We start from the raw sequence: 288358 nt of genomic DNA on the forward strand, positions 1-288358 counted from the left end.
ATCCTATATGGCCCTTTGAGCAGCTCCAAGAGTCATTCCTGAGTGCAGAGCCAGGAGTAACCCTGAGCATCACCGGCGATGCCCCGCCCCCCCAAAAAAAAGTCCAAACCACACACACACACGCACACACACACACACACACACACCACACACTCACACACACACACACACACACACACACACAGAGGTGAATCCAATGCATACAAAAACATCATTTAATGAGACTGGAGCAATAGTACAGCGGGTAGGGTGTTTGCATTGCACGCAACTGACCTGTGTTCGATCCCTGGCATCCCATATGGTCCCCTGAGCACCGCCAAGAATAATTCCTGAGTACAGAGCTAGGAGCATCACTGGGCGTGACCTCCCCCCCCCCCAAAAAAGACTTAACAATTATAGTGTCGCAGCAGTATCTGTAAATACAAAAACCCACATCTCCACTAAGACTTTTCCCAAGTGCAATGTGCTACTGTCGCATTATTGTGCTGTTGTTAACTAATACAGGAGGTATAGTTCTGGAGTCATATCTCAGGCCCCTCACCAACACCATCAGTAAGATGATTTCTTCCTGTTACTTATTCCAGAAAAAGACAATAAATTCTTTTTCAGATCTATTCCTGGAATTTATGGATAAAAATATAAGCAATTTATAGCTTATATAGAAAGCCAGTAGATACACTGAAAAATACTCTAGATACTAGTCAAAGCTTCAAGCTGTAGCTTCTTCCATCCCACATTTTTGAGAGGTGAAATGAGTGCAGCTTCCTGTAGGGTGTTGCTGGTTGGGACCTACAAGGGCGGTGAACAGCAGCCAGGCAGGGGCCCAGTAAGTACTTCCCAAACACCTGCTACACACTGAGAGTAGCAGCACCAGACACAGGAGGGAAAATCAGTTCCCCAGCTCTCACTCTAACAGGAAAAACAGGAATACAATGCAATGTTGAAATGTACCAGGTAAGTGAGCTATTTTCTTTTTATATATATATATATTTTTTTTTTTTTTAAACACCATGAGCGATAGCACAGCGGTAGGGCATTTGCCTTGCACGCAGCCAACATGGCCGACCCGAGTTCGATTCCTCCGCCCCTCTAGGAGAGCCCAGCAAGCTACCGAGAGTATCTCGCCCGCACGGGCAGAGCCTGGCTAGCTCCCCGTGATGTATTCAATATGCCAAACACAGTAACAACAAAGTCTCCAATGGAGACATTACTGGGCCCGCTCGAGCAAATCGACGAATAACGGAAGGGCCTTTACCTTTAACTTTACCTAAACACCATGAGGTACAGTTGTAGATTTACAATTTTTTGTGCTTGGGTTTAGATTATACAATGATCAAATACCCATCCCTCCACCAGTGCCCATTTTCCACCACCATGGATAATATCCCTCCCACCCCCATCCCTCCCATCCCACCCTGCCTCTGTGGCAGGGCGATCCCTTGTCTTCTCTCTCTCCTTTTGGGTTTTGTGGTCTGCAAAAGAGACTTTGAGTGGCAAACATGTTCAGTCCATAGTCTACTTTCAACATGCATCTCCCCTCCTGGGAGGATCCTCCAAACATCCTTTATTTAGTGCTCCCTTCTCTATTTGAGCTGCCCTTTCCCCTAGAATGCCTGGCTGCCTCTAAGCTATGGAGTAATCCTCCTGGTGTTGATTTCAGCTATTCTTGGGTATTAATCTCATATTTTGTTACTTTATATTCCCAGATGAATGCAATCTTTCTATGTCTATCCCTCTCTTTCTGACTCATTTCACTTAGCATGATACTTTCCATGTTGTACCACTTGTATATAAATTTCATGACTTCATCTTTTCTAACAGCTACATAGTACTCCATTGTGACCAAAGTTTCTTTAACCAGTCATCTATTCTTGGGCATTCAGGTTTCTTCCAGTTTCTGGCTATTGTAAAGAGTGCTGCAATGAACAAACAAGTGCAGATGTCACTTCGACTATACATTTTTGCCTCTCTGGGATATATTCCCAGGAGTGGTATTGCTGGGTCAAATGGGAGCTCAATTTCTAATTTTTTGAGCATCATCCATACTGTTTTCCAGAAGGGCTGAACCAGTCGACATTCCCACCATCAGTGAAGGAGTGACCCTTTCTCACCACATCCACGCCAGCATCGGTTGTTTTTGTTCTTTTGGATGTGGGCCAGTCTCTGAGGTGTGAGATGGTATCCCATTGTGGTTTTGATCTGCATCTCCCTGATGATTAATGATGTAGAGCATTTCTTATGTGCTTTGTTGCCATTTGGATTTCTTCTTTGAGAAAGTTTCTGTTCATTTCATTGCGCCATTTTTTGATGGGGTTGGATGTTTTCTTCTTCTGGAGTTCAATCAGTACTTTATATATCCTTGATATCAACCCCTTGTCAGATGTGTGTTTGGCGAATATCCTTTCCCATTCTGTAGACTGTCTTTGTATTTTGGTCACTGTTTCTTTTGAGGTGCAGAAATTTCTTAGTTTAAGATAGTCCCATTTATCTATCTCTGTTTTCACTTGCTCGTCCAGTGGCGTGGCATCTTTGAAGATACCATTAGCTTCAATGTCATGGAGGGTTTTGCCAACTTTCTCTTCAATGTACCTTATGGTTTCTGGTCTGATGTTGAGGTCTTTAATCCATTTTGATCTTACTTTTGTACATGGTGTTAGGCAGAGTTCTGAGCCCACTTTTTTGCATGTAGCCGTCCAGTTCTGCCAGCAAACTTTGTTAAAGAGGCTTTCCTTACTCCACTTCACATTACTTGCACCTTTATCAAAGATTAGATGATCATATGATTGAGGGGAAATGTCAGTGTATTCAACCCTATTCCACTGGTCTGCAGTTCTGCCTCTGTTCCAGTACCATGCTGTTTTAATTATTACTGCTTTGTAGTACAGTTTGAAGTTAGGGAGGTTGATTCCTCCCATTTTCTTTTTCCCAAGAATTGCTTTAGCTATTCGTGGGGGCTTATTGTTCCATATAAATTTCAGGAGTGTTTGCTCCATTTCTTTGAAGAATGTCATGGGTATCCTTATAGGGATTGCATTGAATTTATACAATGCTTTCGGTAGTATTGCCATTTTGACAATGTTAAGTCTCCCGACCCATGAGCAGGGGATATCTTTCCATTTCCTCATGTCCTCTTTTATTTCCTGAAGTAGCGTTTTGTAGTTTTCTTTGTACAGGTCCTTTACTTCCTTGGTTAAGCTGATTCCTAGGTACTTGATTTTCTGGGGCACAATTGTGAACGGGATTTTTTTTTTCATGTTGCTTTCTTCTCTCTCACTGTTTGCGTATAGGAAAGCCATGGACTTTTAGGTATTGATTTTATAGCCTGCAACTTTACTATACAAGTCTATTGTTTCTAGGAGTTTTTTGGTGGAGGTTATTGGGTTCTCTAAGTAGAGTATCATATCATCTGCGAATAGTGAGAGCTTGATTTCTTCCTTTCCTACCTGAATGCCCTTAATATCTTTTTCTTGCCTAATCGCTATTGCAAGTACTTCCAGTACTATATTGAACAGCAGTGGAGAGAGTGGGAATCCTTGTCTCGTCCCTGATCTTAGAGGGAAGGCTCTCAGTTTTTCCCCATTGAGGATGATGCTTGCTGTAGGCTTGTGGTAGATGGCTTTAACTATGTTGAGGAAAGTCCCCTCTATACCCATTTTGGCTAGGGTTTTCATCATAAACGGGTGCTGGATCTTGTCAAATGCTTTGTCTGTCTCTATTGATAAAATCATATGCTTTTTATCTTTTCTTTTGTTGATATGATGGATGATGTTGATTGATTTCCGAATGTTAAACCATCCTTGCATCCCTGGGATGAATCCTACTTGGTCATGGTGTATGATCTTTTTGATGAGTAGTTGGATTCTATTTGCTAATAGTTTGTTGAGGATCTTTGCATCTGGGTTCATCAGAGATATCGGTCTGTAATTCTCTTTCTTTGTGGTATCTCTGTCTGCTTTTGGTATCAGTGTGATATTTGCTTCGTAGAAACTGTTTGGAAGTGTTTTTGATATTTCAATTTCATGGAAAAATCTTAAAGAGGATTGGGAGTAAGTCCTCTTTAAAGATTTGGAAGAATTCACTAGTGAATCCATGCGGGCCAGGACTTTTGTGCTTGGGGAGACTTTTTATTACCATTTCAATTTCCTTGTTGGTGATAGGTCTGTTCAGGTATTCCAGGTCTTCTTGGTTCAGCCTTGGGAGTTTGTAGGAGTCTAGGAATTTATCCATTTCCTCGAGGTTTTGATGTTCCGTGGCATAAAGCTTCTCAAAGTACTCCCTGAGGATCCTTTGAATTTCTGTAGTTTCTGTTGTAATGACCCCCTTTGAATTTCTGTAGTTTCTGTTGTAATGACCCCCTTTTCATTTCTGATTCGTTTTATTAGGGTTTTCTCTCTCCCTTTCTTTGTGAGTTTTGCTAGAGGCTTATCGATCTTGTTAATTTTCTCGAAGAACCAGCTCTTGGTTTCATTGATCTTTCGGATTGTTTTTTTAATCTCTGCTCTGAGTTTTATTATTTCCTTTCTCCTGTTCGGGTTGTGCTCCTTTTTTTGGTCCTTCTCCAAGCTCTTAAGCTGTGAGGTTAGGTTACTTATGTGTGCTCGCTCCTCCTTCCTAAGGAATGCTTGTAAAGCTATAAACTTTCCTCTTAACACAGCTTTTGCTGTGTCCCATAAGTTTTGGTAACTCGTGTTCTCATTTTCATTCGTTTCTAGGAATCTTTTGATTTCCTCTTTGATTTCCTGTCTAAGCCACTCGTTGTTCAATAGTGCACTGTTTAATTTCCAGGTGTTTGATTTAGTTTTCTGTTTTTGTGTGTGATTTACTTCTAATTTCAGCGCATTATGGTCTGAGAAGATTGTTGATACAATCTCTATCTTCTTAATTTTATGGAGGCATGTTTTGTGACTCAGCATGTGGTCTATCTTGGAGAATGTTCCATGTATGCTTGAGAAGAATGTATATTCAGCTTTTTGTGGATGAAGTGTCCTGTATATATCTACTAAGTCCCTTTCTTCCATTGTTTCCCTCAGATGAAGTATGTCCTTGCTAAGCTTGAGACTGGTTGATCTATCAAGAGGTGACAAAGCGGTGTTGAACTCTCCCACTAGTATTGTGTTGCTATTGATGTCTTTTTCCAAATCTATGAGTAGTTGTTTTAAGTACTTTGCTGGTCTCTCATTAGGTGCATATACATTTATTATTGTAAGTTCTTCCTGTTGTACAGATCCTTTGATCAATAAGAAATGGCCCTCACTGTCTCTTATGACCTTCTTTACTCTGAAATCGATGTGGTCTGATATTAGGATGGCTACCCCAGCTTTTTTATGGGAGCTGTTTGCCTGTAGGATTGTTTTCCAGCCTTTGACTCTGAGTCTGTGTTTGCTTTGACTATTGAGATGTGTTTCTTGCAGGCAGCAGAATGTTGGGTTCAATTTTCTAATCCATCCTGCCACTCTATGTCTTTTAATTGGTGCATTTAGCCCACTGACATTGAGAGAGATCATTGTTATGGGATTTTGTCCCACTGTTCTGTTGAAATTTAGTGTATTTGAGGGGCCTTTCTTGCCTTAAAGTAGCCCATTTAGTTGTTCTTGTAGCCATGGTTTTGAGTCTATGAAGTTCCTGAGCTGTTGTTTGTCTGTGAAACTGTGTGTTGTTCCTTCTATTATGAATGAGAATCTCGCTGGGTAAAGTATTTTTGGAGAGGCATTTATTTCATTGAGTTTTTTCACTATGTCCCACCACTGTTTTCGGGCCATGAGGGTTTCATCAGAAAAATCAGCTGTGAATTTTAAGGATGGTCCTTTGTAAGAGATTTCTTTCTTCGATCTTGCAGCTTTCAGAATTTTGTCTCTGTCTAAGGTTTTGGTCATTTTGATCCTGTCCCTCTGGGACTGCAATAATTCTTGTCAGCCCTCTTGGCTTCGTCACAATCTTCTCTTGCCATCTGTTCCTGAATAGTGAGTCTCTTTTCCATTTTCTGCTCTTTTCTGGAGAGTCTCTGAACTTCATCTTCGAGCTCACTGATTCTGTTCTCAACAGCTGTTACTCTGCTGCTGAGGCCTTCCACTGAGTTTTTCAATTCGCCTACCAGGTTTATCAGGTCTGACATTTCTGATTGCATTTTTCTCATTTCTGCCTTCAAATCCTCTTGTCTTTTATTGGCATTGCTTTCCATTGTTTCTTTTAGTTCCCTAAGCATCCTAAGTAGCTCCCTTCTGAATTCCTTGTCAGAGAGGTTGTCTAACACTACAGTACTGTTGATGTCTTCTGGGCTAGCCTCTTCAATAAGAAAGTTTGGTGGGTTTTTGCGTTGCTTTACCATTTGTGACAAGTGTGGTTTAGTCCTTCACATTCACTGTTACTATTCTGCTTGATATGGTGTGTGAGTTGAGATAGGCTTATGAGTTATTGGCTACTGAGTTTCTAGTGGTTAAGCAAAAATAGAGAAGATTCCATCTAAGAAGGTAGATTATGGTTCCTAGGGCATATGTAGTGGGAGAATATTTCCGCGGCCACGGCTCCGGAAAGGGTCCCTGCGCTGGTCCCGTGCAGATCAGGGGAAAAAAACGGCTGTCCTATGAGATCGAGCTAGTTGTGCATGCCCAGAGAAGGTCCCAGGCCTTGGGGGCGGGCTGTACCTGAATGGAAGGGGAGAGAGTTCCCGGAGACCTCCAGCTTTGTTGCTGGGAGGTGGGGCTCGGTTCCTGTCCCGCCTGAGCTATTTTCTTAACTTAGAATATATTGATCTGGGGGTATCAAAACACAACTCAAAAAAAAAAAAGGACTTTGGTCACCTTCACTTCTAAAGAGTTAGAGAGTTAGCCAAATTCTCTGTTCTCCAGGTTAGAGATTTGACCTTTCATGTCATGTTAGGTAGTTGATGAGTTGGGGGTTTCTTCTTACATTTATTATGCAGTATTTTCAAAGACCTAAGGCATATTCCTCTGCAGCTGGTGAGGGCACGTCCATTCAAACAGCTTTTCTGGAGGACACTAGGCAATACTAAAATCTTTTTTTTTTTTTTTGCATCACATCCAGTGATGCTCAGGGGTTATTCCTGGCTCTGAACTCATGAATTACTCCTGGAAATGCTCAGGGGACCATATGGGATGCCAAGGATCAAATCTGGGTCTGCCCCGTGCCAAATGCCTTACCTGCTATACTATCGCTTTGGCCCCCAATACTAAAAATCTTTCTGACAGCTAATATCCAGTTCTCCTATCCAGCCCAAATGAACATTACTGAGACTGTGGTTCTCAAACGTTAGTTGGTAACAGAGCATCCACAGAACTTGGTGAAAACACAAGGCTCAGGCCTGGTTGATCTACCATGAACCTGAGCATCAATGCTGAGTCTCTTATAGCCCAAAGCACTGCCCTAGACCCACGCCCAACCTCTCCTACTGCTTCAGATCTTGACTGCAGACCCAGTGCTCACCAAAAGGGTCACTAAGTAGCCTCTGTCCAGTGCTGAACTAAGACACCAGTTCCATCTTCTCCTATGTAAGGAGGCCAGTGTTTAAGGAACAAAGATTTCTTCGTCACAATCTCTCTAGTACTGGATTCACTGAATGAGCCCATAAATATGCTCACCCACGGTGGAACAACATGATCACTTCCAAATACACGTTCTAAAAGATAATTGTGAGTGTACTTGAGCTGGGGATGTGGCTGAGTGGTAAAGCATGTGCCGTATATATTACAGTTTCTGACGACTGGCAACTAAAAAAAAAAGTGTGATCAAATTAAAAACAAGAGGTAGGTTTATGATGACAAGAAATTAGAATCAATTATTCAATAAAGTAGTTACATTAAGATAACGATGTTATTAAGTGATATACTCACCAAAGTCCAAATGGAAATTTTTTTAAATAAAGAATCTATACACTCAGGAGATATACTAACCAACTACAATGAATACAACTTGTATGGCTTCTGATGGAAAAAAATTGTTTTTTAAAAATATGAGAGTCATGGGAAGGCAGGGGTGGTTCCCAGCTCGCCCTTCACGCCCTACCGAGGTCATGTGTTGCCCCTCACGAGCGGCTCTCCAGCACGCTCATGGCTCCAGAAGCACCAGGACTTAATGCAGAGCCCGGCAGCTTGCGGCAGAAAAGTGAATGGACTATGCGTTAATCCACACCACCATGCCTGCCCGGGAAGGAAAGGGTGCTCCTCCCTTCCACCTTTTTCCCTCTGGACAGCAAGATGGCGGCCGCCTTGGAGCTTTTTGGAAAGCCAGGTATGATCCGGTAGTGACGGGGCAACTGAAACCTCATGGGAAGGGGTTGTTCCCGGCTTGTCCTTCACACCCTACCAAGGTCATGGGGTTGCCCCCCATGAGCAGCTTTCCGGCACGGCCAAAGCTCCAGAGCCACAGAAACCAATCTCATAATTATCTGGCTCTCAGCAGAAATACTTCCAGGCTTAATAAGTAAAATATCAGAAATCCAAAATCGCGCGGCAGTCGCGCGACATCATTTGGTTCTTGTAACCAGCTGTAGAAGACAAATGATTTCACAATGCCTTTTCAGCAGGTCTGATTTTTGGGTGTAAATTCTAAACAATAATGGTGCATCTTTTGTTGGAACAATAAAGCTAATCAAAGTAGATAGAGTGTTAATTAGAATTCATCTGCCTTACAGGCATTGGGAGGGGTATGAGGGGCAGTATATTGGGGTTCTTGGTGGTGAAAAATAAGTACTGGTGAAGGGAAATGTGTTTGATCATTGTATGACCGAGACTTAAACCTGAAAGCTTTGTTACTTTTCCCATAGTGATTCAATAAATTTGAAAAAAATTTTAAAAATAAAAACAGGAGGGCCAGGGAGATAGCACAGCAGGTACTGCACTTGCCTGCAATAGAGCTGAGTGTGGTTTACTTCCTAACACCACCTCTGGTCCCCCAAGCACTGCCAGGAGTGATCCCTGAGCAGAGTTAGTATAAGCCCTGAGCACCACAAGGCGCTATCCCCGAACACTGTCAGATGAGGCCCAAAAATCAAAACACGTTTTACAAGACTATGCACCCTAAGTTGGGATGCAGGTGACTTCAGAACAGAGGCTGCTCATCTTTGAATTTTATTTTTGGTTCTGAGGTCGCACCCAGTTGTGCTCGGAGCTTACTTCTGGCTCTGTGCTCAGGAATCTCTTTGAGGAGCTTAGATGCACACAAAGCAAATGCCTTACCCAGTGGCCCCAATAATCTTTTTTAAAATTATCATTATTTGATTGTTTTTCCTTCTGGGGGCCTGAGAGGTCATTCTAAGGGCTGGAGCGCATGCTCTGCGTGCAGGGAGCCCAGGCTCAATTTCCACCAATTTCTCTTCCAGGAGCTGGGTTTTATAGTCTCTGGGTCTTGGCCGCCTACATAATGGAAGATGGGGGATCTGGGTGGAGGAGGCCCAGTCCCAATACGAGCAGGCTTGGAGATCTACGCTGAGAACAGCGCAGAGTCTCCTGCCTCCATGCCTGGCTGTCCTCACCAGGGCCCCTGGGAGGAGGGCAGGTTGAGTTTCCCTCCTCACCCCGAGCAGAGTCAAGCAGCTGAAGACCTCTGGTTCCAGCCACAGCCATGCTTAAGACCGCTCTCCACACGTTCGGACGAGCCTCATGCATGAAGGAACCGGCAGAGGAACCCAGGTGTGCGGGACCCGGAGCATAGATCTCCAAGCCTGCTCAGATTGGGACTGGGCCTCCTCCACCCAGATCCCCCATCTTCCAGTATGTAGGTGTTACACCCACCAACTGCACCCATCAACAGCCAAGACCCAGAGACTATAAAACCCAGCTCCTGGAAGCATCTAGTTCTTACTCTGGAGAACCTGGCAGGCTACCAAAAGTATCCTGCCCACACGGCAGAGTCTGGCAAACTCCCTGTGGCGTATTTAATATGCCAAAACCCAGTAACAATGATGGGTCACATTCTTCTGACCCTGAAAGAGCCTCGAATGTGGCACTTTCTAAAATCTCAGAGCTAGGACAAAGGAGACGTTGCTGATGCCTGCTCGAGGAAATGGATGAACAACAGGATGACAGTGACAGTTATACAGTGAAATTTTACTAATTTTTTTGGGGGGTGGGGCATACCCAGTGGTACTCAGGGCTTCCTCCTGGTTCTATACTCAGGGATCACTCTTGGCAGGGCCCGGGGTGGAGGACCATATGTGGTATCTGGGATTGAACCCACATCAGCCACTGTAAGCCAGACACCCTGTCTTCTGTCCCATCACTCTGGCTCCTCAAACAAGACATTTTATTTTATTTTATTGCTTTTTTGGGTCACACCCAGCGATGCACAGGGGTTACTCCTGGTTCATGCACTCAGGAATTACTGCTGGCCGTGCTTAGGGGAGCATATGGGATTCTGGGAATCGAACCCGGGTCGGCCGCGTGCAAGGCAAACGCCCTACCCACTGTGCTACACTCCAGCCCCGAACAAGACATTTTAAAATGAACATTTTTCTACAGGGAGAAGTCATTTGTTTAGGCAATAAGGAAAAAGTACGGTTTAATTTAAAACTTTTTTTAAATTGCAGATCCTTTATAGGTTCTCTTCTTTGAGGAACTATTCTGAAATTGAAATTGTCATGATAAAAATTACACAGAAACACAGAAACATTTTATGTGTTTTTGGTGGACTTTAAATGGAGTGACAAAAGCAGGTTATTCACTTCCAGGCCCATTGTTTGAGCCGTCCATTCCTCCTATTTCAGCTCATACGAAACATGTTTTTATTCATTTACTAAAGGACTGGATGAATGTGTTGTCTAAATGAAAAAACTTTAACTGAGAAGTCAATGGTAATGGAATAAGTTAATACTAGAGTAAATAAATTGCTTTATGGCCTTTTGCTAATGAATTGGGAATCAAACACCTCCATAGTAAGGTAAGTTGAATGGAAGAATTTGAAATATGAATTTTTTTTTCTTTTTGGGTCACACCTGGCACTGCACAGGGGTTACTCCTGGCTTTGCACTCAGGAATTACTCCTGGCAGTGCTCGGGGGACCATTTGGGATGCTAGGAATCAAACCCGGGTTGGCCGCGTGCAAGGCAAACACCCTACCCGTTGTGCTATCACTCCAGCCCCCTGAAAATGTTTTTTTCTTGATGGAAGCAATCAGCAAACAGAACTGGGCTGGGTTCGGGCAGACAGACCCTCCCGAGACCGGGGCAGGAGTGCACGCAGTTCCAGATGACAGAACAGTGTAAGTCTGAGCAGAAACGATTACATCAGAGGTGAGATGTTTATTGACTTATAATTTTTCAGCATACAAAGTATTTAATCAAGTTTGATATTTACAATTCTTACATAATGTACATTTTAGAATAACTATAAAGATAATGTACTTTGCTCCATTTACAATGACAAACTACAGTAAAGCTACACCCATGAATTAGATACAAATCCTCTACATACTAGTAAAAAGTAAATGGAGTGTTGGTTATACATTCTTTAAAATATACCTGTTCGTAGGTAGCGAGAAATATTACATGTAATAAGTCTTTACGACTGGAATGATCCAGAAATATCACAAAGCACAAGTAAACACATATAAAAAGTAGCTCATCATCTTAAAAAGTTCACCTTTCGCCTTTGTGTAAAATAAATGGTGCCAACAATCTCCACAATGCAGCAAGCTTTCCCTGTCTAAAGTCAACACCCACCAGGGGAGAGGGATCTTGAGGACAAAATAAGAAGATTCTAAAACATAAGCTAGAATAAAGATCAATGCAGAAAATAAATTTCATTAAACATCACTTCTCTCCCCACCCAGAACCTCACTTTAAGTGTATACATTTGTGTAAACAGAACAGAATGTCTACAAAACATCATTTATGGACGTCAGTATCCAGACAAACTGACAGCAAGCTCCTTTCACAGTTGTCTTTCATCTGGAAGCACTGAGAAACGAGAAGCACATGTTTGAAACGACCTAAACAATGTTTTGCTCTCATTCATGTTATTGCATATAATTTCCTATCATCTAATGTCTTCAAATCCCAATCAATACCCTCCAGATAATTTTACAGTAGGGTCTCTGGACTGTACGGTGGAATCTTTCATTATCAAAGCACAAGGAAAGCTGGCAGGCATTATCAGATTCTGCTGCTCTGCAATGATTGCAAATTAATTCACGATCAAAGTAAAGTGCCTCTAACTAAGCAGCCAGCCTGACAGGGGGCTCTGAGGGTTAGCTATACCACAGACCAGCAAGCCAGTGACCCCTCCCCACTTCTGTAAAACAAGAGGAGAAAACTCAGATCCACTGACTCTAAGCTCTTGGAGTAAGATCTCAGAAACCTGCCCCGCTGTGAGGGTCCTGTGCCCTCAAGTACAAAGCACAGTGTGAGCGGCAGAACCCCGTGACGAATGCTCTCCCGTCTCAGCTGGCTCATCCCACTCATCTCACCGGTGAGGAACTCTGACTCCGAAAAGTCTATGAACTACTAGGCAGTGCTCTCTTCACTACATAATGCCATCCGGAGTTATTCTGGACTCACAATTCTATAAAAATATATCGTGTTTCCAGCTCATGTCCATAATCAAAAGTGCTACCAAGCAGAAAAGCTGACAGTGATAAAGGAATGTGTTGTTATTCAAAATGGAGTGTAGATTTACTCTTAAATACAATGTGGGTTATTATTATCATACTTTACATGTGCATAAAATTGTATTTTAGGAATAATGCATAACATACCTCAAACTTTAGTTTCCAGACTATGGCCGATATCTTTTTTTTTTCCCCCCAAAATTCACTCATGAAAAACCAAGCTACATATTCCAAATTAGTAAACATTAAAGTTCATTAAAATCTACTGTAAATACCACTGTAATAAAATGAATTCCTGCAAATTGCCGAATTTCTAAGGACTGTACCAAAAAAAAAACCTTAGAAATCTTAAACATCTAAGTGTTCCAGTGGAACACTACAAATACTCAATTACCTTTTATCTAGTTCTAACACAAAACTGCATTTCAAGAATTCTTCAGTTAGTACTGCTATCTTAACATTTGCCTAATTTTTAAATTACTGAGCAAACAGAACAATAAAGAATCAAAAACTAATGTCAGCAAATCAGAGGTGGAGTATCAGAGAGAGAGAAAGGAAAAAAAGGGCAAGAATATTAACTTAGAAATACAAAACCCAAGGGTACAAAGAACAATACTGACATATAATTTTGCATAATGTACTAATTCACAGCATAATAAAACTCAGATTTGTAAATACTATGTCAAAGCTACTAGATGACAGCCAAATTCTCCTGGGGAATGAGCAGCCACCCTGCTTTGTAATGACTACTATCCCTGACTCTGAAGTCTAGCTGTTTGTTGCAAAAACTCTGCCAAATTCTATGCAATTAAAGACTTACATACACAAGAAATACAGCCACAGAAAGGAAAGAAATTTTTTTAATTGTTGGCTTCCCTGTACTGCTAAAAGATTTCTCATTTCCTGAAGAACTGTGACTGTTTTTTGTACACTTTGGCTACAGGTCTAATCATGAAATTTAGAAGGCAATAATTACTAGAACAACTCCTGACTCACGCCGTCAAAGATTCCAGAGATGAGCAGGAGCATGGAAGTCTGGGTCCATGGGGACAAGGGCCTGTATGTTTCCAGGGTGAAGGTTAGGTGCCCTTAGCATGGCGAGCTAGGGCTGACACAGGCACAGGCACTACAAAACACTCGCTTCTATCTCTCTCGTGTTTGCTTCCTTATCCTCAAGCATCTCAGACACTTTCAGAGGACATGCACTCTGCTAAAAGTGTGACAAAACAAACTTGTTGCAAAGCTAGATGATCTGTGACAGGTGAAACAGAAAGGATGCCATGTTCGGCTATCGTAACTAAAAAAAAAAAGGCATCGAGATTTAACATTTCATTCAGAAAGAATTCACAAATATATTTTCACCAATACATGATGATTATTAAATAAGCATTATACCACGGTAGTTTGGCCAAACAGGACCTACTTGCGCCACAGGTTTATTTCAGTATCATTCCTATTGAGACGGATTGGGTTTTCAATTTATAAAACGCTAGTAAAAGAAAAAAATATGACTTCTCAACTGATTTGATAACTCAAGTTTAAAAAATCTCTCCTGTGTAGAAAATGGGCGGAGGTTAGAGAGGAAGTGCAACAGGATGGAGCACACGCTTTGCATGAGGGAGGCCTGGGTTCATACTGGGCACCACATGGTCCCCCAAGCATGCCAGGAGTGACCCGAGCTGACAGCTGACAGCTGACAGCTGACGGCCCAAAAAAATGTTTAAGGGGAGCTGGGGGTGGTGGTGATGAACCAATACTGTTATTTACCTATAATTTATAAAAGGAGAGTAAACTTAATTGTTGAAATATTAGAAACTATAAGTCAAATTATGTATTTAATACGGACAACATATGTCAGAGATGGTATCAGACTAATTTTTGACAGAAGTAAATGAGTATATCTATCATATTTTTAATTCAAGGATCTGTGATTCAAATAATCTATACTAAAACTATATAGTTGTTGTGGCTGAAAAGAATGTACACTGTGTGTACCACTACACAGGTTGGGTGCTTTGAAAACTTAAAAGGCAACTTACTGCAGTATAATGTAGTATGAACTAAGAAAAACACGAGTGTTTTTCTCTTCCTTTGCAGATATTTCCCTTTCGATAGTAGCACTAGCAAAAATGTATATTGAAACGGACCAATTTCAGATATAAAAGTGCTCTACATAATTTTTCTAAATCAACATCTCCTTTGAAAATTAGATTTTGATGAAAGCATCATTTTTCAACATTCAAGGAACCTTTCAAACACAATTTTATTTACATCTAAAAAAAAAACTGAAAGTTTTAGGAAATCAGCCCAATAATGAAGAGCTACAATTTCTATAACTGGGATTTTTTTTTTTTGCTTTTTTAATGACTTAAAAAGAAAAATGTTGAAGGCTTCTTCTAGCTTCATATAAGGAAGTAAATCTAAATGGCTGAATTGTGCCTACTTGTGCAGCCATTATATGTTTGCTAAAGTTCTGGACAATAACCAGACACCTAAGGCGTATAACCGCATTTATGAACAAACAGGGGAAACCACTCTGGTTTTAGTAATTAAGTTTCATACTGTATATATAACAGTTGGAATACTGTAAAATAAAGGCGAAACAAAAGACTTTCTGTGCCACCAAAAGCTGTCAGGGAAGTTAAGGAAAGAAATTCTCAAGGGGCTGGAGAGAAAGTACAGCAGGTAGGGCATTTGCACAAAGCCATCCCGGCTTTGGTCTCCAGTACCCCATATGGTCCCCCAAGCACCGCCAGGAGTAGTTCCTGAGTGGAGAGCCAGGAGTAACCCCTGAGCATCACCAGGTGTGGCCCAAAATAACAAAACGAAACAAAACAAAAGAAAAAAAAAGAAAAGAAAAAAGAAAGAAAGAAATTCTCAAGGCAGGCAGGAAAATTGGTTGTCACTTGATACAGACATGCTTGAATGAACTACAAGGGGAAAAAAATTTAACCATCCACAGGCAAAAAATATATATATATAATGATAGATGATCTAATTCTTAACATCTTGTAACCTAGAGAGGGCCTAAACCTAGATAAAAAGCCCTGTAAGCAGGTTTTAAAAAAATAAATAAAAGAGGTTCTATAGTATGTTACTCTTTCAACAACTAGCTGTTTGAATTTTATAAAAATATCAACGAATGGGTACCTTTTTTCCAAGTCATTATTACTAAAATAAAGCAGGTAGAATTAAGACAATAAAAATTTGTGAGTTTTCAGATGTATACACACTGAAACAGGAGATAACAGGGTTTAATATTTTCCCCTCCTCCCCCTAAAATTCAGAATTTCTGTGAATCTTGTTGAAAACGATTTAATTTTTCTGGATTATTGGATGCCATCTGAGAAAAATCACGAAAGATGTCCTGGTAAGTTTCATCACCTGCATAAAAATAAGACAAGAGCACTTTTAAATGTATATAATTAGTATAGAAATAAACATTTATTTTTATGACTAGTAATAGTTTATTAATTCATTTTATTAAAATTTTGCTCAGATGAGCATTTTAGGGTGACAAAGACCAACTAGACAATAAATGCTGGAAACGGATATAATGAAAGAAAAAATAAAAACTATACCTGAGAAAAGCACCTCAGATGCAGCCACAGAGGAAAGTTCAGAGTTAGAAAGGAGCAAAGATGCAAGTGTTTTAGAGCAATGTAAAGAAATACATTTATTAGCACAAGAAAAAAAAGTCATTCTAAGTGAGGGAGAGTAAACAAGGCATTCTTTAAAAAAAAAAAGTATTCTCCTTGATAAGAGCTAAAAGGAAAGAAAAACATAACTGTTTCTGATGGATGCAAGTTATTATCAAGCAAAACTGGTAATCAGGTAATTAACCTCTTTGTTTTATACTGTCTTTTAATTAAAAAGGTGTTCTAATTTAAATAGCATGTGAAAAAGTAATTTTTCTAACGTCAATGCTTAACTGAAACTAACACAGCTTACTAAGTTTGTAAGATGATAAAACCCGGAAAAATGACCATAAGATCATAGTCACATCAGAAGTTTTATTTGTTTACTATAGGTCATATGAACAAGAATGCTGTGACAAAAATGGAATTAAAAAAAGGTATCTATTCACACATAAGCATATACATGACTAGGCTTGTAAAGAAATAGATTATTGATACTATAGCATATTGATATTTTTCTTGCCACAAGACACTCTTAGAGACACACATAGAGATTAATTCCTAAAAGGATCTGTATAAAATAAAATCTTAATTTCAATATGAATCATCCACAAACACGCTTCCAGTTAAACAATGATTTTCTACAGAAGCTTGGAACAGTTCTGCCCTCAAGATTTAGAGCGTCAAATAGTGTCTTGGACAACTGTTATTGCAACATATTTCTATCATTATTTCCCATAAGATACCTTGCATCCATCTAACTACAAACTCATTACTACTGTTGTGAATAGTGCACTGTTTTCACAGCTGTAAAAAAAGCAAAAAAATTTGAAGCAACAGATATCATATTAAAAGTTAGAGAATCAGAAAAATGTTGGGGGAATAGAGGTCTAATAAAAAGGTATAACAGTATATTCCAGGATTTTCAATAAAAGTTATTTAATATTTTAAATATTTTGCCATTTTAAATAATGGATATACATAAAAATCAAGTCATTTAAATCTCTACAGAGTTCTCATTTAGCCCTGGAAATTTTCTCATGACATAATTAACCTACTTTAAAAAGAAAAATTAGAAAAGAATTTTAGTATCTTGGCTAAGACTAACATCTAACTCATGTTTTTTACGAAAGCAATAAAAATAAGGGTTGATATGCTAGAACAACTAGTAAGACAATACAATTAAACCCAAGATCCCTTAGAAGTTAACTCTGACAGTTAGACAAACTGCAATCTAGTCTCAGTTTTTAGCCATTTGAAGGGATATAAATAAACTGATAAAGAGCAATACTAAATAGCAATTAACAACCCATACAAAATAGTTTAAAAGTTTTCTTATTCTCGATGTTGAATTAAAATATTTAAAATATTTGCTGTAAACATTATAAATATTTTCAAAATACTATTCAAACTGGAGAATCTGGAATTGCACTTTCCAAGAAAGTGTAAAGTGCAGATCATAATACAAAAATACCACACTGATTTTACCATTCAACACCAGAAGTAACTTAAAAGGCACACATTATACATTCAAGGAGAGAGGGGAATAAGGGACTAGCAGATGCTAATGCCAAGGAGTTTACAGATAGCACCAAATGAGCATTCTCAAGTATTACAACAGTACAATGGCAATATATGGCTTCTACTGTATTAGCAATGCATATTTTGCATAACAAGCTGCGGAACTTTTTTGTCTTTTATGCTTTTCCGGTATTTGCTCTTAAATCACCTATCACCTATTACACAAGTACTTTGTAGTAGATCCATTGTACCATGCAAAACACATTTTAAGATCTTTTATTCACTGAATTAAAATACTTCCTTGAAGGAGAGTATTGGTGCTACACTAGTCATTGGTTTCACTGACTGAATACACTTGAGAAAAATTAGTACAATACAAAAACAAGTCTCAGCTTCACACATATGCACATAGAAAACTGCTAATGTCCAGTTTTTGACAAAACAATGGACTATTGATATGACACCTTCCTTAGACCTCAAACTGTGCTATTAAAGCAAATGTTACAACAAAGGTGACTCTAGTAGTTAATATAATTAACCAAAATTGAACTTCGATGAGATTCTTTAAATTTTAAATATAATTTCAACCATTTAGAATGTTTCCCAAGGCAAATATAACTCTTCTATACAAGACTACAATAAATAACCCAATATGTTACCCCTAGAGCGTTCAGAGAAGTACCTTTAACAGTTTGCAATAAATGGTACATAACCAATCGCCCAATATTTATAACACCACATATATTATATTCTTTAAGTTACTTAATCCGCATTCTATCCTCTTCAGAAAGTTATCTTCTCCACTTGCCTGGACAGTTCTGAGCTTTTAAAATGTGGATGGTTGCATATTCCACTGATTGTTTTAACAAAGTCTGCTTTGGGTATTTGGAATATCCATTGAAACAACAGTTCCGAGGAGACAAGATTTTGCTGGTTTTGCATTTGAAGTGTGCTCCCCTCAAAGAGATGGCAGCATGGGGGGGCCCCTCCACGGTGGGTGGTTGCGTCGATAATCCTGTCCCTTCCCGGTTGATTACAGTTTGGGTCATCTAACTGATTTGAGAGCAGTGACAAGCTTTGGCCAGTGACACTCAAAATAGGCCACAGTTTATCACCATAGCGATTTCCAGCGGGGGGGGGGGGGGGGGGGGGGAGGGAAGAAACTGCCCACAACCAAGGCGACATACCAAGCCAGAGGGAACCCCTGGACACGATTTCCAACAACTGAGGGGAAGAGATCTCACCCAAAGGATTATCACTGGGTGGCCAGTCCTCTTAAAGTTACGGGAACTGATAAAGAGGGATATAGGTTTCCTTTAGGAAAAGTGTGCTCTTACATAGCCTCGCCAAAATTTAAAAGAAAAAAAAAGAAAGGGTGGGGTGAAGAGAACATCTCAGGTCTTTAGTGAGATAACGTTTAAAGTGGGGTTTCTGAGAAAACGGTCATTCACTGCCAAAGATTCTAAGTCTTTTAAATGGCAGGGTTCTTCTTTATCAAAAGACTGAGAAGACTAGCATTTAAAAATCACCCCCAATTCTCAGGTTTTCTTTTTGCTGCTAGGGGGAGAAAAAAACATTTACCTCAAACAATCACCACAAAGTCTATGGGAGAAAAAGTGACAGTGATTCGCAGGGAAAGACCTGCTTCCTCCGCAAACATATCTACTCTCCAAAGATGCAGAGAAGTCGCAGGCAGAGAGAGAGCAACTCCCGCACCAGCTCACCGTGTTACCTGGATAAGCATGAAATGACCCCACTTTAAATATGAGTGGTTCTCAGTGAGTTAGACACCTAATGATGAGCACGATGACTGCCAAATAAGCCAAATTCTCCTTTAAAAATTGGGCCTTTCCCCCCCCCCCCCAAATTTTCATCCAAATGAAGTGGGAAAAAATGTACCTGTCTGCTGAAGAGCAGAAGGGGGATGCTCATACACTTCGACAGAAAACAACAGTGACAGAGGTAACTGGGTGTCCCTGGAGGGTGGCAGAAGCAGCGCCAGCAGCTGGGAGAAACGAAAGGCTACAGAGCAAGAACGCTGGGGCTGTCCTTGCAGGCTTCCCTACCCCAGAGAGAAGCCGACCACTGGCCTCCTGCCATCAGCTGGCGAAACTGCATTAGCAAACGCCTTAAGGAAAGAGGAGCTGACCAAACACCCACATTTTAAGGGGCAGCGGGCAGGCGGAGGAAAGTTGTTGAACTTAAAACCTTGACGTTCCCTCGCATCTCACAATATCAGGTCATAGCCTTTAAATGATTTTTTTTTAAAGTGCTTAAACACAAAGGCCTCAAAAATGGCCCAGTAATACTATCACTTAAATATATCTGTTACAAAATTATAACGTATTTAAAATCTAACATTCAAGTTTAAAATGAACGGGTGAAATTCAGAATGAATGCTGAGATTTCACCTTGACTCAGTACTCTGACTGCGTGGTCTAGCGTGACGTCAATAACACTGTATGATCCATAGGATTAAGGAGGGACACCCTAGATTAGAAGGATCTAGCTGAAGTGTCACTATTCTCAAAGTTCTTACTTGTTCTTCCCAAATAAATTAGACAAAAAATATATAATTATACAGTCCTTTGAGAAAATAATGGCCCCATGTTTATAATACTTATTTAAAGTAAATGGCTGAAGGCAGCATAGAGAACAGAAATTTCAAAAAAATATTTAAACAGAAGAATAGGTATTACCAAGCCACTTTGACATATTAATTAAAAACCTCTTAAAATTATTGCAACCTGAAAATTCTCATGCATTTTAGTCATGAACGCCTAATTTTTTTTCATTAATCTGTATGTGAATTTAAGACCGTTAAATAAGTCACATACACAAATCCATGAAACTAGAGAACCAATAATTAATCTATTCTTTTGGAAGAATGTCTAATTAAAATATGTTTATCACAGAGATGATTGGCAACATTTCTCCCTTTTCGAATGACATCTTGACTCAAAGGTGTATATCACTCAAGATGAGACTTGAGAGTCTCCTGAGTTAATTTCTCTAATAAGAATAAGCCTACTCTGCCATCAGGTTGACAAAATATAGTTATAATATTTCCATTTACCCAACAGATAATTTTAAATTGCTTGGAACCAAACAAGATAAAAGAAGCCCTTTCCCGTAACCTTCAAAACTAACTCAGTCCCCATTATGGACTTCTTTTACCTATGGGTCACTTTTATTTTTTAAACCTTTAACTCATTTTTTTTAGATCAGTGCACAAAACTCTTCATTCAATCAACGTTTTCCAGATATTTTTCATACTGACTTTTTTTTATATATATGCCAAACACATGATGATTTTGTTTTCTCCCTGAACACAATTTATAGAAATTCCCTGAATAACAAAAAAGAAAACAATATCATTCTATTCGCTGGAGAGCTAAAAAGAATCCCCAAAAGAAAAAGAAGGTTGTGCTGCGCTAGGTATATAAAGATACATTATCATTCCATCCACTTCACTGGAATGTATCTGGAAGACATCTCTATAGCAGATAAAGAAGTCGGCAGGATGAAATACAGCAAGTAAGTGTGCACTGTAATAGGCATAGTTATAGATTTTTAAAGGCTGAGAGAGTTAATGACTCCCAATAGATACTACATACCTAACAACTCACAATGTACAAGTTATAAAAACTCTATAGTATGAAGTTAATTTGCTAAGGAACTATGAATCTTCCAATTGTAAACTGATAAATTCCTGAATGCATTTTTTATACTGCATTTCAGTGTGGTTATTAGTGGAATATTGACCTGGCTGTCCATAAAGTCCTTCTGATTCCCGCATCTCTTCATTCATTCTTGCTAAACGTAACCTGAAATCAAATAAGAGGATTCTTAGGGCTCTGTTATACAATGTAAACAGCCTATACAATGAGTCTCACAAGCAATGAAAACATGTACTAATGTTCATTTTTGTCTGCTTTTTTACCAATATTTGTCTCAAAGATCAAGGAGCTTTTATCAGACCCAGTAATAGAAGGTTAAAGATTCTTTAAAGTGAAAATATTTGGGGCTGGAGAGAGCATGCTTTGCATGCAAGAGGCTCGGATTCAGTTCTTAGAACTTCACAACCTCCCAAGCATGGATATGAGTGGTTCCCTCTAATACCCAAGCACCACCAGGTGTGGTCCCCAAGCCAAAATAAATTTTCAAATGAGTGTTATTTCCTCATGCAGCTTGCATCAGAGAAGACAATAAAAGACGGCTACTAAGGACACATCTCCTCTAGAAGCCACAGAATCCTTGCTGTGAGGCAGCTTAACTGCACCTGCCAAGGAAGCTGTGTGGGGACTTGATGAAGCACACAGCACACAGCCTGTAGCCAAGACTGAGAGTTACATCTGTACCTGAAACTCTCTCCTTGTGTGGGAAATAACCCAGTGAAAACACTCACAATGTCACTATATCAGCATTGGCGGCTTCCACGGCGATACTTAAAGGGTCTTTTCCTTCTTCATCAGTGGCATGTTGATTGGCACCTCGTTTCAAGAATAAACACACCTGCCTGTTTAAGGACACAGCATTTTGAGACAGTGTCAAGAAAACAAGTAATTTGTATCCACCTTAATAAAGATTAAAAAAGCAGTCTTAGACTTTAAAGAAACCCTTCATAGGGTGATTCTTGATTTCATCTACTTATATTTATTGAATACGTAATCTGATAATACGAATTTACCAAGAGCAGCACTTTATACATCTCAAGGTATTTTTATATTTAATTTGATACTATATGGCACAGTGAGATATATAAATTATGTTTTCTATCCTCAAAGCATATCATAAAAGGATATATAGATATAAGTTTAATTTATTTGTTTGGGGGCCACACCTGGCAATGCTCAGTGGTTACTCCTGGTTCTGTGCTCAGGAATCACTCCTGGCAAGCTCTGAGGACCATATGGGGTGTTGGAAATTGGATCCAGCAAGGCAAATATCTTACCCACTGTACTATCACTCTGACCCTGATAAACTTAAAATTTTAAAAATCACTCAAGAGAAAGGAAGAAACCAAAATAATCGTAATATCATGATAGAGCAACAACAGTATTTGTTACAAATAAATAAGCAAAAGAGCAGAGAGTAATCCATTGTATTAATATTCACAACTCAAAGAAACTGACCCCAAAATGAAGTACTATGGGAACAATTATCCTTAAGAAAAAAACAGAAAAGCAGTACAGGGGTTAAGCTGCATGCCTTATATGCTGCCAACCAGTAAATCCCCAGCACCACATGGTCCCCTGAGTATCACCATGTGCAGCCCTGAACATCGCCAGATGGATTCAGATGCCCCCCAGGGTGACCTGAGCAATCCCCAGCATTGCATGGAACCCAAGTCCCACCAAATATAGCCCTGGTGGCCCTTCCCATATTACTAGAAGGCAGTTATGATAAGAATAGAAGACGCTACAGTGATTTTTTTTTTTAAGAAAAAGAACCGTTCCTGCTGTTAAAGCAATAAATAAGCATTAGATATCTTACATTCTGACAACAGAATGGGGTGGTGGCAGAGGGGAGCGGGTGGGTAAAGGGGACAGGATAGAAAGGGTAGCCAAAGACAAGTGGATGAGGGCAGAGAGTAACAAGATGTACCGTGGTGGGAATGGTGTGATATATACATTTGTCCAGGTGTGAAACTGCTCTCCTGCAATTTACACAGTTCTAAACCAATGTCACCTCAATTAAAAAGAAAATATAAAACGGACGTATTAAGATCTGTTGTTAAAAACCAACTTGAAACAAACTTTTCACATAGACCAACTTTTTTACTTCATTTGAGTCTTCTAACAGAAAGTTTGTTTCCTTGGCTTTATTTTTCTATACCTCTAAATACTACTCCAGAAGCTCCAAAGTTAACAGCACACACTCACACACTAAGAACTTAATTCTGAATTTGACTTCAGCTAGCCTATGGAAAAACTAAAACTTCCCATTGCCATGCTTTTTGGGAGAATGTTAAGTGCATAAAATATACACTGACTTAAGTGATCTGATAAGAAATCACAACTTCAGCCACAGCTTGAAAGATTAAAATGTCTACATAAATGATAAATGGAATGTGAAATAGGTTTTACAAATGTCTGAAAACCCTAAGTTCCCTAAAAGGGACTTCTTAAATTTCAGATTCCCTTAGGATGCTGTAATACCAAGTATCATTTTACAAACTTCACCTGATAGCCTTCACCTGAGAAAAAGGGAAAACACTGCCACAAAATAATTGTTTCAATAAAAGCTACTTAAAGATATGGGAATTCTCGATTACCCTGTATGCCCAAGGACAGTGGCGTGATGCAAGGGTCCCCGGCCTTGGACATCTCTTTGGTTAACATTAGCACCATTCTGGAGCAGAAACTCGCAGGTCACCAAAGAGCCCTGAGAGAAGAAAGAAGGGAGCAGTGAACAGAGTGCAAATGGCAACATATTTATCTCCAAAACACAGTATTTTATAGTCTATTTCATTCTCCTCAAAAGAGGCCATAAAAAGAGCCAGCAACAGGCTGGAACAAACTTCACCTGAAGAAGGTCCGGGTTTGAACCCTGGGACATGCTCCCCTGAGCCTTGCCAGGCGCAACCCCTGGGCATCAAGTCAACACCCAAGCCAGGAGAAGCCTGTGAGCACTGCTCAGGAGTCAAGAAAAACAAAACTAATAAGGAACAACAACAAGAGGAAATATCTCCCAGCAAAAGCACAGAAATGAAACTATTTTCTTTCTAAGAACTATTAATAGGCATTAGTAGAAATTTTTAGTTTCTCAGAGGGAAGGGCATTTGCCTTGCACGCGGCCGACCCAAGTTCAATTCCCGGCACCCCATATGGTCCCCTGAGCCCTGCCAGGAGTAAATCCTAAGTACAGAGCCAGGAGTAACCCCTGAGCATTGCTGGGTATGATCCAAAAAGAAAAAAAAAATTCAGTTAAAAATTATTAAAATTTTCTTTCAGTGGGAAAAAAAATGAGGAGAGCTTCAGGGGCAGAGTGCATACGTCACACGTGTGAACCCTGGGTTGAATCCCTGGTACCACAAACCAAAAAAAAATTAATAATTCTTAAAAATTTGTTTGTGGTCCCCCAAGCACTACCAAGAGCAATTCCTGAGTACAGAGCCAGGAGTAGCCCCTGAACATTGTTGGGTATGACCTCCACCCTGCCAAAAAAAAAAAATCAGTTTCTGACCTAGAAAAATATACTTCTTTTAATTACCCCTCCCCCCAAAACTAATTTACCAAAAACTACCAAAACTTTCTTTCAGTGGAAAAAAAAATAAGGAGGGTTTCACGGGCAGAGTGCATGCATCACATGTGTGAACCCTGGGTTCAATCCCTGGTACTTCAAACCAAAAAAAAAAAAAAATTAGTAATTCTTAAAAATTTGTTTGAGTTTAAAAAAATTAAAGTGGTATTCAGAAATTACTATGCATTTCTTCTATTGTCCAACCTATCTCTTAAAGAAGTAATTCTAAAGTTATGTTCTGACTCTATTTTAATTTTTTTCATATTTTACTACCATGGAATGAACAAATTCCTACCCCTAATACAGCTTGAATAAGTGGTGTTGCTTTGTTCTCTTCTAAATTAGCCCAGTTCACATCTGCACCGTGAGCCAAAGCCTCGGCCATTTTAGGGAGATTTTTTTCATATGAAGCCCTGTAAAGTTGAAGTCCTGGGTTAAGATGCTTAGCGTCGAGATATACAGAAGAATCTTGCCTTTCTCCCTCTGAAAAACAAACACAAATATCATGATTAAAAATAAGCTCTAGGTAATTCAGGAGCAAAAAGGATTTTTTTTTTAATGTTCACTGCAACAATATGTACGTTGACCAAACACAGACACAACCTAAGCGTTCGGCATAAACAAAATACGGTACATAATGGAATACTGCTCAGTGATTAAAAAACAAAAACAAATTCTTTACATTTTCAACAAGAACAATCTAGGAGGGAATTATACTAATACTAAACAAAATAAGTCCACCGGAGAAAAAAAAATCGGATGATTTTAGTCATATGTAATAAGAAACAGAGTAGCCAGGAGCTACCTCCAAGCACAAACCAAGAGTAGCAAAAGACAATAAACAATAAACCAACAAAACAAAACAAACTCTTGGATTCTGATTCCAGAACCCAGGTGAGCAGAGCAGCAGAGAGGGAGTGAGCAGAGGGCGGGGGCCGTGCACTGTGGCAGAGTTACTGGCGCCATGCGGCTGGGCGCAGTGTGAGAACTTGGAGCAGTGAGAACCTGTGCTCTTTAACTATCGTGACAGAGCACAGTGACCAGGAGTCTTGCTTTGCACACGGCAGACCTGGGTTTGATCCCCAGTACCCCAGAAGGTTCCCCCCACTGCTAGGAGTGGCCCCAAAACCAAACCCCAAAATTTAAATAAACAAAACGACGAAAGAAACAAAACAGTTCACGAAATCTGACGACGGTTTGCTCCCCTCAGTCCTCCAACAGACCAAAATCACGGAAGTAATGAAATATGAAGTAAAGCACAGGTCAGAAGAAAAATCTCTGAAGGGAGGCGGCTGCTCGTCTCTTCTCTTTGCATGTAAGACAGCCATATGCAAAGACAAAAGATTAAGATGTAGAAGATCAAAACTTCTCCTGAGCTATCGGAAAGGCACTTTTAAAATATATCACCAGGCACTTTTCTTTAAGAATCTACTCAAGACTAGCCATCTACAAGGTGCATGCTTCAGCAAGCTACTGCCAACTGGCTTTGACTACTGCCCAAACTCACCGGGCTCATATAAACTGTTGGCTGACACTGTGGAGGGTAAAGATTCTCTTCCATCATCAGAACTCTGCTGGATTCCACTGTCATTACTTTTGACTGCGTTAAAGGAAAATCAGCTAGTTGATTAAAGTTCATGCCATTTAGAGTACAATCTCCCACAAACAATCATTTTGTTTAAATGATCTTTGATTGATTAATGTGAACGCAGTCACCACAATCAGAATACATTTAATGCAATTGAAATCATTTCAAACACAGTTTATGAAAATGTGAATCACAATGTCTGAAAATTAACTTATTTTCAGAGTTGCAACACATTTCATTACTCCCGTAATGTGTCAGAGGTAGCGAAGGGCTACCGTCAATGTATGATTGTTCAGTAGTGTGTCATTCTGAGACAATGGGCAACATCTAGAGAAATGGCCACACCGCACAATGACTACTGGCACGGACTCGGAATGCTGCACAAGAGTAGTACTTACTACTACGGAGTTTTGAAGAGGTATCAAAGTAGGAGAAGAGTGAATCTAGCTCATCAGGACAGAACAGAGACTCCCGCCTGGCCTCGTCGCTATTTACAGCAACCACTGGGGACATGCAAGTTAGCAAAGCACAAAGCAGGCCGTAAGAAGGGAAAAGGGCAGGAAAAAAAACATTACTGGGAAAAATTTAGAAGGAAAATAATGGGAAGGCTATTAGGATGTTAATCAGATACTTAGGGCTTTACGGCATGATAGATTTCAAATTCCCCTTTCCCCTTGCATTTTAAGAGGTTTTATTCCTTAGAATGTACACATTACCTAGAAATGTGAATTACCAAGCCAATTTTTAAACCTTTCTTTTAAAATTAGACATAAGCCTTTGCCCTAGAAAATACAGACAAAAACCAGGTTTTCAGTATTAATAACACCTACGATAACTACTGATTTAGATTTTAGGTGACATTAGCTTACAAAAATATTGCCGTATACAACAAATAAGCTACACTACCTGAGCTGAGGGAAGATGCTCTGAGGTGGTCCTCGGGCCCAAGTCTGGAAACGTTCAGTCTGTTTTCTTCACAGCTCTGGGACACAACCTTTTTCTCCTGCTCAGGAGGTGATGATGACAGCAAATATTCGTCCACAAATTTTCTCTCAACATATTTTGCTTTGATATATGCCTCTTTCTCCTGCCTGGTTCACATAAAAATGTCATAATGCTGGACTTATTTACTTGGCATTGCTAATACTCAAACAGAAATCATTTATTATCAATGCATGCAAGAAATTCACAAAATGTGGTTCTAGTTCACACTGAATTGGGAACGTTATGCAAAAAGTTCTCCTTCCAAATACTTAATGAACTGTGATTTCATATTTAAGTCAAATAATCAACTGAAAAAAAATCGTAAGTGAGACACACAGCTCAATGTTTCATTATATATATATGTATATATATATATATATATATATATTTTCCCCTTGTGCTTTATGAGTGAAAGACTACACCAAGAAACCCATATAAATCTATAGAACTCACTTTAATTTTACTTACTCCAAAAAAGAATATTGTGACTGAATTATCACTGTTGACAGCCATGAATTTTCATAAGATAATCACGTTAGAACAACAGAATATCCCAACTCAACTGGGATGGGGGGCATAGGAAAAGATGTCACATTTTATGCTTTGGATTTATGATACAATAATAAAATGTCAGATCAGATCTTTATCTTTTCTTAAATAATTTTTTTAAAATGCTGAGTTCTTTGGCTAAATCAAAAGGATACTTCAAGATTTGAAATAAAAGTACCTCGCGTTGTTAGCAAAAAGTAAGAATCTGGTTTAAGTGAGACTACTTTAAACAGCGGTCATGGTCACAGTTCTTCCGTTGTTCATCGATTTGTTCGAGCAGGCCCAGTAATGTCTCCATTGTGAGACTTGTTGTTACTGTGTTTGACATATTGAATACATCACAGGGAGCTTGCCAGGCTTTGCCGTGCTGGCGAGATACTCTCAGTAGCTTGCCAGGCTCTCCGAGAGGGGCGGAGGAATCGAATCCGGCTTGGCGGGGCTGGCTGAGCGCAAGGCAAACACTCTACCGCTGTGCTATCACTCCAGCCCGCTTTAAACAGCAATAACTTTAAAGTAGTAGAGATTATACATAATTTTCAGTCTAACATAAAATCTAACCTAAGAGTATGAGTGGTATAAATTAAATGCTAAAAATAAAATATCATGAAGACTGAAAAAACACACACCAAAAATGAACAATGTACCTTGAAGGCAATCTTAGCCAGTGTTCTACTAATAAGCTTTATGTATGGAAAATTCATGTATGGAAAGGATAATTTCAAACACGGCCATAGGCGTATTCCCACACTAGAAGTTCCCTTTCCACCTCTCATTCCTCACCATCATAATGTCAAAAGTGATTAACAAACAACTGCTGAGCCAAGTTAAATAATGTAAAACTATTTACTTAGGTAGAAGAAAGCTGATCTCTGGGGACACCAATGAACAGATGATTCTCTGATTTAATTGAACTGCTACAGCTTTTTACAGTTTTCGGTGGGGTCTTACCCTTCAAGATTCTGCCATCTGGAGTCTATAACTGATTATCTACCCAATAAAACATAATTATGTAATATATCCAAGAAAGAGCCACATTTTAACAGGAGCAACAATGAATTTTCTTAAAGTCTTACATACAAATCACTAAGAAATAAAATGCCGGTTATACTCCAGATGAGGTAGAAAAAAAGCAACTGAAATACCTTTGTCCTGGTTGTGGTTTCCTTATTCCCATCTTTTCCACTTTAGCTTCATAAACTCGATTTATAACATCATTTCCCAACTCACACATAAGCTATTTGAAAGACAAAAAAGAAAGGTAAGTTATTAGTTCCTAAAAATACTGTTTTTAAAGTCCTTCATGCAAGGCTAGCGAGTTCCTTGCATGTTCTTCAACTGACACCTGGCATAGAAATCGAGAGCAAAATGAGAAGAGGGCTGGAACCCTTACTGTGTCATCACTCTACCCTAGAAAATGACCACCAAGGAGAAGGCATCGCCACCCCACACCTTCTACTACTTTTCTATTCCTACTTTATAGCTGGCACAACACTACTGAGTGTTTCTGAGACCCTAGTAAATGAACCATAAAAAGGAAAAGAAGCTGCTTTAGGTCATGGAGGTGAAGTTTCAGATAATCCAGAACCAAAGCAAGTGATTGTCTCCTTATCCTGATACATGAATACTTCAAAATATTTTCGTTATAAGCTTCAGTCATATTTCTTTTCTTTTTTTGAGGGGGAGAAAGAGGGGAGGGGTGCAGCACCAGAAATCAAACCGAGGGTTCACATGTGCAAGTGCTCTATCACCAATCCACATGCCAGCATCATGTTCCCTTTACCATGGCACACAGGAATGCTGTCTGATAAAAATAAAATTTCAATCAAAATTTCTATTAAACCTATTGGGTACAGGGGCTGGAGCGATAGTACAGGGGGTAGGTCATTTGCCTTGCACGCAACAGACCTGAATTCGATTCCCAGCATCCCATACGGTTCCCTGAGCACCTCCAGGAGTAATTCCTGAGTGCATGAGCCAGGAGTAACTCCTGTGCATCTCTGGGTGTGACCCAAAAAGCAAGCACTGTAGCACTGTCCTCCTGTTGTTCATCAATTTGCTTGAGCGGGCCCAGTAACATCTCTACTGTGAGACTTGTTGTTACTATGTTTGGCATATAGAATAAGTCACGGGTAGCTTGCCAGGCTTTGCCGTGCAGACGAGATACTCTTGTTAGCTTGCCAGGCTCTCCGAGAGGGGTGAAGGAATTGAACCTGGCTCGGCCAGGCTGGCGGCTTGCAAGGCAAACGCCCTACCACTGTGCTATCCAAAAAGCAAAAAAACAACAACAATAACAAAAAAAAACCCTATTGGGTACATAACAATACAAAATGTTGACACAGAATTAATTTTCACCCCTCATCTTCCACACCTCCTCCTTAAAATTCATAACAACTAACAAATCTAAACAGCATTCTACATTAGGAGTCAACTTAACAAAATATATGATGTTTAACCTTATATAACTGAGAATCACCAGTTTACCTGGTGATTGAAATAAAACACAAACACTTCCAACCTCAAACTAATCCTCCTTGCCCTTGTTTCTACTGACCTTGGATATTAGTTTCATATTATCAATTTGCTCAAGCAGGCCCAGTAACATCTCCATCATGAGACTTGTTACTGTGTTTGGCATACTGAATACGTCACTGGAAGCTTGCCAAGCTCTGCTGTGCAGGCGAGATACTCTCGGTAGCTTGCGGGCTCTCTGAGAAGGGTGGAGGAATCGAACTCGGGTTGGCCATGTTGTCTGCATGCAAACGCTTACCCGCTGTGCTATTATGTTTTTTTTATATTCCATGAATGAGTGCAATCATTCTATGTCTGTTCTCCTTCTAACTCATTTGCCTCAAATGCTGGGGGAGACGGCAATTGGGATAGAGAAGAGACCATTATGACAAAGACAGTTGGAAACGATTGCTCTGAATAGGAACTGTGTGCTGAAAGTAGGTAAAAGAACAAGGATGATAACCGATCAGTATCTGTGTTGCAGACCATAGTTCCCAGAAGGAGGAAGGGAGGGAGGGAGGGAGGCAGGGAGGGAGGGAGGGAAGGAAGGAGGGAGGGAGGGAAAAAGAAGCAAAGAAAGGGAGAGTGAGGGGGGAAAGAGGGAGAGTGATCAAGAAAGGGAGGGAAGGGGTGGCGGGAGGGAAACTCGGGTCATTGGTGGTAGGAAATGGACATTGGTAGACGGATGGGTGCTGGATCATTGTATGACTGAAACCTGATCATGAACAGCTTTCTAATGGTATATCTCACAGTGACTCCATTAAAAAAAAAAAGGCTTTGCACTGTATAAATTCAACGCAATCCCTATTAGGATACCCATGACATTCTTCAAAGAATTGGAGCAAACACTCCTGAAATTCATATGGAACAATAAGCCCCCACGAATAGCTAAAGCAATTCTTGGGAAAAAGAAAATGGGAGGAATCAACCTCCCTAACTTCAAACTCTACTACAAGGCAGTAATAATTAAAACAGCACGGTACTGGAACAAAGGCAGAGCTGTAGACCAATGGAACAGGGTTGAATATACTGACGTCCCTCCCCCCCCCCCCCCCAAGTATACGAGCATCTAATCTTCAATAAGGGGGCAAGAAAAGTGAAGTGGAGCAGGGAAAGCCTCTTTAACAAATTATGCTGGCAAAACTGGACAGCTATATGCAAAAAAATGGGCTCAGATCTCTGCCTAACTCCATGTACAAAAGTAAGATCTAAGTGGATTAAAGACCTCAACATCAGAACGGAATCTATAAGATACATTGAGGAAAATGTTGGCAAAATCCTTCATGACATAGAAGCTAATAGTGTCTTCAAAGATGTCACACCGCTGGCCAATCAAGTGAAAACAGAGATAGATAAATGGGACTATCTTAAACTAAGAAGCTTCTGCACCTCAAAAGAAACAGTGACTAAAATACAAAGACAGTCAACTGAATGGGAAAGGATATTCACCAACTACACATCTGATAAGGGGTTAATTTCAAGGATATACAAAATACTGGTTCAACTCCACAAAAAGAAAACATTCAACCCCATCAAAAAATGGGGAGATGAAATGAATAGAAACTTTGACAAAGAAGAAATCCGAAAGGCTAAAAGACACATGAGAAAATGTTCCACATCATTAATCATCAGGGAGATGCAGATCAAAACCACAATGAGGTATCACCTCACACCACAGAGACAGGCCCAGATCCACAAGAACAAAAGCAACCGGTGCTGGCGCGGATGTGGTGAGAAAGGGACACTCCTTCACTGTTGGTGGGAATGCCGACTGGTTCAGCCCTTCTGGAAAACAGTATGGATGATTCTCAAAAAACTAGAAATTGTGCTCCCATTTGACCCAGCAATACCACTCCTGGGAATATATCCCAGAGAGGCAAAAAACTATAGCCGAAGTGACATCTGCAATTGTCTGTTTATTGGAGCACTCTTTACAATAGCCAGAATCTGGAAAAAACCTGAGTGCCCGAGAACAGATGACTGGTTGAAGAAACTCTGGCACATTTACACAATGGAGTACTATGTAGTTGTTAGAAAAGACGAAGTCATGAAGTTTACATACAAGTGGTACTACATGGAAAGTATCATGTTAAGTGAAATGACTCAGAAAGAAAGGGATAGACATAAAAAGATTGCATTCATCTGGGGAACATAAGGTAACAAAATAGGAAACTAACACCCAAGTATAGCAGAGATTAGTACCAGGAATTTTACTCAATGACCCGGAGGACAACCACACATGTCAGGGAAAGGGGGAGCTCAGAAAGAGAAGGGAACACCAAATAAAGGGTGTTGGGAGGATCCGCCCATGATGGGAGAGCATGCTGAGGGTAGACTGTCGACCAAGCATGATTGCCACTCAGTGCCTCTTTTGCCAACCATGGCACTCAAAAGGAGAGAGAGGGAAATGCCCTGCCACAGAGGCAGGGTGGGATAGGGGCTGGGGGGGAGGGGATGCTGGGATCCGAGGTGGTGGGAAATGTGCACTGGTGGAGGGATGGGTGTTTGATCATTGTATAATCGAAACCCAAGCACAAAAATGTGTAAGTCTACAACTGTACCTCATGGTGCCTCACTACTAAAAAATAAATAAATATAAAATAAAGGCTTTAAAAAAACATAAACACATTAGAACATACTCCATTATACTCCATACAGAAACAAATATAGAATACAGTACAAACTTTAGTAAATGCATTTTTTACAACATGTTAATGAAATGGTGAGAATTAAAGACAGCATATTGTTCATTGTTATGAATTTTATGAATCTTATTAGAAATCTAGCTGTGATCTAATTCTAATTTTTATGGACATGGATCCTTTTATGGATGTAGTAGGGGAAGTCTTAACTTGGTAACTGCTTTCCAGACAAGAGTAAATGTGCAATGCTAGAATATTCCACATAGCCGCATGCTAGGCCAATCATTGTGAGGCTTACTATAGGACTCATTTTTTAGCAAACATCAATATAATCAGAAGAGATTAATTTAAGGAACAGAACCTAAAATACTGCAGAAAACATAAGAATTTAGGAACACTAATTTCCTTATAAAGTCAACTGATTTAGGGACCACTGAGAAAGTTCACGGGGCTGATCATACCTTGCATGTGAAGGGGGGGTTCAATCCACAGATCACAGGGTCCCCTGATAACTGGAGGGAGCAATCCCCAGGCACCAAGCTGGGAATAGACTCTGGGTGCCACTAGGTATGACCCAACCACCGTGTCCCCCGCCCCCCAAAAAGTGAGAGGGCTACACAAACTTAGCAATTTTGAAAGCATCACCCTTAGATATGTATCAAATCACTTTAGTTCACTGTGAGCACTGAACAACTCACACATTTGTAAACCAAGTACATAAAACCCTAACTTTGCTGTGGAAATATAAAGTATTTTGAAACCATTATTTAATTTACCTTTAGCAGTTCTGGCTCCCAGGTGTCTAAAGTTAATGACCGCACTTTGGAAAAATGAACTCCAAGACTCCTAAGCAGAGGAAAAAAAGGGTTACATTAATAGATAGAACTATAAAGTAACTGTTCTATTGGTACTTATATATTCCATGTATACTGATACAAGTCATTTTTCTCTTAATATAACGAATTTAGTACCTAATATAGCTTTCAAATATACCTGTAAATAGGGACCTATGTTCTGGTTAATGAGTGCTGTAACTCTAAAATAGTTTACAGGGAGCTAGAGAGACAATATAGCGGGTAGGACACGTGCCTTATACATAGGCAACCTGGGTTCAATCCCTGGCACCCAATAAGGTCCCCCAAGCACCACCAGGAGTGGTTCTTGAGCACACAGCCAGGAGTAAGGCCTGAGCATAGCTGGGAGTGGCCCCCCCAACCCCAAATAATTAAAGTGCTTTACAAAACCAGAATTTCAACACTACAAAAAAAAAAAAAACCAACTTACAAACTGGCAGTTTAACCAGGCAAGTGGGTAAGATCCTCTAACCCAGGGCTTCTTAAACTCTTTCTACTGGGACCCCTTTTTGCCCAGGAAACTTTCAGGTAACCCTAGGTATGCAGAAATATAGAGAGGTGCTCAAAACAAAAAACACTTGCTGATAATAAATCATAAGGAAATCTATTTTATGTCAACAGCAAAGTGTGTGTGTGTGTGTGTGTGTGTGTGTGTATGTGTGGTGGGGGGTGGATGGGGCTCCCAAGCAATACTCAGGGGCCCAGAGCTACCTCAAATGATACTCAGAAGACTGGGAGTGAGGCTGAGAGCTGGTCCGCTGAGATGCTGCACCCAGCCCCATGGTGGCTCAGCGCTCATGGGCACCAGGACTATCTCTGGCTACGCACAGCTACATGGCACTGAGGAATCAACAAGGGCTGGGCGGTGCTTGGCTAATCTCTACGCCACCTCCGTATCCTCCTTTAAAACAAAATTTGTAGATTTCTCCTAACCGCCACATTCAGTTAGGTAACCCCACGCTGCACAGCTGCAGCCCAGAGTTTAGGGAGCGAAGTCCTAACCCAGACACGTAGTAATTCACGCCAAGAGTTCATCCCAACACAGCCTTTCCCTCTCGCAGGTACCCACCGATGAATCCCGGAGCACTCAATGCACAGGGTGATGCCCAGGTTGATGCTAGCCCACCGCGGGTCGGCCAGACCACAGTCACAGCAGCTGGCATTGCCAGGGATGCACTGGACTCGCTGCAGTGCGCTTTCGCCTTTCAATAATTTGTCTTTTGACTCATTTCCAGAATCTAGGCTTCCTGTGGATGGAGATGACTTCTTATCCAGCTTCTAAAAGAATTAAAAAAAAATTTTTTTTTTAATGTCGTAATACTATGCTGCATGCTACAGGCACCAAACTCAAGCTTCTCCTTAAAGAAGTGAGAGCCCACTGTGAACGGAAGCCAGGCCCTGTTCAAGGCCTTAAACCTGGAACAGCCGTCAGTGTTCAATGATCCTCAGAACCGAGAATATCCTCGATGAAGCTGCCTCCATCCTTTGGGTTTTAGTTTTGTGAGTGAAGAGAAACTATTAAAAACCTTAAAAATCATGCATATTTATATTGTGTGCATATACATGTACATACATAACATATATGTGTATGTATAAATAAACACAACTTATGTACAAGCAGGAGGGCAAAGACAAGGAGATACTACTTAAACACGTAAAATGAGAGACAAAGGAAGAAGAAACAAGATTATAAAACTCAAGAATGTAGCACTGCACTGTCCTCCTGTTGTTCATCGATTTGCTCAAGCGGGCACCAGTAGTGTCTCACAACAAACTGGGAGGCTTGTTGATACTGTTTTTGGCATACTGAATACGTCACAGGTAGCTTGCCAGGCTTTGCCGTGCAGGCGAGATACTCTCAGTAGTTTGCCGGGCCCTCTGAAAGGGGCGGAGGAATCGAACCCAGGTCAGCTGCATGCAAGGTAAACGCCCTAGGCTATCACTCGAGCCCATATATTATCACATACATTTAAATTTTTAAGAAACTGCTTTCCTGTGCCTTCTCCCGTGCCTGCACCAGTGCAGCTGCACGCTCACCCTAGGGCATCTACCGTCTCAGAGGTCAGCCCACACCTTCCCTCTTCTCACTCTCGAGGCACAAAGGAACACATCGTTGTGCTCTACGGACATTGCCACGTTTCTCATTTGCCTTTAGGCTTCTCCCTTTCTGCTAAGTCCTGCTACTCTACTCCTCAGCTTATTTTTGTTTGGACACGTTCTATTTTTTCACTCAATCTTTCTTGTTAGCGCCCCCTGAGGTGCTGGTCAGGCCCTTGACCCACCCAGAGGAACTGCAGCCTTAGCCATCCTGGCAGCAGGCCCACAGCCACAGTCCCGCCTGCAGTGACAACCTTGGCCCTCCTGTGTGACCCAGCTGCCACAGCACACCAGGCTTTATCTTCAAGTCGGGACATCAGGTGCCTGTTTTCCCTCTGCCGCTGTACTTGCTGTGTCTGGTAGGAGCAGGGGAGGCCTGGCCCTGTGTCCATTGGAACAGCTGTCTCCCAGAGTGAGCCCTGTCCGCCCCCCTCTCACAGCAGCCAGTCCCATGGCCTGAAGTCAGAGGCCAAGCCCATGAACTGTGACCCTGTGTCAGTGTCCAGGGACCAGCGCCTGTGAGCCTGGGCTAGAGCCTGCGCTGCTCATCACCTGTGGGGTTCAGGTGCACATGTCAGAGTCACACACGAGTCGGTTCTTGCACGCATTTAAGAAACCCTCAGAAGGGGTCAAGGCGATAGTGCAGTGGGTAGGGTGCTTGCTTTGCACGTGGCCAATGGATTTAGGCAATTATTCCATATAGTTTCCTGAGTGCAGAGCTGGGAGTAAACCTTGAGCACTGCCAGGGGTGACTCCTCTCCGCCAAATAGAATTCCTCAACAGACTTCTGTGGCTGCCAGCTATCTCCTGAGTCACAGAACCAGCCTGGTAACTGCACAGGAACACTGCATCGCTGCTCAGTTGTCTGGTACCCAGAGCTGTACCCTTAGCTTCCCAAGGAAATAGGAAGAATGAAAAGAATCAAGAAACCCATCTCTGTGGATGGGAATGAGGCCCAGAGAGCCCTCACGACTTCAGGATTAGACCCTGGCTGAGTGGGACTTCAGAGCTACAGTATTTGAGGGTCAGTGAACTGAGGAAATCACTGGGGGGGGGGATTAATTAATCCAAAACTCAAAAATAAAATAACTAATTTGATACCAAGTTTTCCCAAGGTATACAATGAAATGCAAGCCAGCTGTTTCAATTCATGCAAGTGAGGACCTGGAATTGGTCTGGCCTTTTACTAAAGAATTCTATGATCACCCTTACGGAGGGGATCAGCAACAGAAGGGCTAAAACCTCAGAGGCTAGTAGAAAACTAGGAATAAAAGCAAAGTGGGAAATAAACAAAAAGATGTTTACATGTACAGCAAAATCTCAATCAATTTATGAACAAATAGAAAGAAGCAGCTGGGGAACCCTAAGCAAGTAAAGATAGGTCTTAAACATTTCCGGTTAAAAAAACACTTAAACCATATGCTCTTCAACACCTGCTCTTCTCCCAGGAACACGCATCTCCCTTGCTTTCTATGTTTCTTTGCTTACTTATTTCCACTCTGAAAAAGCCTGTGTCCTCTCCTGAACACACACTATTTGTTCTCTCTGTTCCCTCATATCCTTCTCCATAAGTTTCAATAAAAACTGCCTTTCTTCACCAAACAACCAAAAACACTCAAACCTTCAGATTTAGTCAGGAATATAGCACAAAATCTTTACAAATCTAATTTTGGCCTCTGCCTTGCCCTTCCTGAAAATTCAATTAGCAGTCAGGGGTGAGGGGAGGTGAGGTGAGGTGAGGTGAGGTGAGATGAGGTGAGATGAGGTAAGGCGAGGTGAGGTGAGGCGAGGTGAGGCCCAGTAGGCAGTGTAAGGATATCATAAAGAGCAAGAACTGAGCTGGGTGAGGCTCAGGGCCTCACACGAGAGAGACCTGTGCAGGCTTCTGGATCCAGGGTAAGAAGACAGAGGGAGGCCACCCAGATGGCATGGATAGGGCACCTGGGTTGGTGGGGGGAGTTGCCAAAACCTGAGGCAGTAAGAGGGTAAGGTAACAGATGTGTGTTATGTTTTAGTCCCTGGGGAGGAAAAGTACAGAGTCGAGGGACGGGATCTTCCTGAAAGGCGGTGGATACCGGTGTAAATGAGCATATACTATACATATACATATACACTGAGATGCCCGGCAAGTAAGCTCACAGCCATTCCCTGACCCCAAAAAGCATGAGACAGGTGGGTGAGTCTACTTTGCAGAATCATGCTGGCTAAAGCTTTGACTCTGCTGGTTCTTCAATAAATGGTCCAAACGTGGCAAAGCTCCCAAAGACAGTCTCCCCACAAGGTTCTTGGAGTATTCATGGAGGTTTTTAGTTCTTTTTTTGTTGTCAGGTACAGATTACCAAAGGGGGGGGGGGGGGAGAGAGAGAGAGAGAGAGAGAGAGAGAGCCTCTAGCATGATGGCTCTAAGCATTGCCAGCAAGGAAGAAGTACCTGGGAAGCTTTTTATTGGTGGGGAGGGGAAATTATTTTAATTTGGGTTTTTTTTTTTTTTTTTTGCATCCAGCAGCGCTCAGGGCTTATTCCTGGCTCTGCACTCAGGAATCACTCCTGGTGGGCCCGGGGCACCATGCGGGATGCTGGGGGCCAGACCTGACTCTGCCACATGCAAGGCAAACACCTTACCTACTGTATCCTGGGAAGCTTTTTAAAGTAATACCCAGGTCCCAATGATACCTAGGCCGTTCAGTTGTACCAGAAACCGTACTAGAAACCAACCTCAGCACTGGGATTTGTTTTAAGCGCCCAGAATTACAAAATGCGCAGTCGAGGCTGAGAAGTGTAGCTCTAACACTGTGCTTGTGGAAAAAGAGCATGCTTACATGTAGAAACACTCTGTGTTTATACAAAAAGAAAGTAAACAATAGGAAACTCTTGTCAATTAAATATGTGCTAGCCAAATGGAAATATTCAACAGAAGGCTCAGAAGATGAAGTGGGAATGAGGTTCAGAAGATTAGCCCAGAGTCCCCAAAATGGCTGGAGCTAACTGCTAATCCGGCCCTGGTTCAGTTCCCAGCATCCTGTGGCCTGGTGAGCAGCACTTGGTGAATTCCTGGTGGCCCAAAAACTAATGGGGAATGCCCTGTCCTAGAAAAAAAAAAATTTTTTTTTCAGCTAATCTTCCAGGAAAAAGTCTTCCAGAAAATAAAAGTAAAACCCAACAACAAAAAAAGAAGACCAGTCCAGAAATTTCACAAAAAGAAAACAAGAAAACGGGTCGTTTGAATAGCAAGGCTATTATAAATTCTTAAGGAGGAGCAGGGAGATAGTTCGACAGATGTGGGTTTGACATCTTGCACTACAGGGTCCCCAAGCACTGGGTCCAGAATAGTTCCCAGGTATCACCAATTGTGCCCAACCTCCACAACAAAAGAAAGAAAAATAGTTAATTAAATCAAATTCTTAAGGATTGTTCACAATAAAAGAATTCAATACCAAGCCGAATGATCAAACATTCATGACAATAGATACTTTTAGACATTACATAAATTCATAAATTCCCTGCTTTCAGAAGCTCCCAGAGAAAATGACTGTTTCATTTCTCAAGACTTACTCATGATCTTGCTCAAATAGTTTATAAACTCTTGTGAACTGAAAGCCAGACTCTTCCTCAAGATTCTACATTAAGCATAACATTTCCAAGAAGAAAATCTAGCTTTCCCTTTCCCCATCCCCTTATTCACCAGTTTTAATGGTGTACTATTCATATTTGTTAATTACAATAACACAACATTTGAGGGGAAAATAGATCAGGTATCCTGATGTGCTTCCAAACACGTCAATCCAAAAAATTCATTCAAATATTTAATATAACATACATACAACTATTTCAATAAAACTACAGGCAAAAGCAAAATAAATAAGATAAACTAAATCTATATTTTAAAAATAAAATCCATTTCCTAAGAAATAAACCCTTTCCATAAGCACAATTTTTTTTCTTTTCATAAGCACAATTTTATAAGCAGACAACGGAGTAAGCCAAGTGAAACTCTTCTGCCTTCAAGGCTGTTACTCACCTCTGATTCATCTCCCTTCTCTCTATAAGCAGTAGCGATACTGGTCTGAACAGCCTTAATCCAGGCCTGGCGCAACTTTTCAGAATCTGCTTGAAGCATACAACTTCTAAAAGAAAATAACAGCCTTCTCTGAGACACCAATTAACCAAAAAAAAAGAAAAAAAAAAGGATAATAATGAACCAAAGAGCCAGACATCACTGGGTGAGTCCCTGCTTGCGTGTGGGCCCCTCGAGCACTCACTGGGAGCAAAATCTCCAAGTATAGGGCCTCTGCTCACTGTAGGTAATCACACACACACACACACACACACACACACACACATCGGTAACAATAATGGTTATTTTAATTCATATTTTCAATCTAATGGTATAATTAAAATAATATTTTTCCAAATGATGTATTTCATCAAGAAATCAAGGTAGTAATAAAATGTAACTGCCTACTGAAAGCAAGTTATCTGTGGAAAAACAAACTTTAGGGGAGAGAGGAGAGCTCAATGGACCGAGCATAGGCACTGCATGGAGGAGGTCCCGGTGCAATCATTGGAAAAACATGGTCCCTCCTCAGGTGTGCCTTCCAAACCAAAACTTGACATTCCTCTCATAAAGATAAATGTTTTCTTTTCCTATTAAGAGGAATGTAAAGTGACAGTGATCAAGGAAACTGATCTGATACGTGGCTTTAGTCCATCACCACGACAGCTTGGACAAGGCCACATCCATCATTTTTACATTATGATATGACTATGATACTGAATAAAAGTTACATAAGTAACTGACAGCCATACTGGAATAATAACCAGAAAAATTAAAAAAAAAAACACCCTTTCCCTCACAGGAACAAATAAGCAAAGGTGAAACCCACATCTTCCTCTCGAGAGTTCTTCAGAACCACTCACTTTGTTGGCGAGACGACCTCAAAGCAAAAGCGCCGCTCGACATCCTCACAGTGCTTCACGGTGCAGAGCCGGAGATCCTCCACCACCACGGTGGGGTTGTCCTGGAACATGACACAAAACGCCCATGTACACAGATCAAGCTAGGCTTTTTGTTTTGCTTTTTGGGTCACACCCGGAGATGCCTGGCTCTCTGCACTTAGGAATCACTCCTGGTGGTGCTCGGGGGATCATGGGATGGTGGGAATCGAACCCGGGTCAGCCGCTTGCAAGGCAAACGCCCTACCCGCTGTACTATTGCTCTAACCCCTAGACTTTTTATTTTTTTTAAACCGTAGGAGTACTGCTATTTATTCAGTCATTGATTAAGCTGATTGAGTTGGGCATGAACTCCACACTACTTTTTTAAATTCAGAATGTTATTTTATTTTTTATTTATTTTTTTATTTTTTTACTGAATCACCGTGAGATACAGTTACAAAGCTTTCCTGTTTCAGTCATACAATGATCCATCACCCAACTCTCCACCAGTGCACATCTTCCACCACCAATGTCCCCAGTATCGCCCCCCTTGTACACTCCCCCTGCCTCTATGGCAGACAATCTCCCCCATACTCTCTTTTGTATTGTCAAGCTAGACTTTAAATACGAACATACTTAAAAATCATTTCTGAGTAGTCGGGGGGAAAAAAGGTCCATTATTTCAAGAGTAAAGTGAACATCTAAAATATACAACTGGATATATCAATCACAAAAGCTAAGTAAAGACCATGGCCAACAGACCAGCGGTTCTTTTTTCTAACAGTTGTGTGTGAGCTGGAGGTGCTGGAGGCTCATTCCAGGTGGTGAGGAGGGGACCACGCCACACAGGGTATCAACACTGGGTCTTCCCCACGCAAAGAAGCAAGGACTCAGCCCTTTGGCTCTCTCTCCAGCCCCTTAAGTCACATGGAATCTCAACATGCCGTTCTAGGGAGTAAAACCTCACCTTTTTATAATAGAGGGGTCAGAAAGACAAATGTATATAAGTCATATTAACAAACTTGAGCATTGGTGGTTCAGTGGTAGAATTCTCGCCTGCCACGCGGGAGGCCCGGGTTCGTTTCCCGGCCAATGCAACAAGTGTTTTGGCTGGAGCGATAGCACAGCGGGTAGGGCGTTCGCCTTACATGCGGCCCACATGGCCGACCCGAGTTCGATTCCTCCACCCCTCTCGGAGAGCCCGGCAAGCTACCGAGAGTATCTTGCCCGCACGGCAGAGCCTGGCAAGCCACCCGTGATGTATTCAATATGCCAGACACAGTAACAACAAAGTCTCCAATGGAGACGTTACTGGGCCCGCTCGAGCAAATCGACGATCAACGGGAGGGCCTTTACTTTACTTTACTTTACTTAACAAACTTAGAGGTTTCTATTATTTCTATTGTTTCTTTTGGGGGGTCACGTCTGGCAGTACTCAGGGCTTACTTACTCCTGGCTCTGTGCTCTGGGGACCATAAGCGGTTTCTACCCAGGTCAGGCCGCCTCACCCGCTGTACTAGGTCTCCCACCCACAGGGAATATTTCTTAAAAAGAAACAGCCCCCTTTAACTTGACCCCAGAGTAAAGGAGAGGGAAATAAGCTAGAGGAGAGGAGCAAGAAGAAGATGGACAGGAAGTAACTGGGGTGGGGTGGGGGGCAGGAGGCAAAGGCTGTAGAGCCAGACCACAGCCAACAACACTGAACACAAGAGAGCCAAACTACAACAACCAAACTTCACAAAGTGCCTGTCAAGGAGGCAGTTGGGGATTCTGGTGGTGGGATCAATGCTGGAACACTGTCTACCTAAACCTCAACTATGACTAACTTGATAAATCACAGAGGCTTAAGAAATCATTATTTTTTTAAAAAAAAAAGCATCCCCCCTTTTCAGTCTCAAAATTATTACTATAGAATATAACAGTGTCATTCCTCTCACACAGTTAGACAAAGGGAAAAAGAAATAAAAGAAGCTGAGAACACAAGAAATGCATCTCAAAGTCAGGAACTTTGGCTCTCTGGTTCAAGGCATAAGGGGCCAGGGAGATGGCTCAGAGGTTAGAGCTCAAGCTCTGCATGGAGGATGCCAGGCTACACAGTGTGGCAGGTGTCCTAGTGTGCTGGAACAGAACTGAGTACCATGCCATGGGGTGGGGGGGGGGGTAGAGGGGATGTTGGCAAAAGACAAATGCCAGGGTTAAAAAAAATAAAGAATTTAAAACACAAAATCTCGGTGTGTGTTATGCGTGGGTGGAGTCCTTCTTTTTGTCGGGGGTAGGGGGAAAATCCAGGGGTGCCCGGGGGTCACATGGTGCTGAGAATAGAATCCAGGGTTCCCGTAAGCAAAGTATGATCTCCTTGGCCTGGAAAGCACTATGCATTCAAGGACCAAATAATGATGTTTTCCATTCCTAAGTCCTCTTAAATGAGCGCAAAAATAAAATTACTAAACTCTAACTTTGCACATATGAGCATTTATAAACTCTAACAGCAAGACGGAGAACTCAAGTAAGAGACTCACTGGGCTTTCAAGAAGTTATTTAATAAAAGACCTACCTTAAACTTTTTCTGGTAAACCAACTGATTGTTCTGTATTGAAAACCAGCGTCTAAATAAATACAAAAATAGATAAAAAGTTTTCACAAATATAATTTATCTCAGTTATTGTTTGAAATATTTGGAAAAGCACTAGAAAATCAATTTATCGCAATTATGTTTTTTGAGAAGTATGTTGTTTTATTTTGCTTTATATAAATGGATGCCAGTAAAATTACTACTGAAGGAAAATAACATGTATTTTCAAACCATAGATTAGGAAAATAAAATACAATTATATCTTGATTATTTTATGCCAGAAATTTATATCTCAACAAATGTCAACATCCTTTATGCTACCACCAAATGATAATTGTTTTAAAGTAGAAATTTAGTTTGAGGTTCCTCAAACATAATAAAAGTTTTTCAGCAAAATAATTACTTGTAGTATAAAGATAGATGTATAATGTAAAAAGACTAGCCATTTTGTATATGGTAAAACATTGAAATGAATGGTGCTTTATTTTCAACCCTTCCACAGATAATTCAGCAAGCATTTGATTTATTAAGCAAAACAAAAAATCATTTTTTATAATTGATATCAAACAAGCATTAATCGTCAATTAAGTAGGCCTTACTGTCACAGAAGATACTTTAGAGCAGAAAATCAAAGATATTACTAAAAATAATTCACTCAACTATTTATATTGTTCCACTCATTAAAAATCATCAGGTAAATAATTTATTTGCATCCGTCTTTATTGGAAAAGACTATGTATGGCTTATTCATTAATTCAAATTTATTAAAAAGAGTAAAATGACCTAATGACTTATTTAAAAAAACCAAACAAAAAAAAAAAACCAAACAGCCAAAAGCCATTCATAAAAGGAAGCAAATATTCTCATCAAGCCAGGAAAGGGAAAACAACATTTACGTCATTGTTTTAGAATTAGTTTCATGTCAGATGATTTCTTTTTAAACATTAGTTATTAATCTATTAGCAGACAGAGATTCTACCTTTTCATTGATAACAAATAAAAGCATGAGAAATTTTATTTAGACATATTTAGAATTTCTGTTTCTAAAAATTAACTCTCCAAAAGCTGAGAAAATAATTAGAAGATGCTTTTTCTATGTTTATTCTAGAAAGATTGTTAGGTTTTTCTTACTATTTAACAAGGTATTGACTTTTCCTATTAAAATAGTTTTGTTAAATAAGCATCTAGATAAAACCGTGTGGGTTGCCTCCAAATGCTAATCATCAAGAGGCAGGCTGGAAAAGGAAGAACTTCCAGGTTTCTTTGCTTTGGGACACAGAGTTGGTTAGAAATGTTAAATGAAGTACCTACAAACAAAATGGTGCAGCCCTGCCACATCGGATGACATGCAATGGAAACAATCTCAGATATGAATAAAAGGTGACTTAAAAAAATCAATTGAAGTAAAATAAACTATGTATTTTTAAATTCTTATGTTTTATAGCATACTGATAGACATAATTTGATGAAAACTCTGAAATGTCATCGTTTTTATTGAATTTTATAGAATTTTATTGTGTCATGGAAAAATAACCATATAGTCATATAAACTTTCCATACTTTTGAAGTCTTAAATTTTTTTATTTACTTTGAATTATTGCATCTGGAGATGATAGCCTCTAAGAATAATAAAATACTAGGAGACGCGCGGGTTTTTTTGTGAGATCATTTCCTTTGGTTATTTACTTTAATGCTCACATTAGTGAGGGGATCCATACCCCACAGTGCTCAGGGGCCATTCCTGGCTTGGTGCTTGGAAGCCACTCCCAGGGGTGCTCAGAGGTCACCCCCAGAGGTGCTCAGAGGTCACTTGCATAGGGGCTTGAGGACCATGTGGTAACAGGGACTGAACTTGGGTCTCCCACATGCAAAGCTTAATCCTTTGAGCTAACTTCCTGGTCTTAGCTCTCGCCAGCACCATCTATCGGTCATCTATCTGTGCCATCCGTTTGCTACTAAGTGCCAGCCTCCATCTGGGCCATCCATCTACTTCTAGGGTCACTTTCTCATACCCATGTTTGTATACTCTAAAAAGACACAAAAAATTCATCGAAATTGGACTCCATCTCCTAAGACCGATAAAAGCAAATAGTGTATCCTAGGCAGAAAAATTATTTCAATTAGTAAAATTTTTGTGTCTTAATAACAGTCATCTCCTCTGCCATTAAAATATAATAAAGAACTAATTAGGCTCAATTTAGATTGATCAAGATTCCAATCAAGTCAGAATATTTTTTTGCATCTATAGAATATTGTGGTTATCATTAACAATTCTAATGAAAGCTCAAATGGGGGGCAGAGGTGTGCATCAGTCGTCAAGTGCACGTCTCGCATGCAGGAGACTGGGGTTCCATCCCCACAACACCACCCTCCACCCCAAAAAAGAGAAAAAACGAGCTTATAAATTACTGAATTACAAAAACATTTATAAGTTTAAGCTCAAGTTACCTACAGTTTTAAGATACTCATGAAGTGAAATCAAATCAAAAGGGGCAAACTCAGAAAAGCACTGAGCAGACAACATGGTCTGTAACACACAAAAACTCATAAAATCAAAATAGAAATGTTCACTGATGCATGAAAAATTCACTGATGCATTAAGAAAATCAAGGTATCACTTTATATCTCAAATTGAATTCAACAAAATATAATTAGATAAAAAAAATCAAGTTAAAATAATATTAACATTTTCACAGCAGTAAGAGCTTCCAGATGGCAAAATGGGGGAATATATAAAATGAGACACCAAGTACCTTTACCAAGCTTGATCGCTAATCTTAGAACAGCACTTGAAATCAAGAACAAGGGTGAAAGCCAAAACGTCTAAGTCTTGGATGGATGTAGCTCAGTAGAAGACCACTAGCCTTGAATGTGGGAGGCCCAGCCAGCATCTAGCCAGCACCACAGAACCAAACTTCTAAACCCATAGAAAATCCATAAAAGTTTTATCACTAAAATGAAAAACATTTGATGGATAAGTTCACATATTCAGATAGGTGCCAAGTAAGTGTATCTTTAAAAAAATAAGCACCTGAACATGCATGCTCTTTCATATAAAATTCAATTTAATTATTTTCTGAGGGGGAAAAAAAGAGAAAAATGAGGAAACAAACAAAACCCCTAGGAACTGACAATGTTTTTACTTTCAACATATCTAATGTAGTTACTACCACAGGGACTAATTCTTAGTTACTATTTAAATTTTATGAAAAGCTTATGCTAATTGGTCTAAATATTTCCTGGGTAGCTAAGCATATTAAATGGGGTTTTCCCCCTAAATTAAAACAAATTGAAGAGAGAGGCAATGAAAAGGTATAATTTCATTTTTCCAATAAGAGGCGTATATTTTCTTTGCAATTTAAAACTTGAGACTTTATATCCATTGCAAGTAATCCAACTGAAATTCAGGTTAATTATGAGCTTTCTCGTGCCAAAGAGGAAATTGAAATAAGGCAAGGGTAAAGGGAAGGAAGCCATTTGGTACCTGATATGATCGGGCTTTTTCCTGTCATGTGAAAAAATGGGGCAGGATTAAAACATAAGGGAAAGGTGGTAAAAGAATGAAAACGCAAATGTGCAAAATAAGCAAAGGACTAGCATGATATGAAAATAAAGCAAGAATTAAAGAAACGAGCTTAAAGCTGACAACCTAAAGTCAAAAATATGGTGCGCTTTGTTCACATATTATACACATACGCATTTTTACAATTAATTCCAATTCTTATGTATCCGAATTCTTTTTAAACATAAAGAATTTCAGATACACAGTATAGACAATTTCAGTGGTACTTAGTTTACTTGGGAATATCTCCACTGTCATTTTCTGTATTGATACTCAACAGATATTAAACTTAGTATTTTTTCCTCATCTTAATAAACTGTTCCTGAAAATTTAAGTTGATATATTTAAGTTTACATATATTTAAGTTCCTAAAAGTTTAAGTTGAGACAAAAGAAAACATTTTCTACAGAGAATGAAATCATTAGTTAGTGCCAAGAATTATCAAACATTATCAGTCAAATAAACCTTAGGCTCACCCACTTTTCATCAAACGACAGAAACTCTATGGTCAGACAAAAGTTGAGTTTCTCTGTAAACTATATCAACATTTTTTATCATCTAAAACAAAAAGTCAATAAAACAAAAGTTTCTATCTACACAGAGAATTTTAAGAAACTATATAATGCACCTTTGTTTCTGGCTGTTTTTCTACTTCAACGATGACTAAGCAAAGCTTGTAACTGATTCAGCTTATTGGTTTTGCTTATTACTAAATAGCTTATTATTATTATTATTACTACTGCTGTTGCTGCTGCTACTACTACTACTACTACGACGACACTACTACTACTACTACTACTACTACTACTACTACTACTAAAAAGCCTATTGGTCTTGCTTATTGACAGGTTCTATTATTATTTACTTATTTTTCTAGATCATTCATCTTTTCTAACTTTTCATAAAAAGAGAAAGACTGGTACTAGTAATCCATCTAGCAATGATTTGAGCTTGACATGAAGCTGCCACTTTGAGAAAATGACTTTATATAGAAGATTATTTTGGCAGTTCTCACAGGTCCTCAGAAAAATACATAAGATTATAGATGCATGAAAAATCCCAAGATATCACAAACCTAAACTCTGCAACCTATCAGAAACAAGCTTAACAATCCACCTCAAGATATAAAACTTTGCAGTTCTCATGTGTAACATAAATATGATCGATATCCATCATTAAATTTAGGGGTTAGAATGATGTTAGGTTTGAAAACTATGTTATGAAGCCTAGTCTCCGTTTTAAAACTACATAGTTTAAAAAATTCTCTAGGCACAGTAGCACTTCCCTCCAGAAGGGAGTCTTTATTCTGTTTTCCTTGTTCTTAAAGGTGGTTTTAGAAGAGAATAAATTGTTGTGTATCAACAGTACAGTGTTACCACACCACACCCACCCCCAAAGTGCCACCAGTTCATTGAACCTTTCAGCCTACTGAGACATTCCTCGGTAACCTCATTTCTGTGGTCCAAGTCTTAGGGTTTGCTTTCACTGGGCACTGCCTCAGAAAAGAGGTCGTTTTTAGAAAAAGTCGATTTCAAAATATATTATATGCCACTTTTCCAAACATGCCATTACATGATTGGTACTTTCTACATGATTGGTGTCTACAAGGAAAATTATTTCTCCCAAAGTAAACCATAATCTATAAAAATCTTTAAGCAGTGAGCAGAAAAAAAAATCACTGTATAAATATCTGGATTCCTGGGCCTTTTAAAGTTAAGGAACAAATATTACAAATACAGCCTTAAGCAGAGGCCAGAAGAATTGATGAAGTCAAGCTGGATTGAGAACTTTATTACAGGAGGAGAATAGATTCAAAATAGATCAAAAGGAAATTGGCTCCTAGTATTTTTGAAGATTGGATGTCAAAAAACTTTATATAATATTGGTACATTCCAATGTTTTTAGTTTTGTTTTTTGTCTTCGGGGCCACACTCAGTGTGCTACAGGTTTATTCTGGTGGTGTTCAGGGGACCATGTGTTGTGCTGGGGATCGAATCAGTCTGGCTGCGTGCAAGGCAAGTGCCTTCTACCTACTGTACTACTGCTCTGACCCCACATCCCAGCTTCTCCTCACTGAGGGACCAGGGCACTCAACCTGCTGAGTATACCCCAGCACTGCGTCATCTTCTCCCATGAGCTGCTGGAAGAAGCTCCTGATCACTGCTGAGTGTGGCCCAAAAGACCAGCAAAAAATTTCCCAATTTTTGAAAACTAAAGAAAAATTTAAATAGCACTGACTAGATGACTCGTTCTTATTCCTTTTATAGTTACTGGCCTTATGGGCTAAAAAAATAAAATTAAGACCTTTTTTAGAGTTTCAATTTTTTTGTGAAGAGTTCTGATTTACTATGTTGTTTTTGTTGTTGCTGTGGTTGTGTTGTTTTGGACCATGCACAGCTGTTTCAGGGCCAACTCTCAGCACAACTCTCAGGGTCATTCTAAGAGTGCTCTCGGAGGCCCGATGATGCCAGGGAGTAAACTGCGGGCTCCATCCCTTTGAGCTGTTTCCCCTGCCCTCTGTGAAGGGTCTACGTGACGTTTAGACGTCATACTAGTTTTCTGGTTTGGGTTTTTGTTTTAGACTTTCCAAGTGTACTCAGGAGGCCCAGGGCCCCTCTGACCTGGCCACTCGGGCTGGCAGTTCAGTGTGAGGGCCCAAAGGTGAGGCTGCTTGGGTCCTGCAGTGACAGGGACCTCCAAGGCCTCCAGGCCTGCAGCTGGCAAAGCAGAGCGGGGTTGTGTGGTGCCAGGGGCTGAACCAGGGCCAGACATACGCAAAGCAGCCGCCCTCATGCTGCCTCTCTGGCACTACCTCTCTAGCCCCTTCTACATTCCTTTCGAATCAGATTTCTACTAGTGTTGTCATCAAAATGTTCTTTAAAGGTATATAAACATGAAATTACTTGGTCATATTTCCCCCCCACCCAATAATACAAAAAGACTAGAAGGCTATTTTTAAGCTGTTTGAAAACCACTGATGAAGATGGGAACCCACTAAGATTTCATATGTGCAAAGTGTGTTCTCTACCACTAACATTCCCAAAAACTTTTTAAAAAAAAATTGAAGTTGCATTTCATCAATACACTTTTTTTTAAATTTTTGCAGCAATTTTTTTTCAAATGTCAAGATTTGTGCCTCAGTTTTGTCACAGACCAGCTGTGTGTCCTTGAAAAAGCAACCATCTGTGCTTCTATTTCTTGACGAAAATTAAGGTCTTGAACAACAATATTTGACTCTATCAATAACTGTCAATCTTTTATGTATAGACAGCTGCTCAGTTAAAAAACAGCCTTATTTCCAAAGGCATTTATACTTGTAAATGATAGGCAATATATCTACAACTGAGTACCTACTTGTTTATTCAGTACATTTAAATATCTATGCCAATTAATAAAATTTGTGAAATAATAAAGGGAGAAGGTTCGTGCTTAAATCAGTATTAATTCCCTTCTATTGCCCTACATGGCAATGCAAGTTTCCACTAACACTTACTGTGCTTCATTTTGAAGTCTGAGATCATTTCTTACTGGAGTAGTCCATGGAAGTTCATTTCATATCTTCTTAAGATAATGGCATAGTTTTTATAAATTTATTGTATATTCACTGTTAAACTTTTAAGTAGGTTGTTTTGAAATCTGAAGGTTAAAATTCAATTCTAATGTTACCTCATGAAACCATATTAGCTGAGAAATCTTTATTATAAAAATCTGACAATCACTATTTTTAATTTTAACTTTCTACTCTGACCACAAAAATTTGCCAAGAAGGCTTAAAGTACTATTTTATCAATTTTTACACGTTAGAAATATAATTTAATTTTTAATTATTCAATTTAATATTAAAATTTAATATAAACTTATAAAATTAAAGTCAGAAACATTATTTCTAATCAGATCATATTAACCGGTTCTTCCATATTCAAATATTTTTTAATTTCTATACAATTCAAATAAGTTTAATATCAAGAATCAAATTCTCTCAAATTTATTTTCAAGGGGAAAATTATTTCAAATAAAATGCAACAAGCACCATTTAAGCATCTGGTAGTAACAAATGTTAGGGAAGTGTTCAATAAATTACTGACATTTAAAAATATCAATGTGTTTTCTAGAAATCAAAATGAATGCACAGGAATCCATTTCAATATATTGAATATTTAGTTTCCAAAGAAATTAATAAAAATTTAAACTAAACTAAACTTACCAAGTAAATTCTGTTTATTTTGTTAATGTCTATGTTTAAAAAGAAAACAATCTTCACTAACATTAATTGATACACATCTTGTTCAAGTAGCAAATGAAATATATATAATCAACAGTAAATCAACTGACTAGAAACCAATACTACTCTATTTTATTATTAAATTATATTTTTCCTGAAAAAAAAAGATAGGTATCCTGAAATAAGATTAATCCCTGTTTATTAGAAGAATAATCCTGAAACAACCCAAACTTTTTGTATGAGTTAATGTTTGAAATTGTCTCTTTATTATAGTGCATGGGAAGGTAATATTACATATATATTCACATTTACTGTATAGTACCTATACAAAGCAATTCAACAAAACAAAATTCAAATGTTTTGTTAACACTAAAAGTTTGTAATAAAGGAATAACAGCTACCAAACATACTTTACGTATAAAAGCAATCCCATTTTCTAAAATTCCTGGTCAAAGTGACTAGAAAAATCAAGGTGACAGCTTAGAGATTCATAAAACTTAGCAATATGTAGACAGCAGATAAGGGAGGAACCCCAAGGGGGAAACTGCTCACTTGTCCTAATCATCCAAAATATTCAAATATGTGGTTTGTAACCAAATCTAATTCATAACAAAAATAGAGGCAACACATTCAGTTTATTATAATCAATTTCTATGGATCAAGCATAAAAATTCTCCTTATTACATGGGGGTTAAACTTCATTTGAATTTTAGAGTTGGGAAGTGGTACTGTCATCCTGCATATGCTTCTTAAGGTCCCCTTGCCTAGCAAGATATCTTATCTTCAATAAGCTGGTTCAGGAAAGTTACTGTGGATTGTGCATTTAGAGAATTATGAAGAAAAGAGCTGGCAAATCATAGGGACAACCATATAAAAAGTTTGAGAGCAGTGTTTAAAATATATTACCTGTTCCAAGTTTTGAAGGCATTGCTGGCCCGTTTGAATAGATATCCTTCCATTACAATGCCATTTGTAGCATCTACATTATACTCTAATTTAGAGTCATCACTGGAGAAATCCTAGGTAAAATAACACACAAAAAGGTCATATGACTTGGCTAAGTTCTCTAAATTATAAACATATCCCAGAGAAATAGCTCAAACAGTAAGAAAAGCTTTAGGCTTCATTGAATCCATAATATTCATGAAATGGGAAGACTTAATAATAAAAATGTTTCAGCACACTAAATGGACAACAATACAATGTTGTGATGATACAGAAACATGGCTCCACGGACCATAAGAGAAAATAAAAATAAATTATATTATATTATTATGTAAGTCTACCAAAGTTATGTACACAAGGCCAGAGAGAAAGAGAGAGAGTGGGAGAGAGGAAGCGTGAGAGAGAACACGCATGCTTTAGTAGGAGGTCAAGGTATAACCCCCAATGCCTGGAGCAGCACTGGGCGCAACCCCAGTGCAATGAGTCAAGAGCAGCCCCCAAGGATCAGCAGGTACATTGCCCCCCCACTAAAAAATTATATATACAAATAGGCAAAGGAAACCAGTTCCACATTGTAAACAAGTAACCATCACACAGGGCATTATTTAAAATATTTTCATGTTATCTCAATATTTCATGATGATGCGTGCTATTCATTTTTGGACGGAATAATCTCTACCACTATTTGTTATATATGAAATATATATATGTATGTATATACATTACTGTTGGGGTAAATTTTTCTTATTCTGACTTCAAAAACAGGATCAAGCAGCTACGGCCATTTCCTCCCTCAAATAGGCTTCCTCCTTTTGCAGTTCAGGCGGGCACAAACAATGCCATGCTCGGCAGTGCTGGGTATCTCTAAGGCTTACCTGGTGATGCTAGGAAGGTCATGAGGGGCTGAGGTCTACCCCCGTACTACCTCCCAGCCCTAGGTTTCAATGTAAGGAAGGAACCAAAGTGGGAATGCTGAGCTCACTTTTTTTTTTTCTTTTTCACAAGGAGTTTGGAATCGTTCATAGTCATTGAACATTCTCATCATTCTAGTCTTCATCTGCAACCATTTACATTTTCACTGTTCCACCAAGGATTAATGGAATTTTTAAATCAGAAACCCTGGGCTGAGGAGAGAGGGAGGACTCAAAGGGCCGGTGTGCATGCTTTGTATGTCTCAGTTCCAGGTTTAACCCATGCCTGGTCTCTGAGCACTGACCCAAGAGTAGTCCCTGATCATAGCTGGTTCTGCCCCTCCTCCCACCTGCCCACTCAACCAAACAGAAATCCTATCATTGAAATATTTCCTCATGAACTTCCAAAATAATACCTACAAATCTGCTAGGTGGTTGTCCTACCCACAATTAAAAACTCTAAATATCAGTTTCAGAAATTCAAATTACATCCAAATTAATGCTCAAAATTAGACTGCAATTCTACTAAGAGAATTGCAAAATTTTTGTCTTGAGAGTTTGGCAAAGGCTGGATAAGCATTTGCTTGGGATGTGGGGGTCCTTGCACTGAATAAGAAAGATTAGAGTCACCTAAGGACCTTCCATAGTGGAGTCTATGAAGTTAAGTAAACAAGATATACAAAATTCAGAAATCAAATACAAATTCTCTTGATATCTTGCAAAATTAAGCCATATAAAAAGATTTAATATTCTAAAATGATCAGATTAAGCAATTGTAAATGAATTAAGATCTTTCTTCCTACATTTTCTTTGGGGAAAAAAAAATCCAGGCAGAAGTCAGGAGGATAGTTCAATGGGCAAATGCACATTTTGCATGCCAGGTGTGGTGCTCTCCCAAAAAAACAGGGCAAGTTTAATTTAATTCCCTCATTAAAAATGTAATTGAGGCTATAAGTTAATTATACTGACAGAATTAATTTAGCAATAGAAAAAACTGATTTGGGCAACATTCTAAAGGTTTTATTTAGGACCTTAATATTTTTTTGATAATCCTTATGCTACTATGAAACAGCTAATAATGTTGGAGAAAATACAGAATATCAGAGTTTAGATGTAGTCATGAGTTGATGTGGAAGGAATATTCAGTGGTAAAATACTAAGTGGAAACTGGAAGCCAAAGAGGTCAGCAGAGCAAGGAAGCTGCTTTCACTGCGGGCACTGGCCGCTCCAGGGTGGGACCCAGAGAACAGAAGCTAAACAAAGGTTAATAAAAGAAAAGCTAATAGAAGCTCTTCCTTTTGAAATTGCAAGCGTGGCAAAAAGGAAAAAAAAAAACACCCAACCTACCATTATTACAACTTCAATGAAAATTATTTGGAAGTACTATCCACTACAATAACAAACAAAAAGTTTGGAAAGGAAGAAATAATTTACCAAAGTAAGAAAGACATTGTGTACAGAACATCCAAAAGCATGAAAAGATGAACTAAATTAGAATAAAGGATTGCCTAACAAGATTTATTGGTGGTAAAACCAGACACAGAAAAATAAATTTTACTCTAATACATAAGAAAAATAAACAGAAAGAAAATTTGTTTTAAAAAGGAAACATTTGCAAACTACCACAACAGAGAAGAAGCAAATTATAAACTTTGTGAAGGACATTGAAGAAAATAATAATAAGAGAAATTTTTCACAGCTAGAGAGGTAGTAGGGGGTGAAAGTGCCCACAAAGCACACAGCAGACCCTGGCCTGGTCCCCAGGGGACATCAGCCAAGCACCACCAGGGGCATCCCCCAAACCAAACATTCACATGAGAGATGTTTCAGGCTCATGATTATAATTCTCCACACTGATTCAGAGACCCAAAATTCCCATTCCAGCCAAAACTGGAAAACTCCTGAAATTTGCGTGGAAATGCAAAATTAGGCAATTCCCTTTGTAAGAAGAAAAGGAGAGATCCTCCACGTAGGAACTGCCATGGAGGGTGAGGAAATTACAGACTGGGGTGAACTCGGCACATTCCCTGGCCTTATGGTTTCCATCTGTGGGAACTCAACATCACAGGCCTTTTTCTTATAGCTTTTAATATACTTCCCCCTGAGAATTTCCAATTCCTGGCCAAAGAAAAACAAGCCACTGGCCCGTCTACTCTCCCAAAGGAAGAGTTCCTTTCCCTACCCACCTCCTCCACAAGGGAAAAAAAATCATCCTTGACTTAAACAATGGGATGTTTCCATCCACACTGACAGGAGGTGCTGAGGCTGAGTTGGGAATGATTTGCCCTGTGGAGCAGTGTTTTCAAAATCCTGGGCAAGGCACAGGCCTCAGTATCTAAATAAAGGATGCCCTGTGAATTTCTGTAGCTGTGGTCATCTAGTCTGGTAATGGTGCATTTCAGGACTGTCCTCAATCTTTCAAATTCCCCACAAAACTACTTCCTTCCTTATGACTTTGGGCAGCCATTGAAGCACATTCTTCTTATCTGCAAAATCATCTTAATTACAAAGTTGATGTGAAGATGTGTGAGGAGATGTTTATAAATGGAGGCAATGGTATCTGGTCATGTGCAATCTAGAGCTGTGCTTTGCAAACCCTGGGTCATAGTTGCTCATAATTGCTGAGGTCAATTATGTTGGCTTGCAGCAACATTCTATAAAAAGAAATTTAAAATACATTATACATTTTTGGTCCTCCGAACCCACCAGGAGTGATCTCTGAGCTTAGTGGCAGGACTAAGCCCCAAGCACAGTTAGGTGTGTGCCCCACCATCCCCGCACCCCGCCCCCCCCCAAAAAAAACCCCAAAATTTTATACATTGTACAAAAAACAACCAAAAAAACAATTAGAAAAGTTTTGCTTCATAAGCAATTACAACATACAGTAAAGCAAAAATAATTAAGATAGAAGACTGGGGCCAGAGTACGGTACAGCACATAGGGAGCTTGCCTTGCAGACTGCACTCGGGTTCTGTCGCCCAGATTCCATGTGGTCCCCCAAGCCCACCAGGAGTGATCCCTGAGTGCAGAGTCAGGAATAAGCCCTGAGCACTGTCAGGTGTGGCCCAAACATCACCCTTGAGGGTTAAGACAGATCAATGACTCACAATAGAGCCTGAAACAAACTCACATGTATGGAAACTAATATTATAGAGGTACAGGAAAAAGAAAAATTGTTAAATAACTAACTCTGGATCAACTAGCCAACAATGTGAGGATAAAAGAATACTGGATCTCGGTATCACAATGCACACAAAACACCAATTACACAGGAACTAAAGAACTAAAAGACCATTAATTTTTTTTCTTTTAATTTAGGGACCACACCTGGCCGGGCTGGAGTGATAGCACAGCAGGTAGGGTGTTTGCCTTGCAAGTGGCCAACATGGCCGACCCAAGTTCGATTCCTCTGGCCCTCTCGGAGAGCCCGGCAAGCTACCGAGAGTATCTCGCCCGCACGGCAGAGACTGGCAAGATACTCCTGACATATTCGATATGCCAAACACAGTAACAATTGTCACAATGGAGATGTTAATGGGCCCGCTCAAGCAAATCGATGAAAAACGGGAGGACAGTGACCGTGACACCTGGCCATCCTCAGGGAGCATAGAGGATGTGCGGCTTTAACTGCACAGCAAGCATTTATGCAGCCCATTGAAACTATCTCTCCGACTCCCTAAAAGGCTAATTATTTATAAACACTTAGATTATTATACAGAAGATATCTTCAGGATCTTGGGCTGGGAAGGATTTATTAAAGAAGACGAAAAAGTATCAAAGATAAAAGACACACTGAAAAACTGAAAATTAAAAGCACACGTATTCCCCCCAATGGAGGCTTATTTTCAGAATATATGAATAATTTGATTTACAGGTCACAATGTACAATTAGAAGATTACTAGACATTTCACAAAACAATCCACAGACACAGAGGAATGTACTGGAGGAGACTAGTGACTAAAGTATAATGTAAGACCACAATGAGATGTCAACATCTACTTGTCAAATTAGGGGAAAAATGAAAACTGTGACAATTCAATGAGGGAGGAATGAGTAATAGGGACATGCCCATAGTACTGCCTATTGGGAATGATACAGCATTCTGAAAAGTAACTTAACGTTTTCTACTAAAACTGAACTAACATGTGCTCTCTGACCGGTTGTTGCTTTATTCAGAGGTATACAGCCATCAGGAACGTATAAGACAAACGCAAAGGCACGAACATGAACGCACACAGCATCACTGTCCCTTCAACAGTTCAATTTCAATTCTTAAAAAATGTAAACAATTACATTGAACAAATTTTCCCTTAATTTTCAGTTGATTGGATCTCTGTCTCTCTGTCTCTCTGTCTTGGTTTTTACCTGTAATGCAGCCTTGTGTCAGCATTTAAGGGCAGGGGGGAAAAAAGGATTCACAATAAGCAAAAATAGCATGATTTTCCTTGAAAGCAAATAACAATTGACAATTCTGAATCAAATAAGTTTTTCTTAAGACTTAATAATCTACCACTTTTTGACATCTAGTACAACACTGAGCATATGTATAACAATAGGGAGAGATTAAAAGATGCAAAATACTAATCAATTTAAGCAAATATTAACATTTCTACAAATACAACAATCTCTCATTTTAATCAGTAATTATCAGTCCCAATTTCAACAACCTTTTAATGGTAATATCATTAAAACAAGTCAAACAACCAAAAGTGATTCCAACCTTGAACAAAATAAAATGTGTAGTTATTCATAACTCACTAAAAGCGATAAATTTAAATAAGATCTATTTTAAATAATGTTTCTAAGCATTAATAATCCACCACCAAAAAGTTTCTTTCTAACTTTTAACATGGATTTTACTTTCATTTTTCTCTACTGGTATCTTCTATCTCAGGTCTAGTTTACTGGTACTTCAAATTCTAATTAATCATAATAGAAGTTGATATCACTGCTCAGTACCATGAAAAATGAACATCCTTAAAGCAATACTAGAGACCGAGACTTAAACCTGAAAGCTTTGTAACTTTTCCCACAGTGATTCAATAAATAAATATTTAAAAAATAAATTAAAAAATAAAGACATACCATCACATTAAAAAAAAAAAAAAGCAATACTAGAGGTCTCTTGCCACGTACTTGTATTACTACCATAAACCTCGAATTCCTGGGTTATCCCCAGCACTGTGGTGACTCAGGTATCCTCAGTATCACAAGATCCAGATAACCTCACATTTCTGAGCCCCTGCACTGAATCCCCAGACTGGCTGGCTGAGAATCACCAATGGAGCCCAGGGTCTTTTTAACACTCCGTGAAAATCTTCTTCCCCACACCCCCTCAAACTCTTGGGTTGGGGAGATGGCTCAAAGGGGTAGAGCACAGGCTGTGCATTCAAGAAGCTGGGTTTGTTCGGCACCACCAGGAGTGACCACTGAACAGCAGGTAAAGAATAGCCCCTGAAAACCAAAAACCAAAACCAAGCACACAAACAAACACAACCGAATTCAAATTCTTCCCTTTACCACATACACACACACACACACACACACACACACACACACACACACACACACTATGAGATAAACTAATTACTTACTAATACTAAGCTAAGTGACAGCCAAAGCTTTTAGCACTGGGGTTGGAGTAATAGTATAGCAGGTGTGTGTGTGGCAGACCCAGGTTCGATCCCCAGCATCTCATATAGTCCCCAGAGCACTGCGAGGAGTAATTCCTGAGTGCAGAGCCAGGAGCAACCCCTGAGCATCATCGGGTGTGACCCAAAACCAAAAAACAAAACAAAATAAACCCCAAAAACAAAAAAAAAAACCCACAGCTTTTATCATAGAGATATGCAAACTAGCTATTTATTTAGTTTATATTTAAAAAGCATAATTCTCAAATATTAATGGCTTGGACAAATTAGCAAGAAACACAAGTGAAATTTCACTTTCACAGCAGAGAGGGGCTGCCTCTCCTGGCAAGATCTGTGAGAACAAGCAAACGTGCTGGAGGGTGAAGATTCTCCCCACTCCTGCCTGTTCTTTCTTTCTCTCACACACTTCTTGCAGGGGCCAGTGACAACTAACCTGTAATTTACATGTCCCAACATGAAACCCTCTGCCAGAGTATCTGTCACCCCAGAATACCGCCCCCCCCACCCAAGCCTCCTGCCATGGTAAGTTCAGTTCTACAGACCAGCTGTCAGGTTCTGTTGCCTTTGGCCATTTGTCATTCCCTTATAAGGTGAAACTAGTAATTTATATTTTGAGGGCCACTTTCCAATTAGTTAAGGCTCTGAGTGTGTCCTGTTTTTATGAACAAGTTAAAGAGTATGACTATGAAATATTTATCAACGTGTAAGATACATGCATGAACCTCAGAAAATTTTATTTTCCACCAAAGAAAGAGACTGTGTCTCCAAATTTTAGTTATTAAAAGCAATTCAAAGGGTTGGCCCCAACACAAAGTTATCCTACTGAAAGGAAGGATCAAACGATTGCATAGAATGAGAGCTCAACATGTTTAACTTTTCAGGTACCTTTTGCTGGATGGTGGAATGTTTCTGCTCCATCTCTCTTTTCTCTTTTGCTGCGTCCACAACTAGTCGATCCAACTAGAGAGGAGAAAAAAAAAACCTGACTTTAAAATCCCAGGGAAAAAAAGGCACGATTATTTTTTAATAATTCATAAGTGCACTGACATTTAAGAGGCCCTCTGAGGATCTAAACAAACAGCTCAATGAGCTGTGCACAAGCAAAGCGTGCTTTGGCCCCTGGCATGCTTGGTCTCCTGGATTTGATGTGGGGCACTGGTTCTCTGAGCATCATCAGAAGCAGCCCCCAAACACAGAGCTGAAATGACCCCAAGTCCTAAGTTAAGTAAGTAAATAAATAGCATTTGGGCTAGAATCTCAACGTAAAAGTTCTTTTTTTTCCTGCAAGGTATCAATTTTTCTTTGGGAAGGTCTTTGATTCCTCTGGTGAAAAGCTTTCCAGGATCAGCCACTGTGCCAAGTACCTGTGACAGGGGGCCTGGCCAAGGGCATGGCCGAGCGAACATGTTCGCTCCTTGAATAAGGAAAACAACCATCTTAAATTGCATACTGACCCACTCAATAACTCGGGTCCTTCCCATCAAAGGTAGAAAGAAGTGACTTTTGTGTTTTATTTTGTTGGGGTTCAGGGGTTTTTTGTTTGTTTGTTTGTTTGTTTGTTTGGAGAGCTAATTCTCTCAAGTTCAATATTCCAGCTGCTTCAGGCTTTCAAGCTGACTTCCCTATGTTATAGAATCTAAGAGAACAGAGATAATAAAATACTAAAAAATAGTAAAAATTTGTACAGTCTGGTTTTTTTTTCTTTAAGGCAACATTTTAAGGGTTGTTTTCTATCGCTTGTTGCTTTTGTTTCTTTAATTTGTGGATCTCACCCAGCAGCACTCAGAGGGGCAGGCAATGCCTAGGTCAAAGAAGTAACACGTGCACACCGACTCTTTGCACTTGCGAAATCATAACCCATTTATTTTTGTTCCTTTAATCAGGAAAGAAAACTTCCCATCAGAAGAGAAGTATCTGATTCCCAGTATCCTGAAGATGGCCTGGCTTCCTGCACTGCTCTTTGCTGGAATAACAAATAATTGGCTTATAAAATACTCCATTATGTGGGTCTATCCAGATCATGATGTATTGTTATCATCTTCAAGTCTACTGATTAAGATATGCATCAGGAGTGAATAAAAATGTAAAGAACAACTGAAACATGAAGGAATATTAAGTATGATACAGTCCAAACATATTCTCTACCAGCTGAGCTAGCGGGACTTCGATAAGACCCTTTAAAATCAAGGGGAGAGGGCGGGGGGACAGAGATGGCTCGTGGGCAAGGCCCCGAGCTTGAAGAGACACAGTCCTAGCATCAAACTGCAGACTCGCAGTCAAGCATCCACCAGAAGTGGCCCCAGAGCCCTAAGGCCACTACATAGGGCCCCTATAAAATATTTTCTTTAAAATAAAATTACTGGGGGCTGGAGCAATAGCACAGCGGCCAACCCAGGTTCAATTCCCAGCATCCCATATGGTCCCCTGAGTACCGCCAGGAGTAACTCCTGAGTGCAGAGCCAGGAGGAACCCCTGTGCATTGGGTTGGGGTGTGACTCAAAAAGCCAAAAAAAAAAAAAAGTAAAATTACTCCAGGGCTAGAGAGAGTTCGGTGGGATGAGCACTGTATTGTAAGCACCCAGGTTCCATCCATGGTCTCACAAGGTCTTTCAGTGTCTGCTGGGATGGGACCCCGAGCAGGGAGCAGCCACTGTAGACTAAAAACATTTTCTTTTCCTGTGACCGCCCCCAAACTAGAAAAAAAAAATTTTTTTTTAAGTGTAAATGTTCTTTCAGAGTTTGGAGCAACAGTACAGTGGGTAGGGCATTTGCCTTGAATACGGCTGACCCAGGTTCACTCTCTAGCATTCCCCCGATGCTGCCAGGAGTGATCCCTGAGCGCAGAGCACTGAGCACCTCCAGGTGTGGCCCCCAAATGCAAAAACAAAACAAAAAACACAGTTCCATACTTGAGGTCTGAGTTCGGGCATAGTTCGGGCATAGTTCGGGCATAGTTCGGGCATAGTTCGGGCATAGAGCCCCTTCCGCCTTGCGGGTGTGAAGCAGTGGTAGATTCCGTCCCCAGCATCACCCCAGGATGGCAATGGGCCCTTCATGACATATTGACATACTAGGTAATGCCAGTACATTCTGTACTAGGAAATTCTGTGTCCTCCATAATTTCTTATTCCAAATGAGGAAGTAAACAATCACTAAACGCTGGAATGAAATGACCCATAAATTTCACACATTCAGAATGAAGGGCAGTACAAGGTACGTCCCAAGATTCAAACTCGTATTTATAAACTTGGACACGCACTCCTGCCATATAGTACCGCAGAGCAAGGGATGGCTTTCTGCCTGTCACATCAGCACTAAAGTCGCCTGGTGTGAACCCCACCACTGCTGCTAGGGAAAGAGGGAAATTCCCCAATTTTGGTGGGGCATTAAGTTAAAACAAATGGGGCTAGAGCGGTAATACTGAGGGGAGGGTGTTTATCTTATACACGGCCTACCCTGGTTCAATCCTCAGCATCCCATGATTCACCCCTAGCACCGCCAGGTTACTCCTGAGTGCTGAGACAGGAATAAGCCCTGAGCATTGCTAGTGTGACCCAAAAAGCCAAAAAAAAAAAAAAAAGACATACATTTTTTTCAGCACTGTGGGGATGTGGGAGATTCTTCCATTCCCATCTGTTTTATCAGATTTGTGCAAACCACATCAAATAAAAAGGTTTTTAAAAAAGGTTTTAAATAAAACCTTCCTCCACCGCATACACCGAATCTAGCTACCACCTCGTCATTTTCAGAACTTCTTGACATTTTTACCCTGTTCTCCACATACTTCATCTACCCACTTATCAACATCCACCACTTTGTCCCTCAACTCTCACTTATTACCTATCAATCATAGTTAAAAATAAAAAAACACTACAGGGGCTGGAGTGATAGTACAGCAGGTAGGGCTTGCACGCGGCCGACCTGGGTTCGATTCCCAGCATCCCATATGGTCCTCTGAGCACCACTAGGAGTAATTTCTGAGTGCATGAGCCAGGAGTAACCCCTGTGCATCACCAGGTGTGACCCAAAAAGCAAAAAAATAATAAATAAATAAAATTTTAAAAAAAAACAGTACAGAAACAAGAAGTACAGGGGAGGCAACTCAGTAACACAGTACATGTCTTGCATCTGTAAGGTTCCATCTCAGTGGCGCCCCCCACCACAAAACAAACAGAATAAGCCCACCGAAAGAAATCTAGTAGAACATTACCTGTGCACCAAGATCCTTCATATAGGGCCCAAGTTCACTAAATAGATCATATCCTTGATGAAAGAAGGCCAAATGGGCATACATAAAGGATAACATCTAATAAGAGGGAAAAATAGATTAGAATCTTCATTCTGAGGTAAAAGACAATTTTTTAAAAAATCTCCACCTAATGCATACAAATTATACCACAGATGCCCAAAATGACATATCTATTTAAAATTAAACAAAATCACTATTCTTAGCAGAGCATTTCAGAAATATTTACAAATAGGAGAACATATTTCATTTGAAAGAAAATTTCCGAGTGGCTCAAAATTTTAATAACGCCCCAATTCTAGTTGTTTAGACCGGTGTTTCTCAACCAGGGCCCCTTCCAACCTCCTTTCCTTCCTGTGGCATGGCTCTCTTAGCAGTTGGTCCCCGAGTTCTGCATTGTTTCTCCCTGTGTCATGTTCACCTATGCTCTCTGGAATATCCTGGGGTCAACAGGCAGTCCATATGGTCTCCAGGAGAGAAAGGCTGGCTTAGACTGTATTTAGATTATCACAATTTATATAGCTATCATTTCCAATAGTTTGGAAAAACATTAAACTGCAACTAAGGGACCAACTCAGAATGTGATTAATAGGTTGAGACTTTTTCTAATTTTCCTATAGCTGACCAACTCATATGGAGAAAGAAACCACTTTGTTTTTATTATTTCACATGAGAAGAAATTAAATTATTAAATTATAAAATTACAATACTGAGAGATTCTTCCAACATTTCTATTATTTTTAGAACAAGAGGCATTTGTTTAATTCTCTGAAATCTAAAACAAGCAAAAGGTCCTTAACACTGAAGAATTCTTTAGAAGAGAATAATTTTTCAAAGAAAAGCCAATGAACTAAAAACATAAATACAAAAGAACAAAGCTCACTAAAAGAATATTCTGGAATTAGATCTTTTTACTCTTTAAAGATCTGCTTGACCCTTCTTCGCAAACATCCTATTTTTCTTAAGCCTACACTATTTTTCTTATGCCTAAAAAGAAAAAAAGAGAGAGAGAGATAATCTAGAATTAGGTAATAGTTGATGAATCTTTGTGAATATAATTTGAAAAAGCAATTATATACAAGAGGGAAGGATTACATAAAAATATAGGATATACTTGTACTCCAAAACACAATAAGTATATTACAAGCATAATGGCAGAGGCAGGGAGCTAGCTCAGGAAGCAGAGACACCTGCCTTGCATGCATGAGGATGCAGTTTCATCCCCTGACCACGTGCCCCTCTGCAGCCCTGGTAACCCCGAAGGGCTGCTGTGACCAAGCATCCAGGCATTCCAGGACCGTGGTGGCTAAGTATCACCAGGAGAGGGCTGGAGGATTCTGAGCACTGCTTGGGAAGTCCTCCCTCAAAATAATTAACCTTTTAAAATGAATAAAAGATAAACTAGGAAAAATATGACAAAAAATTAATGGTCTTAAAATACAAATCAGTATGAAAAAGATGAGCATTCATAGGAGAAGAGATAAAAGATATAAACTGAGAATATAGTGGCCAAAAGATATCAAAAATAAAGGTAAAGGTAAAGGTAAGGTAAAGGCCCTCCCGTTGATCGTCGATTTGCTCGAGCGGGCCCAGTAACGTCTCCATTGGAGACTTTGTTGTTACTGTGTCTGGCATATCGAATACTCTCGGTAACTTGCTGGGCTCAAGGTTTTTTTAAACTCATTTGTATTAAAGAAATGCAACATTAGGAGCTGGGGAGATTAGCTCAAAAGGCTTACATGCATGCTTTGTATGAGGATGTCTAGGATCCAGCCCCAGCACCCCAAGACCCTATATGTATATATACATATATATACATATATATATACATATACATATATATATACATATACATATGTATATATATGACCTCAGGCAAAGTGTTGGGAGAAGCCTAAGTCTGCTGGGTGTGGCAGCTAAAAGAGAGACAGAGAGACAGACAGACAGACAGACAGGCTGGCCCACAATTTGGGAGGAAATCAGATGAGACTAGAATAAAAAGCTGTTTGCATACCATTTCAGAAAAACTAACTTCAATGAACAAGTTCAGAGTAGAAATATTTCTAAGATTCACAAAACATGAGAGTGCAACATCCTATTATTACCACCTTTCCATGTGTTAGAATTACAAAAAACATGGGTGATATGTATATATATTATATATATACCTATTTATATATCACCCTTTTGTCTTTATTAATGTATATGCATATCTATTATACATGTATATACATGTATATATATATTTATGTGTATATACACAAACATACATTCTCAATGGAATACTATACTGCCTTTGAAAATGTGCCCCTTCGAACACACGAACACAATGGATCCTGAGATTATTATACTAAGCAAAAAGAGGAAGGAAATGAAAAATAATTATCAGGTGGTTTGGGGAACATAAAGTAACAAAATAGGAGACTAACACCCAAGAATGGCCGAGATTAGTATCAGGAATTTTGCTCCATGGCTTGGAGGCCAGCTACACATGCTAGGAGAAAAGGGAGCTCAGATAGAGAAGGGAACACCAAATAAAGGTGTTGGGAGGATCCTCCCAGGATGGGAGAAGCATGCTGAAAGTAGACTATAGACGAAACATGATTGTCACTCATTGCCTCTTTTGCAAACCACAACACCCAAAAGGAGAGAGAGAACAAAGGGGAATGCCCTGCCACAGAGGCAGGGTGGGATGGGGGGGATGGGGGGGGGAGGGATACTGGGATCCGTGGTGGTGGGAAATGGGCACTGGTGGAGGGATGGTATTTGATCATTGTATAATTGAAACCCAAGCACAAAAAGTTGTAAGTCTACAACTGTACCTCATGGTGTCTCACTAATAAAAATTTTAAAAAATAAAAATAAAATAAAATAAAATAAACATGACATCCCTAAAAAAAAAAAGAATATGAATAAAGCAAATAAAGTGGCCAAAAAAAAAAAAAGAAACCCAAATTCCCTCTTAGATTTGATGAAAGCTAAGCTGGTTCTGGAGGGAAGCTAGGAGGAATGAGTAGAGGGGGGTCTTGGTGGTGGTAAAACAATACTAGAACTTCGTGGTTAGAGAGCTGAGAGTTACAGACAATAAAGTGGTGGGGAGCTAATTCCCTCAAATTCTATACCAGTGATAAATAGATGTGGGAGAAAAAAATTTTTTTTTTTTTTTTTGCTTTTTGGGTCACACCCAGCGATGCACAGGGGTTACTCCTGGCTCTGCACTCAGGAGTTACTCCTGGCGGTGCTCAGGGGACCATATGGGATGCTGGGAATCGAACCAGGGTCAGCAGCATGCAAGGCAAACGCCCTACCAGCTGTGCTATCACTCCAGCCCCCAGGAGAAAAATTTTTTTAAAAACCCTCCCGTACTGTCACTGATTCTCAATTTTTATTACATTTATTTATGCACACCAAAGAATTGACCTGTTATCAACACTCCTAGTAGAAAAATTCTCCGCAAGGAACTATTTGAATATGTTTAGTCTCATATACTTAAATATCTGCTTCAAGAGGCTCAACATAATACGTAACACACATCAATAACAAGCAGAGAAAAAAAATGATTAAGTACAAATAAAGGTTAGTAAGGAAATAATTTGGTTTTGGGGCCACATCCAGCAATGCTCAGGTGTTACTCCAAGGAATCACTCCTGGCAGGGATTGGGGACCTTATGGGATGCTGGGAATCGAACTTGGGCAGGCTGTGTACAAGACAAATGCCCTAGCTGCTTCACTATCTCTCCAGCCTGGGCTGGAGCTATAGCACAACGGTAGAGCGTTTGCCTTGCGCTCAGCCAGCCCAGCCAAGCCGGATTCGATTCCTTCACCCCTCTCGGAGAGCCCGGCAAGCTACTGAGAGTATCTCACCCTCACGGCAAAGCCTGGCAAGCTACCCGTGACGTATTCAATATGCCAAACACAGTAACAACAAGTCTCAAAACAGAGACATTACTGGGCCCGCTTGAGCAAATCAATGAACAGCGGGAGGACAGTGACAGGATAGTGACAAGGAAATAATTAGGAACTTGGAATAAATATATTTATATACGTACACATTTCAACTTACATATATATAGAATTGCAAATAAGTATGATGTTGCTTTAAATAAACACACAAAGTATTTTAAAATATCGTTTCAATAAGTATCTTACTGATTTTAGGATTTCTGATCTCCTTTTTGATTGAAGGACATTAATCTGAGGGGAAATAGATTTGGTTAGTCACTGATGTTGTATTAAAAAAACTTAATTTGTAATACAGAACTTCAAAATGTGCATATATACTCATATTTTCAGAGAAATAAAAAAATAAAATTCAAGCTTGCTTTTAATCCTTTGATCTTTTACGAAAGTAATTAAATACACTGATGAGACTACTAAATCACAATTTTTTGTTTTTTTGTTTTTGTTTTGATCACACCTGGCAGTGCTTGGGGGTCACTCCTGGGTCTGTGCCTTGGGTCACTCCTGGCAGTGCTCTGGAGACCATCTGATACTAGAGATCATAACTTGGGTCTGCTGCATGTGAAGCCCGTTGAGCTATCTTTTAAGTCCCTCTCATTCATTTTTTAAAAATTCAAAGTAAAATTAACTATGCTTAAATTATAATATTGCAGTGATGAAACTCTAACATTAGCATTTCTTAGAATTTTCTCTTTTCAGAAAAGGAGAGAAAGAGCAAGAAGGAAAGTACCTCCCATAGAGGGAGGCTGGAGGTAGGGGGTGGGGAGGTGGGGGATGGTGGTAGAAAAACCATTGGTGATGGGAGGTGTGCACTGGTGGAGGGATGGGTGCTGGATCATTGTATGACCAAAACAAAATTATGAAAAGCTTTGTAATGGTCTATCTCACAGATATTCAATTTAAAAAATTTAAAAAAAAAGTAATGTGGAGTTCATGCCCAGCTCAATCGGCTTAATCAATGGCTGAATAAATAGCAGTACTCCTACATTTAAAAAAAAAAAAAGAATTTTCTCTTTTAAAAAAAATCTTCCTTCTTTATCTAATTATCAAAATCTCCAATGCATAATTTTAACACAAATTCGTATCCCCTTTATCATTATTACCAACCATCATCATAGCTTTCTGAGTAATGTTTCCAGTGCTTTCTCGATTACTGCAATAGCATATGAAGTAGTTTGCTTCTGTGCTTAGACTCCCTACAATTCATCCTCCACACAGCAAAAAGTGGTCTTTTTTTTAAAAAAACATGCAAATAAAATCATGTTACTTCCAGCTCAAAACCTTGCTAACTTCCTCCCTCCCTGGCCCTTTGTGATGTAGGCTCTGCCAATCTCTCTTGTCAAGTTCTCTACTGCTTACCCCTTTCTGTGGCTCGAATCCCAACCGGAGATGCTCTCACAGCAATGCTTTCAATAGTACTAATGCTGTTTGTCTTCCATGTCACGACCTTCTGCCCAGATTACTAAATCAAGCCCCCGCTTAAGTATTACCTCCTTACAGAGGTCTAAAGAGACCGAAGGAGCACTAAATTTAAGTCTTCTGGATGCAGATCAAAGAAAATAATAATTGATACTGCTTTTCAAAAAATGAACATTTTAGTTGAATTCCTTCCCACAAGTAAAACAAAAGCTAAGGGTACGGGAAGATAATCCAAAACTCTAGAGTGCATGCTGTGCATTCGGGACCCCAGGGTTCAAGCCCCAGTACCACATGGTCCCCAAGAACTACAGGGAGTGATCTCCAAAGACAGAGCTGGGAATAGACCCTGAACTGCTTGCAGATGTGGCTCAAAAACAAAAATTAAAAAGAAAAAAAAAACCACACAATTTTTTCTATCAGATTTTCCACCACACATTTGTCCTTTTTCAATCTTCACTGCAACATGCATTTGGTGTTAACAATTACTGTTGACCAACCCTGTCTCATCTAAAGTAGCAGTGCTCAGAGGGACCGTATGGGATGCTGGGAATTGAACCCAAGTTGGCCGTGTGCAAGGCAAACGCCCGAACCGCCTGTGCTATTGATCCAGCCCCCAAACCTTTAATTAAGCCAGTCACACTTCTTAAAAAAAAATGTTTTATTAGCTATCTATTTCCAACCACTGAACTAGAAGGAGAGAGGTGCAATCTAGGAAAAGAGAAGACATAAATAAATAATTACAATAAATGGAATAAGTGCTCTAACTGCCATGTATATGACAATATTATGGCAGCATAGAAAAGCAGAGGCAAGACTAATTCAAATTCTCCAAAGAAGTATCTCTAACCGCAGAACAGAGAAAGAACTAGAAATGAGGTGGGTAAAAGAAAGGCAAGGATGACCAAATTTATAGGATCTTCTTGCTGCTTTAGACAAGAGACAGGGTTGGTCAACAGTAACTGTTAACACCAAATGCTTGTTGCAACAAAGATGAAAAAGGACAGACGTATGGTTGGAAAATCTGATAGAATTCTCCAGTTTTGATCTTCTATGATTTAATAAGGGGATAACACTACTTAGTCTGGTAAGGACAAAAAAAAAGAAAGGAACTTAAAAAGAAACCAGATTTCCATTCTGCACACAGAAAAAAAAAACAAGCAACCTTAAAAAAATAGAATGGATTGTCTATATACATATGGTAGTAATTCAAGCAAGCGGACAAAATAAGGTTATCAGAGAAAAAAAATAAGTAAAGAATATGACCAATTACAGAACCTTAAAGAGAATGAATGGGCAATCAAAGAAATAAGATAGAAGGCAAAAATTGAAAAAAAAAGAAGAAATATAAAAAAAGTTAAGATAATGATGTAAAAGTGATTTTTCATAAACTAAGACAAAAATATGCTCCAAGAAGTTGTGTTCTACCAATTCAGTGAAATGGGCTGGTTGAAATAGAGAAGGGATCACTAGGAGAAAGATGGCTGGAAGAATTGGTCGGGATGGGATACGTATGCAGAAAGTAAAGGACCAAACATGATAACCTCTCAGGGTCTGTATTGCAAACCATAATGCCCAAAAGTAGAGAGAGATTATGGGGAATCATGTCTGCCATGGACACAGAGGGAGGGTGGGAAAGCGGGGGTATACCGGGTATATTGGTGGTGAGGAATGCGCACTGATGGAGGGATGAGTGTTTGATCATTGTGTGACTGTAACCCAAACATGAAAGCTTATAACTATCTCATGGTGATTCAACAAAATTAAAAAAAGAAAAAAAAAGAAATGGGCTGGTTGAGAATAAAAATGCATCTACTAACTAATGCTTCAGCATTAGCAATTTTACTGGAATGAGACAGACAAACCAAGTATTCAGGAGACCCAAAGGATGAGAGACAGGTAACAGGATATGGGAAGCACAGACTACACAAAACCCTACGGAAAGGTATAGAATGTCCAAGAACCCTGACCAAATGCCTGAAACTATGAATAGTGCCAAGCTTTTTCTCTATCGATGTAGTTATAATAAAGTTGAATTCAAAAATCAAGCACGTAAAGATTGACAAGATTAAGAGGAAACCATTCATTAGACATCAATTTACCAAGTTTGAAGACTTTCACTAAAAAATGGAGTGCATGTCATTTCTCAAAATTCTTTCATTTTATTTTTGCTTGAGTGGAAGGGAGGGGGCAGGTGGTGGTCACAGCTGGCTGAACTCAGCACTTCTGGCTGTGTTCATGCATCATTCCTGGCAGGGCTCAGCAGTGGCTGGGATGGAACTGGGGTTGGTCATATGCAAGACACCCTAGCCCCTGATACTATCCCTCTGGCCCCTCACTTAAAAATTCTAATGCCCCTGGGACCTGGGAAATAGCTCCACAGTCAACGGGGCATGCTGTGCATGTGCAGGACCTGAACATAATCTCTGGGGCCACATGATCTCCCAAGCACCTACAGGTGTGGCCACAGGAGTCCCGGGGTACCACGGGATTCGCATTCGTGTCACCGGGCACTGTAGACTCTGCAGCACTCCCTCACCAGTCCACGGACTGAGCCATGAGGCCCAACTAGATGAGCATCACATGAGTGGACTCCAGATCCCCTGTGCACTGCTTGGAAGACACAAACAGGAAATGTACCTTACTAAGAGGAGCTTTCAAGCTTTTGAAAAAATAGTTAAGCCTCTTCCTACTGTTTTGCAAAGTTTTCTACCTTTAAGTCAGTGGCTTTCTACTTTTTCCGCCTATGGACTGGTGCTGGAAATCACTGTCAGTTAATAGCAAAAACTTTTCCTCAGATGTGCAGGAAATTTAAATGGACAGGCATGCATGGGCCTGCAGACCAGATAGAGGTTGCAAACCACTGATCTAAGTAGCATTTAATCACCAATCTGTACATGTGTCTTGTAATGGTTTTGTTTATGATTGTTTTGTGGTGCCAGGGATCAAACCCAGGTCCCAGGAGGTGTTTTATTGTTGGGCCACATCCCAGTGTCCACTGCAGGTTTCAAAAAAACAATGTTATTATTGTTAAATCAATAATCTATCAGGATTCTACTGCTTTTTGAAATAAATGAGATTGGAGCAAGTTAATTCCCTCTGCTCTAAGACTTTTCGGCTTTAAACTCCATACTATAGTAGAGGTCTCCAAACTCGTTGGTCTACAGACTCTTACACACACACACACACACACACACACACACGCACACACACACACACACTACTCAGCACACTCTGAGTAGGAACTCTACATTCTTTAACATTCTTTAATAAACAGACAGTTGACATAGACCTCTAATCTGCATCTAAGGCATCTACTGCCCTCTGGTATCATTCCAGAGCCAACCCAAAGTATCACAAACTTTGGGAAACACTGATATCGTGGGAATACAATGCATAAGTGGAACAATGGACAAAGCAAGCCATCATGTTTCATGCCTCTGGAATTCCTTTAGAGACCCAGTACGTGGGCCGGAGTACAGTGGGTAAGGCATTTGCCTTGCACTCGGCCGACCTGAGTTCAATCCCCAGCATCCCATATGGTGCCCCAAGCACCGCCAGGAGTAATTTCTGAGTGTAGAGCCAGGAGTAACGCCTGAGAATCGCTGGGTGTGACCCAAAAAGCAAAAAAAAAAAAAAAAAAAAAAAAGAGACCTATTACTTTCCAGTGAGTTATAATTCTACACTGAACCAGAAGATGCCAAGCAATCTACTAAATACAAATCTCTAGTAAGCTTGAAATGTACAGATGAGAACACTATTTCTAGAAATAATTTTCATTTGGCAAGTATCTCTAAGAATCTGTTCTAAGGACTCAATCAGAAATGTGGCCAAAAATTCATATATGAGCATGTTATTATTTGTAATTTTTTAAAAAAATCATGTTCTCACTAATTGCGAACCAAAACTGGAAATTCTATAAATGTCTGGTAGTTGGTATAGCAACTCCACAGAATAAAATATAATGATTAAAAATGCTTTTTAGAACATTTAGAAATGGAGGGAAGTCAAATTTTAAATGAAAAGGGGAAATCAGAAATCTGAGTCATACACCCTCAGATGTATACATAGCCATACAGACAAGTGAGAAGCTTTTCTCAAAAGACCATGCTTTAATGTTAAGTACAAAGTAGCTTTTCAGTGTAATCATGCGTGCATAAGCAGCTTTTAAAACAGGTGAGTCTACCTGGAGGACATAGTCAAGGGCTATGTGTCGAAAACATTTTCTTGTTGCTGTCAGAATGTTGGTCGCTTCTTCCACTTCATGCTGTTTGTTTCTTTGCACCTGAGCGTTTTTCACTAAGGCGTTTTCTTTTTCTTCGCTGACTTTTTCAAATTGCTTCTTGGCATCTTTGAATTTTCTAAGATCTCTAAAAAAATGAAAGGAGCGAAACTTACCAAAAAAAACTTTCTAAACAAAACACTATCAAAATGATCTCTTGGGTTTAATTCTCATGTTAGTCTCCTCATTGGAGTCACCATGCATTTGGCATTCAATTGCTCTTCAATTTAAATATGCATCCTTGTCAATTATACGCTATCTCCAATATAGTCCGTTAACATTTTCTTACGTAAATCTATGAAATTTAAGGTAAAAAGAAATGACCAAATATTAAAAACATTAACTATGTAATATATATTGTTAAGACCATATAATATATGTAATATAGATTAATACTCTATTATGTATACGTATTTGATATGCCAAACACAGTAACAACAAGTCTCATGATGGAGACGTTACTGGGCCCGCTCGAGCAAATCGATGTATAACATAATACATACTGTTAAAGAAAAGTAAGGAACAAAGTGGGTTTACTTTTCTGAAGACAAATTTAAGGACGGTGCATATGTAGCCAAGTGATTCCCACCATAACATACAAAAAGAACCCCCACAAGAAACTTGTTAAAAATGCAATGTTTGGGCTGGAGCGGGAGTTCAGTGATGGAGCATGTGTTTTGCATGTGCTGGGCCCCAATCAAACCCCCAATACTACAAAAACAAATAAATGAAGGCAGATTCCAAGGTTCCTCTTTCAGAGATGATGACTTATTAAATCTTGCAATACAGTCTAGAAACCTTGAAGGATTTTTAAAGACTCACCCTGGTGACATTTTAAGAAACATTCAATCCTTAATGAAGGGAATTTCTGAATGAGCAAGGGCATAATTAATTTCTTAAAACACACACAGACACACACGTGCGTGCTCCTGCGCACATGTGCACCCGTGGAACATTCTAGAAGGACTGCAGACCAGCACGAAGTCTCCAAGAGCTGAGCAAATGCTTCGCATGCAGGAGGCCCAGGTTCATTCCCTGCACCACATGGTCCCACAGGGACCAACCCAGGAGTAGCCCCAGATGTGACCTAAACCCTTCTCTCCCGGTTTGTAAGAATTGTTGTACTAGTTGGGCCCGGAGCCATAGTACAGCAGGTAGGGCCTTTGCCTTGCACGCAGCTGACATGGGTTCAATCTCTGGCATCCCAGGTCCTCCAGCACCACCAGGAGTAATTCCTGAGTGCAAAGCCCGGAGTAACCCCTGAGCATCACTGGGTGTGACCCAAAAAAAGTCCAAAAAATAAATAAATACTTTTATAACTTTAATTGATTAACTGAAAAAAGAATTGTTATACTAGTAAAAGATACTCATTTTAGGGGCTGGAGTGATAGCACAGTGGGTAGGGCATTCGCGGCCGACCTGGGTTCGATTCCCAGCATCCCATGTGGTGCCCTGAGCACTGCCAGGAGTAATTCCTGAGTGCATGAGCCAGGAGTAACCCCTGTGAAATGACAGCTGTGACCCAAAAAGCAAAAAAAAAAAAAAAAATGATACTCATTTTAATAGTCGGAAAATCTGAAACCCTTGATATATTACTGAACTTAGTAAGACACATGACATTTTTCAAAATTTTACTTTTCCTGTTCAGGGAACTAAGCAAAATAACGTGAATACAATAACTTAAAAATAAAAAAGTCAGCTAAAAAAGAACTAAACTTTGTTTTCAAAAGCTGTAAATTTTTATGCATACATTATAAAACGGCGTTCTGGATGCTAGTCTATTTTAGAGTAATTTATAAAGAATATGCAAAGCATCAGTGGTACAGCAAATTTATATCAACTAAAACAATAGCACCATTGTGTTCATGAGATCTAACAGTATTTATAGCTCATGAGTGTAATTCTGAATACTATGTCATAATCCATTTTATCTGTACTTTTATATAGTCTCTCCAAATTTAAGAAAAAAATAATTATTTAATGTAGAAATGGAAAACCTTCCTGTCTGAAAGTTCAGCTATTGTTTCATTTTACTTCATACATGGTGTGATGAGTAAGAAACAAAAAGCTCATATACAGCAAAAACCATGCACCTCCATCATGCCTTTTCCATTATATTTCCATTTATATTCCATTATCTTCTCTTTCAAGTAAATGACATACGGAAACTACAAAAAGCTTAGCTTGGTCACAACTCTAATAACAGTATTTCCACCACTTTTGGATCGACTTTATTTTTATTTTTAAGTTTACTTAAGTTCTTTATTTGGGGGTCACACCCAACAGGTCTCAGGGGCAATGGCTGGGCTCAGATCACTCTGAGCAGTGCTCAGGGACTATATGTGGTACCACAGATTAAACAGAGTCTGCTGCAGGCAAGACAGATCATTTATTTACATTAATGTTTAACTCTGTAACAATTTTAGGTGTGTATTCCGGACACTTGTTTCATAGTAAAAATCAAAGGCATTAAAGAGTAACTCATAAAAAGGTATAATCTACATTATATAAAGCAAAACAAACAGAAATGCCAACAACTTCCGTAATTGACAGTACAGAGAAAGGTGCCAACACCCAGATGTGATCATTAACTATTTTCCATTTCTCTTTACAAGAGCTGACTTACTCTTTAACAAAGTTCTGAAGTTGTGCCTTAATTGATCTCTGAGTTTGGTCAAATAGGATCTAAAAATAAATAAATATAACAATTATATAGGCAAACAAAGAAATATTTTCAAGTAGTTCTACAAATAGCATATCCCACCAATGGTTCAATTCAAAATTTACACCTATTTATTATTAAAGATCACATAAAAATACATTTTAGAAAACAGAAACTTACTTGAAACTCATCTTTCTAAAAACTACATTAACTCTCCTTTATAAAGAAAACAAATTTGCCTTAATTTTTATAGAGTTCAACAGAAAGCTGACTTATTTCCTTGACTCATGTTTTAAAAAGACAAACTAAAAGACTAACAAATTCCTCTCGACCCATTAAGTTTCTTATTCCGAGACAGCAAGACACACTTAGGAAGAGGCTGGTCATTTGCAAAGATCTGGGGATTTAAATGTTTCACATTCTGAATCCAAATCTTTGGGTTAGATGATTAGTAACATTAGAGAAAGGGGAAAAATATCGCTTACAACAATATTTTGCCCCACGTAAATAATGCCACATATCTAATCAATAGCTACATGTATGATAAAGTTTTCAGGGTTTGTCATAGGAATTCGAAATATTTCCATTTACAAATACAGTCTGAAATGCAGATCAGATAAACTTTCAGAAAAAAATCAATAATCAGAGAGAAAAGCGATTCATTCTCTATCTCAGAAATTCCTCCACATCTCAACATGAGATGTACTCTCAGTTACTCTGGCTCCAAAGCCCATTCTTTCTCTTTTCATTCATTCTCTCTTCTTTTTTTCCTCATTTACCTAAATAAAACTATTTTACTAACAATACAAAATGAAACAAAAGAAAACTTCTGTCAAAATATTTTTAAAAAGCCATTCTCTGAAATACTGCCATCAAAGAAGTTATATTCTCTCCTAAATATGCAAACATACACACATACAGCATAGACATGTACACATTCTAGATAACTTCAAAATCTGTGAATTTATTTACAGAGGGACAAATTGTTTTTGTCTGTTGCAAAACACAAATCACTAAGCCCAAACTTATAAGAAGAGAGAAAGAATAAAAATCAGCATGGAAGCCAACTAAAAAGAAAACAAAATCATGAACAACAGAAAAAAAAATCAAGGCACCCCAAAGTTCTATACACCTAGTAAACATGCAGTCAAAGTAATTACGAGGGTAAAAGGATACAAATTTCAAATATCAAGAAGAACATAGATAACTTCATAGATTTTATGTGTGTTAAAAATGAAGTGAATCAGAGTAAAATTTGATTCCTTTCTCCCTCAAGACCCCATTTGGGGAATGCACCACAAAACTTCACACATGCAAGGTTAGTGCTCTATTCTGAGCAACAAATCTTGTTCATAGACAGTGACCTTAAGCCACTAAACTCTGGAGTGTTTGTTAAACAAAGATAATTAGTAATCTACAGTCAAATAAGAGACACTGATGTTTATGTTTTTATAGTAATTTAAAAATATAAATGTTCCCCCAAACACATGATCATCTAATCTTTGACAAGGGAGCAAGAAATGTGAAGTGGAGCAAAGAAAGCCTCTTTAACAAACTGTGCTGGCAAAACTGGATGGCTACATGCAAAAAATATGGGCTCAGATCTCTGCCTAACACAATGTACAAAAGTAAGATCAAAATGGATTAAAGACCTCAACATCAGACCAGAATCCATAAGGTACATTGAAGACAAAGTTGGCAAAACCCTCCATGACATTGAAGCTAATGGTATCTTCAAAGATGTCACACCATTGGCCAAGCAAGTGAAAACAGAGATAGATAAATGGGACTATCTTAAACTAAGAAGCTTCTGCACCTCAAAAGAAACAGTGACCAAAATACAAAGACAGTCTACAGAATGGGAAAGGATATTCGCCCAATACACATCCGACAAGGGGTTGATATCAAGGATATACAAGGTACTGGTGGAACTCCACAAGAAGAAAACATCCAACCCCATCCAAAAATGGGGTGACGAAATGAATAGAAACTTCCTCAAAGAAGAAATCCGAATGGCAAAAAGGCACATGAGAAAATGCTCTACATCATTAATCATCAGGGAGATGCAGATCAAAACAACAATGAGATATCATCTCACACCACAGAGACTGGCCACATCCAAAAGAACAAAAGCAACCAGTGTTGGCGCAGATCTAGTGAGAAAGGGACCCTCCTCCACTGTGGTGGGAATGCCGACTGGTTCAGCCCTTTTGGAAAACAGTATGGATGATTCGCAAAAAAATTAGAAACTGATACTCCTACATTAAAAAAAAAATTAGAAATTGAGCTCCCATTTGACCCAGCAATACCACTCCTGGGAATATATCCCAGAGAGGCAAAAAAGTATAGTCGAAGTGACATCTGCACTTGTTTGTTCATTGCAGCACTGTTTACAATAGCCAAAATCTGGAAAAAAACCTGAGTGTCCGAGAACAGATGACTGGTTAAAAAATTTTGGTACATCTACACAATGGAGTTCTATGTAGCTGTTAGAAAAGATGAAGTCATGAAATTTACATACAGGTGGTACTACATGGAAAGTATTATGCTAAGCGAAATGAGTCAGAAAGAGAGGGACAGACATAGAAAGACTGCATTCATGTGGGGAACATAAAGTAACAAAATAGGAAACTAACACCAAAGAATAGCCGAGATAAGTACCAGGAGGTTCACTCCATGGCTTGGAAGCCAGCCACACATGCTAGGAGAAAAGGCAGCTCAGATAGAGAAGGGAGCACCAAATAAAGGGTGTTGGGAGGATCCTCCCAGGATGGGAGATACATGCTGAAAGTAGACTATAGACCGAACATGATTGCCACTCAATGCCTCTTTTGCAAACCACAGCACCCAAAAGGAGAGAGAGAGAACAAAAGGAAATGCCCTGCCACAGAAGCAGGGTAGGATGGGGGGGTGGGGAAGGGGGTGGAGGGGAGGGATACTGGGATCCGTGGTGGTGGGAAATGGGCACTGGTGGAGGGATGGGTACTCAAACATTGTATAATTGAAACCCAAGCACAAAAATTTGTAAGTCTACAACTGTACCTAATGGAGTGCCACTAATAAAAATTTTAAAAAAATAAATGTTGCTAAGCCACTTGTTATACCATTGTGAAATTAACAACCACTGACGATGTATTTTAATATTATTTGTATGACTTGATCTGTTACCTATTTGAATACAGTAGATATTATCTTGGCAAAACTATGTATTATTTCCCCAAGCACTGCCATTTGAATCATCCAAAACTTTTTCATAGTCACAACTGCTTGCTATTACCAATACTCCACTTTTGTTTTATTTATATTTTTTACAATTTTACTCCATTAATTTTTACTTGCTTTTTATAATTTTTCCAACAAAGTTTATATGGGTTTCCTTAGCATCCTCATATTTTTGTATGAGGTACCATTACTGCCATATTACTGGGTTGGGTTATTTTATTTTATTTATTTATTTTTTTTGGGTGGAGTGGGAGTTGTTACTCCTTGATATTTACTAGTTTTTGCTATGGGTATTAATTAATCAAAGTCTGACTCCTGAGAATTCACGTTGTTAAAACATTTCTGAATATAAAATTAGTTACTCATAATTAAATCCCTTAAATGAGATGACAGGTTTTCACATTCAAAAATTTTCTCAAAATTTAATTTTTTCTATCATACCTGAAGGTAACAGTTGAACTAAAGTGAGTATTTTCTGTCTTTTTACTACATCTTAATCTTACAGTCATTCAATATAACTTTCAAACGTCTTAAAAGGACATAAATTGAGCTGGAGGGACAGTACATGAGACTAGGTGCTTGTGTTACATAAGCCAACCCCAGTTCTGTCCCAGGGAAGACTTGTGTTCCCCAAGTGCCACTAGAGGCCGTCCTGAGCAGGAGCAGGAACAGCCTGTGAGCACCACCAGGTGTGGCTGAGCCTTACCATGCATCAAATCATAAATAAGTAAAAATCATAAACAGTACACCAGAGAGAATAAAACACTATCATGTTATATCACCAACTGTAAATCAATAGTAAAAACTAGTAACTGTATCTCCCAGTGATTCAATAAAAAAAAATTCTAAAAAATAGCAAAAATGATTTTACTATCTCCATAGCAGAATAACTTGGGAAAGGGACTGAGCCACATCTGGCTGTGCCCAGGGCTTACTCCTGGCTGTGCGCTCTGGGATCACTTCTGGTGAACTAGACAGAAGCCAGGGATCAAACCCAGGTGGGCCACATTCAAGGCAAGTGCCTGACCTGCCACACTATCATCTCTCCAGCTCTGTAAAACAATTTTTATTGATGGTTAGTTTCCCAACACAACCAATCACCTTTTCATTAAAGAATACATAAAATCCTGGGCTGGAGCGATAGCACAGCAGGTAGGGCATTTGCCTTGCATACAGCCAACATGGCCGACCCGAGTTCGATTCCTCCGCCCCTCTCGGAGAGCCCAGCAAGCTACCGAGAGTATCTCCCCCAAGCGGCAGAGCCTGGCAAGCTACCCGTGGCATATTCGATAGCCAAATACAGTAACAAGTCTCACAATGTTACTGGGCCCACTCAAGCAAATCGATGAACAACGGGAGGACCGTGAATACATAAAATCTTAACATCAATACAAAGAAGACAGTCCAAAATTCTTTTCTCTTTGACCCAAATAATTTTACTTTGATTATTAACAAAGCAATTGGTATCAAGAAAATCACATGCAAAATGTCTACTTTACATAGCAGACTTGACTCTGAACTGCAAACATAAAAAATGCCTGCTTTTATAAATCTGTTACAGTATCAGTTTAAGAAACAATTTCCAGGGTTACCTAATTAAGAGCGGCAGTCACATGCCTAGGACAACTGCAGAATTGCATGAGACACCAACCTGCAAAGACTATGATTTCCGAAGCAAAGGCAACAGAAAAAGTGCCACACTCAAAAGAGAGAATTAACAGATGTAATTGATGAGATGCCACTAACACTGCAACAATCACTCTGCTAAAAGTCAACTATAATCAAAAAGCATTCAAGGCACAGTGCTGCTTCTACACACAGTGTAAGAGGAATAGTTAAATATTCTTAATTATCTTTGAAGAATGGGGGTAGGAGATGTTGTTGATGTTGCCTTTGTTTGGGTTGGGGGCCACAGTGGGCCATGCTCAAGACTCACACCTGACTGCACTCCGAGATCTCTCCTGACAGGGCTCCAGGTACCAGAGGCGGTGCCCTGATCTAATCCCGCCACAAGCAAGGCAAGTGCCTTAATTCACTGCACAGCCCCTCTGGCCCCTACTACCCTACTTTTCAAAGGTTATGTTCACAGCAATTAGCTCAATTAAAACAACTTTTCAAGGGGTCAAAGAGACAGTTCAATAGGACAAGCAATTTGGTGCAAACATGGCATGTGGGAGGTTCGGGTTCAATCCTAAGCGCCACATATAAATTTCATCTCTCTCTTATATGTATATATAATTTTTTAAGTCCCAGGGATGTGGGTCAGTGAAGAATGTAACCTTGGCATGTGTGAGGCCCAAATGCATCTCTCAGGAGCACCAAAAAAATAAAACTATTTTTAAAGATCTGAAATGCTGCACAAATTCGATATGTAATATTTTCCCCAAAACTATGTGCTTAAAAGAAACCATTTAAGTATTAACTTGTCATAATTCTACCCAAAAAAATAAACATTTTTCACTAATACCCAAGTAAGAAATGACATGTTTTTCCCTGGAAGACTCTTCAGTGTCCAATATAACATGACCACCAGTTTCTGTTAGTGTCCAAGAGATGAGAACAGTTAGAAAGTACTGAACCACAGGGTCCCAGTACCTAGAACCACTTGTGTGAATAGACAGCTGTAATATGAAAATAAAACCTCAGAAAAATTTTTTAAAGGGTCACATATTTTTCTATTCTCGTGCAGTATTTCCATTTGAAGGCTTCATTTAGCAAACAATATAACTAAATAAATAACGCAAATTTCTTATACCAATAGCAAGTATAAGATTTCAAAAGCAAACGTATTAAAATTACAATAAACCACAATTTCAGGAAGAAAGAAAAAGATTTCAAAAGAGCCCCCAATGAGGCTATAGAAAACTGGTATTTGTACAACCCTAGAATATAGTAAATGCAGCATAGATGACCTGGAAAGAAAGCTCTGGAAAAGTACTAGTTAAAAAATAACGCTTGAAAATGGAGATTCTATAAGGAATAAGAAGTTTTATCTATTTTTACAAAGAAATTAAATCACAGAATACTTCGAATTATTTGTATTAATGATTAGGTCATCTAATCCCAATCTACATTTAATCTCGACCAGTCACAAATGGTGCTACTAATCTAAACGATCATTTAAGACTAAAATTTATTTCACAGATGACATATTTGGAGTATCCAGCCTTTAATCCTCATACAAACTCATATCCCAATTCCTAGGCACTCTGACAGATTCCAGTATCACTGTCTGAAAAGCAAACTGCCTTACTGTTAAAACTTCCTTTATTCAACAGTGCTATTATAATTTCACTGGTGAGAATATTACTAAGAACTTCTAGTTGAGGATTTTCTTTCACACCTTAACAAAAGGCTCTGATATATTTAAATTTTAATTTAAAGGCCAAAGAAATAGCATACGAGGTAGTACCTGAGAGATAATACATCAGTCTTCCATGTACACTGCCAACCCTGGCACCAGTATGGTCTGATGAACACTGCCAGAAGTGATTCCTGAGCACAGAATCATGAGTAAGCCCTGAGCAGCACCAGGTACAGCCCCCAAACAAGAACAACAACAAAGGAAAGCGTAATGATACATGATCTTGCAATCTTTACAGCGAAGTCACCTAATAAAGCTGCTCATTTTACAGAGGAGGAAAGTAAAGCTTAAAATAATAACACAGCCAGGAAGATAATTATACAAATAACTGGCATGTGACAGTAAGTAAAGCATGTGACATCCTTATGCTATTCCAGTTAAAGATAAGTATACAGAATTATGAGGGAAGAAAACTTTTCCCAAGAAGGAAGAATGCAGTTTCAAGTAGAAACAAGTCTCTTCTACTGACAGAAAGAGAGAGAGAGAAGTATTTAGTACAGAGAAACAAAACAGCAGATAACAAAGACAGCAAAGCATCTATAAAAAGAAAGAAAATTTAAAGTAAATCAAGGCTCACAACATCACACTAGAAAGGTTTAAGAAACTACAAAAAGAACCGTGGGAATTAAATTACAAAGGCAGTAAGACAACCAGGTGCAGTGTCAGAGTTTCCTAGATATCCATAGAAATGATGCGTGTAGATACACACAAGTTAACCAACTTTCACCTTTCAGATCTCTTAGCAAAAACACAGATGGGCAGTGATCGCCTCTTACTCTTTTTAAGAAGATGTATTTTGGCAGCATAAATTTTATAGTAAAAAGAGATCCTGAAGTTTCTCAAGAATAAGGATTGCAGAAGGAACACTTTAAGAGCATGAAATACTTGACTATTTGTTATGCTCTGCCACCCATTTAAGAAGCCTGTATTGTTTAATGATTATATAAGGCACTGGAGAATTTCTGTAAGTTTATAATCTCTGCCTCCTTTGCCCTGCCATGAGTATCTCTCTTCTCCCAAGAACTCTCCCAGGTGCCAGGCAGCAGAAGTGAACAGAGCAAGCACTCGCGGTCAGATACTCAGAAGTAGCAGGCAAGAAAAAATACGTGCATGTTAAGAACCAGATCATATCTAAGCACACACAATTGGCAAGTGCGTGTGTAAAAAGAATGACAAAAACTGAACACGGGTGGGTGGAGAGGCGGGGTGTCCAACAAGGCCTCTCTGAGAGGCAGGGCGGACGGGAATGAGCGGAAGGAGACTACAGGAACAGAAGGAAGCTGGGACGCAGTGAGCGAGAGCCGGACTGTCCACACAAACAGGCAGCAAACGCACAAGGTTCAGGAGATCAAAATGACTTTGACATGCTCAAAGCACAAAGAAGGATGTGGCTTGATGCAAGAACAAACGCCATGTATGTTGCTCTCCAGCACACCAGACGGTATCCCAGACCCTGCCAGGAGTGATCCCCCAAGCAAGGAGCCAGAAGCAAGCCCTGAGGAAAGCCTGGTGTTGCCTGCAAAACCAGAAGAGGAAAGCCCAGAGGAGCGGTGGGTCAGGGAGGCAGAAGAGAGGAGAAAAAGAAATCCGTAAATCTATCTCCCAGGCACCCTTCCCAGCTAAGAGTTTAAGATCTGCCAGTGGGAGTGGGTGTCAGATTAAGGGCCAGGGAAATAGTTTGCACAAGGTCCTGGGTTTGATCCCTGGTACCCCGCGGCCCCCCAGAGCCAATGGTTGCAACCCTGGTGGTCCCCACCATCACTGGGGGGGTCTGGCCCAAAACCAGGCAAGAAGGAGACCATGAGGAAGCACTTGTCATTCCCTGCCAGTCACCAGTGAGCAACTGGAAGCTACTCCAACCGAATCAGTGACCCTGCGCAGTGTCCACAAGTTCTCTGGCTCTTACAGCAGTAAAAAGAAGTTATGCTCCTGACTTCCTGGCAGGGAGGCAATGGCAGCCTTCTCAACAGCAAGGCACTAACCAGCTCTGGGAGACACCACTTTCACTTGCATCCCTCCAGCCCTAGGGGCAATAGATACTTCCCACACCTATTAATCACCAGGTCACAACACCTGTGACACTTTGTAGTCAATTCCCCATATTAAAACCTGAGTCAGAAGTAACCTAAACATCTCCATTTCCCCGAATTTCCCTGCCAACTGACAGACGACACTGGAAGAAATATCACTCCCAGAACCTCCTTACACGTGTTTTATTTCTCACAACATCCTTACATACAGGGATGGTATATTCTACTCTTCCTATTATACAGAACAGTAAAAGGAAAAAAAGGTGGTTAATACACTAACCAAAAAACAATACAGTTAATAAGTTAAACCTAAACTCAATCTAAGTAGTCTCTCTCTTAATCCAATTTTTTACAATGTTCTTTACAATGTTTGCTTTTGATTTAAGGAAGGAAAAGAAAACATGATTGAAATCAGCTCAGGAAGCCAGTTGCACATTAATACAACAGAACTAGTTTTAAAAGCCTCCACACTCTTGAAACAATTTATATACCTGGTTTCAAACAAACCTGAATTTTCAGCATTTAATTTAATCAAAATATAAAAGCTTATAAAAACTTTGAAAATTTCTTTACAGGAGAAATTTTAACATATACATTAAAAAAAAAAACAACTGGCACTGGAGAAGTGGTACGGCAGATAAGGTGCCTGCCCTACACATGGCTGACCTGAGTTCTGAAGTGAGTATCTGCACGTGGTATTTTGATAGTTAATTTTTGAAATTAAAAAGTTATTAGAGGGGCTGGAGAGATAGCACAGCAGGTAGGGCGTTTGCCTTGCACGCGGCCAACCCGGGTTCGATTCCCAGCATCCCATATGGTCCCCTGACCACAGTGGGTAGGGCATTTGCCTGAGCACCGCCAGGGGTAACTCCTGAGTGCAGAGCCAGGAGTAACCTCTGTGCATCGCCAGGTGTGACCCAAAAAGAAAAAAAAAAGTTATTACAGAACTTTATCCTTGATATGCTGATTGAAACAAATGTCAAACCCACGTCCTCATTCCTGTGAAGCTTGGATTCTACCATTAAGACACATCCCTGACCTCGCAAAAAATTTTTTTTGATAAATTTACTTAAGAATCAAAATTTGATTTAAGAATCAAATCAAAATTAAAATTTGGAGCGATAGCACAGTGGGTAGGGCATTTGCCTGGCACGTGGCCAACCCGGGTTCAATTCCCAGCATCCCATATGGTCCCCTGAGCACCGCCAGGAATGATTTCTGAGTGCAGAGCCAAGAGTGACCCCTGAGAATCGCCAGGCATGACCCCTGAGCATCGCCAGGTGTGATAGAAAAAGCCAAAAAAAAAAAAAAAAGAATCAAAATTCATCAGACTATTTTTAAAAAGTGTTAATACTTCCTATCAACAGCTGTTAATAAATTAATTTTGAAGTAATGAATAATTATCAGTCACACGTTAGGCTTTATAAAAAAATTATGAAAAATTTAAAGCTAACTAACTACTATATTTTAGTAAAGTTTTACAGAATTTATAAGGAAATTTCCCAATATTACTAAAGTAGTACATAACACTCATATTTTAAGGACAAATTCTCTTAACTTTTAAACACATACAGAGGAAACATTTGCAAGTACTTTTCATTTTAAATCCATCCAACTAAAGAATTAGTAATTAGTAATTGAATCTTAACTAATTTCATAAAATACTGCCACTCAAGGAAAGTATTAAATGTTAATCCAGGATCATTAACTCCTACTTACTGATACTTACTGTGTGAAAGTTTATCATTTCCTGAAGACTGTCAGAAAATTTGGTCAAACTTGTCTATGAGAAAGGAAAACAAAAAGAAGTAATTTAAGAACTATTAAAATAGGCCACAAAAATGTTATTTCTGTATTTCTCAGAAAAATCAAGTTGCACTGCGTAGTAAATAATATGTACTTAAGGACAATCTAACTACCTCATTAACGTGTCCTTACAGAGAAATCATGATTACATGCAATAACATAAAACCCTAGAACGGGGTTGGGGGGGAAGAGTTCTGCCCTAATATCTGCATTATGCTAACAGGAATGACCCATATAAATATAAAGGCAAGATTAAGTGTATCAACACTGTGCCCATTTAGGCATGTATGTACCAAACAACCATTTATTCACCAATTATTATTTCTTTACCAGTTACTATTCCTGATGAAAGAAATACTGTAACACCACACAGTAGAGCAAGGGTTATAAGCTAACCCAAACTGGGACCTAACCAGAATGCTCCCATGAAGGTCGCCAGATGTGCAGTTAGACTCATTCTATAGTTATATGCCTCTATGAGCAGCTAAAAGTAAGCATAATCCTGTGCCCGCTCCTTGGACCTCAGGTAAAGGCCTCAGATCACCCAGAGACAAGTAAAATTATTCACAATGTGAACCAACCATCAGCTTCTAACCTCAGGAGATCATTACACAAACCAGCACCATGGTGAAAGTCTCTGCCTTCAGTACCATTGTAACTATTAAAGGCAAATGGGTCTCTATTTACTGACTGCCTTGCTGCATTCATCATTCCAACCATAACTTTAGTAATACTAACCTCAACTACAGCATCTTTACTAGAATATTGTGCCAGGTCTCGGATCCCATTCATGAACTGTTTGTTAGCAACACAAAAGGCTTTTCCTGTATCAATCATCACAATACAAAGCTTCACAAGCTAGAAGAGAAAAAAAAAGAGTACATGTTGGATTAAAGGTAATTTTACAAAAAGAAAGTAACTTTACAAATTATTTATATGAATAAATATTGGTAATAGCCTCGCTAAAATAACTACCAAATAACCCAGTTAAGATAAATTATGTAGGGGCTGGAGCGATAGCACAGCGGATAGGGCGTCTGCCTTGCACGCGGCCGATATGGGTTCGATTCCCAGCATCCCCTATGGTACCCTGAGCACCGTCAGGGGTAATTCCTGAGTGTAGAATCAGGAGTGACCCCATGTGCATCACCGGGTGTGACTCAAAAAGAAAAAAAAGAAAAGATAAATTATGTATTCTAAAAAAAAAAAAAATTCACTGAAAATTGCTTTCCCCCACTTTGGCTAATTAAGTAAATTCATGTTAAAATTAAAGTTATATTCCACAAGCCAATCTTCTCAGGTTCATAGTTTGTATGATAAAATCAAAAACAAACCAGAAAAAAATCATTTTATTACACTAAAGTCAACCCCACAAATTTTAACTCCATAAAAACGTACTACTTGTAAGAAAGAAAAGGAAACGAGGTACAGCAAAAGGTATGATGAAAAATAGTTACATGTTTAAAGTTCTGTAGTATGTTAAGGAGGAAAGGGGAACAAACAGGTATGGTGGGTTAGTCATACAAATTAAGCAGAGGTTTCAGTATCTAGAATGTGCGTCACAAAAAGACCAAAGAGGAAGAGGAGAAGGAGGGAGGAAAAACAAGAGAATGATTTCACCAAAGTCAGGAGATAACAAGGCATCAAAAGACAGAGAGATAATGAATACATTTAAAATTCATAAAGGCCAAGTTTTAAAAGACTTTAAAAGCATCTACTGCGCTCAGTGATGAAGATTTATTAGCACCGTTGGCAAGAAGAGCTTAAAGAGAAACCAACAGAGGAGGGTACAAGACAGACGGCCGGATCAATGTTCCCCAAGACAAAATCTGCGAAATACACACCAGAAATAGTCTAGAACAAAATGAGGATTCTGTGATAAATCAAGTAAGGAAAATGGAATTTAAAAAAGTAAACACTTTTTCATTGCTTTTTTGTTGTGTGTTATTTTTTAGCGGGGGGGGGGGGGGGAGCCGAGGGGGGTGTATGATGTGAAACAGGCAATACCTGGCAGAGCTCAGAGTCCCTCCCAGCAGTGCTGGGGATTGAACCCAAAACTGCAGAATACAGGCAATGTGCTTTTAGGAAGCCTCCCCAGCCCTACTGCAAAAGTTTCTGAGCTTTAAATATATTCATGTGGCATCACAGAGATGGTCCAGCAGGTAAGACATTTACACATGATCTACCTGGCTTTGATCCCCCCCAGCATCACACAGAGTCCCCCAGGGACTGATCCCTGAGTGAGGATTAAGCTCTGAGCACCACCGACTATGACCCCCCAAATCAAATATCAAATGTGCTTGTGTGTGTATGTGTGTGCACACATGCGCACGTGTTGAATTTTCTTGAGAACAGATAAAATATGCAGTCCTTCCCATCAATATTTGACATGGAAATTTTGCTTTAGAAGAGTAATTTTTACAAAGCCAACTTCACAAAACTCACCATAAGGACCCAGAGAAATAGCAAGAAGGCTGAAAGCACCTGCCTTGTGAGTGTCTGGTCATGAGTTCAAATCCCCAGTGTCCCACATGCACCAAGCACTACTCTGGTGGCTTTGCTATCTGCCATCCCTGGTGCCACAGGTCATTATGAGAGTGCCACAAAGGTGCAACCTCTGGTGCCCACACAGCTGAGAAGTGCAGCCCCGGGTGAGCACCACAACCCAGGCTGGTGTGCCCCACTACAAGGGAGCCCATAAACGAGTCTGTGGGCAAGCACCACACTAATAGTGTAGAAGCCCCCGTGAGCACTGTGGCTGAATGTGCAGGCGGTGCACCTCATGTTGGACTGATCCCGTCAACCTAAGGTGAGCCCTGGCGAGCACTGTAGCTGAAACTGTAAGAGCAGCCAGACACATGTATGCAGGCGCCAGTCTTCAGAACAATAGTATGAAGGGAAGGAGAGGAATTAAACAAATAAACAAAAATGGTTAAACCAACCTGAGAAATGCTTGCAGAGATTTGTCTTTAAAAATCTGATTTAAAAACTCTGGGGCCTCAGTCGCCTTCTCCTCTCTGGAAAGAAAGATGGCGGCCGCATGGGAGCCTTGTGGACAGCAGGTATGAGCCAGGGGACTGGGGGCGACTAAAACCTCATGGGAAGGGGGGCGTTTCGGTCCGCCCTTCACGCCCTACCGAGGCCACCAGTTGCCCCCCACTAGCGGCTCTCCAGCACGGCCACGACTCCAGAGAACAGAAACCAATTTCTTAACTATCTGACTTTCAGTAGAAATACTTCCAGGGTCAATAAGTAAAACAGCAGAAATCCAAAACCAACATATAATTCTTGAACCCAGCTGTAGAAAGCAAATCACTTCACAATGCTTTGTCAGCATGTCTGATTTGGGGGGGGGGGGGGGGACTCTAAATAATAGTGGTGAATCTTTTGTTGAAACAATGAATCTAATCAAAGCAGATAGAGTGTTGACTAGAGTTCATCTGCCCCACAGGGACTGGGAGGGGTGGGGGGTGGGGTTTTATTGGGGTTCTTCATGGTGAAGGATAAGTTTTGGTAAAGGGAAATGTGCTTGATATTTGCATGACTGAGACCTAAACCTGAAAGCTTTGTAACCTTTCCCATGGTGATTCAATAAATAAATAAATAATTTTTAAAAAAATTTTAAAAAAATAAAAAAAATAAAAACTCTGGGGCCTGAGTGATGTACCTCAAGGACCGTGCTTGCCTTGCACAAGGATGAAGTGAGTTGGATCCCTGGCACCCCAAATGGTGCCCTGAGCCCTACCATAATGATCCCTGAGCACAGACAGAGCGAGGAGTAAATCCTGAGCATCACCAGTGTTGCCGCAGAACAAAAATAAAAAAAAACAGAAAAGAAAAAAAATTCAAGATGTCTTAAAAATGGGAAAAAGTATTTTTAAAGTTCACACGGACGAGAGCAATAGCACAGCGAGTAGGGTGTTTGCCTTGCACAAGGCCGACCCGGGTTCGATTCCTCTGTCCCTCTCGGAGAGACCTGCAAGCTACCGAGAGTATCCTTCCTTCCGGCAAGGCAGAGACCGGCAAGCAGCATGTGTAGTATTGGATATGCCAAAAATAGTAACAACAAGTCTCACAATGGAGACATTCCTGGTGCCCGTTTGAGAAAATTTATGAACAACTGGAGGACAGTGCTACAAAGTTCATACAGAGTAACCAATCAATGGAAAAGAAAAGAAGGCCGAAAGGATAGTTCCAGAGGCTAAAGCACATGCTTTGTCCTTTAAAGTCCCAGGTCTGATTCCCAGCACTGCATGGTCCTCTGAGCACCACTAGGAGTTGGCTCTGAGCATCACCAGTGTGACCCAAAAGCCTCTGCCCACAAAAATCAGGATCAAAGAGACAGTTCAACAGGCTGAGCATGTACGTTGCTTGCAGAAAGCCCAGGTGTTATCCCTGGCACTAGAGTGTCCCCTAAGCACTGTCAAGGGCAACCCCCAAGCACTGGGCTGAGACTCACCCTTACAGGTGCGGCCCAAGAAACAAAAATCTTGAGAAAGAGTACTGAGGTATGGCCATCAGTCCTGTGTGTTATATATTATAAGGTACAAGAATTCAGAGGTTGCTGGAAGCTTGCCACAGTGGGAGGTGAGTGGGTAGGGCAGTTAGGACACAGAAGGGACCAGTACGGTAATGAGAGTTGGAAATGATCACTTTGGACAAGAACTAAGTGCTGAAAGAAAGTAAAGAAATATACATGATAACCTACAATGCCTAAAAGGGGGGGGGGGGAGAGAGAGAGAGAAAGAGAGGGAAGGAGGAGAGGAGAGGGAAGGAAAGGGAGGGGAGAGGAAAGGAGGGGAGAGGTGTCTTTCAGAGGCAGGTTAGGGGTGGTAGGCGTTGGAAACTGGAGACATCATAATCAGTGGTGGGAAATGTGTGCTTGTGAAGGGATAGTGTTGATACATTGTATGACTAAAATCTAATCAAGACAAACTTTGTAACTGTATCTCATGATGATTCGATTTTTTAAATAAACAAATAAATAAGAAAAATTCATAGGCTAAAATTCACTGTAAGTTGGTCAATAAAATAGACAGTCAAGAAAAGATACTACTCGGGCTGGAGCAATAGCACAACGGGTAGAGCATTTGCCTTGCACGCAGTCGACCCAGGTTCGATTCCCAGCATCCCACATGGTCCCCTGAGCACCGCCAGGAGTGATTCCTGAGTGAAGAGCCAGGAGCAAGCCCTGTGGATTGCCGGGTGTGAAACAAAAAGGAAAAAAAAAAGAAAAAGAAAAGATACTACTTCATTGAAAACAGTATTACTTGATTATAATAATACTAGAACCAGTTTGGGGAGGTGGGAATTATCCAATAAATGACACAAGAACATTAAGTTGCAAGAGATAAAAGTAACTAACTTGGATTCAAACTCCTCAAATTAATTTCAGGTGTATTAAAGATTTAAAAATAAAAGATTAAACAGGAAAACAAAAGGCTATGTTTTTAAAATAATTCCAAAGTCGCTAAAGTCTTTTTGAGAAAGAAGCAAAACTCAACAGTCACCGAAAAACCGACCAACTCAAGTACTTAAAAACAAAATATTTCTACAAAAGAAAAAAAAACCTAATACATTCAATCAAAATACAATAGTGAAAGAATTATCACGTCACATGGGATGGTTTTCCATATGATAAGCATGGATACACAGAAATGAATCTCAGAACCCAGTAGCCCATTGCAGAGATTTCTCCAGACTCTAATTATTTAAAATATTAGAATTCCAGGAGTGCATGGCCACAAAAGTGGCCACACGACATCTCATGCTATTTGTAACAAGCAATACAAAATAAATTATCTAGCATCTGCCTGTCAGGCAGGCTTGAGTGGTGGTGGGAAGGTGTAATGGTGTTGGGATTGGTGCTGAAATATTGAATGAATCAACTATTGTGAACAACTTTATGAAAATACATTTAAAAAAAAAGAAAAAAGAATGGATACACAAATCACTTTTGAAAATTCAATCCACTACTGAAAAAGAATACCAATTGAGTCTAGGTACTTCTGAGAAAAACTGAGATATGCTTCTGCCTATAAAAAGAAATTCAACCTCACTATTATAAAAACTTCCTTTTTTTTACATAAGAGGGGAAAATCAAAAAGTTTGATAACATCCTAATGTTTTAGAGAGGGCACAGCCTCATTGTTGGTGGAAGTGTAAAATGATATAATTTCTAAGAAAGGCAATTTAGCACGAGATGAAAATTTCTAATGCAGACTCTCTCACCAAGCAATTTCACTCTTAGAATGTATCACACAGACGTGACACACATGTGAAGCCATGTGTAAACACAGTAAAACACTTGAAGCAGGGCAAGTGTTCATCAGTGAGCTAGTGGTAAGTAAGGAGCCAGACAAGGAGACACAGTTCACACATTAAAGAGAAAAGGCCCGACAGCAGGAGCGATAGCACAGCGGGTAGGGCATTTGCCTTGCACACGGCCGACCCGGGTTCGATTCCCAGCATCCCATATGGTTCCCTGAGCATTGTCAGGAGTAATTTCTGAGCGCAGAGCCAGGAGTAACCCCTGTGCATTGCCAGGTGTGACCCAAAAAGCAAATAAATAAATAAAGATAAATGCATGGCTGGATGTGGGTCTCAGGAGCAGAGCAGGAGTGAGGTTCACTCGCTGGCACCACCACCAGCAAAAGAGAGAAAAGGAGCGGTTCATAATTAATAATAAGGAATAATATCTAAGATATAATTCCTTTAAATTGCAAAATGTAGAGCAGCAGGTTTTGTTGAACAGGAATCAAAAGGTACAAATAAAATCTCTTTTGTGTTGGGCTGGAGAGATAGCACAGCGGGTAGGGCGTTTGCCTTGCAAGGGGCCAACCCGGGTTCGATTCCCAGCATCCCATATGGTCCCCTGAGCACTGCCAGGAGTAACTCCTGAGTGCAGAGCCAGGAGTAACTGCTGTGCATCGCCAGGAGTAACAACAAAGTCTCCAATGGAGACGTTACCCAAAAAGAAAAAAAAAAATCTCTTTTGTGTGTTTAGAAGCCTTTTTGTAAGGTCACAAGAAATTCACTTAGTTTCTCTGTTCGCAAAGAGCTTAGAAAACAACAATTTTTTTTATAAGATAGATTCATAAATTATTTACTCAACAAATTTAAAATGCAAAAAACAAATAGGAAGAAGGAAGGAATTTGGTTAGGAAATGTGGTTCAGTGGTAGAGCATTTGCTCTGGACATGCAGGGCCCTGGGGTCAAACCCCAGCAACTGCAAAAAGGAAAAAAAAAGAGCGAGGAAAAGAGAGGGAGAAAGGGAGGAAGGGAGGAAGGGAGGAAAGGAAGGGAGGGAGGGAAGGAGGGAAGGAGGGAAGGAGGGAAGGAGGGAAGGAGGGAAGGAGGGAAGGAAGGAAGGAAGGAAGGAAGGAAGGAAGGAAGGAAGGAAGGAAGGGAGGGAAGGGAAGGAAGGGCATGCAAGAAAGATACAGATTAGCAGAATTATGGTTAAAATCACACGGTTTGAGCCTGTCATCATCTTATATTTAAATCCTACTGCCATAATTAATCATATCTCTAATCCTCACTGACCTAAAAAACCCCAAAAAGCTTCAATTTCTTCTACTCAATAACTGACTTACAAAAACCACACTATATAAAGGCTTAAGAAAATAAAGTTATGGGGCTAGAGCGATAGCACAGTGGGTGGGGCGTTTGCCTTGCACGCAGCCAACATGGCCGACACAGGTTCGATTCCTGGCATCCCATATGGTCCCCCAAGCACCGCCAGGAACAATTCCTGAGTGCATGAGCCAGAAGTGACCCCTGAGCATCGCCAGGTGTGACCCAAAAAGCAAAAAAAAAAAAGAAAAGAAAAGAAAGTTATTAATACACAGTAATTGGTGCAGGGTAGTTACTCAATAATTGGTGCTTCTTTATCAGCAGTGAAGTTCTCTTACAGCTGTTAATCTGTTTTGTATTCATTTAAAAGAAATCTGGACATCTTTATGCACTTTGTAGGCCACATCCAGCAATACTCAGAGGCTACCCCTGGCTCTGTGCTCAGGTCACTCCGGGCAATGCTAAGGGGACCATATATGGTGCTGGGAACTGAGCCAGAGTTAGCTGCATGCAAGGCGTATGCCTTAACTCCTCATCAGCTGCCAAAACTTTATATACTTAAAGAGGTGGTAAGAAAGGACGAAAAGAGAAATGGCTGAAACAAAATCCTGAGGAGTTACTAGGCTAGACCTGCACAGGAAAGGGATGTATGTGTCATTCAACAGGGATAAAAGGAAAAAGACACAGACGGATTCTGTTAAGTTTCCACATCAAGAGCAATAAATAAAAGTGTTTCCTCAATCAAAGCCATCAACTAAAAATGAAGAACAGGGTGGGTAAATCTTAAGAAAACACAGAAGCATGAGAGTTGCTACAGGCAACAAGATTACCTAAGTGATTCTCGGAAAAACTGCTCGGCATCATGAAATTTAGGCACATGTAGCTCTGGTTCCTCTAACTGACTTCACCAAGCAACTGTCAGCTGTGCGACTTCTAGAGAAAAGTCCTACATGGGACCTACATGGGACAGAGGATACAGATGGCTACACTAATGTAATAAGAATTCTGTGGAACAGGTGTTATAGAAGTGAAATGAGTCTCCAGGAGAGAAGAAATGATATAATAAAGTTAATGAATGACTTGAATAATTCATAGCAGTACGATTCCTAATAGCCAAAATGTGAAAATAACTCAAATACTAAATCAATCAATAAACTGTGGCATATCCACTAATAGTATACTTATTATTCTTGCCTAAAAATGAAACATCAGAAGATCTACAATGTAGATCAACTTTTCCAAAAATATTATGTAGAGCCAGAGACACAGTTCAGTGGGTAAAGTGCTCATGGGGCATGCTGCTGACATGGATTTGCTCCCCAGCACGACATAAAGTCCCTGAGCACTCCAGGAGTGATTGCTGATTAGAGACCCAGAACAAAGCCCAGAGCACAGCCAGGTGTGGTCCAAAAACAAAACAAAACAAAACAAAAATAAAAACAAAAAACCCTAAAACATCACATTGGGCCAACAGAGATACTCAATGGGCTGAGTACAGGATTTGCATGCCAGGGGCTGTCAGACTAGATTCACTGTCACTGTCCTCCCGTTGTTCATCGATTTGCTCAAGCGGGCCCAGTAACGTCTCCATTGAAGACTTTTGTTGTTACTGTGTTTGGCATATCGAATACATCACCGGTAGCTTGCCAGGCTCTGCTGTGCGGGCGAGATACTCTCGGTAGCTTGCCAGGCTCTCCAAGAGGGGCGGAGGAATCGAACTCGGGTCAGCCATGTTGGCTGCATGCAAGGCAAACACCCTACCGCTGTGCTATTGCTCCAGCCCCCAGACTAGATTAGATTAGATTAAATTAGATTCCCAGCACAGATCTAGGAGAAGCCCCTGCACATCTCCAGCTATGGCCGCCAAAAAGAGAGCAAACAATCGAATGAGAAATTTAAAAATAGAAACATTATGATATGTGAAAAAAAAAGCCAGTCACAAAGGTCAACTAATGGATGATGCACTTAAAAGAAATATCCAGAATAAGCAAATTCATAGAGACAGAAAGTAGATTTGTGGTTGTCAAAGATGGAGGAACAAAGAAATTAGAACTGACTGCTAACAGGCAGAGGGTTTCCTGTGGGGTGACAGAACGATTCTGAAATTTGACAGTACTCCAAGAAGGTGTACAAGATCGTGAATATAACAAAACCATGGAATCGTGTGTTTTAACATCGTGAATTTTATGTTGGGTAAATCTTACCTCGATTTCCAAAAAGCACCCCCAAAAAAAGAACATCGAAAGGGAAGTGAATTAGAGGGTATCTGAAATATCAAAAGTGAACAGAACTAACGACTAAGAGTCGAGATAAGCTTGAAGCACAGAAGCAGCAGGAGTGAAGGTGAGAACTGGAAGGACTTGAGACGAAACTCAAGAAAGTAAGAAAGAGATTAGCATTCCAGATTTCAGAGATTCAAATTGGGGGCGGGGGGGGGGGGGTTGCACAGAGTATGGCTGTCAAAACAGATCTCAGATTTAGAATAGAGGTTATTACCACAAGAGTTCGAGAAAAAATGAAATTGTCAGAAAGCTTAACCACATCTACAGAACGGAAGAAGGAGTGACATGTAATAGATAGTGTGCCATCAAAAAAGCAAATTATACACTTAAGATATAACTGAATAATAATATATCACATAGTCTATGTATTTCAGGACTGGGCCTCCTCCACCCAGCTCCCCCACCTTCCAGTAGCTATACAGTTACACCCACCAACTGCTATGTAACCCCATCAACGGCCAGGATCCAGAGATTCTAAAACTAAGCTCCCAGAAGCTTATTCTTATTCTCGAGTTCTCACTCTCAGAGAACCCGGCAGGCTACTGAGATTATCATACCCACCTATATTTCTGACTAGGAACATCTGCCCCAAAAACTTCCATCCCTCTCGGAGAGCCCGGCAAGCTACCGAGAGTATCCTACCCGCACGGCAGAGCCTGACAAGCTAATCGTGGTGTACTCGATATGTCAAAAACGGTAACAATGAATGATCCTCATTTCCCTGATCCTGAAGGAGCCCCCAATATGTCATCGGACTATACTAGCACGTGACAGGGATGAATAGAGACGTTACTGGGCTGGCTCGAGCGAATCAATGAACAACGGGGTGATAGTGATAGTGATAGTTTATGTATATTTTCATATCCATATATAAAAGTCTACAAAGAGGAAAGATTTTAACCTAAGAGTAAAGGTCAAATTAGTCAAAACTATCAAGATAGTAGCCTCAAGTCATTCAACAATGATTTAACTAAAAGACTATGTCAAAGGTACTTTGTTAGATAACAGGAAATAAACAATTTATTTCTTGACTATCCTCATTCCTCTCTCTCTTCTCTTCCTGTGCAAACTGAGTAAATTGCAACTTTGTGACTCTGTTGTAAAGACAGGAGAGTAACACAGGATGTAGCACACTGTAAGTGCATAATCAATGAGGGCTGATTTCTACCCCTTTAAATAGGGTCTCTGACTTCAGAGATTGAGGAGTTTGTTAAAGGGACACCTCCATGGTTAACATTATTTACAAATTACCAGGTGTCACATGCCATGCTCAGCACTTAACATGTACTAACACATCTTATTCTCATAGCATTCTTCAGAGATTAACTAGATAACTCGCTTTCTATAACTTAGAGATGAAGACTGAGGCATAGGAAAGTTGAGGAATTGGCCCAAGTTTTGTTTTCTGTTTTTTTTTTTGTTTGTTTTTTGGGTCACACCCGGTGGTGCACAGGGGTTACTCCTGGCTCATGCACTCAGGAATCACTCCTGGCGGTGCTCAGGGGACCATATGGGATGCTGGGAATCGAACGCAGGTCGACCGTTTGCAAGGCAAACGCCCTTCCCGCTGTGCTATCACTCCAGCCCCGGAATTGGCCCAAGTTTTAAAAAAAAATGTAGAGCCACATTTAAATGCAGAAATCCTTGTTTCAGGCATTGTGCTTTTAATCAGAAGGGTATGTCTCACACCAGAAGCTGCCAAGAAATGGCTAGGAATTTAAACTGAAGTACATGCAAGAAACACAGTCAAACAAGGAAAAGGAACAATGTTTGGCAGTACCCTAGCTGTATTTTTAAGGGAATCTGCCTAACAAACAGGGAAGGACTAAAAGTCCCTTATTAAAGTACTAAGAAGATGCATCAGATACAGAAATCATTCTCGACAGCAACTACGACACTCAGGGATGTTGCCAATTCTGGATACCTCACAAAATGTATAAACGATTAGACCCGGGAGCAACGTGCCATTGATGAAGCATAATTCACCAGAAACACTGTGACTACCAGGAGCATGTAGCATAAGCAAAATAAATACAAGCAAAGTCACTCAACAAGTTTAACCTGATGCTGATAGGATTTACAATGATATTGCAGATGAAACTTGTCCCGGATCAAGTGAGGAAATCACCAGACGAGTCTTGAACAAGTTCTCCCTGTCCCTAGTCCTTTGCTGCCACCACCTTCAACGGCTGCTCCTCAAAAGTTCATTTCTAGGCTAACGCCCCATCCTTCTATTCAGTAGATTTTGTTCAGATATTTTTAATTTTTACATTCTTCCCCCCACCCCCACCCAAAATCTGTTTCAAATGATTCAGATTCAGCTCTACCCAAAGGAATAAATATTTCCATACACTCTCTCGTGAGCCTGGTAGAAAATCACAACTACAACTTCTGTGGCCTGCCTTAAGATTTTAAAACTAAAAACATGCCTGTCAAGAGGCAGGCTGGGGGTTGGGAGGGAAAAGGGGGCCATTGGTGCTAGAAAATTGCATGCTTGAAACTCAACTGTAACTCTGTAGATCACTGTGCTTAAATTAAAAAATTAATTTAAAAACAAACACCTTTGCTTCAAAAAGTTAAAAAACATAATATATCCAGGTGAAATTAAAAAATATATAATTAAGATAGTGTAGGATGACATTGCTTTGTCCTTTCTCCCTTGCCACAAGGAGCTTAGGTTTATCAGGTTACACCCATAACAGTGCTCCCGAGTCATTCCCATTCCTTTCTTTATCTGTTACCACTTCTATGCTCTCCATCCCAACCAGTTAATCAGCTTCTCCCCTAATAAGAATCTGTTAATGTGTAAGGTCAGATCCTGCAAGGACACTGAAATTGTATTGTAAGTTAATATTGCCTTTCTCCTCTCCTAATGTTTTTGAATAGTTTAATGCAATGTCCTTTTTCTATAGATACAGGAAGGCAGTTAAAATTATGCTTTGTAACTTAGGATTTAATTAGCTTTGAATATTATTCACTCCCGGGCATCTGCTTTCTTGACTTAAGCCTCAGTTGCCCTTAGTTCCTAAAACCCCAAAAGCAGGGTCCCATCGAGGGACTGAATGGACCCAGGGCAAGCGGTGAGCCACCCTAGCATCGAAATGGGCCAGGCCAAAGTGCCACGATTCTTAACTATAAGAGCTTGATCATGGACAGATGCTGTCATGATACAAAAGTACCAACGAGACTAGGACCCTGCTAGGGATAGGAACGACTATCTGGCCTGAGCACTGTAATCTGAGATTGAGATGGTCCTAGGAGAGCAATTCTATAAATTTAAGGTATTTCTTACTGTATCCATACAAAATGATTTATATTATGTATGCTTATATGTTTATTGAACAAGGAGAGGAGAAACACACCAGGGGATTCCGTTGTAGGGTGGGTCAGCCTGCTGAGAGAGAATCTGTCCTAGAAGCAGCTTTCCCTGAGGGAAAGAACTTTACCCCTATTGATTGTGACCACACCTATGTGTAATTGTTACCCCCAACCCCGCATGGTTTTGGGATTTAACTAGACTGTAAGAGTGGGCTGGGGGATAAAGATTCAGACTCCAGAGCAAGGGGAGAAGGGGATCAAAATCCAGACTCCAGAAGGAGGAGAAAGGGAATCCAGATTCCAGAGGCAGAGTAGAGAGACAGGAATGAACGGAGAGAGGATTGGAATAAACTGCAACTAAGACCAACCAGCCTGGCCCTCATTCCTTCCTCTTCCTACCCATCGCCATCGACCTCCCCGGGGTGGGGGAACCGGCGTGAGACTACCGAACGCGGGCAGTGGGAGAGATAGACTGCTGCTGTCTTTTTGAGTTTACACATCTACATCTGGCATCCCTGGGTGCCGTTTTTTTAAGTTTACACAAGACAGTACTGCTGAAAGTGTACTGCTAACCTGTTACTGCTTATTATTGCTATTACTTATTAAAATAATAACAATGCTGTCATTAAATATCATTAAAAATAAAAATCTCAATAGAAAATATTTTTGTGAATAGTCAACAAAAATTATAATATTTTAAAAATCTATCCACTTTTTTTTTTAATAACATTAATAGTTTTAAGATACAATTCTGTCCTAGGAGCTTGCTAGTGCTCCTGGAAAAATTTCTAAGTGGCACGTGCTACTCCATCATGAGAGCAGAAGCACAAGGGAACACAAGGATTCGGGCTAAACATCCTGACTTGGTGCTGTCTTTCCTAATCGTGATGGGAAGCAAGCCCCCTTCACTTTCTGGAATGTGGCAGCCTCATCTGTGAGATGGAAACAATAAAGAATTGTCCTACCTACCTCACAGAATTATTGTAAAATCAAAATAGACACTAGTATATCAAAGAACTTATTCTGAGTCCTATAGAGTACCTCATTACTATGCAGTTACTAAATTTTTCTTTCATATAATTATCTAACACTGCTGCTTTATATAACTTTTATTTTGCCTGTCGTTGGTTTTGAAGCCACACCCGGCACTGCTCAGGGCTGATGCCTGGCTCTGGCAGAGCTTAATTGAACCCAGGTCAGTCATGTGCGAGGCAAGCTCCCGATGTGCTGGACTATCTCTCTGGCCCTACTTAATATCTTTTCTATACTATATACAGTATACACGTGTGTTTTTAAGATTTGGAAATATAAAAAAAACTATCAGAGTGTGATCAGGGGAAAAAAAGTATTTGGTATTACCTCCTGGAATCTAATCTAAGATACCCCAAACTTATTGAATTAAGAACTGCAATTCCATAAAAGTAAGATTCCTGTGATTCTTATGCCCTGTAAGATTTGAGAAGCACTGTATCACAGAATAGTACCACTTAACGCAATCATATACGTAGGAAATTATTTTCACAAATGCTAGTTAAAATACATGCATCTAAATTCAGAAATTTGAAAAGATCAAGAGAAAAAATGATTTTCCTTAAGATAAGAAGCCATATCTTTCTCATTCTACTAGTTGTGTCTCTTTCAGGATAGACAATGTTCCTTTAATAGAGCAAAAAAATTAATTATTAATATAAAAGAAATATGGAAGATAGAAATGACTGTACATTCACCCTTGCATAGAATATGACCACTTAATATCAATTATTAAGCATATATTCACCATTTAGATTAAATATTTATATATTAGGCATTAGGGTAAAAAAGCAGAATGAGTATTTTAAATTTTATTTGTATTTGAACATGGTCACATCCAAATTTATAAACAACAATAGTCAGGTCAGGAGCAAAGAGAGAGTGCAGTGGGGTAAGGAACTTACCTTGCACGCAGCTGATCCGAGTTAAATCTCCAGCATTCCATATGGTCCCCTGAGCACTGTCAAGACTGATGATACCCTGAGCACAGTTAAGAGTGACCCACCCCCTAAACTCCCATAAAGTATAGTCCGATTGGGCCAGTGACATGATTCAAAGGTTGGAGAGACACGTGGAAGGTGAGGTTCAATCCTTGGTACCACATGGTTCCCTGAGCAACAGGAAAGAAGAGAGGGAGAAAGGGAGGAAGGGAAGAAGGCAGGCAGGTAGGTCAGAGGTTGTGGGAGTATGAAATCCACTAAGCATCCATCAGGAAGCAATCACTTTGAAGAGGAAAGACTCCCAACAACATAAAGGGTGTCTAGTCAACTCTGAAATTAGATAGATTCAAACTCTTCCTCTGGCTTAGATTTTCAACAATATGCTAATGTTTCTAGCCTCAATTTCCTCATGTAAAAATTACGATAATAATAGCACTAATATTAGATATACATATTATAGCACTAAGTTTTAGAGATTCAAAAAGAAAAGTGACATGAACCACTTAGGGGAAACAAGCACTTGTTTGTGTATTTAAACATGAAAGTAAAATTTACCTTATCAAGTTTTAATTCCAATTCTGCGACATCTCCTTCTACTTCTTCCAAAGCAGCTCTAAAAAAATTAAGTATAAAATAAGTTATGTTATTTTATATGTCTAATATGTATACTTTACTCCTAAAAATAAACTCTAAATAAAATTAGGCATGAATACTTAAAAGTTACATTTCACATAAAGTAATAACTACCTTAGGATTGGTATGAATACTTCATAATTACATAATAAAACACAAAACACAATTATTGCTTAATAAGAGACCACATTAGGTTGAGTTAATCAAAGTATGTGTATTATTCAAATTTACAACATCAATTAGAACTATTTAACATCTCTTGAAACAATTTTTTTAAATTTCAAGTTGAGTCATAAAAAGATACAGATTTCTATTCAACCAAGCACAAATAATCAACAAGCAAAGTATCTTTGACAACTAAACAGACTGAATTTTCTTGAAAAATAAAAATAAACTCTTGCTTAATGCGCCATTTTGTATCGAATGTAGTTCTCAAAAATCAGCAAATACTCCATACTGACAAACAGATATAATAAAAGCATAATACTAAATAAAACTTGATACCTACCACTCTAAAAGACTACACTAAGTCCCTGGAAATTTGTTTAGAATAAAACAATATCAGCTAAAACTTTCTAAGAATAATTGTATTTTACACTTAGCAGTAATATGTAATAAAATACAAGTCATCTACCTTAAGTTGCTGACACCTTCTTGGTAAATCAGTAATTTCCCAGTAGCTTTTTCTTAAACTATCAAAATTTGTTTCAACAAGATTGCTCCAACTGGGGGGACTGGTCATCCCCAAAATTACTTTGAATTTTGGGTCAGATATGTACAATTAGACAATAAAGCCAAGAGAAGCCTAGATTAAGATCTATTCCTAGAACTACCCACTTAAAATCTATGGGACCCTAGGGGCTGGAGCAATAGCACAGCGGGTAGGGCATTTGCTTTGCACGCAGCCGACCCGGGTTCAATTCCCAGCATCCCATATGGTCCCCTGAGCACCGCCAGGGGTAATTCCTGAGCGCAGAGCCAGTGCATTGCCGGGTGTGACCCAAAAAGCAAAAAAAAAAAAAAAAAAAAAAAAAATCTATGGGACCCTAATAGACACTGCTTTTATTTCGCCTTGTGATTCTACTTTTCCATCTGATTATGTTTACTGAAAGTTCTTTATGGGAAAAAAAAAGGAAATTTTATGACTATTCCAAAAACTAAATACAGTTAACATTCAGGTCAAAAAAGCAGGAACTGGTGCTATGGATGTGGCTCGGAGATGTGGTCAAAACAAGCAAACAAAACCACTTGCTTTTGCTTTCCTGCCCTCTCCTAAAATTCTTTTCTGCCAGGCAGGAAAAGGAGTCCACAGAGAGATGTTGGGGCAAACTCTCCTTTTCCTGAAAAGAACAGAACCTCACACCATCCTGTCCTTCACAGTATCACTGTATCACTGTACCACTGTTATTCCATTGTTCATAGAGTTACTCGAGTGGACACCAGTAATGTCTCCATTCGTCCCAGCCCTGCTGCCGTACGTATTGGAGGCTCCTTCAGGGTCAGGGGAATGAGACCCGTTATTGTTACTGTTTTTGGCATATCGAATATGCCAGGGGGAGCTTGCCAGGCTCTGCGGTGCATCCTGTCCTTAGGCTCCCAAACTACAGATGCTAGGGATTAATCCCCAAGCTGTGGGGACCGAGTGCTTGAGGGCTGTCACAAAGAACTCTGGACCTCAGAGTCGGCTCCGGGCAGAGCCACCCCCACCCCACTCCCAGGGAACTCACCCCCCACATAAAAAGCCCAGAAGGAAAGATGCTGATGTGTGCATAAGGGAAAAAAGCACAAATCAGCACTCTACCTGTTAACTGTAACTCTGAAAAATGGAAAAAGAGGAGCACAGAGTACAAATGAGAGGGCACACCTTTCAGATTGCTTAGTTGCCAGAAATGTATTTTTAAATAGATTTTACAAATTAGAAGGGAGAGAAATCTGCACAGATGTCCCCATGCCCCTCCTGGGGGGGGGGGGGCGAACTGGGTGAGAACCTCTTCACCTACATGCAGGCAGGCAGCCTCCTGCGTAAATCCTGGTCTCACGGCTCACTCCCCTCACTTGTCTGAGTACCCCAGGGCACAGACTCTTAAAATATTTGGTGAGTCAAGAAAGAAACTCCACCACTATTTATTCTTCCAATTCTTCCAGGAACATCTCTTCATTTATACTTTAACTTTAATTTAGTTTGGTTCAATTTTCACTGTCAAATGAACTAAAAGGAGCAGAGAGAGATTTGACTGAACCCCTGGTTTCGACTAGTTTGCCAGAAATTCTATGTAATTTCTTTCCTCGATCTTTGCTCATTTTGTGCAATCTTTTTTTGCCTTCGTGAAATGCCACTTTGAAGAAGTTATTTAGTAAAACAAGAGAGAAAATGTGTTTAAGAAAAAAACTGTCAAGCCCTTTGTAATTATAAAATACAAACACCAAAGTTCTACTTGATCGTAAAATGTATGTGAAGACTTGTAACAGCAACTAAGCATCTGAGGCAGCCTGGTTAACTGCTGGAAGCTCCTTAGTATAGCTCAGTTCAAGTTTAACTCTCACTCACTTGCCTGAGTCTAGGACATTCTGTCTATTTTTCATCTGGAAAATGTGTAGAGAAATGCCTATTTAAAAGATTTGGCTGTTCTTAAACACCAAATGCTTCTTATTTTGAAATCATCTTCTAAAAAGTACTGTTTCCATTTAACCACTATTTAATGGACGGTCACTTGCACAAGAACGTTAGAGAAGTCTAGCTTCTATCTACTTCCGCATAGCTAATAAGTATAACCTTTAACTTATTGTTAATTGACCAATTTTGTTTTAAAATATTACAAAAGATATTCAGACAATCTCCCAACCTATGAATACTGGACTTGCGCGTAAACATTGAAGTCTATCAAGTAATATGAATATATAAAGTATAGTAATAGTCAGAAATAACTTTAAAGTCAAAAAGATATTTAAAAACGATACTGAATTCTGTATTGTTTGAAACCCAATCACAAGCAACTGTACAACTCTTATCTCCTGGTGATTGAAAAAAAAGTAATAATTAATTACCAAAAAATGAAGGGGAAAAAAGCCTGATGAGGGACTGTCTGTATTATGATGTTAAGAACACACGAGCGCTTTGCTTTGTACCCTCAGCCCTGCTTACTGAGCTGAGTTTTGCCGACTGTTTCTACTCATCAATCCAAAGAACCATTCTGGAACATGTTCAATACATGAATGAATGAGTGAAATAAGATAATTTATAAAGGGGTCGGGAGCCTGTACAGCACTCAGGTACATACCTAGCCTGCCCCAAACCCGGGATCAATGCTGACTCCTACAGTCCCCTGAGCAAGGCTGGGTCTAGCCCTGGAGAGCCCTGAGTCCCCCCAGATGTGAGAGCCCCCCGGACAGCTGGAGAGTTCCACGGGCCTGAGCAGCATGGCCTCTTTGGGCCCTTGCATGAAGCAGCTTTTCTGAGAATCTCTAGTGGGGCTGGGAGGTTCCTCCCTGCAAAAGAGAGTAATAACGAAAGCAACAGCCCTTCAAATACTGAGTGAATTCTCCCAAACACTGAGCAATATGTGTTATAAACGCATATCGCGTTAGAGGTCAATATTAAAAGACCACAGCCTCCTTAGCTTCAAATTGAGTTGTAAAGGTAAAAGTAAAGGTAAAGGTAAAGGCCCTCCTGTTGATCGTCGATTTGCTCGAGCGGGCCCAGTAACGTCTCCATTGGAGACTTTGTTGTTACTGTGTTTGGCATATCGAATACTCTCGGTAGCTTGCCGGGCTCTCCAAGAGGGGCGGAGGAATCGAACTCGGGTTGGCCATGTTGGCCGCTTGTAAGGCGAACGCCCTACCCGCTGTGCTATCGCTATTAAACATTTTCCTAATTAAAATGTTCACACATTATCAGTAAAGAAAAAATTAAGTAGCAAAACAGGCTAAACAAAATGATGCTAAAAGAAGTGGAGGTGACTAGGGAGACGGCCCAAAGGGCTGGAGCACATGATCTGCAAGGAGGAGGTCCCAGGTTTCATCCCAGCACCACCGGTCCCTCAAACAGGAAGGAGGAGGGGGGTGGGGCTGGAGCGATAGCACAGTGGGTAGGGTGTTTGCCTTGCACGCGGTCAACCCGGGTTCGATTCCCAGCATCCGTATGGTCCCCTGAGCACCGCCAGGGATAATTCCTGAGTGCAGAGCCAGGAGTAACCCCTGTGCATCGCCAGGTGTGACCCAAAAAGAAAAAAAAAAAAGGAAGGAGAAGGAGGAGAGGGAGGAGGGGGAGGATGAAGGGGAGGAATGGGATGGGGTTGGAAGGGGAAGGGAGTGGAGGGGAGGACCTGAGGACCCAGTAGCTAAAAGAGCCGCCCTGCAAATGAGAGCAGATCCTAGTGCCACCCACCCATGGGAGCGGGGTGCAGATGGTTCTGCTCTCTGGGGTGGCAGCACCGCAGGAGAGGAGCTGGTGTTCAGAGTCCGTGCTCCCAATGAGCCTCACAGCCAAGGTGACAACTAAGCAGGCGCAATCTCTGGACTTCAGAGAATGAACCAAGGAAAAAAAGGGAAAGGAGCGAGGTGGAGGGCTGGGGTGGGGGGAGGAAATGTGGGGGGGGTGCAGGGAAAGTCTTATGGTCAGAAGTGCATGAAATCACCCTGAAGTCAATCCAGCGCACCCACATGTGCCACCCTCCCACGCCGCTGAGCACTGTCAGCATGGCCCTGAGCACCACCAAGCCTGAACATCACAGCACTACCAGCCTGACCACAGAGCCATCCTGCCAAGTGTCACCAGTATTGGCCTGGGACACACACCCCCACCCCCACACCACCCCCCGCCCCCCCCCCCCACACACACACACACAAGCACTGGAGGTAGGGCTGAGAGACGGTACTAGGGTTGAGGATTTTGCCTTGCATGGGGCCAACCCTAGCTCAACCCCTGGCACCATATGGTGACCACCCCTAAGCACAACATCAAGAGTAGCTCCTGAGCACGCCAGGCATGGTCCAAATATCAAAAAATGAATAAAAATAGAAGGCATTTGGGAAAGTCGCCCAGCAAACTCTACGGAGCCCGGCAAGTCTGGCCTACAAGCTGCTTCTGTGCAGTTCATGAGTTCTTCACAGCTTTCTTTTGGAGGGGAGGGGAGGGGGGTATTTGGGCCCTACCCTAGGGATGCTCAGGGCTCTTTCCAGGCTGTCTCTCAGCCACTCCTGAGAGTGTATATGATAACAGGGATCAAACCAAAGTGGGCAGCAGGCACATCACACCCACTTTATCTCCTGTACTGTCTCTCCACACCTACTTTTGCTCAGGGAGGGTGGGTGGTGGGTGGGTGTGACAGGGGCCACTCCTTGCTGGGTGCTTGGAGGATGCGCCAGGCCGTACCAAGGGTCACCCCCAGGCCTCCCACCTTCGGGGTTCGTTGAGCTTTTGTCTGGCCTGGCTTTTAGCTTTTCAAACAGTCAGGGGTTAAATTTAAGAAATAACGTTAAATGGTACATGAAAATTACATTAAACTCAAACCTCACTGTCCATAAATAAAGTTTGAAAGCCAAGTTCATTCATTTATATGTTGTACTTTCATACTTAAATGGTAGAAGATAAGGCCCATAAAGCCTAAAATATTTACTATTATCAAGCGCTTTATAAAAAAGGACACTGACTCCGTATTATGAATGTCCTACATGAGCATAAATTTTTATTCTCTAAAATATGTACAGGCTATATTTAGAACTCTGGTTGACTGGACCCTAAGAGGTGGAATAAGTCCCAAATTCAGAAAAGTAGGCAATTTATTTTTACTAGCAACAGCTTCAGACTTTTATCTACTCATGTGTCACAGTTTTTGTTTTTTTGTTGTTGTTGTTATTTTAATGAACAACTCAAATAATAGTTAACTAAAAGCATAAAGCCAAAATAGGAAACCAGCCTAGGAGCAAGTACTAACACTGAGACATTTCTAATTACACAGTGATCATCTGGGGCTGTGAAATAAATAAAGCTCTATGAGAAGCACAGAAATAGAACTCTCCCCACACCCAGTTAATTGCATACCCCTGGTGCGGCAATGAACTTTTAAACCACTATTTTTATAAGAGTATCCATTAAAAAGAGCTAATAGTATGTACAATATGAATATTATATTTTCTTGATGAAACTGGTGGGAAAAGGGGAAACGTGATAAAGAATCATTTTAGCCATTTATTTGAGAACCCAAAGAAGAGGGGGCGGGGTAGGAAACTATTTCCACTTCAACCTGGACAATATCCTTAATATGAAATTAATAACCTAAAACTGGGTCACATGCTGATGCAAGCGAAAAAGCTGCAGGAGGATACTCCTGCTCGCTAATAAGCATGGAACTATTCTCCAACAACTGAAGATGGACTTGAGGTCCAAGTCCTAACTGTCCCCTGGAGAATTATCAAACAGGTAATTACTCCAACGCAAAATGCAGATTTTGAAATTAACGTCTCTGCTCCTTGTTTTACAGTCTATGTTCCTGAATTGTCTCTGGTGGTTGTGTAGAGCGTGCGGGTGGGAGAGCGCATGCACACAATAGCCAGCACACCTGGGTTTCAGACACCTTGGACCCCTGGTGGCACAACCTGGCGGGGAGTGACCACCCCTCAGCACTGTCCGCTGTTGCAGTGGCTGGGGAAGCATGCTTGGATGCAGGCACCCCAAGTTCCATTGGCTCACTGGGAATGGCCCCGAGCACTCCAAATAAAACTCAGTTTGTATGTAAACTGTATCACCATTTGGTTACTCAGAGGAGTTGCCTGTGTGTCCATCATGGTACCCACCATCCACTCCCACTTCCAGCTGAGCGGCCTTCTCCCTTCTTGGGTGATAATTAATAGCCTATTGTTGGCAAAGAAAGGACAATGGTTGAATGGGAGACAGCTCACAAAACCATGGATACAACGGGTGGCAAAATTAGGAGACCAAAAAAAAAAAAAAGAAAAAAATCCCCATCCCAAGATGAGACCTTTCTTCTCTGAGTTTTCAACCAGAACACAGAGTACCCACCCTGAAAAATTATTTTCTTAAGGGAAATGTCTCACAGAGATCGGGAAGACAACTCCAGTGGCAGACAAGAGCGCCTCTCATGGATGAGACCCCAAGTCTGCTGCCCTTCCTACTCCCACTGGCCCAGCACTGCCAGGGGAGGCCTCGGGTGTCTGTCCCCTCCCACTCCCAGAACCCACGGGTCATGCCCTCCAGCTCAAGCACTGACACACTGGACCCTACTTTTCTGTCTAATTTTCACTACTCTGTGTTGTGGGTCCATATTTTACTGCTAAATGTGCGAAAAAGGTTCTATTTCAATTTAATCTACAAAATACAAATGAAGTCTCTCCCATTAATATATATGACAATTACATTTTAAAATACATGTTAAAAAGAAAAAATCTTAGTGTATTGAATGCTTCTCAGTAAGTACCCAATTACTGTCAGCTCTGATTCTTAAGGAAAACACATCTTTTCTTTAACATCTGATGGGGACAAGAGGGAGGGAAGCAGCTTCTCAGGTGAGGTTATCACATGCTTTGTTTGTTTGCTGATCTGTCTCAGGGCCATGCAGCAGTCCTGCTCAGGGCTGGTGGAACCCTCCTGGCCAGGGCTTGGGATCAAGCTTGGGCCTCCTGCATGCAAAGCATGCTCTAAGGCCGCTGAGCTATCTCTCCAGCCCCTATCACATACTTTCAACAAGAATTTGAAATGGTTTAAAAGGGAACAAAAATTTTTATTTATTTTTTTTCAAGGGCATAACATTTTTTTATTTATTTATTTTTTATTAGTGAAACACCATGAGGTACAGTTGTTCACCTTACAAGTTTTTGTGCTTCGGTTTCAATTATACAATGATCGAGTGCCCATCCCTCCACCAGTGCCCATTCTCCACCCCCAATGATCCCAGTAACCCTCCCACCCTTCCCATCCTCCCCATCCCATCCTGCCTCTGTGGCAGGGCATTAAAGGAACAAAAAATTTTAAAACAGTCTAGAATCAGCAAATAAATCAAGTCCAAATTCCTTCAACAGAAAACACTTTAAAACTTTTGCCTCTTCCAAAAATTATATGCCAAACACATATTGGAATCTCTTCCTAACTTCTTTATAGCTTCAATAAAGCCACAGGATCACATATTTGAAGGTTCTTTTTATTTTCCAGAGTAATAAGGTCAGTTTCATTTGATTTCTCTGTGAGCTACAAACTTCACATGCTCAAAGATCAAATACCGTTACCAGTCTGAGGGAGAGTTACGATGTGGAATGAGGGCCGGAGTGGTAGTAGAGTGGTTAGGGCACTTGTCTAGTATGCAGCCTACCCCGATAAGACACTCCATACGGTCCTACAAGCTCATCAGTAGGGATCCCTGAGCACCACTGAGAGTGACACCAAGTAAAACAAAAAAGGATTCTGGATGAACTTTATTGCGCAATAATAATAAGCCACCTTTTCAAAAGTCTGTGCTCTTTGTTTTGTTTGGGGGCCACACCCACCAGTGCTCCTGGCTCTTTGTCAGGTCACGCCTGGCAGGGCTCAGGGATCACAGGGGTCCTGGGGATCAAACCCTCCCCACTGAACTATGGCTCCGGCCCCTAAAAGTCTGTGCTTTGATTTTTAAAGGTCTCAGTGAAATCAAAAAGGTCTTTCTTCTCCAAATATTATCTTAGAAATGTTGCAACAGTTCCTATTTGCTCAGATTGGTCTGCGAGGCAAATCTAGGAAGATCCCTGAGAAATTCAACAGAGTAATAGTTAAGGAAATAGAGGGGAAAGACGAGAAATTTCAATATACAAATAGCATCTGGTATACTTTCAAAAAATAAAAATTACTAAAATAAAAATCTGACTAAAATAAAACTTTGACTAAAATCAAGTATCATGAGTCCCTGAGATAACTGTTTCATTTCTCCAGGCTTCCATTCTCTCATCCATAAAAAGTGAGGAATGGATAGAATTATCTTTTAATATCACTTCCAGATTTTAACTTCTATTATCCTGGAATAAGTATTCAAAGGAAAGCAAGAACCTGGATTTGATTATCTTCCACCAAGCAGCATTTCCTTTCAAGTATGCTTTCAACAAAAGAAAACAGAAAAAAAAAATTACAAGCCATGAAAACCTTTGCCAAAAATGTATGGTTCACTCATTCCTTTCAAAAATTTCCAATATAAGCATCTTACAAGGCAAGATGGAGACTATCGATAATAATAGTGGGGTTTTTCTTTTTCAGTTTGTCTGTTCAGGTTAACATTTTAAGGAAAAAGAATTTTAACTTCTGTTCACATGTATTTTGAGTAAGCTCCATTTACTTCCTTTAGAATATTATTATGTTCATAGTAAACATTACTATAACCCAAAGAAAAAGGAACTTTAAAAAAAATGGGGGCAGGGGGGATGTGGGGCTGCAGAGAGATAATAAGGGGTTAAGTCATTTGCCTTGTGGGATCCCATGCACCTATATGGTCCTCTGACCAGCAGTGGTCCCTGAGCACCACTGCGTGTGCCCTTCAAATGCCCAAACACAGTACCCAAAGCAAAATCATCAGGACAAGCGTTAGGAAGAATGGTACTGAAATGCCACTTACTCAGTCACAGCCCCAGGCTGAGTGGCACACAGTAGCAGCTTCAGGTGGATGAGTGAGAGACAGGGAAGGCAAAGCCAGAGAACTCCCTTTTGGAGTCGCTGGTGCTCAACCATGGACCGGCGCACTGCAACCCACCCTGTGTGAGCACCAAAATCACGCGTATGCAACCTGTGGGAATTGCAGTAACAATAACAGCAACCGCGGCGAGGAAAGGGGGAAAATAAATAAACAGCACACAATTCAAATGTTACCCAGATCACCGTCCCACGCAGGAAAGTGGGAGTGTGAGAAAGGAGAAGTACAGGATCTTCCGTTGCCAGGGATCCAGATTCTCTCCTTAACAAGGGCACGATTTCAACTGTCACTCCCAGAATGTGCTCTGCAGAGCAGATCAGAGTGATATAAAAGGTGTTGTATTAAAAAATAAAAAATAAAAAGGTGTTGTATTATCGGGTGCAGTGGCAAATTCATTATTTATGGGAAATTAGCCTAAAGAAGCACTAGTAATGCTTTACTCCTGATCAGATGGGAAATGACTTAATCTCTCTCTCTCTCTCTCTCTCTCTCTCTCTCTCTCTCTCTCTCTCTCTCACAAAGAATCAGTATAGTTTAGAAAGCTGTGTTTCTATTCCTTCTCCTCCCCTTCACAGCCTGGATTTCTTGTTGAGGGAGTTAGCATATTCAAGCAAGTGGAACCAAGTTACAATTACTGTGGAAGTTAACATGATTCTAATGTGCCAAAGAAGAAAGCAATGGAAGACACAACCCGATACACTTTGTTGGGATCAGTAAGTCAACAATGACCTTTGAATAAAAAGTCCCTTTCAGCTTTCCCAGAAGAAGGTGTAAAGCCAGAACAAGGTCCAAAAGGATAAAAGCTGAAGGAGGGAATTTCTGTCTCGAAATTATGAAAACCTCAAGCAAGTTTACCTCAAAAAAAAAAATTAAGGGGTCAGAGCAATAATAGAGCTGGTAGGACATTTGCCACGCATGCAGCCCACCTGGGTTGGATCCCTAGCATCCTGTATGGTCCCACACGCTGCCAGGAGTTCCTTCCTGGACACAAAGCCAGGGGTAATCCCTGAACACCACCAGGTGTGGCCCAAAAACAAACAAAAATTAACCTTCTGCTGCCAAATCAGTATATTCCCAAGAATTCAAATCACTGTAATAGGTTTTGACAAGATAGAAAAATAATTCTTGTCACTGTTTAAATGCTCAACTCAAGGGCAATGCTCATCTTTTAGTTCAGGGTCCTGGGGAGTAATAACAGAGAGAAAAAGAGCACCAGAAACTTCGTGTTTCACAACAGCAGGGTGGAGATCTCCGTGGGGAAAGAACACTGGGACCGACTGAGAAAACTGTCAGGACAATCAAGTCTTTCAAATAAGATGAAACCCTTGGCAGACTCACAATGACGGAAAGCATGATGGTGGGGACATCAAGGGCCAGGCCCAGGCGAAACTGCTGAAAGTTGTCATCACCGAGTGAGGCCGGAGAGCTAGGACAGTGGGTAGGGCACTTGCCTTGCATGCAGCTGACCTGGGTTCAGACCCGGGGATCACATATGGTCACCCAACCCCTGCCAGGAGTTGATTCCTGAGCACAGAGCCAGGAGCAAGCCCTGAGCAGGGCTGGATGTGGCCCAAAAACAAAGAAAAAAGTTCTCTGTAGAGGGCCTGGGACTCAGAGGTGGAGCACTTGCCTTGCACCCGGTTGCAATTCTGACCCCCAACAACTGCCCAACAAGCTGTGTGTGACACTGACAGTATGAGTTTGTGATCCCAGTGCCAGAACAAAGCAACAAGGCACACAATCTCCAGTGCACTTGCAACAGGGGTTCAAGTGTTGACCCTGGCAGGGGTTCAAGTGCTGCCTGGAACCACATACAGTCCTCCAAGCACCACCAAACATCACTCCTGAGCACAGAGCCAGGAATAGTCCCTGAGCACTGCCAGGTGTGACCTCCAACAGCCCTAACCCCGAAGACAAATCTAAGCGTGAAAGGGACAACCAAGTGAGCAAACCCCAAGTCACCCCAACAATAACAAAGGAAAGGGAGGGGTGATACATCATCAAGGACCTGTCCTAGCCTCCCTTTCCATCGCTGTTCCCCATTCCCCTGTTCAGGAACAAGAAATGGCACATAAGACACAGGAAAACCTAGAAAACACAGAGCTGGTAGGTCTGGCAGATACAGTTACTGGACCTTTCCAGGTTCTTGGGACATGAGAGACCCTGAGCAAACCAGAGCCAAGATGCTGTAGGCTCCAGCAGTGTTGGGGGTTCACATGGGCACTGCTGGGGGCTCAGTCTTCGATGCTGCTATGCCCACGCTCAGCTATATTCAGGGCCCATTTAGGACACACTCAGTGGTACTGCGGGGGAGGGCGTGCAGTGTGGAGGTCGCGCCCAGGGCACCTGCCCAACAGACATGCGTGCCAGGCCTTTAAACTACCTCCAGTACCCACATCTATCATTTCCCGGAAGCCCCCGTTCTGATACATGATGAAGATAATTCCACCTTAGAAGATCTCTCTTTTTCCACAATTTGCATGGTACCTTAAGAAAAGATGCATACATTTTTATTGTAATTAGAGGATATAGAATAGTGAGGTGAGGTCACCAGGAGAAGAAAACATTTGCAAGAACAAAGCAACAACTCCAGAACCACAGAGTCTTGAATCAGAAGGAACCTTCGCAAATCACTGAATGTCATCATTGCTTAATGAAAGTAGGGCAGCTGTGTTTAGAGAAGCATTTCACATAGTATTCATCTCCATTAAGACCATGCACTGTTAAAAGATTTGTAAACAGGATGCGGAACAATCAAAATTTAAGAGCCTAATAAACGGGCTTAAATTTTCATATCATAAACCCCCTTTAGATAGAAAGCTTGTGACATACCTGGGGCGGGGGTGGGGGGTGAGCGGGACCAACAATCCTTCATGCTTAAGGGGCTATTCCAGACTCTCTACACAGGGCTCACTCCTAGTGGTGCTGAGCAAGGGGGTGGCAGGGTCCACGGGTGTGCCTGGGATCAAATCTGGGCCTTCTGCATGTGAAGCATGAGCGCAGCCTACTGAGTTAAGCTCTGGCCCCAGATTGTGACAATGAAGCTATGGACTCCTCAGAGAAAAGTCTCCCCTTCACTACCTCCACGAAACACCCGCTGCTCATGCATGGAGCACGTGGCACCCAATGCCAGGCAACGCTGTTGGAGATTAGTGGGCTTCAGTTGCACTGACTGCTGCCCATCCGCAGATGCTGAAGGTTGAAGAAAGCTGATCTCGATGCCTTGAACAGAGACTACGGCTTATTTAGTAATACATGCCTAAACCAGTAAGTAACCAAGTAAAGAACTTTTTCCTAGGAGGACAGATGGCTGAACGAAGCAGGAACCTATTAAGAAGGCCAAGTTGATAGCTCAGATGGCAGGACAAAGACAAAGCACACACAAGGCCCTGAGTTTAGTCCCTGGTACCACATGGATTCTCCATACAGCACCAGGTGTGGCCCTGGTCGTCCCCAAATACAAAATCTTCAGGCCTACAGAGCTGAAGCAACCACTCCCTGGAGTAACACTGTGCCCCGCAAGAAACACTAGGCTGCCCCTATTGGAAAAATTCTGTATGAAGCCCAAGCATTACTACAGAGTGTATGGAGCTTGCCTTCCATGCAGCCAACCAGGGTTCGATTCCCAGCATCCCATATGTGATCTCTGACAGCAGAACCAAGAGTAAGCCCTCACCATCACTAGGTAGGGCCCCAAAACAAACCCCCCAAAATTATCTAATCAGGAAAGGTAGTACAGCAAGTAGGGCATTTGCCTTGCACACAATGACCCAGGTTCAATTCATGATACCACAAACGGTCCCCTGAGCACTGCCAGGAGTAATCCCTGAGCACAGAGTCAAGAATAAGCCCTTAGTACCACCAGCCATGGCCCCAAAATAAACAAACAAACAAACTAAAAAGATTATATAATCTGGGCCTTGGGTCACAGCTGGTTAGATCTCCATCTTAGAGTAGAGGTTACTTACATGGAATTTCCGGTTTCCTCTTGTTCCAGTTTTTAGTTATACCAATTTGCCATGACTTATCTAGTCTCATACAGATAACATGTTCACACAAAAGATAATATGCTTTAGGATTTGTTTAGACAGGAGCCTAAGAGATAGCTTAACAGGCTGAGCCCATGCTTTTGCATGTCACTGACCCGATTCCATCCAGCCCTCCAGCACTAAATACAATTCCCCCAAGTACCACCAGGAGCTGGTCCCAAGCACACCGGCCTAGGATAGCACCAAGCACAATCAGCTGTGGCTCAAAAACAAACCTAAAAAGTCTTTGGAGAAAGCAAAAATAAAAACACACACAAACAGCTGCATAAATCTTAAACTTTAAACCACAAAGCTTAACGTTCAAAGGCAAAAGTCAGTTCTTTCTATAAAGATGAGATGACATAACTTCACTTAAGCACTATAGTACCTACGATAGCACTGTAGCACTGTCCTCCAGCTGTTCATCGATTTTGCTCGAGTAGGCACCAATAACATCTCCATTGTGAGACTTGTTACTGTTTTTGGCATATCGAAGCCATGGGGAGCTTGCCAGGCTCTGCTGTGAGGGCAGGATACTCTCAGTAGCTTGATGGGCTCTCCGAGAGGGGAGGAGGAATCAAACCTGGGTCGGCCTCATGCAAGGCAAACACCCTACCCACTGTGCTATGGCTCTAGCTACAATACCTCTTAAAATTAAATCTTAAAATTTCCCTCTTAGGAATGGGAAACTTGTAATAATTGAGAATATGCAGGAATACACTGAATAAAATGGGAGTTTGACTTTTTGTTGTTTCTGTGTCATCAGCAGTGCTTGGGGAACATGTGGTACCCAGGCTCGACCCAGGGCTTCCCACACATAAGGGTGCATTCCCGTTCCTTAAGCTATCTCCTCGGCCCAAAAGTTTGGAAACACCTTGAAAGAAACCACAAAGGAACTGAGGAAGAATCAATTCACCCCAATATCACCACAAAATAACACTTAGCATGAATCCCTTGAAACATTCAACTTATAATCAAATTGAATCCTGGAACATTCATAAAGAACTCTCAAGGCAGTTACACTAATCAGAAGTGTATGTGTGTGTTGGTGGGAAGAGAGTTTCAAGCAATTTAAACATTTTTACTTGGAAATGAAAATCTTGAGATTTCCATGTTTTTGTTTGGGGACCACACTTGGTATTCAATGCTTACTCCTGGCTCTGTGCTCAGGGATCAATCCTGGGGGGGCCTCAGAGAACCATATGGGGTTCTGGGGGTGGAACTTGGGTCCACTGCATGCAAGGCCCTAGCCCTGTGTCATCTCTCCAGCCCCAGAGATTTCCTTTTCTTTTCCATAACAACAAGATCAAATAACTATTGCTTGGAAGATGTGAATGCAATAAGCAAAGATGCTCACCTTCCTAGACCTTACATTTCATGAAGGATGAAAGGCAATAAACAAAAAGCATACTAAGTCAATTAAACAACATTTTATAAGGTAATGAATGCTATTTTTAAAAAATACAGAAAGAGGCAGGAAGTGGGAACAAGATTTTTTTTAATAGGGGAGTTCAGATGTCCTCACTGAGAAACCAACACCTAAGCAAAGTCTGAAGTGAATGAATCATGCAGAAAAAAATATAAGGGAGGGAGGGAGGGAGTGGTGGGGCAGACCAATGTGAGCACCCAGGCAAGAGGAGAACAAGTCAAGGTGGGGCTTGGAGGAAGTCAAAGAAGGAATGGGAGTCATTAAGAGGCTCCAGAGGCCCAAGTAAAGATTCTAGCTGGTTCTAAGTAAAATCAGCCATTCAAGACCTCTGCTCCTCTGGGAGAGCCTGGCAAGCTACCGAGAGTATCTCTGCTGCAGGGCAAAGCCTGGCAAGCTACCAGTGACGTATTCAATATGCCAAACACAGTAACAACAAGTCTCAAAATGAAGACATTACTGGGCCCGCTTGAGCAAATCAATGAACAACGGGAGGATAGTGCTACAGTGCAAGTGTTAAAGCAGGGAAAAGTCACAATAACAACTTTTTTTGGGGGGGGGGGGGGGTAAGTCATTATGATGCAACGTGGAGAAAACTATAGAAAAACAAAAGTGAAAATGAGAGCCCTGTTAGGAAGCTAGAGACTTTCAGGTAAGAGATGAAGGTGACTTAAACAAAAACTAGGTAACAGGAAGAATGAATGCTCCAGAATTAATGCTGACGGCAGAACCAAGCAGATTTCCTCTGGGCTCAGATGTAGCATGTGAGCAAACAGACAGGTATGACCATGAACAAGGAGATATGTCATCAGGGTGGAGGGAAAAGGCTTTGACAGGAGCAAGCCAACGGGAAAGAGTTGCAACCAATTAGGGGCCTATGGTTGGGGGAGAAAATATTTGGAGTTTGGTTTTGGACTTGACTCTGTGAAATGTTTATTATTATATACAAACGGTGGGCTGGAGCGATAGCACAGCGGTAGGGCGTTTGCCTTACGCGCAGCCAGCCCGGCTGAGCCGGGTTCGATTCCTCCACCCCTCTCGGAGAGCCCAGCAAGCTACCGAGAGTATCTCGCCCGCACGGCAAAGCCTGGCAAGCTACCCGTGACGTATTCAATATGCCAAACACAGTAACAACAAGTCTCACAATGGAGACGTTACTGGGCCTGCTCGAGCAAATCGATGAACAATCGGAGGACAGCGTTATACAAACGTTAACATCAAAAAGAAGCTAGAATTTAGACATCTGAGCTGGGGTCATCCTCTTAGGGTCCGTGATCATATAACTAACATCTGCAACTGTGACAACTGATATGAAAAAAGTGAATGTTAAGGGCCAGAGAGATAGCTCAAAGGGCTTTGTATGCAGGAGACCTGGGTATGATCCCCTGAGCACCACCAGGAGCACTGAGCTTGGAGTACTGCACATGCTCTCGGCATTACCAGGAATGGTCCCCAAAAAAGAAAGAAAAGAAAATTAAGGAAGGAAAGCTAGAGCTCTTTCACATTAAAGGGCAGGAAGAACATGGGGAGAGAGTGAAAAACGAAAACTGAGAAGGAACAACGAACTATAGAAGTGAAAAATGGAAGGAAAGATCAACTAGATTACTGTGTTCCAAAGCAAGCAATAGTGCTGTGGGGAGCAGGAGGAGGTGGGGGGAGGGGAACGGGACAGTCACTGGAACCATCCAGGAGTAAAGTAATTGCCTTGGGTGAAACTTTGGGGTGATATTGTTTGCTTTCCTGAAAAAGGTAGATTTCCAAGGGGGCAATGGGTGATTTCTCCCCTCATACTGTGAAAAGGGGGAGGTAGACCAGAAAAGTTTGGAAACCTCCAAACCATGTAAAAGGCTACTGACAAGTCAAATAAGTTAATAAGAATAAACTGAGAATAAACACCGAACTCAAGACAAGGTAAAGTGTCTGATAAAACAATTCGGGTGGTTGAGTTATGGTTCAGAGGGAGAGGCATTTGCCTTGCATTCTGCACACCTGGGTTTGAGGGAAAAGAGGAAAGAAAGGGGGAGGGAAGGGAAAGACAATTTTTTGTTCTCTTTGGGTCACACCCAACGATGTACAGGGGTTACTCCTGGCTTATAAATTTTGGAATTACTCCTGGCGGTGCTCAGGAGACGATATGGGATGCTGGGAATCGGGCCGGCCACGTGCAGGGCAAACACCCTACCTGCTGTGCTATCGCTCCAGCCCCTGAAAGACAATTTTAGTACTGAAAAATACTTCTGAAGAAGGGGGAGAGGAGGACAGATCTTAAATATTGAAAAACATTTTTGACTGAACTGTGATGAACCAAAAATGTGCTACCAAGGAAAATGTCAATCTAATATTGTTAAACTGAAGTTTAGAGATTTTTTTTCTAGGCACAAAAAGTAAATTACATTTAAAAAAAAATCCAAACAAGAAACTCTGAAAATGCAAATAAATAATCAACAAGGAACACGAGGGGCGAGACTTCCCTCTTCTCTCTCCACTCAGTCCCATAGTGGGCCTTGGAGCTAATTAATGAAACAAAAATAAAACCCTCAGTTTATTTCTTTGGGGTTGTTGAGGTAAGGCTGGGTCACACCCAGTGGTGCTCAGGACTTACTCCTGGCTATGGCTCGGGGATTATTACAGGTAGTGCCAGGTCAGCCACATGCAAGGAAGAGCCTTACCTACTGGGCCGTCTCCCTCGCCTCTTCCAGTTCTTTGCCAGGAAATCTGGGGCCAAGGTTCAATTGCTACTCACCAGATCAAAAAACGAACTCCTATAGAACTACTAATTTAGCTCTGTTTCTTTGTGAGACAAGGCACAAACTGAGGTCCATGCTTTTTTATCTCCCCATACAGTTAGGATTCGGGGCCTGGAGAGATGGCCCAAAAAGCTGGAGCCCTGGGTTCAATCCTTGGCAATGTGTGCACCCATCCCCCCCAAGCAGTAACAGTTTAGGACCCCAACAACAACAACCAAAACTTTGAACAGACTCTATTCCAACTGATTGGTCTTTACAGTTACACTTGCATTACTCTCTGCTGATGAACTTTGAGAATCAAAAGCAACACACAAAGGCCATATTAGTTCATTGACTGTTTATGGCTGGATTATACATTCTGCCCCACAAAGTTACCAATCTTGCTCTCAAGTAAATAAAAGTGGGAGACTGGGTTACTTTGTTTAAACTAGCTCAGGAATCTTAGTGTAATCAAATTAATTATATTGTAGAAGAGCCACGAATCTTCAGAGTTCAAATTTTATTTTCTTTCAGGAAGTCCTCACGCGCCTATTTAACCATCCTTATACTCTAATGGGGATTGTGCAACTTAAGTGATCGTACGTCTTTGGTGCAACAAGTATTTATGCTGAGTATCCAAATTCCATACTTTATCACTACATCTAATTCAATGATTTATGATTAAATTAGACTCTTGGTGCAATGGGTGCTCTTTAAACATCTGCTACTTTATAGCACCTAGTTGCACATCCCTGGTAATACCTAATATTACCAATTAAATATCTATTCCTTCTAAGACATTAGATGAGCTGCCCAAAGAATTAAATGAGCCAATTTACATAATGATGATTTATTTACCTTCTTGAAATTCTTCATGTGAAACTTCTAAGTAGTAGTCATACACTAAGATACCCTACAAGTTCAAAAATATTTTGTGTTTAATGCAACTAAAGTGGGTGAGAAACAGACTACCTCAACTTTTAGAGACTTACAAATTGGTTTAAACTTGATTTGCCCCATGGTAGCATATCGAAGTCTTCATCTAACAACCCATTTCATCAAAGGAATCTGATGCTCTCAAAATAGCTGCTGAGAGTTGTATTTTAAGTTTTCTTTCACTCACCATAGTAAGGAATGGAGATATACGTGTATGTGACATAACACTAAAATCTAGAATTCATAATATGTCAATTAGTAAGTCTCCTGGGACAATGGTAACCATGCCTATCTCTGACCAAATAACGAGCATATCAAAGTACAGACAGATTCCTGGGTACCTATCCCAATCACTCTGACGTAATCTTAATCCTCACCTTTGAGGAATGTACAGTTTTAATAAATTCCGAGGTAACTCCCATGCAATAATCCACTGGAATAGCCTATACCTTTGCAATACAAAACAATGAAATTTTTCTTATAATACAACCAGGGAGATAACTGTAATGGTAGAGCACATCTAGCATGTACAAGGCCCTAAATTTAATCCCTGACACTGCACAACCCTGGTCGTCCCAAGCACTGAGCACTATTAGGCCAAGGGCTAACATCATTCCAGTACCATCAGGCTGAGTACTACTGCAAGCAACCCATATGTGTGTGTGTGTTTGTGTGTATGCGTATGTGTGTAGATATCCATATACATAATGTATAAATTTTAATGGTGAAGATAGCACATTTCATGTTCTATGTATTTCATAAAAATTGGAAATTAAATGTAAAATATCAAGTGACGGAAGGAAGGACTGGGTTCACACTCGACACACATCATGGTCCCTCTGAGGACCACCAGGAGCATCCCCCTAGCTGAGAATAACCCCTGAAAAACCACAGGAGTAGGCCAAAAACCAAAAATAAATTAATTGACCCTTTTTATGAAGATGGCGCCAAAAAAAAGAAGGAAGTCCCTGCCACTCCCGAAGTTGAAGTCAAAGCTCTGAAGGCCTAGAAGGCAGAGCTGAAAGGCGCCCACAGCCACAAAGAGAAAGATCTGCATGCCACCCACCTTCCAAAGACCCCAAACACTGCGGCCCTGAAGAGCGCCCCCAGGAGGAATAAGCTTGACTATTATGGCGTCATCAAGTTCCCTCTGATCACCAAGTCGATGATGAAGAAGATGGAAGATAACCACACACTTGTGTCCACTGTGGAGGTCAAGGCCAACAACTCCAGATTAAACAGGCCCTGAAGAAGCTCTGTGACACTGACATGGTAGAGGCCAACACTAAAGATTAGGCTGATGGAGAGAAGAAGGCTTGCCTTGCACACTGCCCGACCCGGGTTCAATTCCCAGTATCCAATATGGTCCCCCGAGCAGGACCAGGAGTAATTCCTGAGTGTATGAACCAGGAGTAACCCCTGTGCATCACTGGGCATGACCCAAAAAGCAAAAAAGAAAAAAAATCTATAGAGTCATACTGTTAAACACCTCATCTTCATCCTGGGGTCCTAGAGAAGCCTACCCAGGTTCAATATCCAGCACCTATGGTTAGCATCACTAGGTGCTAACCTGAGGACCCCAAGCAACATTGAGGGAGCCTCACGTGTCTCTTCTACATTTTGTAGCCTTAAAAAAAAGATTTGGAGCCAAAGAGATAGTACAGAGCTTAAGGTACTTGCCTTGCACGCTGCTTCCTGAATTCTATCCCCAGGACCCCATATTGTCTATCCTTCACATTCACTATCAAACCTCATCAGGAGTGATCACTGAGTACAGAACCAGAGTAAGCCCTGTGCACTGCTGGGTATGAACCCCCAACAAAAATTCACTGTCACTGTCCTCCCATTGTTCATCGATTTGCTCGAGCGGGCCCAGTAACATCTCTATTGGAGACTTTGTTGTTACTGTGTTTGGCATATCGAATACGTCACGGGTAGCTTGCCAGGCTCTGCCGTGCGGGCGAGATACTCTCGGTAGCTTGCCAGGCTCTCCGAGAGGGGCAGAGGAATCGAACTCGGGTCGACCATGTTGGCTGCATGCAAGGCAAACGCCCTACCGCTGTGCTATCGCTCCAGTCCCAACAAAAATTAATAAAAGTAAACAAAACCTTCAACTTTTTTTCAAAATAATTCAGCACCAAAATAAAAATTGGTATTACATCTTAATATACAAATTAAGATTTTATAATCACAATGTTGCATCTTCAAGCAACAAATAAGATCAGTTAGTCATAATTTCCATTTGATCAAGTTATATGTTTCATATTTGGAAAGTCCCACATACTTTATATTGACTTCATTTAGCACAGCAGGTACAGTGTTTGCCTTGCACGCGGCCGACACGGCCGGCCCGAGTTCGATTTCTCTGCCCCTCTCGGAGAGGCTGGCAAGCTACCAAGAGTATCTCGCCCACAGGGCAAACCCTGGTAAGCCACCCATGACATATTCGATATGCCAAAAACAGTAACAAGTCTCCCAATGTTACTGGGCCCACTCGAGCAAATCGATGAACAACGGGAGGACAGTGACAGTGACAGTGACAGCTTGATATTAACTGAAATGGGATTTCTTCTGTATTTTTAATTCTTTCTACTGGTATACAGAAAAATGACTGGCTTTAATGTAGAAACATGCTTAGAGGCCTACTGAATTATTTTACTATATTTGCTGAATCTGCTTTATAGTTAATTAGACCTAAATATTATGAGCTGACAAGGCATGGAGAAATATGGTCAGAAAATACATTCATCTATGATATTACTCAACAAGTAAATTTCTCAAAGAAGACTAGAGCCTTTCTACAGTCATATAACTGATTGACTATGTGGGAAGGAAAGGGAAAGAACCACATTCCATTCAGAACACATGTGACATAGCTGTCAATCTAAAAATGTAACTTACAACTTAACTTTGAAATACTAAATTTTACTCAAAAATATATATTTGTTTTTTCATATTAAAAAATCCTTTTGTCAAGCAACCAAAAAAAAAATTGTGTCCTTACTTAAGAGGAATTTCACCAAATCTGGAATAAATTAGACCAAAGAAACCATGAAAATCTTTTCCACAGTGAACCATCTGGAATGATTTTGTGTTACAATGTTCATTTGGGGGCAGAGAGGGTAACCATGTTGTTTTTCCTTCTTTTGGCCATTTAGTGATTCTGTCAGAGGCTCTCACTCAAAGACTTCAAGGGCCGGAGAGACAGAAAAGGGGTTAAGGCACTTGCCTTGCACATGGCTGACCCTGGTTTGATGCCCCGCAAGACCCACCAGGAGTGATCCCCGAGCACAGAGCCAAAAGGAAGCCCTGAGAACTGCCCCCAAACAAACAAAATTACTGACTATGCTAATCCTAGCAAGATTCATCACCCAGAGGTTTCCCTGTGATTAAGACTAATAACTTCCTATCACTCTTTTTCCTGTTTCTCACTGAAAACATTATGGTGCATCTTCACATTTCCTTTATTTTCCAGAGTCACATCTTTATCACAAGAACTGAAAACAGATGAATTCTTTACTCAAGCAATTTACTTCAAAATCCCTTCTCATTCTCCACATTATATGTCTGCAGGCAATACAATTAAAATAAATAAGGTTAGAACAAATACATATATTTGTAGAGTGATAGCACAGAGGCAGGGCGTTTGCCTTGCACGTGGCCAACTGGGCTGACCCGGATTCAATTTCTCCGCCCCTCTCGGAGAGCCTGGCAAGCTACCGAGAGTATCTCTCCCACAAGGCAAAGTCTGGCAAGCTACCTGTGACGTATTCGATATGCCAAACACAGTAACAACAAGTCTCACAACGGAGACGTTACTGGGCCCACTCGAGCAAATTGATGAACAGGAGGACAGTAACAGTGACAGTGACAGTTAATATATATTAGCAAAGAGAGAAAGAGAGAGAGAGAGAGAGAGAGAGAGAGAGAGAGAGAGAGAGCGCTCACCACCTCTGGCTCAACTAAGCTTAGTGGTATTATACTAATTTATTTTCTTTCTTTCTTTTTTGTTTTTGGGGCCACACCCTGTGGTGCTCAGGATTCAGGCCACTCCTGGAAAAGCTCAGGGAACCACATGTGGTGCTGGTAACAGAACCCATGTCAGCTGCATGCATTGCAAATGCCCTGAAGACTGTGCTATCGCTCTGGCCCATATATTAATTTCAGATCAGTTTATAACTTTGACAATTTCCCATTGCATGGTAGAGGGAACAAAAATAAATCTAATAAATAAATTTTAAGTGTAATCTGCATTACTACTACTCTAGCAAAAATAAACCAATTATGGGAGGAAGGGGCCCTCTATCCAGGGCATCCCAGACAGAAAGCAAATCTTAACATTTCTAACACCCAGAGAAGAGCATGGAGTTAAAATATGTTGCATTCTAATTTTATCACTAATTTTCTGTGTCATATTGGCCAGCCACTTTAAATCTGTCATAGTCACTGTCCATAAGACTCCAAATATTGCCTACCTTATTTCTCCCAAAGCAGTTTTGAGACTCCTAAAATTTCTGAGCTGAGAGATATCAAAGAGCACTTTAACTTTTCTGTTCTAAGAGATAAATCAGTTCTGTTAAAGGATCTAAAAGAAACTAGATATAAAAAATAAAACACTAAAGAATAATGATGACGGAAAAATAAATTCTACAGGAGCTTAGAGAAGATGAAAGTCAGTGAGAGCTAAAATAATCTGATAGGAGACAAATGAGGTATTTGGGGGGGGAGGTAAGGTGGGGCAGAAACAGTGTGTTTACTTCTGTCCCTGAAATTGATAAGCATTCAGAAAAAGAAACAGGATAGGAAACTCCACCTAGTATGAAACTCAGATTAGTCACAATTCCATACCATAGGAGAAGAATGTATGGGCCATTGTATGCCTGAAATTCTATTATTAGCAGTACTATAAATCATGGTGACTAAATAAAGATTGAAGAGGAAAAAATGAATATATTTGTTCAACGCTTTCAGGACAAAATGAAAAACATAGCTCAAGAAAGTCCTATTAACAATATGTCATATATAAACAATCCTGTTTCTTAGCCTTAGCTGTTCCCATGACCCAAATGAAGAGCCAGATCAAACAGTCGGACCTTCAAAGGGAGTATCCTCTACTGTGAGACAACTAATGTGCATGTTTTGTCTGCAGGGTCCTGGGTTCCATCCCTAGCCTGGTTCCCAAGCAATCTCCTGGAGCCACACCAAGCACCTTGCCAGGAATAACCCAGGAGCACCATCAGCTATGGTTCAAATTTTGAAGGGGGAAAAATGCGGCAGAAAGAATTTGTAGCACTCTAAAGAGAAGGCGGAAATTAGGGGGAAGGGATTTGTTCAGGAAAAATGGTCAATGCCAGACTTAAATCAAGAAAAGGATTGGTGCTTTACACCTGCACCTCTCGCCTAGAATGGGGGTTTTCAACGATTGTCCCAAAAGCTCGATATCCGTCTTTTGGAAAGTTGTGGGTCTGTACAGGGCCAATGACCTGACTTCTGAGAAACCTGAAAGCTGAAAACTAAAAATCACTTGTATTGAGTGAACTGTGAGAACCAAGGAGATGACAGCTGCAGGATAGCTGTGCGAACACTGTCGGCTGGTGAGCAGAAGATGTCAAAGACCACTGGAAAGTGTCTGAAGTTCACACCAGCCTGTACCACCGGGGGTTCCTACTTAAATGTGGCTTAAACGGCACAAACTGCAGTGCACGCATCAACGCCTTAAGTTCCATGAATGGCCTAGAAAGAGTATCCTCTACTGCAAGACAAACTAGTATGCATGTTTTGTCTGCAGGGTCCTGGGTTCCATTCCTAACCTGGTTCCCAAGCAAGAAGGAACTTAGAAGGAGGCAGAAAGTTAGCACTGGATGCTAAGGGACTGACACCCAATCAACATGCCAACAACCCAGCCAACAAGAAGCATTCCCTGTGACCAGAGTCTCACGGATGGAGACTGGAGAGGAGCATGCTGGGAAGCCAGCCCAATATTTCTGGGTTCTCTTCACATCTTTATTGAGACACAGTTGACATACAGCAAACTACACGTAGCTACAGTTTACAACTTGATCCATTTTCACGTATATACCCATGGAACCATTGGAATGAACGCATTGTGCCCAAAATATGCTTAGTCCTCCACCTCCTCACATCCTCCAGGTACCTCCTGTCAACAGTCACTGAAATTTCCACAAACTGCATATAACGCATTAATAGAACAGGAACTCTTTGACCTGGTTCTAGCCTCAGCAGACTTATTTTGGGACTTGTTCATTTTGTAGCATATATACGAACACTTCTTTCTTACTGAGTAGTATTCCATGTTAAAGGCATATAAATTTATCCCCTAACCTCTTGAATATTTGGTTGTTTCTGGCTTGCAACTATTACAAAAACAGAGATGCTGAAGCAATAGGACAGCAGGTAAGGCACTAGCCTTTCATAATGCTGACCCAAATTCCATCCCTGGCATCCCAAATGGTCCCCTGAGCACCATCAGAACAATTCCTGAGTGCAGAGCCAGGAGGAACCCCTCATAATCACCAGGTGTGACCCCAAAACAAAAACAAACAAAAAAACTATTATAAATCAAGCTGCTACGAACACTCAAACACTCTCATACAATCTTTTTACAAGTGTTTTTTCTCACATGCAAATGCCTACCACACTGCCTTTCTAAGTGATTCTGTCACAATAACTACTAGTGGTTTCTAAGAAATGTTTATTCTACACACGTGCTAATATTAGGTACAGTTAGCTGATTTATTTCTTGTTTTCTAGGACACACCCAGCTGTGCTCAGGGCTTACTCCTGGATCTGTGCTCCATCACTTCTGGCATGGCTCAGAGGATGATATGGGGTGCCAAGGACCAAACTCAGACCAGCCACATGCCAGGCAAGTGCCCAACCCATTGGCTACCTCTTGGCTCACCCATTTCACTTTATTCATTAGTCTACGTATGTCTACCATTTAGCTCAGTGTGTTTTTAGCTTGCATTTCCCAAACATCTAAAGTGGTGCAACTTTTTATATGACTATCTGCTGTTCTGGCATCTTTTTTTTTTCTGGTGGGGAAGTGAAGGAAGGCTTCTGAGAGGAAGTGATTTTACACAGAAAGTGGTGGAGAATCACCCAGGCAAAGGGAACAATGTGTTCAAAGCCAAGAGGAAAAAACAAGCATGAGCTCTTAGAAAGTTGAAATACAGCCTCTGCAGAAACTAGAAATCTACATCAGTAAATAAAAACCAACAAAATCCTACAAGTTTTTTTAATATTCTATACAATGCTAATTTGGGGGGGAAGGGAGTGAACTGGTGATGGTCAGGGAACAGGGCAGTACTGGGGATCAAACCCAGGATTTCCTATTGATATTTAGGATATGTGTGTGTATGTGTGCGCTATGTGTACATATGTATGTATATGTACATGTATTATATATGCATGTATATACACATGTGTGTTTATGAATGTATGTTTTTGTATATATTTGTGTATAAATATGTATTACATGAACATATAGTAGAAACATTAATTAAAAGACAAAATCAATTTAAAAAATTAGAATAAAGGGCTAGAGAGATAGTATGAGATAAGACACTTGGCTTATATGCGACCAAACCCAGCACCACATATAGTCCCTCAAGTCCCCTGAGAGGTCCCTGAGCACAGTCAGGATAAGCCCTGAGTAGCACAAGGTGAGTTCCAAAACTTTGCAGAATAGGGGCTGGAGAGATAGTACAATGGGCTGCGCATTTGCTTTATAGGCAGTCAATCTAAGTTTCATCCACAGCACCTCTTATGGTCCTCTAAGCACTGCCAGGAGTGATCACCGAGCACAATATAAGAGTAAGCCCTGAGTACCACTGGTGTGACCCCTGTTCCCCCCCAAAAAAGTTTTTTTTCAGGATAAGAAAGATAAGAAAAACCAAAGTACCATGCAAGACCCAACACAGAGATTCCCAGTCTTACTTGGATAACCACTTTTCAGAAAAAATAAAGTAGCTCAGTTGCGTCCCCCACCCCCACCCCCCACACCCACCCGCTCTTTAAGTGAAGGAACAGAAAGTACTCCCAATATACCCAAGGTCATAATCACCTCCCAGTCCACCTCGTGGTCCCCATGCCCCCCATCCCGAGGGGCAGTGTCACCCACTTTGGAAAATACTAAAAACCAGGTGTCCATTCTCCCGCGGTTCTGGGGCCTGCTTCCTCTGTAACCTCCCGGGGTGGCAGCAGCTCCTGCCTTGCAGTTGCCTCACCCCAATCCATGTCTGTCATTTCATGACTATCTGCTCCCCGTGAGTCCTGTCTCCCAGTTGAATTCCCATTTCCTGTGTCAATTTCCCTCCTTCCCTTCAGGCGGAAGGTGCTGCAACACCAGGGCGTCCACTTTAGGTGGCCTGGCTCGCCCAGGCCTGGTGGGGCCCGCCGAGTCTGTACTTCCCTTGGTTGCGATATTTATTTGCTGACTTTCTATGGCAGGGATGAGAGGCTGGGAGGTGCTCTAGCACTGAGCTGGAGGAGTGGTGGGTAGCTCTTTCTGCTGAGGTGTTTACACGGGCACCTGCGGGGCATCGAAGACCACATGCTCAGCTGAGGCACACGCGTCATGGCTTGGTGGCTCCCTGGGGGCTGGTGTTCTAACCACTGTGTTCTTCCATACCCTCCCCCCACCGCTTATAAAGATACCACCAACACTAACGGGTACAGGCCCATCTGATTCCAGGATAACTTCCTCTTAACTTAGCTGCATTTCTGATTAATCCTGTTTCCAATAAGGTCACCAGCTGGAGCACTGAGGGTCAGACTGTATAGTGCCAGGGATTAGACCTGGGTTGGCCACATGCATGGCACACATCTTACCCCTGTACTATCTCTCCAACCCCTAACATATCTTTTGGAAGGGCACAATTCAACCCACAACAGAACAAAGTTCTAAAATAAAAAAAAAACCCAAGCATGAGAAGCAGAAAGGTCTAATCTAGGGAAAAAATAAAGACTAAGAATAAATCATTGCAAAAGAGTATCTCGCCCACACGGCAATGGCTAGCAAGCTACCTGTGACGTATTCATTATGCCAAAAACAGTAACAAGTCTCACAATTTGTTGTGAGATGCTACCAGTGCCCGCTCAAGCAAATCGATGAACAACAGGAGGACAGTGCTACAGTGCTACATACAAACACATACACACACATACAAACATACACACACAAACACACACACCAGAGTATAAACAAAGAAAAGAAGTGGGCCTTTTTTTTTCATTTAAAAAAAATCAATAACACTATCACCAAAACCTAAGAGCAATAACCCATAAATATTAATGCAAAATCATAAAATATTAACCAATAAGATGAAGCAAGGCTAGGGGTGGGAGAAACAGCTCAATGGCGTGAGCACATGCTCTGCGTGCCGGAGGCCAAGTTTGACCCTGAGCCCCTCCAGGGCAACTCCCCCAACCACCAAGCTAGGAACAGTCCCCTTGCATCACCATGTGCGACCCAAAAATCAAAACAAAGCTGAAAACAAAAATCTAGCAGTGCTTTAAAAAAAAAAATATGGCCAAATGAAGATAACTGACAGAACTATAATAAAATTTAAATATTAGGATATTACTTAATTTACTATAAGTCAAATTTATTCTGCTATAGAAAATAGCAGTTTTGGATAAACTGGCAGGCTACCGAATGTAACCTGCTCACACGGCAGAGTCTGGCAAACTCCCCGTGGCGTACCCAATATGCCAAATACCAGTAATAATGATAGATCTCATTCTCCTAAAGAGCCGTGAATATAGCACTTTCTTAAAAATATCAGGGCTAGGATGAAGGAGACGTTACTGGGGCCTGCTCGAGGCAATCGACAAATAACAGGATGGTCATGATAGAAAATATAGGAAATATTTACATGTGGGGTGCAGTGCCGCCAGCAGGTCAACCTCTATCTGCGGGGTAAGTGCATCAGCAGCCTGACGGTGCCTTTAGGTTTTCTGATACTCCAAATTGCTGCTGTGTCTCTGGTCTGATCCCAACAACTTGGGACCAAGTTTCCCAAGAAATTAAATAGCCAAAAGTTAGATATGTGGGAGCCACCCCACAAACCACCTCCGGCTCACCTATACAAGTTCATTTCTAGGCCATGCTTCAGAGACCCATAAGTAAATCTCAAAAGAGATCAAAAGTTGCAGTTAAGCCTAGTCCTGCGCAAGGCTGAACAGACCAAGGTATAGTGAAGGTGAGGGGGGAGGCAGGGCCCGGTGTGGGGAGGATTCAGTCTGGTGCACACCCCAAGCAGAGGCCCAGACAGCCTCTTGCTTCCACAATCCAAAATCACCGCCATGCCCACAGTATCAGGACAGACCTCACTGAGATATAATCTGCTAAAAATTTGGGTACGCGTGTTTGGTGACTGAAATCTCCAGGCTTTCTCAGGGTCGGGATGGGCTACCTCACTCCACCTCTCTATACTCAGCAGTCACGCCCACACACCAAAGCTACCACCCAGTAAAAAAAGCTACTTCAGCCTTACCTTCTCGATAAAAATACTGAACGTCCTAAATAAACATAACGATTTCTTAGTACCCATATTGCAAACCATCATGCACAAAAGGAGAGAAAGAAAGAAAAGGGCCTGTCACAGAGGCAGGCTGGGCGGTAACAGAGGGTATTGGCAGATGGTGGGCGTTGGGAAATGTACACTGGTGAAGGGATGGATGTTGGATCATTGTCTGGCTGAGATCCAATCAGGAACAACTCTGTAACAGATATTCAATTTAAAAAAATTTTTAAATAAAAAAAAATTCTTAAATAAAGGAAATGTTTACATGACCTAAAATTCCTATGTCTGGATAGAAAAGACAGTACAGGACTTGTTAAGGCATACGCCATGCATGCAACCCAAGCACAGTTCCATGCGACCACGACGGGGTCCCCCAACACCATGAAGTGTAGCCCTAGTGACCCCTCCCCACCAAGCACCATTAAGAGTGGTCCTAGGGGCCCTACTCCCACCTCCCACATTGATGGAGTGGCCCAGGGAACCCCTAGCGTTGCAAAGCAGAGCAGCATTGCACCCCTGGGCCCTCGCATTGAACCACTGGCCTGGTTGCCAAGAATCACAGGGATTCAGTAATGCCGGGGAGGCAGCCCACCTCAGAATAAAATTCAAATGGCTACGCCGATTTGGTGGGTGGAGGGTGGGGGAATGGGTACAAAGAAGACACAAATATTCTTAGTACAGAGAGGACAAAGGCAGCAACACCAAATCATCTGTTCACTTTCTCTGTAGAATGAAATTCTACCTTCAAACCATTGTCATAATGTTACTTCAAAGACTGCTACCAGCACCTGTGTCCAGAATACAGCTGCTGGATTCAAATCAAAAGAGAGACCATTGTTTCTATCTCTTGGAACCAAAGTAAAGCAGTACTAGTAATGCATTAGCGCTGTAATCATAGAAAAGATTACACAGAATTTACACAAAAGCTGATTGATAAGCAAGAAATCTCCACAATAGCCTCCACAGTTGTGCATGCTGGTTTGAATTAAAGTTTTGTAATTTGTACAGAATTTTCCCATTGTAATGGTCAGCTTTCTGCCACACTTAAAATATGGCAGTTTTCAAAGAAATTCTGCAACAGCAAGATTATTCTTAAATCTTTTCAAGTGCCCGATTCTTTATAAATATTCTGAAGCAGGTAAAAATTTATTTTTGCTAAGAATTGGCTTTCATTCTTTCCCTTTTTCTTTTTTAGACAATTCTCCCTCTTCCCTCCCCTTTCTACGGCTGCTGTCATGACCGGGAATTGCTCACACCTGGTTGTGGATCTTACACAGGGTTACACAACATAGCCACAGAACCCACATACATCTGGTTGTGGGTTCGAGATCACAAACTCTGTCATGACGCCAGGGGCCACAGACAGCAGAGCTACCGACATCGTGCTTGGCACATGCAGGAGGCAACAAGGATTGAACTCATGGCCTCGTGGTGGCAAAGCAGATGCTTTTAGCCTCTGATCTATTCCCTGAGCCTAGGAACTCTCTTTCAAATCAAATATTTAGAAGTAAGTATTTTTCAGAACATCTTACCTTAACAGTACATTAAAGAACTCTCCTGTAAAATAAGAGAAACTTTGGAAACCAGACAAGAAAAAACACAAGTTAATCTTCTAGTTCATTGTCTGGGTGTCAGAAAGCAAGCAACCAATGATTATGTCTTTTCAGTCTCTCTCATGAAACCAAACGCACATAAAAATAAAGACAACTACCTTTAAAAAAAAGTGCCATATTCTCTCATGTACCCATTATCTGTCTTCAAACAGTTACCAAAACGCTGCCATTTATATTGTCTTATCCATTTTTATGTGGATGTGCTTTGATCAATACCTTATTGATGTGAAACTGATTCAAAAATTAACAAAACGGTCTTATTATATCACACATATATTAACAATAATTCTCTAATCATAAAACTATTTTGATTTCCCAGATTGTTTCAAAATATCTTATCTTTTGGGTATCTGGGAGGTATAACAGTAGGTAGGGCACTTGCCTTGCATGCAGTCGACTAGGGTTCAATCAAAAAATATGTACACACAATACTGCTTTATTTTATGCACTTTCTAAATGTAAACTATTGTCATTTTTAAAAGTTAAATAGAGTTGCTTATGTTTGTTGAAGCATTATATACCTGAAACCAAATCATAACTATAATTTCACCATGACTAAATTTAAAAAGAATGAAAAAGTTAAATAGTAATCTACCAATGAACTACAGTATCCTACCAACATTCACTTGCATAATTTTTCATGTACATAAACAATCTGATAATATACTTTATATAATTTCACATGCTTTTTTAAAATTACTTATTCTTCAAGAGAGGAGTTCCTAGATATTAGAGAAAGTGAATCAAAGTATACATATGCCTTGGATCACGGAGCTGCTCACATGCCTTGCAGGCTCTCAGTACTCAGTGCTGCCGGGCCCACAGCACCAGTGCATGCAGCCTGGTGGACCCCAGCAGTAAACACTTTCTTTTACTCGATCTTAATTTGCCTTGTCTTGATTTTCCAATGCACTTTTGGACTATATTCCACAATCACACATGGTCACAAAAGGCATGTTTTTGTCATTCCCCAGCAACTGGTGGCTTTATTTCTTCACTCCTTGACCCTGAGTGGACCTGTGACTGCCCAACAGACAGTACAGAAATGAGGTTTTGCCTGTTCGGGGCTGAATCTTTAAATGGCCTGAGAGCTTCGACTGTCTGGCTCTTAAAAACGAGTAGCCACCTATTCCAACTGCCCTCATAGGAGTAGGCTGGGAGGAGCCCACAGCACGTGGAAACGCCCTGAAGGCGATGCCACGTGAGAAGAGACCAGAATGAATAAGGAGGCCCACGGAGCACACCTGCGCGTGAAGAAGGCAGTCAGAAATGGGTCTCTCCGTATCGGCCACCCAGCTGCCACCACAGTCAGAGATAAGCCATCCACCAAGACTTTGTCAAACTTCTGACAACTATGGTTGTTTTCAGGAACAGGGAAAGGACTCAAAGGACTAGAGCGTAATGCTCTTCAGAACTCAGTGGCCAAACACCAGTACCACATGGCCAATCCCCCGAGCACCAATAAGAGTAACCCCCAAGCACTGAGCCAGAAATAGTCCCCAAGCACTACTGGATGAGGCTCCAAAAAACCAAACAAAACCAAAAAGACACCAGGCGTGGCCCCTGAGCATCACAGGGTGTGTCCTCCCACAGAAAAAAAGAAACAAAACCCAGTTGTTTTTTAATATTTAAATTTTATCTATTAAATATTTAAATAAAAAATTCAAATTTTATATTAATTCAGCACAATGATATGCCAAACACAGTAACAACAAAGTCTCCAATGGAGACATTACTGGGCCCGCTCGAGCAAATCGACGATCAATGGGAGGGCCTTTACCTTTACCTTTTATATTAATTCACCACAGAGCAATTTAAAGTAAGCACTGACAAAAAAAAAATTTTAATGCATCTCCAAATCAATGAGAACTTCAACAGTTATCTTAGAAAAACATTTACTTCAGTGAGTTAAGCAATTGCTGAAAAAAAGCATTTTAAAAACAACCTTTATCTTTACTTAAGAAATTTTCATTTATATTTTTTCAAGTATTTCATTCTGATTCAAGGTGGTGCAGGGATAACAGTTTCAAAAAGACTTAGATTTTCTAAGTAGTCAGTCAACTGAAAAATTAAGACTTACTAGGATAACAGGATATGAGACATTTAGATGGTTTCCCATACAACTACAAACTTTAATTTTCTGAATAGTTCATTTGTGAAATTAAATGAAATATTTTCTTAGTTCTGGTTGTGTACAAACAGACTAGTCAAGAATCTCTGAAAAAATTTTAACAGGGGACAGAGAAATAGCTCAATGGACTAAGCACACATTTTACATGAGGGAGGTCTGGGTTTGATTCCTGTCACCATGTGGTCCCCTGAGCACAAGAAAGAGCAACCTCCAAGCACTGAGCCAGGAGCAGCCCGAGTACTGCCAGGTATGGTCTACAAACAAAATGAATAAAAATTATGACAGGCACCAGAGAAAGAAATTACAGGGATTATAGCAAGTACGTTCAACCCCCGGAACCACAGGGTCCCCTGAACATCACTGGGTGCAGCCCCAAAGGCTCCAGCACTGCCCAGTGTGGCCCTGGAGGCCCCCACTTCCCAACCTGGTGTCCTGGGTAAGGTCTTGCACTACAGGGCACACGCAGCACAGCATTCTCAGGCTCTCACACAGAACTCTAGCCCGGCTGCCAGAGAATCACTGGAAATCCATGGGGTCTCCTGAGCACCAATGAGAGAGTCCTGTTCTACAGCCCCTCCCCCTGCAAAAAAAAATGACAACTATCCAAAGGACCCAAGGATTTGGGTTTAAGCTAATCACTAAGTTGTGGAACAGTGTGCTTAGGGAATCATATGGAGCGCCAGGGTGGGCTGTGTGCATGGCAAGTGGACTTTTCTCTGGACTATGGTTACAGCCGGATTCCTAAAACGGTCTCCTGCAAAGTCTCTCTACAGGGGATGAGAACAATAGCTAGACAGCCTGAGCACATGCTTCACATGCAGAAGTCCCAGGTTAGATCCCTGCTACCACAGGGTCTCCCAATCACTGCCAGGCATGAACTCCCAGCACAGAGTCAGGAGTATCACTGAGCACTGCCATGTGTGGGCTCCTCCAAAATAAAAAATAAATAATAAGTTCTCTACATTGACTTGGGCCCCTCTAGAAGCCATTTTCTAAACAGTCATCAAATATTGTTCAAACATAAGCCTCATAATTTCTAAACCCTGCTGAAAGCTGGGCTGGAGTGATAGCAAAGCAGGTAGGGCATTTGCCTTGCATGTGGCCAACACAGCCAACCCGAGTTCGATTCCTCCGCCCCTCTCGAAGAGCCGGGCAAGCTACCAAGAGTATCTCGCCCGCACGGCAAAGCCTGGCAAGCTACCCGTGACGTATTCGATATGCCAAACACAGTAACAAATCTCACAATGTTACTGGGCCCGCTCGAGCAAAATCGATGAACAATGGGAGGACAGTAACAGCTAAAAGCTGACTAGTGGCTTCCTACTGAAGTGGGAAATCCAAACTTTTGACCAGGGATGACTAATCAAGCCTAACATGATCCGGTCCCTGCCTCTCTCTGAACACATCTCCTACCATTCTTCTCACTAGTCAGCTCCAAATAGCCTCAGTTTTGTTCCAAGAAGACCAAATTCCTTCCCATCTTTGATCTAAAAGCTTCTCCCCTCCCCTTCACTCTCCACCTGTCACCACTGATCAACCTTTGCAATGCCGAAAGACAAACCAAACATTCTGTAACCATAAAATAGGAATGATATGGGGCCAGAGAGAGTACAGGGCTTAAGATGCTAGCCCTTGCATGTGGCCGATCCCTGGCTCTGCATGTGGTCCCCTGAGCAGGGCCAGGAGTAATTCCCGAGTACAGAGCCAGGATTAAGTCCTGAGCACAACTGGGTGTGGTCCAAAAACCTAGGAGGAAAAAAAATATATATATATGTATATATATATATATGCTTTCTAAATATTTACGTTAATCTATCCAGAGGAAATATCCAAATTCAGGAAGCAGGATCATAAAAAAACATCAGGCTATATTCTTTTAAAAAGTAATGAGATTGCTAATTATGTCCTAATCCCCAGAATCTGTTAGCATGTCAAATTACAGAGTAGCTAATGATTAAACTGTGGGTAGCATCCTCATACATGATTATATAACTGAATGTGTGTGGAAGTCATAAAAAATTTATGACAGCAGACCAGAGAGATGACTCAATGGGCTGAAGGACATGCTTTGCATGTCAGATGCCCACTGCTAGCAACCCCAAGCACCATGCAGGGAGTAATCCCTAAACACCTCTGGGCTGTGGGCCAAAAAACAAAACACAAAATCAAACAAAATCTGGCAACAGTTGAAAGTTCCTGAATACAAAACTACCCAAAATTCTAAATCAAGCATGTCATGAACCCAAAGGGTTACTGGCTGCACTCATGCATATGGCAATTCTCGGGCAAATAGAGTGAAAAAAAGCTTAAACAGCTCTGACAGAGCAGAGGTGAATCATCAGCGTAGCAGCCAGAATTCAGGGTGAAAATAACCCAAGCTGCAGATCTGGAGACTGTCCGGCAATTACTGGGATAATGACCCCGAAGGAAGCAGAACGGGGTCACACTCATTGCTGGCTTTGTAGACAGCAGCAGGTCACAAACCAAGAATTGCAGGTGATTCCTTTAAACTGGAAACAGCAACCACAGAGAGTTTCTCCCCCTAGACTTCCTAGAAAGGAAGGCAGTTCCTGCCAAAATGCTGACTGTGCTGAGGGAGAACTCTGTCAACATATGTACTGTGGCCATTAGGACTCTGAGTGACTGAATGTTGCTTAGTCCACTAATTCTGGAATAATTTGTTGGAGCAGCAATAGGAGAAGAACAAAAACGTACTGCTTGGTTGGATTAAAGTGATCATCTGTTAAAAAAAAATAAAGAAGAGACCGCTATGACAATAATAGCTGGATATGATCATGCTGGATGAGATCTGAGGGTTAAAAGTAGGTAAGGTGGGCTGGAGCAATAGCACAGTGGGTAGGGCGTTTGCCTTGCACACGGCTGACCCGGGTTCAATTCCCAGCATCCCATTATGGTCCCCAAGCAATGCCAGGAGTGATTGCTGAGTGCAGAGCCAGGAGTAACCCCTGAGCGTCGCCGGGTGTGATCCAAAAAGAAAAAAAAAAGTAGGTAAGGAATATTCTTGATAACTCTTCAGTATCAATATTTCAAACCACAAAACCCAAGAGGAGAAAGAGAAGAGAGAGAGAGAGAGAGAGAGAGAGAGACAGAGAGAGAGAGAGAGAGAGAGAGAGAGAGAGAGAAAGCACCTGCCATAGAGGCAGGCAAGGGGGTGGGAGGTGATGGGAGGAAACCTGGGAACACTGGTAACACTGGTGCTGGGAAATGTACACTGGTGGAGGGACGGGTGTTGGAATACTGTATGACTGAAATCCAATCATGAACAACTTTCTAAGGGTCTATTTCACAGTGATTCAATATCATCTGTGATATCTACAGAATGTTTCCAAAGACATCATCATCCAGAGAATCTCAATTTTTCATATATAATAAAGAACATTAAGTAAAAAAAAAACTCAGGCCCACCAAAAAGAAAAATAAAACAATAAGAACAAATGAAAGAAAAAGGCACGGACATTATCTAAAGACTCTTTCAGATAGTGACTTAAAAGTGGCAGTAATAAATATATGCAAGAAACTGGGAAAACAGGTCAGAAACAGAGGACAACTTAGCAATTTTCACCAAAGAACAAGAATTTCTGCAATAAAAATGAAGTCAAATTTCCAAAAGTGAAAAAATACAAGTGAAGAATTCCACAGATGGGTTGAACAGCTATTTACACACAGCAAAACATGAGCTTAATAAACATGAATGCAGAACAATAGAAACCATTCTATTTCTCTGGGAAGCAAAACATTTCGCAAAACATAAGAGACAAGTTAGGATACTGAAAAGAAAAAAAAATCTAACATATGGAATTGAGTGAGTCCCAGAAGAAAAAATACATGACGCACAGACAATATTTAAATAAATACTAGCCGGCAATTTCACAATCTGATGAAAGATCACCTATAAACGCATATACTGAAGAAACTCAACAAGCCCCAAACAAGATGAATGTAACAGAAACCATACTCTACACATATCATAAAAAAAAAAAAGCCTGCTGAAAACCTTAAAGGAAAAAAATCCTGAAAAGACCTAACGGGGGTGGGGAGAAATTATCATCAAAAAGCAACAGTGAAATGAATACCTAAGAAAAAGATAATTATGTATTTTTTAAAACACAAGGGGGGCTGAAGCAATAGCACAGAAGGTAGGGAGTTTGCCTTGCACGTGGCCAACCTGGGTTCAATTCCTAGCATCCCATATGGTCCCCTGAGCACTACCAGGGGTAATTCCTGAGTGCAGAGCCAGGAGTAACCTCTGTGCATCACTGGGTGTGACCTAAAAAGCAAAAAAAAAAAAAAAAAAAAAAAAACACAGAGGCACACACAGAGAAGACAATGAAATTAAATTGCGCTTTTTGCTTTGTTTAATTTGAAGATCCCGTCCAGTGGTGGCAGGACCATCTGATGCCAGAGGCGGAACCAGGTCTCCTGCACACGAGTACTGAACTCTCTCTGGCAGCACTGCTAAGCTTTTCTTACAAAATATGGGCCAGGCCAGAGAAACTGCATAATGCACTGGAGTGCACAGTTTTGCATACGGGGTTCAATTCCTGGAACCAAATGGCCCCCCAAGCAATCTCTGGCTGTGGCCCCAAAACCAAAATAAATTTTTAAGACACGGGCCAGAGAGAGAATGCAGTGGGCTGAGTGCACATATCACACACCAAGGGGCCTGGGTTTAATCCTGAGCCTCACATGAACCCCCAGCCCCAGTGGGAACAATCCCCACACACCGCAAAGGATGGCCCAACAACCAACAAATTAAAAAGCCATTCTGTACTGTGGGAAAACCGTACTGTGCCATTCTGTTACTAATTACTGCAAGATTGTGACAAGTCAGTTCCTTCCCAGGGCGCCTTCTGAAGGCCTTTCTCTCAGAAATAGGAATCATGATACATTCCTTTAGACAGCTAGTTATAAAGGTCCAACTCACGTTGCTTCTCATTTCTATAATCTCCAAATCCTCCACAATGTCATTTAATGAAAACAGACTTTGCATAATTTCTAATAAATACATGTACTTCCACACAGCAGTTTTCTTCTAAGACCTCTCAATCGTTTATTAGTTAAAACTTTAAGGCATTATATCAAGGTTTTATGCCCACTCCTCTTTTTTTCCCCCCTTTCTAAGATTGGGTTGCCCCTTCCCTTCCCTTTTGTTATTGTGATGTCCAGGGCTCACAGATTCTCATCAGCTGCTCCAGGGACACAATGGCAGATCCGGGAACTGCACTTGCCATGTGAGCCTGTGGAACACCGGGTGGAACTTCTTGCCTCACCCAGGCAAGGCAGGCACCTTTGGCCACTGAGCCACATCACCAGACCCTCTCTACCTTCCTAAACACTCTAATCTTAAAATCTACATATTTGGGGGTGAGTTGAGATGGGGGGGCCACACCTGGACATGACCAGGGCTTGCTCCTTTCTGGCTCTGTGCTCAGGGTCACTCCTGGTGGTGCAGAGGGGTCAGGGTACAACACATGGTTTGGGTGCTTGGGGGTCGAACCGGGTTCAGCCTCACGCAGGGTCAGCACTTTAGCCTCTGTACTAGTTCTCCAGGCCCAACATGGAGCCTTTCTAACGCCCTTGACCATTTGGATTCCACAAAATGAAAGTGCACATCTACATTCAATGCTCATTACCCAAAACTGAGAGGACTTTCATACCCAACAGAAAAATGCCTAATCCTTCACGCATTTTTAGATGCCTCCTACTAATAATTCACTTCCATGTTAGAAAGCCAACACCCTTAACTAAATCATTCAAGTTTCTCATCAAGGATATAAGAGAAAGAGGAAAGAGAATCCCATGATTCAGGAAGTCCGTCCTACCTGCTTCTAGGAAGGGCATTCTGAATTCTCAGTAGGACGGTACTGTGCTTTCACTGAACCTGGGGGAAAGCCTGCCAAAGGGCTCACCACCAGTAATTGAACGGGAAAAAGGAAAGAAAGAAAATGGATGGACCGAGGAGATTGCACAAGGGCTGGAGTGCATGACTGGCATGCGGAGGCCCCAGGTTGGTCCTCGGCACTGCAAGGTCACTAACAGGAGTCCCTGATGTTCCCAGTACCACTGGGCCTAATGGTCACTGCTTAACCAGGCCCAGGCACTGAACTGTCCAGCCCGTGCATCCGGGTCAGGTAGAGTCTTCCCAGGGCTCCTGAACAACACTCCTTCCGAGGACCTCCCAGCTAAGAAATAGATAACCTGCTTCCAGAAGCCACAAAAGCAGTCCATATTCACACTCTCAGAGACTTCTTCAATATAAATGAGGTTTTACCTTTCACACGAAATACAACATTTATCTCTACTTTCTAAAAAATAAAAACTCAAGTTAAAATGGCCAAAGAAAGTCTTTAGATGTGTAAGGAAAATTACTTGTAAATGGGGATAATATTTTTTGTTAAAGTCTCTTTGAGAGTGTAGGGATAACGCTGAGTGTTGGAGTCCCACCCTGCAGCCTGAGGCTGCTGCTTCCATGCCCATGTCCAGGCCTTGTGGCTGAGTGAAGTCCTGCGGCTCTACCATAGGAAGCTCCAGCGAAAGAAGCCGGAGAGGTGGCACCGTGGGTAGGGCGTATGCCTTGCACACAGCTGACCCGGGTTCCATCCCCAGCATCCCATACAGTGCCCAGAACGCAGAGCCAAGAGTAAGCCCTAGCAGCCCTGGGTGTGGCCCAAAAATAAGAGGGAGAAAAAAAAGAAGCCTCAGCATGATAAGTGTATGCTCTCAGGCACCCCATAAGCAAACGCATGCAAGCTCGGCAACGTGCATTCCCCAGAAAAAACACCAAAGGTGTCGGTGCACAAAGTCCAGACACTACAACAAAAGAGATGAGACTGAAGGTGAAGGAAAACGTATTTAAAGAGGAACTCTTGGAGCCTATTTTAGAAAATACAGTGGGCTGGAGAGAGAGTTCAATGAGCCAGAGCACACGCTTTGCATGTGGTAGACGCAGCGTGGTAGAACCCAGCATCACTGTCTGCCCCCCAAAACCAGAAGCAGTCACTGAGAAGTACCAGTGTGCCCACCCCCGCCCCACCCCCACCACAACCAAAATAGTTTTACAAAGAAAAGAAGTTGCAGAGGTCTATGTTTAACTCAGTGTGGAGGGTCTACCGTCCACAGGTAGAGGACACTGGTTCAATCCTTGGCACTACCCACATGCCAATCCCAATGGCATCACCATTTGAGATCCCAGGCATCACAAGCAGTGTGTCCAAGCACTGAAGCCAAGAGTACCAACACCAACTGTGGGTGGCTGCCATCCACCAAGGCAGAGCAGCAGCAAAGGGAAGGGAAGTGTATGGAGAAAGAGCATCATATCTGGTATCCAGTGGCCTGAGCTCAGATATTTTTTTAAATGATTTAGTTGGCGTAAAGCCAGGAAAGTTAAAAAGGCAAGAAAATTTTTTCAAAAAGAGAAAAGAAATCATTGAAGTATGAAAATAATCAAAATTTAACTGGGGAAATAACTCAAAGGGCTGAAGTACATACTTCATGAAGGAACCACAGATTCAATCTTTTCTTGGCACCTCATGGTCCCCAGAGCACTGCTAGCAATAACCCCTCCACCCCCAAGCACCAGGCCAGGAGTAGGCTCTGAGTACCACTGCATATGGCCCCCCCAAAACAAAAGAACAAATAAAAATAATAATCAAAATTTTAGAGATTAAAAAAAAGCAAAGGGGGGCTGGAGCAATAGCACAGCGGGTAGGGCGTTTGCCTTGCACGCGGCCGACCTGGGTTCGATTCCCAGCATCCCATATGGTCCCCCGAGCACCGCCAGGAGTGATTCCTGAGTGCAAAACCAGGAGTAACCCCTGAACATCACCGGGTTTGACCCAAAAAGAAAAAAAAAAGCAAAGGAAAATAAATTATCAAAGAAATAATGATTTACCAGAACTAAAAGACAACTTTTCAAATCAAAAGAACATGTCCACGGCAATGAATAAAAAGAATGCACCAGAAGGCATATCATTATAAGAAGAAATTCTAAAAAAAAAAAAAAAAAGAAAAAATCTTCAAGAACAAGAAATGAATCAGGAAATCAGAACAGCACCATATGTCCATAGAAACACTAAAAACAAGAAGACAATGGAGCAACACCTATGAAATCGGAGAGGAAATAGTTTCAAGCTGTATCCCATGAACACTTCCAAATCTTTCCCCCAAATAATACACCTATCCAAAGGAAAGTAATGCAACTATGCTCAACCCAAAGCATTTCAATCTTCGCATTTTCAGATACACACGAACTACTCATGGGGCAGTGCTAAGAACTAACCTTTGGCCTCATACACCTAAGGCAGAAAACTGGCACTAGCTTTGATGTTCTGGATTTGCTGTAAAATTCACAGGCACAGGGGTTGGAGGGATAGCACAAAATGCACTTGCCTTGCACGAGACAACCCAGGCTCAATCCCTGGCATCCAAGAAGATGCCCTGAGCCCACCAGGAATGATCCTTGAGCACCGCCGTATGTGGCCCAAAAACAAACAAAATCACACAGGAACAATGGAGGTGGTAAAAGTTGCCAGAAACTGACAATTGTTAAAGCAGGGTGACAGATGGGTCTCAACAGAGATCTTACATTTTTTTCATTTGATTATGAATATTTATATTTCTTTTTCTCTAAGTCTTACTGAGGCATTCACAGTACGTAAAATTCACTATTTAAAAGTAGACAATTCGCTGCCCATGAACGACCTCTCTGGCTCCTGATCAAGCCGTTTAATGGCCATGATCCCAGAACCTCTGAAACAAATCTCGGAACTCAGCAGCTTTTGGCAAAAATGCATCCGGACCCACAGTAGGTTACTGTCGCAGGGCCACCCCAGGAGGAAATAGGTTTCGTGCCTTGGTCTGTTCCCACTGGCGGTTCGGTGGCTGCCATCCTCCAGAGGCCACTGGAGAGTCTGGGCCCGCAGTGACGAGACACGCAGGGCCTCACGGGATGAGGGTGGAGCTGGCCCTTTCCTCCCCACCCCAATGAGACCCCAAGTCACCACCTACAAATGGCCGCTATGGCTCCTGATCAAGCTGCTTAACGGCCATGATCCCAGAGACTCAGAAACAAACTTCGGAACCCAGTGGCTTTTGGCAGAAATGTGTCCAGACCCCGCAGTAGGTTACTGTCACCGGGCCACCCCAGGAGGGAAAGGGTGTTGTCCCTCCACCTGCTCCCCCGAGGCGGCTCAGTGGACTCCATCCTTCAGAGGCCACTGGACAGTCAGGTTTGGGCCCTCAGTGATGAGACACGCGGGGCCTCACAGGATGGGGGTGGAGCCGGCCCTTTCCTCCCCGTCCCAAAGAGACCCCAGTAGCCACCCATGAACGGCCTTTCTGGCTCCTGATCAAGCTGCTTAACAGCCATGATCCCAGAGACTCAGGAACAAATCTCAGAACCCAGCAGGTTTTGGCAGAAAGCCCTCCAGATTTAAGTGTTAAAATTTCGGAATTTCAAAATCGCACAGCCACTACTGCAGCCACGAGACATCATATGTTATTCTTAACCATCAACAGAAAACAAATTGTCTACTGTTGCCTTTTCAGCAAATCTGAGTGTTGGGGTAAAATCCCAAACAATAATGGTGGGTCTAGTGTCAAAATATTGAATGTGGTCAGAGTAGAGAGAGAGTACTGTGGAAATCATCTGCCCCACAGGTATGGGAAGGGTGTGGGATGGGGATATACTGGGGTTTTGGGGGTTGGAGAATGGGCACTGGTGAAGGTACGGGTGTTTCATTGTATGACCGAGACTTAAACCCGAAAGCTTTGTAACTGCTCTCATGGTGATTCAATAAAATTATAAAAAATGAAAAAAAAAAGTAAGGTGGAGTTCATGCCCAATTCAATCAGCTAATCAGTGGCTGAATAAAGAGCAGTACTCCTACATAAAAAAATTTTTAATGAAAAATAAAGTAGACAATTTAGTGGACTATAATATTTTTCAAGTTATACAGCCATCATAACTATATAATTTTAGAACACTTTCGTCATTCCAAAGACAAAACTCATGCCCCCTGGGCTGGGGTGAGTTCAATCCCCAACACCCCATATGTTGCCCTAAACACCACCAGGAGTGACCCCTGAGTGCAGAGCCAGGAGTAAACCCTGAGAACTGAGAGATATGGCCCAACCCCCACAGAAGAAAAAAACTCACGTCCATTAGTAATCAGTATCTGAGGCCAGAGCAGTGGTAAGCAAACAGGGCACTTGCCTTGCATGTGGCCAACACAGGTTCTATCCCAGCATCCCTATGGTCCCCCGAGCCCTGCCAGGAGAGATCCCAGAATGCAGGGCCAGGAGAAAGCCCTGAGCACCACTGGGTGTGGCCCCTTGTTCCCAAATAACTAATCAATACTCTTTTGTTCATTAATTTCAGTCTTTCACCATCAAGTATGACGCTATCATCTGAGACTATTTATAGAGGTACTTCATCAGTTAACTAAACTTCCTAGTTTTAGTTTATTTAACATTTTCATTATAAAATATTGGATTTTTCCAAATGCTTTCCTACCTCTATTAAGCCAATTACAGTTTTTGTCCTGTTCTATTAATACAGCATATATATTATATTGATTCTTTTTCATTCCTGAAATAAATTTCACTTGGTCCTAATGTGACCTTCCTTTCACATGTTGCTATATTTGGCCTGCCAATATTTTGAGGAAGATTTCTGTTACCTGTATTCATAAGGGCTATTGATCGGCAGCTTTCCTCTGATAGATATCATTGTCTGGTTTTAATGGCAAGGTAATGAACTGAGATGTAATACCTCCTTCTTGGATTTCATGGAAAGGTCTGTGCGGAACTGTTAGTTCATCTTCTTTCTTCTTGTTCTGGGGCCATATCCAACCGTGTTAAGGGACCACTCCTTGCTCTGGGCAGATCCAAGCAGTGCGAGGGCCTGAACCCAGGTGTCCTAGATGCAAAGTGTGCACTGAGCCCACTGCACTCTCTACTCTATTATTTCAGCCTTAAATACTTGATAGAATTGGGGGCAAGAGCAATCGCACAATGGGGAGGGAGCTTGCCGTGAACACAGCTGGTCCAGGTTTAATCCCTGTCACCACACATGGTCCCCTGAACTCACAAGGAGTGATCCCTGAGCACAAGGCCAGGAGCAAACACTGCCAGATCTGGCCCCAAAACAAAAAAAACAAAGACCAAAACTTTTAATGGAATTCATCAGTAAAGCCAGCTTTTTTTGTTTTGTTTTGTTTTGTTTTTGCTACAGTGCCAAGATCAAACCCTGCAGTCTTATACAAATGAGATGTGATCTACCACTTGAGTAAAGTCTCCAGGCCTCCTATTTCTCTTGAGTTGTTTTCAGTATTTTGTGACTTTCTAGGAAAAGATCCATTTTGTCTCAATTAATTGACTCTCATAGGATTAGTCATAGTATGCTTTTATAATCCTTTCTTCTCTAAGACAGTGCAGATGACCTTTTTCACCTCTGAATCTAATTATTTGTGTTCTCTCCCTTTGGTCAGTCTAAACATCCTTTAATTCCTTTGATTTTTTTTTTGTACTGTTATTCTATTTATTTCTATTCATCTTATTACTTCCCTTCCCTTTTCCTCCTTCAAAGTTAGCTTGCAGAGAGAAAGAGAGAGAGAGAGAGAGAGAGAGAGAGAGAGAGAGAGAGAGAGAGAGAGAAAGTGCCTGCCATAGACACAAACTGGGGGTGGGGTAGTTGATGGGAGGGAAACCGGGGACACTGGTGCTGGGATGGGTGTTGGAACACTGTATGACCGAAACCTAATCATGAACAGTTTTGTAAGGGTGTATCTCACCATGATTTAATAAAAAGAATTTTAAAAAATAGTTTGCTCTTCATTTCTTGTTTCTTTTTTTGTTTTGACTTTTTGGATCACACCCAGCAACGCTCAGGGGTTACTCCTGGCTCTGCCCTAAAGAATTACTCCTGGCGGTGCTTGGGGGACCATATGGGATGCCGGGGATTGAACCTGGGTTGGCCACGTACAAGGCAAATGCCCTACCTGCTGTACTATCACTCCAGACCCTCATTTCTAGCTTTTTAAGATGAAATGCTGGATGACAGATTTGAGATTTCTTCTTTTGTGGAGGGAAAATGGAAGGGTTTGGCCCAAACCCAGCAGGGTTTAGGGGCTATTCCTGGCTCTGTGTTCAGAGGTCACTCCTGGCAATGTTTCGGGGACTCTATCCAGAGCAGGGGATTAAACCAGAGTGTCAGCTGCATGCAAGGCACGTGCATGAACCCCTGTACTACCGCTCCTTCCCAAGATTTCTTCTTTGTAAACGTAGATACAGGCATAAATTTCTTCCCAAATACTATTTTAGTTGTATTGCATACATGAGTTAGACTTGTTCTGTTCTACTTATATTTGTTTGAAAGTATGTCCTAACTTCCTTGTTTGTCTCCTTTGAACCACTTGGTTATTTAGGGAGTATGTTTCTTCATTTCCAAATATTTGAAAATTTTTCTGGTTTTGTCTTATTGATCTCTGGGACCTTCTAAGCAGTGTTCATGAGGTCAGCCCCTCCCCCGCAAATCCTGGGGAACTGGGCAGTCAGTTCAGCACAAGAGGCCAAGGATGTGGTATGCTTAGGCCCCACAGCATCGAGGAGCCCACTTCAAGTTACAAATCCTCCAGGATCCTAGCCATGAAGTTCTGGGCAAAACACAAATAAATAACAAGCTAAATTCGTCTCACCAGACATCACAGTAAATGCACACTCCTGTAGTTGTGATATAAAGGAGAGCAAGTAAACTATTACTGGTCTTTGCAGGTGAACAGACAAACACACTTATGGAAAAAGAATACATGTTTGCACAAATGCCACGTTTCTAAAGGCCACTTGGGCAGGCTCACCCCGATGTTGCTCAGAGGTCATCAAGGCCACACCAAACAGTCTCGGGGACATCTAAACCACACCAGGCAATGCCAGGAACTGAACTCAAGTGCACTGTCTCGTCTCTGTCTCTGTCTCTCTGTCTCTGTCTCTCTCTCTCTCTGTCTCTCTCTCTCTCTCTCTTTCTCTCTCTCTCTCCACCCCCCCCCCCATAGGCTCAATCACCGCTGCTCCTGTACGCATCATTGTAAATCAATAGAGAAAGAACAGATAGTCAATAGAAGGTGTTAAGACAAGTGGTTTCTATTAGGAAGAAAATAAAATTAGAACGCACGGAGTATGTGGTTTGACACATTAGACCTCGTTCTTCCTTATTTCAACGTAAGTCAATATTATATTAAATGAAGAATTCGAAGCTTCACTGAAGAAAAAGCAGGGGGTTCCCCGCTCTGGTTGGGTGGCCTAAAGCACCTGCCTTGCAAACAGAAAGTCACCAGTCTGCTCCCTGGTGCCACTGCATGTGCAGAGCTGGATCCTGGCAACTCTGCCGTGTGGTCCCCTGCACCACAAGCTGTCCCCAGCCATACCCCAGTCAGGAACACGGGACCCCTGCAACCAGAGGGGACTCACCCTTGCTGAGCATCACAACTAAAAGATACCAAACCGCGATGGCCAGGAAGAGGAGCCCTGGCCAGCATACAAGAACATATCAACGGGCCCCAGGCAGCACTAGAGGCAGAATGTGCCTCCGCAGCACGGCTAACGGGGGACAAACCTCAGTGGGCACCGCAGCGGAGTCTGAGCACCACCCCCGCCACCAGCATCACAGCTAAAAATGTGCAGCTCCAGTCAGGGCCACTGCACAGTGCATAAAGATGCTTTCCCTGCATGCAGCCAGCCCGGGCTTGGTCCTCAGCACCTCTGAGTCACCCAGGCATAACCCTGAGCATCGCTGGGTGTGTGCACCACCCCCCTGCACACACACACACAAAATGTACATCTTCTGCTGTTGAAACAATGCGGGGGAGAGGAGGCAGGGGGCGGGACCGGGGCAGAAAGCAGGATCCCTCTGTTTGGACACATAACAAAACTACCTCACAGGAGCTGGGGGGATAGCACAGCTGGTAGGGCGTTTGCCTTGCAAGCGGCCGACCCGGGTTCGATTCCCAGCATATGGTCCCCCGAGCACCACCAGGAGTAATTTCTAAGTGCATGAGCCAGGAGTAACCCAGTAACCCCTGTGCATCCCCAGGGTTGCAAAAAGAAAAAAAAAAAAAAAACTACCTCACAATGGCAAGTCTGCCCCTTCAGTGAGGATGCCCTCATCCCTGCCTGCGGGCAGTGTATCAAGGGCTGGTTTTTAGTAGATGTATTCTAAAGATGGAGGAAGGTAAAGCGGAGAAGCAGTCAGGGGTGGTGCCGGCGAAACCCAGTATGTATCTGTGTGACTGTTACATTCTATTCCACTAGCTTTCACCTATTGAAACCTTTCACCACCCCACCCCCTCCCCCCAAGGTTCGAGCGATAAGGACAGCAGGGAGTGCTGGGATCGGAATCCCCAGCCACCAGATATGGTCCCCATTCCTGGGCTGGAGTAATCACGAAGCACAGAGGCAGGTGTGAGCACTGCTGGGCGGGCGTGCCCCACCATCACCTGCCCAGGTGGGGGTGGGGGCGGGAGCCAAGCACTTTTCACCTTTCACCCCAAATATCTTTTTCAAGATTTTACCCTTACCTTAATTAACCACTACGGATTATATCTGAAATAGAATTTACAAACAAAAACCTTTCAGAATGGAGCACAATAAGCATTTTGAAGGATTTTTTTGGTAAGGGTCAGAGTTACATGAAGGGCATGTAACTCAGTGTAGCCTGCTAGGCTTCCCATGTGGTAAGCCATGGTCTGGACCCCTCCCCCCTCTTAAGAGAGTTACTAAAGCAGTTGAAAGTTTACTTGTGTCAATATATTTGCTTACAGCAAAAATCTTTCACCATTCCGAAAGCACTGATTAATTCAACTTTCTGTTTCAAAGCAAATATTCACTTCCTGAGTAAGTCATAATGTTTAAATAAATATGCAGCAAATTTAATGAAACTGAAATTTTACAAAATATTAAAAAGCAACTGAACATACAATTTAGGACCAAAAAATTTAGGACCAAAATAAGTTCAAGTTTCTTCAATAAATCCTGGTCAAAACAGCAAGTCTGGGGCCGGAATGATCAATAGTACAGTGGGTAGGGCGTTTACCTGCACCTGGCCCATGAGGGTTCAATCCCCTGCATCCCATATGGTCCCTGAGCACGGCCAGGAGTAATTCCTGAATACAGAGCCTGGAGGAACCCCTGAGCATCGCTGGGTGTGACCCAAAAAGAAAAAAAAAATAAAGAAAAACAGCAAGTCTGACTTAAGTACACTTATTGACACATTTACTTTCTAGTGGCATCCTAGATGGGAAAGATTTTGGTTCGTAAGGTGGATTTTTAAAATTCAGAAAGGAGCCCCAAATCACACAAATTGAAAGTGCTTTATAATCTAAAAATAGAACAAAATGTTCACTGGAATGTTAGAGTAACCAATGACTATTCAAATCACTAAAAACAAAGTTACAACTGCAGCATCCTTCTTGACCTATTTCAGCCAGTCCTCAGAGATTCCTTATCAATTTCAGGGGGGTTGGGGGGGGGGGAGTTAAAGCTTGCACACTATTGGAACCTATCTTCAGCCAAAGCTGCCTTTGGCATTCATTTTACAGCCCTGGATGCAGTAACTTCCACACACCACAAGAAAATGTTCGAAGAATTCACCTGTGAAGGAAAATAAAAAAATAGGACTGCCTCTTTTTTAAACGTCAGTGGCACCATGTAGATGGGGGCACTGGAGGGTATGAATCATGCAGGCTGCCTTCCTGTTCAAAACCAAAGGCTCCTGGCACCAAGAACGTGACTCAAATGGCAGAACACATGCAGACATGAACGAGACCCCGAGTTTGATCCCGTGAGCTCCATGGCTCCATGGTCTCCCAAGCACCTCCTGGAATGGCCCTTATTTAAAAAAAAAAAAAAAGGGCAGGAAGAAAAACTCAGTCCTCAACTTTCAAAGTTCCAACTTACCACTCTCCGTGAACAATACTCTTATGTTACTCTTATACAAAAAGAAGATGATTTCTGGGTGGGGAGAAACAGCTCAACGGGTTGGACATATGTTTTATAGTCAGGAAACCCTGTCCCACCCCGTACCCTGTGGTCCCCAGGCAGCGCCAAATGCAACTTTTCCAGGCAGTGTTGCCCCAAAAATCAAAGAGAAGACTTCTGAAATATGAAACATTACAAAAGTATACTCAGCAGTTTACAGAACAACTTGTAAAACAGATTCGAACTCTTGTTAGATTAATGTCACACAAAGCAGAAAATGGAAAATGATAAAAATTAATTTAAGAAGAGAATGATAAGACTTTTCTTTCTAGGCAGGCTTCCCGACATTACGGTGCTTGTCTCCAGAGCATACACGAGAAATCAGCGGTCTCTGATTCTAGGTTTCTCTTCCCAGTTCACAATCAACAATAACTGGAATACTGGAAGAGGCTCGTGAAAACTGCCAGTATCTTCATTAAATAGAACAGATACTATATGCAAGTTTAATATAAATTCCATATAATTTCATCAGTATATTCCCTCTTTTTATTCAATTAGTCCTTTATTTAAAAAACTAAGACTTCACATGGTTTGTGAATAAGACCAATGACAAGTCATTCCAAAACACTTCATTCAACTTTTTCTTTTTCTAAAAAAAAAAAAAATGAAATAATAAGGGGAATTTTTTTTTTACAATGCCCTTAAAATGCCCTGGAGCCACCAGGGCCAAACCCTGAGGGGCAAGTCTTGCCAAGGATGAATGGATAGGACACAGGATCTCTGATCTACCATTTCAATGAACTCCCTGACTTTTTTTTTTAATCAAATTCAGCACATGAAGCAAATTGAACACAAACCCACATAGTCTAAGAGAAAAATGCTGTGGTTATTTCATTAAAAAACAAATAGTGGGGGCTGGAGAGATACTACAGAGGGTAGGGCACTTTTCCTTGCACCCAGCTGACTGGGGTTGGATCCCTGCTATCCCATATGGTTCCCCCCACACCCCAGGAGCAAGCTCCTAACACAGAAGCCCTGAGCACCACTAGGTGTAGCCCAAACCTCCCCTCATCCCCTTCACTCCTAACCCCCGCCTCCCTCCAACAGCTGGGCTGAAAGAGGGCTCAATGGACTGAGCGCAAGGGATGCATGCAGAAGGCAAGGATTTAATGCAGAAGACAGGAATTTAATCCCTGCCATCGCCATCCTATGCACCCTGACCACCAGAGGCTGCAACCCCCAAGTTGGGAATAGGTCCTTATCACCTCCAGGTGTGGCCAAAAGAAAAAAAAAACTGAGTTGCATTAATAAAACTTTCACACTGCGCTTCATCGTGATTCAATAAAGTTAAAAAGTAAAAATAAAGATTTCACAGAAAGCTACCGAGCTTTCTACTTTACACTTTTAGATGAAATCCATAACCTGGAAACTTGCCTTAACAAACCCTCCTCTGAATCCTTCAATCCACACTCACATAAGAGTTGCTGAAACTAATACCAGCAATAGTCAAATCAGGTGCCACTTTTATAAGCAAGAGTCAAAGTAACACTTTAAAAAAAAAAAAAAGCCAAAACCAAAAGGTGTTCTTAAATTCCCTTGTAAGGGAAAAGTTCCTGAGTTTTTCATTATTTCCTTTTTCGTATTACTTGTATTCTTACTGCTAAGGGGAATGAAAAATCAAATCAACAGTGATAAGGATGAGAACAATTACAATGTAGGCCTGGCTTAGGATCAACAAAGAAACACACACACACACTGTTTAGAGGAAGCTTGCAAGAAATGTCACTAACGGAAGTTTCAATATCCACCACCACCAACAACACCACCCCTTTTTTTTTTAAGGCCGACTAAAGACAGTCCTGCAAATAAATGCACTATGAAACATAACCTAGCTAAACTCCATTCCCCAAAACAAATCAAGAGTTTCCCAGGATGCCCGGAACGGAAAGAGCTGCTCAGACCTCGGGTCCCCCTGGGGACTAACGCCTCTGGCCTGGGAGGGCAGCCACCCCAAGTGAATCAGATTGCCACCGCATCAGTTTCGGTGACAGATTCCCGGGGAGCATCCCACAGCGATCCGGGGCCCTCCCGGGCAGCAAGGCTGCGGGAAGAGGAACACCAATGCAATCTTCAGAACCCTCCTACTTCCGCTCTCGGAAGAAATACCCTCTCTTTCTCCCAGTCCTCAGCCCTCGGTCCAAGAGCGCCCGACAGCCGCGTCCCCCGCCACTTCCAAAGCGCCCAAGCGCACGGGAAGGCGGCGCGTCTCGGACCCGTGGGGGCCCGCCGGCAGCAAAGCCCACCCAGTCCCGGAGCACACCGGCCGCCAGCGCCTTCCCGAGAGTCCCGCTGGCAGAGGACCCGCAAAAGCTGCACACGTCCACGTCCCAGATCGCCCCCCCGCCCCCGCCCCACACTCCTTCCTCCCACCCACTCCGGGGCTGGGAGGGTGCTGCGGGGAGGAAAAGCGCAAAGAGGAACTAAGTGAACTGCTCGCGGGTGCATCGCCTTTTGCAAGCTCCTCTCCAAGGGGAGGTGGGGTGGGGGTGGAAGGAAGGAGCGGAAGGAAGGGGAAAGGATGAGCAGCCAGAGGAAGGGGGACGTGCACGCGCGTCCACGCAAAGGGCGACCAGCCTTCGGAGACGCGGGGCACCCCCGGTTCCTGGCCGCGGGTGCGCCTGGCCTCCGGGGCGCTCCGCCCCGGGCAGAGGGCGAGAAAAGGGGGTGAGGAGGAGGCGACCTCCGCTCCCCGGCCGGCCTCGCCCCTCCTGGAAGGGGCGATCGGGGAGCCGGCCGGGCTCCGGCCGGGCTCGGGGCGACGGCAACGGCCGCTCGCGCTGTCGGGGGCCTTCCGACGGCTCCGGCTTTCGCGCCCCCCACACCGCCCGGCCCGGGCGAGGCCGGCGCGACGGCCGGGCGGCCGTGCCGCGGTTACCTGAAACGGGGCGAGTCCCTCAGACACTCCTCGAAATCCACCGTCATCTTCATCCTCGCCTCCGCCGGGCCTCGCCGGCGGCGCAGGGGGAGGCGCGGGAGCCGCGGCGGGAGCGGCGGCGCTGGGCACCCGGACGGCTAGGGCGGACGCGCGATCGCCGCTCAGCGCTGCGCGGGGCTTCGGAGGGCGCCGCGGCCGCTGCTGCTCATAGCAGCCGCAAGGACAGCGGCGGCGGCCACGACGGCTTCTCAGGCCCCAAAGTCCGGCCCCTCTTCCTCCCGCCCGCAGCAGAGCGCCGGCCCCAGGGAAACGGCCCGGGAGTGACAGCAGCCGCCAGCCAGCCACGAACCCGGGGGCCGGGGGCGGGGCTTCCGGAAGCCCCGCCCGCGGGCGCCCGGGCAACGCGCCTGAGCGAAGGCGGCCGGAGCCAATGAGCTGTGCGACCGTGGGTGCCTGCTCGCCCCCGGCGTCCCCAAGGGCCAACCGGAGCACGCAGGCGTCGTTAGGCGGGAGCGCCGGTTGCTGGGAGGCCTGCAGCAGAGGCTCCTTGGGAAGGAAGTCACGTGGCCGCGCGCCGCTCTTCCCTGCGCGCTCGCCGCCCTCCCTCGCTCCTGCCGCTCCAGCCCTGCCCTGCTGCGCTGCCGCCGCCCGGGAGCCGCCGCCTGCAGGTCCGGGGAAGGAGAGCTGCTTCTTGAGGCAGCCTGGGCAAAGGCTGAAGGAGATGGGAGCAGAAATGATGAAAGGGGAAGAGCGGCGAGCCCCCCACCGCTTCGTTTCAGTGCAGAGCAGCTGAGGCCGGAGGGTCGCTTCCATCTTTCAGTTGTTGACTTCACTCAGTATTTTTGGAAGTATATAGATTCCCACATACTCGGTCTTCTATACCCGCAGACTCTGTAGACTGGCTTTAGGGGGTACAGCATTTATTATGCCGAGAAAAATCAAAGCTACGAAAGACACTCTTCCTTACTGTACACTTTTTGCCAGTTTCAGGGTAGGCTTCCAAGACAGAGGCTCACTTGTAACTCCAGCCCTCTGGTGCATAATTTTTCTAGGCACCCTGCAAGATATTGATCTTATCCTCAATAATCCTAGAAGGCAGTTATTTCGCCGACTTCTGATCCTAAGATGTCATTGATTGTAAAAAAAAAAAAAAAGTAGGACAGATAAATGATATTTGAATATATGCTTCTTTGAGGGAGTGGGGGCATAACCAGCACTTACTCCTGGCTCTGCACTCAGGGATAGCACCTGCGGGGCTCAGGGGACCATATGGGCTTCTCCGAGGATGGACCTTGGTCAGCGGTGTAAAAAGCGAGCAAAAGTGCTTTGATGAATGCACCTTCTGTACTATATATCTCCACCCACGAATATATGCATTTTACCCAACCTAAAAAAACAGGTGCATTCATCAAAGCACACAGGGTAGGTGTTCTAACATCATAGCCGCTCTAAGGGAGAGACCTGAAAGCAAAAGTCCTGGGTTTACTTTCTCACTTTCTCACTGTACAACTGATTCTGAGAGAATCGCTGAAGCTGAAAAAGACAAAAAACCTCTAAAGGCCCTTCACTCAGTGCCATATAGTAAATGTTGGCTTTTATCCTAATTGGATCGCCTGTCTTCTCCAGTATGGTACCCAAAGGTCAAGTGTAAGCATCCTCATTCACTCTGCCCAAAGTTTTACATAAACCTTAGACCATCTGGTTAAGTATAGCATGACTGCATGTTTTCCATAACCTATGGTTATATCTTGATCTCTTTGACATTTTTCAAAACTAACAGTAAAATTGTGAGACATTACAAAGAACATATATGTGATACATGTTATTTCTTTAGTATTAAACTTGGTTTCTTTTTTTTTTAATGATACTTGTTTTTTCTTGGGTATTTATCTTGTTTTCTTTTTTAAAATTGAACTATATATCCCTTTAATCTACCCTATTTCTCTTGATAATTAGCAACTATTGACAATTAAACATTCATCACTCTAAATGTCAGACATTTTGGTTAGTGAAGTCAGCTCTTCCAGCTTTGTAACTTCATTGTCCAATTTAGAGAGTTGGTCATCCCTACATCATTTAAAAAGCATTCCTGATGCATGCCAATTAATAATTTCTTGTTTCAATACTTTGTCACCGTATAGCCCTTTGGAAGATACCCAATGTACTACTTTGGGCTACAAATTAAAATTCAGCTGTATGACCCTCAGTACAATAACTTAGCTGAGCTGATATTCAAATGAATATCTTCTTGTAGATGACTGAATTTAACATTCAGTGATAAGCCTACCACAATTTTTCTTCTAGTTTGATAAAGCAAGCATTTTGGGGTGACAAATGTGTGCTGTGACCTAAATTCAGAAATATTAAAAGTGAGGTTGGATGCATGAGAGCAGTGAAGAAATACAATATTACTATTATCCCATAATAATGGAAAGCACATTCCCAAGATATAAAAATAGCTTGACAGATGACTCAAACCAAACACAGGCCACGTGACCCCAGACTCTAACTGCACAGTGACCATCTCCTCTTTCGAACTCAGCAGTTGCCACTGTGCCTTAGGTTGCCTGTGAAGTCTTTCCCTCTAGCCTCTTTAAAATGCTGCTCAATGCCACCTCTTGCAGGAAGCGTACTCTATTTTTTGGTTTATTTGAGGTTTGGGAACCACAACTGGCAATGCTTAGAAGTTATTCCTCGCTCCATACGCAGAGGTCCCTCCTGCTGGTGTGGGGCTAGAGATTTGAACTCAGGCCCCTGCATGTAAAGCAGGAGCTCCAGTCTGTTTGAACTCACTCGCTCTCTCTCCCTCTCTTCCTTTTACCCTCTCTCCCTCTCTTCCTTCCACCCTCTCTCCCTCCCTTTCTCCCTCACTCCCTTTCTCTCCCTCTCTCCCTTTTTCTCTCTCTCCCTCTCCCTTTCTGCCTCTCCCTCTCTTTCTCTCTTCCTTTCTCTCTCCCTTTCTCCCCTTCTCTCCCTCCCCCTCTTTCTCTCTCTCCCTCTGTCTCTCTGTCTCTCTGTCTCTCTGTCTCCCTGTCTCTGTCCTCTGTCTGTCTGTCTGTCTGTCTGTCTCTCTCTCTCTCTCTCTCTCTCTCTCTCTCTGCAGAAACACAGAATATATATTAAAAAAAGAAAAGAAAACAGAATATAGACCTCTGTTTTCGGCATCCTGAGAGTAACTTACCAGGCTGAGCCTATGATCCAAAACGGTATAAACGATCAAATCTTAAATCCCTCAAATTTCTTCTCCCAGACCCCCCCCCCCCAGTTTCTTCCTCCAAGCCCTCTGAGCCCTTGCAAATCCACCGCCCTTCCCAAAGTGCTTGTCACTTCCTCTGTGACTCCTTCTCCCTGTTCCCCTCCTAGCAGAGGCTTTTAGTACCCACACCCCGTCCTCTTGGGCCAGGATCCTTAGTCAGCAAGAGCCTAACTCCGGAGAGCAATTTACATTTTACATTCCACCTTCATACAAGAATTTGTATTGTTTGAGCCTAATGTCATCTAGTTCTTCCAGTTTTGCTTTCCTTGTTGCTGCTGAATTTCTAGTATCTCCCTGCCTTCTTCAGGCAATTACATTGTAAATGATCTCAAGAGGATGAAATTACTTGTCCTTTTTTTTTTTTAATCCTTTTCTTTCCTTCTTCCTCTTTTGGTTTTGGGGCCACACCTGTTGGTGAGCAGGTCTACTCTGGGCTCTGGTCACTCTTGATGGTGCTCAGGAGGCCAGGTAGTTCTGGGGATCAAACCTGGGCTTCCCACATGCAAATACACTCAGCATTTGAGCAATCTCTCTGGCCAGCACTTGGTGTTTTGGCGAAGGGAAGCTTAGGTCCTCTTGTATCTCTGAGAAGTGGTGAGAGTGTCCTTCTCTTTCTTTTTACTTCCCCAATCCTGCCGAGTTTCCTCAAAAAAACAAAACAAACAAAACAAAACAAAACAAAACAAAATGATGTGGGGGCAGTTCTCTGTGTGCTGTGTGATTTTTTTTTTTTTTGGTGCTGCACCCAGCAGGACTCATAGGCTATTTTGGGTGGTAGTTGGGAGACAAGGGGTCTTAGGGATCAAACACAGCCCTCCCGCACACAAAGCGTGCACTCAGCCCATTGAACTATCTCTCTGACCCTTAACTTTTGGTTTTTGTAGGGCCTACACCCAGACTGGGCAAAGTGGGAGCATGCAGTGCTGGGGATCACAGTTAAGGCCTTGTTCATGCTAAAGCAGCCTTGTGCCACTTGTACTCTCTCCACGGCTTTCTCCCTTATGTGCCCGGTTGGCGTGTAGTCCTCCCTGATGCTCCACATGTGTTTTCAGATAGCCACAAGGTGCTGAAGAGATGATAGAATGGAGAAGCTAGTTGGATGGTAGCAGTACAGAGCAAGGGAAGGAAAGATCTGTGCCCCGTATATTGCTGAGCTCTAGTGCATGTTTACCATATTAAACTATGAGATTCAGGGGGACACGGTGTGTGTATATGGGTGGGGTGAGAGGGGGGTGTCATATCCAGTGGTGCTCCTGAGCTCCTGGAGTTATGGTGCTGGGGGATGCTTGGATGAAACCTGGGCCTTCATCTGGCAAGGTGCACACGTCAACCCTTCGAGCTATTCTCCTGGCCCCTCGGACAATTTTACAACAGAAACCAAATAGCCAGATTTGAACTTAAAATCTCCTAGTTGCAAACTTTGGCAACCTTTTCAAAATATTAGAAAATATTGGGAGAGAGGAATCAATCGGCAGGAGCATGAGCACGTGGGAACCCCAGATTTTATCCTCAGGACCCCGTGGTCCCCCAAGCACTGCCAGAAACAATGGCCCAGCTGGCAGCAGCCTCTGAGCACCCATCAGTGCAGCCCCCAAACCAAAAAAATCAATTTCAGAGACTCTATGTGCATTTCTTGATATTCCTTGAGTTTGGTTATGTTATTTTTGATCTGGGCACCAAACCCATCAATGTTCAAGGGTTACCCCTAGCTCTGTGCACAGGGAACCACGGGTAGTGCTGGGGATGGAAACAGGATCTGCTGCATGCAGAGCAAGTGCTTTACTTTCTACGTGATCTCTCTGGCCCTCTTGACAATACTTTCTTTTTCTTTCTTTCTAAATTTAGAGTTTGAGGGCCATCCCCAGTAGTGCTCGGGGACTACTTCCTTCTTAGTTATTGATGCTGCACCTAGGGGATCACTCCTGGCAGTGCTTGGAGTACTCTATATGGTGCTGGGGATTGAACCAAAATGTACATGACAAGCAGCTTGGCCCTGAACTGTCCCCTCTAGCCACCCCTCTCTCGACAGTTCTTGATGCAGCCTTTCAACCTGTGTTTCTGCAGCTTATCACTTGAATCTCTTTCCCAATTCCCAGATCCCAGAAGAAAGCACTCACCTGCCCAGCTCACCTGACTGGGCCAACCCATGCAAGGTGAAATCATTCAGTTTAATCATTCCTGCAGGATGGGGGTGGTGATGGAGGCTGCAAGACCGCTGACTGGAGCAAGGCTTTGAAACTTGTCCATTGAGACAAGTGTAGGAGTATACCCAAGAAGCTGCTTTTGTTTGGGGCCACACCCGCTTGTGCTCAGGGCTTACTTTTGGCTCTCTACTCAGTGATCACTCCTGGTAGGGCTCAGGGGGTCGTATGTGGTACCTGGAATCAAACCCAGGTCTGACACATGAAAGGCCTGTCCCATAATCAAGAAACTCTAATGAGATCCAGAGTAAATAAAAGAGGTGTTGTCAGTGGTGGGTGCCTAGGGGGTCAGTCGGGTAGAAGTCAACCCCAATCTCCACCCAGATTCAAGCTCTTGCCTTTATGTTGCAGAAAGAATTTCCAGAGAGCACAGGGAATGACTTCAAATAGTTCTACTTAGGATCTATGAGAGACAGAGACAGACAGAGACAGGAGAGATAATAGAGAACCCCATAAAGTAAAAGAAAGGCTGGAATTCAGTCAATCCCAGAGTGGAAATGTGCGTTGCTTGCTATTGCAATTGTTTTTATGGGGTTTTCCCCAAGCTTTGCCAGCTGGGAGTCCTGTATGGATACAAATCTTTTGCTAGGGTGCCGCCAAAAAAAATAAATAAATAAAAAAATAAAGAATTGTTCTTGTTTTTAGAGTGTGTTTTTTTTTTTGTTTTGGTTTGGTGGGCAGAGGGCACACCTAGCTGAGTTCAGTGCCAACTCCTGACTCTGCGTTCAGGAATTACTCGTGGCAGGACTTGGGGACCATATGGGTACAGGAATCAGACCTGGGTTGGCCATACGCAAGGCAAATCCCCTACCCACTGTACTCTCTATCCAGCCCTGGAAATCGGACTTTGAGCTTTTGTGGTGGTCTTCTTTTGAATTCTCTCTCTTTCTCTCTCTCTCTCTCTCTCTCTCTCTCTCTCTCTCTCTCTCTCTCTCTCTCTCTCTTTCCTTGTGGAATTTTCTCCTCTTCTGAGGAGTCCAGTCTACTCTGGGTTGGCATAGGCACTCCTTAGAGTTTTATCAGACCCCAATTTCTGCAACTCCAAAGGGGTCCAGCCTTCACACTTTTGCACTGCTTTGGGGATGACAACAAAGTCACTTATTTTGTCTAGATCACACCTTGGTTTTATTACTTCCCAAATAAACTTGCTCATGACTAGCAGCTCCCTCCCCACCCGCTTCATAGGTACGCAAATGAAAGATTTGCAAGTAACAAGCCATACACTTATTTTAAAACACATTTTAATAAACCCACCCTCCTTTAGTCACATAACCTCATAAGAAACTAGCCACTGAGGAATGAGGTGATTTCCCTGGAAGACAGCGTCCATGCACACCTCATGCAGCGCAGCTAGTCAACGTCCTGTTCACCCAGGACTTTGGTCCCTGACTCACCATCCTCCACCCCATCACTTCTAGTGATTTCAACATTCACCCATCCTTTCTCTCTTTCCTTCAACAATTCCCAGGGAGCACGTCCTTTGACCACTACTCAGGGTAGGTGTGCTCCGTGTTTATAGATAAAGCATTCCCTTGTCACCGCCAAGGACAGAAAGGCACATGGTACACCCTGGGCCCAGGCATGTGCCTTCATGGCGGGACCCTATACTCTGAGAGTCATTTCTCCCAGGGGAGGAGAAACTGAATTCTGCTAGGTCTGGAAATGTAGAACCCTCATCTACATGAAAGAGCCACGAGATGGTGAGGAAGGTCTAAGACCCCCAACCATAGAGAACATGTGAGCAGAGCACAGAGGTAAACAGTGAAGGACCTTGTCTGCCCAGTTAAGGGATTTTTATCTTAAAGCAATGGGAAGCCCCTGGAAGAGCAATCTTTGAGGAGGGGGGAGGGGGAAGGAAGAGTTGGGGAAATCTCCCGAGTGGAATCCAGGAGGTGAGGCCCCGGGGCCCCACCAGTCTTCACTGGTAATTGGCACAGTCTGAGAATGCAGTGCCACTGGGTCCTACAGTACCAGGCTACCGGGGCCAGCCTGAGGGTGCTTGAGGGGCCTCCAGTTTCCTCTCAGAGATGCCTGCAGAAACATGTGGTTCTGGGGGTTGAACCCAGGTTGGCACACATGAACATGAGCCCTGACCGTGGTACCCTCTCCAGGCTTCAAACGGGAATTTTATTATTTGGGAGGGAGGTCATTTGGGGACCACCTCTGATGGTGCTCATTGCTTATTCCTGATTCTGTGCTCAGGGATCACTCCTGGCACTCTGGGGATCATACGGGATGCTGGGGGTTGAACTGGGGTCTGCTGCTTCCGAGGCAGGTGCCAAAACTCCTGTGCTCTATGTCTTCACTTTACAATTAAAATTTTAAATGCAGGTGGGAAGAGCAAGTGGAGCCACCTATCTACATTGGGACTCTGTGACTAAATGTCCTGAGCAATGCCCAGGGTTTCAGCCCAGAGAGTCACCATCCGGAAGCTTTAGGGAAGACAGTGGAGGGGGTCTGATGGTCAGGCGCCTGTCGGGAGAGAGGCCAAAGTCCTAGGATGACGTCAGGTTCAGGTGAGGGTGACTGGGTGGGCCCCAGGCACAGAAAGAAAACAAAGCTTATCTCGGTCTCAAACTCTGCCCCTTCAGAAAGTCCTTAAATGTCCCCTCCTCAAACGTGTCTCACCCCGGCGTTCCAGGCACGCGCTTGACCCTGAGTTTTTCTCCTGCTCCCTCCTGCACCGCAATTTTACTTCATGCCCCTAAACTCCAACCAGAACAATTTTGTTTGGCTGGTTGGTTGTGGTTTTTCTGGGCCACCCGCAGCCATGCCCACAGGCTACTCCCTGGTCTGAGCTCAGGATCACGTCCAGCAGTGCTCGGGGAACCAGGGGATCAAGCCTGGGCCTCTTGCATGCAAAGCTCCTGCCTAGCCCTTGGAGTTGTCTTCAAGGCCCCCATCATGGCTATTTTTATCTCCCAGACCTGTGGAAACCATCTGTCTTTCCTGCCTTCACCACCCCAACTCTTCTCCCTGCGTCTCCCCTGGCATCACAGAATCATTCCCAACATTGTCCCCTGGGTTCCTCTCGCCACTGGAGACCATTTAGGTCTCAAATGGGCGCCCTGGGAAAACAACATAAGCATGCAGAGTGCTGGGATACAGTTTGTATTTTAACAGAGACCAGCAGGCAGGAGATGAAGGCTTCCCAGGCAGAGATGCTAGCAGCGTATCTGCGCTCCCTGACCCCACACCACCGGCGTTGTCTCCTGTCTGTGTCACTTACCTGTGGCCAGTTCCCTGGCACACTGGCTACCCAAATCCTATGCAAGCTGTGACCCCGGCCTCTCATGATGTCTTGATAGTTCCAACATTTGATGACAGAACAGTAGGAGTCCTGCTCTAGGATCTCTCCTCCCAGCCCTGACCCACATTCTCATCTACATTCCCATCTTCCTGCCTTATCTGCCTATCTCAGAGGTTCCTCCACTCTGCCGTGCTCCACCTCTCCCTCCTGCTCCTCTGAGGAAGACGGTGTTAGGCTCTCTCTTCGCTCTCTTTCTCTCCTTCCCTCTCTTCTTCCCTCTCTCTCTCCCTTCCTTCCTTCCTTCCTTCCTTCCTTGTTTCTCCTTCCTTCCTTCCTTCCTTCCTTCCTTCCTTCCTTCCTTCCTTCCTCTTTCTTCCTTTCTTCCTCCTTTCCTCTCCTCCCTCCCTCCCTCCCTCCCTCCCTCCCTTCCTTCCTTCCTTCCTTCCTTCCTTCCTTCCTTCCTTCCTTCCTTCCTTCCTTCCTTTCTCTGTCCCTCAGCAAATGCCTTAACCCTTGTATTTTTTCTGGTCCCTCAACTCTCTCTCTCTGTCTTTGTTTTGGGGCCATACCCAGTAGTGCATAGAGGTTGCTCCTGGCTCTACACACAGGAATCACTCTTTGCAGTGCGCAGGGAACCATATGGGATGCTGGGGATTGAACCGGGATCAGCTGGGTGCAAAACAAGTGCCCAACCTCTGGTCCCTCACTCAGTCTTTTTTTTTTGGGGGGGGGGGGGGGTTCACACCCAGCAATGCTCAGGAATTACTCCTGGCTCTGCACTCAAGAATCACTCCTGGCAGTGCTTAGAGGACCAAATGGGACGTTAGGGATCAAAACTGGGTCTGGGATCAATGTCGAAGACGCGGATATGTTCCTCTCCCAAATTGATCTTTCCTTTACTCAAATCCTGGCGATTCCTTATGCACACGTATGTGCCTCCCTACCAGACCCTGAGCTCAGATGGTGCCGCGGATGTGGCCGGGAGGGCAGAGGGAGAACTCAGCTGCTCGTGAGTTTGCTGGTGCCTGACTCACTGGTGGTTTTCCACCCTGACTGCATGACACAATCCTCTGTAAAACTGTTCTGTGCTTGTTTTAAAACAGAATCATGAGCCCTACCTACTAAATCATATTTTCCAGCAAGGGGCCTGGGCAGAAGTCCCACAGATGATTCTGAGGCATCGACTTCATCTCTGAAGCTCTGTGAATGCTAGCGAGTGCCCATCTGCAACTCCAGTTCCTGGCACAAACACCAGCATTGTAGGTGCCCACAGAATGCAGCTTGGGTAGAAACTGTGCCTTTGGAACATTCACAGCACAGCATGCTTCCCTGCCTCTTCCTTTGTTGCTGCCGCCACTGCAATGGCTGATGTTGCCACATGCTGAGGGGTGGTGCTCCCTGGGGGGGGTGTCACACACTCAGGGTGCAGCTCCAGACAGAGAGTCACTGGCACTGCACTTGGCACCCAGGGGGTAACTCTGGAGATCCAATACGGGGACTTGTGCTTATGGGACAGGGAATTTATATATGACTTGAACCCAGGGTTTCATACATGCAGGACCTGTGCCCTGCCACTGACTACATTCCCTGGTCCCAAATAGTGCCTATTTGTTTGTTGTTGTGGTGGTGCTGGGCACCAAATCCTGAGATGAGGGGCAGTGCTAGGGATTGAACATGAGATCTCACACATGCCAGGTTGGGCTCTAACATGACACCACAGCCTGGGCCCTAAAACCTTTAATATATTCCATAGCTGGTGCTGGAGCGGGGTAGGGCATTTTGCATATGCATATTCGACCCAGATTCAACCCCCATCACCCAATTTGGTCCCTTGAGCCTGCCAGGAGTGATCCCTGAGGGCAGAGTGAAGAGTAAACCCTAAGGACCAATTATCTTTCCAAACCTAGATTTAGGGATCAGAAAAACAGTATGGCAGGTAAGGGGATTGCCTTGCCATGGCCAATCCAGGTTTGATTTACAACATGCCATATGCCATCCTGAGCACTGCCAGATGTGTCCCCCCCCAATAAAAAACTAAGCTAAAAGAAAAGGTTAGGCTACTTTTGGAAAACAGTATGGACGATTCTCAAAAAATTAGAAATTGAGCTCCCATTTGACCCAGCAATACCACTCCTGGGAATATATCCCAGAGAGGCAAAAATGTATAGTCGAAGTGACATCTGCACTTGTTTGTTCATTGCAGCACTCTTTACAATAGCCAGAATCTGGAAAAAACCTGAGTGCCCAAGAACAGATGACTGGTTAAAGAAACTTTGGTACATCTACACAATGGAGTACTATGTAGCTGTTAGAAAGGATGAAGTCATGAAATTTATATACAAATGGTACTACATGGAGAGTGTTATGCTAAGTGAAATGAGTCAGAAAGAGAGGGATAGACATAGAAAGATTGCATTCATCTGGGGGATATGAAGTAACAAAATAGGAGATCAATACCCAAGAATAGCCGAGATCAGTATCAGGAGGATTACTCCATGGCTTAGAGGCCAACTGGGCATTCTAGGGGAAAGGGCAGCTCAGATAGAGAAGGGAGCACCAAATAAAGGGTGTTTGGAGGATCCTCCCAGGAGGGGAGATGCATGTTGAAAGTAGACTATGGACCGAACATGATTGCCACTCCATGCCTCTTTTGCAGATCACAACACCCAAAAGGAGAGAGAGAACAAAAGGAAATGCCCTGCCACAGAGGCAGGGTGGGATGGGGGGGATGGGTGTGGGAGGGATACTGGGATCCATGGTGGTGAAAAATGGGCACTGGTGGAGGGATGGGTATTTGATCATTGTATAATCGAAACCCAAGCACAAAAATTTGTAAGTCTACAATTGTACCTCATGGTGTTTCACTAATAAAAAAAGAAAAGAAAAGGTTAGGCTAATGGGGTCCAGACCATAACTTGAATCTGTGGCTTGTTGCCCAGTCTGTATTTACTCCATGAATCTTATGCTGGTCCAACCACCTACCCCAGGCCCAGCCTTGAGTATGTAGTCTAGAGATTTGCTTTTTACCCAACCACAAACCTTTTGATCCAAAATACCAACCATTGTCTGTATGTGCATCCCAATATATTGATCTGCCCATGGTCTGCTCTGAGAGCTTTCCTGGAAGTCTTCCTCTCTCAGAAACTCCACATTTCATAGATTGGCACCACCTGGCAAGTCTCCTTGGGCACAGTTCTGCTTTTCTGTTTCATTTGGATCACCTCCCACACCTCAGAGCTGCTGCCCGGGTTCAGGCCTTCAATACCTCTTACCCGAATTATTGTGCTGATTCTTAGCAGCCCCTGACCCATCACTGGCTAATGGTGTTCCTTCAAAATGTAAACACCCGGGGCTGGAGCCATAGCACAGTAGGTAGGGCATTTGCCTTGCACATGGCCCACCCGGGTTCAATTCCCAACATCCCATATGGTGCCCTGATCACCGCCAGGGGTAAATCCTGAGTGCAGAGCCAGGAGTAACCCCTGTGCATCGCCGGGTGTGACCCAAAAAGAAAAAAATAAACACCCAAGTCCATCCCCCACTGCTTCAGAGGGTGGCAGTGTTCTGAAGACTTCAGGGACAGTCCCCAAACATAAATCAACTCATCCGCCTTGTTGACCAGCGTCCTTATAACAAGGAAGGGACCCTGACCCGTGCACAAGCAAACGCAAGGAGGAATGAGAAGATGGTCAGGCGCAGGTTAATGAGAGTAAGACTTCAGGAGAAACCAGACCCACCTAGAGATCCAACTTGGACTTCCAGCCTCCCGGAGCCATGAGAAAATCGGTTCTGAGGCTCTGGGCAGCTAGGCTGTGGCAGGGCACAAGGACCAGCCCTAGAAAACACCCATGCTGTCACTCTGTCCTCAAAGGCCTTGGATGTCCTGGGGGACCTCCTTTACATAGTAGAGTTCACCTAGCCCTAGTAAAGCTGGACAGTGGCTCTTTCCAGCACTGCAAACCTCCACACAGAGGCTGATGCTGAGGCTCAGCCAACAGGAACTGCCATAGAAGAAGCAAGGGAGGTGCAGGATCCCTTCCGGGGTCAAAGTGGTACCCAGGAGCCGTGTCTTGGTTCCTGGGGCTGAGTGGTGAGGATCAGGTGGTAGGTCCAGCAGGCAGCAGTGCTGGACGGGCTATAGCGTTAGAGCCATGTCCCATATGGTGTGGGTGTGGTGTGGCCATGGTGTCTTCACTGCTGGCAGATGCAGCTTCTCCCCAGATTGGCTCTGGGCTGCCAGCCCTGCTGACTCCCAAGAACCCCATCCTAAGTCTCCACCCTCCCAGCAGCCTTTTCATGAGGCTCGTCTGAGGTGTGGTTTCTAGAGATTAGAACTGGCCGAGTGTGCCAACAACACAACCTGCTGTGCCACCCCAGCGAGCACCGCAGTTCAGCACTATGGGAGCGCTTCAGCAGGGCGAGTGTGTGAACCCTGGTCGTTGCAATCACCAACACCATCCACAGCCACAGTGAAGGGAGGGAGGAGCTGGATGAACAGAACAAACCTAAATGAAAAGAAAATGAAATGAAAAGTAGTTCTAAATTGAAAGAGCTACTTAAAATGGACTCACGTGTAGTCGATGTGTTTTGATACACACAGAAGTGTGTCATTACTGCCACAATTGACAGGGCATTTTCATGACCCAGAACGGGTTCCCTTGTACGCAACCCCCAACCAACTTCCCATTCTACACCAATCCCTGGCATTTTCAGTCACTGTAGATTCGTTTGAGATTTCTAGACTTTCACATAAATGGAATCATAGAATATGTACTCCTTTGTGTCTGGCTTTTGGGGGTTTGTTGGTTTTAGCCTTTGAGAGCCATCCAGCAGTGCTTGGAGATTATTCATAGCTCTGTGCTCAGGGGTCACTCCTGGTGGTGCTTAGGGGATCGTGCCGTGCTGGGGGTCAAGCCAGTGCAGTCACATGCAAGGCAAGTGCTTTGACACGTGTACTATCCCTCTGATCCAGCTCTTTTCATTTTTTTTTTTTTGGGTCACATTCAGCCCTGCACAGGGATTACTCCTGGCTCTGCACTCAGGAATTACTCCTGGCGGTGCTTGGGGGGATATGGGATGCTGGGAATCAACCATAGTGCACTCAGCAGGCTGGGGCCAAGAACAATCATAAGGGAAAAGAAAATGGGGCTGGAGAGACAGTCCAGAAGTAGGGCATGTGCCTTGCATGCAGCCCACCCGGATTGGATCCCTGGCAGCTTATATGGTCCCCCAAGTCAGTCAGCAGTTATTTGTGAGCACAGAGCCAGGAGTAAAGTCCTGAGTGTTGTCTTAAAACAAAATGAAACCAAAAAATAGGAAAAAACAAAAAGAAGGAAAAGATTAAGAATGGTTTTATGAGGACTGGAAAGATAGCGTGTGGCCGCTCTGAGTTTGAACCCCAGTTGGCACGGCCTCCGAATACTACCATAATGACCATGGTGGTTGGCCCTCTAGACCCGAGCATAGCCCAGTGACCCCCTAACACTGCTGGGTCTGAGCAGCATGTGCCACCATAGCATATGACGCCTGTAACTGGACGGACAACGGCTCAGAGACATCCCAGCCCTGAGCACTGTGTGGAACTCCACTGAGTTCCAAAGGGAACCATCTTGTTAGTGGCCAGGGAAGTAGCTCAATGGCCAGGCACTGACTTTGCACGTATGAGGCCTCGGCTGTGATCCCAGCACTGCCCGCCCCTCCCCCCGCCCCAAAACCTGGGCCATATTTATTTTTGGCGGGTTTCTGGGGGGAGCACACCCACAGTGGTGCTTTGGGGCTATTCCTGGCTCTTTGTTCGGGGATCTCACTAGTTTTTGCTCATCCTTGTGCAGTGCTGGGGATCTGGCCTCTAGTGGCAAAGCATGCCCTCCTGTCTATTAAGCTCTCTCTCTCTCTCACTCTCTTTCTCTCTCTCTCTCTCTCTCTCTCTCTCTCTCTCTCTCATGACTCAACATGGTCAGATTTTAAGTGGGCGATATAGGGGCCAGAGAGATAAGACAGTGGATAGGGGCTTGCCTTGCATGCGGCCAAGCCAGGTTCAATCCGCAACACCCCCATCCGAGCACTGCCAGAAGTTAACTCTCAGCACTGCCAGGTATGGCCCAAAACCAAATTCAAAAGTGGAGGAAGACACGGTTCCTGGAGTGATAGCACAGCCGGTAGGGCGTTTGCCTTGTACGTGGCTGATTTGGGTTTGATTCCCAGCATCCCATATTGCCACCTGAGCATCGCCAGGAGTAATTCCTGAGTGCATGAGCCAGGAGTAACACTCTGAGCATCACCGGGTGTGACCCAAAAAGCAAAAAAAAAAAAAAAAAAAAAAAAAAAAGTGGAGGAAGGCAAATGGACAGATGATTGAGTTTAGAAACTCAATTCATGCAAATTACAAAGGGGATTATTGTTTCTATTCCCAGATGGTAAAGATGGAGAAGAAACAGCTCAGGAGAATGTGGCCGTCCTGGGAGCAGGAGCTGCTGGCCTGGCTCCCTGCTGTCCTCCCGTGCCACCACAGAGAGCCGAGGCTCCATTCCTGTGCAGGATTACACAAGTGATGCCGTGAGACGCGGCCTTTCCTTCCTGCTCAGAGACTGCCAGCACCCCGTCCGGGGGACTTGGGCTTTCAAGGGGCGCCGTGGGCTGGGCCCAGTTCTGAAAACTCTGCCTCGTGAGAAGATAAACAACTTTCAAAAGGAAACAGGAAGCATGTATAAGGGGGAAAATCAAGGAAACTTTGTTGAAACTGTGCAGAGGCTCACGCCCAGTTCCTGTAGGAACAGAGAACATTTCCACCTTGTACTTGGACTGTGGGTTTCCAAGTGCTTCACAGGTGCATTTGGAGACTTCTTTGAGAAAAGTAAAGGGTTGGCATACATGTGCATGCTTTATACAATGTTGTTTCTAGGGGATAAAGGGACTAAAACTAATTTTTGACTAATAAACTGGGTTAAATAAATTACAATGTATCCATACAGTATACACCATGTATTATGTTACTGGGGATAACTCTGAAAGGTGATAGTAAAGCACTAAGAATGATTGTTTTGCTATAATTCATCCCTCTTACTTAGTTTAATTTTTTTGGGGGGTGCAGCTCACACCTGCCTGTGTTCAGGGCACTCCTGCCTCTGTGCTAATGAATCACTTCTGGTGGCTACTTAGGGGACAATATGGGCTTCTGGGGATTGAACCGTGGCCAGCTGTATGCAAGACAAACACATTACCAGCTGTACTATATCTCCTGCCCAGATATTCCTTTTAAAATCAGATAACATTTTTTCAGACCTATTATTCAAAAAGTAGTAAGATATTTGATATTTTTTTAAAAAATTATTCAAAAAAAGAATGAATCCTGAAGGGTTTCAGTTTTGTCTAGTCACTTTCATTTTAATTCTTTATATTCTGCAATTCCAAAAATTAACAAATATAAAATTTTAAAAGAGGTAGCTTAGCAGTAGAGCATACGCTTTATATGTGTGAATTCTCCGATTTAATCCCTGAAACAACCAACAGGAAAAAAGTTAGTAATATTATATAATAATGCAGTTGAAGTTTAAAGGCTGGAGAGACTGCTCCATGGTCTAGAAACATGCTTTGTGTGAAGGAGGACCCGGGTTTGATTCCTGATGCTACAAGGAACCCCAGGAGTGACCCTTGAGCAGAGCCACTGCCGGAAGTGCCCACCCCGCAAATAAGCAAAAGTTTGAAAAATGAAAACTTAATATGAAAGAGAATGGAGTTAGAACCTAGGTTTTTATTCTGCTCCCCTCTTTCGTTTCCATTTTTTTGTTTTGGGGTAAGGCTAAAAATAAAATACACTGATGTTATTCTAATTAACTGAGGAAAGAACTCCGACCAGTCTCAGGAAAGGCAAACATGTTCCTGAATCCCGATTCCAAGGGGAATTTTTCCCAGCGTAACTTCTGTTCCCCTCACCTGCAGTGAGCCATCCCTCTGTCCTGGCCCAACCTCACCCCAGTGCTGGACCGGAGGCTCTGGAAGTGCTTCCCCATGAGGCCAGTCAGATCCTTCCTTTCAAACACATCCCCTCTTTGGCTGACGTTTATGGTGTTAAAGACAATCTGGCATTCCCAAAGTACAACAAAAGGAAGATTGCACTCAAATGTTTAAGTACCTGTAGTTTTGTGGCAATGGTTTATGCTTGGCATTCGTTGACTTAAATACATACAAGGTTGATTTAAATACATACAAGGGGGCAGAAGGGAGGCACTCAGGGGCCCCCATGGCAGCCCCCAGGTCAACCCCCTATAACTTGACTGCTTCAGCCCTTGGCTCAGACACACACCCACCTCCTCCAGCAGCAAGACCCGCTGCTCTCTGAGCTCTCTTACTGCCTCTGTCCCTTGGCAGAGGTGCTAGGGAAACATTCGGGCATTGAAATCCTCGTGTCTTCTCCACTCCCCTCCCGGACCTTCATTCTTGTGGTACAATGGAGACTGCTATATAAAACCTAACTATTAACTTCGATGACTGAAATGGAAAACATTCTACCATTTTGAATCAACAGTTGGAAGAGAATCACACATGCCCTTCACCACCAACGCTAAGAAGCTACTGGCCTCCATCGAATTGCCACACATGGCCTGTAGACCCCTGTTCTTTTATACTTTAATGGGACACACCCAGCGGTGCTCAGTGCTTACTCCTCGCTACCTGGCAGCTTGGAGGACCTGATGGGGTACTGGGTCCTGATAGGAGCGCACAGCTTCAATGTGTGGAAGGCAAGTGCCCTACCTGCTGTTCTATCTCTCTAGCCTCAACTCCCCAATTCTTTCCTCTCTTGTAGTGACAAGGGGGCTTCATGTTTTAAAAATTGTTGCTGTGGGGCTGGAGAGATAGCGCAGTGGGTAGGGAGCTTGCCTTGCATGCGGCTTACCGGGGTTTGACCCCCAGCCTCCCATATGGTTCCCGTGCATAGCCAAGTGTAATTCCTGACCAGGACTTACCCCTGAGCATTGCTGGGAGTGGTCCAACCCCCACCCCCCCAAAAATATTGTTGCTGTGTGGTGTGGGGGGAAGATGAATCGTATTATTTCTCAGCTCTTCGGAACACCCTGTTCTACTGCATGGCATGGTACAATTATAATTTTAAAAAACGTCTTCCCTAGTGGGTGGTGTTCTTGGACCATACCTGGGAATATCTGGGGGCTACTTCTAGCTCTGGAGACCACATGGCACTGGGGATTGAACCCAAGGGCACCTGCCTGTGAGCAGCTGTCACTCTGGTACTATCTCCCCGCATCCCTCTCACACAATAAAACAACAAAGCTTCATTTTAAAAGGCTCCCCCCCCCCCCCCCCCCCCCCCCCCCGCCAGAGACAAGTATCTGTTTTTAAAATGTTGTCATGTTGGCCTTTTGCACCCAAACAAATGCTGGCTAAGAGGGTAAAAATCCCAAAGCTACACATGCAAAACACCAGATGTGAGTGCCCTGGGAATGCAAGGGGAAAGAGCAGTAAAAATAGCCTGAATCCAGCCCGAGTGGACCGAGTCGGCGTGCGGGCAAGCGCGGTCCTCCCGCCACCCCTCGGGTGCATTGCTGATCCGGGAGCTGATTTCTACATGGCCGGTCACAACCGAGCTAAGTGCAAAACAGAGCAGAAACTGTCCAGCTCCGCTGGCCCCAGTCACTAGGGCTCCTCACCGCGGACTGCCTCCTCACTTCCTTCCTTCCTTCCTTCTTGCAAAGAAGCAGCAGATTTGAGCAAAGGGAGCAGACGGGCTGATGCCCACGGTGCTGCCACAGAGGCGTGCACGGCCCGGCTGGTGCGGCTCCAATTGCTTCTTGTTTTAATCCCTGGCCTGGGCCAACCCTTCCTGGCACCCTGGAGCCGGGGACCTGCCCGGCAACTTCTGGGAAAGACATTCCCCAGAGATGACTCGGGGGGGCGTGTGTGGATGCCCCGTCTTCTCACGCTTGTACCAGCTCCCACCCCCAAGTGTTCTCGCTGATCCCATAAATGGCAGCTGAAAGGGGTTGGGGTGGGCAGGGCCGGCCAGGCGCCGGTGGCGGCAGCTTGGAGACTGGGCTCAGGGAGGCAGCAGAGGTGGGTGGCGCTATGGTGATAATCCCGTCCCGCCTGCGTCCTTCCTCCCACTCTCTCCCTTGGGAACCGGGAGCCGGGGTCTGGCCGAGCCCCCGCAGCTGCGCGGCTCAGCCTGTGCTTCCCAACTGCTTCCCGGGAGAAGCCGGAGGAGGCTCCGGAGGGCTGGGCTCGCCTTGCTGCGTGGAAAGGTCACGGCAAGACAGATGGAGTTGCACACCCAGCGGGGAGGGTTTCCCATGCCCGGACCGACGAGAGCCTTCTAGGCCCTAGAAATGACTCAGCCAGGGCCACATGGGCTAGCTGGCCGGACCAGAATGGGAACAGGTCTCCCCAAATGGTGTGTGGTGTGGTGTGGTGTGGTGTGTGTGTGTGTGTGTGTGTGTGTGTGTGCGCGCGCTGACCTGTGAAAGCAGGACCCATGGGTCCTTCCGGGCATGGGTGGGGATGCTATATTGATTGGTCAATATGCTATATTGATCACTATATTGATACCTGAGTGTGAAGAGGAATGTGTGATTGAAATGGAAATGGCTGTAAAATTCCTCTCCCCACATGCCATGAGCTCTCTACTCTCCCCTCTCCCCTTCCTCCCTCCCATTCTCTCTTCCTTCTCTCCCCCCTCCTCCTCCTTCTCCTTTTTCAGCCCCCAAGTTGTGTTTCAAAAGGGAACTGCGGGCACACGCGGGACTCAAGTGTTTGAGCATCTGGTGGCTGAGAACCGGCCGGACCATGTCTTATAGACAAAGGACGGGGGGGAACAGAGAAGCAGGGACTGGACCCCAGGCTGGGGTTGGTAGTCAGTTTATTTCTCTCACCTCCTCAGCGTCGTTCCATCTCTCCCCTTCCAGCATAATTGTAGTCATAGTTTTGGTCCTAGTCCCAGTTATCAGAGTTTCATCATCCGAGTCTCCTCGTAGACCTCAAGGTCCTCTCTAGTCCTCATCTTTCTAGTCTCCCCTTTCCCCTCACAGCATAGTTATAAAGAAATCGTAAAGGGTGGGGGTACACGTGGGTGGAGTTGAACATTGTCATAACAACAAACAGAGGTAAAGCCCCTCTTTCAGGGGAAGTTCTAGGGGATTAACTCCAGGACAAAATTTTATCTGAGGGTTCAGCACTCCAGATTACTAGGAGATTCGCTCAAGGAAGGGATTCCATCTAGGGTGTGTTGCTTTCCCCTTTCCTCAGCTAGGAATCCATTTAAACAATCATAGTGAATTTTACTTCATCATCATGATGAATTTACTTCTTATAATATTTCTGGACTGGAGCGATAGCACAGCGGGTAGGGCGTTCGCCTTACAAGCGGCCAACATGGCCGACCCGAGTTCGATTCCTCCGCCCCTCTCGGAGAGCCCGGCAAGCTACCGAGAGTATTCGATATGCCAGACACAGTAACAACAAAGTCTCCAATGGAGACGTTACTGGGCCCGCTCGAGCAAATCGACGATCAACAGGAGGGCCTTTACCTTACCTTTACCTTTAATATTTCTAGTCATTTTGTATGAATACAGTAAGAGCTATAGTAAGCTTAAAGGGTGGCTCTTCCTGGGGACATCTCACTATATATCCCAGAACACCGTCCTCAGGCCAGGTTAGTCTTTCCTAACCCCAGCAGGGTCCTTATTCAGTTATTTCTTTTTGGGTCATGACAGAGTTTGCTCCATGACCATGTTCTTCACTTATTATGGTACTAAACTTGTCTCCTTCAATGCCAGGGTAGTTTACAGCTTGCCCTGGGTCCATCCAGTCCCTTCGTCGGGGCCTTGCTTTTGGAGTGCTAGGAACTAAGGGCAACTGAGGCTTAAGTCAAGTAAATATGAATGCCCAGGAGTAAATATTATTTTGGAGTCAGTGAACTCCCATGTTACAAAAGCATAACATCAACTGTCTTTCTCTGTCTATACAAAAGGGACATTGCTAAACCATGCAAATGACATAAGGAGAAAAGCAATATAGGATTATTAGTGCTTGATGGAATTGGGTGTGCCTTGGGAGCACTGATGTGGGAGTAACTCAATAAACCTAAGCTCCCTGCAGGAGGAGCAAGGACAACTCAATGTTACCCAACAATTAACTCTGTGCTCTGCACCCAGGGGGGTCATATATGATACCAGGGATTAACTGGGCTCAGATGTGTGCGATGCAAGTTCCTAACCTTTGTGTTAGCTCTCTGGCCTGCCATCTCCTTTTTTGTTGCTGATTATGTTTCAAACGATGTTCTCTTATTATTACTGCATAGCAAACTAGGCACAGAAGCATACAAAGCAAAAGCTGGTTCTTGAATCAAGTATGTCCAAATAGTGCTGCTTCAGGCCCCTTGGGTCTAGCCTTCCTGTGTGCATCTGACCCTGGGAAAGAATGACTCCTTCCGGGTCATACTGCTGCTGCTTCTCCTGTGTTTTTAGAATTGTTCAGGGTCTGATCACCAGTTCTCACCTGCATCTAGGGCGGGCCAAAGGGGCTGTTTTTGCTTTCTGACCAGGAATTACTTAATCCTGAGTCTTGTGAGAAGACATGGCAAGGGAGACTTGGCTAAAGGGAATCTATATTATTGCTCTTAAAGAGCTGCTTTGACGCACCCGATTGGTCTGTTATCCATGAATGAGTTTTCCAATCTGCAGTTGGAAAAGCACCACACTCAGCAGCACAGCTCAGCTCTGTGCTGATTCTCACTGAGCCACCGAGACTCAAATTTACCTACATAGTAAAGATTTCTGAAAATAAAAGTAACCATCACTCTTACATCAGAAAAGGGCCTTTGTATTTTATGCAGAGTCCTTTAAAAAGTCAACATTTCTCCTTCTCCTCATTCTCCATACTGCAGCTATAAGGCTGGTGGGGGGGTGGGGCTCCCCAGAAGTGCTCGGGGGCCTGGGGGCTGCTCTAGCATTGCTTGGCCAGGCTGTGTGGGCCCGATGGTGCTCAGGGATATGCAAGGCATGGGTCTAGCCCTCTGGACTATCTCCCAACTCCCAATTTAAGACGTGATGATGATGATGAAGATGATGATGATGAAGATGATGATGATGATGATGATGATGATGATGATGATGATGATGATGATGATGATGATGCAGGTTTGGGACACACCTGGCCATACTGTGGTGGATTGGCAGCTATTCCTGGCTCTGTGCTCAGGAGTGCCCCCTGGTGGTATTCAGGGGAACAAATTTCTCGGGTCTAACCCCAGTTGGCAAGAGCTTTAGCCCCTGTGTTGTCTTTCTGGGCTCACATTTAAGGCTTTAAAACACAAATCTGGGATGGAAATGTGCATGTCTGATATGTGAGAGGTCCCACGTCCATCCCCAGCACAGCCTGGCTCACTGCTCCAGTAGCCCCCAGCACGGATAGGAGTGGCCCTCCTCCTCCTCCTCCTCCTCCTCCTCCTCTCCCCTCCTCCTCCTCCTCCTCCCTCTCCTCTCCCTTCTCCTCCTCCTCCTCCCCCTCCTCCCCCTTCTACTCCTCCTCCTTCTCCCCCCTCCTCCCTCCTCCTCCTCCTCCTCCCCCTCCTCCTCCTCCTCCCCCTCCTCCTCCTCCCCCTTCCTCCTCCCCCTCCTCCTCCTCCCCCTCCTCCTTCTCCTCCTCCTCCTCCTCCTCTTCCTCCTCTTCCGAATGCTGTGGGTCAGCATCAGCCTCCATCATCATCACGGAAAACATTAATCACAAGATTGATCATGTCCAGCCTTTGTGTGAGAATCTCTCCAATTGCCAGGGCTCCTCCCAGCTTCCAGGGAGCCCATCCCTCTTGGAGACAGTTTGCATCCGCCCCACCACCTTCCCCCTCACAGTGACTCCGAAAGGTCGGTATTATCATACCCATCTGACAGAGACAGTGAGTAAGAGCCGAGCGCCACAGAGCTAGTAGGCTCAGGGCGAGGGTGAAGACGCAGCTGAGGTCAGCCCCAGAGTGGGCCCCTTGACCTCAGACGTCAAGAAGTGAACACAGAAGCTCTAAATAGTCTCCAAGTGCTGGAGCGATAGTAAAGCAGGTGGAGCATTTGCCTTGCACATGGCTGACCTGGGTTCGATCCCTGGCACCCCATATAGTCACCCAGCACCACCAGGAGTAATTCCTGAGTGCAAAGTCAGTAGTAATACCCTGGATGTGACACAAAAAGCCAAATAAATGAATAAGCACCTATTTTTTAAAAGAATAGTCTCCCTAAAGAAGCCTCTCTTCTTAAATAATAACCCATTGCTTATAGTTATCTTGAATCAAACCCTATTTAAAAATGTCTACATGAAACTATAATTTTATATAAATCATGCATCATGTGTATTGTAAAAAAAAAAAAAAGAATAATCTCCAAGTCCTCTTGCTGCCTGTTGGTTCTGTTCGCCTGACCCATCCCAGGCGCCCACATGTGTGTCCCACGTCCTCAGTGACTCTCTCCTGCACCCATCCCTCCAGAAGCCTCATTTCAGTGCCTCCCTGAGTTCTCATCATTTTCTCTCCTCCTTCCATCCATCTATCCAGTCCACAAACAGTTACTATAGTTGCCTGCGAGGAGCCAACGGACCCGAAATGCCCCAAGCCCTTGCCTACAGCAGCTGACCCCTTCCCCAAAGAGACCGCGGGAGGAAACGAGCAGATGGTGAAGTCATACATCAAGGATGTGCTCAGGAGCAGCAGAAAGCTAGGAGAGAGTCAGGGGACAGGGCACAGGCATGTGCCTGCTGGACACGGGGCAGGATAATGCAGCAGCCTTCAAAGGCAGGAAAAACAGCCCTGGAGGTTTCTGGAGATGTTGGAGAACCTCTGAGAGTGGCCCGCATTGAAAAATAAAAAGAGAGGAAAGAGAAAGAGAGGAAGAGGGGGAGAGAGCGTGTCAGGGGTGGGTGGGGGAGAAAAGCCAATGCAAAGTCCCAACACGGAAAGAGTGCAGGGAAGCTTCCAGAACAGAGAGGTAGCCCGTGTGCCTGGAGCAGAGAGCTGTCAAGAGAAAGTGAGACTAGGGAGGCCCCATGGGACTGCTGGCTGGATTAGGGGCCTTTTGTCCTGGGTGGATGGAGAGTTGGATGAGAATTCTGAGCATAAGAGTGATTAGCATTTACCACAAAGTTAGTGACTTAGCCACACCCATGGGCATCCTCCAATCCAGGAGGTCAGAACTCAGACATCTGTCTTGCAGGGATTAATCCTGGTTGGCAGTGCGGGGGTGCTGGGTGGGGGTGGGGGAAGACTGCTTTTTTGCCTTTTCCAGCTCTGAGAGAGGTTGCCTTCCTCTGCAATCCTTCAGCCATGCACCGTCTCTAGTCCCATCTGCCTTGGCCACGGCCAGGAAGGCTCCATTGCACTGGATGGATGGATGGATTTCTGCGCCCCTGAATGAATGCATGGATTTCCACGCCCCTGTGTGCATGAACGGATTTCTCTGCCCTGCCTTCCCGCTGCTGTTGACGGCTGTGACGAGGAGCTTCGGACATACCCCTGGTGGGACACACACACTTCAGCAGGCAGTCACCGAGGCTGGGGCTCCGCTAGATGCAGGGCTGCCCCTGTGCCTGCCGTGCTGAGGATCACTCCTTCCTTGTGGTGCTTGTGCACAGTCTGGCCGTGGTGATCTCCAGGATTGATCCCCTGGGCTTATACTTCCTGTTCATGGGGTTCTGGTGTCTTCAGTTGCAGGGCGAGCTCATGAGGAGTTATCTCCCATGCTGTGGTGCTGACACACACACACCAGGTTGGAATTTGACCCAAAATTGCTCGCAGCCGGGGGGCTAGAGCGATAGTACAGCGGGTAGGGCGTTTGCCTTGCACGTGGCTGACCCGGGTTCGATTCCCAGCATCCCATATGGTCCCCTGAGCACCGCCAGGAATAATTCCTGAGTGCTCACAGCCCTGAATGCTCAGTGACCAGAACTGCCAGGATCATTCTTACCACATGTGACAGCACAGGGATTGAACTCAAGACCTCGTATTTGCAAGGCAGATAAGCTAAGTGACTAAGCTATTCCTCCAAGTCCTGCATTATTATATTGTTTGTTTTGATTTGGGGGTCATACCCAGTGGTTCTCATAGCTTACTCCTGGTTCTGCACTCAGGAATCACTTTTAGAGGGCTTGGGGGACTATATGGGACTGTCAGAGATTTAACCTGGATCAGCTGCATGCGAGCCAAATGCCCTTACCCACTGTACTGTTGCTCTGGCCCCTCTTAGTATTTTTGAAAGAGGAATTGGCATGATTTGATGATGTTCTGGAGATTGGGGATGAAAGGAGAGGACTCCAGGATAATTCTAAGGCTGGTATCCTTTTGACAAATACATTTATTTGTCTAACTACCACTCTATTAGACTGAAAGTTCTGCAGGAGGAAGGATACTCCTCTGGCTTGTTCATGGCAGGCACCTGGCTCTTGTGGTAGATCACCTGAACCTGGTACCTCCAGTACTGCCAGGTGTGGCTCCTGTAGTAACAATACAAAAACTGGGCTCTGCAGAGACAGTACAATGAAGAATGAAGCAGAAGCATGCAATGCATGCCCCAAGTTCCATTATTGGTACCAAATGCACCCCAGAATACTGCTGGGTATAATGCTGCTGGCCCTGGAGCACAGCTGGGGAGGCACTACTGGCCCCCAATACCACTGGCCAGAGCAACACTGCATTGTGGCACCTGAGCATAGAACCGTCGCCTGGACCCCTGAAGAGTATTGCTGGGGGTGGCCCCAGGACCCTAAGCACAGCGTGGTGGGGTGGGGTAGAGTGATTCTGAAAACACTCGGGCTTCCTCCAAAAAACTCATTGTTTTATCCTCCAAGTGTGTAGGACAGAGCGATTCAGTTCTCAGTAGTATTTACTAAACCACTGCTACATGTGAGGCACTTTATGTGACACCTTTTTTTTTTTTAAATTTATTTATTTATTTATTGAATCACCATGGGAAAGGTTACAAAGCTTTCAGGTTTAGGTCTCAGTCATGCAAATATCAAGCACATTTCCCTTTACCAAAACTTATTTTTTACCATGAAGAACCCCAATAAAACCCCACCCCCCACCCCTCCCAGTCCCTGGGGGGCAGATGAATTCTAGTTAACACTCTATCTGCTTTGATTAGATTCATTGTTTCAATAAAAGATTCACCACTATTATATAGAGTTTACCCCCCCACCCCCAAATCAGACATGCTGACAAAGCATTGTGAAGTGATTTGCTTTCTATAGCTGGGTTCAAGAATTATATGTTGGTTTTGGATTTCTGCTATTTTACTTATTGACCCTGGAAGTATTTCTACTGAAAGTCAGATAGTTAAGAAATTGGTTTCTGTGCTCTGGAGTCGTGGCCGTGCTGGAGATCCGCTAGTGGGGGGCAACTGGTGGCCTCGGTAGGGCGTGAAGGACGGACCGGAACGCCCCCATTCCCATGAGGTTTTAGTCGCCCCCACTCCCCCGGCTCATACCTGCTGTCCACAAGGCTCCCATGCGGCTGCCATCTTTCTTTCCAGAGAGGAGAAGGCGACTGGGGCAACACCCTTTCCCCTCCGGACAGACCTGATGGCCTGGATTAACGCATAGTCCGTTCACTTTTCTGCTCCAAGCTGCCGGGTTCTGCATTAAGTCCTTGTGCTTCTGGGGCCGTGGCCGTGCTGGAGAGCCGCTTGCGGGGGGCAACTGGTGACCTCGGTAGGGCGTGAAGGACGGACCGGAACGCCCCCCTTCCCATGAGGTTTTAGTCGCCCCCACACCCCCGGCTCATACCTGCTGTCCACAAGGCTCCCATGTGGCCGCCATGTTTCTTTCCAGAGAGGAGAAGGCGACTGGGGCAACACCCTTTCCCCTCCGGACAGACCTGATGGCCTGGATTAACGCATAGTCCGTTCACTTTTCTGCTCCAAGCTGCCGGGTTCTGCATTAAGTCCTTGTGCTTCTGGGGCCGTGGCCGTGCTGGAGAGCTGCTCGCGGGGGGCAACTGGTGACCTCGGTAGGGCGTGAAGGACGGACCGGAACGCCCCCCTTCCCATGAGGTTTTAGTCGCCCCCACACCCCCGGCTCATACCTGCTGTCCACAAGGCTCCCATGTGGCCGCCAACTTTCTTTCCAGAGGGAGGAGGGCGGAAGGGACCAACACCCTTTCCCCTCCGGGCAGACATGGTGGCCTGGATTAACGCATAGTCCTTTCACTTTTCTGCTCCAAGCTGCCGGGTTCTGCATTAAGTCCTTGTGCTTCTGGGGCTGTGGCCGTGCTGGAGAGCCGCTCGCGGGGGGCAACTGGTGACCTCGGTAGGGCGTGAAGGGCGGACCGAAACGCCCCCCTTCCCATGAGGTTTTAGTCGCCCCCACTCCCCTGGCTCATACCTGCTGTCCACAAGGCTCCCATGTGGCCGCCATCTTTCTTTCCAGAGAGGAGAAGGCGACTGGGGCAACACCCTTTCCCCTCCGGACAGACCTGATGGCCTGGATTAACGCATAGTCCGTTCACTTTTCTGCTCCAAGCTGCCGGGTTCTGCATTAAGTCCTTGTGCTTCTGGGGCCGTGTCCGTGCTGGAGAGCCGCTTGCGGGGGGCAACTGGTGACCTCGGTAGGGCGTGAAGGACGGACCGGAACGCCCCCCTTCCCATGAGGTTTTAGTATGTGACACCTTTTGAGGTAAACACCTTATTCTCTTCCTTCAACAAGTGAAGAAACTGGTCCGAAGAGATGGAATGACTTCGATCACTTAACAGCAGATATAAGACTGTAATCTGTGGTCACCAAATGAATGGATTCTGTCAATTTAAGCAAAAGCTTGGGCCTACGCAAATATTCTGACTACATATTGAATAGGAGAATAGAGGTTTCTAAATATTTCAGCTTTGGCTGTTGGAAAATTTTGTGAAGAAGCACCAAGAGTTAGCACCACTGAACTTGTGAATTCTCAAACCCGAGCTATTCTTCGCTGTGGTTTCCTCGGTGTGATGAGTGATGCAGAACATAATTTCAGAAACTTTTTGTCATCACTGTAGAGGCAAAGAGCAAACCAGATGACTTCAGACAGATCATGGGGGTACAGAGGTGGAATCCGTAGTCTGCACTTGAAGATAGAGGTGAGGGGTGTTAGTCCCAAACACTTAGTAGTTGATTTTCCCTTTCTAAGAGCACTTCACTACCCAGCAGGTATTTTCTGTGTTAGTGACTTGCCAGCCAACTCCTCTGCGCGCTCCTCTGTTTTCACTTCCAGGGCAGGGCATGGGCAGAAGCAGACAGAATCCTCACTCTAGTAGGGCTTGAACCCTACGGAAAGGGATACTCGCCAGAGCAACAGACAAAGAGCCCATGGTTTCAAGAGTGATAAATCAAGGGAGGAATTATGAAACAGGACAGGACTTAGCGTGTGAGCAGGAAGGAGGTGACTTTATTATTGTTTTGGTTTAGGGGATGATATTCATCTGTGCTCAGGGCTTACTTCTGGTTCTGCGCTCAGGATGAGCCCTGGCAGGGCTCAGAGGGAAACAGATGGGACTCCAGGGATGACCCTGAGGCCAGCTGTCTGCAAGGAAAGTGCTTCAACCCCTGTGCTACCTCTCCGGCTGGTCGGCCGTGTGCAGGAGGAAACTTTAGACAAAGAAGTGACTCAAAAGAGAATGGCTCACACGGTCATTTGGGGGAAGGGCAGCACAGAGTGACAGAAATATTAGGATCCTGCGGCCGTGTGACTTGGGATCATATGTGAGGAGTAACGGGGTGATGGGGGCGGGGGGTGAGTGAAGTCGGGCCAGGCCATGCATAGCCTAGCAGACTGGGCTGAGAGCTTGGATTTTTTTTTTTCATGCTCGTGGGAAGAAGGAAATGGAAGAGAAACACATATGGGAGATGGAGGAGATGTACCCGGAATTGGGGCGTCAATTTGGCTCGTCTGTGAAGAGCATGCACAGTGGAGGCTGCGGGGTTGGAGTCTTGGAAACCCACTGGGACAGGGTTATTGCTTGGTCCCCTCCTTTGCTCACTTGCGAACGGGTGGTAGTGACAGTATGTGCCTTTTTTGATTTTTAAAATTATTTTGAGTGGCCAGAGAGACAGGGGGCAAGGTGCTCGCCTTGCAAGGGGCCACCCTGAGTTTGATCCCCAGCATGTGGTCCCCAGGCTCGATTCCCAAGCACTTCCAGGAGTGATCTTTGAGCACAAGCCAGGAATAAGCTCTGAGCTCCTCCAGTGTGGGCCCAGAACAGATTTTCTTTCTTCTTTTTTTTTTAATTTGGGGGGCATGGTTTGATCCACATCCAACAATGCTCAGGGCCTATGCTCGGAAGTGACATCTGGAAATGCTCAGTGATGCAGATTCAATGTTGGGGATCAATCCGGGGTGTGTCGCATGCAAGGCAAGCATTTATCTCCTGTAATGTCTCTCTGGCCCTTCCCCCCCACCCCCGCAGCTTCACATCCCCCTTAGAAATTGTTTTTCTGTTTTTCTTTTGGGGGGAGGGGTCATACCTATCGATGCTCAGAGGTTACTCCTGGCTCTGCACTCAGGAGTGCTCAGATGACCAAATAGGATGCTGGGGCTTGAACCCAGGTTGGCCACGTGCAAAGCAAGCACCTTACCTGCTGTCCTATCTCTCTACCACCGCGCTGCCTTTTTAAAAAGAATATTTGAGGAATGCTAGAGAGAGAACTTAAAGAGCTAGAGCACATGCTTTGCATGCAGGGTTCAACTCCTGACACTTCATGGTCTCCCAAGTACCACTGGGGCTGATTCCCAAATACTAAGCTGAGGGAGTCCCTAAGATTATCTCATGTTACCCCCAAACAGAGCAAAATAAAAACAAGGTAAAGAACAATAAAAACAACAAAAAACAAGTGAAAATTGCCTCCCTCAAAAGTCTGAATGATCTTAAAATGCTTAAATAAAGGGTTGAAAATGTGACTCAGTGGTAAAGAACTTAACTTGCATGTGTGTGACCCTGGGTTCAATCCTTGGTACCTTAATAAATTAATAATTTAAAGTGCATAAATATTAAGAGTTTGCATAGCACTTGGGTTCCATCCCTAGCACTGCCAAAGAAACAAACAGCCACCCCTCCCCCCACTCAAAACCATTAAAATAAAATGCTTAAATATTAAGGGTTGAATGTCAGCCAAAAAGCTTTACCTGCTCATTATTCCTTTGTAATGGTTGGGGGGGGGGGGGCGGGCTGGAGCGATAGCACAGCGGGTAGGGCGTTTGCCTTGCACGCAGCCAACATGGCCGACCCGAGTTCGATTCCTCCGCCCCTCTCGGAGAGCCCGGCAAGCTACCGAGAGTATCTCGCCCGCACGGCAGAGCCTGGCAAGCTCCCCGTGACGTATTCGATATGCCAAACACAGTAACAACAAAGTCTCCAATGGAGACGTTACTGGGCCCGCTCGAGCAATGGTTGGGGGAGGGCAACACCTAGCAGAGTTCAGGACTTAGTTTTGGTTGTGTGCTTAGTGATCCCTCCTGGAACACTTGGGGGACGTATGCAGAGCTGGGGAGTCAGATGCGTGCAGAGTAAGCACTGCACCCGCCACACTCTCTCTCCAGCCCTCCAGTGCTTCTTACAGGCCTGTCTTCCCTGGGGCTGAGGGATGGTTCTTGCTCCCTGCAGTCCTGGTGGGGGGTGAAGGAGAGGCCCAGGTGGGTGGGGGTCTGCCTGCCTGCCCTCACACCTCCATCTCTGGCCGTTTTCCAGCACACAGTGAGGGTCCTCAGAACCCGCAGAAATCTCCTGGGATTGTTGCCAAACCACAGGGCAACAATCTCTCTGCTGTCTCTTGCTCTCAGGCTGATGTAGCTGGTGTTACTGTTGTTTTTGGTATTGGTGGCAAGAGTGAGGTCAAGATTGAGAGAGGCAGAGTCAAGATGCATGCAGATTGAGCTTTCATAGGACCCAGCAATTCTATTTCTTCTTCTTTTTTTTAATCAAATCACCGAGAGATACAGTTACAAAGCTTTCATGTTTGAGTTTCAGTCATACAACGATCGATCGAACACCCATCCCTCCATCAGTGCACATTTTCCACCACCCAAGTCCCCAGTATCCCTCCCTCTCCACCTCCCCTTGCCTCTATGGCAGACAGTTTCTCCCCTACTCTCTTTTAACATTTGGTATCTACTTTGAGGACCCAAAAACTCCATTCAGGTTGTGCTGGAGCGATAATATAGCAGGTAGGGTGTTTGCCTTGCATGTGGCTGACCTAGGTTCAATCCCTGGCATCCCATATGGTCCCCTGAGTACCCTCAAGAGTAAATTCCTGAGTGCGGAACCAGAAGTGCAGTAACCCCTGAGCACCTCCAGGTATGACCCAAAAAGTCAAAAAAGAAGAAATAAAGAAAAGAAATTACCATGGGAGAAACTGGGTGGAGGGTGCAGAGGAACTTGCTAGAAGCTGTGTGCAACTTTCTGTGAATCTATAATCTTAACAAATAAAAATTAAAAATTTAAAAAGTCAACTTCATTGAGAAAAGACATTTGCATTTCTGTGTTCATTGCAGCACTTATTCACAATAGCCAAAATCTGAAAACAACTTGTGTTCCAGAACAGATGAAGGGCCAGAGCACAACAGGTAGGGCACTTGCCTTGCATGTGGCCAACTAAAGTCAATCCCCGAGTTCCCATCCTGTCCCCCAGGTCCGCCAGGTATGCTCCCTGAGCTCAGAGTGAGGAGTAAGCCCTGGGGTGGCCCCCAAACCAAACCAACAAAAAAAGAAGAGATGAGTAGATATTTTTAAAAAGTCATGCTGTAATACACAATGGAATAATGGGTTTAAGAAAAAAACAAAATTATGAAATTTGCTGCTACGTAGATGGATCTGGAGAGTATCATGCTGAATGAAATAAGTCAGGAAGAGACAGACAGACCATAATGATCTCTCTTATATGTGCGATATAAAGAAACATAGTAGGGGAATAACAAATATCCAAGTGCAAAAGATGCTGAGAACTACAGAACAGTTTACCATAGCGGGGAGTCAGTGGGGGTGAGATGGGAGGGGGCTTGATGGGGGACACTGAGATGACTGTGCAGGGCAGTGGACACTCACTCTGGTGGTGGGTGTGGTAGTGGACCATCGTCATTGCTGTAGTATGGATGGAACCCTATTATGAACAGTTTTGTAAATCATGGGTCTCAAAAAACAAACAAACAAACAAACCCCCCCAAAAAAACCCAGAAGTGCAAATGGCCCTTGGGGAATTCACCCCAATCTAAAGGGAGATAAACTTGCTGCTGAATTTCCCACCCTGTAAGTCAGAGAAATTCCCATTTGCTTACTAGTTAGGTTTCTAGGGCCAGGGAGCTAGTCGAAGGGCTGCAGCACATGCTTTGCATGGTGAGCTCAGGCTCAATCCCTGGCATCTAACAAGTACCACTGGAAGGGGATGGTTGGAGGGGGGGAAGTGAACCCCACCACATACTTCTTCCCCCAAATAATTAGGTTTCTATTACTTGCACCAAGAGATTCCTGATACTCATAGTGCGTATGAAAGGTACTCCGATTTCTTTAGTAGTTTGTTTATACAACAACTTTGCTGTTGGTATTGTGCCCACCCAGGAGTGCTCTGGAGCTGCTCCTGGCAAGGTGCTGAATGAGTCTGGCCACTGGGGGACCAAGTGATGCCAGGGATTGAACTCAGTCCTCCTGCGTGCCAAGCATGGCTCCAACCCAATGGGCCGGCTCCACACAGCACTCTTAATATAATGCTTCAAGAATCTGACAAATCAAAACCAATCAATCCTGATGCTACAAGATGGATAAAGATGCAAGTTAGAAATCAATTGTAGGGACAGTTGATAAACCATATATGCTGTTAAAACTGTTGGTAACCAGGTCTTTAGCTTGACAGAGGAACTCATGCTAGTATTGGAGGCACTTAGAAATGGCCTATGCCACGTCAAGTTTTGTAGCATTTGCTACCTTTTAGGGAAAAACTTTTCTGTCTTCGTAGTCACCTCTAATATGTGGATTAGCTTGGTTGGGGCCCATTGCTGGCTTCTGGCTGGAATAATAAAAGGGCATCATCTGTTTCTCAATAGTGTAATGTGATTCCATATCTACAAATTTGTCCTATTCATATTTTGATAACGTCTTCCTTACTTTCACAATATTTAGTGAAATCTTACTTTTCCCGTTTGAGCATGAGAAGGAAATTGGAGCAGTGTGTAATTGAGGCAAACCCGATTAAAGAACAAAGCTGTTCTAACACCCAGCTGTTGGCCAGGTACCTAGTCCCCCTCCTTACTTAATTTGTCCTCCTGGATTTGAATAGCAGCCTCAAACCAAATCCTCTTCAAAACTGGATTAAGATGCATGTGGATAACAAAATGCTGTTCAACAAGTCTCCCCACAGCAATAAATAGATTGTGAGGAAAAATGTCAGATGAAAAATCCCTGGGAATTTATGAAACTTGGCAGAGATATTTATCATTTTGGTTATGCAAGCAACTCTCCTGATAATAAACACTGAGAGAGTCCTTGTGTAGAGTTTAGCATGTGTCACCACTTGAAAAGTATGTAAAAATGTTTTTGTTTTTATTTTTAATCTTTCTAAATCCAGGCGCCCAGGGTGTTGAGGAAGCTATTTTGGTGACCAAGTGTTCTGACACCTCAGTAGAAATGGACACATCTGCTGATTTTTTTTCTCTCTTTCTGTGGGCCCACATGCCACTGAGAAACAGAAATGTCAGTATGTGGCACTAGCTGGCGTTTGGAAGCAAACAGCTGTTCCAGCCAAACCTGCACCAGTTCTTTGAGCAAAAGACCGTGTTGTCCAGAATTCCTCCCTCTTTTGGACAGTGAAGGCCTGGCTCTGCTCAGGCTTAACGGAGTGACTTGTCTGTAGTAACCCAAGTCCCATCTTGGAATCAGCTCATACCTCGGCAAGCTTCCTGGATATCCATAACTGGAGAAGAGGAAGGAAGAGCCGTGCAGTGCAGGCTCAGAAACCTGCAGAGAAACAGGGTCCAGGCAAGCTTCTTTGGCTGGGACCCTCCACCAACAGCCTCTGCACAGCAACCCCTGGGCTCCATTGCTACCCTGGGGCACTGGATCTCTGCTTCATTGGTCAAATACCTCAAGACTCAACAAGGAAACATGCCCTGCATCTTCTGGCATGCTGGAAAATAGATGTAATTCCTTTAGGTCAAGAAAAGACAGAGATAGGGGCTGGAGCGGTAGCACAGCAGGTAGGGCGTTTGCTTGCATGCAGCTGCCCGGGGTTCGATTCCCAGCATCCCATATAGTTCCCTGAGCACTGCCAGGAGTAATTCCTGAGTGCAGAGTCAGAAGTTCAGAAGTAACCACTGTGCCTCACTGGGTGTGACCCAAAAAGCAAAACAAAAAAAAGAGAGAGAGCAAGACAAAGTAACACCGAGAGATGTGTGGCCAGGGAGGGAGAGAGAGGTGCCACCAATATCATGTCGTGGGAGGTGTGAATAACAGCAGGCATGAAAAAGCTTAAAGAGATGAAACTTGTTCTGAAGGACAGAAAAGACACTAAGGAGGAGATTTGATGGGGTAAAGGAAAAGGTTAGAGAGCAAGAATGATAGGGAAAAAGAGAGACAGGTCTGGCTTCACCTCCGTGCAGGGGTGTGCTGAGAGCCAGGAACGGAGGAGGGGACACGGGTTGGCTGGAGGGAGTAAGCCAATTTTCAAAATGAAAATTTATTATTTTTTTCCTTATGATAAGCTTATGCTAAACTCTAATTTATCTTTTTCATTTTTTTTTTTTTTGGTCACCGTGAGTTACATAGTTACAAAGCTGTTCATGATCAGGCTTCAGTCATACAATGATCCAACACCCATCCCTCCACCAGTGTCCTAAATGGAAAATATTTTAATGGATGATCATATTTGTTTTTAAAGGAAGTTAACATCCAGAAACAGGGTGGATAACGATTAGCAACGGGGACAGAGGAGGAGGAACCAAAGGAATGAGGTTAGTTGGGGGCTGGGTAATAAAGGATCAGGGAGCGTATTTACAGAGAATCTAAAAATACGCTCAAGTGGGGGCTGGAGAGATAGTACAGCGGGGTAGGGCGTTTGCCTTGCATGCGAATGACCAGGGTTCAATTCCCAGCATCCCATACGATCCTCCAAGCACTGCCAGCTGTAATTCCTGAGTGCAAATCCAGGAGTAACTCCTGTGCATCGCTGGGTATGACCCAAAAATTTAAAAAAAAAAGGTTCAAATGTTTGTTTTGTTCATCTGGGGGTTGTATCCAATAGTGATCAACGGCTACTTCCATTGGTGCTGGGGTTGGGGGTAGGACTGCGCAGTACTGGGAATCAAACCTGAGGCTCCTGACGACAATGCATGTGCTCCGGCTCATTGAGGCCATCTCCTGGACCCTCAAGTGATATTTTGAAAGTATTATTGAAGGCGCTTTGTAATTGTATGTGCAATGTTAGGGGGAGAACAAAAAGGGCATCACAGATGACTTCGCCGCAGTGCCTGGGGATGTTCAATGATGCCATTGTCTGTGAAGGAAGTTTTATGAGTCACTTTGTACACATTAAATTTCAAGAAAAGAATGTAAACTGAAAAGTCTTGCTTTGACTGTTTTATTCCAAAATTAGCTCTGAGTATTCTGGTTCTGTGCTCGTGATTTATTTTTGGAGTTTGGGGCACTGGAATATCCCCTTTATTCTAAGATATGCCACTTTTACTGTTCAAAATTTCATATAAAAATAGCAGGAGATAATCTTTTACATGATTCTTTGCAGTAGTATCTCTAGTATTTTTTTTAACTCATCAGTATACATTTTTAGGTTTATGATCATTTGGCAAACAATAATTTTGTTCATAGATATGTGAATAAAGAACTATAAAGTTTGGGGTTTTGAGTATCTATCAAATCTCTAAAAAAATAAATCTGAACTCTAAAAATAAATTTTTAAATTGTTGTGCCATCTGTTGGATTAATTAATGGTTTAAAAATAATCTCATGAAAATGACATGAAAATAATGGAAAATATTAATATAGATCTCATAGGCCTATGCTATAAAAAACAATGACGTGTGTTTGGCATTGCATGAAGCGAGCAGGTGAGGATGCCACAAGAGGCTTCACAAACACATACAGCACAGCACACAACGAGGGTGCAGCTGCTTCAGAGAATAAGGCAGGGATTTGTTTGCTATTGGGGGGACTGGGACTGGGTCTCCCAAGCTGGCCTCTGGAAACCTGGCCTGGCCTGTGAGAGCCTGCGTGGGAGCTTCTTGAACTCTGAGTTGCTGGACATTACTTAGGTCATCCCAGTAGAGTTCAGGGGCCTCTGGATGGCACTTAGGGAGGACCCTGTGGTGATGGGGATCACCCAGGGGTTGACCATCTCCAAAGCCTATATCTTTTTTTTTTTATTAGTGAAGCACCATGAGGTACAGTTGTAGATTTACAATTTTTTTTGTGCTTGGGTTTCGATTATACAATGATCAAATACCCATCCCTCTACCAGTGCCCATTTTCCACCACCATGGATCCCAGTATCCCTCCCACACCCATCCCCCCCATCCCACCCTGCCTCTGTGGCAGGGCATTTCCTTTTGTTCTCTCTCTCCTTTTGGGTGTTGTGATCTGCAAAAGAGGCATTGAGTGGCAATCATGTTCGGTCCATAGTCTACTTTCAACATGCATCTCCCCTCCTGGGAGGATCCTCCAAACACCCTTTATTTGGTGCTCCCTTCTCTATCTGAGCTGCCCTTTCCCCTAGAATGCCCGGCTGGCCTCTAAGCTATGAAGTAATCCTCCTGGTGCTGATCTCAGCTATTCTTGGGTATTAACCTCATATTTTATTACTTTATATCCCCCAGATGAATGCAATCTTTCTATGTCTATCCCTCTCTTTCTGACTCATTTCGCTTAGCATGATACTTTCCATGTTGTACCACTTGTATGTAAATTTCATGACTTTATCCTTTCTAAGAGCTACATAGTACTCCGTTGTGTAGATGTACCAAAGTTTCTTTAACTAGTCATCTGTTCTCGGGCACTCAGGTTTTTTCCAGATTCTGGCTATTGTAAAGAGTGCTGCAATAAACAGACAATTGCAGATGTCACTTCGGCTATACATTTTTTTCCTCTCTGGGATATATTCCCAGGAGTGGTATTGCTGGGTCAAATGGGAGCTCAATTTCTAATTTTTTGAGAATCGTCCATACTGTTTTCCAGAAGGCAAAGCCTATATCTTAACTGAACCCCAGCACTGCCTTTCAATCTCCAGTGCAGGAGTTTGACACTTTCAGAACTCTTTCACCTGTGATTATTGATTAATGAATCAAAACAGCACTTTTTTGTTTCCCTCCGTAGTGCCAGGGATCCAACCCAACGACTCACACACGTAAGGTTGAGCAATGTTCAGGGGGTATGGTGCCGCCAGCAGGCCAATCTGTACCTGTGAGGCGAGTGCATCAGCAGCCTGATGATGCCTTCAGACTTCCAGATACCCCCAAATTGCTGCTGTGCCTTTGGCCAGACCCCAAAAACTTGGGGCAAAGTTTACCAAGAAAGTAAACAGCCAAAAGTTAGGTATGTGGGAAACACACCCACAAACCAACTCCGGCTCAGCTATATAATTGGAGGCATGGCCTCTCTGGCTCCTGATCAAGCTGATTAACGGCTATGATCCCAGAGACTCAGAAACAAATCTTGAAACCCGGTGGATTTTGGCAGAAATGCATCCGGTCCCTGCAGTAGGTTACCGGTGCTGGGTCACTCCAGGTGGGAATAGGTTTTGTGCCTTGGCCTGTTCCCCTGGCAGCCCAGTGGCCGCCATTCTTCAGAGGCCACTGGACAGTCAGGATTGGGCGCCCAGTGACGAGACATGCAGGGCCTCACAGGATGGGGGTGGAGCTGGGCCTGTCCTCCCCACGCCAACGAGACCCCAAGTCATCGCCCATGAATGGCCTCCCTGGCTCCTGATCAAGCTGATTAACGGCCATGATCCCAGAGACTCAGAAACGAATCTCAAAACCCAGCGGCTGTTGGCAGAAATGCATCTGGTCCCTGCAGTAGGTTACTGGTGCTGGGCCACCCCAGGTGGGAATAGGTTTCGTGCCTTGGCTTGTTGCCCCTGGCGGCTCAGTGGCCGCCATCCTCCAGAGGCCAATGGACAGTCAGGTTTGGGCACGCAGTGACGAGACATGCAGGGCCTCACGGGATGGGGGTGGAGCTGGTCCTGTCCTCCCCATCCCAACGAGACCCCAAGGCATCGCCCACAAACAGCCTCTCTGGCTCCTGATCAAGCTGCTTAATGGCCATGATCCCAGAGACTCAGAAACAAATCTTGAAACCCAGTGGCTTTTGGCAGAAATGTGTCCGGGCCCCACAGTAGGTTACTGATGCTGGGCCACCCCAGGGGAGAAAGGGTGCTGTCCATCCACCTGCTCTCGCTTGGTGGCTCGGTGGCTGCCATCCTCCAGAGGCCATTGGACAGTCAGGCTTGGGCCAGCAGTGACGAGACATGTTGGGCCTCACGGGATGGGAGTGGAGCCGGTCCTGTCCTCCTCATCCCAATGAGAACGGTCTCTCTGGCTCCTGATCAAGCTGCTTAACGACCATGATCCCAGAGTCTCAGGAGCAAATCTCGGAGCCCAGCAGGTTTGGGCAGGAATCCCTCCAGATTTAAGTGTTAAAATTTCGGGATTTCAAAATCATACGGCCACTACTGCTGCCACATGACATCATATGTTATTCATAACCAGCAATAGAAAACAAATTGTCTACTGTTGCTTTTCAGCACATCTGAGTGTTGGGGTAAAATCTCAAATAATGATGGTGGGTCTGGTGTCAAAATATTGAATGTGATCAAAGTAGAGAGAGAGAGTAATGTGGAAATCATCTGCCCCACAGGTAGGGGGAGGGTGTAGAATGGGGGTATGCTGGGGTTGTTGGGGGTGAAGAATGGGCACTGGTGAAGGTATGGGTGTTTCATTGTATGACTGAGACTTAGACCTGAAAACTTTATAACTGCTCTCATGGTGATTCAATAAATAAAATTATAAAAAATGAAAAAAAAAGTAAGGTGGAGTTCATGCCCAATTCAATCAGCTAATCAGTAGCTGAATAAATAGCAGTACTCCTACATTAAAAAAAAAAGGTTGAGCAATGCTCAACCCCATTCCCTGTCCCCACCCCCCAAAATATTTCCCTGCAGTGCAGGGCCTATCATATACAAGGCACGCAGTCTCCCACTGAGTCACACCCCCCAACCTAAACGGTTCTTAATTGAAGTATTACTGCCTTCAAACATAAAAATTTAGGTATGTGGGACAGGGAGATAGTTCAAATGGCTGGACTGCATGGCCAGGTTTGAGCCCCTAAGCCCCACCAGGAGCAAGCCCTAAGGACCGGGAATAACCCCCAAGCACCACCACGTATGGTCTAAAAACCAACCCTCCTTTTGTTCCCAGGCATGCACTATTGCGGGGTGCTGAGGAGGGGATGCAAGTTGTGAAAAGAGATACTGCATATGTTGGCATTTGTTTAAGAGATTTTGTTGTAAAGGAGAAGACAGAGGGCCCCTGAGAAATTGATGGCTTAGACTTCCTGTCCTAAGTTCGGTCCCAAGTATGATCCTGGCATCAGTATGATCCTGTTGGAGACCCCCAGCACAAGTGGCTTCCAGATGCACCAGGCATGTATGACTAAGAGAGGTGTGCAAGCTCATATGGCAAAGGCTGTCCCCACTAGAGCAAGTGTGAGTAACATCGATGAACTCTACTTCTGGATGAGAATGTGACTCCTGGCAAGTCTCTGTGCAAGTCCCACAAATAAAGGGGTTTAACTCTCCCCAAGCACCTCAGCAAGTGTGCAGGCATTGTGGCCTGCTATGTGACTCCTGCCCTGTGTGCTCCAGGGGTCTCTCCTGGCTGTGCTCAGGGGATCATAGGCAGTGCCAGGGATTTGAACCAGGGTTGGCCCTGTGCAAGGCATGAACCTTGACCCATGTGCTACCTCTTCAGATGCAGAATATTTTTAGACACCTGCTACTCTGACAAAACACAAACAACTAAGTCAAGACAGGGCTGTGGGCTGTGGATATTGAATCTATGGAGAGAATCACCGTCAAAGACAGGGAGCCATTGAGGGAACACTCGTCTCTGTAGCCAAAACCACTCGGATCATCCTCACTGTCTGGGTGTCCACTGAAAAACAAGAACTTTGGACTGAGTTCTGAAACCCTTACACAAATACCCTAAAACACAATGCAGGAAAGCCATCTGCACTCCTATGTTCACTGCAGCTCTATTCACATCAGCCAAAATCTGGAAACAACCCAAATGCCCAAGCACAGACGACTGGATAAAGAAACTGGTACATCTACACATTGGAACACTACTTGGTCGTAAGAAAAGATGAAGTCATGCAATTTGCTGCTACATGGATGGATCTGCAGAGTATCATGCTGGATGAAATGATTCGGGGCGGGGGGGGGGGAGAGTGATAGATACAGAATGATCTCACTCATATGTGGGATATAAAGAAACATAGTAGGGGAGTAAGTCCCAAAGGCAACAGAAGCGCAAGAGATCTAGTCCTTAGTAGGAAGCTTGCAACTGTGGAGAAGCAGGAGGGGGAATTGGTCTGGGAAGGGACCACTGGGAAGGGACCACTGAGACAGTGATAGAGGAAAGTGGTACTTTGGATGAGGACTGAGTGGTGAAAGGAGGTAAAGGGACACACATGATACTCTTAGTAACAGTATCGCTTCCCTGTCTTAAAAAAAAAAAAGGAAAAACGAAAAAAGTGCCTACCATAAAGTCAGGCTGGGGAAGGGAGGGAACTGGAGATACTGGTGGAGTAAAGTGGACACTGGTGAAGGAACTGGTGTTGGAATATTGTACACCTGAAACTCAACCACAAGTAAGTTTGTAATTTAATTGAAAATAAATGCATTAAGAAAAAAATCCTTTTAGTTCTAAGTCACTGGAATAAATGTTTAGAAAAGAATCAGAGGGCCCTAGAGAAATGATGGCTTAGAATTCCTGTCTATCTGAGCACAGTTCATGATTTTTTTTAGATTTTTCAGTACATTAAGAATTTGTGTACATACTAAAATGTCTGTGTACTCATCCTCAAACCCATCAATAAAATCTTAGGAAAGAAAAAAAAATCCTTTCTGGTTCTGACAGTCAAACATTAAATGTGTGAAGATGGATAATAAACAGGATAGGCTTAAAGATAATAGGAAGAGAAAGGTAAATCACATTATAAACAATCATCTTCCTTTATCTGAGCAGCGTTTATTAAAGCTTCTCTTGAGTTGCCCAAGGAAGCTCTGAGAATGGAGTTAAGCAGCAGAGCCTCTGTCCTCACGATCTATCGAGGAAGGCCGGCACCACCAGGCAAATCCCGCAGTTAGCCAAAGAGCCTGCAACTAATAAAAGGATCATTGTAGTGTGTATATGGGTCACACCCAGGGATGCTCACAAGGACTTGCGGTGCTGTGGATCAAACCTGGGGTTCCCACATGCAAAGCATGAGTCCCAGCCCTTTGAGCCATCTCCCTGCAGGGAATAGCATCTCTGGAGGCATCTCAGGTCTCAACCTGAAAAAGGAGAAGTCAAGTCATATGAAGAATTAGTGAGGAGAATTTCAAGTGAAAGGAGTGGTTTAGTGTCCGGTTCTGAAAAGCAGGGAGAAACTCAAGTGAACTGGAGAAAATGAGAGAGAAAAAGAAATGCAAATGTAATTTTTTTTCTTTCTTTCCTTTTTGGGTCGCACGCACAGGGATTACTCCTGGCTTTGCACTCAGAAATTACTCCTGGCAGCACTTGGGGGACAATATGGGATGCTGGGAATCAAACCTGGGTCAGCCACATGCAAGGCAAACGCCCTACCCACTGTACTATCACTCCAGCCCTGTACATTAAATGTTAAGTGTGCCTTCACAGATAGGGGCGCTCATTCTTGAAGGTGGTCGAGAAATCAATGGAGGACTTTAAATAGCAGGCAACAAGATTTGCTGTTTTGTTGTTTTAGTGGTGTCTAGGGGCCAATTTTGGAAGTGTCAGAGGTTGAATCTGGGTTTCTCCTTCATGCGCAGCATGCACCCCAGCTCTTTGAAGCATTTCCCAGGTTCACAAGACTTACTATTAGAGAAAATAGATTGGTGGGATGGACAGAGATAGTACAATGAAAAAGGGGCTTCCTAGCACCATATATGATATGTCCCTTGAGTGATCCCTGAGCACGGAGCCAGGAGCAAGCCCTGAGTACTGCTAGGTATGCTCCTAGTCTCCAGCCCCCTAAAAAAACCAAAACCAAAACTTGGCCAAAAAGACGGTTTGGAAGGAGACAGAATGAAAATTTGGAAGTCAGGAGGTTGTGACACTAAAGCAAGGTATGAATGTGCTTATCTAGGATCCTAAAGTAGGAATTGGAGAAGGGAAGAGACAAGATTCTTCGTACAGGGGCAAAGGAGGATGGCTCAATGGGCTGGAATGTGTGCTTTGCAGAGGGGCGCCCTGGGTCTGACCCTGGGTACTGCATGGTCCCCTGAGTACTGTGTCAAGGGCAGTCCTGGAGCATTCGTGGGTATGCTCTCTCCCATTCCCACCAAATTCATTATGCAGGTAAGGGTCCATGGGGCAGGGGGCTAGGGGCTTGGATACTTGAGAGAATGAAAGGATTTGTTGTCGAGAAAGACAGTGCAGAGTGATTGATTTGGAGAGAATATTTTAGCTTGGAGATAAAGCAAATGAAAATGGAGGAAAAACAGTGTGGTCAGTTAAGAACTTGTTTGATATCTGAGACATTTTACATAAAAATAGAATCCTAAAATCTTTTTTACCTCTTTCACATCTCATGTTTTGATTTTAGTCATAATAATGGCATATTTTTTTCCAAGAACCATCTTTATTTTGTTTTGGGGTCATACCTGGCCGGCAGTGCTCTGGGCTTCCTCCTAGCTCTGCACTCAAGGATCAGTCCTAGGGGCTTTGGAAGGGGGGTTCACATGAGATGCTGGGGATTGAACCTGGGTCAGTCACATATTCTGCTTGCCATACCATCTTTCCAACCCCCTTACCCCACATCTTTAATTTACCTTTTATGAATACTGCCTCACAAATGCTGGGCATGGCTGGTGTAGTAAATGTTTTAGTAATGTTCTAAAAACACTTTTCCTTCAACTTTACATTGTTATCAGTGTCTCCTCATCCAAACTGTAACATTCCAGATGACTTGTCTATGGAACAATGCTTGAAGCTTAGGATAATGACTATCATTCTTTCTTTGATTTACTTTGTGACCTGGTCAACTGTTGTTTCCCCCTTGGAATGCTTTTAAAGATACCTAAATCCAATTCTACATACTTTGTTATTTGCTGCAAAAACTCAAGATACTTTTTTCCTGGGAGCTTTGAAATAGTCCCAAATCGTGGTCTTATCCTAGATCTACCCACCCACCACCCACTGGCACTCTAATGATCAGATTTAGGTCTTACTAAAATGCCTAAAAGCCTACATAACTACTTCTGGAACCCAACATTTAATTAGACTCTGAAACAAATTATTGGAAGTTTCTGATTTCTGTAGCATCCCTGTGTCTTGCTTAGTGACAATTTTGTGGTAGGTGACTTATGAAGGTCTTAGTTTGGTTTGCAGGGAAACAAAGATCTTTCTAGAAATCTTAAAGATCTAAGAATGGCTCAAATGTTACTCTGCCAATGTTCACCCAAAGCAGTACCCTGTGCTCTGTATGTTCATCTAAGTTTGGAAGCACTAAAAGGCAGAGTTTCATATCCTTATCTCCAATTAGCTTGGCCTGGAGCCTGAGAATAAAGTGCGTGGTTTTTAATTGCTATTTCTTTTACCTAGGGAAACTATATTATCTCTTAATTACTTATGTAAGACAATTCAGATACCACAGAGTATAAGTGAACAAGAGTGGAACTAAATTTTCTCCTTTCTATGTTTATTAGGTCTATTATTGGTAACACCTCACCAGGTTGAAATATTTTATTCAATCAAGGATAATGTACAGATGGCTGCAAACCACCATCAAATGGTAAAAAAAAAAGTGGTCAAACGATACTAAATCAGCCTGCACTAGCTTCTCTTACTAGTCAACACTCTGTCATCAATCCAGAAGGAATTAAACAGAACTGAAACTTATAGTTCTATTCTAATTCTAGCAATCCCAAGTGGTAATAAATAGAACTAAAATGGTACTAGAACTAAAATACTTGGCAGATTTACTGAAAAAAAAATTTTTTTTTCAGACATGAAATCATGACTATATGCTTGCCAAATCCACCCTCACCTACTGTGAAGCGCTAATTCTCCCAAATAATTCCTAAAAACAAAAAACAAGAGCCCCCAAAATACAGAACGATGAGTCAAACACCCTCACCCCTCTGCAACTGGGTGCAGGGGTTGAGTGAGTTAGAAGAGACACTTGGTATTTGCTCTTTCCATTTCCCCAGTGAGTAGCTGATATGCTGATCAATTAGTTGTAACAGCTGATGGCAAAGACAAAGCACTTTAGAAAATTGCTTGGAGCAGTTAGGTTTAAGTAACAAGTCGCATAAGAACCAAGAGCATCCCCACACCCTGGACTACATTGAGGACGTATTTTAGTTTCTTGTATGAGACCAACAAGTTTTTTTTTCCCAAAAGTTAAGTTTTGTCTGTCAAATTGTCTCTTCCTCTTTTGGACTAGAGCGATAGCGCAGCGGTAGGGTGTTTGTCTTGCGCGCAGCCAGCCCAGCCGAGCTGGGTTTGATCCTTCTGCCCCTCTTGGAGAGCCTGGCAAGCTACCAAGAGTATTTCGCTACCCATGACATATTCAATATGCCAAACACAGTAACAAGTCTCAAAATGGAGACGTTACTGGGCCTGCTCGAGCAAATCGATGAACAATAGGAGGACAGTGTGTTTTTCTTTTGGAAGAAGCAAACATAGCATTTTAGAAACCCTTGAGCACCTAGGATCCTATCCCCATGAGAGATTCTATATGAGGAAAATAATGAGGCCGAGGGAGGCTGGTTTATAATGACATGTTTGAATATATTGGGTTAAATTAAGTTTTAAATAGATTTTTCATACCAGACCCTTTAATATGATGATTAAAAGTCTCCAAAGGGAAGGAGAGTAAAGTATTACAGCCTACCCCAAACTTATTTACAGGCCTGGGAAAATAGCTCAAAGGGCTACTGCACATGCTATACACGCTGAGGCCCAGGTTTCAAGGTTTCCCAAAAACTATGTAAGTAGTAGCCTGTGAGCACTGATTGGTGTGACCCTGAAATAGCATATTTGCTCATGGAACCTCTTTCAGTGAGCATGCGGGATTGGAATTCCATGGAATATATGAGAAATGCTGGCATAGGCTGATTTTCAAAGACTAGCTAGTACTTTCTTAACACTGAGCTTTTTTTTTTCTTTCTTTTTGGGTCACACCCAGTGATGCACAGGGGTTGCTCCTGGCTCTGCACTCAGGAATTATGCCTGGTGGTGCTGGGGGCACCATACTGGATGCCAGGAATCGAACCCGGGTTTGTCGCGTGCAAAGGCCCTTCCTGCTGTACTGTCGCTATGACCCCAGCACTGAGCTTTTAAGTTCAAGACAGCCTGCTTAGGTCCCGACCCTGCCAGGAGTCATTCTGGAGTAATGTCAGAAATAACCCCTTAGCACTGCTGGGTGTGGCCCCAAACAAAAAAAAATATGTAAAATTAAAAAGAATGGAGATAGTCAACACGTATAATAGGCCAACAGCATTTTCCTCACTAGGAAATATGCATTAAGGGCTGGGGAGATATTGGTATTTGCTCTTTCCATTTCCCCGGTGAGTAGCTGATATGCTGATATGCTATGTCTGTGCGCATGCTCTGTATGCCCAGGAGGCCCAGATTCCATCCCATTACTGCATGGTACCCCAAACAGTCAGGAAAGAAACCCACGCACCAAGTCAGAAAAGCCCATGCTCCACTAGGTGTGGCTCCCATACTAATCAGCCAAGAAAAAGTATGGACACTCAGACTTTAAGGATTAGACACAGCATAACATTGGAGGAAAAGTTGTTAATGAATGCAGCTTGTCCTACAAAAATTATTTTGCAACAATGTAGTTCAAGAGCCTCTCTTGATATCCAGAACCCTTGGTCATGGAACATGGTTCTGAGACAGACAGACAGCAAGAAAATAAAATCCACACACAGGTAATTGTCAAGAGGACTGTATTTTATTACAACATGTTTCTGTACTAACTTAAAGGAATCATGTAAACAAAAATCAAAGTCTAGGGGAAAATGGCAATTTAACCTGCTTTTAACAATTCATTTGTACCATTCTGTCTCGGATTATAAGGAGCATCTGTGAACTTCAGAATGAAAAAGAAATAAACAGAAAATATGACACCAAGGGTTAAACGAGGAAGTGACATTAATAAACCGAAAGTGAAAATCTATCTTGGCTAGACTTGAACGCTGAAAGGTAACTTTCTCCACAGGAAAGTCTAACTATATAGTCCAATACCATTGTCAAATTAGGAACTCGTAGCATAATGGAAAGTTGGGTTTGTTTTGGGCAGTGCAGGGGATATATAATCCAGTACATGCAAGCCTACAGTCTACCTCTGAGCTCTGCAAACAGCTTTATTCAGTTACATCTACCTATGAGCATAATATTTGCTATGTCTTACTGCTCCGAGATAGCCATCTACCCTCAGTTTGTCTATTGTTTAAGTTTCAAGAAATAGTACGTAGAAAACACCAAAAGAATAATATGTTTACTGCACTACAGCTATTTCTATAAATAGAGTAAGTAGATACTCTCTAAAAAAACTCAAAACGAGAAAGCCAAAAACTGCTCTGTGTGCATAAATATATGTACACACATAATGACAAGCTTCCCAAACAGGTTTCAACAGGTAAGCATATCTCAATATTATAAATTCAGAAAGTAGAGATAAATGCTTGTTTATAAATCAATGGTATTACTAGCTAATATGTTTTAGTTAGAATACTACACTGCATTTCATAAGTACTTTGATTGGATCCCATTTTAAAAAAAGACATTCAAAATAAGCACATTCCTTTAACAGCAAAGAAGTCCCCCACTTTTTTATTTATTCGACATATTGATATTTCCACTAACTTGCAAGTGGAAGACAAGCTGTTCAATAAAACTTTTATATATACAATATATAGAAATTATACTGAGTGTTTATATAATGTACTAACAAAAAATTAAGACACAGACAACTGACTAGAAATGAAACCATCACTAAACCAGATACACAGAACTGCACTTCATTCCAAGAAAAACAATTCAAAACTCACTGTTAGAAGAATAAAGTATATTTGTCATAATATACATTATCATATTCCCTTAAAGCAGGGACTAAGTTTTTAAATTAAAACGTATTCAGGATTATCCCTGTCTGTACATTCAGATATGATCATAATAACACACAATTCCTTTATTCTGAAAAATAACCCCCCCCAAAAAAAACTAGAAAACAAAAAACCCTCACTAAGTTGTTTTCTAAGGTCTAATTAAGTCAAACAAAACTAGTAATAGTAATTTGATTCCAAAGCTATAAATCAGAGAGGTGAAGAGATTCTGAAATTCATTTCCTGTCTACAGTAATGCTGCAAGAAAGTCTATTTTCTCCATGGCTTAGAAGAACAGCATTGATAGTAAAATAATAATGTCACTGTTACAACAAATAATAAAATATGTAAGAGAAGAAAGTGTTCCTAAAGTCATGACAATCTTTCTGAGCCTTTATAAAGGTAAAATATTGTGTACGTATGTGCTGAAAGCAATTAAGAAATAACGGCAAGAGGCACAGCACATTACACAAAGGGAATGCTGAAACTATGTTAGCATATTTATTTTAAAACTGATCTGAAGCTGCCCACTGAGTATATAAAACGGTCAGAGCAGACACTAGTGCAAGTTTCACCTGATATATATATATATTTGTGGAAAAAGTTTTGATGAGAAAAAGGTCAATTCTTCCTTTGTAAAAAAAGTCAACAGAAAAGTTGTAGTAGTCTAGAAAAGGCAATAGTAACTTTGATAATCTTTTTCAATTAAACAAATCAAGTTAAAGCTACATCATGTTAAAATATTTTTCAGACTGAACACTTATCAGCCTATATAAACTGTTGTTTCAACTGAATTTTGATAAAAAAAAAAACTTTATAAGCGCTATCCTATCTAGGAAAGAACATAAATTAGAACCATCCCCCACCCCAAAAGATATTTATCCTCTAAGCATAAAAAGCTATATACTATCTACACAAATTAACCAGTATTCTTACAAAAGTAATTTGGTTTTGGACTGATGACATTATACTGCTTTTGTGGTAAAGTATTTAGTAGGCAAAAGATATACGCATCGATTAGGCATGTTCACTCTGATTATTTAATTCTTGGCAATATATAATAACATATGCATTTTGGTACGTAAGTCATTAATTGTGATAAATTGTGTATTAAAGAAGAGGGTTCATGTATGACAATTACAGTGTGGAACAAATTTCTTCTATGAACTCTGTGATTGGTTTTTCAGTTGGTCACTTGAAGTAGATCCTGCAAAGAGGAAAGAAAAGAAGTCAATCTAATTCATCACTGTTCTACCAATCTTGAAACCACATTAACTAACTTCCCTTTACTGCCGTCTAAATTCCCTCTATTGCTATGTAAAATGAACAAATACTAAAAGTCTAATAATTAAGAGATATTTCATGTAGGCTAGTCTGACATTAAAAAAAAAAGAAAGAAAAAAAGTCTGTATAACCAAGGAGCAGAATAGGTGCCTTTACTTGGTGACAGGACAGATTTTACACCAAAACTTCCTCATCTGGAGATACCTGGGGATTACTCCTGGTGGTGCTCAGGGGACTGATCGAACCCGGGTTGGCTGCACGCAAGGCAAACGACCTACTTATTCCTCCAGTCCCCTACTCCAAACACTTCTGTAACTAAATCAATTTTGCATTTTATTACAACTTAAATATCCAAAGTTATAAACAAGATTTGTGTTTATGATCTCAAAATAGCAAAACATTTTCCTCGGAGTATGACCATGCCATTTTTTATAACAATAATAAAACAGAGAAGACAAGAGTTAAGGGGATGAGGTAGAATAATAAAAAAAGTAAAGGTTTCTGTGGAATTAAAAAAAGTCTTTACTTTTTGGGGGGCCAAACCCGGCTATGCTCAGGGATCACTACTGGCTGTGCTCAGGGGACCCATATATGGTACCAGGGATTGAACTGGTATTAGTCTCATGTAAGACAAGTGCCTTATTCTGTACTATCTCTTTACTCCATGGATTCTAGAAAATTTAAAACTTAGTAAGTTTTTTTTTTTGGGGGGTGTGTGTGTGTGTTCATGTGCGCATGTGTTTAAATTAATCCGAGCTGTGCTCAGGGGCTACTCTCGATTTGGAGCTCAAGGGTCATTCCATGATGTTCTAGGACTATATATGCTTGGTCTCTTGAATACAAAGCATGTACTAGTTCTTAACCTATCTCTCTAGCCTCAAGCTAGAGAGATAGGTTAAGTAGTTCTTAACCTATCTCTCTAGCCTCAAGCTAGAGAGATAGGTTAAGTTAAAAAATTTAACTATTTTTCATTCTGATGTACAAAGCTATGACGTACTACAAAGTCCATACTCCTCCATCAGTCCTTAAATTTTTTTTTTTTTTGCTTTTTGGGTCACACCCGGCGATGCACAGGGGTTACTCCTGGCTCTGCACTCAGCAGTTACTCCTGGCAGTGCTCAGGGGACCATATGGGACGCTGGGAATCGAACCCGGGTCGGCTGCGTGCAAGGTAAACGCCCTACCCGTTGTGCTATCTCTCCAGTCCCAGTCCTTAAATTTTTTTAAATTATTATAGTTTGGGGTCTAAATTTCCAACAGGAGCTAGAGTGCTAGTACAGACAGGTAAGGCGCTTGCCCTGCATATGGCCAATCCAGGTTCAATGCCTGGCATTCCATATAGTCGCCCGTGCACTGCCAGGAGTCATTCTGGAGTACAGCATCAGAAGTAACGTTTGAGCATGACTGGGCATAGCCCCCCATCAAAATAAAATGAAGGAAAACCTCATAAATTTAATTCTGGGGCTGGAGTGATAGTACAGCGGGTAAGGCATTTGCCTGGCAAGCAGATGAATCATGTTCAATCCCTGACACTCCATATGATCCCCCGAGTTCCGCCAAGAGTGATCCCTGGTGCAGAATCGGGAATAAGCCTTGAGCACCATTAGATATCTGACTCCAAAACCAAAAACAAATTACAACAATATTAACACTTATGTTCTGGAGCATTACAGTTACCTTACCTTACCACAACCAAAGCGCCCAAGACCCTCCGCTGATGCCCTTGTGAAACTAAGATTTTTTTTAAGGACCAAAATTGGACAGAGGAAAAAAAGCAAGGAACTTAAGAAGGACACACTCCTCTGTGTAAAGAGTATTTCACTTGCACTGAAGAAAAATCGGGCACTAACAAATAATCCACTATTAACAAAAACTGTATTTATGCACTAAATAGGTAAAATCTAATTATTTCAAGCAGAGACAGATGAAAGGCTACTTTTCTTTTCTTTTTTTTTTCTGAGCAACACTGGGCAATGCTTTGGTGACTCTGCAGTGCCAAAGACTGAAGTCAGGCCTCCTGCATGCAAAGCACACACTTAGTTGAGCTATCTATCTCCCTAGTCCTTTTCCAAAGTTATGGCTTAAAACAAAATCCCGCTGTGGCCAGGGATTAAGTAGAAGGTCTAGCGCACATACACCACAGGCCTCCCACACACGGCCAGGAGCTTCTCGAGCAATGTCCAGGTGACCTGGTGTACTCTACCCAGCATGTCAGGGCCCAAGCAGTATACCACTCTGCTGCTCTGAGCACTAATCTGCCAGTCAAGTTGATTAAATATCTCTACAAGAGGCCCTGAGCCCCACTGAGCACTGGCTAGAAGGCTCTCTGTACCCACCCCCCACCAAATCTCTTTAATTTTTGCCAAGTGCAAGTCCCTACTAGTGCAAATTTGAAGTGGGCAATAAATATTCCCAGTGGTTCACCAGTCACTTAAGAACATGGAAAGCATAAGTCAAAAAAAATATTATTGCCAATATGTAATGAATACATCAAGAGAAATCGTCCAGGGGTCAGAGATATAAGGTCATCAGCAAAGCATCTGTGTTGCATGTGAGAGGCCTCAGGTTCAATCCCTGGCATCATGGAGCAAGAGCTGAAAGGGCAAGCATGATTTGTATGCAGCTGAACTAGGTTTACTCCCAGGCACCATAGGGAGTAAATCCCCAGGACCACTGGATGTGGCTCCCCACTCTGCAAAAGATAAAAAAATCTCCAGCATCAAAAGCAAAAACAACACTGGTGGAGGGATGGGTATTGATCATTGTATAACTGAAACCCAAGCACAAAAATTTGTAAGTCTACAACTAATTGTCATGATGTCTCACTAATAAAAATGAAAAAATAAATAAAAATGAAGGAAAAAAAAGCAAAAACAAAAGAAAATGAACCTCAAACAACAAAATATCAGTAAATAGCAAACAAAGACAACAAAGGAACTCTGGGTTAGATACCCTATAACATAAAAAAGAAAAAAAATGTTTAAAGCAGAATAAGGTTTCCATTTGGGTATAAAGAAAACAAGAGTCTCAGTTAAATTTTTTGAAATATCTAACCTTGACTTGATTCCTCCATGCTCACAGTTCCTCCAGACGTAACATCCTCTGACATTTCTTCATCTTCTTCTTCCTCCTCATTTAGATCTTTTGAAATTAATTGTCTAGCTAATTTAATATTCAGTCCTTCATTGTAGTGAAGCTTCCTTTTCATTTCAAACTGTCGCTTTTTTTCTAGAATATATAAAAGACTGGCTTAGAAAGTTTTGAAACTTAATGATTATCAAAACACACACAGCCTGTATCTGACTGTTCAGTATAGTTTCCCTGGAATACAGCCAGGCTCACTTGTCTTTTGCTATTAAGACTGCTCACAAGCTCAAAGGCAGAGTTAAGTAGTTGCAAAAGAGATCATTTTACCCCCCAAAAATGAAAATATTCTCTCTTTGGCTCTTACTTTGTCCATGCTGGTATATCTTATTGAGGACTAGTCATAACAGCTGCGATTATAATTATGAAGAAAATGTTAAAGTTACGGAAAAATTGGGTTGGAAGGATAGTACAGTGGATCGACCACTTGCCTTATATGTGGCCAACCCAGGTTTGATCCCTGGCACCCCATATGGTCCCCCAAATCCCACCAGAAGTGATCCCTGAGTGAAGAGCTAGGAACAAGTTCTGCAACACCAGGTGTTTACTAAAAACAAAGATAAAGAAAAATAGCCCAGAAAAAATTTAAATGGGAACAAAGCAAGCTATACTATATATATACATATATATGTATACACACATATATGTAGTGTGTGTATACATATATACACTGACACACACACACACCCTTTACTTCACTCCTAAAGTGACTGAGGTTACCAAAAGATTCCAAACTCTTGTGTCCTACTTCCTAGCCAGGACCCCCTGGAAATCTACCTTCCAGAGGGGAAGAAACAGAAAGCACATCTTACAACCTCCTTACAACTGCATCACAGGCTACTGTCACCCCACCCCTGGATTGAGTGTCCCCCACACCCATACACTACAGGGTGTATCACCCACTTTAGGAAACAGATCTAGACAATTAAAAAATATATTCAAATGGTTACAAAGTATGGTTATAATTTAATCTCAATGACTGTGGTGCAAGGGATCAAAACATCCAGAGCAAATGCTTTACCCCTGAACCATATCCCTGGTCCCAATCTACAATTTCTGATGAAAAATTTCTGATTATCCCTTTTCATTAGCATTTTCATAATATAAACTAAACATTTTTTCAAACTGCATCATGAGTCATGAATCACAACACAGAAAAAAAAGGGGGCCATTTGATCCAGCAATACCACTCCTGGGAATATATCCCAGAGAGGCAAAAAAGTATAGTCGAAGTGATATCTGCAATTGTCTGTTTATTGCAGCACTCTTTACAATAGCCAGAATCTGGAAAAAACCTGAGTGCCTGAGAACAGATGACTGATTAGAGAATTTACACAATGGAGTACTATGTAGCTGTTAGAAAAGACAAGTCACGAAATTTACATACAAGTGGTACTACATGGAAAGTATCATGTTAAGCGAAATGACTCAGAAAGAAAGGGATAGACATAGAAAGATTGCTTTCATCTGGGGAACATAAAGTAACAAAATAGGAAACTAACACCCAAGAAAGGCGAGATTAGTACTAGGAACTTTACTCCATGACTTGGAGGCCAACCACACATACTAGGGGAAAAGAGAGCTCAGATAAAGAGGGGAACACCAAATAAAGGTGTTGGGAGGATCCTCCCAGGATGGGAGAAGCATGCTGAAAGTAGACTATAGACCAAACATGATTGCCACTCAATGTTTCTTTTGCAAACCACAACACCAAAAGGAGAGAGAGAACAGAGGGGAATGCCCTGCCACAGAGGCAGGGTGGGATGGGGGGATGGGGGGGTGGGAGGGATACTGGGATCCTTGGTGGTAGGAAATGGGCACTGGTGGAGGGATGGGTATTTGATCATTGTATAATTGAAACCCAAGCACAAAAATGTGTAAGTCTGCAACCGTACCTCATGATGTCTCACTATTAAAAAATTTTTTAATAAAAAAAAGGGGGGGCACTGGAGAGACAGTATAGGGATTAATATAGCCATCCCTGGTGCCACATACCCTGAGCATTGCTGGGTACAACTCTGAAGCCCCCAAGAACCACAAGATGTGACCCTAGAGGTCCCCTAGAGGAGCCGGTCATCATCATCATCGCATCCTTAGGGCCTCCTACTGAACCACCAGCCTGCTGGCTGAGAAGCCTCAGTAGGGACCATGGGCATCCTGAGCACCACTTGGGAGGCTCCTAGTCCAAGAAAAAAGAGAACTAAATAAAGAAACTGAAATGCATCCCATAGATAAAGGTGAACTTTATCACTTTCTGTGAGCTTTCTTTTTTATAACTCTATATAAGCATGTATGGTACTGAGATCAAAATGTGTGAAAAGCATCCTGCAAAATTAAAAGGTATAATTAAAAATTAATTAAAAAAGGTAAAATTAAAAATTAAAAGGTGTAATTTTCCTTTGAAACTTTTGGCCCATGGGGTAGAGAGACATCACTTGATCACCTGACTTCCCGCTACTCGGCAATTTGCTCGAGCGGGCGCCAGTAACGTCTCCATTTGTCCCTGTCGCGTGCTAGTGTAGCCCAATGGCGTATGTTTGTTCTAGGAACACGAAGAGCTTCAAACTGATCGTTCAGGGTCTTAATGAAGAAGTCTGACCATCTGGTAGGTGGGCAGCCATGCCATCTTTTGACATCCCGCAGAATCCAGTCGGTAACAGCTCTAGTCCAGCAGTGGTCTCCAAATCTCATTACGTGTCCAGCCCATCTGATTTTTGATGCCTTGGCAAACTAGACAGCGTCCCTGATTCTTGATCGTCGACGGAGGTCGGAACTCCGGATTCGTTCTCTCATTTGAGTGAAGTGTGATACTCCAAGCATAGCTCTTTCAATTCCTCTTTGGGAGACCCAAAAGCGTTCTCATCCTGTTTTCATAGGGCCCAGGTCTCTGAGGCATATGTTAATGCAGGAAGAACAGTGGAATCGAAGAGATGTGCCCAGAGCCAGAGGTTCTTCGTCCTCTTAGCTATTTCTTTGATGCTCTTGAAGGCGTTCGTAGCCGCTCCTGCACAACTCAGGTGCCAGGTCATTCATCATGTTGACTTCTCGACCTAGGTACAGATAACTGTTGCATTCGGAGATGTTCATCCCATTGAGAGTGAATGGAACAACAGGAACGCGACCATTTATCATAAACATTATCTTTGTGAGATTCAGCTATAGTCCGACCTTTCCACACTCATGGTCGAAGTCGGCCAGCATTTGTGCCGCTTGGCTAATGTTTGGTGTTATTAAAACAATGTCATCAGCAAAGCGGAGGTGGTATAGTTGCCAACCATCTATCTTCACTCCCATTCTTTCCCATTCCAGTCGTCGCATGATGTTCTCGAGGGTGGCACTGAGAGTTTCGGTGAAATGGTGTCACCCTGCCGAACCCCTCTCTTGACATCACCATTCTTCTTTGTAGAATGGTGAGATCCTGGTAGTGAATCCGTAATACAGCTCACGGAGGATCCTGATGTATTGGGCTTGAATGCCCTGATTGGCTAGGGCTTCAATGACTGCTTCTGTCTCAACAGAATCAAAGGCCTTCTTTAAATCAATGAACGTTAGACAGAGCAGCATCTTGAACTCCTGAGAAACCTCAATAAGCTTGGTTATCGTGTGGATATGGTCGATGGTGCTGAATCCTTTGCGGAACCCGGCTTGCTCGCATGGTTGTCCTTCATCTAGTATTCTGCCAATTCGATTCAGGATGACTCGAGTGAACAGCTTGTAGATGACAGACCATAGGCAGATTGGGCGATAGTTGCCAATGTCGTGGATGTCTCCCTTCTTGTACAGTAGTACAGTCCTGCTGGTTTTCCAGTGGGATGGAACCTTGCATTCAGACAGGTAGCGTGTGAAGAGCCGAGCCAGCGTATTGATGAGTACTGACGGCAGGTTCTTCAGGTGCTCGAGCGGGCACCAGTAACGTCTCCATTGTGAGACTTGTTGTTACTGTGTTTGGCATATCCAACACGTCATGGGTAGCTTGCCAGGCTTTCCCGCGTGGGCGAGATACTCTCGGTATCTTGCTGGGCTCTCCGAGAGGGGTGGAGGAATCAACCTGGGTCGGCCAGGTTGGCTGCGTGCAAGGCAAACGCCTTATCCGCAGGGCTATCTCTCCAGCCCCTTATAAAATTACGTTCTAAGAAAATAGTTACAAGACTTTACCTATGCATTTTTGTCAATAATCAAGATTTCTAGTCTTCACTCAATCAAACAATAAATCTAACAATATCAAATCAAACAATAAATCAAACAATAAAACTAATGGGAGTTTATAAAATTTAATTAGTAAATGGTTCCCCCTGCTGGATAACTCCTGGAATTACAGTTTCAGAGGAAATTCTCTTGGTAAAAAATTCGCTGTTCCTATTCAGATTTTCCCTTAAAATTCCTTGACTCTCCTTTTCTAACTCTTACTAAATTGTATATTTGCAGGATTAATGTATTTAATGTAAAGTTTAAAATGTATCAGAATAAAATTATTCATACTTTTTTTTTTTTTTTTTGCTTTTTGCTTTTTGGGTCACACCTGGCGATGCTCAGGGGTTCCTCCTGGTTCTGCACTCAGGAATTATTCCTGGTGGTGCTGGAAGACCATACGAGATGCTGGGGATTGAACCTGGGTCGGCCACGTGCAAGGCTAATACCCTACCCGTTGTACTATTGCTCTGCCACAGAATTATTCATACTATTTAAGACATTTATAGACCCGTAAAAACAAATATATAGGTTGTTTCTGGTTTGGGGGCCATACCCGACAATGCTCAGGACTTACTCCTGCTCTGCACGCAGGGATCACTCCTGGTGGGCTAGTGGGACCATTATAAGAGTGCCGGGGAGGTTAAACCCAGGTTGGCTGTGTGCAAGGCAAACATCCTACCTGATGTATTATTTATCACTCAGGCCTCAGATATATAATTAATTTTTTTCTTTTCTTATCAACTTATCACTGATTTACAATTTTGTGGAATTTCAGGAGTTTCGTTTTATTCATGTGTAAGTGTGCAGGTGTCAACACCCCCATAATAAAATTTCTTTTTATTTTATTTTTTTATTTATTTATTTTTGCGTCACAGCCAGCAATGCTCAGGGGACCATATGGGATGCTGGGAATCGAACCTGGGTCAGCTGCGTGCAAGGCAAACGCCCAACCCGCTGTTCTATCACTCCAGACCCTAAAATTTCTTTTTAAATGGTCTCTTTCGCATGTGAGATCTAAGAAGCACAGTAAAGGAACAACAAATGGTCAAAGTCATTGGAACTGGAAATTTTTGTCTATAAAACTCAGCTTCCCAAGGGTGGGGTAAGAGTTCCTGGGAGGGACCATTGGGACACTGGTGGAGGGAAGTGGAGATACTGGTGAAAAAATTAACAGTACTGTAAATGTTGTAGCTCAATAAGAATGATTAAAATTACAAGAATTTTAAAAATATGGAAACTTGTAAATTAGACTACCTCAATAAAATCATTAAATCACAAGAGAACTGAAATTGGAAGTAAATAGAAATTACCTACTGAAAAAATAAAAGGCATTAATACAACCCCCCAACCCCCAGCAATATATACCCTCATAAACAGGTAAAAACGGCACACTACAAACAGGGTACAATAGTAGTCTTAGTAGGCCTGTTTTTCTACTTAGTATGTACTAAGTACTTAGGCTATACTAAGACACTGCAAAATAATTTTAGAAGTATGAGGAAAAAATTCCATTCTGAACAAATCACGGTTATTTATTTTTTGGTGGGGACGACAAATTCAAAGGTTACTCTTGGTTCAGTGCTTAGGAATGATCCCTAGTAGTGTGCTCAGAAAACTAGATGTGGTGTCGGGGATCAAAGTGGGGTTGGCTGTTTGCAAGGTATTTTACCCCCATTTACCGTCAATAATACTATCTCTCCAGTCAACAGATCACATTTTAAGAGACTAATGAAGCTCAAGAAAGATGAATTGAAAACATTTTCAAGGTTCTTTGGAGGCATGTTTTTGCAAAATAATCAGGTAGTAACTGAAAGTAGGCGTAACAGTTTGAGCTTATGTTCTAAGTAAAATTTCTCTTTTGTCTAACAATTAGGTTAAAACTATCATATTTTAGTTATGTTATACTCTGACCATAGCTACATATACGAATGATCTTGACAGCCAATATATAAAACCTTAATTAAAACTTTGGAATTTTTTTCCAGTAGAGGTACTCCCAAGTTTCAAGGCTTCAAATATACTATTTTCCTTTTTGGGGTGAGGGAATGGATATTTAACCTATACATAGACTTGCTGCCTTTCCTTTTTAAGAGAACTGAAAACTGGGCCAGGTGAGTGGTTGATCCCCAGCACCACATGGTCTCGAGGGCATTGCCTTCAGCAAATAAATCAATAAAGAGCAAAAAACATACGAGCAATTTCTTTCTTGAGAAGATCATACATTCACATGGTTCAAAAGTATGAAAAGTAACAAGGAGGAAAGTTTTCCTTTTACCTTCACAAGATAACCACTGCCAGTTGTAAAACAGAAATCAGAAAGCTTTTGCAATGCTTCCTCCCTGGGTGGTGTGAGCTCTCAGAGCCTCTCCAGACCTACTAAAGATTCTCTCTCCTTTCCTAAGACAGTACTGTTCTTTTTGCTCAATAAAGATTTTCATTCTACTCTTGGTTTCACCACTGTCTTAACAATCACAGGGAAATGAACGCTTATGGCTCAGTGACTAAATTATCAGTTCTTTTATTTGATTTATTTATATCAGTTCAAATGTTTACTGGGCTTCTACTCAATGCCAGACACTGAAGTACAAAGGAACACATAATTATATTAAAGATGGTAACATTTCCCCAAATTTTTGATATCAGGAGGGAAAAAGACATTATATAACAAACCTGTTGTTGCTTCTTAATCTCTCCACCATATATTTTTTCAAAAAAAAATCTCTTGAAAACCATCCAAATAGTAAATTTTTTAGCAAAAGTTATTAGCATAATACTGAAAAGCAGGAAAGAAAATAAACTACCTTGTTCTTCAGGTGAGAGGTCATTATCCTCATCTTCACTGCTTTCTTGGTCATGAACTCGATACTTTAACTCAGAGCCTTCAGCAGCAGCTAGTCTGTATAATAATCATTTACAAAGGAATCAACACTGTGACATTCTTAAATTAGTTGAGTATCGTATTCACAAAGGAATCAACACTGTGACATTCTTAAATTAGTTGAGTATCGTATTCAACTTTCAAGTCTCACAAAAACATCTGAAGATCATAAATAGACTAGCTAAAGCCTGGTGAGAAACAGTTGTAGAAACAAAGAAGTAGCGAGATGCAACAGAAATAAATGAATAGTAGAGGAAGAGTTTTTGTTTTATTGAGTGCTGACATATTGTGGTTTTAATCTAGAAAAAGACTATTCAAAAGTTGATATGAAAAATACAGGTAAACTTAACAATATCTCACTTATTTACACTTGTAAAAGGGATCTATCTCTGTACAAATAAAAACTGTAAGTGCTTTGTAGTTATCAGTACTTACTTTTTAGCTAAGAGAGCTGGGGCTATGGCTTCATTGGTTTCTGAATCACTCAATGCATCATCATCATCTCCTACCATGCTAGAACAAAGATATCAACATACTTAGAGCTCTGCTGTCAAATATTCTAAAGTATAGCACTTCTAAATGACTTCACAATACTAATGCAACCATGAAAATTTTATCCATAAAGGAAAGAAACAACGCAAAAAAACAAAAACAAAAACAAAACCTTAGAACTGCTTGCTTTTACAATATATATTTGTCTATTAACCTGCGTAGAGACAAATAATCTTATGCAGACATAGAGTTAAATAAAATAACAAAATTAGACCCTAAAGACTTAATCCAGAAAATTTTAAAGCTTTCACAAATTAGTCTTAAATTAAAATGTGGCTCTCCCTACTTCACCACAAAATGGGCATTTTATTTGATGCATGCTTTTGCTATGCAAAAACTTTTTTTCCCCTTTTCTTTATAGCACAGCGATAGGGCATTTGCCTTGCATGCAGCCAGCCTGGCCGAGCCGGGTTCGATTCCTCCGCCCCTCTTGGAGAGCCCGGCAAGCTACCGAGAGTATTCAATATGCCAAACACAGTAACAACAAGTCTCAGAATGGAGACGTTACTGGGCCCGCTCGAGCAAACTGATGAACAACGGGAGGACAGTGTTTGTTTTGTGTTTGTTTCTTTAAAGTCCACACCAGTGGTGCTCAGGGCATACTCCCGGATCTGCACTCAGGAATCATTCCTGGCAGAGCTTGAGAGACTAGATGGGATGCTGGGGATCAAGCTCGAGTACAAGGAACACCTTACTGGCTGTATTGTACCCCAAGAATAAAAACTCTTGTTTTTGTAGTGCTGGTAATCTGGTAATCAAACCAGAATCGCACACACGTAAAACATGTGTCCTACCCACATCCCCAGTCCCAAGAAAACAAAGTTTTCATAAATAACATCTAATTTTGATCCAAAGCTTTGTTAGCTCTAAGTTTCAGTTTCTTAATCCCCTATGTTACTCTTTCTTCCTATCCCTGTCATAACCTCAATGTCAATTCTTGTTTTTATTGTTATCAAGGTATCTCTAGACAAAACTTGCAAAATTTTCACCCACTAATTTAAAACAGAATATTTAAACTCTCAAAAACATCAATGTTTCAATGTATGTGGCTTTCAAAGACAAAATATTTCAGCGCTGGTAAGCTCTATTTTTTCGATTTAAGCTAAGGCATGATCTGAATGAAGTATTTTACTTATAAACTTCTTCTCATAATGCTCACTGGTGTATCCCTTGTCTTCATACTAAATACTGTCACATACAATGTCATTTTACAATTCCTTACAATTTTTTAAGACTCAAAACTGTCAACAGTCATAGGACAATGATCTCGATAACATTATGTAAAACGAAAAATAGGAATGATAAAGAGTAGTTAATGACTTGTCTTTTGGGGGGAATGGGGGGACAGCCTTCTCTAGTGACACCAGATCCCAGGGGTTCACTCCCAGCTTTTCTGGGAGGGCAGTGTATTGCCAGACAGTTTCATCGCTTGGTCAGATGTCACCCTGCTCTGTGCTATACGTCACACACAGAGTTCCTCAGAGTGAGCATCTACCAGATGGTGCCAGAAAAGAGGAAGCACTCAGTGCTGTAGGGGTAGAATCTGGGGCCTGATGCACACCAGGTATGAACTCCAGCTTTCTTTCTGTAGATAAAAAAGTTTCTATCTATGAAGTCATTCTTTTTTTTAGCAGCAAAGAGACTAGGAAATGCCCTCAATTTTGGGGGGAGAGAGAAACCCAAGAGCAATGGGGCATACTTGGCAGTACTTAGGGATCACTCCTGGAGTTGCTCAGGAGACTGTCTGTGGGACTGACCTGGGTCAGTCACATAGAAGTGCCTTAATTCTGTACTGTCTCTCCAGCCCTACACCTGACTTCTATTTAGAAGTAAATAAATCCAATTCTCATCTCTCAGTTTATAAAGAGATTAAGGAAGGCAAAAGTAATTCACCTGTGAGCAAAATTAGCAGTCAGAACCAATTGGTGCAACAAATCAACATTTTCTATAACTATTATTATAGTGTATAAAATAGATTCCATAATTTCAAAGTCTTATTATAGTAATATAGGCACAGAGTATAAATTAGTGCTCTAATAACAAATGTAAAATCAAACACAAATCCAAACAATGTATTATCCAAAGGTCATATCAAATATAAAATGAAAACAAGCCAAAAAAGGAGTGAAGTCTACACTACATTACCTGTGGTAAGGAGTGCTAGGTTCATCTATTTTCATTAAACCATAGTCTTTGTCTGCGGGATGATATGTTGCCAGGATGTTCATTTCATCCCATTTCTGAGATTTTTTACTGTTAAAAAAAAAGTACATTTAAACATTCACAATATTTAAATCCCACATTTCAAATTCCATATGACTGCTAACATTATTTTTGTGTTCCTGAGATTTTTTTAAGTCACACACCTTGGTACTTGGGGACCACTCTCAGCAAGGCACTATGAGGACCTATGGGAGTTAGAGAACCTGGGCCTGTGGCACAGAACTCCAGCCCTTTGAACTATCTCTCTAGCCCAAAACTACTATTTCACATTCACTTTTTCTTATGTTTTCTATACAAAAGGATCCACAATGTCACAAAAGCACTCTCTTCGCCCTTTTTTTTGGGGGGGTTGGGGGGAGGGGATTTTGGAACCATATGTGGTACCAGGGATCAAATCTGGGGTGGCTGAGTACAGGGCAAGCATATTACCCACTGTACTATCTCTCTGGCCCCCTTTTCATAATTTTACTATGGTTAAAACGTGCATATAGAGTTCACAATTTTAACCATCAAAAACGTATAGTTCTGTGGCATTGAGTACACTCACACTGCTATACGACTACCACCACCATCTGTCTGTAAAACTTGTTCATCTTCCCTACCTAAAACTGTATCAATTGAAGGTTCACTTCCAGTCTGCCTTCCCCAGCCTCTCACAATCACCATTCCAATTTCTGTGAATCTGATTGCTCTAGGGAGGTACCTTACATAACAAGACTCAATACCGTATTTGTTCTTTGTGACTAGCTTATTTCACTTAATGCCTTCCAGACTCAGCTATGCTGAGTTGTGTAGAGTTTCTGTTTTAAAGTTAAATAATATTCCACTGCAGTACTCCTGGCAACAAGCTGCTTTCTAATATATCTATTGTTTATCAAGAGGCAAAGGTTGACGCAAATATACGACAGAGGTAACTGGACTTCAACACCCACTACAGGATCCCCAGCCCTTTCAACACCACCGCAAGCAATTAGAAGTTGTTGTATGTCTTATCACCATGAAAAGTCAAGATCTTAAAAGTTCTTTTCAGAACCTAAAAATAAAGACACGAATCATCAGATCTTAAGTAATTCTCTGTCCCTTTGTGGGGACAGAGAGATAATATAGTGGGTAGGGCAGTGCCTTGCATGCAGTAAAAGGTTCCATCCCCAGCACCACACATGGTCCCCCAGCACTGCCAGAAGTGATCCCTTAGCACTGCAAGTGTAACCCCAAGACAAAATAAAATAACAAAAAAACCCAAAAAATTAAAAAAAAGAGAGAACTGTATGTGTCTCAATAATTACTGAAATTTTGCCAGAATTTATATTTGTGTGTATTTTACTCTGGAGCTGGTATAAATTGGTATTTAAAAGTTGTTTTGGTCAGAAATATGGTTCAATGAAAAAAGAAATTGCCTCACATTTCTGAAGTCTGGGAGTTTTATATCTAGTACCATAACTAAAAACAAATAAATGGGAGCCAGAAAGAGAGTACAGTAGTAGGGTGTTTGTCTTGCATGAAACTGACCTGGGTTCGATTCCTGGCATCCCATATGGCCCAAATCCCTGAGCGCAAAACCAGGAGTAAGCCTTGAGTACTACCCGGTGTGGCACTAAACCCAGAAATAAAAATAATAATAATAATAATAATAATAATAATAATAATAAGTGCTGGGCTGGGGATGTAGTCAGCAACAAAGCACTTGCCTTGCATGTGTACGGAACGACTGGATTGATCTCTAGTACTAAAACTAAAGTTTTTTGTTGTTGTTGTTTGTGGGCCACACCCAGCAATACTAAGGTCTTACTCCAGGTTCTTCACTCAGGGATCATTTCTAGCGGTGCTACAGGGAACATATGGGAAGCCACAATCATACAACCTGGGCTGCACGTGGCTAAAATAAAGAGCCCTACCTGCTGCATCATTGTTCCAGCCCGAAGTCTTGTTGTTGCTTTGTTTTTATCCCCAAATGAAACTTAAAACACTTAAAACAGAACCTGAGAGTTAGTTAACATAAAGAACTTAAATTTATTGGAGATTTAAAGTCCATTCTATATAACAAAAGGTATAAAAATAAGTTATAAATCACATTATAAATAACCCCCAACTTTTCCTAATTAATCTAACACTTATTTCCCACTTATCTAAAAAGATTTAAAGAAGCCAGAAAAGTTTAGGGTGCTTTCCCTGGAGTTCGATCCTCAGCACCCCATATGGTCCCCCGAGTCTGTCAGGAATAAGCCCTGACCACTGCAAGGTATGGTCCCCCCGGTCCCCTCAAAAGAGAGATTTTTTTTTTGTTTGTTTTTTGGGTCACACCCGGCGTTGCACAGGGGTTACTCCTGGGTCTGCACTCAGGAATCACTCCTGGCGGTGCTCAGGGGACCATATGAGATGCTGGGAATCAAACCCGGGTCGGCAATGTGCAAGGCAAACGCCCTACCCGTTGTGCTATTGCTCTAGCCCCCTCAACAGAGAGATTTTAAAGTTTTATCTATTCAAAGTTTCACTTCATTTCCTTAACACACCATTAATAGAAAAAAAAATCTTTAGAATTACTCTGGTTCAGAGAAGGTAGTATCTTACAAAAAATGTGGCTTTACATAAGGGCATGAAACAAGAGGTTCCAAAGAATCTAGGCATTTTAGAGGAAAGTCATGAAGTAGAGCTGTCAGCAGAGGATACCCCCTTTATTTTTAAATGTAGGAGTACTGCTATTTATTCAGTTATTGATTAAGCTCACTGAATTGGGCATGAACTCCACATTACATTTTTTTTTAAAAATTGGATATCTGTGGGATACACCACTACAAAGTTGTTTATAACTGGGTTTCAGTTATAAACAATGACCCAGCACCCATCCCTCTACCAGTGTACATTTCCTAGCACTAATGTCCCGTTTCCCTACCACAATCCTCCAATTGCCCACCCCTCATTCCTAGCCACCCTCTATGGGAGGCACTTTCCTTCTTGCTCTCTCTCTCCTTTTCCTTTTGTACATTATGGTTTGCAATACAGGCTGCAGAGGATACTTGATAAGGATATTAGTATCTTTATATAAAAGTGTTTGCAGAATTAACCACAACTATGGAGGAAAAAAACTAATGAACAAACCTGAATTTTAGCCAACACCATCACAAACTGTGATCATTCTTTGGGTTATTATCTTGGCAAGAAATAGATGGCACCAACATTTATCTGGCAGATATGCTGGGAGGCAAAAGCATGACAATGGCCCGGTTTCAGTCCTCACTCCCCTCTTCCTCCTATACTGGGTGACCGGTGCTTTCCCTGCAGTCTAAATCTAGTCCCTAAGTTACCACTTCTCATTTCCATCTTGACAGCTCCTATGATGCTATCTCAAAGAACTACTGCTACTTATTGCTATGAATTGCTCATTTAATAGTTTTAGTATGGAGTGGGAAGCAGGGTTTTGCTTCAGGCTGTTAAACTTTAATTGCACATTTCAAGAAATAGTTTTTTCTCTAAATGAAGATTTAGCTTATGTAGGTTGATAAAATAGGAGATTTTGAAGTCTGACATGAACAAATAAAAGAAGGCTTAACCAATGCAAGCAATTAGTAATCAAAGTCACTTCACAAGACTTTACCTAGTGAATTTTTGACTATATTTATATCCCTTCATAGGTAGAAAGTGACAAAGTTGAAGCATTCTTATATGAAATTACACCAGAGAGGGGCCGGAGAGATAGATAGGATGTTTGCTTGCACCCGGCAGATGTAGGTTGAATGCCCGGCATCCCATATGCTCCCTGAGCACTGCCAGGAGTGATTTCTGAGTGAAGAGCCAGGAGTAACCCAGGGAACACAAAATCAAAACAAAAACAAAAACAGAGAAATCATACCAAAGAAAATGAAATTATAAATTTTGAGGGGATGGATGAGGTGGACATACCTCTGGTCCAATATGTTTTTTTCCCAAGCCCTTGGAGCTGGCTGATTTTCAAGCACATTCGTTTTCCCCAACAAACAGAATTGCCTACATTTCCTAAGTCTATTTTATCAGTGGTTATAAACCTCCAGTCTATGGAAAGGTGCCAATTAGGTGTAGAAAGGCTGAAAACCACTAGTTAACTGCCTCGGTTGTAGTACTGGTTTATGGACTGGCATGGTATGCAGGACAGGTGCTAGTCTGCAGGTATAAAAAGGTAGAAGAACACTGTATTATATAACTTGGACATACTGACAATACTACATTACATAAATTAACCCATCGAGATATGTAAATATTAATCTCCATGTTTATTTTTCTAGAAAAAGACTAACAATGAAAGGTGAGGCACTGAGTTAAATATTTTATATTTACTATTTTTTATTGTACTGGAGGACAAATCCAGCAGTGTTCCTTGGCCTGGAGCCACCTACTAGTTGGGTGGGGAATGTCAAACCTAGTGCCTTGCACATGCACGACATATGCTTTACTATGTGAATCATAATCCTCAACCTCAACATTATATTAACCCCTTTAATAATTAAACCAGGTATAGATATAATAATCAACTCAAAGGAAGTGTAAGCAGTAACAGAAAGGACCTGAATCCAGATTAATTCTAGTCCCATATTAAACTCTAACCTTCTTATTAACCAGGCCTCAACAGCATTTAATGTTATATTCTTAACACTGACAAATGCACATTTTGCTCATTTTAGTATTTCTGGAAGAACAATGTATCTTGAATGGAATTACATCATAAAATCAACGTTATTTTTGTTTTGATGAACCATATCTACTCAATAGATCTGTTTTATTAGACCTTCATGAGTTATACACTATAATTAAGATATCCTGAAAGATTAAGAATTCCATAATCAAAGATGACGTCTGTGGTGTTTTAACTGGTTGAACAACGTGTTTCAATGCAAATTTCTCTATGCCTAAATATGGATTTAACTAAAAGAACCTTAAAAAAAAAGAAAAGAAAAAACACCTTGAAAAAACCATTCACTAAATATCAGTACAAAAAGACAACTTTAAAAAAGAACATTGAAATGTCAAAAAAATGATGGTTTGTTAGTAATAAAACATTCTAGAACTATATGAAGTAAGACATTAAATAAACTTCACTTTAAGTGTATACTAGCTTTGTAATATATATATATATACCACATATATGAACTATATATTAGAAGGCTATTCTAATTCGTTGTAATGAAGATTACACAATCAAAAAGAGGACATGTAGAATAAAATAATTCAACGTCTGCAGCTCCCTCCCCTGCTAGATTTTGGGTCACACCCCCAAAGTGCTCACTCCCAGAACAAACTTGGGGCTCCTGCATGCCAAGTATGGGTAATGGGCTTCGGCCCTCTGAGTTGTCTCCCCAGCTTAGTAACAACCTTTTATGTTAAGTGAAATGTTAAATAATGTCCTCTTCTGGTCTGATAAGGTGAAAGTGGTATGTGCAGAAAAAAAGAAATAGGTCATGGCGTTTTATTTGCTAAGGACAACAATGAAGGTATTTTGCAAATTTGCCTACTTACAAAAAGTTATTGGTGACTCCATGATTTACACTAAAGGTATTTTCTTACTCTTTGAGACATGTGCGTAGCTAGGAAAACTTATGAGCTGTCCAACAAATATGTTCCCAGAGAAAGTTAAATAGGTGACTGTAAATAAATGTCTACTTGGCACTACATATTTGCTTGTTAGTGAAATCATTGATTTAAATGACTCCTAGTTGTAGTGTTCAAGAACTATATAGTGTTCCTATATATAAGAAAGCTGTGACATATCTTAAGAGTAAAAAAAAAGTGTTTTATAAATTTCAGTCAGGTGTTTACTGTGCTATCGGCTACATTTAAATATTATTTAGACATTTTTATATTAAAAGTATATTTTTATTGAGGTATCATAATTTACTATAGTACTAAAGCCAGTTTATATTTGCTCTGCAGAGCAAATATAAAATATAGCAGAATCAGAATCAAAACAAGGTTATGGACTGATTGATGAAAATGTTATGATCTAAAGCTTAAAGGAACTCTATTTCCCCTTGAAGCAGTAAGTCAGTATTCACTTAATTTAGTATTTGCAGTGACTCTATAAAACATATTACATACAAAACATAACAATTGAGAATAATGAGGATTGATTTAGATTCTTGGTTTTTTTCAGATAACATGAGATTCTTTTGTCTCATACTGTTTCAACATTTAAAGTTTGATTAGTTTCTGAACTTGAAGTACACTGTAATCAAAAAAGGCTATTTATTTTGTTCTCTTTATATTAAAGAGAGAATACTAAATAAACTGAACATTACAAAAGGTTTGTTTCAATATGTTCAACTATTATTTCTGTATAAAGACCCATGAAATATTGTCTGCACGAGATGTGACATAAACAGTGGGCTTACCCACATAGAGTTCCAGGCCCCCAGGGGATGTCCTCAAAGCACAAATATCACTGAACCCTGTTTTTTCTATTGTGTAAGTAGAAAAACATTTATGAGAAAGATCAATTTATATATTAAGCATAGCAAGAGATTTAAGAACAATAAAGGAGAGATAGCTCAAAGAACTGAGATGCCTGGGCTCGATCCCTGGCACTGTCCCTAAGCACTGTCAGGGGTGGGCAACCCCTAAGCACTGACCCGGGAGTACATCCTAAGCACTGCCCTGTGTGGTTCCTCAAATCAAAGATAAATAACACTGGAAGGATGGGTGTTTGATCACTCTATGACTGAAACTCAAATAAAAACTAAAATAAAAACAGAACAATTATAAGAATATACTGCAATAAATGATTGTTGTCTTGCTTTTAGAATGTTATTGTAGGTCAATATTTAGGACTAAAATTGACCGCAAGATAATTAAAACCACGATAAGTGAAAAGAGTAAATAGGGGGCAACTAATGAATTATATTACTGGTACAAGTTACTTTGCTTTACAGTCATATAACATAGATTGTGAAAAAGCTACATGAAGCTGAATATCATGAACCTCATTATAAACTGGGGCTTGGATTCATTTGTGAAATATAAAAATAACATGAGACTGACACCCAAGGACAGTAGACACAAGGGACAGTAATATTGCTCCATAGATGGAAGCCCAGAGCTGGGGGAGAAGGCAGCTGGAATAGAGAAGGGATCACTAAGTCAATGATGGTTGGAGGAATTAGTCGGGATGGGAGATGTGTGCTGAAAGTAGATAAAGGACCAAATGTGATGGCCTCTCAGTATCTGTATTGCAAACCATAATGCCCAAATGTAGAGAGAGTATGGAGGAAACTGCCAGAGATAGGGGGAGGGTTGGAAGGGGAGGTGTACTGGGGACATTGGTGGTGGAAAATGTGCACTGGTGGAAGGATAGGTGTTTGATCGTTGTATGACTGAAACTCAAACATGAAAGTTTCGCAACTGTATCTCACAGTGATTTAATAATTAATAAACAAATAAATAAATAAATTGGGGCTTGGCAGTTCCTTTTGAGGACAGGACTCTAATCCTCTAAACAAGACCAGTTGGCTGGCAGCTCCAGTGCAGGCAGCAGTCCTATGTGGCTTTCCAGGCAGAAGGCAGGAGGGAAAGCCCCACGTCCAGTAACAAAGGCCTGTCCATAGAATGGGGCCAGAGGTAAGAAAAGATCCAAGTTGAGAAAAAGAAAGCAGGCAAAGAAAGGGAAATGCTCCCATTTCACAGTCCCACTGCAAACAGTTCCCTCGGAGGACTAGCTAGATCAGTGGATATCATCCATCCTGCCTGTATTAGAGCCTTTTGTGGTTTTCTGTTGTTTTAAAAAAGTATCCTGGGGAAGAGGGCGTGGAGTGGGGTTAAAAAAGAAACAATTAAAATCTATGGGGGGGGGCATGGATGGAGAGATAGTACAGTGGGCCTTGCACATTGCCCACCCAGGTTCCATCCCCAGGACCCCATATAGTCCCCTGGCACTGCCAGGAGAGATCCCAGCCAGGAGTTCCCTCTGAGCATCGCTGGGTGTGACCCCAAAACCAAAAGCAGAATTAAAAAAATTAAAAAGTATCTTGGTTACACTCGCGCTCTCTTCTAATGAGACTGGTACAAGCGGTTCTCCTGAATCCCATGACCCACAAAACATCATCGTCCCCCACAATACCCACCCCCGATCCTATTTACCAGCAGTTTGCCCCAAACAGAGGTGGGAAACTGTGGTGTTGGAGAGAGCTGGGCGTCCAAAGCCAGATGAGTCCGGTGGAGGCCGCAGGACAAAACAAAACAAGGTCCTTCTCGGCCCCCGGGGCCTCGATTCCAAACCCGACTTAAGGCTCTGGGGCGACAGGCGCCCCCGTGCACTCACCACTCCACGTTCCGTTCCTCTGGGCCCCGAGCGACTGCTGCCCTTTTAAACAGGTGCCAGCCGCTTCGCGAGTCCCAAATCCCAAGCTCCCGGGCACATCCTCATTCAAGTTTTCTGACTTCGCAGATTTAAGCCGCTCTGCTTAAGTCTTACTTCCTGAACTTGGCTTTCTCTGTCTGGGTGTCTTGACAGCACCCGGGGAATGTTTTGACACACTATATATATATGTAAGCTGCAATTATCATCCCTCTCCCCACCACCATCACCACCGAGATGAAGGCTCATCTCATTCTTTACTTCGGGCCCGGGTCTATTATTCCCGGATACAAATGCACCATGATTAATATTTCACCAGTCCTCATTAATGGACCTTCGCGTGCAGAGCCGGGGGTGGGGGTGGGGGGCCGCCAAGGATGCTCGGCTCCTCGGGGTCACGCGGGCTAGGAGCGGCTGCTAGGTGGACTGGGGAGAGGAAGAGGCGCGCTCTGTCTCTGTCTCTTTTTCCCTGCTCCGAGCTCCCCGCGCTTGAGCCCGCAGGGGTCTTTCAGGGGCTCCGAGGACACACACAAACGACGGAAGGGCTGCAAGGACGGGGCTGAAAGCTGGGGAACACGCTTCCCGGGGCGGGGCGGGGCGGGGGAGCGCCGGGAAACTTCCTTCGGCTTCTCCAACGGTCCCCCCCACCCCCGGCCGCAGAGAGTCCAAAGCTCGGGGCGGCCGGTTCCTCCGGCGCGACCCGGAGAGTTTCCACGGAAGGGAGAAAGAGAGAGAGAGAGACGGCCACGCCACGGCCCCCCGGCGCCCGAGGTCGGCGCGCTCACCTCAGCTCTTCGTCCACGCTCCTGCCGGGCTGCTCGGCCGAGCCCACCACCGGGGGCGCCGTGCCGGAGCTCTTGTTCTTCAAGATCCCCTTGATGGGCCGGTGCGAGGCCGTCGAGGCCGCCATTGCCCGCCGCTCCGGCGGTTGGCTCAGCGTCGCGGCTGGGTGCCGGGTCCGCCGAGGAGAAGGGTGCGCGCGAGCAGCCGCCTGCCGCCTCGCCTCGCCTCGCCGGCCGGCCGCCCGAGCCCGCTCGGGGCCGCCGCGGCTGCACACCCGCTGTCGCCGACACGGCCGCCGGCGTCCTTGTCACGACACAACGCCCCCCCGCCGACGCCGGAGCCGCCACGCCGCGCGACCCGGCGGCCCTGCGCGCGCCCCGGACCCCTGACGAGAAGCCGGCCTAGTGCCGCCCGCGCGGGAGCGACGCCGACGCTCCGGCCGGCCGGGCCCGCCCTCTCGCGATATTTAGGGAGGGGCGGGGGCGGGGCGAGAACCGAGCCTACCTCCCGGCCCCGCCCCCGCCCCCGCCGCGCCCGGCCCTCCCGGAGGCCCCGCCCCCACCGCGCCCGGCCCTCGCGGAGGCCCCGCCCCCACTGCGCCCGGCCCTCGCGGAGGCCCCGCCCCCACCGCGCCCAGCCCTCGCGGAGGCCCCGCCCCCGCCGCGCCGGCCCGGGCTCAGGGCTCCCGGAGCTATTTAAGGGCACCTTCAAAACGCTTTTCCCCTGCACTCGCCCCGCTGCCCACTTGTGGCTCTCGACGGGCGCCCGCACGCCCGTCTCCTTATTAGGGCCGCGCGGTTCTTTCTATATTTGATAGCTGGGAAAACTGGCTCCCAGGGGACGTCATCCCTGAAAAAGCTGTTCACTGGCTTTCAGAGAAACGATACGCGTCTTGAGCCTTCTCTCCCCCTCCCCGCCCCAGATTTAGGTGCTTTTATTTTTTTTAGGATAAAATCGGGTAAGAGTAACAGAATGAAAGACCTCCATTGTGAAATCATAGAAGATAGACTATTTTTTATGATATCAGAATAAGAACATAAAACCAGGCTTGCTTTTCTTGTTGGAGAAGCCCAACGACGATAGAGAGAGGCAGTGACTGGACCATCACTGACTACAGCCCACCCAAAGCATGTGGCCTTAGAACTGGAGATTTCTGGCTTCCAGGATGGAACTTTCCCATTTTACCGTATTCCTCTAGTATGTTGATAAAACCCATGGAAGGTATTGTGGCAGAGGTTCCTAGAATTATGGTTTACCTGGTCATCCCCAAAGTATTCTCAGGGCCTTTACTGAAGGTACATAACTGCGCAATGCTGAGTGAAATAGGCCTGAAGTCCCGGGGGGCTGCACAGAGGGTTTTGAGAGGAAACCTAATGGAGAAAAAAATATCAAAACCCTCAACACACACAGGCACACATGTGCAGCCCGCCCCCCCTCCCCTCCACACACATCCCCTAAGTAATCCTGTATCTCCACATGAGTGAAAGATCTCAGGACTTCACTTAAGACCGATTTGAGTGTCTAGGGGGGTCAAGCTATGTCCTGGCTGAAGGGGAAGGGCCATGCTGTGGCTGTTAAGAGAGGGAGTTCAGGGCAGAGTGAAGCCCTGGAGCTGATTTGTGATTGTAGACAAACAAGGGCCAGCAGAGGGAGTGGTGTCTGCTCAGGGCCACCTGGCCTTTCTTTGTGTAGTGGCAGCCTCAGACTTGCATATATGGGAAAAGGGGGAATCAGTAAATTGCTGTCTGATGCAGACGGAATTGTGTTCCCCCACAAAGGAGGTAAAAATCCTCACTAAGGGGCCAGAGAGATAGTACAGTGGGTAGGGCACTTGTCAACCCCAGTTCAATCCCCAGCACCACATATGGTTCTCGAGCACAGTCAGGAATGATTCCTGAGAAAAGAGTCAGTAATAAACTCTGAGCACTGCCCAGTGTGGCCCTCAATCAAAACCAATTTCTCACCTGGATCTGCAGAGTGTAACTTTATTTGGAGATAGGACCATTATAAATATGAATTTATATGGGGGTAGGAGGTAGGGGGTGGGCCTACAAGAAGCACCGTGTGAAGACAGGATTTTAGTGATGCCTCTAGAAGCCAAGGATCTCTTGGGGTGGCTCATAGTTGGAAAGGCCCGGAATAGATTCCCCATCAGAGCTCCCGGAAGGAGCCACTTTGCTGACTCACCTTGACTTTGGGTTTACAGAACTTTCTGTTGTTCTGTGGCTATGGCAGCCGCATACCCCCCTCTCCTCCTCTCCCGGTGCCTAGCTAACTCCTCAGCACCAGCTTTCTCCCTCCACCCTTTCCCAGTTGCATCACCTTTTCCACGACAAGCACAGCAAACCTGTCTACCCAGGCTGCCACCTCCAGCAGGCAGCCCCTGTGGATTTATAACTCACTAGGAGTGGAAAGGACCTCAGTCCCCCCATTTGACGAGTCTACGTTTTCCCTAATGACCACCATGGCCGGAAGCTCGGCCTTCACTCCCAACCCTGTTTATTTCATATTTGAATCACTCTGAGCCAGAAAGTGCTTCCTTAGATTGTGCTGACATCTGGTTCCCAGCCACATCTGTGCCTGCCCCGGTGGAGCAGTGGGAATAGTGGGAAGGGCTGGACTCCCGCTCCCCACGCTGCCTTCGCGCCCCGACTCCCTCCTTTCTGGGCCCCAGATCTCATCTCCCAGCCCACAGGCTCCGGGTCCTGAGGAACAACACCCAATTCTTGTTTTTCGAACTCCACCCCTCTTAAGGTACCATGTAAGAACCAGGTTTCTGACCTGACCCCCAGTCTGGAGCTGAGTTCCCAGCAAGAATGAAACCAAGTCTCTGCAGGCAGGCCCAACTGAGGAGGGGACATACTGGAGGGGAAGTGAGCAGGAAGGGCAAAAGGGCAGTAACCACCCTGGCTGCAAGAGCAAGCACCCTGACAGAAGGGCATGTGGGCATGTGCCCCGGGGACTTCTCTAGACAGAGATCTCCCGTGCTCAGGCTACACAGTGGCTATGCAGGCCCCACGTTTGGTTCCAGAGACATCCTTCCCTGCCGCCCACCCTCTTCCTGGACCACGACTGCCCTTTCGGTCTGACATTCACACCCCAGCAGCCCAGCTGAGCTCCTGCTGCCAGGAGGCAGTTCCCCGGTTCCCAGGGAAGGGGAAGCCGGATGGTCGCCTCCCTTCCTGAGTTCTGTCACCACAGGTCCCCACACCTGTGTGGCCTCTCCCGCCTAGGACAGAGGCAGTAATCGTGTTCTCAGGGGGAATCCACAGAACTTCCCTTCATGTTCTAAATTATTGGGCAGATTTGCTTTGTTCCTGCTTGGGCCTGGCGGCCACCACCCTGGACCTCTGACTGGGCCCTTAATTAAGCACCACCTTGCTTCAAGACCCTCTAATGAAAAGGACTACCACAGTCTGACAGGATGTTTTACTGCTGTCAATAAAATAGAAAAAAAAAACACATTAAAACAGGAAGTGGTGAAGAATTCTCTGAAGGAACTTGGGAAAAGAAAAATTTCTCTGCCCCCAAAGTCAAACACTGGCCTTTTCCAACCCTTTCAACTCCTCTGAAAGTGAATGCAGATGAAGAGAACTTTCCTTATATTTGTAAAAGTCATGAACTACTTGTTTGCAATGCGTGCCATTTTTGGGTGTCAGCATAATTCAACCACTTTACTTCTCAGGGTGGCCCAGAGATTTTCCATAGATCTCTAAGCAGAGGTCTGCTGGAGCAAACAGCCCAAACACTGCATTTGGCTCTATTTGTATTTCATTTCCTGTGTGTCAAGGGTCTGGCTGCCAAGAGATGGATTGCGGATGGAATCTTCCATTCTGGTTTCAGTTTCTGTGGGTAGTTTTTGAGCTCAAAACAAATAGTTTATTTAAAAATACATATACATGTTTAAGTGACAGTCGTTTCTGCCCTCCTCTTGATGACTCCATCATGGCTACCTGCTTTGCAGTCTCTCTCTCTCTCTCTCTCTCTCTCTCTCTCTCTCTCTCTCTCTCTCTGAAGAAGGACTAGAGATACTTGTGTGTAGCCCCTGGCCAAGAATAGAACTCTAGAACTAGTTTGACCTTCCATGACTGGCTTCATCCAGTCAGCCAGAATGAGAGGTCTTGTAAGACAGAGGTGATTTGTGTCTGCCTCCTGAACTCTGGAAAAATACCTAAAGATTGTGACTTCATGACCACTGAGTCAGCAGTGGCTGTTTGCCAAGACTAACACGTCCTTTTCTTCCTTTTCAGGTACTCCTTCGCCATGCCCCCAGCCCCAGCCAAGACCTGGAATCACACTGTCAAAATTCATGGTGGGAGGGGCAAGATTATTTAGCAAAATATAAAGAAGTATGGAAAAGAGAGAAACCTAGGATAACCATTATTTCTACCTTAAAAACATGCATTGATTTGCAATTTTGAATCTCTTTGCTCTTTCCCATTTCTTCAAAGACATCTGCTCAAAGGATTCCTCAGCCCCACCGCAATTGCTCCCAAGTTGCCAAAATACATTCCTGAGAAGACCACAGAGCACATACACAGCTGTTGGACATATAGAAGGTTCATTAGTTTCCAAATGTTTCTCTAGCCTTTAAAAGCTATTTAAATTAGGGAAATTTAGAGAAGGCCTTCCCTTACGCAAAACCTATCAGACAGAAAAACAAAGCAAATCATGTACACCGAAAGAGAATCTAGGATAAACAGTGTGAAGAGACCCAGAATGAGAAACAGAAAATGTGAATTATTTTCTTGGCTAAGCTACAAGTTTATCTGTACCGGTCGTAAATCACTTAGTTTGTTGTGACCATGAATTTTCTAAAAGCATCAACTTGTCTGGTTCTTAAATTATTGTAACAAGTAAGCGAGCAATGCCATGTTTTGAAATTTCATTGTGCTAATTTCGTCAACTCTAATTGCATTTTATAGCCTATGAACTCATCATGGAATAAGGATTCAGATTATATTTGATGTAGTATAAACATTTTATGGGAAAAACTTAGGTATATCTTGATGTAGACATTGTCATTGTTTCAATAGGAAGCCTTTTTTACTCTAATAATTGCAATGTGTACATTTACTTGCGTTTGACCTAGTTTGAAATTACTTGAAATATGTGATCTTATTTTTATTTGGCAGGTAGTAAATCTCGAAATTGGCCTGGGGACCAATCCTTGTTTGCTTTCCCGTCTGTTGGTCTTCGCACTAAAATAAATAAATAAATAATTGGGTTATACAATGACACTCAATATAGCAATTAAATTCTGCTTTGCCAGACAGTACTGAGCTCGTGGCTGACATTTAGACTTCCTCTGCACCCTGTACCTTTGTTTATTCCCAGGGAGCTCGATCTTCAGTGTTGCTCATGGCATGAGAGAAAGTCCAAACTCCTTGGGTCTTCTCCATCTGGTTCCACCTGACTGTTTTTCTACATTTGGTTCATCACCCCCTTAGGGCTAGAGCGATAGCACAGCGGGTAGGGCGTTTGCCTTGCACGCAGCCAACATGGCCGACCCGAGTTGGATTCCTCCGCCCCTCTCGGAGAGCCCAGCAAGCTACCGAGAGTATTCGATATGCCAGACACAGTAACAACAAAGTCTCCAATGGAGACGTTACTGGGCCCGCTCGAGCAAATCGATCATCAACGGGAGGGCCTTTACCTTGGGCTGGAGTGATAGCACAGCGGGTAGGGCGTTCGCCTTACAAGCGGCCAACATGGCCGACCCGAGTTCGATTCCTCCGCCCCTCTCGGAGAGCCCGGCAAGCTACCGAGAGTATCTCGCCCGCACAGCAGAGCCTGGCAAGCTCCCTGTGACGTATTCGATATGCCAGACACAGTAACAACAACAAGTCTCAGGGCTGGAGCGATAGCACAGCGGGTAGGGCGTTCGCCTTACAAGGGGCCAAGATGGCCGACCCGAGTTCGATTCCTCCGCCCCTCTCGGAGAGCTGGGCAAGCTACCGAGAGTATTCGATATGCCAGACACAGTAACAACAAAGTCTCCAATGGAGACGTTACTGGGCCCGCTCGAGCAAATCGACGATCAATGGGAGGGCCTTTACCTTTACCTTTACCTTTGGTTCATCACCCCCTTCCTGCTCCCTTTCTCACAGTGCCAGAGGAGACCCCTTTGATGACATGACTAATCTCTGTGAATGTCCTTTCTCGTTCTTGCCCTGGAATGACCCTGGTTCAGAGGTTACCTCTTTCCCCACTGCATTTGGGCTGAGTTGTTCTTTAGCCCTATCTGGATCTCGAAGTTTGCTTTCCTTTCTCTCATCTGACCATAAATGTTAGAGCTCCTTTCATTCCCGAGGTGGCTATTTGGGACCACTCCTATTTCTCTCTTTATTCCCCGACATAGCAACTTAATGGACACAGCCTGGGTCCGTAAGAAGTCCTTGGTAAGTGGTGGTTAAGTCTGAGTAAATTACTAAACCAGGTCCAGAGAGAGAGTATAGTGGGTAGGATACTTGCCTTGCATGCAATTTACCAAGATTGATCCCTGGCATCACACATGGTCTTCTGAGCACAACCAGGAGTTATTACCTTACACAGAGTCAGAAGTGATCTCTGAGAACAGTCAGGTGTGGCCCCCAAACTCAAACATATTACTAAAGAAGTAAACTAGGTTCTGAAATCTACCCCTTCCCCCAAATAAGTGATACCCTGAGAAACATCAATTTTGTGACCTGGAGCAGTGGTTTTGAGTGCCTTCCCCTCAAGCATATAGTCACAAGTTCAAATCCCTGGGTCCCCACATGTGCCCACCATAATCCTGGCAGCTCTGCTGTTTAAACTTAGCTCTTCAGTCTCCTATCCCTGGTGCCATAATTATTTTCCAGAAGCTCCACAACCAGGTGTGTATAAGCCCCACAAAAAGGGGTGTAGCCTCTGGAAAGCATCACAACTAAAAAGGTGTGCAAGAGTCATGACCAGAAAGTCTGGGAGCCCTGGTGAGCACATGTGCAGGTACCACAGCTAAAGGTGTGCAAACCTCAGTGAGCACTGTGACTGAGCATGCATATGAGCACTTCTACCTGATGCATGACTCCTGGCAAGCACAATAAATGTGGGGCAGGGACCATGAAGATAGCTCAGTAGTAGGAGTCATCTCTTCTGATGCAAAAAGGACCCATATTTGATCCCTGTCACCACAGGGACCCCCTGAACACTTCCAGGCCTGAGTGGCCCTGCAGCCCTGCGCCTGGCAGGGAACCATCTGACTCTATTAATAGGTCAAGTACCATCATTTGTAATTCCTGCACATGACTTGGGAGATCTTTCCCTGAAAGTGTGGGTGTGACAATCAAGTGTGTGTGTGTGTGGGGGGGGGGGGGCTCATCAGTCAACAGTGTCATCAGCAACGAAGGGAAGAGGGAGGCTATTTAAGAAAATCAGATTCTTGAAAATTAATTTGACTATTTTGTTCTGCATGACAGTGACATACTCTGAAATATAATAGAAATAAGATAAACTCCCAAATAAGGTAGACAGGACATAAAAGGAGGGTGCTGTGCTATCAACAATTAGTCAAAAGCTTATGTTGTGGGCTAAGTACCAATGATAGCTTGGGTACATACAGTGACCAGCAGTGGGTGTCGATTTTCTTTTTGCTGAGTTTCAGAATCCTTTTAAAATGGGTCATATCTCTAGTTTCAGTTAAGACTCTCTGAATTCTCTCACATTAGAGCTTATGCTCCAGGAAGGCAACGCTGCTGTTTGTGCGAAGGTCTAGCTTCCTATTTGGGACACTCAGGTGGACTTACTAAGCTGGTGTGAGCTCTGGGGAGGAGTCCTGAGCATCTTTGTGCTCCTGTGGCTAACGAAGGTGAGGAGAACGTCCTTAGAGCCACCAATTTCCCACAAGAATAACTGCTGTCCAGCCGCTTTCTCCCCTGCGGACTTAGGAGACAATGTTTTCATGGGTGTTTGAATAATAAAGCACACCAAGATAATCTATGACAGGATAGCAAGGAGGTCTTTATTACACCAATTGATCACACCAGTGGGTCTAGCCTAAACAAGCACCTGAAACTTTTGACAAAGCTCAGGGGTCCAAGCACCTGTTTTCATAGAGCATTACTGCAAACTCTTTCTTGCTTTGCTTCATGCTCCAGCTTGCAAGGGCACATGCACCTCATGGCACCTTATCAGCAGGGCACAGAGAGTTGCCTAAAATCAGCATTTTCTCAGTTTGGAACAGAAAAGCTCATCCCAAGTGCAGACAGGGTGGGCATCTTTTCAAATTTTCCACCCACAAGCAAAATCCTCTCTTTAGAAATCAATTATAAAAACCAAAGGTACATATAATAAATTTCCATCATAACAAAAAGAAGGTAAGGGAGACTGCAGGAATAAGCTCTAAGCCACCGCCGGGCCCATGTGTGCTGGAAGTTTCTGTGCAAACCTCATCTGTGAAATACAGAAGGTTTCCAGTAATTGTTTTTAATAGCTCCTATTATCCAGAACATCCTGGGCGGGCTACAAAAGAATTTACTTCTCACTATTTTTCCTACACAGGCTCTTTTAGCCAGTGTCTTGAATCAAATTGAAATGAGAAATGAAGCCTGAGTCTGGCAGGGTGTGTGTCAGTGGCAGAATGCCTGCCTTGCTTTCATAAGACCAAAAGTTTAATCCCCAGCTCTGCTGGTGTGATCCTGGGTGGTACAACCATATGAGAGAGCACCATGTCCAAGGGTTTGAGCGTTGCAACCAGGCATGTGACCCCAGAGGCACCCCCAGACCCACACAAAGGGAAGAGAAGGAGAAAAAATTATGAAGTCAAAATGGAAACTACTATTGCCTCTAGAATTTATTTACCTGACACTCCAGTACTGAATTGTAGGTAACTAACAGGAATGTATTTTCTGTCACTGATGGCTCATCTTTCCTCCGCCCATCTCAGAGAACGCAGCAAGCTACCGGGAGTATCTCACCCGCATGGCAAAGCCTGGCAAGCTACCGTGACGTATTCAATATGCCAAACACAGTAACAACAAAGACGGAGACGTTACTGGGCCCGCTCGAGCAAATCGATGAACAACGGGAGGACCATGACCGTGGACCGTGATGGCTCATCTCAGAAATCCAGTTCTGTTCAAAACATGCCTGTAGTCATTTCTGTTCTGTTATGAAACTCTAACATTCCATATATTTTGCTCTTCTTGCGTCGGGAGATACAGTACAGGAGTTAAGTTCTTGTACAATATAAGGTCAATGCCAGGTCGGTTCCTGTCTTGACAGATGGTTCTTCAAGCACCTCACAGTGTTTCCTGAGCACACAAGCAGGAGTACTCCAGGTATGGACACACACACACACATACACACACACACCAGCAAAGGTTCTGACATTCTGAAAGACATCACTCAGCTGTGCTTGTCAAAGTTGTGCACATCAAACTTTCAGTTGCCATGTTTTGCAAGTTCCTGGAAACATGCTTGATTCTGTGTGAAGAATGGCTGCAGGACAGCTTGGGGTCTCCGTGGGCAACCACCACTAAAACTAGATTCCCCCAAACAGGAATTAAAGAATTAAGGCTGCGGATCGACATTTTTAGGGTCAGGGAGAGCGTATAAAACCAGTAAGTGATTTGCTTCAAGTTTCCTTTTGCTCCATAGAGGGACTTAGAAATAAAGAACTTATATATGGAGCAGGCTGGAAGAAAATCTCCTGGTTAATCAAATTAGCATACTTATTAAATGTGAGATGCTACTTCTTGAAAGGTTAGAACATAATACAATGAAAGCAGTGCTAAAAAAAATTGTGTGCAGATTTTAGTATGCTAGCTTTTTGCTCCTTCTCCATAAAGAACACTATGTTTTTTTCCTTCTTCTTAATTGAAGTGCCATTATTTATGTTATTTAACAATAGTTTCATACATGCATCTTTGTAACACCCTACCCACTTCCCTCCACCCATGTTCCATGGCCCCTCCCAGCCACCTCCACCCCCACCCCTTGGCAAACTCAGTTCTGCAAATCATCTCTCAGTTCTGTTACCCTTGGCCATTCATTTCTCCCTTACTACATTTCTTTATATTCACATATGAAAGTGATCATTCTGTATCTGTCTCTCTCCATCCTACTGACTTCACTTAACAGGATGCCCTCTATTTAGTCCATTTAGCAGAGAGCTAGAGAGCTAGCTGCCTATTTCATCTGTTCTTGGATAGACTGGAGTAGGATTCCATTGGCTAGATGCACCAGAATGTCTCCATCTATTCATCTCTTCTTGGATCCTCAGGCTGTTTCCAGATCTTGACTATTTTGGCAAGTCTGCATTAAACATAGGGGTACCAATGTCTTTTGGAAAGGGTGCTTGGGATAGATGCCAAAATAGAAGTTTTGGTTAATTACTTAGGTTTTTGAGTCACACCTGCTGGTCTTCAAGGACTGCCCTCAGTTCTTGCAGTAGCTCCTGAGGCCCTGGGGGGTCTAGGCAAGCCTGCACTCAAAGCTTCTGCTTGTGATCCTTCTAGCCCTGAATTCCGTTTTTAAGCTCCAGGCTGTAGGACTCAGCCCCGGGACCCACATGCCTGTGTTCCTCTGCCAGTTCCTTCATGTGTGTGGAGAGTGGTCTCAGCATGGTTGTGGCTGATTCTGGAGGTCTTCGGCTGCCAGGGCTCTGCTTAGGGCAGGAAGGGAAACTCAACCTGCCCCCCTCCAAGGGGCTGAGCATCCTCCACCCAGATCCTCCATCTTCCAGTAGGCAGGGGTCACACCCATCAACTGCCCCCCCCCCCCCCCCCCCCCGCGCCAGGTAATCCCATCAACGGCCAAGACCAGAGACCATAAAACCCAGCTCCCGGAAGTGACATCTTATTATCTCATTCTTACTTTGGACAACCTGGCAGGCTACCGAATGTAACTTGCCCACACAGCAGAGTCTGGCAAACTCCTCGTGGAGTATCCAATATGCCAAATACCAGTAACAATGATGGGTCTCATTCTCCTAACCCTGAAAGAGCCTGAATATGCACTTTTTAAAATCTCAGGGTAGAAGTATGCTGAAAGTAGACTATAGACCAAACATGATTGTCACCCATTGCCTCTTTTGCAAACCACAACACCCAATAAGAGAGAGAGAGAGAACAAAAGGGAATGCCCTGCCACCGAGGCAGGGTGGGATGGGGGGGTTAGGGGGGTGGGAGGGATACTGGGACCCACATGCCTGTGTTTTTCTTTTTGGTGGGAAAGGGGCGCTGGTGGAGGGATGGGTATTTGATCATTGTAAAATTGAAACCCAAGCACAAAAATGTGTAAGTGTGTAACTGTACCTCATGATGTCTCACTATTAAAAATAAAAAAATAAAAAATAAAAAATAAAAAAATCTCAGGGTAGGACAAAGAGACGTTACTGGTACCTGCTGGAGGCAATCGACAACAGGATGATTGTGATCATGATTGCTCTAGGACAGGGCCACGCCCTTCCTTCCCAGGTCAGCTGCTTTCAGAAGCCAACTCCTCCAGTCTCTCTGTCTCTCCAAGAGCTCAGATGGCAGAATGAACTAACCCTTTCACACCGGAGGCCTCTCACAAGCATTTGCTCATCAAAGCCCTGGACTGACCCGAAGCCAGCACCTGACCCACTGGACTGTCCCTCTGGACCTTGTTCATGATTCTTAAGTAATGATTATTCTCCACTTTAAATTGGTTTGGGATTTTTTATTTCAGTTTTGTGTTAACCCTTAGGATATCCTCATTCTGTCCTGACACTGTCTCTCAAAAAAATGCCCTTCTGGGGCTGGAGAGATAGCACAACGGGTAGGGCGTTTGCCTTGCACGCGGCCGACCCGGGTTCGATTCCTAGCATCCCATATGGTCCCCTGAGCACCGCCAGGAGTAACCCCTGTGCATAGCCAGGTGTGACCCCCCCAAATAAAGCAAAAAAAAAAAAACCTGCCCTTCACTTACTCTTTGTTCTTTGAAGGGAGATGTCTTTAAGTTGCTCTGTGAGAAAAGTATTTCCTACAACCCTAGACGTCATTAATGACTTAATATCAGTTATCGATGAGTCTTATTTGAGAGTGAAAACAAGTCTATCTCAGGATAGACTATTCTTTGGTTAATAGTTATTTTTATATGCTATGTGCCTTTATATGTCATCTTTATAAGCCTTATTCTGAGTAATTTTCTTGCTGTTGGCATTGACTTTCTTAGGATTTTTATTTGTTTGAATTGAAAAAAAATCTTTCTTCTTTTAATGACAGTCAGTGATCATTTTCCATTATAACTCAAAGAAGGCTTCACAGCAGTGATATGCGTAAGAGTAGCTTCATAATGAGGGGTACCCTTCTCTAATATGCAGAGAATGAGAAGTGAACAGAGAGGAAAACTTCCAGTTTCACTGCGTTCTCTCTCAGCCGAAGATTGAGTGAAAGTGTGGGCCAAGGCTCTTGACCGTGGAGTATGTCCCCTTCTTATGCATGTTCACTTTGAAAATGGAGAAAGGCAAGTCCAGAGAGAGTAAAATGACTTGGACAAACATAATTAAGAGAAAGATACTTCAGCTGTTTGATTTTTTTAACTTTAGTTATTTCCCCACACACACGTATAATTGTGCGCCTATGTCTTTTCTGAATTCAAGAAGGGGACATACTCCACGGCACAGAAATGGTTTAATCTCTGTCAGCACGTATGATCCCTTGAGCACTGCCAGGAGTGATCCTACAGCTCAGAACCAAGAGTAGACCCTGAGAACCAATAGATGTGGCCCCCACCTCATGCCCCTCAAACTGTCAAGTTCCTCCACCCATATATGAAGTATCTGCAATGAGCATTTGTTCCTCTCATCCCAAGGTAGTGCCCGGATCAGGGAAGCGAGGGGTTTGAATATTAGCAGCTCCTATTTATTGTCTTTGTCCAGACCCCAGTTGCTAACCATCCCCTTCTTCCAGGTGGAGAAACCCCTTAATTAGTTGAACCAATATCCCTAGTTCTGAAAGGAGCCAGTTGGAATCCAAGAGCGACTGAGTGTTTCTGTACTTGGCAGCCTGGAATGGGAGTCCTTGCGCACAGCTCAAAGGACAGAGGGTGTGGCCACACCTGGCTGAAGTTGCCTCCCGAGAATTTTCCCTCGGCTCTACTCCCCAGTTTGGTGGTTTTTGACTCTTGACACACACACACCCAGTTTTTTTTTTGGTTTTTTTTCTTTTTTTTTTTTTTTTTTTTTGGTGGGGGCACACCCAGCAATGCTCAGGGCTTACTCCTGATTCTGCAGTCAGAGATCACTCCTGATGGTGCTCAAGGGACCATATCGAGTGCCAGGGATTGAACCTAGGTTGGCCACATGCAAGACAAGCACCCTACCCACTGTATTATCACCCCAGCCCATGACACACCAAATTTAAACCTGACTCTGCACTATGGTTGTTGTTGCTTTTTTTGTTTTGTATTTGCCTCCACCAGACACAAAATACCTTCATCATGGGAAATGTTTTGTTATTTTATGTGTGTGGGAGAAATAGTTAAAGTTAAAAAAATCAAACAACTGAATTATCTTTCTCTTAATTATGTTTGTCCAAGTCACTTTATTCTCTCTGGACTTGCCTTTCTCCATTTTCAAAGTGTACATGATAAGGAGGGGACATACTCCATGGTCAAACTGTGGGAACAGGGTGGAAACAGCACACCAAAGCTCTTCGATGACTACAGTGAGGGGATATGATGATTGGATACTCACAGGTATTTGGGTTCCATTTTTCAGTTCCAGGAATAATTCTTTCTGGGCCCAGAGATAGATACTCAGTCTCTGTGTTCATTCCTTCATTCACACATTTGTTCTATAAAAAATATATTGTGTGCCTATGTCTTTTCTGAATTCAAGGAGAAAATGTGTGTCTATTTTCTGTCTGGAACTATTCAAAGCTTTGAAGGAACAAACATAAAAAGGGAGAAAAAAGTTTCCTAGTCAGAGCGAGGAGGACAAATACCAATGTCCTCACTCATCTGTGATATATAGAGAAACAAGACAGGGGAATGGAGGAAGTCAAATGATGGCAAACTCTTGGCCCTTGATTAAAGAACTGAGAATGCCAAGAAATGGAAGGGTGATAGTGAGGGGGGACCGGAGGTAACCTAAGAATATTGGACAAGGGCCTTGGACTCCTTGGTGGTGTGGAGAGGGAGCAACTGTGTACATCAAAGTCAGAAGGGCCAGAGTGATAGCAAAATGCCAAGGCACTGGCCTTGCACATGGCCTGCCTATGTTCTATACCCAGCCCTGAATATGATCCTTCAAGCACCGCCAGGAGTGACTCACTAAGCCCAGAGCCAAGAGTAAACCTGAGAGACCACCAGGTGTGCTCTTCCTCCCCGCAAAAAAAAAAAAGAAAAAGAAAACAACAAAAACAAGCCAAACCCCTTAATTGTCAATGGTATTATAAGCAAATGACCTAAACTATAATTAAGTATAATAAAAAAAATTTAATGAGTTTGCCAAGGAGGTGGGGGAAGGCTGTGAGGGGAGCTTGGGGCCTCAGCAGAGGGAGGCTGACACCGGCAGAGGCTGTGGAGTCGGAACATTGTCAGCCTGAAACTCTAATATTAATAGTATTATGAATCATGGTGCCTAAATAAAAATGGGATGGGAGGCAGGGAAGTATCTCTACAGAAAAGAGATACTTTGATAGTTTTGCGAGAGAAAACTTTGCTGAGATTTGCTGTATATTTTCCACTGAAGGTAACAGAAAAATAACCCCAAGGATGGTTGGGGGGTGGAAAATCAGCCAACAAGATTCCTGTCTTCAGGATGCTGACATTCTAGTGCCATGTTTCCTAGAGTCGGGATACTGTTGCCGCGCCCCACCCCAGCATGAAAAGGGTTCAGGGGGTCAGTAGGAGATTTGGGTGCAATAGGGGCTGGGAGTTTGATTTCTTCTTGTTTGCCTAAAGAAGGCAGATTTTCATGAGGCCACTAATTTTTTTTTTTCTGAAAAAAGTTTGGGAATAAGTAGTCTAGTGGGAGAGATGAGCAAACTATACATAAGCCAACAAGTAACCAAGATAATTGCAGACTGTGAATGTGGTACAAAGGAAGTAAAGGTAATGGGAGTGATCTCTTGTAGGTAAACATTTGTAAAGATGTCCTCTGAGTGGCTATTTTGACAAATGAAATGCCAGAGACTTCCTTCTTCACCAGCCAAAGTTCCCAGGAATGATCCATAGATAGGAAATGACTATTTCAGAGTCGTCCCCCCCCCCCCGCCCCCCCGTGTTGTGTTTCACCTGTTTGACCAAAGGCCAGGATGCCACAGATGTCAGCTTCACTTTGTAGATTTCCATATCATCCTCCAGTAGGACCAGTTCTGGCCATTCCCAACCCCACCCTTGTTTGGGAAAGGAGGTGCCAGGAGCCCTTTGATGCTGCTGTGTTTGCCCAGGACTCATCAGTCCTGCTCAGATCAGGCAGCAGGCCATGGAGGAGCCCCTGAGTCACTGCTGAGCTGTGCTGACAAAGGAGAGGCCACCCCACCCCCATTTTCCTCCTGCCCTGCCCAGACATTCAGGGAGCTCCTCAGCCCATTTGTCATCTCCCGGGGACAGAGCTGACTCACGGGGTACACGGAACACATGAGTTGAAGAAAAAGACTTGAATGAAAAGTAGGCAGAGCTGTTGGCTGCCTATGTCATGGGACTGGAAATTTTCTCTTCTGAACTGCCTCAGTTCTTCAAATTCTTCTGCTAGAAGTTAGTGCCCAGGACTCTTAAAGAAAGTTTTGAAAGTTCTTTCTTTGTGTTTGGAACTTCTTGTCAATCATTTTGGAGGAGAAGCTGCTCTTAAATTGTGCAATTTAAAATCTTAAAAAGAATTCACAAAAATTACAGAAATGATGAGTCAGGCTAATGGTGTCATGCCCTAATTCTCATCTTATCCAAAATTTCTCCATCTCTAAAATAATAAATTCATGTAATTTTAAGGTATGACTTCTTCTCTTCTATTCTGCCCACCGAGTCATTCTTATTACACTGTTCTCTAGCCTTCTGGTTTCCTTACGGCCATGAGAGCTTCTGGTTCTGGTTCTGATGTAAGGCACATGCACAAACAGAGCTGTAACTCATAAGTTTGTAGGCCTTTCCCATCATTCAACTTAAGAAATGAAGAACCAGATAGATATAGTACAGAAATTAAGGCATTTGCCTTGCATGCAGTTGACTTGGTATCTTTGCTATCTTTGGTATCATACATGATTCCCTGAGCATCATGCCAGGAGTGATGCTAGCACAGAGCTAGGAGTAAGTTCTGAGTATTTCTAGGGATAGTCCAACATTTTAAAATTTTAAATGAAAAAGAAATACAGTATTACTATAATAGATGTTTGTCCTTATTCTCAAAGAAATCTGGTTCTGAAGTCTGTAAATTTGAAGAGATATGATAACTGTGAGATGCATAGATTATCCTGGATTATTTAGAAGGGCCCAAAACGCCATTGGCAGCACTCATAAAAGAGAGGTTGAGGAAAGCTATACACACACACACACACACACACACACACACCCTGTGAAGGTACAACAGAAAGATATTTGAAGCCTGGAGTGGTGTAACAACAAATCAGGGAATGCCAGCATCCATCAGCACTGGGAGAGCAATGAGCAGATTCTCTTCTAGAGCCTTCCCCTTCATTCCGCCCTGCTGGTATACTGACTTTGGATTGCAGATCTCTGACAATGCAAGAGAATACACTTCTGTTGTTAAAAACCACCAACTTTATGGTACTTTAAAAAATTATTATTGGTTGTTGTTTGGGGGGCTATTCACAATACTACTCAGGTACACTCCTGGATCAGTGCTTGCAGGTTCTCCCAATGGCTAGGGGACAATGCAGAGCATTGTTCTAGCCCACTGAGCACTCTCTAGCACTTTGTTCCAGGAGTCATGGGTAGCAAATACAATTATCAGTGCAATGGAAGCCACCTGTGCTCCCTCTACCTCTGGAGGAAACCAGGACCTTGAAACAGGAATTTTGGGTCTTTGAACTTCATCAAGCCTTCATTATATATGTGTGTATTCTGAAATATTGTCATTTTAGACTACATATGAAATGCATAGGAAATAGTATATTGAATATAGCCTGCTGTATTATGCATTAATTTTTTATTTTTGCACATTTTATTTTCACTTGATCACTTGATCATTTGACTTCCCATTACTCATCAATTTGCTCGAGCAGAAGCCAGTAACGTCTCCATTCGTCCCTGTCGCATGGTAGTGTAACCCAATGGTGTCTTCTTGTTCTAGGAACATGAAGAGCCTTAAACCTATCGTTCAGAGTCTTGACGAAGAAGTCTGACCATCTCGTAGGTGGATGGCCACGTGATCTTTTGATGTCCCGTGGTAATGGCTCTAGCCCAGCAGTAACAGCTCTAGTCCAGCGATCATCTCCAAATCTCATTATGTGTCCAGCCCATCTGATTTTCGATGCCTTGGCAAACGAGACAGCATCCCTGATTCTTGATCATTGGCGGAGGTCGGAACTCCGGATTCTTTCTCTCATTTGAGTGAAGCGTGATACTCCAAGCATAGCTCCTTTGATTCCTCTTTGGGAGACCTGAATAGCGTTCTCATCTTGTTTTCATAGGGCCCAGGTCTCTGAGACATATGTTAATGCAGGAAGTACAGTGGAATAGAAGAGATGTGCCCAGAGCCGGAGGTTCTTCATCCTCTTAGCTATTTCTTCGATGCTCTTGAAGGCGTTTCAAGCCGCTCTCTTCCTCCTGCACAGCTCAGGTGCCAAGTCATTCATCATGTTGACTTCTCGACCTAGGTACACATAACTAGGTACACATAACTGTTGCATTCAGAGATGTTTGTTCTGTTGAGAGCGAATGGAACGTCAGAAATGAGACCATTTCTCATGAACATTGTCTTCATGAAATTCAGCTGTAATCCGACCTTTCCACATTCACGGTCAAAGTCGGCCAGCATTTGTGCCACTTGGCTAATGTAAATACAATGGGTCTCTCATTTTATTTTCATAGGTATAAATTTATAAAATGTATTATATAGCTGTGGTTCATTTTCACTGTTAGGTTGCCTTTCTATAAGTGTATGTGTATACCATAAAATTAGGAACTGATTCTCTTGTTGAAGTTTCCTGGTCTTCCAATGATGCAATGAATTTTTGCCTTAAGCTTTTTTGTGATCAGACTGATTGCCCAAACATTGAGTTCTGAGTTCAGAAATTGTGTCCTTCTCAACTTTTCTAGATATTGCCAAATACTCTGCAAAAAAATCCCAATGTACACTAGCTGGGTTGGATTTTGACAGCAGGAGAATTTCGGTAAGGGGATTGATTTGTACCACAGGTATAGAGATAGGAGACGGGGGCGGGGGCATGGTAAGGAGATCTCTGTCACAGAGGAGTGATTCATGAGACCAGGATTTGTGGAGAGGAGGGTATGTGTGCTCTGTGTTGTTCGCAATCTTGCCCTTCTTTGGCCCACTCTGTTTCCACTCTGGATGTATCTTCCAGGAACAGGTGAAATCTTTGAGCCAGCTGTGAGCCTGAGGAGACTGAATGCCAAAGGAGCAGAGGGGAAAGGCAGGAAGGCTGAGCTGGCAAGAGCAGCGGGGGTGGGAGGGGTGGGGGGGGTGAGGGCCTAAGGAGCAGGGCAGTGGAATGCTTATCGGTCAAGTCCCTAGACTCCCTGAGCAGAGGCCTGGGGCCATCACCAGCCTCCAGAACTCATGTTAAGAGAGTCAACCACGTGTTTCAAGTTTCGGCCTTTGATAGCACTTCTCCCAAGTCCGCCGAGACCCTTCCTCACAGAGTCATTTATAATTCACGAGCAGTTATGCCCTCTGAGTCTCTGGGTGCACAGATAATGCAGAAGAGTTGGTAGAAGGTTGATTTGTTTGTGCTTTATTCATGTTTAATTTTGTGGGGCACATTCCTGCCAGTCCCCAGGGCTATTCCTGGCCCTGTACTCAGGAGTGATCCCTGGCAGTGCTCAGGTGGTGCCAGGGATTCAAACCAAACCGGAATTGGCAGGATATAATGCTAACACCTTAATTCCTGTACTAACACTCCAATCTTTCGTATTTTAATCATAATTAGAAGTCTAAGAATCATGATCACGATGATCACGACCATCCTGTTGTTCATAGATTGCCTTGAGCAGGCCCCAGTAATGTCTCCTTTGTCCCAGCCCTGAGATTTTTTTAAAAGTGCCATATTCAAGGCTCTTTCAGGGTTAGGAGAATGAGACCCATCATTATTACTGGTATTTGGCATAGTGGGTACGCCACGGGGAGTTTGCCAGACTCTGCTGTGTAGGCAGGTTACATTTCGTAGACTGCCAGTTTGTCCAAAGTAGGAATGAGATAATAAGATGTCGGGAACTAGGTTTTATAGTCTCTGAGTCTTGGCCGTTGATGGGATTACACAGCTCCAGGGGCCCAGTTGGTGGGTGTGACCCCTGCCTACTGGAATTTGGAGGATCTGGGTGGAGGATGCTCAGCCCCGATCTGAGCAGGGTTGGAGATCTCAGCCCCGGGACCCGCATGCCTTTGTTCCTCTGCTGGTACCTTCATGCGTGTGGAGACTGGTCTCAGTATGGTGGTGGCTGGTTCTGGAGGTCTTCAGCTGCCGGAGCCCTGGTCGGGGCGGGGAGGGAAACTCAACCCGCTCCCCTCCAAGGGACCCCAGCAAGGACAGCCAGGCGCGGGGGCAGGAGACTCTGCGCTGTTTTCTTCTGGGAGCTGGGTTTTATAGTCTCTGAGTCTTGGCCGTTGATGGGATTACATGGCGTTGTGTATATCCCTTTGAGGGGAAAAATGTATACCTCCAGATAGTGCACAGAATAAAAAAGCCATATATGTTGAAATGAGTGGTGTGTGAGTTTACATTTGCCTGTCTTCATTGATAAGGAGACAGAAATCAATGCAAATAGATGACCTTTTAAGTTTATGACTTCATTTCCCTAGAAAGGTACAGTCACTCCTTAGCAAACACAGTGCTTTGCACATGTGCAGAACTGAAGAGGCATGGATGTTTGACCTGGAAGGAAGAGTCACCAGCTCATGCCCAAGGACCTGCAGGAAAGGAGACAGGCCTGCAGAGAGTTGGCTGCTGGGGGAGAGCTAAGGGCCTGGGGGCGAGGGCAGCCACGGGGGTCCCATCTCTGTGTACTTTCCACCCCAGCACCCCAGCTTCATCCACTGCTTCATATCACTTCTCTCTGCTAGAAAATATTTACTAACTCTTCAAGAGCCTGTTTCAATTTTATGTTTGGTATTTAATCAAAATACCTATTTCATATGAAACTGACCCTCATCAAAAAATATTAAAAATGCTTAGGGGGCCAGATTGGTAGCTTGAAGATCTATAACACATGTCTGTCAATGCAAGAACCCTGGTTAATCCCTGGCCCCACATGGTTTCCCCAAGTACTGCCAGGTTTGGTCCCAAACCTGAAAAAATAAATAGTTATTTGAAAAAGTTATTTCTATTTGCAAAGTCACTGATTTCTTTCTTGGGAAATCTTTTTCTAAAATAACACTACTGAATCCGGAGCAACAGTACAGCAGGTAAGGCATTGCAAACATGCTGCCAACACGGATTTGAAGTTCTGATACCCTATATGGTCCCCTGAGCACCACCAGGATTGATCTCTGAGCACAGAGTCAAGAGTAAGCCTTAAGTATTGTCAGACGTGGACCAAAAATCAGTAAAATAAAATAACATAACCCCCCCACAACTGTGAAAGCAAAAACTTCATAATTACTTGATGCCTTACTTCATGTCTCCTCGAAGTGTGTAGAGGAACCTGTAGGCAGTTGATGGTTTCAGTAACACGTTCTTTATTCACAAATCAAACTGTCATTTCACATGGAGTGGGAGTGTGGTGGGAGGGAAAGATGCTCCAGAAATGCTTCAAAATTTGAGGTTATTTTTGGAAATAGAAGTGTGTGTGTGTGTGTGTGTGTGTGTGTGTGTGCACGTGTGCCCGTTGGATGGGGGTGGGGTGAGGTTTCAAGAGTTCAGAGACCCTTGGGAAAACTCCTGGAAATTCCTGGCCATTGGAAGTAGAATTTGTTTTTGTTTGGCACTAGATTTGCTGAGAACTACAGGTAAAATTTAAAGGTGTAGGGTCTAATTTTAAGTACTAGACAAAAGTAGCAGAATCATGTAATTCGGCATTCCTTGACTTTGCTATTATTTTCATTCTTAGTCCTTAATTTTGTGTCATCTCTTCATATAATTAAAAGACAACACCATTAAAACATTTCCTTTCTTCTTCCTTCCTTCCTTCCTTCCTTCCTTCCTTCCTTCCTTCCTTCCTTCCTTTCTCTCTCTCTTTCTCTTTCTTTCTTTCTTTCTTTCTTTCTTTCTTTCTTTCTTTCTCCTTCCTTCCTTCCTTCCTTCCTTCCTTCCTTCCTTCCTTCCTTCCTTCCTTTTCCCTCCCTTCATTTCCTCCCTCCCTCCTTTCTTCTCTTCCTTTCTTTCTTCCTTCCTTTCTTTTCTCTGGGATTGGCGCAGGTTTGCATACATGTAAAGCATCTGCCCTACCATGTTTCTGGCCCCCGACAATAGTTTTGTCTTTTGGAGAGAGGCACACCCAGATTGCTCAGGAATTACTCTTAGTTCTGTACTCCAAGATCACTTGGGATGAAACCTGGATCAACTGTGTTCGAGGCAAGCAAGCACCTAACCCACTGTACTATCACTCCAGCCTCCCTGCATTTCATTATTTTCATCCAATGTCATATTCTGAACACTTTCATGTTAGGATTTGTTGATTTCAAGGAGTATTCACTTGATCATTTGACATCTTGTTACTCATCAATTTGTTCGAGCAGGCACCAGTAACATCTCCATTCGTCACTGTCACGTGCTAGTGTAGCCCAATGACGTCTGCTCGTTCTAGGAACACAAAGAGCCTCAAACCAATTATTCAGGGTCTTGACGAAGAAGTCTGACCATCTTGTAGGTGGACGGCCACGCGGTCTTTTGACATCCTGTGAAATCCAGTTGGTAACGGCTCTAGTCCAGCAGTTGTCTCCAAATCTCGTTACATGTCCAGCCCATCTGATTTTTGATGCCTTGGCAAACAAGATAGCGTCCCCGATTCTTGATCGTCGATGGAGGTCGGAACTCCGGATTCTTTATCTCATTTGAGTGAAGCGTGATACTCCAAGCATAGCTCTTTTGTTTCCTCTTTGGGAGACCCGAATAGTGTTCTCATCCTGTTTTCGTAGGGCCCAGGTCTCTGAGGCGTATGTTAATGCAGGAAGAACAGTGGAATCGAGGAGATATGCCCAGAGTTGGAGGTTCTTCGTCCTCTTAGCTATTTCTTCGACGCTCTTGAAGGCGTTCCAAGCCGCTCTCTTCCTCCTGCGCAACTCAGGTGCCAGGTCATTTGTCATGTTGACTTCTCGACCTAGGTTCACATAACTGTTGCATTCAGAGATGTTCATCCAGTTGAGAGCAAATGGAACGTCAGGAACGAGACCATTTCTCATAAACATTGTCTTCGTGAGATTCAGCTGTAGTCTGACCTTTCCACACTCACAGTCGAAGTTGGCCAGAATTTGTGCTGCTAGGCTGATGTTTGGTGTTATTAGAACGATGTCATCAGTGAAGCAGAGGTGGTTTAGTTGCCAAACGTCTATCTTCACTCCCATTCCTTTCCATTCCAGTCTTCGCATTATGTTTTCGAGGGTGGCAATGAAGAGTTTTGGTGAAATGGTATCACCCTGCTGAACCCCTCTCTTTACATGGATCATCACTTCTTTTTAGAGTGGTGAGATCCTGGGAGTGAATCCATAATACAGTTTACAGAGGACCCTGATGTATTGAGTTTGAAAGCCCTGATTGGCTAGGGTTTTGATGACCACTTCTGTCTCAACAGAATCAAAGGCCTTCTTTAAATCAATGAACGTTAGACAGAACGGCATCTTGAACTCCCGTGAAACTTCAGTGAACTTGGTTATCGTGTGGATATGGTCGATGGTGCTGAATCCTTTGCGGAACCCGGCTTGCTCGCATGGTTGTCCTTCATCTAGTGTTCTGCTAATCCTATTCAGGATGACTCGAGTGAACAGCTTGTAGATGATAGACAATAGGCAGATCGGGTGATAGTTGCCAATGTCGTGGATGTCTCCCTTCTTGTACAGTAGTACAGTCCTGCTGGTTTTCCATTGGGATGGAAACTTGCATTCAGACAGGTAGCATGTGAAGAGCCGAGTCAGTGTATTAATGAGTACTGACAGTAAGTCTTATGGTGTTCAGGTCTGACCTTGTCTGGGCCAGGTGCTCTTCCTTCCTTCCTTCCTTCCTTCCTTCCTTCCTTCCTCCCTCCCTCCCTCCCTCCCTCCCTCTCTTCCTTCCTCCCTCCCTCCCTCCCTCCCTCCCTCTCTTTCTTCCTTCCTTCCTTTCTTTCTTTCTTTCTTTCTTTCTTTCTTTCTTTCTTTCTTTCTTTCTTCTTCTTCTTTTTATTTTGGTTATATTTATTTATTGAATCACTGTGGGAAAAGTTACAAAGCTTTCAGGTTTAAGTCTCAGTCATACAATGATCAAACACCTTTCCCTTCATCGGTACTTATTTTTCACCACCAAGAACCCCGATATACCCCCCTCCCAACCCTCCCAATGCCTGTGAGGCAGATGATTTTTACTTAACTCTCTATTTTGCTTACATTTATTATTTTGACAAAAGATGCACCATTATTGTTTAGAGTTTCCACCCAACTGTGTATGAACTGCTGTAAAGGCATTGTGAAATACTTTGTTTTCTAGAGCTGGTTATGAGAACCATATGATGTCGCGTGGCTGCAATAGTGGCCGCGCGATTTTGGATTTCTGATATTTTACTAATTAAGTCTGGAGGGATTTCTGCCAAGAGCCAGATAATTACGAGGTTAGTTTTTGTGGCTCTGGAGCCATGGCTGTGCTGGAGAGCTGCTCGTGGGGGGCAACTCGTGATCTCGGTAGGGCGTGAAGGACGAGCCGATAACTCCCCCCTTCCCATGAGGTTGCAGTTGCCCCATCACTGCCGGCTCATACCTGGCTTTCCAATAAGCTCTGAGGTGGCAGCCACTTTGCTGCCAGGAGGGATGAAGGCGGAAGGAAGCAACACCCTTTCCCTCCCGGGGAGGCATGGCACTGTAGATCAACATATAGTCCAATCACTTTTCTGCCGCAAGCTGCAGGCTCTGCATTAAGTCCTTGTGCCTCTGAAGCCATAGCTGTGCTTGAGAGCCACTCATGGGGGGCAATTCGTGACCTCGGTAGGGCATGCCAGTAATGCCCCGTTTGTTTCTTTACCGATGAAATGGTGTGTCGGATTTCCGAAGGGAGAACTTTGGGAATGACATATCCATCCTGTGGAATTTGGTATGTGGGCAGGTGGACGTGGCTATAGAAGAGATCCGAGTAGAAGTCATGGATAATCTTCTCCATCTGGAAGATGTGATAGATCCATCAGGACGTCGGATGTGAGGGCAATCTGGCTGCAACATCTGTCACCCCATTGATCGCCAGGTTGATTTGGCTGATCTGGCTGGCTAGGTGGGTGTCCCCTTCCTCCCTCACCACTCCATGTGCATCCCTCCTGAAGCTGCACCACTCGGTTGAAGAGAACGGCCTTCCCCGAATAGAGACAGACTGGTCTTCAGGTGAGAGTAGCTGCGCTCTCCAGCTAAAACCTCCAAATAAGCTCTCAAGGAGTATTCACTTGGTCAAATTAAATTGCTTCAGAAAAACAAAAACAAAAACGTGTGTGTGTGTATGTGTGTGTGTGTGTGTGTGTGTGTGTGTGTGTGTGTGGCTGGTTATGAGAACCATATGATGTTGATGAAACAAATTTAAGGAACAAAGGACAGGAACTTCAGGCAGTAGTGCTAGACTGGAATTGGCCCTCAGGCCTACACAGCCGTCAGCTGCTGAGGCTGCCTTGTCAGGAATCTGGTGGGGCTTTGGGACCTGTGTCTGCTTTGCACTCCTGGACATCAGCTGTGCATTGCTGATTCTGGCCAGCCCACACTGCAAGACCTTACAGGTTCTGGAATTGCATCTCCGTGCTTGTCAAGTTGAATCTTGATGTGGTTCGCCCAAGTTATCTTTTTCACCCAGATAAGCCAGACACACAGAAAAAGCAGAGGTTCCTATTGAGCCTGAGGATAGGCTGCTCTAGATCAGGTGGGCACATCTTGGTCCTGTTGGGTGTAGATGGAGAGGCACTGCTCCCGCTGCAGAATCAACAAAGCCACCTTCGGACTCCAAGCGGTGCCTGCCTGTCTGTGTGGCTGCCTAGCCTTCAGAACTACATTTTTGATGACCACACAGCCTTACATCAATGACTGTTCCATAATTCATGACCTCCTTCATCTGCTGTTAGTTTTACTTTAGTTCCTTTCAGCGTGGGGGCTGCTACAATCGTGAATCGATTTGTATATACATACGCTCATGTCATGGCACCAAATGATCTTTCCATGGCACATGTGTTATCTGTGGTACCTTCAGGATCTAAAACATAATCCTGAGGGGACAGAGATAACACAGCAGGTAAGGCGCTTGTCTTGCACATACATGGCTGACCTAGGATCGATCTCTAACACCTCACAGGGAGACTCAAACCAGACAGGAGTGATGCCTGAGTACAGGGCCAGGAGTAAGCCCTGAGCACAGCTGGGGGTGGCTCCCCAAACAAACAAACAAACAAACAAACACAACATAATGTTTATTTATTTATTTATTGCTTTTTGGGTCACACTTGGTGATGCACGGGGGTTACTTCTGGCTCTGAACTCAGGAATTACTCCTGCATTCAGGAATTACTCCTACACATTTTTGTTTCTGTTTTTTCTGAAGCAGTTTAATTTGACCAAGTGAATGCTCCTTGCAACCAACAAATCCTAACACAAAAGTGTTCAGAATATGACACTGGGTGAAAATAATGAAATGCAGGGAAGCTGGAGTGATAGTACAGTGGGTTAGGTGCTTCTTGCCTTGAACACAGTTGGCCCAGTTTTGATCCCAAGTGCTCAGGGGACCATATGGGACGCCGGGGATCGAACCCGGATCAGCCGCATGAAAAGCAAATGCCCTACCCGCTGTGCTATTGCTCCAGCCCCCAAAATGTTGATTTAAAAGAATTCCTTCCATTGTTGCTGATAGGCCTGTCATGACCAGGGATCGCACAGATGCCCAACAGTGAAGCTCACATGGTTTTAGCTGTGCCCACCCAGGGTCACACGCCAGGTAGGTGGGTCAGAGCTCACTGCGGTGCTTGCTAAGGCTTGTGCTCCTTAGCTAAGGCACACAGGTGATGGTGTGTTCGCCAGGAGCCGATGCATCCCTTTTGATGGTGCTTTCACACACCTGATTGTGATGTGATAGGAAGTCACCTGTGGCATAGGGGATGGCATCAGTAGAACTGTCAGGCTTGAACAGAGCTGCCAGGTTGGTGTTTGGTGCATTGTGGGACACCAGGGATTCAAATCCTGACCAGATGCTTACAAGGCAGGTGCTCTAAACCCCTGCACGTCTCCCCTGAGACAATCTTTCCAGTGTGTGTATGTTTGGAGAGTGTATTTTCTAGAGGTTTATATATAGTAGAGTTAAGGGGGGTGGGGAGAAGTGGTGTGATATCTGGCATTTGCTTCTAATATTCTAGAGAAGGGCTGTAGCGATAGCACAGTGGATAGGGCATTTGCTTTGCACGCGACCAACCCGGGTTCAATTCCTCTGTCTCTCTTGGAGAGCCCGGCAAGCTACCGAGAGTATTCTGCCCACACGGTAGAGCCTGGCAAGCTCCCCATGGTATATTCAATATGCCCAAAACTGTAACAACAAGTCTCACAGTGGAGACGTTTCTGGTGCCTGCTCAAGCAAATCGGTGAACAATGGGAGGACAGTGCTACAGTGCTATTCTAGAGGAGAAAATGTGGGGTAGGTGATAGTAAGGCAATAACTGGTAATTATTAGAAATGGAGAGAGAGACAAGTGGGGTCTCTCATACTACTGTTTCTGTTTTTGTTTGTTTTTGTAGGGCACACCTGGCTGTGCCCAGGGCTTACTCCTGGCTCTGTGATCTCCTGGGGACCACAGGCAGTGTTGTGTACCAAAAGCAAGTGTGCAAGGACAACATCTTCCCAGCTGGGCTATCTCTCTGGCCCCTGCTGTCTGTGTGATTCAGTTTATTCCACTTTTCCTCTCTTTTTCTTCCCTCTGGATTTCCTGTTATTCCGTCTCATTATTTCCAGCCTCTGCTTGGAACCCCCCGTGTTGCCCTCTGGATGCTCCCCAGTTTTTCTCAGTTTCCCTCCCCACTAATACCTGTGTCATGGTTTCCTTTTCCTGTACAGGACAACTCAGGTCATGCATGGAGCCTCACATTCATTAAGTCACTCAAGTACAAAATTTGAGTCTTCAGAGAGGGCAGGCTATTGAGAAAGGAGCAAAATGTATCCACTCTCATCTTCTCGGAGGTTCAGAGGGCGCAAGAACAACTCTCTTTATTCTCTCTCTACCAGAAGGTCAGAGGCTCCTGCACAGCCCTCTCTGGTGAGACTGCATTTCCCAGAGTGCATGGGTAGTGCCAGAGATGGGGGCCCAGAGGGGAGCTTAGGAGAAAGGCTCTGTTGTCCTCTCCTGCCTCCCCCTTTCTCCCTCCCTCCCTCCCTCCCTTCCCCTACTGGCCCAAGATGGCCCCATTCTTTAGCCTCACTCTGAAGACCTCCTGAGGAACAGTATATAATTTCCAGGAAACTGATACTATCCTTGTAGTATCTCGCCTCCTCCCTCCCTCCCTCCCTCCCTCCCTCCCTCCCTCCTTCCTTCCTTCCTTCCTTCCTTCTTTCCTTTCATTATAAAGCTGTCTTGATGATCTTTTTGCTTACTGGTTTTCAAACTTTAGAAATTGCCGAATGACGTTTCCAAATTTCAAAAATGAGTTCATTTCTATTTAATAAAATGGAAACTGCCCCTTGGACCTTTTATAACCTTTCAAGATAAAGCATTAAAGAGTTTCAAGTACTCAAGGACATAAATATTTGATTTAGCTATTTTGTTTGTTGGCCACACCCAGCGGTGCTCAGGGCTAACTCCTGGCTCTGTGCTCAGGAATCACTCCCAGCAGTGCTTGAGGGACCACATAGGTGCCAGAATGGAACTCAGATCAGCCGCGTGCAAGGCAAACACCTTAATCCTTGTAGTATCTCACCTGCTCCAGATCAACCTTTTTGTTCAAGCTCAAAAAGTGAAAATCAGATCAAATGGCTTAATTTTTGATTCATTTTTTAAAATGTTACAAATATTAAACAAACAGAAATCACAAGGGGAAGAAATCTGAGGTCTTTCTGATATAAAATGTTCATAATGTAAAACAAAAATCAAAGTCAAGGCATTTCCTTACTGAGTCTGGAGAAACGAGGTGTCTGCCCGCCCCAGTGGCTCCAGTAGGTGTGTGTGTGGGGGGGCGAGGCTCCCAGATCTCCATATCTTCCTTCACAGACCTCCGATTCTGCACCTTCACCTGTCACTCTCCTGTCCTATGTGGGAGATTCCTTAGGGGGCTCGGGAGTCTGTATTTTTCCATGTTTGAGACACAATTGGGCCTCAGTTAATGTCAGTTGAATGAAAGACCAAAAAAGATGATTTTCTTTTTTATACTTCCTGTCCCTGCCCCCACCCCTTCACCCCTCCCCTACTCTTTTGATCTCTTCTCTTCTTCCCCTACTGGCCCAAGATGGCCTCATTCTTTAGCCTCACTCTGAAGACCTCCTGAACCTCCTGAGGAACAGTATATAATTTCCAGGAAACTGAGTCAGAGTCTCAAAATCCCAAAAGGAGTTGCCCTACAGGAGGGGCAATGCAGGGTGAGGACCCCGGGTTCTGGGTGGCCCAGCATAGGCCCTGGCCCACTGCCTTCACTTGCCGTAAGCTGGAGGGTTGCCAGTATACTTCAACTGTTGGGTGCCACGCTTTCTCCAACATGATGCTTAAGGACCCCCAAACATAAGCTTATAAATACCCAGAATGAGGCCAGAGCCATAGTACAGAGGGCAGGGCTCTTGCCTTGCATGAGATGGACCTGGATTTGATCCCCAGTGAGCACTACCAGGAGTGATCCCTGAGCACAGAGCCAGGTGGAGCCCTTGAGCATCACCAGGTATGGCCCAAGAACAAATAAAAACCCATAATAATTAATCCAATTCAGAATCTGCTCTGAGCACTGCAGGTTAGCAACACATTTATTATTAGGCTTGGAAGGAATGGCAGGGCTATGTCGCATTGTGTTTGCGAGAACCTTTCTTGGCTTCCTTTTCATTGGGTCCCACCATCAAAATTTCCTTCTGATATTTGCTATGCTTTACCAAAGGAATTTGGGTCATCTTCAGCATAGGAGCTTAAGAGTATGGGGTGCAGTGGCATGAATGAAGTAAGGAATAAATGGCACCGCCTTTATGAGCCTGGCTACCGGAAGTACGGGCAGTTCACCTGATCTGTGGTGGTCATTTTCTGGATGTCAATGTGATTAGTGGTCAGAATATCTTTGAGATAAGCGATTGTTTTCGGAGAGAGGTAAGGGCTTCTTCCCAAGATCCAGACATAATCCGCATGGAACAGCCACAAGATGGTAGTACAGGAATACACGAGGGCGTAGTTCTCATAGTCGGTGGCCAGGACCCAGTAAGGAGCCCATGGCATCACTGATGAACCAGAAGAGAACAGAATTAGGAGGGTCCAGGAGCAACCTCACTCACAGATGCCAGAATCTGGGGTGCAGGGAAGGCCATGGATGTACACATGGTGCTTGATCCCATGTGGGAATCATATGGAAACATTGGATAGGTCTCGCTTCCCTCCAACTCACCCATCCCTAGATTCTAAGCAAGTCGTAGAGACTTTTACAAAGATCCCCAGTAATTTTAAGTTTCTGCCAAGTTTGGATACATCAATCTAAGTCCTCCTTTCCTGGCAGCAAGGAGTTCCTTCCAAAGTCTTGAACTGACAATCTGTGCTTAGTTGGAAGCCCACATGGTTAGGGGAAACTAGAGTGTAAGAATATCAGGTCCAGGGTGTGGCTCAAGGTAGACCCGGATTTCACTCCTGGTGTTGCATCCCTCTGATCCCAGTCAGCGCCCGGAGCTGTAGGATGTACCCTTTCTGCAGCCCCCTCACCCCCAACCTAAATAATGTTAGGTAAGAGGAGGCTTTCAGGTTTTCTACACTCATCTTTCTCTCAGACCTGTCTAGAAGGAGGAGGTGGCGGGTGTCAGTTTGTTTCTATCTCATCAGGGGTGTCCTCAAAAATCTCTCCATGTTTTATAACTATGGTAAATGACTATTTTACAACCATAGGGTGATGGGTTCTAGATGCCCTGACAAATGGCCTGTCAAGATTCAGCAACTAACATCTGCATAGTTTGAAAGCTGACCCTTCAAGGGATTTTTGAGAAGAGACAGAGAGCATTTCTGTGAACTTGACCTCCATAGCCTAGGTCCAAGCCAAGGTAAACTCATTACCCAGTTGCTGAGATGAGGTAAGTGGGAGCTGGATCCCAAAGAGGAAACACGGTACGCTGGCCTCACAGCAGAAAGAGATTCTGGACATAGGCAGCCAGGGTGAGCTGCTTTCCTGGTTTGAGTTTTCCTTCTTCACTCAAGGATAATCCCTCCAGGAGCTAGGGAGGTGTCTCAATGGCAGAGTGTGCACTTGACGTGGCGGAGGCCCTGGGTTCAATCCCCAGCGTCCGCACTCCCAGCTGCCAATATATGCTCTGTTTGCCACGTCAAACCAGGGCCCAACCCTCGTGAACCACCTCAAGAAAGGGCACAGGCATTGAGTGAGTAGAGAGAGCATGTCTGCGTGAGCAGGATCTTGCCAGCGCCTGAGGCAGTATAAGAGGGCTAGCCCAGATGACTACCCACCCCCCGCTCCCTACCTCTCCCACTCTTGCTCTTTGTACCCAGAAGACACAAGGACTGGTGGAGGACAGGTGGGCAGAAGCCTGCAGGCCTGGGCTGAGTGCTGCTTCTCTTTTCCCTTTCCAGATTGTGGGTTTCTAGTCTGATGGTTCTTTTGCGAGAGCAGATATTTATTATGTTTGCTCTTTCTGGATTTCAACTGCGTCGTGTGTTCCAGCTGGGCTGCAGACTCTTTACTTGGGAGCACTGTGGGCAAATGGCATGGGCCACCTATTCCAGGAGCTGCACTCCCTGCTCGCTCACACACCCAGACCTTTTGTTCACTCCTCCCCGGGCCTAACTCTTGGCTGCGCATGGATCCAGATGCTTCCTTGCAATGAAAATCACTTCCGCATCTCTTTATCAGACACCCCAGCATTGCCCACTGCTCCCGGAGGCCCTTCATCCTTCCTCACGGCACTGGAAACCCTCACTTGGCTTCTTCCTGCTCTTCTCCACCTTTTCCTCCACATGGGGCAGCCTTTCCTGTGATCGCCCAGACTCCCAGCAAGACCTCAAGCACACATCTCACCCCTTCAGCCAGACCCAGTGCCCTCCTCTTCGACGTGCTCAGCCTCAGGCTCCTGCCTCTCTTAAAGCCTCATGGCGGGAGGAGAAGGGGAGTGTCTTACCAGGGACTTTCCCTTCCACCCCCTCAACTTTGCCTCTGTTGGGCTCCAGGACCTCTCCCCCCTCACCTTGCTTTTCTGCACCTGGAATTTCTAATTTGTATAAAGATTGGGAGAAGTGAACCCTGTACCAGTCATAGCTCGCATGTTTTCGAGTTTCCTGTCCCAGAACCGGGCACGGAGGGAAGTCAGTTACCCTGGGACTGGATCTCTGGAGCAGGAGGCACTGTGTGCCCCACAGGTTGTCATCCTCCCTCTGTCAAAGAAGACCTTCTGCTCTGTCACTCTCTCTTGGCTGGGTGTGGGCAGGAAAATGGGGTTCCTCTCACAGATGGTGACTTTGACATCTACCCACTCCCCCAAATGGGGAGAAGACGCCTCAAGCATTTCTTTCACAATCTCTCCCCATACTGACAGGAGCGTTCAATGCTTTCTCCACTCCTCAGTGAACCCAGAACCCAGAGAGCAAGTTCCTGGGGTGAATCTCTCTCAGGGAGCCCACAGGTCAGGAGCAGATAAAAACAGGATATGAATTGAGTTCCATCCCTGTCTTCTCTGCCTTCCAAGTGCTCGCATATCTGAATAGTGCTAATAATGCCTCAGGTTTTGTCCGACCTAAGTTTCTTGTGGCTCATGAGACAGGATTGGAATTTGCTGCTCACACCCTGCACATTCTAATCTGAGCTTCCTCACCCTGTAGTTGATGGTAGATCATTTGGATCTGTTGCTGTCTCTGTGGAGATGCTTTCCCCTCAGAAACAAGGACCACCATGGCTCTGCCTTTCTCAAAACTGCTGCCGTCATGGTGTAGACACTCATTGAACAAGTATGTGCTGAATCACTCTGGGTGACTCTTGGGTGTGAAAGGGCTGTGCCAGACCAGGGCTCTTCTCTTCTGTTGACATTTCCCTGTCCCTGAGATTCCTAGCAAGAAGCGGATACTTACACCAGAAAAACTTCACTCCCAGCTTAGCAGGCTCTGTGAGGTTGCTCTGTATGGCTTCTCCTTCGAGGTGATTCAGGGTTCCATCGGGCCTATAATTGTTTGTTTGTTTTTAATTTATTTTTTTTAAATCTGAACTCGCCAAACAACAAAAAACAGGGAAAAATGACACTTATGACATGAAGACCGCAATGAGCAGAGTCATGAATTCGATTAGAAGCTTGACTTTCATTTCGTTCATGCCACGTTCCTTCACCACTGTTTCTGCAACCAAGCTTTGGGGCTATCAGAGAATAATGATCCACTGCAATGCACTGGATTCTCTATCAGGAACCAGCATGCCAGTGGAGTTTTGGGGATTGTTCACAGTGGACCCATGAGGGCCTTTCTTACTCCAAGGCTTCAAAAAGAGAGGGGAAAAAGACGAAGGGAAACACAAGCAAACAAGTCAAGCCAGTGGACATGTTTAAAAATGAGAATGGGTCGAAGGAAAAGACAAGCCCTACCTTGATGGTGCAAGATAATGTAATTCATGGGCTCTAGAGATTTATGAACTTCTTCCCCACTTTGGGTCTCAGTGATGTTACGTGACATCACCTTGTCCCATAAAAGGGCCAAGCTGAGGTCCCTGCCAGTTAGCCAGCTTCTGATCAAGTGTGGAGATCTGGACATAGGCCAGGACAGTGCAGACAGTGAGGAAACATGACATCATTTCTGTGATTCTTGGGGGCATCAGATTTCAATAATGTTACCAGGGGAAAGATTTGCATGTTATAATTAGTGCTCCCTTTCCATTAGAATGGGCAATGTTGTTTCATTCTTAGGGACATATAACAGGGTGGTAAGACACACAATCACCCTGTCATATACCCCTATTATATACCACTTTATTAGTCTTACCAATAAGAAAGCAATGTTCTTAGATGGGATGGGATACTTGCATACTTTTGACTCTAGCTGGCCCCGTTTCCCATTCTCTATGACCCCATGAGCCCTGGAGGAGGAGAGGAGAATGGCCTGGGGTGCAGGCAGAGGAGGCAGGGAACTCATGAGGATGCTCTTCTGTTTGGGAGATGGGTGGGGTTGGGCCACACCTGGCTGTGTTCAGGATTTACTCTTGGCTCTGTGCCCAGGGATCACTCAAGATGGTGTTCAGGAGACCACCTAGGGTCCTGGGGATGGAACCAGGGTCAGTTGCAAGCAAGGCAACTGCCTTAACCCTGTACACTCTCTCTGGCTCCAAGAACTGGGTTCCATCTGTGACCCCCACCCCATATAGTCCTCTGAGCCCTGCCAAAAGTGATCCGTGAGCACAGAGCTAGGAGTAAGCTTCTCTGAGCCCCTCTGGGTGTGGCCCCCAAACAAATAAAACCAACAAACAAGGAAGCGGACACAAGCCTGTCAGTCAATCCTGAAGAGGCCAACAAATTGAAACAAGAGCAATGGAATGTGTTAGGATGTCAGCAGGCTACAGTGAGTAAAGCAGACACCAACCAAAGATACGGGGGTCCAGGGTCCAGCACACCCCCAGAGGCACCGTCTGCTTAGCAGAAGGGCTGAGGACCCTGCCCTAATTTTTCCCCTGAAACTCAGGCAGGAAGGAGGTCAGGCCAGCTTCTATCCACACACAGTTCCTTGACAGCAAACCAGTCCCTTCCCAAAAGACTCTTCTTCCTCACACCCTCGATGCTTTCTTCCAGACTGGTGCTTTCAAAACACCACCAGTCTCTGATCATAAACTCTCGAACTATTTATGAGAAAAATGCATTTGTATTTTCAAGACTGCAGCAGACTAATGAATAGGTGCTATTAAATGCTGCCTGCCTACAAACACTGTTCTCAGAACTTTATATGGGTTTGCTCATTGAATGCTCACACTGCCCTAAGGGAAGAAGCCTAGAGAATTATTATAACTAATCTAAGATCATGTGGTTAGGAAGTGGCAAAACCAGGATTTGAAACCTGGCAACCCAATTCCAAAGCTAGAATCCTTCAGGTTCCAGCCCTGAGTCAGCTGCTCTGCCCTGGTAATTCTCTGGCTAAGAGCACTCTGTTCAGACTCCTGGTCATGCCCTCCCCTTCTTCCTTCATTGTTTTGTTTTGTTTGTTTGGGGCCATCCCCAGTGGTGCTCAGGGCTTACTCGACTCTATGCTTAGGGATCACTTCTGACATTGTCAGGATCAAACCTGGGTTGGCTGCATGCTATACAATCTCTGTAGTCCTTTCTTTCATGCTTTTATTTCATACTTTCCTTCCTTCCTTCCTTCCTTCCTTCCTTCCTTCCTTCCTTCCCTTCCTTCCTTCCTCTCTTTCTTTCTCTTTCTTTCTTTCTTTCTTTCTTTCTTTCTTTCTTTCTCTCTCTCTCTCTCTCTTTCTTTCTTTCTTTCTCTCTCTTTCTTTCCCTCCCTCCCTCCCTCCCTCCTTCCCTCCTTTCCTTCCTTCCTTCCTTCCTTCCTTCCTTCCTTCCTTCCTTCCTTCCTTTTCCTTCCTTCCTTCCTTCCTTCCTTCCTTCCTTCCTTCCTTCCTTCCTTCCTTCCTCTCTCTTTCTCTTTCTTTCTTTCTTTCTTTCTTTCTTTCTTTCTTTCTTTCTTTCTTTCCCTCCCTCCCTCCCTCCCTCCCTCCCTCCCTCCCTCCCTCCCTCCCTTCCTTCCTTCCTTCCTTCCTTCCTTCCTTCCTCTTCCTTCTCTTCCTCCTCCTCCTTCTTCTGCCACACCTCGTGATGCTCAGGGGTTACTCCTAACAGTGCTTGGAGGACATAGGGGATGCTAGGGATCAAACTTGGGTCAAATGCATGCAAGGAAAATACCCTACCATTGTACTACCACACTGGCGCCTTTATTATTATTATCACTATTATTATTATTGTTATTGCCATGCCAGGGATAAACCCAGGTTCCATCCCTGGCATTGATGGGAAATGGCCCTTGAGCATTCTACTGAGAGTGGCTCTAAAACAATTAAAAAAAAACCAAAATATTTTAAGAGATCATATTTGAGACCCTCTGGAATTTAAAGTACACGCACTAGACTATCTGATGGACAAAGCCTAGCATGGGGCAGTATTTGTGTTTAATTCTTGCTTGGCAAAGTCATCTGGAAGAGTTAAAGATTCGGAGATGGGACAGACAGTCAGAGAAGGCAATGTCATGAACCCTCTGGGGTCCTGGAAGGAGTCAAGCAAAATCCGATGACTTCTGCCTGGAGATGAGATGGAGAGGGGGTGTTGGGGGGTCAGACCATGAGGGCCCCTGCTGTCCTCTGTTCCGAGAGTACTCCCCTCGCAATGAGAGAAGGAGCCTACAGTGTTTCTCTTGGGTATCTCCCAATAAAGTGCTCAGCAGGTATTGTGACAATGAATGAGAGACTTCAAGTTCCCACCATTCCACTGACCTAAAGCTTTCCTCTTGGGATGGGTGTGTTTGGGCCACCCACAGTGGCTGTATCCTCCCTGAACTCGAGGACAAGGACACGCAGTCACCCAGGGACAGCTCTCCGCGGGGGCTGGCTCCAGGACCTGCACTGCCTCTGAAACCGCACCACTCACCTCATCTCCTGGTTTATCACTTTGATGTTTCCGTTTCTCTTTAGTGAGTAGTTGGCTTGGATGCAACTTCCCTGCTCAAAGCTCGTGGGAATCTTCTCAATTTCATACCAACTTCCAAGATACTGCAGAGACAACAACAAACAGAGCAAAACCCATGGTTCCCGGGAGACCTGCAAACTCATCCCCGTTGTCGCCTCGGAGCCAAACCTCTGCTGGGGGAAACAAGGCAGAATGGGCTGCATTATTCCCCCGCACTCCCAAGCAAGGGATTGATTCAAAGGGGATCGAGTGAAATCGGATGTGCAGGCACTGGTTGAATGCCACATTCTCATTGGAAAGTGTCCTTTATTTAGCTGTGTTGGCACCGTCCCCTTCAGCTAAAATCTCTGTGACACTCTAAACGCTGTTAAAAAAGGAAAAGGTATTGGGCTCAGGGATGTAAGGCGCCTTTCCTCTCAGGTGTTGTGTGACTCTACAAGGAATCTTTGAATTGAGTAGAAAATCAGACAGGCTCACTGGAGTGGGGACTCCAGAGTCCATTCTCCTCATGTGACCCCATGCTGATCACAGCTGATCACAATCTTTGTATTTCAAAGACCTGTATCAACCGGCTGGGGTGAGGTTGGCTCTCACTTCCTAATTTCCTAACTTCAGCGTAATCAACTTAAGTTTTTAATTTTATTATGAATTCCTCACAACAATGCTTTGTTACTTCTTTATTTTTCAGCTTGAGACTTTTTGGGTCATACCCAGTGATGCTCAGGGGTTACTTCTGGCTTTGCACTCAGGAATTACTCCTGGCTGTGCTTGGGGGACCATATGGGATGCTGAGAATTGAACCCAGATTGGCCGCGTGCAAGGCAAATGCCCTACTGGCTGTGCTATCGCTACAGCCCTGATCAACGTAATTTTTTGGTGAGGGGTTCACACCTGGCAGTGCTCAGGACTGACACATAGATCTTTCTTAGCAGTGCTTAGGAGAACATTATGCGATGCCGGAGATTGAACCAGGATGGACTAGTTGCAAGGCAAGTGATTAAACTCCCATACATACTATCTCACCAGTTTTCCAATGTCAGTTTTAAAGGATGGGCACATGCGAGGCTGAGAGTAAGTGGAGTCAGGTGTTCTCATACTGTGTATATTGCCCTGCACAGAAACTGCTCCAATTGGCAATCTTCGTGGAGGGCAATTTGGCAATGTCTAACAAAGCTAAAAATATGTTGACTCTAGCCCAGCAAACTCATTTCATTTCTGGGAACTGTATCCTCCTTATAATAAGTGATGAGGTATGTATAAGGTTATTCATTGCAGCACTGTTTGTGATAATAAAAGGCAGGAAGCAGCCCACGTAAGCATTTGGAGGGGAGTAGGTAAATCAATGACATTATGCCCATACACGTTATATACTTGCTTTTAAGAGTGATGTGCAATTATCTCCGAGATACTGGTGATGGGAAAAGAGCCAAGTGCCAAGCAGCATATGTATTTAGCTATCTTTTGTGTTTGAAGGGGGAAAATTCCTTTATGCAGGTTTTTTATTGCTGCACTAACATATCACATCAGCTTAAAACAACACAAATTAACCTTCTTATACTCTTGTAGTTCAGAAGACTAAATGGGGCTTGTTGTGTTAAACTCAAGGTATGGTAGTTTCTTACTATTTGGGGTTCTTCTAGAGCCTCTACAGGAATCTGTCTTCTTGCCTTTTCCAGGTTCCCAAAGTCACCTACATTTATTTTTCTGTTTTTGTTTTTGGGCTTCACCATGCAATGCTCAAAGGTTACTCCTGGCAGTGCTCAGGAGGCCATAGGGATGTCGTGTGCAAGGCAAGCACCCTGCCTGCTGTGCTAGCTCTCCGGCCTGCATTTCTTAAACAGTGGTTTTCAACTGCCAGTCACAAACCTGTGCTGGTCCACAGGTGTAAGCGTTGAAAAGTTCATTTCTTGGATGGAGAATTCAAAGCACCAGTTCAAAGTGCATGGGCTAGTCCTGGTCCACAGATATAAAATACTTGAAAATCACTGCCTTAGTGTTTGACTCTTTTCTCCTTCTTCAAAATCAGCCAAAGCCAAATCCTTCTTGCATTGCATTTCTGACCCCTGTTCTAACATTAATCCTCTAACCATCGCTAAGAAAGTTTCTCTGCTCTTAATGGACCCATGTGGATAATCCAGGATTTGCTTGCCATCTCAAGTTTCATAACCTTAATCACATCTGCAAATGGTACTTTTTCCATGTAAAGTAACATATTCACATTTTCTGGAGATTAGGCTGTGGATATAATTCTGCCTACATGTTCATTTGCATACACAACCTCTCAAGATACACATAAAAATGAAGAAGGCAATTAGATGGGGGGTGGTCCCTTGGCAATGAATCTCAGGAAGATATCACTTGATCACTTGATATCCCATTACTCATCAATTTGCTCGAACAGGCACCAGTAACGTCTCCATTCATCCCTGTCACGTACTAGTGTAGCCCAATGGCATCTGCTCATTCTAGGAACACGAAGAGCCTCAAACTAATCATTCAGAGTCTTGACGAAGAAGTCTGACCATCTCATAGGTGGGCGGCCACTCGATCTTTTGATGACCCACCCATGGAATCCAGTCGGTAATGGCTCTAGTCCAGCAGTCGTCTCCAAATCTCATTACATGTCCAGCCCATCTGATTTTTGACGCCTTGGCAAATGAGACAGTGTCCCTGATTCTTGATCATCGATGGAGGTCGGAACTCTGGATTCTTTCTCTCATTTGAGTGAAGCCTGATACTCCAATCATAGCTCTTTTGATTCCTCTTTGAGAGACCCGAATAGTGTTCTCATCCTGTTTTCATAGGGCCCAGGTCTCTGAGGCGTATGTTAATGCAGGAAGAACAGTGGAATCGAAGAGATGTGCCCAAAGCTGAAGGTTCTTCGTCCTCTTAGCTATTTCTTCGACGCTCTTGAAGGTGTTCCAAGCCGTGCTCTTCCTCCTGCACAGCTCAGGTGCCAGGTTATTCATCATGTTGACTTCTCGACCTAGGTACAGATAACTGTTGCATTCGGAGATGGTTGTTCCACTGAGAGAGAATGGAACGTCAGGAACAAGACTGTTTCTCATGAACATTGTCTTTGTGAGATTCAGCTGTAATCTGACATTTCCACACTCACAGTCAAAGTTGGTCAGCATTTGTGCCACTTGGCTAATGTTTGGTGTTATTAGAACAATGTCATCAGCAAAGCCAAGGTGGTGTAGTTGCCAACCATCTATCTTCACTCCCATTCCTTCCCATTCCAGTTGTCGCATGATGTTCTCGAGGGTGGCACTGAAGAGTTTCGGTGAAATAGTATTACCCTGCTGAACTCCTCTTTTGACATCGATGATCACTTCTCTGTAGAATGGTGAGGTCCTGGTAGTGAATCCGTAACACAGTTTATGGAGGATCCTGATGTATTGAGTTTGAAAGCCCTGATTGGCTAGGGCTTCGATGACCGCTTCCATCTCAACAGAATCAAAGGCCTTCTTTAAAACAATGAACGTTAGACTGAGTGCCATCTTGAACTCCCGAGAAACTTCAGTGAGCTTGGTTATCATGTGGATATGGTCGATGGTGCTGAATCCTTTGCGGAACCCGGCTTGCTCTCATGGTTGTCCTTCATCTAGTGTTCTGCCAATCCTATTCAGGATGACTCGAGTGAACAGCTTGTAGATGATAGACAATAGGCAGATCGGGCGATAGTTGCCAATGTCGTGGATGTCTCCCTTCTTGTACAGTAGTACAGTCCTGCTGGTTTTCCATTGGGATGGAAACTTGCATTCAGACAGGTAGCGTGTGAAGAGCCGAGTCAGTGTATTAATAAGTACTGACAGTAGGTCTTATGGTGTTCAGATCTGACCTTGTCTGGGCCAGGTGCTCTTCATTTCTTTACCGATGAGATGGCGTGTCAGATTTCGGAAGGGAGAATGTTGGGAACGACATATCCATCCTGCGGAATTTGGTATGTGGGCAGGTGGACATGGCTATCAAAGAGATCTGAGTAGAAGTCATAATCTCCATTGCCCTTCTGAAAGATGTGATAGATCCATCAGGATGTCGGAGGGCAGTCATCTTGGTCTTATAGTTGGTGAAGGACAGGCAGGCATTATGAATCCTTTTCCCGGCTTCTGCCACATCTACCAGCGCTGCTGCTCTTCTCTCTTTGAGGTCTGACTTGATCGCTTCTCTGTAGTGCTTTGTGAGCTCAGATGTTCGTTTGCGGTTGCCTGAGAAATGCGCCAAGTCATGTTGGCGAATAAGCTCAAGAGTTTTCGAAGAAAGGCTTTTTTTGTGGTTATCTCTCTCTTGGCGTTCCTCGCACAATCATGGAGGTGCTGAACCAGTCTATTGTATTCCTCGTCAATGTTGTCAACGACAGCATCTTCCCATGTTTCCACAATAGTTCCAAAGAGCTCCCAGTTGGTGGTTGTTCTGGGAGTTCCCTTCTTAAACTTTGCAGTCCTTTCTCCCCGCTCTGTGAAGTAGAATTTTGCATGAAGGAGATGGTGGTTCAATCCCATTTGGAATTTTGGGACAACAGTGACATCGGTCAGGTAAAACCGTCGATTGAATATGATGTGGTCAATTTCGTTCTGGAACCGTCTACTGGGAGACTCCCATGTCCAATGTTTAGATTCGGCCTTCTGGAACTGTGAGTCACCATGGATGGTCTTGGTCAACATAATGAACTCAGACAGTCTGTCACTCTGTTCATTCCATTCTAGACCATGGCTCTATGAAGAACTTCTCAATTTCTCCTTCATCATAATTGGATGTTGGTGCATAGACAACGAAGATAGAAACTGCCGGCAGTGAGCCACATCTATTCAAGTGTAATCGTCTGATTCGGGTTGTTAGGCATTCGAATGAATCAATACTCATGGCTAAGTTTGTATTGACAAGGACACCAATACCACCGACGTCTCTCTTGTCACATGTTCCGAGGAACAGTTCTTCTCCACTGTCGAAAATGGTGTGATGTGATTGATGCCTTCTCGTCTTGGTCAGACCAATGATGTCGTCGTACTTGATCTTTCGTGCTTGTACTATCAGGTCCTCAATGGATATATCTGATGCCAGCATACATGCATTGAAAGTACAAACAGTCATTTTTGTCTTTCTTCGTTTTGGCAGCCTAGTTCGGCTTTGAGATTTTTTCAACCTCTCCTTCCACATCCTTTTCAACGCTGCCATATTGGTGGCTCCTTCAGGGTCAGGGGAATGAGACCCATTGTATTTATTGTATTTGGCATATCAAATACACCATGAATAGCTTGCCAGGCTCTGCCTTGCTGGTGGGATACTCTCGGTAGCGTGAAGACACAAATAAACTTTACAGGTGTTCCTATTCAGGCATATGTGCTGGTATGATACTCTCAGTAACTGCCGGATTCTCCGAGAGAGAGAACTAGAGAATAAGAAGTCAAAGTTTGAAACTTTCATGTTCATTTTACCACTTTTTCTTTTATTGCTTGTGTTTTGGGCATCATATCTAGGAAGTGATAGCTTAATTCAAGGTTATGAAGATTTATTCCTGTTCTCTTTTAAGATTTTTGTAGTTTCAGCTTTCAGTTCGAGAGCTTGGTGTTACAGCTTCCGGGAGCTTGGTGTTGTAGAATCTGGATCTCAGGAAGATATAACCAAGTTAAAACCAAGAAATTCTTGGAGAGAGAGAAAGTGATCTCAAAGGAGTTATCTCCTGAACTGGAGGCTTGAGATGCTGGAGATTTAGACTCAAGACTCCAGCCTAATCCCAAAGCCAAAGTCCAAGGGCAGACAACTCAACAGCAACAAAGACTCTGATATGATTGTGAAGAGACCACCAGAGTTTAAAGTCCTTTTCCTTGATGAATCCTAGCCACAACTCTGATGAGCACAGAGTCCCAAGCTAAGGCAGATTGGAAATATATTATAAATAATCAACTTCCCAGGGGCTAGAACAATAGTGCAGTGGGTAGGGCATTTGCCTTGCATGCGGCTGACTGGGGTTGGATCTCAGCATCCCATATGGTCCCATATGCCAGGAGTAATTCCTGAGTACAGAGTCAGGCTTATACCCTGAGCACTGTGTGTGTGAGTAAAAAATCAAAAAATCAAATCAAATAAAATAATCAACTTCCCAAAACAACTTGGAGCACTCCATTATGTCCACATATTGTGTGTGTGCGTGTGTGTGTGTGTGTGTGTGTGCACGTGCGCAAAACCCCCCTTTACTTTATAGGGTTATTTCTTCTCTCATGTCCCCCTTAGTAAGATAATTTTTCTTCAGTGTCTTCTAATATTCTTTTTTACACGTCTGACAAAAAATAAAAGTAAAAAACCAAACAAACAAAAAAACTGGCACTCATCTAAAGGTTGGGACTGATTTCTCCTTTTCCTGCCGAGGATAATCTTGTCTCAGCCTGAGAGTCACAGCTCTGTGAGGTCCAGGAGGTTGGGACCAGCTCTCATGCGCCATAGCCCAAATGAGTCTCAGATGCTTCTTGACAGTTGTTTGTGAAGCTAGGAGGACCTTAATATCCCGATTATGTAGGAGCATGTGCAGTGTTACCTCATCATCCCACTAATACCAACATTGTGAGCCAGTCACGAGCGAGGTATTTCTTCTTTCCTTAGACCCTCTTCCCCCTTTCACCTGTACACTTCCCTGATGAAACTGAGGCTGGGGTACATAGGTAGGAGAACATTGTGTCTTTAGGAGACTTTGCATCATTAGCATGATTACATCATGCAAATCTATCTACCTGGTAAATAGATTTGTTGAAAAGATTTTTTTTTGGTAAATTCCAAACTACTACTCAACAAAACCATATCAGAGACACACTCACGTTTGAATTGTTAGAAGTTGAACAGAGAGTATATTGTAAGCTGTGCTTCAGTTATGGGGTTCTACTTAAATATCTGTCCACAGTAATGACATACAACTTTGACTTGTTTATTAACGTATACAGTTGAAGAAAAACACTGAGATCAATATTAACTTATCAAAGAGTTAGGTTAAAGAACAACTGACTTTGGGGCCAGATGATAGTGCAGTGGGTAGGGCACTTGTTCTATCATGTTTGACCTGGTTTGATCCCTGGAACCCTATATGGTCTCCTGAGCTCTCCAGGAGTAAGCCCTGAACAATGCAGGGTGTTCCTCACCCCCACCCCTCAGATCAGCTGGCTTCCTAGGCATCTTCAGAAAAAGCTCCATTTTATTTAGTGCAATTAATGAGTTGTTTTAAAGATTGCTTTAGTGATAACAATTAAAACCAAGGGAATACGGTGTTTCAGAAAAAAAAAATTCTAAGTGCCTTTGTGTCATGCTTCCTCATCATTTCATGTGATTTTTGTGAAGATTTTTCATTTGGGGAGCGGGATGTTCAGGAGATACTCTGGGTCTGAGCTCAGGGTTGCTCCCAGCAGTGCTCAGGGAACTATGTGATGCCGGGTATTGAACCTGGGCCTCCTATATGCAAAGTATATACTCTAATCTATGCTCTTTCCATCTTTTGGTATCTTGATTTCTTTATCTACATGAAGAGAACATACTAACAAGAATCTTGAAAAGTAAAACTGTATTTGCAGATGACATAATTTTGTATGCAGAAGATCCTACAGAATCCAGAATTCAGCAAAGTTAAAGGACATAGATCAATATGTGTAAATAAAATGCATTTCTATACTTAAAATGAATAATCTGCAAATGAAATAGAGAAAATTTCACCAATAGTTAAATACAATAATAAAATATAAATAAATTTAATACATTTATTAAAGGCATAACTTGTACTTGAAGGTTATAAAATTTTGAAATAAATGCAAGAAGACCAAAATAAATAGAAAAACATCCTGTGCTCATAGATTGAAAATCAAAGTTAAGATGACCATACTCACCAAATTTATTTATAGACACAATGCAGTATCTATCAAACCTCAACTGGCTTCTTTATGGACATTGACAAATTGATCCTGGAACTCACATGGAAATGTCAGAATAGCCAAGAGAAAAACCTGGAGGACTCAAATATTTTTATTTTAAAACTACAAAACTGTAGTAATCAAGACTGTATGGTACTGGCATAAGGATAGATATAAAGATTACTGCACTGCACCATAGCACTCTCGTCTCGTTGTTCATCTATTTGCTCGAGCGGGCACCAGTAATGTCTCCTTTGTGAGACTTGTTGTTACTGTTTTTGACATATTGAATACATCAGGGGGAGCTTGCCAGGCTATGCTGTGCGGGCAGGATACTTTTGGTAGCTTGCCAGGATCTCTGAGAGGGACAGAGGAATCAAACCCAGGTCGGCTGCGTGCAAACGCCCTACCTGCTGTGCTATTGCTCCAGTTCATGTAAAGATTAACAGAATAAAATTGAGAGTACAAAAATAAAAAAAAATGGTAAATTGGTTTTTGATAAATATACTTAATGGAGAAAGAACCATCTTCTCAACAAATGGGTTGGGGACAATTGAGTAGCCACATGCAAAAGAACAACATTAATCTCCTATAACACACAATATACAAAATTTCACTACAATGGTTTAGAGTTTAATGTAAAACTGAAAGTACAAAAATGCATGGGAGAAAATATAGGAGTCAATTGTCATACTCTGGGGAAATGAAATGAAGTTTTTATTTTACGTGCAACACTAAAACCACAAACAACAACAGGAAAATAAATTTGATTTCATCAATATGAAACACTTTTAGACTTTAAAAGACTCATCAAGGGCCAGAGAAATATCTCAAAAGCTTGAGCTCATGCTTTGTATGAAGGAAGCCTAGATCCTATCCCTGGCACTGCTTGGTTTCTTTAGCACTGACAGGAGTAACACCTGAGCACAGAACCAGGAGTAGATCCTGAGTACTGCCAGGTGTGACCCACAAACAAAGGAAACATTAAAAAGTGAAAAGATGATACACAAAATCGAAGGAAATATATGCAAACTGATATCTAATAAAGGAATTTTATCTGAGCAGAGCCCTGGCAGCCGAAGACCTCTGGAACCAGCAACAGCCATGCTGAGACCACTCTCCACACGTTCAGACAAGCCTCACGCATGAAGGAACCGGCAGAGGAACCCAGGCATAGGGGACCAGGGGCTAAGATCTCTAAGCCTACTCGGATTGGGACTGGGCCTCCTCCACCCACATCCCCCATCTTCCAGTATGTGAGTGTTACACCCACAAACTGCCCCCGGCACCATGTAATCCCATCAATGGCCAAGACCCAGAGACTATAAAACCCAGCTCCTGGAAGTGTGTGGCTGCATTTGCAGCTGCGCAACATCTTATTATCTAGTTCTTACTCTGGAGAGCCTAGCAGGCTACCGAGAATGTCCTGCCCTCACGGCAGAGTCTGGCAAACTCCCTGTGGCATGTTCAATATGCCAAAAACAAGTAACAATGATGGGTCTCATTTCCCTGACCCTGAAGGAGCCTTGAATGTGGCACTTCCTAAAATTTTAGGGCTAGGACGAAAGGAGCCATTACTGGTGCCTGCTCAAGGAAATCGATGAACAACCGGATGACAGTGATACAGTGATCCAAACTACAAAATAATTCTGTATTTCGATAATTAAAAGGAAAATAACCTAATTAAAAAGTTAGCAAAGAACTTGAGTAACCATTTCAAAAAATCTACAGCAAATATTTCTACAGATCTTCAAATGACCAGCAGGCACATGAAAATATGCTCAGCATCATTCACCACTAGGATAATGCAGATCAATATCTCACTGAGATGCCAAATGATACCATTGATAAATGGCTACGACAAAACAAATGGGAATGACAAGTGTGGGCAAAGAAAAGGAGAAATTGGAATTATTTGATGGTGGAAAGAATGTAAAATAGCACATGCCTTATAGAAGATAGTCTGACAATTCTTCAAAAGTTGAAATAGGGAGTCACCAGGTGCTATAATAATTCTAAGTTTTGCTATAAACCCAATAGAATTAAAAATAAATACTCATATGTGTGCATGTGCACACTCCCCCCCCCCACACACACACACACGCACATACACACATATATCACAGGGATTAGAGAAATAGCTTAACACGCTGGAACTCATACTTTGAGTACTGGAGGCCTGGGTTCAATCTTTGGCACCTGATGGGCCCCTGAGCACAGAGCTTGAAGTGGCCACCAAACCAGAATTCAACCAAATAAAACAAAAGCTCATGAAACACACCTAAACCTTGTACATGAGTAGTCACCATAGCATTATTCTTAATAGTCAAAAAACACAAACAGCCAACATAATAAACAAATATAACACTGCATAATCTATAGTGTAAAATATTATTTGGCAATGAAAAAGAGTGAATAATCGATGCTACAACATAGATGATTCTTCCCTGAATCTATGGTGCTGCATAAAAGAAATCTGTCACAGAAGGTCACATAGTCGATTTCATTCCTATGAAATGCTGAGCACATGCAAATTGAGATATAGACATTGTTCCCGGCAGAAGCAAGGGTTGGGGAAATGGGGGGGGGGTGCTGCTCCCAAGCAATGCTCAGGGGCTGGAGACCACTCCTAGGGAGCCTCTGCCCTGCTATGTGGGCCTGATGATGTAGAGCTACCCTGGGCATGCAGCCGTGCTCAGTTACAGTGCTGGGGGCCACCATAGTTTCACCCCTGGGCTGGGGGTCATGAGACTTCTCTGAGGGGGGTGGGGTGATGAAATATTCTCAATTTTATTGTGATGAGGATTTCACAACTCTATGATTATACTAAAAATTATGCAAGTGAAAAGCATTGTATGAACCTAAGTATTGATTTGGGTCCCACGATTCTCTACCCTATGGCATGAACCTGGGTTAGCAGCACAGTCCTCAAGGCTGGAAGCTTAGGGCCCACCAGGGCCACACCTGGTGGTGCTCAGAGGACCATGTAGTAGCCAAGACTGAACTCAGGGTCTTACATATGCTAGAATGTGCTCTGCTGCTTCAGCCATCTTCCTGACCCCAGCAGCCACATTAAACAGGTGAATCATCTACAACATGAAATATCTCTCAGTAAACTATTACTGTACACATCTTACTTTACTCTTTAAACAATTTTTATAAAATTCAGCTCAATAATAATCTCCAAAATATCTTGGAGTTTTCAACCCAAAACTGAAATATAATAAGTTCCCTGGATCACTCTGTCCTGTGAACCTGAGCAGGACTCCATGGATGAAGGGATAGTCCTGACAGGTGGTGTGAGTGAGAGTGGACGGCTCAATCTTCTCTGCCCACCTGCCCTGTGTGAGGCCGTTGGTCAGGCTCCTCACCCACTCCCCTAGCCTGGGTTGAGTCTCTGACCTCATGCTTCGCCTGAAGAGCTCCATTGTGACTCATAACTCACATTGTTACCCAGAGAGAATCAGACCTCTGGTAAGCAGGAAAGGTCTTAAAGTGTTGAGGTGGGGGGTGGGAGGATGATACTTCTGAGATAGCAGCGAGGGAACCCACAAAGCCATGGTTTCAACGCTGCTTCCTTCTCCTCTTGCCTCTCACTGGTCTAGTCTTTGCAGCAAGACTGGGTCAGAAGGGGGAACTAGAGATAATGAAACCTTTTTTAGCAAAAATATCTCTAGGTGTCCTGACCTCTGCTTGCCCCCATGAGAAAGTTCTGGAAACCCCCTATACTCCGGGTGTGAGCCTCACTTTGCAGGCCAAACTCTCTGACAGATTCTTCTCAGCCATGTCCTTTCAGTACCTCTGGGCTCACCTTAGCCCCTGTCAGCTACCCACCCTCAGGCCCGAGCCATAGTCTCCACTGGGCCACCAAGTCAGCACCGGGGGGGGGGGGGGCACAGTCCCCTGGCTTTTGCCCACAGGACAATCTGAGGTGAATTCCACATGTTTTCCCACAGGTTCCCCAGGAACATCGCATCCCTGATAAGCTGTCACTGAATGCCCTCCTCTATGGCCTGATCTGCCTTCTTTGCCTCAATTTCCCCACAGGCCCATTCGTGCTTTCTGTGATCATTGACCCCAAATTCTCAGCTCTCCACTTCTGGTCTCAGAGTCTGAAGGAACCCCAAATCAGATTAAGTACCAACCCAGGGCTGCCAGGGGTCATCAGAGCAACCTCCTAAAACAAACTGACAGACACGAATTCAGATGGGAGACTGCAAAACCCAGGGGAGGTTACCTTGGTCACGTTAAAATTCTTCTGCACAGGCAGAGCCCGGCATGGCCCAAAGCGGAAGTCCTGTGCTTCTGAGGCTTGGAAGAGGCCGGTCAGTGTGGGGAGCAGGAGCAGCAGTGCCATGGCCATCTTGTTGGGGCCGTCGATGAACCTGAAGTTGAGGAGAAGCAAAGCGACCGCTGGGACAGGGGGTCCCCAGAGGCAACAGTTGTGGGCAAGCTGGTTTGTTGGTAGCTCAGGCCTAAGGCACTGCCTGAATGAGCAGCTGTTGGCACTGTTGAGGCTTTCCCCCTGTTTACCTCTGGTCTCTGCCTCCCTGAGGGCACCCCTGCTTGGTCAGGGCTCTGCAGGGTGTGTGGATTCTTTTGCCCCTCCCCCACCCCTGGTCCCGCATCATGCATGTTTCAAGGACAAGGACACAGTGGTTAAGAATACCCAGTGTTGCTCAGTGTAGAATGTTCTGGAACAAGCTAAGAACAGAAGGAAGGTGGGGGAGGGATGGAAGGTACCCAATGAAGTGAGAGAGAGAGAGACACAGAGGAAAAAGAGAAAACAAAAATCAATTAGTACTATATTTAGTTTTTTTTTTCTTTTGGGTCACACCCAGCTATGCACAGGGGTTACTCCTGGCTCATGGACTCAGGCATTACTCCTGGCGGTGCTCAGGGAACCATATGAGATGCTGTGAATCGAACCTGGGATGGCCACGTGCAAGGCAAATGCCCTACCCACTGTGCTATCACTCCAACCCCTAGGGTATTTTTTTTTTTTTTTGCTTTTTGGGTCACACCTGGCGATGCACAGGGGTTACTCCTGGCTCTGCACTCAGGAGTTACTCCTGGCGGTGCTCAGGGGACCATATGGGATGCTGGGAATCGAACCCAGGTCGGCCGCGTGCAAGGCAAACGCCCTACCCGCTGTGCTATCGCTCTAGCCCCTAATTAGGGTATTTTGATTGTTTATTTTTGGTTTGGGGGTAAACCTGGTGGTGCTTGGGGACCCTATGTAATGTCAGAGATCAAACTGCGGTCAGCTCTGTACAGGTAAGTACCTCACTTAGCCCCTGTACAACCTCTCAGCCCAACATTCAGAGTCTTATAAGGTGCCTGAGAGAATGCAGACAGCAAAGACGCACGGGAGGAAAACAGACTGAAAGTGGGTCCAGGAAAGAAGAAGGAGCCCCAGGATGCTTAGAACAACCAGCAGCTCAGCAGCCTCACCCCTGCCCTCCGTTGCAGCCTCACCCCTGTGGGCCCAACTAAATTACCTGTGGCACTCCCTGACCCTACCTAGCCCTCCCAGATCTGGAGGGGGCTTCTACCCACCCAGGGGCAGGTGATGAAGCTCATGGGGGGCCTTGCTCTGAGTCACTTTGAATTCGGGCTTTGCGGCGTCCTGCACACAGCCTGCCCCACTGACGCTTCTGTGTCTTTTTAAGTGGGGACAATAATCAGACCTACCTTGAGAATTCTGATGTGGATTCAGGAAGATGATGTAGAGCCAGGCTTCTCAGACTTTGACCTTGTTTCTTTCCTGTGCCCTCCCACCCATCTTACAAGTTGGTCCTCAGTCCCAAGCCATGGTCCGTTCATTGATGTGGTTTTCACAGGCAGCCCCATTGGAACTTATTGATGACCCTCAGAGCGAGCAGCATTTTACCCCGAGAAATACTCGATAAATGCTAGTTCTTATTGTTATGAGAAGCCCAGACAAGTAGCTGTTTCCTGAACTCACGATTATATTTTAAGACACGGTGTTGGGGCTATTCTTTAATAGGTGATTATGCCTTTAACCTTGAGAAGGATCAGTCATTGGTATACAACCATGTGATGGGCAGTTTAGCCCGAGGCTGCAGAGCTGTTGGCTGCTCTCAGCATCCCCTGGTGCTCCCTCTTCTTGCATGGACTCACTCTCAGCCTGCTCGCCTCCTGTGCGTCCTTGCCTGGATCTGCACGAGAGCTATTTCCAGCACTTGCCGTTCCCCTGCGCTGAAGAGGATGGAAGCGAGGCAAGCACAATGTTCTCAGCCCGAGCATTTAAGAGGATGTGTCATAACAAGAATAATTATAACCACTCTATTATGAGTCGCGAAACCTCCAAATAACCTTTAGTAATCAATAGCTTTTCTTCTGGAGGTTTCGTTGCCTGGTTTTCAGAAGAACAATTACATAACGAGTAAAGACTGCTGTCAGGGGCAAAATGGTGGGTAAGGCTTGGAGGGGCTGGGAAAGGGACCGCAGGGCCCCACCTTGCTTACCTCTGTACTGGGACCACCTGCCTTAGACTCGGAGGCTCCTTTGCTGCTCAGCTCCTGCGGTCAGGGCAGCAACAGTGACATTTTAACCTCTTGTGGGATGGTACAGCCCAAACCCTGCAAATCCCCATCTGTTTTCAAGAGGTTTCCAGAATCAGAATCCAGAAGCTTCCAGAGGGGCCAGAGAGATGGTACAGGGATCAAAGCATTTACTTTGCCTTATGCACCACATAAAGGCCCCTGAGTCCCATCAGGAGGGCTCTCTGAGCACTGCCCTGTGTCCTCCCCAATCCCTCAAACAGAGGTTCCCAGAATGAGGGACCCCTGCTTCCTCCCAGTAGGCTCAAAATTGCTCTGAAAGAAACCTCAATGGGTGGCGGCTCACTGTGCAAATTCTTCAGGGTCCTCAGACTGGAGGCCACTTTGCCACCTTCTCTCCCAGCAGTACAGAAGGGGAAATTGAGACCCCCCCCCCCCCCGCCCCAAGGTAGAGGACTAGAGCCTGGCTAGGGGCCTCGGGCCTGGGCCCATCTCCTGAGCTCCATCCTGCCCCTGAGCCGAGCTTTCTCCAGGGCACCTTTGGCAGCTCTTGTGAAGAGGATCTAACTCTGATTTCCTGTCTAATAATGAGCTAATAAGAACACTTATTTAGAAGGGTCAGGAGGCCAGAGACTGCATGCAACAGAGAGCAGTGGGGGTGGAAGGGGCCCCTCTGAGTACAAGTGATGAAGGCCACTTTGATGCTCTTGCAGTGAACTAAAGGATGTTTTCCCAAAAAAGTTTTCTCTGGGGTAAGTGTGAGTGTGTCTTCTCACAGCCTACACTCCCCAGTGTGTGTGTGTGTGTGTGTGTGTGTGTGTGTGTGTGTGTGTGTGTGTGTGTGTGTTTCCAGTAGGGGACCCAGCAGTGCTGGAGATCCCTGGGACTTACCTCCCATTTTCTCAGCAGGCCTACGAGTTCAGGCCTGACAATGGGGGGAGTGAGATGGGCATATGGGCCACGATCCAAGTCCAAGCCTGGCACATCCTAAGCATGTCTTCTGCCACTTTGCTCTCTCTGAACCTCCCGACTGCATTTGTGTTGTTTGTGAATACACCCTTTTGTTGGCTATCCTCTGACTGCTTAATGGGGTTGGGGCAGCACTTCCAAAGAACAGTTTACCCTGACCTGACGAGTCTTGTTTCACCACATGGCAGCAGGGTCCAAAGTCAGCTCCCCATCCTCGTCTGACAAATGTCTATTACACAATGTTCTATTGTGGGCTGAAACCGTTCTTTAGCTCCGTAGGAGGATTGCAGAGTGAGGCTGGTGCGCTTTGATTGCATCTCTCCCAGAGATGCCTCTTTGTTGTAGTCATTTTAATCCTAGAACTAAAACTTTTTCTGAAAGGAAAGTGTTGAAAGCATCCATCATCCCCCTGCCAGGCCTCTTCCAGGCTCATTTTCTTGGCACTCAGCAGCACCAGGGTTGAGGCACATTCTAATATCCCACTAAGTTGGGCAAATGTGTCATATTTTTGCAACCTCTAGAACTAATGAGAATACTGTCTTAGTTAGGAGAGTTTACATACTTTGGGGGGGGGGTCCCTAGCATGCTTAATGTCTTCTCCAGGTAATTATTGGCCAACCAGGCCAGAGGTTCAGTGCAAGGGCCTGAGAATGTGGTTCTCCTTGGACCCCGAGTGCTGGGGATTTCCTGGGTCACATTGGCAGTGATCTGGGTCCTCTAGGTCTGTACTTGGTGATGTTCTAGGGAATACGTGATGGTAGAGACCAAACTCGGTTGGCCACATGCAAGATATGACCATAGCCACTTGTACTATTTCTCTGGCACCAAATTTATATACTAAAAAAATGCAATTTAGGGGCTGGAGATATAGTACAGCAAGTATGGTGGTGGCTGTGCACACAGCTGAACACTGTTTGATCCCTGGCACCCTATATGATCCTCCATGCCCCCTCCAGGAGTGATCCCTGAATAGAGAGTCAGGAGTAAGCCACTGAGTATGGCCCCCAAACACACAAAAAAAGTGAGTTGAATATTATTTTACTGAGATACTATTACACATATTATGCTAGAGAGCCGATGAGATAGTACAGCGGGCAGAGTACTTGCCTTGCATGCAGCCAAACAGGATTTGATCCCTGGCACCCTGTGTATGGTCCCTCATGCCTTACCAGGAGTGATATCTGGACATAGAGCCAGGAAGAAGCACAAGTTGTGGCCCCCAAAACCAGGAATAAGCCCAAGGTGTGGCTCCCAAACACAAAACAGACAGATTAGATTAAAAAATAAAGTATGATACTAAGGGGTCAGAGTTGGCCAAATGGCTAAGCAATGTGCTTTACATGTGGGAGGCTTGGGTTTGATCCCCAGAACCCTGCTGTTCCCATAAGACTGGGAATAATCCACGAGCTCCAAGCTGGGAGCAGCCCCTGATACTACCTATTGGTGTGTCCCCCAAGCTAACAACATCATCAAAATAATTCTACCAAGGTGATGGACCACCCACTCCCCACCAGTCACCAGTCTCTGCCTGCAGAGAAGAGTTGGCATCACTGGTTTGCTTCACTGCACCCTCTCTGGAAGGGGCCTACACAGACACCTTGTTTGTTCTCCTCCAGATTAGCTCTCTCTGGGCTCCCTCCGGTACGGGGTGAACCAGATGTGAGCCCTGGTCTCCTCAGAGGCCAGAACCGCCCTCACATCTGCCTGCTAGTGTGGCCCCTGTTCCCATCTCAAGGAGCTGCACAAGATTCAGGATTCGATTTTTAAGATTTCATCTGAAAAAAATAAGATACATTTTTTTTTCACAAGGAAATGGGTCTTAAAAAAAAAACCAACCTCATTGAGTTATCATTCATCCTATTTCACAAAATCAGGTTTTCTGAAGAAAATATTTTGGTGCCCTATTGCAAAAAGCATGCTCTGTTCGGTTTGCTTTGGGGTTAGTTTTTCCAGGACACGCTGTTGGGTGACTGTCTCCTGAGAGTTCACTGAACCGTCAATATTGGTGTGAAGGGCGTTTCTTTGCATCTTTTGGAGTCTAGAAGCAGGCACAGAGTGCAAGACATAGATCACTACTGCACTGTCACCCCACTTCTAGCATTTGTTGGTGATCCTAGTATAGACCCCTGACTTAGGATATTTGATCCTCGGACTCCTCATCTGAAAAGTGGCATGAATACTAACTCCTTGTAGGGTTGTGGGCTTCAGAAACCCTGAGGCTGAGTCTATGACGCTATTGACACAAGACTTCAGTCGTGTTATTATTTTTAGCAGAAAAAGGGATCATCAAAAGCCAAGCCTGCCTCTATTTTAAAGCATTATTTATCATAAATGAAAATTACAGCACTTACCTTTAATTTTTTAATTTTTGGTCAAGATGAAGTTAGTTTTCACATGCAAAATCACCCAATATGAGATGCCTTGTCTGGATGACTAGCTTCTCCCAAGCTGTTTTATAAGCTTCTCCAGGCTGTTGGTGTTTAATTTTCATTCACGCCACACCCCCCTGTAGCTCACTCAGGAAGGCTGGTCCAAAAGCTGAGTTCTGTATGAAACACAAAGATGGGATATTATACCCATCTCCCTTCCCAATTTCCTCCACAGCTGCTCCCTGAAGAAGAAACAATGAGACACTGTTTGTGTGAGCATGTGAGAGACAAAGTATATTTCATTTGAACCATCTTTTATTTATTTTTTTGCTATTGCATGGTCTAATTTAATTTCTTGTTCAATCAGAACACACTTCAAAGTTCCAGTCAGATGAATTGAAACCTGTTTTTTCAGGCATCTGGTGTTTATTTTTCATTTTTGTGTAAATGAAAAATCAACAATCTCGTTTCCTGCCATGGAGCATGACTTCTACCCCTTTGTGGCCGCTGGTGTGGAATGCCGCTGGAGCTGAGGTGCGGGTCAGCTTCCGACGTGAGCCCTGGCCAGCCACCCGCTTCTCTGTGCCTCAGCCTCCCTGCTGGGAAGCAGTCTCTCTCATTTCTGTGTGCACCAGGGTTGGGCATCCAGCAGAGATGCCAATTCTCAGCAGTTGGAACTAAGAAAGGAGCATGCCAACAGTGCTGGCTCATCTGTGCCCTTGATGGTCCTTCTTGCAGCACTACCTGGCAGCCCGTTTTGCTGAAGAATGGAGTGAGTGGTGAGGATGTTAGCCCAGGTGTACTTTGGTTTGAGCCTCATCTCTCTCTGGAATGAATAGCAGACTCTTAAGTAATGGAGCCTGGGGGGCTGGAGCAATAGCACAGCGGGTAGGGTGTTTGCCTTGAACGCATCTGTCCTGAGTTCAATTCCCAGCATCCCATAAGTTCCCCCAAGCACCAGCAGGAGTAACTCCTGAGTGCAGAGCCAGGAGGAACCCATGAGCATCGCCAGGTGTGACCCATAAAGTAAAAAAAAAAAAAAAAAAAAAAAAAAAAAATGGAGTCTGTGGGCCGAAGAGAGTACAGCAAGTAGGTTGCTTGCTTTGCATGTGGTCAACCCGGGTTCCACCTCTGGCACTTCATACGTTCCCCCAATCCTTAAGTGCAGAGCCAGAAGTAAGCCCTGAGCACTGCTGGGTGTGACCCAGAAGAAATAAAAAAAATTAAAGTTTGCCTTTGTGATGGAAAAGGTGGATATTTTTAGTGTCACATAGACAGTCCCCTCATAGATGACTTTGATTCCTAGATGAACTTAAATATCCAACTGAGATTATTAAAAACAACAGGAAGGGGGAAATCAAATGTGGAGAGCTCTTTCTTTGGGATGCCCTTTACCTTGCCAGGAAAAGAAGGTTTATTTTTTTAATTTCTGCTCAGGGTACTGGTTCTTGTTCTCCTCCTGTAGTGCTTTGTCCTTAGAACTCTGCACAACTCTACCCCTCCCTGTCTTTTCTCTTGTGTCACTTTCTTCCACAGGGCTTCTTGATCTTTTAAACATAGTTCTTGGGGACAGGGGTGTGGTTCAGCGCTTGAGCACCTGCTTTGCATCTGTGACTCTGAGAGTTTGCTCCCTGGCACCATCCAGGTATGCGGATCTCCAGGAGGATCCTCAGTCCCACAATACAGGGGGACCCATGGCACATCACAACCAATTTAACTCCTGGACAAAGCAACAGGTGTGACCTCAGTCACCACCAACAAAACAAATACAGTTCAAAAATAATTTCAAAAACTGTACATATCACTGTGACTTTACTTGCTCATTATATCTTCTTCTTTTTCTCTTTTTGGGTTGTTCACACCCAGTGATGCACAGGAGTTATTCCTGGCTCAGCACTCAGGAATTACTCCTGGTGATGCTTGGGGAACCAAATGAGATGCTGGGAATCAAACCTGGGTTGATTGTGTGCAAGGCAAATGCCCTACTGGCTGTGTTATCACTCCAGCCCCTCATTATATCTTAACTGTACCTTTACCCGAAATGACATATTTTATGCACATATTTTCTTGCTGATTGTATCTAGGATATATGCACCATGGAGTGTGTTTGGAGAATATGTCCTATTGACTTACTGCTAAATACCTAGTGGCTAGAACATAAAATAAGCACTCAATAGACATGTAAATTGGGAGAAAGAGGATGGAGCAATGGCTAAAAGCATCTGTCTCGTAAGCATGAGCTTGCAAACAAAGGTTAAATATATGTATAATATGATAGATTATGGTGGTGGAGAGGCACACCCTGCAGTGCTCAAGGCTTTCTCCTGGCTCTGTGCCCAGCGATCACTCCTGGAGGTATTCAGGGACCATATGCAGAAAAGGGACAGACTGGGGTTGGCTGTGCAGAAATCAAGAGCCTTAACCCCTGGTACTGTATCTTTGCCTACCAGAGGTAATTTTTGAAAGACTTCTACTTGAATTGTCTGCCTGGAAAAGTAGTAACCTGTAGTTTGTGTCTGCACTAAGAGTCTGTCTTTGTAGAAATACATAATTAGCCTTCATAAACCTCATAAGAAAGCAGCATTTTCCTCTAAACAGTTTTCTACACGGTAACATTGCTGAAGTTCCCGGTGTCCACACGAGAGAGCCATTTTGCATTTTATTCTTTGTCAATATTGAACCAAGACCCATAGTGCTGAACTTAAGAGTCGCAGCAGGAGAAAAATCACATTGCCTTCCTGGGTCTCGGTTAATTTTTTTCCCATAAATGTTGACAAAGGATATCATTTAGGGGAATCCTATCTCACCTATTTCTGGAATTTAGTGCCAAAGCCCAAGTTCTTAAGAACAGGGACTACAAACAGCTCTATCAGGGGTGAGACACTTGCCTTGCATGTGGCAGAGCCAGGTTCAATCCCCGGCACAGCATGTGATCCCCCCAGGCCCTGGGAGGAAGAATTCCCCAGCACAGAGCTCAGGAGTAGGTGCGGCTCCCAAACAAAACAAAACAAAAAGCACACACACACAAAAAGACTCATTAAAAACAAAATCAGGCCCATGCTCGAAGAATACCTTTAATTTTTTGTTCTAAAATTGTATACACATTAGTTGTCAATAATGAAAATAGTGCCAAAATATAGGCCTCATAAAGTATAAGTGCCTCACTGCAGAGATAAGCATAGATTGCATTTAGTCTTCTGTTATTCCGAGGGGGGTTTTAAGAGAGTAGCAGGAACAATAGACAATAGTCAGTGCTCTCCCACTTGGTTGCTTTCCTGTGCAGGAGACGATCAGGTGCTTTGCCTTACATATAGCCAACCCACGTTCAGTCACCAGAACCAAATATTGTTTTCCCTGAGCCAGGAGGACATCCTGAGCACCAGCAGGTGTGGCTCATAAGCCAAAAACAAACAAAAAAAACCAAAAGAACAACACACCCCCCCGCAAAATCCCAACAACCTAATCCAGCGTGCTTGTTTTCCTGTGATGAGGTATCTCTGTCAATACGCATGGAGGCACCTCATTATCTTCACCTGCAGTGTGACCTGACTGCTACCTGACAGCCCCTCCCCCAAGGAGGAGGCCTGTGGTTGGCAGGGGAACGGTGCCTGGTGTGTGTGTGTGGGGGGGGGGGGGGAATGACAATTCTTCATTATCTCGCGATGACCTTGAGAAGTTCACTTCAAACTCACAAGGAAAAGGGTATGGCTTGGCTGGATTCTGTGTACTGGGAAATAGAGAACTCTCCCAGCCTGCTTATTGATCAGAGGGCTTTAAGACCACCACAGCCATCCCTGAGCCCCTCCTGAAGGGATTTTTGTTTAATCAGCTAAAATAAAGGGAAGACCCTGGGCAAGAGCTCAAGCTTAGAGCCTCATAGGTGCCAGTCCCTGAATTCAATTCCCAGGCTCCTCATGGCCCCTTGAGCACCAGTGGAGATGGTCCCTATTAGGAACAAAATCAATAAAATGGAAACACAGTTTTACTTATTTTGTTCTTGTCCCACACCAGTGGTGCTCTTGAGGTCGGTGGCACTCCCTGGCAGAGCTGGATGGCCACTCCCGGTGGTACTCACGGTCCCCACGCTGCCTGGGGCCCACCAGACCCACAAGGGCTGCTCTTGGGGACTGCTGAGGGGCAGAGGGGTGCCAGGGATCCAACCCAGGAACTGGGAGGTGAGGACTCTGCCTCTCGAGCCACATCCTTACCGTTTGACTCTTTGTATGGAAAACCATCTGGATGCTTTCCTTGGCCCATCTTCGCTCTTTGGACTCCGCTCAAACGTGGCTCTCTCTGACTTGTTCCTGAACTCCACCGTCACTTCTAGCAGTTTTTTTTCTCTCTGCTTTGTGTTTCTGCGCCACGTGTTCCTTTGTCCTCAGACCGCTGTGTTAGACAACACCGTGAGACACCTCACCCCCCACCCCCATCACCTTTGGGACACAGTCAAATCCATCATCAGATTTATCTTTTTAACAGCCCGCCCCTCCCCCCACACACAAAGTGCATAACACTGCAGATGTTTGAAGAAATAGCAGATGTTCGTAAGCTATCAGATGTTTGAAGAAATATCAGACTATTTCATTTTCGTTACTGCTGGGGATTGTTAGGTGGGTTCGTGATTGATTCTGGTGCCTCTTTTTTGCTTCTTGGAACCTCTTGTGCCTATTTCTTTTGTCTCTAGTGGAGCAAACCTGCTGGGAACCTGAAGCTTCCGGAACAGCAATTGGGTCGTCACATCTGTGAAGAAGTGCAGCTCAGCTCATGGTAGCACAGGGGCAGAGGAAACCAAGAAGCCTGGGTCCCAATCCACGCTCATCTATCCGTTTGTCACTCAGCTCTGGATATGAAGCACTACTGCGTTCAAACACGGGGTTCTGCAGAGAGTAGACAGTGCCGCAGGCAGACTCGCTCTCCCCAAGGAAAGTCAGATGGGATAGGAAAGCAGATACAAAAATATACCCGAGAGGGAGTATACCGCTGAGCGGCTCCTAACATTTGATGGTCTGGAAGGCCTTTTTCTCAGAGGCATTTCAGCTGAGGTAGGAATGATAAGAAGAAGCCATTCTTGCCAGGACCAAGGAGAAAAGCACCAGAAAGAAGAGACGGCAGAGGGACGGAGGCTGCTTCTAGCTCACTGCGTAGGGGGTCAGTCTCAGTTAAGCTAGAGGCTGAAGCCAGGCCTCCTGCATGCAAAGCATGTGCTCAGTCCCTTGGGCCATCTCTGCCGCCCCAGAAAAATCTCTTCAAGTGGAAGCAAAGGAGAGCAATGCATTGGGTGGGAAGAGATGCCAGAGTGAAGGGAATGCATGTAGGGATGCTTCGGTAAAAGAGAAATCATTTGTGATGTGGAAGAGGGCTGCAGACTATGGAGTCACTTTGAGCAGGAGGACAGGGACAGAATCCAGAATGTGGAGCAGGCATTGGCTTCTGAGAGGAACAAGGGGCCTGGAAAGGCAGAGAGGAGACACCCATGTCAGCTGCCTGTAGATTTGGTGGTAAGACGATGACAGAGAGGGACTGGAGAGATAGTACAGTGGGGAGGGTGTTTGCCTTGCATGTGACTGACCCTGGTTCGATCCTCAGCACCCCATGTTGTTCCCTGAGCACTGCTATGAGTGATATCTGAGCACAGAAGTCAGGAGTAAAACCTGAATACTGTCGGGTTGTGGCCCCTAAACAAACCAAAACATAACAGAGTAACATTTCTGTTTTCCTTGATTTTTTTTTAAATGAATAAATTGGTGGAAAGAGCATAGTCTGGGAGCCAGGTTTGGGGGAATGCTGGCTTCCTGCCTGGCTGAGTGATCTAAAGGAAGTCCTTAGATTTCAGTGAGGAATTTGCCTAGCAGATGTCTCTTACATCAGCCTCTGTGGGAAGGACAAAGAATTGTATTTCAATATAATTGAATTCCTTTGTGCTCCTATATCTTTGGTTTTATGCCTCCATGGACAGTTTTAATAAACTGCCAAAGAAGTCCAGGGCATGTGAAGCAAATGGCTGGGCTCCCTGCTTGCTCCGACACACTTGCCATCAGCATACCCCTCGGGAGCTAAACGCTTTTGAATAAAACCTGACTGAGTGCAGAGGGAAGGAGGCGCTTCCAGTGAGGCAGCAGACAGATCAATACCGGGGAGCTGATGGCTTTCTGTGCTTCGTTCAAGTCTCCAAGAAAACTAGCATCTTATTTATTATTTATAAGTTTATTATTTATTATTGACAAATAGGTCAAGTTTTATTTGTTGATTTATGGTTTATTTTGCCAAATGGGGTATTGTACTATGTCTGGAGTTCTATGTTTGGTCTGAAAACCTTCTTTTGAGTTTTGTGAAATTAGTATTTACAAGTAGGGACCTGTGGGTTCTACGAGGTGATGTTAGCAGACTGGGGAAGCTCAGCACACTGCATTGAGGGCCTGCATGGGTTCCACTCCCTGGGAGGCACAGGGTGGGCACACAAGGGGGTGTGGGGGAGAGGAGGCGGTGACCGACACCTCCAGATTCCTCTCCAAATTTTTGAGGGGATGGTGTTAAATACCCATTTCAGACTCCAATCTAGACCACCTATTTTCTTTTTTTAAAAAAGTTTATAATTATTATTATTTTTAGAGAGCCGGAGTGATAGCACAGCGGTAGGGCGTTTGCCTTGCACGCAGCCAGCCCGGCCGAGCCGGGTTCGGCTCCTCCGCCCCTCTTAGAGAGCCTGGCAAGCTACCAAGAGTATTCAATATGCCAAACACAGTAACAAGAAGTCTCACAATGGAGACGTTACTGGGCCCGCTGGAGCAAATCGATGAACAACGGGAGGACAGTGTGTGTGTTAGAGAGCTGGGACCATCCCAGTCCTCCTGACCTCAATCTGCATCCTCGACCAGGCTCCACCCACCTCTGGTCCCAAGAAGTCTGAATCCTGCTGTATCCTTCCCGCCAAACCCATGCCCGTCCTGGTCATGATGGTCACTTACAATTCACAGCAGTAACTAGGGACACGGGCTGTGTGTGTATGTGAATGTCAGAACTATAATAACTGGGTCAGAGCGATGGCACAATAGAGAGGGTGTTTGCCTTGCATCGACCCGAGTTCGATCCCCGGCATCCATATAGTCCTTCGAGCGCCACCAGGAGTAATTATGAGGGCTGAGACAGGAGTAACCCCTGGGCATTGCTGACCCAAAATCCAAAAGGAAGAAGAGCTTATATCACTAGAGAAGGATCGCAGGCTGCCGGGCAAAGGCTTCAATGAGGAGTCCCCAATCTATCCTGGCACTGCATGAGCCCTGAGTACCTAAAGGGGTGACGTATGAGCACAGAGCTGGGTACAGACCGCAGCACTTCTAAGTGTGATCCAAAAACCAATGGAAGAACCCTTACCCAATCCAACCCAACCTTAACTCAACCCTCACCCTAAAACTAACCCAACCCTGACCCTAACCCTAACCCTAACCCTAACCCAATCCTAACCTTGACCCTAACCCTAACCCAACCCAACCTAACCCTTAAACTAACACAACCCTTACCCTAGCCCAACCCTAACCCTAAAATTAACCAGCCCTAACCCTAACTCAACCCTAACCCTAACCCAACCCTAAAACTAACCCAACCCTAACCCTAACACTAACCCTAACTCAACCCTAACCCCAACCCAACCCTAAAACTAACCCAATCCTAATCCTAATACTAACCCTAACTCTAACCCATCCTAATCCTACCCTAACCCTAACCTGTAACCCCTAACCCTAAACACCTAACCCTAACCCTACCCCTAACCATATCCTCCTATCCCTAACTAACCCTAACCCCCAACCCTAGATCTAACCCTTACTCCTACCCCTATCTCTATTCTTACCCCCCAAAAGAAAAAAAATAATAAACCCTACAGCAAGTGCTGGAGAGCTTTCTTAAGGCAGGTTTGTATCTGGCAACATACATGTATAACATATATCCAGATGTAGACATTCACCGGGCTGGAGCAATAGCACAGTGGTAGGGCATTTGCTTTTCACGTGGCTGGCCCTGCCAAGCTGTGTTCGATTCCTCCGCCCCTCTTGGAGATCCTGGCAAGCTACCAAGAGTATCTTGCCCGTATGGCAAAGCCTGGCAAGCTACCCGTGACATATTCAATATGCCAAACACAGTAACAGCAAGTCTCAAAATGGAGATGTTACTGGACCCACTCAAGCAAATCCATCAACAATGGGAGGTCAGTGCTACAGTGTTATTATTTTTAGAGCACTACAAAGCTGTTCATGATTGAATTTTAGTCATACAGTATACCAACACCCATCCCTCCACTAGTGCACACCTCCCAGCACCAGTGTCCCCAGGTTCCCTTCCATCCTCCTCCATCCCCCACCCCACCTGACTATATGGCAGGCGTTTTTCTTCTCTCTCTCTCTCTCTCTCTCTCTCTCTCTCTCTCACTCTCTCTCTCTCCTCTACACTACTTCTGGGCATCATGGCCTGAAATATTGATACTGAAAGGTTATCAAGAGTATCCCTTACCTACTTTTTTTGGGGGGGGTATGCTCAGGGGTTACTCCTAGCTCTGCACTCAGGAATTGCTCCTGGCGGTACTCAGGGGACCTTATGGGATGCTGGGAATCGAACCCGGGTCGGCCGCGTGCAAGGCAAATGCTACCCACTGTGCTGTTGCTCCAGCCCCCCTTACCTACTTTTAACCTTCAGATCTTGCCCAGCGTGATCATTCCCAGCTATTATTGTCATAGCGGTCTCTTCTCTATCTTACCTCCCCTCAGCCCCACACATACTTGTTAGTTCCAACCATTTACCAGTCTTCCTAACCCCTGTTTACCCTGGCCATGGATATTATGCTTTTACTTTTATTATATATATAAATTTATATTATATTAAATATGGGCTGGAGTGATAGCACAGTGGGTAGGGAGTTTGCCTTGCACGCAGCCAACATGGCCGAACCGAGTTCGATTCCTCTGCCCCTCTCGGAGAGCCTGCAAGCTACCGAGAGTATCTCGCCCGCATGGCAAAGCCTGGCAAGCTACCCCTGACATACTGGTTATGCCAAAAACAGTAACAACGAGTCTTACAATTTGTTGTGAGATGTTACTAGTGCCTGCTCGAGCAAATCGATGAACAACGGGAGGACAGTGCTACTTATATTAAATATATATTAATATATTATAATAAATGTATATATTATATGCCACAAATGAATGCAGTCATAGACCACCTATTTTCAGGCTTTTCCCAAGAACCAATGTTTCCAAATTAATTGGTAATATGAGCTACTGGAGTCATCCTTGTATTTTATTTTTGCAAAGCTTTTGAATTGTCAGCTTTTTCTTTGACCCATAGCCCTTAACTCCAGCTACGTAACCTGGAGAACTTTCAACCATACCAATTCTTGAGCTCTATCTCCAAGGGTTCCTAGTGATAAATCTAAAGGAAGATAATAGGGGCTTCAGTGATGGGTGGAAAGCCACTAATGAAGATGTGTCCCCTAGTAAATTTTTTTAATGGAACTTTCCAGGACCAGAGAAAAATCAACTATTATGCTAACAATAGTATTTGATTTCTAGTATTTGTTTGTGTTTTATTCCCCCTCCTTTCATTATTATTGTTTCAATGACCAGGATTTCCACATGTGAGTCAGGGAGCTGGCATAGACTCAGAAGATAGCACCCTTGCTCGTGATGCTGGGATCAATCACCCAGGGCAAGGTCATCTGGATTGCACTCAGCTTGTGAGGTGGTGCTGGGGATCAAACTCTGTCTCAAGCTTGCAAGGTAGTTCACAGCCCGACTCCTAGAACACCAAAATTTTTTTGATTTGGTGTCACAAATGGAAAGTAGATAGGAGGACGAGTGGAGTCAGACAGGGAATTTAGCTTGGGAAAGAGGAATCCCCTGGACATTTACGTAACTGCTGGCAGCTTGAAATGTGTCAGGTCCACTGACTGTGTCATCCTACCAAACTCTCAGTGGTCATTGTTGCCTCCGGGCTTCCTCTGGACCTCCTGGACACACTCAGATCCTTTCCTCTTGCCTCTGCAGACCTTGGAGTGGAGAGAGACTGTGTGGCGGAGGGTGCAGCTTGGAGAGGGGCTTCAGTTTGGAACCATTCACTGTAGGATTTCTACTTTCTGTACCAGGAGAGGTCTCTAGTCACAGGGAACCACCTCTTCTACTCTCATGAGAGGATTTGACTTTTTAAAATTTTTGCAGAAGTTGTGGGCGCAGGCGGGTGGGTTGTAGCCATATCCGTCAACGCTCAGGACTTGTTCCTAGTTCAGGCATCACGGCTAGTGGTCCTTGAGGGATCCATATGGGGTCTAGGGATCGAAACCTGGTTGGCCCAATGTGCTGAACTGTCTCTCTGGCCCTTATTATGATG

At 43.4% G+C, this 288358-nt stretch overlaps 3 protein-coding genes and 1 non-coding gene across 12 annotated transcripts; 1 reads left to right on the plus strand and 3 right to left on the minus strand.

Annotated features, from left to right (window-relative positions):
- Window positions 1-15528: 15528 nt before the first annotated feature.
- On the minus strand, window positions 15529-154059 carry ACAP2 (ArfGAP with coiled-coil, ankyrin repeat and PH domains 2). Of its 9 annotated transcripts, XM_056121138.1 has the most exons (26): window positions 153748-154059; window positions 101673-101730; window positions 86710-86829; window positions 85895-85948; window positions 75514-75572; window positions 72792-72975; window positions 67379-67423; window positions 63194-63289; window positions 59869-59943; window positions 57698-57709; window positions 52382-52494; window positions 47176-47196; window positions 43674-43725; window positions 41102-41202; window positions 40203-40308; window positions 35157-35365; window positions 34010-34079; window positions 29226-29317; window positions 27457-27641; window positions 26949-27053; window positions 26470-26562; window positions 25258-25445; window positions 23995-24104; window positions 22126-22236; window positions 21483-21544; window positions 15529-15942 (listed from the first exon to the last, which is right to left on the minus strand). In XM_056121138.1, the coding sequence occupies exons 1-26, from the start codon at window positions 153798-153800 to the stop codon at window positions 15842-15844; spliced, it is 2475 nt and encodes an 824-aa protein (XP_055977113.1). In that variant the 5' UTR covers window positions 153801-154059; the 3' UTR covers window positions 15529-15841. The 9 variants fall into 9 exon arrangements, with proteins under 9 accessions (XP_055977113.1, XP_055977115.1, XP_055977116.1 ...); XM_056121140.1 differs by lacking the exon at window positions 57698-57709; XM_056121141.1 differs by lacking the exon at window positions 47176-47196.
- On the plus strand, window positions 42146-42216 carry TRNAG-GCC (transfer RNA glycine (anticodon GCC)). Its single transcript has one exon. It is a non-coding gene; the product is annotated as a tRNA-Gly (tRNA).
- A 45567-nt stretch (window positions 154060-199626) lies between the features above and the next one.
- PPP1R2 (protein phosphatase 1 regulatory inhibitor subunit 2) lies at window positions 199627-224622 on the minus strand. Its single transcript, XM_056121850.1, has 6 exons — window positions 224169-224622; window positions 214992-215099; window positions 212730-212807; window positions 212218-212312; window positions 205136-205309; window positions 199627-202004 (listed from the first exon to the last, which is right to left on the minus strand). The coding sequence occupies exons 1-6, from the start codon at window positions 224291-224293 to the stop codon at window positions 201958-201960; spliced, it is 627 nt and encodes a 208-aa protein (XP_055977825.1). The 5' UTR covers window positions 224294-224622; the 3' UTR covers window positions 199627-201957.
- Window positions 224623-253583: 28961 nt separating this feature from the next.
- Window positions 253584-272485, minus strand: APOD (apolipoprotein D). Its single transcript, XM_056122041.1, has 4 exons — window positions 272360-272485; window positions 260195-260316; window positions 256653-256741; window positions 253584-253819 (listed from the first exon to the last, which is right to left on the minus strand). Exons 1-4 carry the CDS (start codon window positions 272483-272485, stop codon window positions 253584-253586), a joined length of 573 nt encoding a protein of 190 aa, XP_055978016.1.
- Window positions 272486-288358: the final 15873 nt, after the last annotated feature.

Source organism: Sorex fumeus, unplaced genomic scaffold (genome assembly GCF_029834395.1).
Source record: "Sorex fumeus unplaced genomic scaffold, SorFum_2.1 ptg000044l, whole genome shotgun sequence".
NCBI lineage: Eukaryota > Metazoa > Chordata > Mammalia > Eulipotyphla > Soricidae > Sorex > Sorex fumeus.

Bases quoted from the DNA above. Each gene is read 5' to 3' on its own strand.
- ACAP2 (XM_056121138.1), bottom strand. From the start codon at position 153,800: ATGAAGATGACGGTGGATTTCGAGGAGTGTCTGAGGGACTCGCCCCGT. The intron at 41,203-43,673 runs GTAGGTCTTTTA...GTCATGTTCCAG, and splicing joins TTTACCAGAAAAAGTTTAAG to GACAACCCCACCGTGGTGGT. The intron at 26,563-26,948 runs GTAAGTACTACT...CCTTTAACGCAG, and splicing joins CTCTTCAAAACTCCGTAGTA to TCAAAAGTAATGACAGTGGA.
- PPP1R2 (XM_056121850.1), bottom strand. From the start codon at position 224,293: ATGGCGGCCTCGACGGCCTCGCACCGGCCCATCAAGGGGATCTTGAAG. The intron at 215,100-224,168 runs GTGAGCGCGCCG...TTTTTTTAACAG, and splicing joins AGCGTGGACGAAGAGCTGAG to TAAAAAATCTCAGAAATGGG. The intron at 202,005-205,135 runs GTTAGATATTTC...TCCTCTTTGCAG, and splicing joins CATGGAGGAATCAAGTCAAG to GATCTACTTCAAGTGACCAA.
- APOD (XM_056122041.1), bottom strand. From the start codon at position 272,485: ATGGCCATGGCACTGCTGCTCCTGCTCCCCACACTGACCGGCCTCTTC. The intron at 260,317-272,359 runs GTAACCTCCCCT...TTGTCTCTGCAG, and splicing joins AGAATTTTAACGTGACCAAG to TATCTTGGAAGTTGGTATGA. The intron at 253,820-256,652 runs GTAAGTATCCGC...CTGGTTCATCAG, and splicing joins GGGAGTGAAGTTTTTCTGGT to TGATGCCATGGGCTCCTTAC.